The following is a 233,868-nucleotide window of genomic DNA, read 5'->3' as shown; positions in this document are numbered from 1 at the left end:
ACAACAATACTTACATATTTACTTTATCCTTGTTGTGTCTGTATTTATCACATGGATGCACAACAATTTATTTTGGCTATTCCCTTCCTAAAAATATTTACATAATATGTTTTAATTTTTTTATATTAAAATATATTTAAAAAATAGAGACAGGGTCTCGCTATGTTGCCCAGGCTGGTCTCAAACTCCTGGCCCCAAGCAGCCCTCCAATCTTGGCCTCCCAAAGTGCTGGGATTACAGGCGTGAGCCACCACGCTCAGCTGATTTGGGTAATTTAAACAACACAGTAAACAGCCTTGTCACTTTTCTATTATTTCCTAACACTAAGTTCCTTACAAGTGCTGAATCAGAAGGGATGAATATTTAACATTTTCATATATATTATCAAATGGCCTTATATATGTTTTCTTTTTCTTTCTCCTACTTGTATTTTGAAGTATATATATTTAAATTTTTAATACTTTTTTTTTGTTGTTGTTTTTTTTAGAGACAGGGTCTCGCTTTGTCACCCAGGTTGGAGTGCAGTGGCACAATCATAGCTAACTGTAACCTCGATCTCCTGGGCTTCAGTGATCCTCCCACCTCAGCCTCCATTGTAGCTAGGACTACAGGTGCACAACACCTCTATTTTTGTAGAGACAGCGTCTCACTACATTGCCCTGGCCTCATGTGATCCTCCCACCCAGCCTATGCTCCCTTCTGATCAAACCACATATAGTTCCTGGAATATAACATCCTGCTTCATTCCTCCACAACTTGGCACATATCAATTCCTCTGCTCAGACTACCATTCTCCAGCTTCCTTTAACTCCCTTCCCAACAACAGTCTATTTTTCCAAAAAACTCCTGACACATGGTAGTTATCATTAAATGTCGGTCAGTCGAATGAATAAATCAATCACTTCTACCCACTTTTAGCACAGAGCAGCCTCTGTGGGTGACATGTGCAACAGAAGACCATAAAATTAGGAAATGCAATTGACAGGGGAAATCCGCACCACCATATGACAGGCTGTCTGCTTCCGTCAGCGGTTATTCCCTTGCCTGCCTGCCCTAGCCCACACCACTTCCTCCTCTTCCCCCCACTCCCGACTTTCCAGCCCCAGTCCATTGGTTTCAGTTGGCTGCAGCCTCCTTTCTACCACTTCACTGCAACATTGATCTTTGTAACTGCCCTAATAGAACTGATTCCTGCCCTGATATAACTATCACTTCTACGCCAACAGCTGTAGCTCTACATAATCATGTGTGTGCATGTACATGTGTAAGTGTGCTTGCATGGGTGCATGAGTGTATATGTGCGCATGCGCGCGAGAGAAAGCGACTGCAACCCTGTGCAGAGTCCTCCTCCTCTATTCTGGAGTCCTGTCTCTGTCAGGGATGGGTAGCAGTTTGCAGTAGTTTCACTTGAAGGGGTAGGAGAAGAGGGAACAGTTTTCCTATTTCAGCCTAGCTTGCAGCAGCCTATTTTGAATATAAATAATAATCATTGCCACTCATTAAATCTCTAGGTACCACCAGGCACTTTACATCCATTGTTTCAATTAATCCCCAAACAACTCAAAAAAGTAAGTATGGCCGGCTTGGTGGCTCATGCCTGTAACTCCAGCACTTTTGGGAGGCCAAGGTGGGAGGATCGCTTGAGCCCAGGAGTTCGAGATCACCTGGGCAAATATAGTAAGACCTCGTCTCTACAAAAAATAAACAAAATTAGCTGGGCATGGTGGTGGACACCTGTAGTCCCAGCTACTTGGGAGATTGAGGTGGGAGGATTGCTTGAGCCTGGGAAGTCAACACTGCAGTGAGCCGTGATCATGCCACTGCACTCCAGCCTGGATAATAGAGTAAGACTCTGTCTCAAAAAATAAATATATAAAATATATTTAAGAAGGCCGGGCGCGGTGGCTCACGCTTGTAATCCCAGCACTTTGGGAGGCCGAGGCGGGCGGATCACGAGGTCAGAAGATCGAGACCACGGTGAAACCCCGTCTCTACTAAAAATACAAAAAAATTAGCCGGGCGCGGTGGCGGGCGCCTGTAGTCCCAGCTACTCGGAGAGGCTGAGGCAGGAGAATAGCGTGAACCCGGGAGGCGGAGCTTGCAGTGAGCCGAGATTGCGCCACTGCACTCCAGCCTGGGCGACAGAGCGAGACTCCGTCTCAAAAAAAAAAAAAAAAAAAAAAAAAAAAAAAAAAATATATATATATTTAAGAAATTAAGAATTTTGCTTTGGTGCATAATCAGGAAAAAAGCAATAAAATGCTTCTGAGGACCAAGTCACTCTGGTGGGACTGGGGATTGGAGCTCAGATCCCAAAGGAAGAGGTAGCTGACTGCATAATGCAGTCCCCAGGGCCTGGTGCCAGCCTTGCTGTCTCTCAGCAGCCACTTGAATGGGACCACAGGATTTGAGGGGCCTGAGAGGGAGAACAATGCCTCAGTGCACAGGCCCAGGGCCATTTCCAGTAGCTACCTGTGCAGGGACTTTCACTACTTGGGGGAAATGAGTCAGGTCTTGTCAAGTTGGTTTCTGAGCTGGCCGGAGTTTAGGAATGATTCTGCCCTAATAGGGGATTAGAAGGAACTTAAATGTGTTCCTTAGATGTGCGCTCATTACAATGTCACTAGAAGGTCCGCGCATAAAGTCAAGATCTTTTTCAGGCCCCCTTATCGCCCTGCTTCATATATGGGTCCTCTGGGAACCTGAACTCTGTTCTTCATTCTCATTCAGACAGCCTAGCCTACAGTAAGCAGGAAGTGCCAGCAGATACACTGGGGTAGCTCCGGGACAAACTCAGAGACTTGGACAGCAGGCATTTATTTCTTCATCTCTTCTACCTGGCCACATTCCTCTTAGGGTCCAGAAATCCCTGCCAAATGCTAAAACGCTCAGTGAGGGGTGCTGAGAACTTAACCTTTCCCTCCCTCCTGCCTAGTTGTCCAGAAAGGGATGCTCCCTTCTCCTTCCTAGACAGCCATTCTCACTTTCTAGCTCTTCATCTGTTTCAGCCTCCTCTTGCGCCACACAAGGCCAACCCTGCACACATATGTAGGTATGCATTCTGCCTGTTCCACATTAGCCCCTCTGAACTGTGAACCTTGAAGGCAGAGGAAAAGGCTGGTCCTTTTTTTTTTTTTTTTTTTTTTTTTTTTTTTTTTTTTTTTTTGAGACGAAGTCTCGCTCTCGCTCTGTCACTCAGACTGGAGTGCAGTGAACAATCTTGGCTCACCGCAACCTGCACCTCCTGGGTTCAAGCAGTTCTCCTGAGTAGCTGGGATTACAGGTGCCTGCCATCACACCCAGCTAATTTTTGTATTTTTTGTTTGTTTGTTTTGATTTTTGTTTTTCCATCGGATTTATTTCCTCACATTACAGCATACTTTTCATATGAGCCTACACATATCAGATGGTAACTCTGGAATGGGTGAGTCTGTGACACTGACCCAGCACAGCTGTGAGGGTGATGACAGGCAGGTTAGCAGGTGCACACAGAGGGGCTTTCTTCTAAATTGGAGGTGAGGTTAGATGATTTGGCTCCACAGAGCTCATTCACTGCTCCGTCTTCTGGTGGCTTCCCTTGATTTCTAATAAAAGCTGCAGATTGGCCGGGCGTGGTGGCTCAAGCCTGTAATCCCAGCACTTTGGGAGGCCGAGGCGGGCGGATCACGAGGTCAGGAGATCGAGACCATCCTGGCTAACACGGTGAAACCCCGTCTCTACTAAAAAATACAAAAAATTAGCCGGGCGTGTTGGCAGGCACCTGTAGTCCCAGCTACTCAGGAGGCTGAGGCAGGAGAATGGCGTGAACCCAGGAGGCGGAGCTTGCAGTGAGCCAAGATCGCGCCACTGCACTCCAGCCTGGGGGACAGAGCAAGACTCCATCTCAAAAAAAAAAAAAAAGCTGCAGATTGAGCCACTCAGTTCCACATGGCTGGGAAGGCCTCAGCAAATTTACAATCAAGGTGGAAGGCACCTCTTCACAGGGTGGAAGGAGAGAGAATGAGTGCCTAATTTTTCTATTTTTAGTAGAGATGGGGTTCCACCATGTTGGCCAGTCTCATCTCAAACTCCTAACCTCAAGTGATCTTCCCACCTTGGTTCCCAAAGTGCTGGGATTGCAGGTGTGAGCCACCGTGCCCGGCCAAGGCTGGTCCATTTTTGTGCCCAGTGAAAGGACTAGGGCATAGTTTATGCTAAGTAAACGTTAGCCAAATGCATGATCCATGATTACCCCCACATTATTTTTTTCTTTTTCTTTTTCTTTTTTTTTTTTTTTTTGAGACAGAGTCTCGCTCTGTCACCCAGGCTAGAGTGCAGTGGCATGATCTCGACCCACTGCAACCTTCGCCATCCAGGTTCAAGGGATTCTCATGCCTCAGCCTCCAAAGTAGCTGAGATCACAGGCATGCACCACCATGCCCAGTTAATTTTTTGTATTTTTAGTAGAGACAGGGTTTCACCATGTTGGCCAGGCAGATCTCAAACTCCTAATCTCAAGTGATCCACCCGCCTTGGCCTCCCAAAGTGCTGGGATTACAAGCTTGAGCCATCATGCCCAGCTTCCCTCCATCATTTTCTCCACTTTCATATCTCCTGTCTCTTCCACTGGACCCTTCCCCGCTGCTTAGCACGTGGTCATGCTCGCATTTCCCACATAGTGAAAAACTCTCCCTCCATCTGCATCAAGCCACTATTAACCCACAACTTTTCTTCCTCTTACTTTTTTTTTTTTTTTTGAGACAGGGTCTCACTCAGTTGCCTAGGCTGTGCAGTGGTGGCTGCGATCACAGCTCACTGCAGCCTTGGCCTCCCAGGCTCAGGTGATCCTCCCACCTCAGCTTCCTAAGTAGCTGAGACCACAGGTGCATGCTACCATATCCAGCTAATTTTTGTATTTTTTGTAGAGATGGGATTTCACCACGTTGCCCAGGCTGGTCTTGAGAACCCCTGGGTTCAAGTGATCTGCCTGCCTTGGCCTCCCAAAGTGCTGGGATTACAGGCATGAGCCACTGTCCCTGGCCTTTACTGTATCCTTGAGAAGTTCTTCCTCTGATTCTCCATGTCTTCATCTCCTGTTCATTCCTGAATTCAGGTCATCTGGCCCAGGATTAACCATTCCAATGAAGGAGCTCTCCACATTGGTCACCAATGATCTTCATGTCAACCAAATCCAAAAGTTTCTGCTGTGGATATCAGACGACATGAATATAAAGACTATTGTAAGTAGTGGATGCTCAATAAATTGGTTGTTCTTATATTCTTATTTGCTCACTTCTGTTTTTTTGTTTTATTTTTTTTTTAATTATTATTTATTTTTGAGATGGAGTCTTGCTCTGTCACCCAGACTGGAGTGTAGTGGCGCCATCTCGGCTCACTGCAACCTCTGCCTCCCAGGTTCAAGCAATTCTCCTGCCTCAGCCTCCCAAGTAGCTGGGATTACAGGCACCTGCCACCATGCCCAGCTAATTTTTGTATTTTTAGTATTGATGGGATTTCAACATGTTGGCCAGGCTGGCCTCGAACTCCTGACCTCAGGTGATTGGTCCGCCTCAGTCTCCCAAAGTACTGGGATTACAGGTGTGAGCCACCACACCTGGCCTGTTTGTTTTTAGACAGGGTCCTTGGTAAAAAGAATTTGAGGTGAGAAAAAAAAAGAGACAAGGTTTTGCTCTGTTGTCCAGGCTGGAGTAGAGTGGCACGATCATGACACACTACAGCCTCGAAGACCTGGGCTCAAGCAATCCTCCCACTTCAGTCTCCTAAACAGCTGGGACTATAGGTGTGTACCACTGTGCCCAGCTAATTTTTATATTTTTTGTAGAGATGAGGTTTCACTATATTGCCCAGGCTGGTCTTGAACTACTAGGCTCAAGTGATCCTCCCTTCTTAGTCTTCCACAGTGCTGGGATTACAGCCATGAGCTACTGTGCCCGGCCTGTAGGTTCTTCTTTTACATATATATATATATATATATATATTTTTTTTTTTTTTTTTTTTTTTTTGAGATGGAGTATCGCTCTGTCACCCAGGCTAGAGTGTTGTGGTGCGGCTCACTGCAACCTCTGCCTCCTGGGTTCAAGCGATTCTCCTCCCTCAACCTCCTGAGTAGCTAGCTGGGACTGCAAGCACGTGCCATCATGCCCAGCTAATTTTTGTATTTTTAGTAAAGACGGGGTTTCACCATATTGGCCAGGCTGGTCTCGAACTCTTGACCTCATGATCTGCCCGCCTTGTGCTGGGATTACAGGCATGAGCTACTGCGCCTGGCCCCTTTTTTTTTTGAGACAGAGTTTTGCTCTTGCTGCCCAGGCTAGAGTGCAATGGCACAATCTTGCTCAACGCAACCTCCGCCGCCTGGGTTCGAGTGATTCTTCTGCCTCAGCCTCCCAAGTAGCTGGGATTATGGGGATGTGCCACCTTACCTGGCTAATTTTGTATTTTTAGTAGAGACGGGGGTTTCTCCATGTTGGTCAGCCTGGTCTCGAACTCCTCACCTCAGGTGATCTGCCTACCTCGGCCTCCCAAAGTGCTGGGATTACAGGCATGAGCCACCATGCCTGGCCTATTTTATTTTTTTTTAATATAGGCTGGAGTGCAGTGGCACGATGTCAGCTCACTGCAACCTCCGCCTCCCTGGTTCAAGTGATTCTGTTGCCTCAGGCTCCCAAGTAGCTGGGATTACAGGCTCGCATCAATACATCCAGCTAATTTTTTTTTTTTTTTTTTTTTTTTTTTTGAGGGGTAATCTCGCTTTGTCAAGAGGCTGGAGTGCAGTGGCTCGATCTTGGCTCACTGAAACCTCCGCCTCCCGGTTCAAGAGATTCTCCTGCCTCAGCCTCCTGAGTATCTGGGACTACAGGTGTGCGCCACGACGCCTAGCTGAATTTTTTTTTTTTTTTTTTTTTGAGATGGAGTTTCGCTCTTGTTGCCCAGGCTGGAGTGCAACGGCACAATCTCAGCTCACCACAACCTCCGCCTCCCAGGTTCAAGCAATTCTCCTGCCTCAGCCTCCCGAGTAGCTGGGATTACAGGCATGTGCCACCACGCCGGCTAATTTTGTATTTTTAGTAGAGACCGGGATTCTCCATGTTGGTCAGGCTGGTCTCAAACTCCTGACCTCAGGTGATCCACCCGCCTCAGCCTCCCACAGTGCTGGGATTATAGGCATGAGCCACTGCGCCCAGCGCGATTTTTGTATTTTTAATAGAGACGGGGTTTCACCATGTTGGCCAGGATGGTCTCGATCTCTTGACCTTGTGATCCGCCTGCCTCTGCCTCCCACAGTGCTGGGATTACAGGCATGAGCCACCATGCCCGGCCATTTCGTGTTTTTAGTAGAGACCTGCCTCAGCCTCCTAAAGTGCTGGGATTACAGGCGTGAGCCCCGTGCCCGGCCCTGACCTGGTTCTTTTAAATCATTCTGTTCTTCTCTCTCTTTCCACTCCTTATAAAATTAATATAGTTTTATCTTAGTCTAGAAAACTATATTAGAAAAACAGAGCTCAAGGCAAAGCTTACATGCTAAGGATTTAATAGGAGGTATAATCTCAGAACAAGAATGACAGAAAAACAGAAATTAGCCGGGGAAGAAGGGAAAGAAAATAACAGGTGGTGTGCCATAGACCTAGCTATAGTTTCATAAGAAGACACGCCTGCCTGCCCGCCCGCCCGCCCGCCCGCCTCCCTCCCTCCCTTTCTTTCTTTCTTTCCCTCCCTCTGGGGCCCACGCTGCAATCTACTCGGCTCGCTGCTGCCCGCGCCACAGACTGCCTGGGACTGCGGGCGCGCTCCTTTCGCTGCAGGCACGCGTTCGCCATGTTGGCCACGCTGCTCGCCAGCTCCTAACGCCGAGTACTCTGCCCGCCTCCGCCTCCCGAGGTGCTGGGACTGCAGACGGAGTCTCGCTCACCCAGTGCTCGGTGTTGCCCGGGCTGGAGTGCGGTGGCGTGGTCTGGCCTCGCGGCAGCCTCCGCCTCCCAGCCGCCTGCCTTGGCCTACCAGGGTGCTGGGATTGCAGCCCCTGCCCGGCCGCCGCCCGGTCTGGGAAGTGGGGAGCGCCTCTGCCCGGCCGCCCCGTCTGGGAAGTGAGGAGCGCCTCTGCCCGACCACCCATCGTCTGGGAAGTGAGGAGCGCCTCTGCCCAGCCACCCCGTCTGGGAAGTGAGGAGCGCCTCTGCCCGGCCACCCATCGTCTGGGAAGTGAGGAGCGCCTCTGCCCGGCCACCTATCGTCTGGGAAGTGAGGAGCGCCTCTGCCCGGCCGCCCCGTCCGGGAGGAAGTGAGGAGCACCTCTGCCCGGCCGCCCCGTCTGGGAGGTGAGGAGCGCCTCTGCCCGCCCACCCATCGTCTGGGAGGTGAGGAGCGCCTCTGCCCGCCCACCCATCGTCTGGGAGGTGAGGAGCGCCTCTGCCCGGCCGCCCCGTCCGGGAGGAAGTGAGGAGCGCCTCTGCCCGGCCGCCCCGTCCGGGAGGAAGTGAGGAGCGCCTCTGCCCGGCCGCCCCGTCCGGGAGGAAGTGAGGAGCGCCTCTGCCCGGCCGCCCCGTCCGGGAGGAAGTGAGGAGCGCCTCTGCCCGGCCGCCCCGTCCGGGAAGAAGTGAGGAGCACCTCTGCCCGGCCACCTATCGTCTGGGAGGTGAGGAGCACTTCTGCCCGGCCGCCCCATCTGGGAGGAAGTGAGGAGCGCCTCTGCCCGGCCGCCCCGTCCGGGAGGAAGTGAGGAGCACTTCTGCCCGGCTGCCCCATCTGGGAAGAAGTGAGGAGCGCCTCTGCCCGGCCACCCCGTCTGGGAAGAAGTGAGGAGTGCCTCTGCCTGGCTGCCCCGTCCGGGAAGAAGTGAGGAGCACCTCTGCCCAGCCACTCATCGTCTGGGAAGTGAGGAGCGCCTCTGCCCGACCACCCATCGTCTGGGAAGTGAGGAGCGCCTCTGCCCGGCCGCCCCGTCTGGGAAGTGGGGAGCGCCTCTGCCCGGCCGCCCCGTCTGGGAAGTGAGGAGCGCCTCTGCCCGGCCACCCACCGTCTGGGAAGTGAGGAGCGCCTCTGCCTGGCCACCCATCGTCTGGGAAGTGAGGAGCGCCTCTGCCCGGCCTCCCATCGTCTGGGAGGTGAGGAGCGCCTCTGCCCGGCCGCCCCGTCCGGGAGGAAGTGAGGAGCGCCTCTGCCCGGCCGCCCCGTCCGGGAGGAAGTGAGGAGCGCCTCTGCCCGGCCGCCCCGTCCGGGAAGAAGTGAGGAGCGCCTCTGCCCGGCCACCTATCGTCTGGGAAGTGAGGAGCGCCTCTGCCCGGCCACCCACCGTCTGGGAAGTGAGGAGCGCCTCTGCCTGGCCACCCATCGTCTGGGAAGTGAGGAGCGCCTCTGCCCGGCCTCCTATCGTCTGGGAGGTGAGGAGCGCCTCTGCCCGGCCGCCCCGTCCGGGAGGAAGTGAGGAGCGCCTCTGCCCGGCCGCCCCGTCCGGGAGGAAGTGAGGAGCGCCTCTGCCCGGCCGCCCCGTCCGGGAAGAAGTGAGGAGCGCCTCTGCCCGGCCACCTATCGTCTGGGAGGTGAGGAGCACTTCTGCCCGGCCGCCCCATCTGGGAGGAAGTGAGGAGCGCCTCTGCCCGGCCGCCCCGTCCGGGAGGAAGTGAGGAGCACTTCTGCCCGGCCGCCCCATCTGGGAAGAAGTGAGGAGCGCCTCTGCCCGGCCACCCCGTCTGGGAAGAAGTGAGGAGTGCCTCTGCCTGGCTGCCCCGTCCGGGAAGAAGTGAGGAGCACCTCTGCCCAGCCACTCATCGTCTGGGAAGTGAGGAGCGCCTCTGCCCGACCACCCATCGTCTGGGAAGTGAGGAGCGCCTCTGCCCGGCCACCCCGTCTGGGAAGTGAGGAGCGCCTCTGCCCGGCCACCCATCGTCTGGGAAGTGAGGAGCGCCTCTGCCCGGCCACCTATCGTCTGGGAAGTGAGGAGCACCTCTGCCCGGCCGCCCCGTCCGGGAGGAAGTGAGGAGCACCTCTGCCCGGCCGCCCCGTCCGGGAAGAAGTGAGGAGCGCCTCTGCCCGGCCGCCCCGTCCGGGAAGAAGTGAGGAGCGCCTCTGCCCGGCCGCCCCGTCCGGGAAGAAGTGAGGAGCGCCTCTGCCCGGCCACCCCGTCTGGGAAGAAGTGAGGAGCGCCTCTGCCTGGCTGCCCCGTCCGGGAAGAAGTGAGGAGCGCCTCTGCCCGGCCGCCCCGTCTGGGAGGTGAGGAGCGCCTCTGCCCGCCCACCCATCGTCTGGGAGGTGAGGAGCGCCTCTGCCCGGCCGCCCCGTCCGGGAGGAAGTGAGGAGCGCCTCTGCCCGGCCGCCCCGTCCGGGAGGAAGTGAGGAGCGCCTCTGCCCGGCCGCCCCGTCCGGGAAGAAGTGAGGAGCGCCTCTGCCCGGCCACCTATCGTCTGGGAGGTGAGGAGCACTTCTGCCCGGCCGCCCCATCTGGGAGGAAGTGAGGAGTGCCTCTGCCCGGCCACCCCGTCTGGGAAGAAGTGAGGAGCGCCTCTGCCCAGCCGCCCCGTCTGGGAAGAAGTGAGGAGCGCCTCTGCCTGGCCGCCCTGTCTGGGAAGTGAGGAGCACCTCTGCCCAGCCGCCCCGTCTGGGAAGAAGTGAGGAGCGCCTCTGCCCGGCCACCCCGTCTGGGAAGAAGTGAGGAGCGCCTCTGCCTGGCTGCCCCGTCCGGGAAGAAGTGAGGAGCACCTCTGCCCGGCCACTCATCGTCTGGGAAGTGAGGAGCGCCTCTGCCCGGCCACCCATCGTCTGGGAAGTGAGGAGCGCCTCTGCCCGGCCGCCCCGTCTGGGAAGTGGGGAGCGCCTCTGCCCGGCCGCCCCGTCTGGGAAGTGAGGAGCGCCTCTGCCCGGCCACCCACCGTCTGGGAAGTGAGGAGCGCCTCTGCCCAGCCACCTATCGTCTGGGAAGAAGTGAGGAGCGCCTCTGCCCGGCCGCTCCGTCTGGGAGGTCTACCACGGAGGCCAGAAGCAATGTGGGGGCTGGACGTGGTGGCTCACGCCTGTGGTCCCGGCACTCTGGGGGGCGAGGCGGGTTGATCACTTCGGGCTAGGAGTTCGAGACCAGTCTGGCCAACTTGGCGAAACATGAAAAATACAACAGACAAACCAACCAACCAACTCAGTGACAACAAAACAGGTCTACCCTGGAGTCATACTCTAATTTTTTCTATTTTCCTCCCTTTCTGATCCTTTATCCCACTTTCTTTTTCTTCCTCTTCCTTCTCCCTCTTCTTTGTCAAATAGAGGATTGAGTTATTATCACTGATCCATATAAAGTCCCTCTCTCATCTATTTTAACTCCCACCCCCCATTTCTATTCCCCGACTTCTCATGTGCAACCTTCCTAATATGTTTGATACGCAAAAAAAACAAAAAAAAAGACACACCTAAGCATTCAGTTACATAGGACTGAGAGGCTATATGAAACCACTGTATGTATGGTGTCTAGGAATCATCATGTTTTAGGGGCAGCAAGGGCAAACTATCTGTTGGCTCTTTCCTTCTCTTTCTCATTGGTAGGGGAGCAGTATATTCTTTTTCTTTTTTTTTTTTTTGAGACGGAGTCTTGCTCTGTCTCCCAGGCTGGAGTGCAGTGGCACCATCTCGGCTCACTGCAACCTCCGCCTCTCGGGTTCAAGCGATTCTCCTGCCTCAGCCTCCCGAGTAGCTGGGATTACAGGCATGCACCACCACGCCCGGCTAATTTTGTATTTTAAATAGAGACAGGGTTTCTCCATGTTGGTCAGGATGGTCTCTAACTCCCGACCTCAGGTGATCCGCCTGCCTCGGCCTCCCAAAGTGCTGGAATTACAGGCGTGAGCCACCACACCCGGCCGAGTCTGATTGTTTTTATGAGGATGGCCTGATACATTAGACATTTGGTCCACCAGGACATCACTTATGTTGGGGAGACAGTGGGGGATAATGGGGGTGGGGAAATGGGAAGAGTGGCTATCGGGGAGCAAAGGTGTGGGGAAAAGCGGAGCCAAACCGAGATAACCCTGTGTCTTGCCCACCCCTGCCAAGGAAAACACATACATGCAAGACACCTCTCCACTCAAACAGCACAGACTATTTCAAATCGCAGATCTGTCATTTAATTAATACCTGTGTGACTTTGGGAAAATTATAAATAGCTTTAACGTTGCTGAGTCTGTCCAATCTGTAAAATGGATTATGAATACTTTCCTCACAGGCTTATGGTGTGCTGGTAATATCTGTATCTTCATCTGGATGGCAGTTACATTGCAAAAAATAAAAATAAAAAAAAGAACTGTATACATTTAAGATTTATACATTTTCTTTCTTCCTGGATGTAGAATAGGAAAAAAAAGGAAGAAAAAAAAGACTGGTGTATTTTCTGTATATATGCTATACTACGATTTTTTAAAAGGCTTGTACGAAATAAAAGAATATTCCTTTTCGGCCAGGCGCAGTGGCTCACTCCTGTAATCCCAGCACTTTGGGAGGCCGGGGCGAGTGGATCACGAGGTCAGGAGTTCAAGACCAGCCTGGCCAAGATGGCGAAACCCCGTCTCTACTAAAGAATACAAAAAAAATTAGCCAGGCGTGGTATCGGGGGCCTGTAATCCCAGCTATTCGGGAGGCTGAGGCAGAGAATTGCTTGAACCAGGGAGGCGGAGGTTGCAGTGAGCCAAGATCGCGCCACTGCACTCCAGCCTGGGCGAGAGCGAGACTCCGTCTCAAAAAAAAGAAAAGAATATTCCTTTTCCAAGATTATTGTGAGGATTCAATAAAACCATGTTCATTAAGTGTTAAGCACAGTGCCTGGCACATAACATGCTGGGCAGCTCCATGGTCCAGACAGAAGAACCAGGCATTTTCCAGGGCCTGGATCTGCAGACGCGAGGTCTTCTGTATTCTGGCCAACCTGGTGTTGCAGCTGCTCTCTGGGCCTCAGTTTGCTTGAACAAAATGTAACAGGGCCAACTTAGGTGAACTTTGGGAATCCAGCCAACCTGACTTTAGGGAGAGTATGGAGCCAGGGATGGCATTGTGAATCTGGAGGGCCGAAACCAGAAGAACCTGCAACGTGGCATCTGCGACCTTACTTCCTCCGGAAAAGCACCAGCGGCGGCGCCCAGGCGCGCGGTGCAATGTGGGCCAGCATGAGGCGCGGCTGGCCCCGCCCCCTGCGCCGCCCACGTGGCCAGCACCACCTGCCTCATTGTGCCCAGGAGTTCTCCAAACCCGCGCTGCGGAGTAAGTGACCCAGTTCAGGCCAGTTTGACCTCGAGGATCCAGAGGTGGAGACGGTACTACCTCTCAGCTCTGGTTTCCATCCCCTTCAGGTCCTTCTTCGGAAGGCGGGGAAGGAGGTCCACCCTGCGCGTGATCCTTTATGCCCGGCCCCTGCCCCTCCCTCCGGGTGGAGCTTCCTCCTCACCGCCAGACTTAAGCTGAGGACCGTTGGATCTCTGGTAGGGTGCAGAACTGACATCAGGCCACACTACCCTATTCACGCTCTGTGCTTGTGCCAAGGTGAGCTTCTCTTGCTGCTGGCCTTTCTCCCGGAGGAGATGGCCTCGATACTTTACTACTGAAATGTAAGCCCCCGGGGTTGAGCGGAGAGCGCAGAGCACTGGAGGGGACGAGACTTGGTTTCGGATTTGAGCTCTTCTTTGTCTCTGCATGATCTTGCTAACTTCCCAGTTTCTCTGAACCTGTTTCCTCAGCAATAAAATGAGGTCCTACATTAGAACTGTAGCAAGAATTGAGATAAAGCTTTGAAGGCGCACAGCGCATACTAGGTGATCTGCAAGTTTTAATTGCCATCTTTCTGTTTGCTCGTGCTTTTTCCAGCTGCTCCGGCTTTCTTATGCAGGTGCAGGGATGGTTCTGAGAAGTGGAGAGAAGTGGGGATAATTCTCTTACTTAGACACCTGCTTTGGGTCTGAGAAAGTCTGACGTGTTATTCTGTTGCCCCAGAACTCTGTTAAAGTGAGACACAGATCTGAACCTTCACTGGATGAGGCTACTGTTAATTAACTCTTCCCCTTCAGATCGTTCATACTTAGGGCTGCAGGCCTGTTACTTTTCCAAGATCTCTTTCCTTATCTTTAATACAGGAGCAATCTCAGTATGTTTCTATCTGGTCCACTGGGATTTTTTGCCGAGTACAATAAAGTGCTTTGATATTCTCCAAGAGGATTCTTTCCAGGTTTTCCAAGAGGTAAAGGAAGAAGGTGACAGAGGCAGCGACTTCCTCAAATGTCCTTCCAGCTGGCCAAACTCAGCCTCTCAAGATCTCTCCCCCATAAGCCGTGTATGTGTGGTGTGTGTGTGTACTGTGTACATTGTATGTATGTATGTATGTATGTATGTATGTATGGGACAGGTACTCTAGGAGTGAGGGGTTCAGGCAGATGACGGGCTCACACCTCAAGGAGTAGCCAGGTTTGTGGGGGAAATTTATATATAAACAGAAAAATGTAGTGATGTGCACATGCTATCAGTACATGGAAGTAGCCATCCATTTATTTATTTATTTTCTTTTTAGAAATGGATGGGGGTCTCTTGCTCTGTTGCACATGATGGAGTGTAGTGGTGGAATCCTTGGTCAGTGCAGCCTCAAACTGCTGGGCTCAAACGATCCTGACATCTCAGCCTTTGGACTATAAAGTGCATGCCACTGTGCCCAGTTAATCTTTAAAAAAAAAAAAAAAAAAAATTCTCCCTAGCAAGCAGACTCAGAAAGAAAAAAACACATTTTTGTAGAGACAGTGTTTCCTTTTGTTGCCCAGGTTTCAAGTGATCCTCCCGCCTCAGCCTGCCCAGGTGCTGAGATTACATGTATGAGCCACTGCACCTGGAAAGGAGCCAGAAATGTAAAGTGCTAGCTGAAGGATGAGCAGCAGTTAGCCAGGCAAATGTAGGGTTTGGGGAGGGAAAGTGTGCACACACCTAGAGTCAGGTAAGTGGTGTGACCCTGTTGAGTGTTCAAAGTCTGGAATACAGTCTGACATGAGGAGGTGGTGAAATGAGGAAGATAGGAGCCAGGTTTTCAGGAGGCTGGACTTTATCCTGAATATAGGGGAGAACTGCTGGAAGGATTTGAGACTGGGAGACACATGGTTGGATCTGGTGATGGACTGTGGGAAGAGGGACCACTTTGGAAGCCAAGATCTGTGGTTTAAGTAAAGAGTGATGGTCAGCTGGGCACAGTGGCTCATGCCTGTAATCCCAGCACTTTGGGAGGCCAAGGCGGATGGATCACCTGAGGTCAGGAGTTCAAGACCAGCCTGGCCAACACGGTGAAACCCTGTCCCTACTAAAAATACAAAAAGTAGCTGAGTGTGGTGGCACACACCTGTAATCCCAGCTACTCGGGAGGCTGAGGCAGGAGAATCACTTGAACCCCGGAGGCAGAGATTGCAGTGAGCTGAGATCATGCCACTGCATTCCAGCCTGGGCAACAGAGTGAGACTCTGTCTCAAAAAAAATTTAAAAAGGCCGGGCACAGTGGCTCATACCTGTAATACCAGCACTTTGGGAAGCTGAGGCGAGCAGATCACGAGGTCAAGAGATGGAGACCATCCTGGCCAACATGGTGAAACCCCGTCTCTACTAAAAATACAGAAATTAGCTGGGCGTGGTGCCATGCGCCTGTAGTCCCAACTACTGGGGAGGCTGAGGCAGGAGAATCGGTTGAACCTGAGAGGCAAAGGTTGTAGTGAGCCGAGATCACACCACTATACTCCAGCCTGGCGACAGAGCAAGACTCTGTCTCAAAAAAAGAGAGTGATGGTGGTCAGAGATGGGGCAGTGGCAGTGGAGGTAGATACGGATGGACTAAAGATTTAGGAATATATATTTTAAAATTCTTTTCACGGCCGGGTGCGGTGGCTCACGCCTGTAATCCCAGCACTTTGGGAGGACGAGGCGGGCGGATCACGAGGTCAGGAGATCGAGACCATCCTGGCTAACATGGTGAAACCCTGTCTCTACTAAAAATACAAAAAAAAAAAAATTAGCTGGGCGAGGTGGCGGGCGCCTGTAGTCCCAGCTACGCGGGAGGCTGAGGCAGGAGAATGGCGTGAACCCCGGGGGACGGAGCCTGCAGTGAGCCGAGATCGCGCCACTGCACTCCAGCCTGGGTGAAAGAGCGAGACTCCTTCTCAAAAAAATAAATAAATAAATAAATAAAATAAAATTCTTTTCACATACTTCAAGAAGTACAGGAAGTATTATTGCAGTCTTAGGTCTTAGGTTACATATTAAAGCATTCTCTTTTTCTGTAGCTAAAAGTATTAACAAGATTTACAACCCAGCTAAACTGACAAAATCTGGCCAACATTACATATGTAAGGTGGTTTTCCAAGCTGGCTTTTTTAGAAGTATAGGAGAGGCCAGGGTCAGTGGCTCATGCCTGTAATCCCAGCGCTTTGGGAGGCCGAGGAGGGCAGATCACGAGGTCAGGAGATCAAGACCATCCTGGTTAACACGGTGAAACCCTGTCTCTACTAAAAAATGCAAAAAAATTAGCCGGGCATGGTAGCAGGCGCCTGTAGTCCTAGCTACTCGGGAGGCTGAGGCGGGAGAATGGCATGAACCCAGGAGGTGGAGCTTGCAGTGAGCTGAGATCGCACCACTGCCCTCCAGCCTGGGTGACAGAGCGAGACTCCGTCTCAAAAAAAAAAAAAAAAAAAAAAAGGAAGTATAGGAGAAAGCCAGGTGTGGTGGCTCACACCTGTAATCCCAGCACTTTAGGAGGCCAAGGTGGGAGGGCCACTTGAGGCTAGAAGTTTGAGAGGGCAACATAGTGAGACCCTATCTCTACAAAAGAAAAATAAGGCCAGGCATGGTGGCTCACACTTATAATCCCAGCACTTTGGGAGGCTGAGGCAGAAGGATCACTTGAGCCCAGGAGTTTGAGACCAGCCTGGGCAACAAGGAGAAGCCTTGTCTCTACGAAAAATACAAAAAATGAGCTGGACATGGTGGCCCATGGTTCTAGTCCCAGCTACCTGGGAGGCTGAATGGAGAGGATAGCTTGAGCCTGGGAGGTAGAGGTTGCAGTGAGCTGAGATCACAGCACTGCCCTCCAGCTTGGACGTTAGAGCGAGACTCTGTCCCAATAAGTAAATAGGCCAGGCGCGGTGGCGCACGCCCGTAATCCCAGCACTTTGGGAGGCCGAGGCGAGCGGATCACGAGGTCAGGAGATCAAGACCATCCTGGCTAACACAGTGAAACCCCGTCTCTACTAAAAATACAAAAAATTAGCCAGGTGCTGTGGCAGGTGCCTGTAGTCCCAGCTACTCGGGAGGCTGAGGCAGGAGAATGGCGTGAACCCGGGTGGCGGAGCTTGCAGTGAGCCAAGATAGCACCACTGCAGTCCGGCCTGGGCGAAAGAGTGAGACTCCGTCTCAAAAAATAAATAAATAAATAAATAAATAAATAAATAAGCTGGGTGTGGTGACATGTGCCTGTAGTCCCAGCTACTCGGGATTGCTCCAGTCCAGGAGTTTGAGGCTGCAATGAGCCATGAATGGGCCACTGCACTCCAGCCTGGGCAACAGAATGAGACCCTGTCTCAAAAAGAAAATTACAGGAGAAAATACTCTCCTCACCAGCTACTTAATCTGATAATACTCATAAATGCCTGCAAGGAACTGCAAATACTTTCTTTAGATGGCTTTTATTTATTTATTTTTTAGACAGGGTTTCACTCTGTGGCCCAGGCTGGAGTGCAGTGGTGTGATTTCAGCTCATTGCAACCTCTGCCCCCCAGGCTCACGGGATCCTCCTGCCTCAGCCCCCTGAGTAGCTAGGACCATAGAGACGCATCACCATGCCTGGCTAATTTTCATATTTTTTGTAGAGACCAAGTTTTGCCATGTCCTCCAGGCTGGTCTCGAACTCCTGGACTCAAGCAATCTGCTTGCCTCAGCCTCCCAAAGTGCTGGGATTAACAGGCATGAGCCACCACACCCAACCAGATGGTTTTTTTAAGACCCAAATGGATTATACTACCAACATGTTTGGTTTGCCTTAACACTTGTTATCCAGGGCTTTGGTCTTTTGGTGAAATAGAGTACAGAGTCAACACTCTATCCACAAGTTCCGCATCTGCAGATTCAACCAACCTAGAATCAAAAATACTTGGGGACAAAAACCAATTTTAAACATTCAAATAAAAAAATACAGTATAGGCCGGGTGTGGTAGCTCACGCCTGTAGTCCCAGCACTTTGGGAGGCCGAGGCGGGTGGATCACCTGAGGTCGGGAGTTCGAGACCAGCCTGACTAACATGGAGAAACCCTGTCTCTACTAAAAATACAAAATTAGCCAGGCGTGGCCGGGCGCGGTGGCTCACGCTTGTAATCCCAGCACTTTGGGAGGCCGAGGCGGGCGGATCACGAGGTCAGGAGATCGAGACCACGGTGAAACCCCGTCTCTACTAAAAATACAAAAAAATTAGCCGAGCGTGGTGGCGGGCGCCTGTAGTCCCAGCTACTCGGAGAGGCTGAGGCAGGAGAATGGCATGAACCCGGGAGGCGGAGCTTGCAGTGAGCCGAGATTGTGCCACTGCACTCCAGCCTGGGTGACAGAGCAAGACTCCGTCTCAAAAAAAAAAAAAAAAAATTAGCCAGGCGTGGTGGTGCATGCCTGTAATCCCAGCTACTCGGGAGTCTAAGGCAGGAGAATCACTTGAACCCAGGAGGCAGAGGTTGCGGTGAGCTGACATTGCACCATTGCATTCCAGCCTGGGCAACAAGAGTGAAACTCTGTCTAAAAAAAAAAAAAATATGTATATATAACACCTATTTACCTAGCATTTAGCATTTATATTGTATTAGGAATTATAAGTATTTAGAGTTGATTTAAAATATACAGGATGATGTACTTAGGTTTATGCAAATACTATGCCATTTTATATAAGGGACTGGAGCATCCCAGGATTTTGGTATCTGAAGGGGTCCTGGAACCAGTCTCCTGTGGATACCAAGGGATGACTATACAGAAAGAAGAGCATGGGTTAGGCCCTGTGCAAGGTGCTTTAGATATAGTATCTCTTGAAAATATCAGAACTGAGATTCAAACGCAGGTCTGCGTAGCCCCAGAGCCTAAACTGTTTCCTCTGCACTCCACCGCTGGATTTAATGAGTACAGTTTTGGACATGGCGAATCTCAGATGCCTATACATACTAGTGGAGAGGTCCAGAGGGCGTTGAATATACAGAAGTGGGGTGAGAAGAATCAAGGCCTAAGGCGATAACCGAAGACATGAACTCAACTAGGGAATGAGGAGATTGAGGAGAAAACCCTGAAGGGACCTTTCCTCTGCCTCCCACACCAGCATTTGTGGGAGGCAGAGGAAAGGCCCATGCAGCCAGGAAACACTCATGTTTCCTTTTTTTCCTGTGTCTTCTAGTTCCCTGCATCCAGGCAGCAACTGTAGAGCCCTTTGAGAAAGAAAGAATTCAACAGAGGGAAGGAACCTAGACACTGAATTGGAAATAATAAAACCTGATTCCTGATAATATCCTCCTCCCCACTCAACCCACACATCTCCCTTTTACACTTGAAGATAACATGAGGGTTTCTGGCCGGGTGCGGCGGTTCAAGCCTGTAATCCCAGCACGTTGGGCCGAGGTGGGTGGATTGCTTGAGGTCGGGAGTTTGAGACCAGCCTACCCAACATGGTGAAACCCCGTCTCTACTAAAAATACAAAAAATTAGCCAGGTGTGGTGGTGGGCGCCTGTAATCCCAGCTACTCTGGAGTCTGAGGCAAAAGAATCACTTGAACCTGTGAAATGGAGGTTGCAGTGAGCCAAGATCGTGCCACTGTACTCCAGCCTGGGTGACAGAGCAAGACTCCGTCTTAAAAAAAAAAAAAAAGGATAGCCGGGCGCAGTGGCTCACGCCTGTAATCCCAGCACTTTGGGAGGCTGAGGCGGGTGGATCACAAGGTCAGGAGTTCGAGACCAGCCTGGCCAATACAGTGAAACCCCATCTCTACTAAAAATACAAAAATTAGCTGAGTGTGGTGGCGGGCGCCTGTAGTCCCAGCTACTCGGGAGGCCAAGGCAGGAGAATCACCTGAACCTGGGAGGTGGAGGTTGTGGTGAGCCAAGATTGCATCATTGCCCTCCAGCCTGGGCAAGAAGAGTGAAACTCCGTCTCAAACAAAATAAATAAATAAAATAAAAGATAGGCTGGGCATAGTGGCTCATGCCTGTAATCCCAGCACTTTGAAAAGCTGAGGCTGGTGGATCACCTGAGGTCAGGAGTTCAAGACCAGCCTGGGCAACATGGTGAAACCCTGTCTCTACTAATAATACAAAAATTAGCTGGGCATGGTGGCACATGCCTGTAATCCCAGCTACTCGGGAGGCTGAGGCAGGAGAATCGCTTGAATCCAGGAGGCGGAGGTTGCAGTGAGCCAAGAACGCGCCATTGCACTCCAGCCTGGGTGACAAGAATGAAACTCTGTCTCAAAAAAAAATAATAATAAAAAAGATAACATGAGGGTTTCTGAATGCTGCCAAAGGTCCAGATAGGCAGTTCCTGACAAGCTCAGAGTCTGGAATCTGTTAATGCATGGCTAGGCTGGAAAGCAGTTGTATCAAGCAGAAGATGAGGAAGTCAAGAGCTGGCTAAGGATGATTTTCTGTCCTAGAGAAAAACATCTATGTGGCACCTTCATTCGTCTCTAGGGAGCTCTTGTTCTTTGCAGATCTCCTACATCTTTCATCCCTGTTCCCCAAGCCTCAGCCTTTTCGGTGTTCAGTTTCACCAGCAAAAGAAAGGGAGAAGCAAGAGTCATGTTTCTTCTTCCTTTTCCCCTTAAGCCAGGGTATTGTTCAAGCTCTCACCCCCGGTGTAATTTCAGAGCCTTCTCGTGCGTGCTGGGTAATCTGCGAGAGGCCAACAGGTCATTGGGCATTAAGTCCAGGAAACCTGCCTTAGACCCTGGTGGCAGCAGGCCACCAGGTTCCTCTTGTCAAGTCCAGACTTGCTTGCTTGATCCCTTGGAAATTTGATTATAAAGAGCATTGCCCTGGTAGCTTGTGGTTTGACACTCAGATTGAAGTTTTGATTTTGTTTTAGCAGAAGAGAGTGGTTTCCAAAACCAACCTAAACTAGACTATAAAATTCTTCCTGGGTCAGAAGTATTAGGAAAGACAGTGTTGGTGTACTGGCTTTACTCACAACTTGTCTTTTTTTTTTTTTTTTGAGATGGAGCCTCACTCTGTATCCCAGGCTGGAGTGCAGTGGCATGATCTCAGCTCACTGCAACCTCTGCCTCCTGGGTTCAAGCGATTCTCCTGCCTCAGCCGCCTGAGTAGCTGGGATTACAGGTGTGCACCACCATGTCCAGCTAATTTTTGTATTTTTAGTAGAGAGGGGGTTTCGCCATGTTGGCCAGGCTGGTCTCGAACTCCTGACCTCAAGTGATCCGCCTGCCTCAGCCTCCCAAAGTGCTGGGATTACAGACGTTAGCCACTGTACCCGGCCTCAACTTGTCTTATTATTATTTTTTGAGACAGGGTCTCGCTCTGTTGCCCAGACTGGAGTGCAGTGGCACTATATCGGCTCACTGCAACCTCCGCCTCCTGGGTTCAGGTGATTCTCATGTCTTGGTCTCCCAAGTAGCTGAGATTACAGGCATGCGCCACCATGCCCAGCTAATTTTTTTTTTTTTTTTTTTGAGATGGAGTCTTGCTCTGTTGCCCAAGCTGGAGTGCACTGGCTCAATCTCGGCTCACTGCAACCTCCACCTCCCACGTTCAAGCGATTTCTCCTGTCTCAGCCTCCTGAGTAGCTGGGACTACAGGCACATGCCACCATGCCCGGCTAATTTTTGTATTTTTTTTTTTTTTTTTTGAGACGGAGTTTTGCTCTGTCGCCCAGGCTGGAGTGCCGTGGTGCGATCTCGGCTCACTGCAAGCTCCGCCTCCTGGGTTTACGCCATTCTCCTGCCTCAGCCTCCAGAGTAGCTGGGACTACAGGCGCCCGCCACCACGCCCGGCTAGTTTTTTGTATTTTTAGTAGAGACGGGGTTTCACCATGTTAGCCAGGATGGTCTCGATCTCCTGACCTCGTGATCCGCCCACCTCGGCCTCCCAAAGTGCTGGGATTATAGGTGTGAGCCACCGTGTCCAGCCTAATTTTTGTATTTTTAGGAGAGATGGGGTTTCACCATGTTGGTCAGGCTGGTCTCGAACTCCTGACCTCATGATCCGCCCTCTTTGGCCTCCCAAATTGCTGGGATTACAGGTGTGAGCCACCACACCCAGCCTAATTTTTGTATTTTTAGTAGAGACGGGGTTTCGCCATGTTGGCCAGGCTGGTAATACCCTGACCTCAGGTGATCCGTCTGCCTCGGCCTTCCAGAGTGTTGGGATTACAGGCATGAGCCACCACTCCTGGCCACAACTTGTCTTATTACTTGCTCTATCCTACATCCTTTTAGAACCTGGAAACTAGGATTATGTTTATAAAGATATTGTTGGTAATTAAATCAATCCCAACAGTGATATTCATGGTACTGATGAGATCAAGGGAAAAGGTTGTATCTACCTCATTGGCTCTTGGTGTGAACATTCTCTCTCCTTTTCTTTCACTTGAATAACTCCTGTTCAGTTATTCTTTAGGACTTGACTCAGGAAGAGATGCCCCCAAGAAGCCATCCTAGCAAGGTTACTCTTTTCTTGCCACTCTTGTGCAGAATTTGATCAAAGCTCTTATCACAGTGTACTGATATCACCTGTTCCCATTACGAGACCATAAACTGAAGGAAGGCAGTTTAAATATTTAAATATGTTTTTCTCTTGGGTTTAGCACAAGAGTTGGAACATTCAATTTACAGACAAAATGAGTATTCTTGGGCCATTTGGTGACTTCTTATTTTCATAGCTTTCCAGAGGGGGAGGCTCCAGTTACCTGCTTTGTTTGGTTGGAAATTTACTTGTATCTGTAATTAGTTATTTTTCTGCTGCACTGAAGTCATGTGTATAGTTTCCCCTTCCTGGAAAGAGTTCTTCCCCTTGACTCTTGGGAATTCTTAAAAGCCAGTGTCAATATTTCTTTGTCCTTGCCCTTTTCTGTAGTACATCATACTTGTATCTACTGTATCTTTTTATAGGTCTGTGTTTATTTGCCTTTTTTCCATTAGCTCCTCCTTAGATCCTTGGTTTTGCCACTTTTTTTATTTATTTATTTTTTTGAGATGGAGTCTCCCTCTGTTGCCCAGGCTGGAGTGCAGTGGCATGATCTCAGCTCACTGCAACCTCCGCCTCCCGGGTTCAAGCAATTCTCCTGCCTCAGCCTCCCAAGTAGCTGGGATTATAGGCACCCGCCACCATGCCTGGCTAATTTTCGTATTTTTGGTAGAGACAGGGTTTCACTATGTTGGCCAGTGCTGGTCTCGATCTCTTGACCTCGTGATCCGCCTGCCTCGACCTCCCAAAGTGCTGGGATTACAGGCGTGAGCCACCACACCCGGCCAGTTTTGCCACTTCTTAGCTGTTGATTTGGAGCAAATTTCACTTTTTTTTTTTTTTTGAGACGGAGTCTGGCTCTGTCGGCCAGGCTGGAGTGCAGTGGCACAATCTTGGCTCACCGCAACCTCTGCCTCCCGGGTTCAAACGATTCTCCCACCTCAGCCTCCATAGCTGGGACTACAGGCGCATGCCACCACACCTAGCTAATTTTTGTATTTTTTGGTAGAAACGGGGTTTCACCATGTTGGCCAGGCTGGTCTCTAACTTCTGACCTCAAGTGATCTGCCTGCTTTGGCCTCCCTATGTGCTTGTTATTACAGGTGTGAGGCACAGCACCCAGTCTAACTTCACTTCTTTGGGCCTATTTTCTCAACTAAAAAATTAAAGATCTGGATATGGTGGCTCATACCTGTAATCCCAGCAACTCAGGGTGCTGAAGTGGCTGGATAGCTTGAGGCCAGAAGTTCAAGACCAGCCTGGGCAACCTAGCCAGAACCCATCTCTAAAAAAGTTTAAAAACATCCAGGTGTGCTGGCACAGGCCTGTAGTCCCAGCTACTTGGAAGGCTGAGGCAGGAATATCACTTGAACTTAGGAGTTCAAGGCTGCAGTGAGCCATGATCACACCACTGTTCTCCAACCCAGGAGATAGAACCAGATCCTGAGTCTAAAAAAGAGTTCCTTTTTTAGGACTCCATTTACCTCCCTTGCAGGAGCCCACTTGGGCCTACCAGCATGGCTGACCAGACCTCTGTGAAAGGTCCTTAGAGAATCTCTGTAGTTCTTTTTTTTTTTGAGACAAAATCTCGCTCACTGCAACCTCTGCCTCCTGGGTTCAAGTGATTCTCCTGCCTCAGCCTCCCAAGTAGCTGGGACTACAGGTACCCGCCACCACGCCCGGCTAATTTTTTGTATTTTTAGTAAGGACGGGCTTCTTTCACTGAGTTAGCCAGGATGGTCTCGATCTCCTGACCTTGTGATCCACCCGCCTTGGCCTCCCAAAGTGCTGGGATTACAGGCGTGAGCCACTGTGCCTGGCCGAGAATCTCTGTAGTTCTGACAACCTCCTGGGAACATTCATTTCATCCTCAGAGAAGTGGCCCCTTCCTGGGCCTATTCAGTTACCTGGTCTCTCTCTCATAATGGCCTTTGCCTGCCTTACACTGGCTTGAGACCTTAGTTAGTCAAGACTGGGTGCTTCTGTGTGGCCACCTGCTTTTGTTTTTAGATAGTGCAGTTCTTTAACAGAGATCTTTAGCCTGCCACAGAGAAGGGCAGCCAGGCTGGTGGTCTGGTTAGTGTTTGTCCAGGAGCTACTGGCCATGGTTGGTTTTGGTCACCCTGTCTCCGCTGTCTTTGCTCACAGGCACATATATAACCACATGTTTGTCCTCCACATCTGTCCCCTCTTCCCCACCCCTGCCTGGCCCATGATTTGTAGTAGTGAGACAGTCTTACTCTGTCACCCAGGCTGGAGTGCAGTGGCGCGATCTCAGCTAACTGCAACCTCTACCTCCCAGGTTCAAGTGATTCTTGTGCCTCAGCCCCCCAAGCAGCTGGGACTACGGGTGCGTGCCACCATGCCTAGATAATTTTTGTATTTTTAGTAGAGATGGGGTTTCACCATGTTGGCCCAGCTGGTCTTGAACTCTTGACCTCAGGTGATCTGTCCGCTTCAGCCTCCCAAAGTGCTGGGATTACAGGCGTGAGCCACTGCAGACTCCGCTTTGCAGTATTCTTGACAGTGGATATCTGAGACCTGAACAACAGCACTAACCCCAACACCATTCTCTTCCCATCTGTGTTTCAGGGAGCAATGGCGGCTTCCTGTGTTCTCCTGCACACTGGGCAGAAGATGCCTCTGATTGGTCTGGGTACCTGGAAGAGTGAGCCTGGTCAGGTGAGGGATGGGGGAAGAAAAGAGAAACTTGTTGAGCCTCTGCCTGCATTTTCCTAGCAGCACCACCCCCATACTCCCCTTCCAGTGGGGATGAGCCAGTGGGAAGAGATAAGAGAAGAGACCAATTATACACCCTGGGCTTCCCCAGCTGACTCAGAGAGTGGGCTGAGGGGCCCAGCAGGGCCGGGGGCATAGGAAGGACATCTTTCTCTAACTGGATCTGCACTGAGTGCTGTGGCAGACATGGGGCCCTCTGTGCCCATCCCTATGCTATGACCCCTAATATGGCAGTTATCACCCTGTGCTGTGATCATGTCTCCTCTCCCACACTGGGTTCTTTGAGGGCTCAGCCTCTCCCTACTGCTCAGTCCAGAATTAGGCACATAGCAGGTGTCAAGGTTTGAAGAATAACTAGGTGAATTGTATAGACCAAAGGTCAGCAAGCTTTTTTTTTTTTCTTTTACTTGAGACAGGGTCTCGCTCTGTTGCCCAGGCTGGAGTGCAGTGGCATGATCTTGGCTCATGGCAGCCTTGACCTCCTGGGCTCAAGTGACCCTCCCACCTCAGCCTCCTGAGTAGCTGGGACCACAGGCACACACTAACACACAGGCCCAGCAAACTTTTTTTTTTTTTTGAAACCGAGTATCACTCTGTTCCCCAGGCTGGAGTGCAGTGGCTTGATCTTGGCTCACTGCAACCTCCGCCTCATGGGTTCAAGTGATTCTCCTGCCTCAGCCTCCTGAGTAGCTGGGACTACAGGCATGAGCCACCACACCTAGCTAATTTTTGTATTTTTAGTAGAGAGGGGGTTTTACCATGTTGGCAAGGCTGGTCTTGAACTCCTGACCTCAGGTGATCCACCTGCCTTGGCCTCCCAAAGTGCTGGGATTACAGATGTAAGCCACCTCGCCCGGCCACAAACTATTTTTTAAAGAACAAGATGGGGCCAAGTGCGGTGGCTCATACCTTTAATCCCAGCACTTTGGGAGGCCGAGGCAGGAAGATTGCTTGAGCCCAGGAATTTGAGACCAGACGGGGCAACACAGTGAGACCCCCGTCTCTACAAAAAATTCAAAAAATTAGAATGTGCCTGTGTTCCCAACTGCTTGAGAGGCTGAGTTAGGGGGATTGCTAGAGCCCTGGAAGTCGAAGCTGCAGCGACCTATGATCATGCCACTGCACTGCAGCCTGGACACAGCAAGACCATCTTAAAAACAATTAAAAAGTAGGCCGGACACTGTGGCTCACGCCTGTAATCCCAGCACTTTGGGAGGCCAAGGCAGGTGGATCACAAGGTCAGGAGTTCGAGACCAGCTTGGCCAACATGGTGAAACCCCGTCTCTACTAAAAATACAAAAATTAGCCAGGCATGGTGGCACACACCTGTAATCCCAGCTACTTGGGAGGCTGAGGCAGGAGAATTGCTTGAACCTGGGAGGCAGAGGTTGCAGTGAGCCAAAATTACGCCACTGCACTCCAGCCTAGGCAACAGAGCAAGACTCCGTCTAGGGGGAGAAAAATTAAGGAAAAAAAGTTAAAAAACAATTAGATTCTATTGGACAAGTTACATATGGAGGTGATTATACACTCATGTGATCTTTTAATATTGTAACCACTTGGCCGGGCGCGGTGGCTCACGCTTGTAATCCCAGCACTTTGGGAGGCCGAGGCGGGCGGATCACGAGGTCAGGAGATCGAGACCACGGTGAAACCCTGTCTATACTAAAAAAAATACAAAAAAATTAGCCGGGCGTGGTGGCGGGCGCCTGTAGTCCCAGCTACTCAGAGAGGCTGAGGCAGGAGAATGGCGTGAACCCGGGAGGCGGAGCTTGCAGTGAGCCGAGATCACGCCACTGCACTCCAGCCTGGGTGACAAAGCGAGACTCCGTCTCCAAAAAAAAAAAAAAAAAAATATTGTAACCACTTAAGCCGGGTGTGGTGGCTCATGCCTATAATCCCAGCAGTTTGGGAGGCTGAGGCAGGCAGATCACCTGAGGTCGGCAGTTCGAGACCAGCCTGACCAACACGGAGAAACCTCGTCTCTACTAAAAGTGCAAAATTAGCCAGGCGTGGTGGTGCATGCCTGTAATCCCAGGTACTCAGGAGTCTGAGGCAGGAGAATCATTTGAATCCGGGAGGCGGAGGTTGCAGTGAGCCGAGATCGTGCAGCCTGGGCAACAAGAGCGAAACTGCGTCCCAAGAAAAATAATAATAAAATAAATAAGTAACCACTTAAAAATATAAATGTAGTTCTTAATTCAAGAACTGTTAAAGTTGGGCCGGGCGCGGAGGCTCAAGCCTGTAATCCCAGCACTTTGGAAGGCCGAGGCGGGCGGATCACGAGGTCAGGAGATCGAGACCATCCTGGCTAACACGGTGAAACCCCATCTGTACTAAAAATACAAAAAATTAGCCGGGCGTGTTGGCGGGCGCCTGTAGTCCCAGCTACTCGGGAGGCTGAGGCAGGAGAATGGCGTGAACCCAGGAGGTGGAGGTTGCGGTGAGCCGAGATCACGCCACTGCACTCCAGCCGGGGGGACAGAGAAAGACTCCGTCTCAACAAAAAAAAAGAAAAGAAAAGAACTGTTAAAGTTGATAATTGAGTGACCCCTGGTGTAGACCCTCCCAGCTGAGGGGAGTCTGGGAATGTAGACCTGTTCTCTCAGGGTGGACGTAGCTATGAGATTTAGTACCTGCCTGGAATGGGGCATTTCCCCAGGGCTTCTTCCTTCTTCCTTGGAAATCTTGAGTCAAAGTGAAGAGAAGTTTGGGGATTAAATTTGAGAGAAGCCCCAGCAGAGAGAACAGATTCTTCTATCTGGGATTTAGACTGATATTTGTGGTGTGCTTGGATGACCTGTGTCTCTTTTCCCTTTTGCTTTCTTTCCTATAGCTGCCAAGGAGCCTGGAGCCAGGGTCCCTGTGCTTCAGGCAGGCACTTGTCACAGCCTCAGAGAAGTCAGGAGCTAGGTCAAGGCAGGGGGTGGGGGCCACAGACAAGGCCAAGGCGGGGCATGGAACAGCAGGGGTCAGATGTTAGGGGAAGTACGTCTGCACTCGGGTGGGGATCTTGAATACTATGCCAGGCACCCACAACAAGAGCTTTGAGTGCTTTGTATCTAGGGCTGGGTACCCTTGTTTCTGCTGCTGATGCCATGTTTCCAGTCTGGATTTTAGCAAAATTAACTGACCCATCCTTCTACCTGATGCCTGTTTTCTTCTCTCTCATTAGGGAATTCTGGGTCCAGCTTTCAGCCCACTTATCTGCCTCCAGCTTTCAGCCTACTTATCTGCCTTCCTTAATCTTTTCCCCCTTCTAACCTCTTTTGCTTGCCTGTGCTCCCAGAGTTCCCAGAGTCTGTCTACACAACTCCCTGTATGTCCTTGGCCTAGGAATTTTTTCTTATGTTTCTCTAACCAGCTCCTTAGAACCTGGAACTTGTTTCCATGGTCTATACTTCTTTTCTCTATTTATCCATCTGTCTTCTGACTGAAAAAAAAAATTATTATTTTTTATTTTTTTAAATTTTTAAATTTTTATTTATTTATTTATTTTATTTTTGAGATGGCGTCTTGCTGTGTCGCCCAGGCTGGAGTGCAGTGGTGTGATCGTGCCTCACTGCAAGCTCCGCCTCCTAGGTCCATGCCATTCTCCTGCCTCAGCCTCCTGAGTAGCTGGGACTACAGGCACCCCCCACCACGCCCAGCTAATTTTTTGTATTTTTAGTAGAGACGGGGTTTCACCATGTTAGCCAGGATGGTCTCGATCTCCTGATCTCATGATACGCCCGTCTCGGCCTCCCAAAGTGCTGGGACTACAGGCATAAGCCACCGCACCCAGCCAATTTTTTTTTTTTTTTTTTTTTTGAGAAGGAGTTTCACTCTTGTTGCCCAGGCTGGGGTGCAATGGCATGATCTTGGCTCACTGTAACCTCCACCTCCCGGGTTCAAGCGATTCTCCTGCCTCAGCCTCCCAAGTACCCGGGATTATAGGCTTGCACCACCATGCCCAGCTAATTTTGTATTTTTAGTAGAGATGGGGTTTCTCTGTGTTGGTTAGGCTGGTCTCAAACTCCCAACCTCAGGTGACCCGCCCGCCTCGGCCTCCCAAAGTGCTGGGATTACAAGTGTGAGCCACCACGCCTGGCCTTTATTTAAAAAAAAAATTGTTTTTAATTTGTTGTTGTTATTTTTTGTGTGTTTTTTTGAGGCGGAGTCTCACTCTGTCTCGCCCAGGATGGAGTGCAGTGGCATGATCTCAGCTCACTACAGCCTCCTCCTCCTAGGTTCAAGTGATTCTCCTATCTCAGTTCCTGAGTAGCTGGGACTACAGGCATGTGCCACCATGCACAGCTAATTTTTGTATTTTTAGTAGAGACAGAGTGTCACCATGTTGACCAGGCTGGTCTCAAACCCCTGACCTCAGGTGATCCACCTGCCTCGGCTTCCCAAAGTGCTGGGATTATAGGCGTAAGCCACGACGCCTGGCCTTATTTATTTATTTTTTTTAAAAGAGGTGGGGGTCTCGCTATGTTGACCAGGCTGGTCTTGAACTCCTGCCTTCAAGCAGTGCTCCCATGTTGGCCTCCCAAAGTCCTAGGATTACAGGCATGAGCCACTGTGCTCAGCCTGAAAAAATATTTACTAAAGCCCTCTTTATGGTAGATGCTGGGAAAATATTGTTAGTTTTTGCTAGACCTTGCTGAGATGGCTTGGGTAGGAAGGCATCTTAGAGACTGGTTGGGGTGGGAGCAGAGCAAAGGGTTTGGAGCCTCTGAAGAGGCTTCTGGTCCCTTAGACTGAAACCATCTTCCATGTTTTTTTTTTTTTTTTTTTAGACGGAGTTTCGCTCTTGTTGCCGAGGCTGAAGTGCAGTGGTGCAATCTCAGCTCACTGCAACCTCTGCCTCCTGGGTTCAAGTGATTCTCCTGCCTCAGCCTCCCGAGTAGCTGGGATTACAGGCGCCCGCCACCACACCCAGCTAATTTTGTATTTTTAGTAGAGATGGGGTTTCACCATGTTGGCCAGGCTGACCTCCAGCTGGCCAGGCTGGTCTCGAACTCCTCACCTCAGGGGACCTGCCCACCTCAGCCTCCCAAAGTGCTGGGATTATAGGCATGACCCACCACACCCAGTTCATCTTCCATCTTTTCACCTCCACTGCATAGATGTGCCTGTTATATTTCTGACCCCCCTTCCCCCAGCATTGACCTTGGGGTGGCAACAGTAGAAGGCTGAAACCAACAGAGCTGAAACCTCTGCTTCTCTCACCTTGCAGGTAAAAGCAGCTGTTAAGTATGCCCTTAGTGTAGGCTACCGCCACATTGATTGTGCTGCTATCTACGGCAATGAGCCTGAGATTGGGGAGGCCCTGAAGGAGGACGTGGGACCAGGCAAGGTGAGGACTGGGGTTGTAAATATAGGTGGGGTGAGAGAACTTAGAAGCTGAAGCTAGGGCTGGGGCCCAGCTGGAGGGAATCTGGCACCAGCTTCCTTCTAGTTCCTCTCCCAGAGTTGAGGGTGGGTGAGACCACGTGCCTGTGGCTCTTCTCACTGTGGGCCCTGCCCCCTGCACTAGGCGGTGCCTCGGGAGGAGCTGTTTGTGACATCCAAGCTGTGGAACACCAAGCACCACCCCGAGGATGTGGAGCCTGCCCTCCGGAAGACTCTGGCTGACCTCCAGCTGGAGTATCTGGACCTGTACCTGATGCACTGGCCTTATGCCTTTGAGTGAGCCTTGCCAGAGCCTCATCTGGGGAATCAGGGGGTTGAGCAGGATGGTGTTAGTAACTTATTGTAAGTCACAGCAGCAGAGCAGGATAGGAACACTCATTTGCACGGCAAGCTGAGGAGCCTGACGTGGGATCTTAGCCTCTTCTGCTACAGCAGCTTAGCTGTAGCTACAGGAGTTTAACTCTAGAAAAAGGAAGGCAGTCTCACATGGTGTGTACCCCAGGGTATGCACCCGTAACCCTCCTGCTCCCTTTATTCATTTAGAAAAGGTGCTGACTTTTTTGTTGAGCACCTAGGGTTACAGTAATAAGTAAGTCTCAGCAGAAGATGTGAGAAGAGCCCACCATTAGTGCCGTGCCCTGTGCTGGAAGAAGGGTGGATAACTCCCTGAGGATGAGTGAAGGAAGACTTCCTAGGGGAGAGGAGATATCTAGGTCTAGGAAGAGGAGGGGGCATAGGCATTCCATGTAAACTTAACACCTGGGTTACGATCTGGAAGGTTGAAAAAGCATGGCTTTTTTTGGCCAGGCGCGGTGGCTCACGCCTGTAATCCCAGCACTTTGGGAGGCCGAGGCGGGTGGATCACGAGGTCAGGAGATCAAGACCATCCTGGCTAACACGGTGAAACCCCGTCTCTACTAAAAATACAAAAAATTAGCTGCGTGTGGTGGCGGGCGCCTGTAGTCCCAGCTACTGGGGAGGCTGAGGCAGGAGAATGGCATGAACCCGGCAGGTGGAGCTTGCAGTGAGCTGAGATAGCGCCACTGCACTCCAGCCTGGGCGGCAGAGCGAGACTCCATCTCAAAAAAAAAAAAAAAAGAAAAAGCATGGCTTTTTAAAAATTCTTGGCCCTTTGTCTTCTCTGGGATTGGAGTTTGGGACATAGAATGGCTGGATGGGCAGGTAGGGTAGAAACCTGGCATTTGTGTCCACACTTGGTGGGGCTGTCTCTCACTCAGGCGGGGAGACAACCCCTTCCCCAAGAATGCTGATGGGACTATATGCTACGACTCCACCCACTACAAGGAGACTTGGAAGGCTCTGGAGGCACTGGTGGCTAAGGGGCTGGTGCGGGCACTGGGCCTGTCCAACTTCAACAGTCGGCAGATTGATGACATACTCAGTGTGGCCTCTGTGCGTCCAGCTGTCTTGCAGGTAAGGACAGCAAGCAGATGAGTGGTTTAGGGGTTGTCTGCTCAAGAGCATGAGTGCACAGACGATGGATCTGCTTAAGGGAGGTGGCTAGCAAGTTGTCAGAGTGTTGGTGCAGAAGTCCTCTGCATAAAGGTGGGCATTGAAGCAGTGGGAGAGAATGAAATTGCCGATGGGAAATGGTGAGAAAAGCAGGCTGAAGGGTAGTGGGGGAGTCAGCAATAGGGGGTTGGTCCAGACATGCATGTCTGGGATGGGCCAAGCAAGCTGGGTGTCACCACTTCATGGTGATGGGTTATTCTTTGGCTCAGGTGGAATGCCACCCATACTTGGCTCAAAACGAGCTAATTGCCCACTGCCAAGCACGTGGCCTGGAGGTAACTGCTTATAGCCCTTTGGGCTCCTCTGATCGTGCATGGCGTGATCCTGATGAGCCTGTCCTGCTGGAGGAACCGGTAGTCCTGGCATTGGCTGAAAAGTATGGCCGATCTCCAGCTCAGATCTTGCTCAGGTATGGGTCAGTCTTAGGGAGAGGGCCCTGGGTTGGGAGGCAAGGGTTAAGGGATTTCTTATTTCAGTGTCTGGGTGAGGCTGAGGATCTTGCCTTGTGATCTGGAGGGAGGCCACTCTAGGCATATTTCCCATTTCAGCAGGGCTCAGGTGCTCCAGGAGCTTAGGGAAGGCTGCATGGAGAACAAAATAGTGCTTATGAATACTGACCCTTTTCCTCATCTATCTAATCCCCCAACTTAGGTGGCAGGTCCAGCGGAAAGTGATCTGCATCCCCAAAAGTATCACTCCTTCTCGAATCCTTCAGAACATCAAGGTACTTGGTAATGGGTTCTATGGGTTCTATCTTCTTTAGCTCTTTGGGACATTTTCTTGGCCCTGACTCTACCTGGCTAAAAAAGCAGTGTCGTGGAACCCCAGCTTCTGCTCACAAAGCTGGCTTTCTTGAACCCCACTCTCCATCCTCAGGTGTTTGACTTCACCTTTAGCCCAGAAGAGATGAAGCAGCTAAATGCCCTGAACAAAAATTGGCGATATATTGTGCCTATGCTTACGGTGAGGATGTATCAGCCCCCTAGACTTGGGGAATGTGAGATTTGGGGTGGGATTCTGGCCCAGGTGTGACCTACGGCTTGCTGATTGTGAGAAGGACGCAATGTTGTGGGTGGGATTGCTATGCTGGACATAGTGCTCTCATTTCTCTTTATTGAGCTCAGGGAAGTAGTATGGCTCAGGGATAAGGCATATAACCTGTGAGTCCCAGTCCTGCTTCTTGATATCTTGTAACCTAAAGCAAGTTATTAAACTTCTCCAAGCCTCAGCTTCCTACGTGTAAAATGAGCCCAGTTCCTGACATGTAGTAGATTCTCAGTAAATGATATGAGGAGAGCCCAGAAGGCATTATTGACCTCACTGGAGGGATTGGGGTTGGGAGGGAAGTCTGCTGTACTTAGGGAAATAAATAGTTCCTGGCCTCTTGATCTCAGTTCAGACTGCAAACTCTTAGGGGCAGGGGTAGCTACATATCAGTCTATGGGTTTGGTGCTAGAATGCTGTTGATACTGTGGTGTTCTCTGAGATGGGGATCCCAGCCACTGCCATCTGACATAGTGCTATACACAGATGAGTTTTTTTAGGAAGATTTGGGGAAGATGCGGGGAGTCTTTGGAATGGCAACTCCTGCTGATGGAGTAATCTATCTGTCTCTCTTTCCAGGTGGATGGGAAGAGAGTCCCAAGGGATGCAGGGCATCCTCTGTACCCCTTTAATGACCCGTACTGAGACCACAGTTTCTTGGCCTCCCTTCCAGCTCTCCAGCTAATGAGGTCCTGCCACAACGGAAAGAGGGAGTTAATAAAGCCATTGGAGCATCCATATTGCTTGCTTGTCTTATTTGCCTGGTCAGGCCTGAGATGGAGGCTGTTTCCCTCAGGGGTGACAGACCTCGGGCTGCTGGATGTGACCTGCCCTTGAAGCCCAAATATTCATATCCTGGTTCTGGAAGAACCTGTGAGGAGGCTGAGTAATTGTGTATCCTTGCATTAGGCACGTTGGGAAGTAGCGCCATCTACTGGCACATCTTAAGCACTGCATGCTTCCCTGGAGTCTTCTCAAGAATGCCTCGAATTGACCACCTCAAGAGTGAGCGATCAGGGCAATGATTGTCCATTGGTTTCAAGGCAATGCTGGACCTGGGCCTTGAGTTTCCATCCCCCTGTCCTGATCAGTGCCTAGGTTTAGTAATATGAAGAGTCCAAGCGACTTACATTCATAAGTTAGGGAATCCCAGCTTGCAAAATCACAAAAGGTGGGGGACAGGGGCTTTCTCGATCAGACACTATAGTCAGTGTGCATAGGTGACCTGCAGGAGGCAACAGTCCAGCCCAGACCTTGTCATTCGGCCCCTAAGGCCCTATCTTACGCACTTTTTATTGGTGGGCACCAGAGGCCACTGATGAACAGGTTTTAGGAAGGTTTTTGGCAAATCTCTCTAACCTCCAGTCACACGGAACTCATTTTACTTTCCCAAACCGTTGCTCTTCGTTCAAGAAGTATTTATTGGGTACTTATGGGTTAGGCATGATGCTAAGCCCTGGGGATATAGCTATAACCAAGACATATATAAGTCCCTACAGCCTACTTGAGGAGACAGACTAAGTAATTGCATAATTAGTTTAATTACAGTTGGAAGAAGTGTTATGAGAAGTGTAGGGCGAGTAGCCTACTTATTTAATCAGCTAAGATCTGAAAGATGAATAGGGATTAATTAGTTAAAGGAGGTAAGAGTGGGAACAGCATTCCATACAAATTGGACAGCTTAGGGAAAAGTCTTGAAACTAGAAGACGCTGCTGGAAAAACCTAAAGAAGACTTGTATGACAGCAACTAAAAGTAAGGGGGACCTGGTGGTAGAGGTGATGGCATAAAACAATGCTGGAATTGGTAGGAACTGATGATTGGAAGGCCTAGAAGACTGTTGAGATTTCTGTAGCTGGGACTACAGGTGCCCCGCCAACACGCCCGGCTAATTTTTTGTATTTTTAGTAGAGACGGGGTTTCACCGTGTTAGCCAGGATGGTCTAGATCTCCTGACCTCGTGATCCGCCCGCCTCGGCCTCCCAAAGTGCTGGGATTACAGGCTTGAGCCACCGCGCCCGGCGAGACTAGGTTTCCTTATGTTGCCCGGGCTGTTTTTTGTTTGTTTGTTTTGTGATGGAGTCTTGCTCTGCCACCCAGGCTGGAGTGCAGTGGCGCCACCTCGGCTCACTGCAACCTCCGCCTCCTGGGTTGAAGCGATTCTCCTGCCTCAGCCTCCTGAGTAGCTGGGATTACAAGTCCCCGCCATGACACCTGGCTAATTTTTTGTATTTTTGGTAGGGATGGGGTTTCCCCATGTTGGCCAGGCTGGTCTTGAACTCCTGACCTCAAGTGATCTGCCCGCCTCAGCCTCCCAAAGTACTGGGATTATAGGTGTGAACCACCGCACCCGGCCCTCCCAGGCTGGTTTTGAACTCCTAGGTTCAAGACTCCTAGGTTCTTGGCCTCCCGAAGTGTTGGGATTACACGTGTGAGCCGCTGCACCCAGCTGCTTCCAAATCTTTGTGAACAGTGCTGCAACAAACATGGAAGTGCAGATCTCTCTGATACGCTGATTTCCTTTGTTTTGGGTATATACTCAGCAGTGAGATTGCTGGATCATATCATAGCTCTATTTTTATTTTTTTTTATTTTTTTTTTTTTTTTGTTTGTTTTTTTTTTTTTTTTTGAGACGGAGTCTTGCTCTGTTGCCCAGGCTGGAGTGCAGTGGCGCAATCTCGGCTCACTGCAAGCTCCGCCTCCCGGGTTCACGGCATTCTCCTGCCTCAGCCTCTCCGAGTAGCTGGGACTACAGGCGCCCACCACCACGCCCGGCTAATTTTTTGTATTTTTAGTAGAGACGGGGTTTCACCGTGGTCTCGATCTCCTGACCTCGTGATCCGCCCGCCTCGGCCTCCCAAAGTGCTGGGATTACAAGCGTGAGCCACCGCGCCCGGCCTTATTTTTAGTTTTTTGAGGAACCTCTAAAATGTTCTCCATAGTGGTTGCACTAACTTACATTCCCAGTGTTTGAGCGTTCCATTTTCTCCACATCCTCTCCAGCATTTGTTATAGCCTATCTTTTGGATAAAAGCCATTTGAACTGGGGTGAGATGATACCTCATTGTAGCGTAGACTTGCATTTTTCTGATGATCCGTGATGCTGAGCACCTTTTCATATGCCTGTTTTCCATTTGTATGTCTTCTTTTGAGAAATGTCTATTCAAATGTTTTGCCTGTTTTCACTGGATTATATTTTTTCCCATAGAGTTGTTTGACTTCCTTATATACTCTGGTTATTAATCCCTTGTCAGAGAGGTAGTTTGCAAATATTTTCTTCCATTCTGTGGGTTATCTCTTCACTTTAATGATTGTTTCCTTTGCTGTACAGAAGCTTTTTCACTAGATATGATCCCATTTGTCCATTTTTACTTTGGTTGCCTGTGCTTGTGGGGTATTACTCAAGAAATGTTTACCCAGATCAATGTCCTGGAGAGTTTCTCCAGTGTTTTCTTGCAGTCGTTTCATATTTCGAGGTCTTAGATTTAAGTCTTTAATTCATTTTGATTTAATTTTTGTATATGGTGAGAGACAGGGGTCTAGTTTCATTCTTCTGCATATGGATATCCTGTTTTCCCAGCACCATTTATTGAAGAGACTGTCTTTTCCCCAGTATATGTTCTTGGCACCTTTGGTGACAATGAGTTCACTGCAGGTGTGTGGATTTGTTTCTGAGTCCTCTATTCTTTTCCATTGGTCTATATGTCTGTTTTTATGCCAGTACCTTGCTGTTTTGATTACTATAGCTCTGTAACAAAATTTGAAGTAAGATAATGTGATTCCTTCAGTTTCGTTCTTTTTGCTTAGTATAGCTTTGGCTATTCTGGGTCTTTTGTGGTTCCATATAAATTTTATGATTTTTTTTTCCATTTCTGTAAAGAATGTCATTGATATTTTGACACTGATTGCATTGAATCTATAGATTGCTTTCAGTAGTATGGACATTTTAACAATATTGATCAGCCGGGCGCGGTGGCTCACGCTTGTAATCCCAGCACTTTGGGAGGCCAAGGCGGGCGGATCACGAGGTCAGGAGATCGAGACCACTGTGAAACCCCATCTCTACTAAAAATACAAAAAATTAGCTGGGCGTAGTGGCGGGCGCCTGTAGTCCCAGCTACTCGGAGAGGCTGAGGCAGGAGAATGGCGTGAACCCAGGAGGCGGAGCTTGCAGTGAGCCAAGATTGCGCCACTGCACTCCAGCCTGGGCGACAGAGCAAGACTCCGTCTCAAAAAAATATATATATATATTGATTCTTCCAATTCATGAACATGGAATATCTTTCCATTTTTTTGTGTCCTCTTCAATTTATTTTGTCAGTGTTTTATAGTTTACATTATAGAGTTTTTTTTCTTTGGTTAAGCTAGTTCCTAGGTATTTGATTTTATTTGTAGCTGTTGTAAATGGGATTACTTTATTTCTTTTCCAGACTGTTCAGAAATTAGTTTTGACTTAAACATCTCACCCTGCCTACATTAACATTCTCTATAGCAAATGTCTATTTTGTTGTTGTTAACAACTTACCTGAAAAGTTAGCAACAGACATCTTTGTCTAATCACTGTGGTTGTAGGAAAATCCAGGTTCTTGTCACATGAACAGGAAAGATTAAGCTCGCAGAAACTTTGAGGGGCAAGGGGGATGGAATTTATTGGGGAAAAAGGAAAAACAACACAGCAAAGCAAGAGAGGGGTTCCTGTTAACAGGACCTCATCTCACAGATTAAATCCCAGGTTCCACACAGGAACAGTAGGGGCCAGGCTCCTCCCCGCTGCAAACAGCATGAACTTCCATGGCTCCACCCCATTCTCCCAGTGCACAGGCCAGTCAGAGGTTCTCTGGGAACCCCTTTATACTTGGCTGTCTCATTCCCCTGTCTAAAGAAGTACATCTGCCCTTAGAGTGAGGCTAAGGACAAAGACCGATCTTAACTGTTTCCTGCTGACAGGGGGTGCTGTTTTGGGGAGATGGCAGGCAGATCTCCCTCAGAGGCCTATATTAGGGTCCTCTGCAGAAGGGGCCATCGTCCAAGGCTGTGGTTGCATGTCTGTTTGGAGTTTGATGGCCTGAAGCTGAGAAGAGACAAACTGGGTTATTAGAAAACATGTATCAAAACAAAACAAGGGTAAGGACAGGTGAAAAATCCTGAGGACTTTTACCAGTTTGCATGGGGAGAGGGAGGCCAAAAGTCCAGTTGGTAAAAAAACTTTTACCCTTTTGCTGGCATGTCAGGCGTCTGGGTTCCCTTCCCCTGAGCCCAATCCTAAGCCAGTTTAAGGTTCGGGAAATTAACTCTTTCTCAATTTGGAGGATGTATCTGAGGGGAGTGTCCCGTCGTATGGAGACACAATTACCTATTTGTGAAGAAAGGACAGGGGAGGAAAAAGAAAAAAAAAGGTGTTTTTTCAAAGGAGTCCCAGGAGTTCAAGATGCATTCAAAAGGAGTACAAACTGAAGGTGAATGGCTACTCATCTAGAAAGGGGGAAGCAGGCGCCCCTGGTTCCTTTCTCTTCCTAGCAAATACCTGGGGTATGTGAGGGAGGGAAAGTGAGGCATTCCTCTCTTTCCACCATCCTTGTATCCCTGAGTCCTGGCGAATGCAACAACATGCCACCCATGGGTGTTAAAGAGGCTTTCACCCATGTTAACTAGTGGGGCTGGGGGTGGGAATTATTCACTCAACTCACATACGCCTTATCTCCCCTGCTGTCAGTAGCCTTGAATTCCCTAGACTTCATTTATGCCATGGACACTAGCATGACTTTTATCCATGAAACAGAAAACTTAGCTTAATCGGCAGGAGTCAGCCACGCTCACCTGTGCTGTGCCTTTTAACTTCATTATCATCTGCCTCTGGATCCCTCAGATCCAGTCTTCTTTCCTAGGGCTTTGACCCAAAGCTTGGAATTGAGTTTGAGACAAAAATGTGTCTTGGAGGGAGTTGCACGGACTCCTCATTATAAGCCAAATGCTAAAGTGAAGCTGTGGAATTGAGTCCTCCCCCAACAAGGGAGGGAAAAGGTTGTCTTGTGACACACCCAGATAACTGGTGGCTATAGTTATGCTCGCTAGGATTTGGGTGCATGGTGCTTGGCTTTGGTTAGCTCCCTTGGTCTTGCTTTCCCAAAAAGGAAACCTCCAGGTGATGGGTACCCTATTTATTCCCATTGCCTGGCAGGATTTGATGTATAATTGCTCAGAACTAGAATATTGATCCAGATTTCTACATTACCCATCCCTTTTGTTCTTTCTGAGCTGTAGCTGGAGATTGCTGGTTGGTTCACAGGAACAAGCAGGGTTAGTCTAAAATGCAGGCAAAGACTTAAAAACAACTAATTAGTTTAGAATTTAATGACAAATGAAGTCGGGTGCGGCGGCTCACGCCTGTAATCCCAGCACTTTGGGAGGCCAAGGCAGGTGGATCACGAGGTCAAGAGATTGAGACCATCCTAGCCAACATGGTGAAACCCCGTCTCTACTAAAAATACAAAAATTAGCTGTGGTGGTGCACACCTGTAGTCCCAGCTACTCAGGAGGCTGAGGCAGGAGGATTGCTTGAACCCTGGAGGCGGAGGTGGCAGTGAGCTGAGATCGCACCACTGCACTCCAGCCTGGTGACAGAGCAAGACTCTGTCTCAAAAAACAAACAAAAAGAATTTAATGACAAATGTATACGTTTTGAAACATAATTTCTTTCTCTGCAGTTCTCATTTATTTTTATTTTTCAATTTTTCTTTTGTTACCAGTTCTCATTTCTGTTAAAAAATCATGATAGGACTGAGTTGTTTGCAAAATAGACTTTAGTCTTATACTTGGCCTGATTAGTTGCGTAAAGTGCAGCAAGAATAACTGTTTCTACATAGGCCTTTTAGATTGGCTTTGATGCAAATCTGTTCCACAAGGACTCTTAGAAAAGACCTATTAAAGCTGAGCCCAGCCATGGGTTTGTATCTTCAAATACCTGTGAGTTGGGTGATCCTTTTCTCTTAAGGTCCCAAGATAAACTTGGAACTCTGGGCCAGTTAGAAAGTGACACTCTTGGCCGGGCGTGGTGGCTCACACCTGTAATCCCAGCACTTTGGGAGGACCGAGGCGGGTGGATCACGAGGTCAGGAGATCCAGACCATCCTGGCTAACACGGTGAAACCCCGTCTCTGCCAAAAATACAACCAAAAAATAATAATAATAATAATAACAATTAGCCGGGTGTGGTGTCACGTGCCTGCAGTCCCAGCTAGTCAGGAGGCTGAGGCAGGAGAATAGCTTGTACCTGTGAGGCAGAGGCTGCAGTGAGCCAAGATCATGCCACTGCACTCCAGTCTGGGCAACAGAAGGAGACTCCGTCTCAAAAAAAAAAAAGGAAAGTGACATTCTTTTTTTTTTTTTTTTTTTTTTTTGAGACGGAGTCTCACTCTGTCACTCGGGCTGGAGTGCAGTGGTGCAATCTCGGCTCACTGCAAGCTCCGCTTCCCGGGTTCACGCCATTCTCCTGCCTCAGCCTCTCTGAGTAGCTGGGACTATAGGCGCCCACCACCACGCCCGGCTAATTTTTTGTATTTTTAGTAGAGACGGGGTTTCACCGTGGTCTCGATCTCCTGACCTCGTGATCCTCCCACCTCGGCCTCCCAGAGTGCTGGGATTACAAGCGTGAGCCACCGCGCCCGGCCGAAAGTGACATTCTTTACTGACCACAGGTCAGGAACCCTGTACAGGGACTGTGTAGGCAAGGGTATGAAGCCAGTTTTCTTCCCAAGGGGATTTTTTTGGCTCTGCAACTCGAGCTTGACTGCTTAAAGGGAAGCATACCCTTGCACTCAAAGCCTTGGTAAAACAACCAGTTTCTTCAGTTGCATCCTGTTGCAAAGAAAATGGATTCTTACTGCACTGATGCAAACAACTATATTACCACAAGTTAAAAATACTCACAGAGGCTGGGCGCGGTGGCTCACACCTGTAATTCCAGCACTTTGGGAGGCCGAGGTGGGCGGATCACCTGAGGTCAGGAGTTCAAGATCAGCCTGGCCAACATGGTGAAACGCCGTCTCTACTAAAAATACAAAAATTAGCCAGGCATGGTGGCAGGTGCCTGTAATCCCAGCTACTTGGGAGGATGAGGCAAGAGAATTGCTTGAACCCGGCGGGGGGCGGGGGCGGGGTGGTGGAGGTTGCAGCAAGCTGAGATTGCACCATTGCATTCCAGCCTGTGTTGTGGGAAGTCAGGAACCCCGAATGGAGGGACCACCTGAAGCCATGGCAGAAGAACGTAAATTGTCCATTGGTTTCAAGGCAGTGCTGGACCTGGGCCTTGAGTTTCCATCCCCCTGTCCTGATCAGTGCCTAGGTTTAGTAATATGAAGAGTCCAAGTGACTTACATTCAGAAGTTAGGGAATCCCAGCTTGCAAAATCACAAAAGGTGGGGGACAGGGGCTTTCTCCATCAGACACTATAGTCAGTGACATTTATTAGTTCTCCAAATTAATACTTTTATAATTTCTTACGCCTGTCTTTACTGCAATCTCTGAACATAAATTGTGAAGATTTCATGGACACTTATCACTTCCCCAATCAATACCCTTGTGATTTCCTATGCCTGTCTTTAATCTCTTAATTCTGTCATCTTTGTAAGCTAAGGAGGATGTATGTTGCCTCAGGACCCTGTGATGATTGCGTTAACTGCACAAATTGTTCGTAGAGCATGTGTGTTTGAACAATATGAAATCTGGGCACCTTGAAAAAAGAACAGGATAACAGCAATGTTCAGAGAACAAGAGAGATAACCTTAAACTCTGACCGCCGGCGAGCCGGGCAGAACAGAGCCACATTTCTCTTCTTTCAAAAGCAAATGGGAGAAATATCGCTGAATTCTTTTTCTCAGCAAGGAACATCCCTGAGAAAGAGAATGCATCCCTGAGGGTAGGCCTCTGACATGGCCGCTTCGGGGGGCGGCTGTCTTTTTTGGTTGAAGCTGTAGGGATGAAATAAGCCCCAGTCTCCCATAGTGCTCCCAGGCTTATTAGGACAAGGAAATTCCCGCCTAATAAATTTTGGTCAGATTGGTTGTCTGCTCTCAAACCCTGTCTCCTGATGTTATCAATGACAATGCGTGCCAAAACTTCATTAGCAATTTTAATTTCGCCTCGGTCCTGTGGTCCTCTGATCTCGCCCTGCCTCCATTTGCCTTGTGATATTCTATTACCTTGTGAAGCACATGATCTCTGTGACCCACACCCTATTCGTACACTCCCTCCCCTTTTGAAAATCACTAATAAAAACTTGCTGGTTTTACGGCTTGGGGGGCATCATGGAACCTGCTGACATGTGATGTCTCCCCTGGACACCCGGCTTTAAAATTTCTCTCTTTTGTACTCTTTCCCTTTATTTCTCAGACTGGCCGACACTTAGGGAAAATAGAAAAGAACTTACATGACTATTGGGGGCAGGTTCCCCCGATAAGCCTGGGGGACAAGAATGAGACTTCATCTCAAAAAACAAACAAAAAAACAAAAAAGAATACTCACAGTTTCCAAATTCTAGAGGAACAAGGCAGAGAGAAACAAAAAACATGCTCCAGATTTTGTTCACAAGAGTATACCTTACTCCTCACGCCTGTAATCCCAGCACTTTGGGAGGCCGAGGCTGACGGATCACAAGGTCAGGAGATTGAGACCATCCTGGCTAACACAGTGAAACCCCGTCTCTACTAAAAACACAAAAAAAATAGCCAGGCCTGGTGGCGGGCACCTGTAGTCCCAGCTACTCGGGAGGCTGAGGCAGGAGAACAGCGTGAACCCAAGAGGCGGAGCTTGCAGTGAGCTGAGATCGCGCCACTGCACTCCAGCCTGGGAGACAGAGCGAGACTCCGTCTCAAAAACAAAAAAACGAAACAAAAGGCCGGGTGCGGTGGCTCATGCTTGTAATCCCAGCACTTTGGGAGGCCGAGGTGGGTAGATCACGAGGTCAGGAGATCGAGACCACGGTGAAACCCCGTCTCTACTAAAAATACAAAAAATTAGCTGGGCGTGGTGGCGGGCGCCTGTAGTCCCAGCTACTCGGAGAGGCTGAGGCAGGAGAATGGCGTGAACCCGGGAGGCGGAGCTTGCAGTGAGCCGAGATTGCGCCACTGCACTCCAGCCTGGGCGACAGAGCGAGACTCCGTCTCAAAAAAACAAAACAAAACAAAAGAGTATAACTTACTCAATTTATTAAAGGACATAAATAGTTCAAAGTAAGTTTTCTTGACTCTGAAAAACAAAATAAGGATCAGCAATATTCCAAGCAAAAGTTAAAAAGGTTGCTTCAGTTTCTTGAGTACATTCAGTTAACTCTTGTTTTACCCCATATTTGTGAACATTTTAGCTCTTCATGAGTCCTGTACGTTTTTCCTTTATTCCAATGTCACAATCTCCAAAGTTATCAGAAACCTGTATTTGAGAGCACCTGTCAAAGTTCTATAGCTTATTATAAACCATGTTTTGAAAAGGATTAAAACAAAACAACAATTGTCTGTGAACAACAAAATGTTCAGGGTAGTTACAGTTAGAAGCACAATTGACAAAGAAGTTTGATTATCTCCGTAGTTTACAAAAACTTAACAACCTTAATTATGATTGATAGCGTATACTCAGACATTAGAATTTTAGAAATTCCATACAATTTTGGAACATGTATTATTCACCAAAATGTAACCTAAAGAAGATTGAACACAGTACCATGTACCTAAATGTTTCAAATAATCCTGTTTAGCTCTCTTTTCTGGACACTCCAGGGGCCCTTCTGAAGTATTCGAAAAGCCAAGTGTCAGGAAAGACAATTTTGAAACTGAAGTTTGATTTTAAATATGTTAGAGGTTTGAAACACTTGAAATAGAATTCCACATTACAATAAATTATTGATTTTGCCAAAATAATGACTCGGAAACATAAAAAGAAAAAAAAAAAACTTTTATAAGCCTTTACACATTTTGCCAAAGAGCAGATTAGTGCCTTAAGAGTACCTTATTGTGCTTTTATTTCAATGCTCAATTTACAGAAAAATCATACAATACCCTTTTGAATTTAGTCAATATGTTCACACAGAGAATTTCTTTGCAAGATTAATTTTTTTTTGAGATGGAGATGGAGTCTTGCTCTATTACCCAGGCTAGAGTGCAGTGGCATGATTCCAGCTCACTGCAACCTCTGTCTCACGGTTCAAGCAATTCTTGTGTCTCAGACTCCCAAGTAGCTGGGACTACAGGTGACTGCCACAATGCCAAGCTAATTTTTGTATTTTTAGTACAGACCAAAAAGCAGTTTATAACCATAAAACATTTAGCCAACCTAGTATCTGACCTGCATAATTTAGTCCAACTATTTTTTTTTTTTAGACAAAGTTTTGCTTTGTCGCCCAGGATGCAGTGCAGTGGCACGATCTCGACTCACTGCAACCTCCGCCTCCTGGGTTCAAGCAATTCTCCTGCCTCAGCCTCCTGAGTAGCTGGGACTACAGGAGCACGCCACCATGCCTGGCTAATTTTTTGTATTTTAGTAGAGATGGAGTTTCACCCTGTTGCCCAGGCTGGTCTTGAACTCCTGAGCTGAGGCAATCTGCCCACCTCAGCCTCCCAAAGTGCTGGGATTACAGGCGTGAGCCACTGCACCCGGCCCAGTCCACTTATTTATATTTTGATGACATCGGCTTTTTACCAATAATCTTTAAGTTTTAATTTCTCAAAGATTAAAGTCACATGAACCGAAAAGTACCACAGCTTTTATCTTCCCTTTTATTTTTTTTGAGGTGGAGTTTCGCTCTTGTTATCCAGGCTTGAGTGCAATGGCACAATCTCAGCTCACCGCAACCTCCACCTCCCATGTTCAACTGAGTCTCCTGCCTCAGCTTCCCAAGTAGCTGGGATTACAGGCATGGGCCATCAAGCCTGGCTAATTTTGTATTTTTAGTAGAGATGGGGTATGTCCATGTTAGTCAGGCTGGTCTCGAACTCCTGACTTCAGGTGATCTGCCCGCCTTGGCTTCCCAAAGTGCTGGGATTACAGGCGTGAGCCACCACACCCGACCTATCTTACCTTTAATAAATATTTGATCCAAGTGCTTATCTTCCTTTAGGCCAATTAATTAGAGCTATTTTTATAGACGTCACACACAACACGTATATAACTCCACAGAGAGGCAGAAGAAAACCCAGCCCCCACAAGATCCTTCATTTGCCAATCTCCTATTTAGACCATTGGCCTTTGAGGACTTTTAATTCCTGGGGTTACATGAGGAAAACAGGCCGGGCATGGTGGCTCATGCCTGTAATCCCAGCACTTTGGGAGGCCAAGGTGGGTGGATCACCTGAGGTCAGGAGTTCGAGACCAGCCTCGCCAACGTGGTGAAACCCCATCTCTATGAAAAATACAAAAATTAGCTGTGCACGGTGGTGCTCACCTGTAATGCCAGCTATTCGGGAGGCTGAGGCAGGATAATCACTTGAACCAGGGAGGTGGAGATTGCAGTGAGCTGAGATCATGAAGCACACTCCCGCCTGGGCGACAGAGTGAGACTCTGTCTCAAAAAAAAAAAAAGTACATGGATTTAAACTATACTTATTTTTTAAAATTTTTATTTTTTATTTTTTTGAGACAGAGTCTCACTCTGTTGCCCAGGCTGGAGTGCAGTGGTGCAATCTCGGCTCACTGCAACCTCCGCCTCCTAGGTTCAAGCGATTGTCCTGCCTCAGCCTCCCGAATAACTGGGACTACAGGCATGCGCCACCAAGCCTGGCTAATTTTTGCATTTATTTATTTATTTATTTATTTATTTTGAGACAGGTTCTCACTCTGTCTCCCAGGCTGGAATGCAGTGGCGTGACGTTGGCTCACTGAAACCTCTGCCTCCCAGGTTCAAGCAATTCTTCTGCCTTAGCCTCCCGAGTAGCTAGGATTACAGGTGCCCACCACCATGCCTGGCTAATTTTTGTACTTTTAGTAGAGACGGGGTTTTACCATGTTGGCCAGGCTGATCTTGAACTCCTGACCTAAGGTGATCCGCCTGCGTCAGCCTCTCAAAGTACTGGGATTACAGGCGTGAGCCACCCTGCCTGGCCTTATTTTTATTTATTTTTGATACAGTCTCACTCTGTCACCCAGGCTGGAGTACAGTGGTGCGATCTTGGCTCACTGCAACCTCCACCTCCTGGGTTCAAGTGATTCTCCTGCCTCAGCCTCCTGAGTAACTGGGACTACAGGCCCCCGCCACCATGTCCGGCTAATTTTTGAATTTTTAGTAGAGACGGATTTTTACCATGTTGGCTAGGATGGTCTCGATCTCCTGACCATGTGATCCACCCGCCTTGGCCTCCCAAAGTGTTGGGATTACAGGCGTGAGCCACTGCGCCCAACTATTTATTTTATTTTATTTATTTATTTTTTGAGATGAAGTCTCGCTCTGTTGCCAGGCTGGAGTGCAGTGGCACGATGTCGGCTCACTGCAAACTCTGCCTTCCAGGTTCAAGCGATTCTCCTGCCTCAGCCTCCCGAGTAGCTGAGATTTCAGGTGCCTGCCACCACGCCTGCCTAATTTTTGTATTTTTAGTAGAGATGGGGTTTCACCATGTTGGCCAGGCTGGTCTCGAACTCCTGACCTCAAGTGATCTGCCCGCCTCGGCCTCCCAAAGTGCTGGGATTACAGGAGTGAGCCACCGCGCCCGGCCTGCACCCAGCTATTTATTTTTTTTGAGATGGAGTCTCACTGTCATCCAGGCTGGAGTGTAGTAGTGCAATCTTAGCTCACTGCAACCTCCAACTCCTGGGTTCAAGCGGTTCTCTTGCCTCAGCCTCCCAAGTAGCTGGGATTACAGGAGCCTGCCTCCACTATCGGCTAATTTTTGTATTTTTAGTAGAGATGGTGTTTCACTATGTTGGCTAAGCTGGTCTCGAACTCCTGACCTCAAGTGATCCGCCTGCCTCAGCCTCCCAAAGTGCTGAGATTACAGGCACCTGCCACCACGCCCAGCCTAAAAAATATTTTAAAAGATATTTCTCTGAGTTCCTCAAAGGTAGAGTCCATGTCTTTTGTCCCCAGAACCTAGTACAAAGTCTTGTACCTCATAGTTGCTCAGTGAATATTAATTTAATGGATGAATCGGTCACACTAGTAATTGCAGAGGTTTTCTCAGGCCCTAGCCCTGACTGCAAGGACTTTGGAGAGATCTCTCCTCCCGACACCCTCCATTTACCACGTCATCAGACTGTGGTAGCCATTCAATGAGTGCTTAGCGTGAATTCTACACAGTGCTAATTACCTGTAATTCTCACAATGTCCTTAAGCGGTAGTTACTAATATGTCCTCATTTCACACTTAACCTTAATCCCAGCTACTCGATTACAATCCGGGTTACGTGACCTGGCTCACGTCACCTAGCTAATAATGGAAGAGCCCATGTATGTTTGCTTTAGGAACTGGCATTTTCACGTCCAGCTCTCTAGCCCCCAAGATTTCAACCTCTTCGAGCCTTGACAGATTGGAATAAGAATCCTCTCCAGGAATCTTTCCCAATATGCTGGAACCTAAAGGGAAATAAAACCCCTACTCTGATCAGCGTAGACTGGGCCATGGTGAAAAGGAATGGATGATGCTCCAGGTGTGAGGAAGTGCAGCTTTTTAGCCTGCCACTTATTTTTCACTCAGCCATTTGCAGGAAATGAAGCACACTGCTTTCCATAACCGATTTGTCTTGCAACTTTCTGAACAAGTCACAGCTTCCTCTTTTTTTTTTTCTTTTTGAGACGGAGTCTCACTCTGTTGCCCAGGCTGGAGTGCAGTGGCGAGATCTCAGCTCACTGCAACCTCTGCCTCCCGGGTTCAAGTGATTCTCCTGCCTTAGCCTCCCGAGTACCTGGGATTACAGGAGCCTCCCACCATGCCTGGCTAATTTTCGTATTTTTAGTACAGACGGGGTTTCACCATGTTGACCAGGTTGGAACCTTGGCCTATTTATTTATTTATTTTTGAGACGGAGTCTCGCTCTGTTGCCCAGGCTGGAGTGCAGTGGCGAGCTCTCGGCTCACTGCAACCTCTGCCTCCCGGGTTCTAGTATTCTCCTACCTCAGCCTCCCGAGTAGCTGGGATTACAGGCGCTCGCCACCACGCCCGGCTAATTTTTGTATTTTTTAGTAGAGGCGGGGTTTCACCATCTTGGCCAGGCTGGTCTTGAACTCCTGACCTCGTGATCCACCAGCCTAGGCCTTCCAAAGTGCTGGGATTACAGGCGTGAGCCACCGCGCCCGGCCCCTTGGCTTATTTTTCTAAGAAATAGACTAACACTGATCTCACTAGTAGCATTGTTAATATTAAACAAGATAGCTAATCGCTTTAAAGCATCTAATCACAGTACCCCCACAAGTAGTAGTAAAACAGCAAATCATAGCCAGGAGTGGACAAAAAGCGCTGGGAGTATTAAACCTGGTAGATTTGGAGTCTGGGCAGGGCCTAAGAGGATGGCATCAGCGGATTGGGCCAGCCAGAGGGGGCGGGTTCAGAGGGAGGAGCCAGCTGCCTGCCGCGGCAAGCCCCGAGCTTTGAATCAAGCGCGGTAGTTTCAGCTGTAGCCAATCCTAGAACAAAATCTTCTTGCGTCAGTTGTTGCTGAGGCCCAGATCTCACCCAGATCAGTTCTAGTCGCTGCTGCTTGTACCCGTCCTCCGCTCTTGCGTGTCCGTCCGTTAGACTCAGAGGACTGAGAGAAAGTCTAAGTTACCTTCCTCAGTATCCAGGCCGGAAGGAGACTCTCGGCTACTCGCCCTGAACATGCAGAGCAGCACTGGCTTCCCTATCTCTGGATGCTGCAGGGGCGTCCTGGCAGGAGTTGTAGTGTCAAGATTCCAGTTCTTCTTATGTGACTTGCTGCATAAGCAGGAAGTTGCTGTTTATCGGAGAAGAAGGGCTAGGGAGGGAAACAATCCCGCGGAGCCATATGGAGAGGGCAGGAGGTGTCTAGATAGTGGTAGGCCGGCGGGGGACGGAGCGGGGGGGGGGGTGTTGAGTCCTGGCCCTTTAAACCCGAGGGGGAGGATCCGGAAGTGGATGGGCGGGGCGAAGGGTCCTCGTATATAAGAGGGCCCCAGCCGCGCGGGGTCTCTAATCTGCCATTTTCTGTCCCTGAGTGAGTCTCTGGCGTTCCAAATTGCCTGTTTTTCTCGCAGGCTCTATTCCGTTCGCTGGTTCGCCACCTCAGGGGAACGATGGCCACGGAGTCCACAACCACTGCCGCCGTCGCCGCGGAGCTGGTTTCTGCCGACAAGTAAGCGGGACTGTGGAAAGCTTGAGGCACTGGCCAGTCCGCGGGGAGGGCTAATGGATGGGGGCTCCGGAGAAGGGACAGACCGGTAGGCGGGAGTACTTGCCTTCCCAGGAGCAGCTGTCGCTGTTCGGGAAGGCCTGGTCACTGGAGCAGTCCTCCTCTTGCTGAGAGCCTCGCGCACCAGCGGTAACGACGGTCGGCTGGCGCCCCCTGCCCCGCTTTTCGCGGCCGCCATCTTGCCGGGGGCAGCGGCGGCTGTATCCTTCGCCTGCCCCTCTTCTTCCTCCCCCGGCCCGGGGCGGTTGGCCGGGAGGCGGGGCCCTGGCGCGCGGGTTGGCCTTCACGCCCCTTCTGTCCCCAGCGTGTGCCTCGGGTAGAGTCCCTGGATAACCCGGGAATATAACCAGCGGAGATTTGGCGCCAAAAGAAAAAAAAAAAAACCCCGCACGAGGAAGGAGGCTGGACCTGAGGGGTCGGGGTGGGCGGGGCCTGGCTGAGGGCGGGGTTTTGCGCGCGTGCGTTCGCTTCCCTCGCCGGCTCTGGAGCAGGGGGCGGGGCCTTGAGGAGGCGGGAAAACTCCATTGTTTGGGGCCGCTGCGGCTCCAGCAAGAGCTTTGGACTCTCGGTGGGGCCGGCGAAGCTAGTTCCCCCCCACACCTCGCTCACGTCTTGTGCTGGGAGATAGTTATCGCTCCCCCCGACTCCGTGAGCCCCTGCCTGTGGTGGGGAGGATTGTCGTTCTTTAGACTTTGGAGGTGTTGCCTGTTTGGGGGGAATATCATCCGGACGCAAAGCGTCTTCAGGAAGCGCTGTCTGGAGCTCTCACCAGCACTGTTTGGTTGCTAGGTGAATCGGCAGGAGTATGCACGAAGTGGAGAAGGACTGGAGGGAAACAAGATAGGATTGCTTTGAAAGCGGCACAGTGCCACTCAGGCGTAATCTATTTTTTGAACAGTGGAGGGAAACACTACATGAGTTCAAGGAAACAAGTGCTGTTTCCCATACAGTAGGTCTGATTTCCCAATGTTGCCTTATTTTTTTAGGGATCTTGTTCTATTTTTTTTCTAATCTTGTGCGCTTTAGAGGTTAGCTGCCTTCTCTGTAAAAGGAATGGTTGCTGTGAAGTTTTTTAAATTGGTATTCTGTAGGCTTACACTGTCGTGATTATGTCTTAGTTTAGAGTTAGAGATTTACTTATATATCTGCTTACCACCTTTTGTTTTCTCTGCGTTCTTGTAGAGCAGTGGTTCCCAAGTCACCCCGAGAATCATTTGGGAACTCCCGGGAAATATAATTTTAATTTCAAACTCCCATTACCTGCCTCTTTCCCCATTGATTCGATATGAGCAGTATAGATTGGGCTTGGGAGTCGTGCTGTAGCTATTATAAAAAGAGCTGCTTTTTATAATGTTTCCTAGACAGCTCTAGCAGTCAGTATTTCACTGACAGCTGTGTGTTTTTGTTTTGTTTTTGCAGACAGGGTCTGACTCTCACATCCAGGCTAGAGTGCAGTGTTGTGATCATAGCTCACTGCAACCTCGAACTCCAGGGCACAAGTGATCTTCCCTAGTAGCTTGGGACTACAGTCGTGTGCCACACCACACCTGGCCAATTTTTTGTAGATACAGGGTCTTGATGTTGCCCAGGTTGGTCTCAGACTCTTGGGCTCAAGCAGTCCTCCCGCCTTGGCCTCCCATAGTGTTGAGGTTACAGGCGTGAGCCATGGCGCAGGGCCAGGTGGTGTTTTTGTTTTTTGAGATAAAAGTATGCAACAAATACCTCTTGCAGGTCCCCTGTGTCTAGTCAGAGTTAGGTCATTAGTGAATTTAGTTTCCTGGCAGGTTATACATAGAGAAAGTTTATGTATATGTGGCTAGAAGAAAGCAAACCATTTAAGTAGTTCCTCACACCATAAATTGAAAGCTAAAACTGAGCAATTATATGTGCTGGGTGTGTGTGTGGTGGGGGGGTGGGCAGGGTCTCTGTCACCCAGGCTGGAGTGCAGTGATGCCATCTCGGCCCACTGCAACCCCTACCTCCTGGGCTCAAGTGATCGTCTCGCCTCAGCCTCCGGAGTAGCTGGGACTACAGGCGCACACCACAAGGCCCAGCTGATTCTAGTATTTATTTTGTAAAGACTGTTTCCGCCATGTTGCCCAAGCTGGTCTCCTAACTCCTAGGCTCAAGGGATCCACCCACCTGGGCATCTCAAAGTGCTGAGATTACCGGCGTGAGCCACCAAGCCTGGCTAGTATTTTCATTTTCATTTTCATTCCTTCGTTTCCCCATCTAATTAGTGTGAGAGGACATGAAAGCAGTGTGTCTCAGTTAAGTAAGTTAGTGGGGACACTTAGAGGTAAAGTTTATAAGGTCCTCATGTTTAAGGGTAGGATAAAGAAAATGACTTGAATTTAGACTTTAGGTAAGAATGTACATTATAATTCGAGGATAACCATTGAAAGAATAAATATAACTTCCAAACCAGTAGAAAGAAAAAAAATGGAACGAGAAATAAACCTCAGTTCAGGTTTTTTAAATTTAGGAGATGAGGGTCTTACTATGTTGTCCAGGCTGGATTCCCAACTCCTAGTCTCAAGCAATCCTTCCACCTTGGCCCTCTGGGTAGCTGGGACTACAGGCATGCATCACCTCGCCTGGCTTAGAATTGGCTTTGATACCAGCTTCATTGCTTCAGTAGTGATACTGGACTACAGTTTTGTCGTCTGCAAAAAGTCTTAGGTTGGCTTTTGTCCCCTCATGCCATTAAAGCAGTATTGTTTAAGGCAATGTATATCTAAATGCTAAATTAATCCTGTTGTTCTTAGTTTTTTGTTTTTTTTGAGAGGGAGTTTTGTCACCCAGGCTGGAGTGCAGTGGCACAGTCTCTGCTCACTGCAACCTCCGCCCCGTCACTGCAACCTCCGCGCCCCCCCCCCCCCCCCCCCCGGTTCAAGCAATTCTCCTGCGTCAGCCTCCCAAGTAGCTGGGACTGCAGGTGCATACCACCACACCTGGCTAATTTTTTGGGGTTTTGCCATGTTGGCCAGGGTGATCTCGAACTCCTGACCTCAGGTGATCCGCCCATCTTGGCGTGAGCCACTGTGCCTGGCTGCAGTTATGATTTAATACTGCATCTTTGTTCATTTACATATCTCAACTGCGGATGGTGCCATGTATGGTCTGTGTTTTGATGAATTTTAACTTTTTATAATTTGTGTGTATTTTATGGTAGTAAAGAAGACTAGTACCTACATATCTTTTATGCATTGATTACATTTATTAATTCAACATTTCTAGGCTGTGAGGTTTGTCTTGAGTTTTTTCTTATATATATAATTAATTAATTTTTTGGAGAAAGAGTCTTGTTCTCTTGCCCAAGCTGGAGTGTATTGGCCCGATCTTGGCTTACTGCAACTTCGCCTCCCCTGCGCAAGCGATTCTTGTGCATCAGCCTCCCAAGGAGCTGAGACTACAGTTTACAAAAATTAGCCGAGCATGGTAGCGGGGGCCTGTAATCGCTTGAAACTGGGAGGCGGAGGTTGCAGTGAGTCGAGATTGTGCCACTGCACTCTAGCCTCAGAGCAAGACTCCATCTCAAAAAACAAAAAGGCCAGGTGGTGTGGCTCACGTGGTAATCCCAACAATGTGGGAAGCCAACACCGGCGGATCACTTGAAGCCAGGAGTTCGAGACCAGCCTTGCTGACATGGCAAAACCCCGTCTCTACTAAAAATACAAAAATTAGCCAGGCGTGGTTGCGCTTGACTATAGTCATACAGAGTCTCACTCCGTTGCCCAGACTTGAGTGCACTGGCGCGATCTAGGCTCACCGCAGCCTCCACCTCCAGAGTTCAAGCAATTCTGCCTCAGCCTCCCGAGTAGTTGGGATTACAGGCGCCCGCCACCACACCTGGCTAATTTTTGTATTTTTAGTAGAAATGAGGTTTCACCATGTTGGCCAGGCTGATCTCGAACTCCTGACTTCAGGTGATCCACTCACCTTGGCCTCCCAAAGTTCTGGGATTATAGGCGTGAGCCACCGTGCCCAGCCTACACTTCTTTTTTTAAAATTAATTTTTTGAACCAGAGAAGGGGTCTCATTTTGCTGCCTAGCCTGGTCTGGAACTCCTAGCCTCAAACAGTTCTTCCGCCTTCCAAAGTGCAGAAGGAGGCCACCCTGCCTAGCCTTGAATTTCTGTTAGCAATGTATGGGAGCACAATTTCTCCTTAACCTTATCTTTGACTATTTAATGGATAAAACATACTTTCTAAGTATAGTTCTTTTGTTTCTCTTAAGAATGAGCGGCTGGGCGCGGTGGCTCACACCTGTAATCCAGCACTTTGGGAGGCTGAGGTGGGCGGATCACAAAGTCAGGAGATCGAGACCATCCTGGCTAACACGGTGAAACCCATCTCTACAAAAAATACAAAAAAATCAGCCGGGCGTGGTGGTGGGCGCCTGTAGTCCCAGCTACTTGAGAGGCTGAGGCAGGAGAATGGCGTGAACCCGGGAGGCGGAGCTTGCAGTAAGCCGAGATCCCGCCACTGCACTCCAGCCTGGGCAACAGTGCGAGACTCTGTCTCAAAAAAAAAAAAAAAAAAAAAAAAAAAGCAGTAGCAGGTGGTCAAGTGTTTATTTTTTGTGAATGTTTATATTAAATCCATTAATCTATTCCATTGGGCTTTTTTATCCTGTTGACTAAGATTCTACGTATATTTGCTAAGTTAACCTTTTGTGAAATGAATTAGATGGAGTAGAATCTATCACTATCCTATGGTTTCTGGTTTGTTTGTTTGTTTGTTTATTTGAAACAGGGTCTTACTCTGTCACCCAGGCTGGAATATAGTGGTATGATGATAGCTCACTGCAGCCTCTATCTCCTGGGCTTAAGCAATCTTCCCATGTCAGTCTCTGGAGTAGCTGGGACTACAGGCATGTACCACCATACCCATCTCATTTTATTTTTGGTAGAGACAGGTCTCGCTATGTTGCCCAGGTTGGTTTTTGAACCCCTGAGCTCAAGCAGTCCACCTACCTCGGCCTTACAAAGTGTTGGGATTACAGGAGAGAGCCACTGCACCCAGTCTGGTTTCTGGATTTAAAACGGCCTTCTCCAAACAAATTACCAAGTAATTTCCCTATCATTTCCTCTAGTACTTCTCTGGATTCATGCTTATTCTAAAAATTCATAATGAACGTCATAAAACTATGAAGCCATAGCTTCATAGTTGTAAATGTAGTGACTATTAGAATTAACTTTTTTTTTTTTTTTTTTGAGACGGATTCTTGCTCTGTCACCCAGGCTGGAGTGCAGTGGCGCAATCTCGGCTCACTGCAAGCTCCGCCTTCCGGGTTCACGCCATTCTGCCTCAGCCTCTCCGAGTAGCTGGGACTACAGGTGCCCGCCACCACGCCCGGCTAATTTTTTTTGTATTTTTAGTAGAGACGGGGTTTCACCTTGGTCTCGATCTCCTGACCTCGTGATCCGCCCGCCTCGGCCTCCCAAAGTGCTGGGATTATAAGCGTGAGCCACCACTCCCGGCCCAGTAGAATTAACATTTTAAAAAATAACTGGATCAGGCCGGGCGCAGTGGCTCACACCTGTAATCTCAGCACTTTGGGAGGTCGAGGTGGGAGAATCACTTGAGGTCAGGAGTTCAAGACCAGCCTGGCTAACATGGTGAAACCCGATCTCTGGTAAAAAGAAAAATTAGCTGGGCGTGGTGGTGGGCGCCTATAATCCCAGCTACTTGGGAGGCTGAGGCAGGAGAATTGCTTGAACCCGGGAGGCAGAGGCTGCAGGGAGCTGAGATGGTATCACTGCACTCCAGCCTGGGCAACAGAGAAAGGCTGTCTCAAAAACAAAACAAAACTGGATCAGACATATCTATTGCCCAGATAGGACATGAACATCCGTTTATAATTTTTGTTCTGATCCAGTAGTCCTCAGAGCATGGTTCTAGAAACCAGCAGTGTGTCACCTGGGCAGTTGTTAGAAATGCAGATTCTTGAACCTTACCTCAAACCTTCTGACTCAGAAACTGTAGGGGGGTGGAGCTCAAACTGTTTTAACAGTTCCTCCAAATGGTTTGCATACAGACTAAAATTTGAGAAACACTGCTTTAATTCATCTTTTTTTTCCCAACTGTACAAGTACTGCCTTAGTTCAGCCTCTTTTCTGTTTGTCTAGGCTTGTGCTAAGCAAGAATAGAAATAAATTTATTGGCCGGGCGCGGTGGCTCACGCCTATAATCCCAGCACTTTGGGGGGGCCAAGGCAGGTGGATCACGAGGTCAGGAGATTGAGACCATCCTGGCTAACACGGTGAAACCGTCTCTACTAAAAATACAAAAAAATTAGCCGGGCGCGGTGGTGGCTGCCTGTAGTCCCAGCTACTCCAGAGGCGGAGGCAGGAGAATGGCGTGAAACCGGGAGGCGGAGCTTGCAGTGAGCGGAGATCGCGCCAGGGCACTCCAGCCTGGACGACAGAGCGAGACTCCGTCTCAAAAAAAAAAAAAAGAAATTTATCACTGATAAATGCTTTACAGTGTTATTTAATAGTGTTTTTACTGGTTCCTTGCTTTTAATGGTATTCAGTTCAGAGTCTTATATTGCAGTCATAGTGTAACTTTTTTTTTTTTTTTGAGACAGTCTCGCTGTGGTATCTCCCTGACATTGTATTTAAAAAACCTGTGTGTTACAGACTGGAAATAAAAGACCTAGTCCCTTAACCACAGGTAGTTTGAGAGGCTCTGCGCTAGACCATTTGGTCAGAATGACCTCTTAATAAAGCTATTTGATATAAATGACTGGCTGTGACGGAGTTTGTAGATAAGGATCCAAGACCATTTCAAGATTCTAGGCAAATGGCCCAGATAGCTTATAACCTGTAGCTGAAAGCACTGCCCTTTAAGTTGTTCCTCATCCTTGTGGTTATAGCTGTGAAGTTGCCACTTATTTTCAGCCCTGGATATTTGAGTAAGAATTAAATGAATTAAATTTGATAATGTAAGTAAATAATACTTGAGTATTTAATAAATGACAGCTCTTTTATTCCTTTATATTTTTCTGAATTTATTTTATTTTCAGGCTTAATAATTGCTTCGTTTTACATTTTTTCCCCTTTAATTTTTTATTACAGAATTGAAGATGTTCCTGCTCCTTCTACATCTACAGATAAAGTGGAGAGGTAAGATTATTTACATGGTACAGTTAGATTCATATCAGGAACATAAACTAAGAGCAATATAACTTTAAAGTTGTTTTTATTTTTTTTATTTTTTATTTTTTATTTTTTTTTGAGAAGGAGTCTCGCTCTTTCACCCAGGCTGGAGTGCAGTGGCGCGATCTCGGCTCACTGCAGTCTCCGTCCCCCGGGGTTCACGCCATTCTCCTGCCTCAGCCTCCCGCGTAGCTGGGACTACAGGCGCCCGCCACCTCGCCCGGCTAATTTTTTTGTATTTTTCTGTAGAGATGGGGTTTCACCGTGTTAGCCAGGATGGTCTCGATCTCCTGACCTCGTGATCCGCCCGCCTCGGCCTCCCAAAGTGCTGGGATTACAGGCGTGAGCCACCGCGCCCGGCCTGTTTTTATTTTTTAATTAATTTTTGATAGAGGCAAGGTGTCGCTTTGTTGCTCAGGCTGAAGTGCAGTGTGCAATCAGGGCTCACTACAACCTTGAACTCCTGGGCTCAAGCAATCCTCCCACTTCAACCTCCTGAGTAGCTAGGACTATAGGCACATGCCACTACACTTGGCTCATTTGTAAATTTTTTGGAGAGATGGGGTCTTGCTATGTTGCCAAGGCTGATCTCAAACTCCTAGCCTCAAGCAATCCTCCCTGCCTAAGCCTTTCAAAGTATAGGATTATAGGTGTGAACTACCAGGCCCGTCTCACCTCCTCCCCCTGTAACTTTTCCATCTTGATACGACTATGGTTTTTTGTTTGTTTTTCTTTATCTCAGATCTACACCCGCAGTGACTATGTTTCTTAATCAGAGGTGGGCATAATAATTAACTAAAAAGCTTACCCAAAAGGTAGATGCTAGGTTACATCCCTGGAGATTTCTTGTTTCATTTTTTAGAGGCAGGGTCTTGCTCTGTTGCCTAAGCTGGAGTACAGTGATGTTATCGTAGCTCACCACCACCTTGAACTCCCGGGCTAAAGGGATTCTTCTGCCTCAGCCTTCTGAGTAGCTGGGACTACAGGCATGCACCACCACATCTGGCTAATTCTTTTATTTATTTTTGAGACTGAGTTTTACTTGTGTAGCCCAGGCTGGAGTGCAGTGGCACAATCTTGGCTCACTGCAACATCTGCCTCCTGGGTTCAAGCAATTCTCCTGCCTCAGTCTCACAAGTAGCTGGGATTACAGGCGGGTGCCACTACGCCCGGCTAATTTTTGTATTTTTAGTAGAGATGGGGTTTCACCATGTTGGCCAGGTTGGTCTTGAACTCCCGACCTCAGGTGATCTGCCCGCCTTGGCCTCCCAAAGTGTTGGGATTACAGGCGTGAGCCACTGTGCCCACCCGAATTACATTTTTCGAAGAGGAATCTTGCTTTGTTGGCCAGGCTGGTCTCCAACTTGGGCTCAAGCAATCCCCCTGCCTTGGCTTCCCTGTGTTGGGATTACCAACCTGATCTACCATACCCAGCTGATTTTATTTGTTGAGCTTGAGATAAAATTTGGGTTCATGTGTTATGGAAAAGCTTTCTGATAAGATTGAGAATTAACTACTGTTAGAATATCTTACAAATATTTTGTTTGTTTTTGGAGATGGAGTCTCACTCTGTCACCCAGGCTGGAGTGCAATGGCATGATCTTGGCTCACTGCAACCTCCGCCTCCCGGGTTCAAGCGATTCTCCTGCCTCAGCCTCCCAAGTAGTTGGGATTACAGGCACCCACCACCATGCCCGGCTAATTTTTGTATTTTTAGTAGAGACAGGGTTTTGCCATGTTGGTCAGGCTGGTCTCGAACTCCTGGGTGATCTGCCTGTCTTGGCCTCCCAAAGTGCTGGGATTACAGGCGTGAGCCACCGCGCCTGGCCACAAATACATTTTTTAAGTGTCCATAGGGTTTTATGTTTTTCATGTTTGAAATCCTGTTGTCATCTTGGTTATTTAACCCTTTTCCCATTTGCCCTGAGAATACTTGCTGGTGGTGCTCAGGGCTGCAGCATTTTACCCAGTGAAAACTGCCATGAAATAGCTCCCCTTTATTTTCATATCACTCTAATATATAGATTTTGGATAAAAAGACATCATTCTATTTATAGCACTCTTTAGTAATGGTATTTCGATTTACAAAATATGGTAATTCTCAATTGCTGTAAATGTCAAATCCTAGAAAATGTAGCATTCCTATGTATGATGTTAACATCATTCTCAAATGGTTGTTGGTCAGAGATTCATTTGATGAATCCAACTTTTATGAAATAAGACGATTCTGATGTTAGTTGTGTTTAGAAATAACTCTGGCCAGGCACGGTGGCTCATGTCTGTAATCTCAGCACTTTGGGAGGCTGAAGTGGGCTGATCACTTGAGGTCAGGAGTTCAAGACCAGCCTGGCCAACATGGTGAAACCCTGTCTCTACTAAAAATACAAAAATTAGCTGAGTGTGGTGGCGGGCGCCTATAATCCCAGCTACTCGGGAGGCTGAGGCAGGAGAATCACTTGAACCTGGGAGGTGGAGGTTGCGTTGAGCCCAGATTGTGCCACTGCACTCCAGACTGGGTGACAGAGTGAGACTGTCTCCAAAAAAAAAAAAAAAAAAACTCCAAGAACAGTTTTATATTTTTATTTTCACGCTGAAAGTCAGATTTGCTTCAGCTTCAAAGGACATGTTTATGTAAAATTGAATGAGTGCTGGCAGTGAGCTGTACTTTTTTTTTCTCTTAAACAGGAAAAGGGTTAAAATAAGTCTTAGGAAATACTGCTTGGCTGGGTGTGGTAGCTTACACCAGTAATCCCAGCACTTTGAGAGGCCAAGCAAGACCTCCATCTCTGAGAGGATCACATGACCCCAGGAGTTCGAGACCAGCCTGGGCAACATGGCAAGACACCATCTCTAAAAAAAAAAAAAAAAAAAAAAAAAAATTTTTTTTAATTAGCTGTTCGTTGTGGCACTTGCGTGTGGTCCCAGATACTGGGGAGGCTGAGGTAGGAGGATTGCGGAAGCCCAGGAAGTTGAGCTTATGGTGAGCTATGATCCTGCCACTGCACTCTAGTCTGGGTGACAGAGTAAGACCCTCTCTACAAAAAAAAAAAAAAAAAAAAAAAAAAAAAAAAGGAAAGAAGAAAAATAGGGCTAGGCGCGGTGGCTCACGCCTGTAATCTCAGCACTTTGGGAGGCTGAGGTGGGTGAATCACCTGAGGTCAGGAGTTGGCCAACATGGTGAAACCCCATCTCTACTAAAAAAGATACAAAAATTAGCCGGTCGTGGTGGCGAGCGCCTGTAATTCCAGCTACTTGGGAGGCTGAGGCAGAAGAATCACTTGAACCCGGGAGGTGGAAGTTGCAGTCAGCCAAGATCACACTACTGCACTCCAGCCTGGGTGACAAGCGAAACTCTCAAAAAAACAAAGCAAAATATCTTGTGAGTTAATCTGGTATTTGGGTGGTATGAATACTGAATACTGTTTAGGATTGATCCTAAACACAATCCTTTTTTTTTTTTTTTTTTTTTTTTTTGAGACAGAGCCTTGCTCTGTCGCCCAGGCTGGAGTGCAGTGGCACGATCTCGGCTCACTGCAAGCTCCGCCTCCCAGGTTCACGCCATTCTCCTGCCTCAGCCTCTCCGAGTAGCTGGGACTACGGGCGCCCGCCACCACGCCTGGCTAATTTTTTTTTTTTTGTATTTTTAGTAGAGACGGGGTTTCACCGTGGTCTCGATCTCCTGACCTTGTGATCCACCCGCCTCGGCCTCCCAAAGTGCTGGGATTACAAGCGTGAGCCACCACGCCCGGCCAACACAATACTTTCAAGGGGATTACTCATAGGATGTACCATGGTATTTAAGTTTCTGCACTGACTAAATGTAGCTAGGCTACCCAAAACACAGTGCTTGATATGTAATCATCAGTATTAAACTCCATCGCCCAGGTTGGAGTACAGTGGTGCGATCGTGGCTCACTGCAGCCTTGACCTTTCCTGGGCTCAGGTGATCCTCCTGCCTTAGCCTCTTGGGTAGCTAGGACCACAGATGTGTGCCACCATGCCTGGCTAATTTTTGTATTTTGTTTTTAGAGATGAGGTTTCGTCATGTTGCCCAGGCTGGGGCTCAAGCCATCTTCTCACCTCAGCCACCTGAAGTGCTGGGATTACAGGTGTGACCCACTATGCTTGGCATAAGCATTTGATTTTTAGAGGACCAGAGTATTCTGATTCTGAGAGAAACATGAAGGATAGTTGGAAAACACATTATTAGTCTCACCTTAAATTTATAACCTCTGACCCGAAGTGAGTTTTTAGTTTTGATTGTCAGTTACACTGCATTTCTCTGGTCAAGTTGTTTTCCCATTCTGCAGAACTGCTTAATCTTTCCTTCTTTTTTTTCCCCCTTGAGTCAGGGTATTGCTCAGCCACTCAGCTGGGTCCTGATCCTGGCTTGGTGCATCCTCAAATTCCTGGGCTCAAGAGATACTTCTGCCTCAGCCTCCCAGACTAAGTTTTGTGTGTGTGTGTTTTAGAGACAGGGTCTTATTATGTTGCTCACGCAGGTCTTGAACTCCTGGCCTCCGTATGATGCTCCCTCCTCAGCCTCCTGAGTTGTTGCATTTATAGGCATGAGCCACTGCACCCAGCTGATCAATTTTTCTTTATATATTCTTAAACATTCAACACCATACCCCTCATCTTGCTTTCACCTAATGATTTTCCTTTGTTTTATGTTTGGTTCTAGATTTTTGTTTGTTCACTGAATAAACAATACGAAGAGAAATTTCTTAACACTGCCATAAATCTGTACCCATATATTCTCTCCTTTTGAATGCCTGTTCATGCTCTTATTCAGCAGTTCTCAAAGTTTTTTTCTTGTATACCTTTGAGGTCTCCAGTACTCTTTCAGGGATAATGTAAGATCAAAACTGTTTTTGTAACAGCAAGACTGCGTTTTTGACCACTGGCAGTGATCGTGTAAAAGTAATGGTGGATAAACCTGCTGTTACCTTAACATAAATCAAGGCAGTGGCCACAAATAGCACTAGCAATTCTTGTGTTCTTCACTATCACCTTCACTTAGAAAATGTCCATGATAAAGCATTACAAACTTAAGTTTATTAATTCTCAGTCCTTGACTACATGGTTTTAAGGTAACCTGGCAAAATAGGAATTATGGATGGAGTACTTCAGCATATCAAAAGTAGGTACAATGGTTTTCTTTATGAAAAGCCTTTGTGTGATTTTAATTAAGAGTTGATTGAGCTACTTTTTTCATGTAACTTTACTGGCTTTTATTTGACAGAATGTTTTATTCGAAAGTTTTATTTTTGAAAGAATGACCAACAGACAGACAAACTTTTATTTAGACTTGATACTTAGCAGATGTTTTCTCCAAAATGAATACAGTGAGCCTGTCACTTTAAGGGAAATAACTGACAGTATTGGGTGCTAGTGATAGAATGTGAGCTTTCACATGAAAAATAAAAATTTTGGATAAGTTATATATCAACTGCTGTTGTGAGACTGACAGTATCCTAATACTTTGACTGTTCTGATGAAATTGATTTTTAAGTTGTAAAACACCCATAAAATTTTCCATCTTTTTAAGTGTGTAAATAAGTCAGTAGTGTTAAGTAAATTCACATTGTTGTATACCCAATCTTATCTTGCAAATCTGAAACTATTACCCAGTAAACAACTCCCTCTTTCTGTCTCCCCTAGCCCCTGGCAACCACCATTCTGCTTTCTGTCTCTGAATTTGGCTACTTTAGGTACCTCATATAAATGGAATAATAGAATATTTACCTTTTTGTGACTGGCTTATTTCACTTAGCGTAGTGTTCTTAACGTTCATGTTGTGGTGTGTCAGAATTTCCTTTTTATTGTGAGTACTGCTGCTGTGACCTTAGGTTTATGTAATCGTTCATAAGTAGATCTAGAATACAAGATAGACTGGTTTTTAATGTACCAGTGTGAGAGAAGTTCATCAATGTTTTCAGATCATACAGTACAACTAAACTTTAAGAAATTACCACTTGTTGGTCAAGTGCAGTGGCTCACGCCTGCATCCCAGTACTTCGGGAGGCTGAGGCGCGAGGATCACTTGAGTTCAGGAGTTTGAGACCAGTTTGGCAAACATGGTAAAACCGTCTCTAGTAAAAATACAAAAATTAGCTGGGCATGGTGGCATGTGCCTATAATCCCTGCTACTCAAAGTGGCTGAGGCAGGAGAATCGCTTGAACCTGGGAGGCAGAGGTTGCAGTGAGCGGAGATCGCACTACTGCACTCCAGCCTGGCCAATAGAGCGAGATGCTGTCTCAAAAAAGAAAAAAGAAATTACCACTTGTTGGCTGGGCGTGGTGGCTCACACCTGTAATCCCAGCACTTTGGGAGGCCAAGGCAGCGGATCACTTGAGGTCAGGAGTTTGAGACCAGCCTGGCCAACATGGTGAAACCCTCTCTACTAGAAATACAAAAATTAGCTGGGTGTGGTGGTGCCTGCCTTTAATCCCAGCTACTGGGGAGGCTGAGGCACAAGAATGGCTTGAACCCAGGAGGTGGAGGTTGGAGTAAGCTGAGATCATGCCACTGCGCTCTAGCCTGGGCGACAGAGCAAGACTTTTTTTTTTTTTTTTTTTTTTTTTTTTTTAAGACAAATGACCACTTGTTGGGTTTGGGTGTGGAAACAGAAGAATATACAGTTATCTGAAAGGACTATTTAAATATTCTCAGCTGGGCGCGGTGGCTCACGCTTGTAATCTCAGCACTTTGGGAGGCCGAGGCAGGTGGATCACGAGGTCAGGAGATCGAGAACACGGTGAAACCCCGTCTCTACTAAAAATACAAAAAATTAGCCGGGCGTAGTGGCAGGCGCCTGTAGTCCCAGCTACTCAGAGAGGCTGAGGCAGGAGAATGGCGTGAACCCAGGAGGCGGAGCTTGCAGTGAGCCGAGATTGCGCCACTGCACTCCAGCCTGGGCGACAGAGCGAGACTCTGTCTCAAAAAAATAAATAAATAAAATTAAATAAATTATTCTTTTTCCAACTACATATCTATATCAAGTCAGATATTTCTGTGTTTTAATGAAAAGAAAACATGGTAGAATAGTGAATATGAAAATCCTGTTCTCTTCTACTAACAGGCATTTAGGAGATTTGTAAAAATGTAACAGTGCCACTATTACCAAATTTTTGTTTTGAAGAGTTATTTTTCAAAGAAAGTCATGTTATTAACATAACATTTAAAAATATTTAAAATTATTTTAGTTCTCTAATTTCAGTATGGCGAATACTGACAGATATAACTTGCATACACAGAGGCTTTTGGGGGGCTTCAGTAACGTAATAGTGTAAAGGATCCTCACATCAAAGTTTCTTTGCTCTTACATAACACAAACATCTCCATTTGTTCACAAGATCCCACTCATCATTTACTTAATAACAGAACTCCTTTAGTTCTCTAGGCAACAATACTATTCTTGTTTCCTATGAGATTACTTGTATCAACCCACTAGGTATCAGATTTAACCGTTTGTTGACCCCCTCATACTTCCCTTCATCTATTACCTCACATCAAGTTTCTTTGACAGGAAAATGTGAAAGAGGTGTCCACTCTGTTTCTCTACTACTACTTTTGTTCTTAATTGAAGCTGCTTCAATTGAGTTTTTCTCTACCATTCTACTAAAATAGTCTTGTTTATGGTCTTTAATACCATCCATATTCCTTACTCTAGTAGTCATTTCTCAGCTCTCAGAGTTAATCTTGTCAGTAACATTTGACCCAATCCATTACTCCCGTTACTTTTTTTTTTTTTTTTTTTATGAGATGGAGTCTTGCTCTGTCACCCAGGCTTGAGTGCAATGGCACAATCTTGGCTCACTGCAGCCTCCTTCTCCCAGGTTTAAGCAATTCTCCTGCCTCAGCTTCCCAAATAGCTGGGATTACAGGCATGCACCACCATGCCCGGCTAATTTTTTTATTTTTAGTAGAGACAGGGTTTCGCCCTGTTGGCCAGCCACTGTGCCTGGCCCCATTACTTTACTTCATACTATTTTCTTGTCTCTTCTCCTTCACTGGCTATTCCCCTCAACCCCCATTCTTCTTCGTCGCCCCTACCTCTAAATGTTGGAAGGCTCCCAGGGCTCATTCAGTCCTACAATGTCTTTATTAGTATTCACTCCCTGTGTATTCTCCTCTGTTAAGTCCTGTGGCTTTAAGTACCTGACTCTCCGATTTGTATCTCCAGTCCCCATATCTCTCCCAAATTTCTCCCTTTTAATATCTTGGAGGTCTAATAGGGATCTCAGAATTAACATATCCAAAGCTAAATACTGTACAGTAATTGATTGCCCTGTTTCTCACTGGCTTTTCTTTCAGTTGACTTTTTAAACAGTCAGTGGCAGTGTTCTAGAACTTTTCATCTAGATTGTGTAGATTTGAATCGCTGCCATTAATACTCAGTTTTTCATCTGTAAAGTGGGGGTAATAATTCAATAACTTTATGAGGTGTAGATCCTAGGATTTAAATGTAGATAAAATTTCTACATAGTCCATTATTAACACTTTTAACACTTAATACCAGTTGCCCAGGCCAAAAAAACGTTTGCTTTATCTCTGACTCTTTCATTCAATAAATTATATATCTAGTCCATTAGCGAATTTTAAAATAAGTATATTCAGAATCTAACCCTCTGTAATACTCCTCAGGTTGTTCTTGTCTAGATTTTTACGGTTTGCTTTTTTTTTTGTTTTTTATGAAGAGTTTTTTTTTTTTTTTGGACATAGGGTCTTGTTCTGTTGCCCACGCTGGAGTGCAGCAGTGTGATCCTAGTTCACTGTAGCCTTGAATTCCTGGGCTCAAACAGTCCTCCTGCCTTAGCCTCGTGAGTAACGGGGACTACAGGTGCATACCGTGATGTCAGCTAATTTTTGTATTTTCCTGTAGAGATGCTAGTCTCTAACTCCTGCGTTCAAGTGATCCTCCTACCTTGGCCTCCCAAAGTGCTGGGATTACAGGCATGAGCCACCATGCTCAGCCTTAGACTTTTTCTTTTCCTCTCTTTTCTTTTTTTTAAGATAGAGTCTTGCTCTGTCACCCAGGCTGGAGTGCAGTGGCACAATCTCGGCTCACTGCAACCTCTGCCTCAGTCTCCCAAGTAGCTGGGACTACAGGCACACACCACCACGCCTGGCTAATTGTATTTTCAGTAGAGAGGGGGGGGTTTCACTATCTTGGCCAGGCTGGTCTTGAACTCCTGACCTTGTGATCCGCCCGGCCAGACTTTGTTTCCAACTGGTTTTCTCCCCAGTTCTGTTCTTGTTCTGTCTTAAAGTCTACACTAATGTGATGCTGCTCTCTCCTCTTCCTCACCTTTATTTCCCATAGTTCTTCTCCGGCTTACTCTAGCCAGAAAAGTTTTCTGTTTCTCAAATATTTTAAGCAAGTTTCTTTTAGAGCTTTGAACTTACTGTTGCCTCTGTCCTAGAGTGCTTTTCCCCTGTATTTTTTTATTTTTTTTTTGGCTTGCCTTTTTAAGTTCTCTGCTTCAATTTGACATTGTCCATGTGGTCTTAGCTCATTCTTGTTATAATCACAGTGTCTTGAATTGTGCCCAGCAATATCAGGTGCCCAAGTATTGTTGATTGAATTAAGAAGAGGGATTATCCTTTCAAATAATTTGGTTTTCATTAATGGAACTTGAAATATCACTGACTCTTGCTCTTTTGACCCAGGTTTTTCTTAAAGCTGTAAGAAACATTAAATGAAGGTCTAATTGACATACAGGAAACTGCACATAACTTTAAAGTAACAATTATGAGTTTCTACATATGTATACACCTGTAAACCATTATCACAATCAAGATAATGAGCATTTTCATCACCTCAAAGTTTCCTCATGTGCCTTTGTACTTCATTCCCTCCCCAGCAACCATTAATCTGCTTTCTGTCACTGAAGATGGGTTGCATTTTGTAGAATATTATCTAAATAGAATCATACAGTAAGTACTGTTTCTTTTTGTATAGTTTCTTTGATTCAGCATAATTATTTTGAGATTCATCCATGTTACCACATGTATTAATAGTTCATTCTTTTTGTTAGTGAATGACATTTCATGATGTAGATATATCACAATTTGTTTATCCATTTGGATTTCCAGTTTTTGGCTTACAAATAAAGCTGCTGTGAATATTTGTGTACAAGTCTCTGTATGGGCATTCATTTCCATTTTTTGGGTTCATACCTAGGAGTAGAATGGCTAGATCGTATGGTAGGTATATATCTAACTTTAAGAAACGTCCAAACTGTTTTCTAAAGTGATTCTACTATTACATTCTTACCAGCAGTGTTTGACAGTTCTAGTTGCCCTACATCCTCACCATCATTTGATATATGGTCAGTCTTCTAAAATTTTAGCTATTATAGTGAGTATAACAGTATCTTATTGTGGGTTTAGTTTGTATTTTTTTGAGTGACCAATAATGTTGGCATCTTTTCATGTGCTTATTTGCCATCTGTGTATCTTTGATGACATGTTTGTTAAAATCTTTCACCCCCTTTTTATTGGATTATTATTGCATTCTAAGAGTTCTTTATATATTGAAGTCCTTTATCAGAAATTTTGCATGTATTTTCTCCCAGTTTGGCCTGCCTTTTTTTGTTTTTATAACAGTGTCTTTCAAAACCAAAAGTTTTTCATTTTAGTGGTGTGTCTAGTTTATTGATTTTTTTCCTCTTGTTAATAGTTTGTGCTTTTTCTTTCATATTCAAGAAGTCTTTGCCAAACCCAAAGTCACTAAGATTTTATCCTATATTTTCTTGTAGGAATTTTATGGTTTAAATCTTATATTTAGAAAGCCTATGATCCATTTCAGATTAATTTTTGTATGAGATACCAGATAACAGTTGAGGTTCACTTTATTGCATATGGATTTATAATTACTCCAGCACCATTTGTTAGAAAGATTATCCATTCCCCATTGCATTGCCTTGGTACCTTTTTCAAAATTTCAGTCAGTCATACATGCATGGATCTGTTTTTGTACTCTGTGTTCTATTTGATCCATTTGGTTTTCTTTATGCCAATACTACATTGTCTTAATCTTGAAATCACTGCCTCTTGCCCTGTTTACCTAAATGCTTCTTAATTTTAATATTTCTTTTAGCTAGTGCAATTTGTATGAATTTATGGTTCTTTTATGATATCTTTTTTATTTGTGGATTAATTAGGAAATATTTATAGTAATATAAATACAGGCTTTGTGATTAGATGAGCTGTTAAGAGAAAATTTTTTTTGAGATGGAGTCTCGCTCTGCAGTGGCGCATCTTGGCTCACTGCAAGCTCTGCCTCCTGGGTTCACGCCATTCTCCTGCCTCAGCCTCCTGAGTAGCTGGGACTACAGGCACCCGCCACCACGCCTGGCTAATTTTTTGTATTTTTAGTAGAGACGGGGATTCACCATGTTAGCCAGGATGGTCTCGATCTGCTGACCTCGTGATCCGCCCGCCTCGGCCTCCCAAAGTGCTGGGATTACAGGCATGAGCCACTGCACCCGGCTGAGAAATATTCTAGTCAAGCTTCTAGGAATGTTGCCTTTAAGATTTCTTTTGATTTTGTGATGGTAAATAAGTATGTTAGCTAGGCCTTGCCAGAGTAGTCCAAAAGTTTTAAAAAATTAAACTATTGCTCAAATGTAGCAGGTATTCAAAAAATACTGATTTAGACAGTACTTGACACTAGAAAAAATCTTTTTCTTGCAGTCTGGATGTGGATAGTGAAGCTAAGAAACTACTGGGTTTAGGACAGAAACATCTGGTGATGGGGGATATTCCAGCAGCTGTCAATGCATTCCAGGAAGCAGCTAGTCTTTTGTAAGTATTGTATATTTTGCTGTGATGTAATATTATGTTCTAATAAACCTTGAGTTATAAAAAGTTATTTTATGGGGAAAAAGCATGAAGAGCAAGAGTTTTAAAACGTTTGATTATTTTTCATGTGGTTTGTACCAGTAACTATAAGTGTAAAACTTAAATATCACCAAGCAATTCCACCCTTTCATTTTCCTGAGTAATGTAATTTGTATGCCAATCACTACTAATTTGGGTGACCACACCTTGTCCTGATTTATCTAGGACCTCTCTCCCCATCCCTTCACCCCCGCTTTTTTTTGTTGAGACAGGGTCTCTGTCACCCAGGCTGGAGTGCAGTGGCACAATCTCATGCTCACTGCAGCCTCAACCTGCCGGGTTCCCCAGTAGCTGGGACCACAGGTGTGTGCCACCATGCCCAGCTAATTTTTGTATTTTTTTTGTAGAGATGGGGTTTCCCCACATTGCCCAGGCTGGTTTCAAACTCTTCGGCTTAAGCGATTCGTCCACCTTGGCCTCCCAAAGTGCTTTGCAAAGGGATTACAGGTGTGAGCCGCTGAGCCTCAGCCTGACTTTTCCCAGTTTTAACACTAGAAGTTCTGTGTCTATGGAAACTCTTTAGGCCCAAGCAAGTCATGATTGATAGTGCTATTATTAGCACAGCATTTTTTCATACATTTTTAGCACATTTTTCATACATTCTTAGCACTGTTGTTGGAATTGCTTAGAAGTTGGTAGCTACCACCAGGTAGCCATATAGACCTACATCCTGGAGGAAAAGGTTAGCTTTAGTGCCTTAAAGATCATTTATTTTCCCCAAAGACTTTAATGTACCTCCATTATCTGAGAAAAAAAAGCAAGTTAAATCATCAAGCCACAGGCTTTTGGTCCATGGTGAAGTTTGAGTTTCCTCAAATACAGTATTAGCAATTGCAATTGAACTTGAAGGTCAATCATTGCATACATTATATACAGTTGATTACATTACATATAGTTAAGTTAAATATTCCTTATAAAAGAAATGGTTATAACAAAGCATTTGTGGGTTTCAGGTTTGACGCTTAATATCAATCCATTCTTTTCCTAAACCCCTACTGCCTCTCCCAACATCCAGAACAGAATCTTACTCCTGGATATCTGCAAAAATCTCTTGTCTGATTCCTGTCCTCTTTGTTCCTCTCTGCTTGAGCTTAATGAATTGGGGCTCTGGTAGGGTAGAGACTAAATTTTATCTGGTAGTATTTAGAGACTTTTTTTTTTTTTGAGATGGAGTTTTGCTCTTGTTGCCCTGGCTGGAGTGCAATGGCGCGATGTCAGCTCACTGCAACCCCCGCCTCCCTGGTTCAAGTGATTCTCCTGCCTCTGCCTCCCCAGTAGCTGGGATTACAGGCATGCACCACCACACCTGCCTAATTTTGTATTTTTAGTAGAGATGGGGTTTCTCCATGTTGGTCAGGCTGGTCTCGAACTCCCGACCTCAGGTGATTCACCTGCCTCGGCCTCCCAAAGTGCTGGGATTACAGTCGTGAACCACCGTGCCCAGCTGCATTTAGGTATTTTTAATTAAAAATGCATGGTTGTCGTACAACATAAAATGTTACCTAAGTTTTTAAGCACACATAAACACTTTTCTCTTAGGTTATTTTTCCCAGATTACTGGAGAGGTCAGTATTCCCACTTTCCTGCCATTAAGGGTATTTAGGAGGAAAATTTGAGATGTTCTATTTTACTGTAGTAGACTACCCTTAGACATAACCTCCATCACAATTTACTGCTTAGTTTCTCTAGTTACTCTCAATAGACTCTTAGGCATTAGTTGGCCTGACTTTGCATGAATTCTGCCAGTATTTTACTCCATGAAAGCCAGTCTTCTTACCTTACATAGAGAAGTACTTTCTCCTTTTGTTCATTATACTTACGTAATTTTTGTCCTTCTTCCATCTCTGTCTAGATGTTAATAGCTAAGATGTAATACATAGTGCTATTTGTTGTCTAAACATTGTTTTCAGTGCTTTTACATACATTAACTCATTTAGTTCTTGCAATAGCTCTTTGAACAAACAGTTATTAACATTCCCATTTTACAGATGAGAAAACTAAGGCACTGTGAGAATAATTTGTCTAAAGTCTTACAGCTAGTTATGGGTTAAAGGTAGGATTTGAATCCAGGTAGAACAACTCCAGATATTCTGTGCTTTACATCATGCCTTTCCATGGGCCTTAATCATCTTCTAGGTCCCAGCCAAAGGTCCTTTAACTATTCTGATCCATATTGACATCTGTCTTTTAGCAGGAGGAATACCTATTAATACCTTAGGGCTGTTTGGCCCTACATTATATATTACTAATTGTAGCACATTTATGTCACTTAGGATGTATATATATTATATATTGATAAAGAGCCTACAAAATTTTCATGCATTGTTTAATGTCACTTTGACCTTGACTTGAAAGCAAGAGGGTTATTGGTTTTCTAGGAGTACGTTACTGGAGAAATATCAATTTATAACTGAAGAACTAGAACTAAATGTTTTAGATTAGATGGTAATTCAGATTTTAGATGTTTATTCTCTTTGTAGAGGTAAGAAGTATGGAGAGACAGCTAATGAGTGTGGAGAAGCCTTCTTTTTCTATGGGAAATCACTTCTGGAGTTGGCAAGGTATGGATGTTGTATTTAAAAACTGAAGTTTCCTTGTTAAGATTGTTTACTAGCTTTGAGATTTCACAGGAGCTAAGCAAGATTGGTTTGACCAGAGAGTTTTGAAGGAGCTTGAAGTAGTGATGGAAGTTGTGAATGGCACTTGATACAATTAATAGTTATATTTAAGTTTTGACTTCTAGAGTCATTAGAAGCAAAGATCTTTCCAATAGTGAATGATCCAAAGTTCAGTGTAGAGAGAGAATCTTTAAAAGCACTGTGAGCTAGTTCAAAACAAGGACTGAATAGAGGACAACTGGAAAGAATTAGCAGCTGAGACTGTCCAGTAAAAAAGACTCTTACTATTGAAAAGTTCTTGGCTATGTTCTATCAGAATTTATTAACCAGAATAAGTTCTGTTTAGGGCATACAAACTAGTAAATGATGTCATCTGTTTAATCTCAGTTCTGGTAAGCTTTTTTTTTTTTTTTTTTTTTTTGAGATGGAGTCTCACTCTGTCACCCAGGCTGGAATGCAGTGGTGCGATCTCGGCTCACTGCATCCTTCATCCTTCATTTTCCGGGTTCAGGTGATTGTTTTTTTTTTTTTTTTTTTTTTTTTTTTTTTTTTTTTTTTTTTTTTTTTTTTTTTTTTTTTTTGAGACAGAGTCTCGCTCTGTCGCCCGGGCTGGAGTGCAGTGGCGCAATCTCGGCTCACTGCAAGCTCCGCCTCCCGGGTTCACGCCATTCTCCTGCCTCAGCCTCCTAGTAGCTGGGACTACAGGTGCCCGCCACCGCGCCCGGCTAATTTTTTGTATTTTTTAGTAGAGACGGGGTTTCACCGTGGTCTCGATCTCCTGACCTCGTGATCCGCCCGCCTCGGCCTCCCAAAATGCTGGGATTACAAGCGTGAGCCACCGCGCCCAGCCCCGGGTTCAGGTGATTCTTCTGCCTCAGCCTCCTGAGTAGCTGGGACTACAGGCGCGTGTCACCACACCGGCTAATTTTTTATTTTTAGTAGAGACGGGATTTCACCATGTTGGCCAGGCTGGTCTCGAACTCCTGACCTCAGGTGATCCACCCACCTCAGCCTCCCAAAGTTGCTGGGATTACAGGCGTGAGTCACTGCGCCTGGCCCAGTTCTGATAAGTTTTTTTTTTTTTTTTTTAAGACGGAGTTTCACTCTTGTCACCCAGGCTGGAGTGCAATGGTGCGATCTCCGCTCACCGAAACCTGCCTCCCAGGTTCGAGCGATTCTCCTGCCTTAGCTTCCTTAGTAGCTGGGATTACAAGCATGCGCCACCATGTCCAGCTAATTTTGTATTTTTAGTAGAGACGGGGTTTCTCCATGTTGGTCAGGCTGGTCTTGAACTCCTGACCTCAGGTGATCTGCCTGCCACCGCCTCCCAAAGTGCTGGGATTATAGGCGTGAGCCACCGTGCCTGGCCTCTGGTAAGTTTTTAATCTCGTAATCATACAGAACTTTCTAATGATTTGCCGTGAAAATCTTGCTAGAGTATTTTTGGCTATTTAGAGAAATGGGGTGGATACAAAGTTTGGGAAATAGTATGGTCCTATTACAAATGGAATGCATATAGGTCTTGTTCTTTTGACAAGAGACATCATGCTTTTCAGGCGGCTGGATGGAGGAATATGCTTATTTCCTTCAGTGCTCTTGCAGTCTTAATTTATATTACTAAAGTTTTGATCATTGCTTCCTTGAATATATATAGTTTTATATTGCCTGCACTTGCCTTACTCTTGCCTTTCTTTTATAATATAGGACTATATTTTCTGTCTTAGAAAAAATTGCTAGGTTCTAGCCATCAAACCTTTGGTGCTTTCTCTTGTTCTCCTAGAATGGAGAATGGTGTGTTGGGAAACGCCTTGGAAGGTGTGCATGTGGAAGAGGAAGAAGGAGAAAAAACAGAAGATGAATCTCTGGTAGAAAATAATGATAACATAGATGGTATGTGGAGTTGCATGTGACATTCAAGAGATGCGACGTTGTCTATTTCTTGTATATAGTGGTGGAAACAGGGCTCTACCTGTCCTGGATGGTCTCTCCTAAGATGCTTGGGGTGATGCCTGCATCTGGTGGAGATTGCAGTGGGGGTAGCTGTTTACTGAAACTGACAGCAGATTTTTGTAAGAGAATAACTTATTTTCTCAAGTAAATCCAGTTATTTCTATTGGGGTTTTTTAAATCAAAAAGATAAAAGCAAGATTAAATTGGTGTTTTAAATACTATTACAACCTGAAATATTTTTCTGATGCAAATTTTTTTTAAACAGCCTGTGCAGTTCAGTTATTTTAATAGCAGTACTTTTAGAGCCCTTGTACATTTTTTAATGTCTGCAAAAATTATATAATTTCTAAGCTGAATTTGGCTGCTATAGTTTTACATATCAGATGGGGGAGAATGAAAAGCTTGGCATCTCTTACCTAACTGGTAATCAGAATGCTCAAGTAAAACAATACCTAGTTTAACAAGCTTGGGTTTCTTTTGCAATAAGTTGCTCTGCTAGCAGGGACGCTCCCTTTCCTTTTCTCTAGGGGGCAGATAATTTTTAGGCCATCTGCTGAAACTTGGTAGGCTTTTTGAGGGTTTAAAGGGAATGTATTTTTAGTTTCCATTTATGCCTTTATCATTAAACTCGAAGACATGTTTATGCTTCATGTTCTTTAACCATGTAGAGGAAGCAAGGGAAGAGTTGAGAGAACAGGTTTATGACGCCATGGGAGAAAAAGAAGAAGCCAAAAAAACAGAAGACAAGTCTTTGGCAAAGCCTGAAACTGATAAAGAACAGGACAGTGAAATGGAGAAGGGTGGAAGAGAAGATATGGATATAAGTGAATCTGCAGAGGAGCCGCAGGAAAAAGTTGACTTGACTCTAGATTGGTTAACTGAAACCTCTGAAGAGGCAAAAGGAGGAGCAGCACCAGAAGGACCGAATGAAGCTGAGGTCACTTCTGGGAAGCCAGAACAGGAAGTACCAGATGCTGAGGAAGAAAAATCAGTTTCTGGAACTGATGTCCAAGAAGAGTGCAGAGAAAAAGGAGGTCAGGAGAAGCAGGGAGAGGTAATTGTGAGCATAGAGGAGAAGCCAAAAGAAGTTTCAGAAGAGCAGCCTGTGGTGACTCTAGAAAGGCAGGGCACTGCAGTGGAGGTAGAAGCAGAGTCTTTAGACCCGACAGTCAAGCCAGTGGATGTGGGTGGGAATGAGCCAGAGGAAAAGGTAGTTACCTCTGAAAACAAGGCAGGAAAGGCGGTTCTTGAACAACTGGTAGGTCGAGAAATGCCACCTGCTGAAGAGTCACCAGAGGTGACAACAGAGGCTGCAGAGGCCTCAGCTGTAGAGGCTGGATCAGAAGTCTCTGAAAAGCCTGGGCAGGAGGCTCCAGTTCTCCCTAAGGATGGTGCAGTCAATGGACCGTCAGTTGTAGGAGATCAGACTCCTATTGAACCACAGACTTCTATAGAAGGACTGACAGAAACAAAAGATGGCTCAGGACTAGAGGAGAAGGTCAGGGCAAAGCTGGTTCCTAGTCAGGAGGAGACTAAGCTGTCTGTAGAAGAGTCTGAGGCAGCTGGAGATGGGGTTGATACCAAGGTAGCCCAGGGAGCTACTGAGAAAACACCTGAAGACAAAGTTCAGATAGCTGCTAATGAAGAGACACAAGAGAGAGAAGAACAGATGAAAGAGGGTGAAGGTAACCGGGATATGCAAGAGCTGCAGTGGGTGGAGTACATTCTGGATTTGACTCACTAATTATGGGTAAAAGTCAGCCTTCCATTCAGGATTTTCCGTCTGCCTTTGGATTAGGAAAGGGCTAAATGAAAAGGGGGGTAGTTTAACAAGGTTGTGATAGTCAAGTAAGTTAAATCAAAAGCAGCAAGTCGTCTTTAGCTGGCTTATAAACTAACACTTTTACTAACTGCAAAATAGGCCTTCTCTGTGACTTTGGAGACTTGGCTAGCTATCAGTAACTTGTTGCAGCATACTAGCCAATAAAGTGGGATGGAAAAGGTAGATGAGGGGTGGGGTAGGTAGGGAAATAGTGGGCTAGGCTGGCAGAGAATGCTGAATGGATGTTCACTTGCATGCCTCTGGATTTTAAAATTTATTGTTCACATGACTCCTTTTCTGTGCGTTGGGAAGCAGCTACAGAGCAGTAGAATCCACTGAATTGGTACACTGAAGCAGGCATGCCATTTAAATGAAGGCAGTTAACCTTGACTATTGTATCACCAGAGTTAAAGAATTGTGGTGCCTCTCTCTACCTTTAAGTCTTCAGGAAGTGTTTAGAGGCTTATTCACATTAGTTAAAACAGCCCCCCCCCACCCACCTTCCCCAAGGCAACAAAAAACATAACCATTAGCTCTCTTCCTGCTTTCCTTCCTCATTTCATGCTTGCTTCGGCTGCTAAACTGAATTTTTGTTACTTAGAATATTATAAAGCGTGGATGCTTTCTATAATGCTATTGGTCTAATTGTGATTAAATTTCATTAAGGTGTATAAGCCTCTAATTATTACATAACTGGCACGTCTGACTTTTGCTATCATTTGAGGATTCTACTGTATATAAGTTTCATCTAACATTGGCATTAATAACCACAGGTATATTCCAACTAATTGTTACTTCTTGTAATTGCCAGACTTCTTCAAGAGTTCTTGTAAGTTTTAGATTTTCAGAGACCCATCTTCAATACTTTGAGCTCATTCTGGTAAACGTCCTTCTGCCTATGTGCAGGTCCCTGTACTCCAGCCAACACAGGCTCAGTAACTGGAAATGAATTGGCTAAAATGGTAGCACCATTGGGTTTCTTATGGAGCTTTAGGAGTTCTTTATGGAAAAAAGCACAGAACTAAATTCCTCAAAAAAAAACACACACACACACAAAAAAAAACAAAACTCCCATGTCTTGATCTTAATGATTGTGAGCAAGGATGGTAAAAAGCTCTGCTGGCTGGCTCCTAAGACCTTGAATGGTAAGCTACAATAGAGATATCACAGTCCTTTACAGATTGTTGGAAAACTTGTTGGATCATAATTAACATTGTTAGAACTCTCTCACATACATTACGTCTGATCCTAAAACAATACTATGTGATAGGTAGTATTGCCCAAGTTATAGTGATGAGGTTGAGGTTTAAAGATTACATGACTTGTTTAGGGTCATAGTACTGAATCTGAACCCAGATCTGCCTTGAATTTATTCTTCCCAAGTTACCACACATCGAAGAAGACAGTGGCCATCCCTTTCCTACACCCACTGCTTACAAATTTTGTCGTGGGAGGCCGGGCGTGGTGACTCACACCTGTAATCCCAGCACTTTGGGAGGCCGAGGCCGGCGGATCACGAGGTCAGGAGATGGAGACCATCGTGGCTAACACCCTGAAACCCCGTCTCTACTAAAAATATAAAAAATTAGCCAGGCGTGGTGGCGGGCGCCTATAGTCCCAGCTACTCGGAGAGGCTGAGGCAGGAGAATGGCGTGAACTCAGGAGGCGGAGCTTGCAGTGAGCCGAGATCGCGCCACTGCACTCCAGCCTGGGCGACAGAGCAATACTCCGTCTCAGGCCGGGCGCGGTGGCTCAAGCCTGTAATCCCAGCACTTTGGGAGGCCGAGGCGGGCGGATCACGAGGTCAGGAGATCGAGACCATCCTGGCTAACACAGTGAAACCCCATCTCTACTAAAAATACAAAAAATTAGCCGGACGTGTTGGCAGGCGCCTGTAGTCCCAGCTACTCGGGAGGCTGAGGCAGGAGAATGGCATGAACCCGGGAGGCGGAGCTTGCAGTGAGCCGAGATCGCGCCATTGCACTCCAGCCTGGGAGACAGAGCAAGACTCCGTCTCAAAAAAAAAAAAAAAAAATACTCCGTCTCAAAAAAAAAAAAAAAAAATTTTTTTGTCGTGGGTTGGGCGCAGTAGCTCACACCTGTATCCCAGCACTTTGAGAGGCTGAGGTGGGCAGATCACATGGTCAGGAGTTTGAGAGCAGCCTGGCCAATATGGTGAAACTCCGACTCCACTAAAAATACAAAAATTAGCCGGACATGGTGGCATGCTCCTGTGGTCCCAGGTACTTGGGAGGCTGAACCAGAAGAATCGCTTGAACCCGGGAGGCAGAGGTTGCAGTGAGCCGAGATCACGCTGCTGCGCTCCAGCCTGGGCAACGCAGCAAGTCTCTGTCTTCCAAAAAAAAAAAATTTGTCACTTATTTAAAAAACTAACTATCTTTTAAAAGCCCCAGGCTTTTCATATGCTGCATTTTTTGGTGTTGTATATCAGATACTTTTCTGCTTCTAAAGACAATACAGTTTTCCATATTTTACAAAAGAAGAAATGGGAGAAAGGGGTTTAGGTAGCTTGACCTAGTCACACAGTAAGGAGAAGCCTGGTACCGAAGCTTCTGGCTTGAGTACTCAACCACTTACTTTCTGTGCTTTATTTCCCTTTACGCGGCAGCACCATTCTGCCGAAAACTTCCAAGCAGTTTTTTTCACTTAAAAATTAAAACCCTGTTTACTGCCACCTCTTGACTCTTTGCCACGTGTTGGGCTGTACATTTCCATCTAATAAAGATAATTGGTCTGTTCTTTTTCTCTTTGAATTGGGTCTTGCTCTTTTGCCCGGCTGGAGTGCAGTGGCATTGCAGTCATGGCTCACTACAGCCTCAAACTCCTATGCTGAAGCCATCTTCTTGCCTCAGCCTCAAGCAGCTGAGACTACGAGTGTGCATCACCATGCCCAGCTGGGGTGCAGTGGTGCAGTCTCGGCTCACTGCAACCTGCACCTCCCAGGTTCAAGCGATTCTCCTACCTCAGCCTCCTGAGTAGCTGGGACTACAGGCACATGCCCCCAGGCCCGACTAATTTTTTTGCATTTTTACTAGAGATGGGAGTTCACCATGTTGGCTAGGTTGGTCTCGAACTCCTGACCTCAGGTGATCCACTGGCCTCAGCCTCCCAGAGTGCTGGGATTACAGGTGTGAACCATTGCACCTGGCCCACCATACACCATTATTTTCTCATATCCAAATTTCCAAGTGGGTCTAGGCTTAGTTCCCCAAAGTTAGACCAGATGGGTGGTCTTATTAACTCTGCCCATCCTCTAGCAGAATATGCAGAAAAGCTGAAGTAGATTTACATATTTAGGATAATTGACAGAAAAGTAAATACTTCATCTTCCAAATTTGTAGGAAAAATTAAATTGATACTGTTATCTTCTATTCTTACCTGGTATCTCTTCCTACTCATAACAGAATGCTGGAAGACAACCTCTAATTTGAAACAAAATAATTACTTGGAAGTTTTACATCAAATTTTTAAATTAAAATTCCTATAATTGCCTCAGAAGAATATTATTGGTTCCTCTTGAGGAATCTATACCATCTTCAAGGAATGGTGGGGAGCTAGGTTAAGGAGAAAGCCATTGCCATTACTTTTTTTTTTTTTTTTTTTTTTTTTTTGAGACAGAGTCTTGCTCTGTCACCCAGGCTGGAGTGCAGTGGTGTGATCTAGGCTCACTGCAACCTCCGTCTCCCGAGTAGCTGGGACTACAGTCATGTGCCACCACACCCGGCTAACTTTCTGTATTTTTAGTAGAGACGGGGTTTCACTATGTTAGCCAGGATGGTCTCAATCTCCTGACCTCGTGATCCGCCCGCCTCGGCCTCCCAAAGAGCTGGGATTACAGGCGTGAGCCACTGCGCCTGACCCTGTTAAAAGTATTTTTCTAAGCTTCTTTGAAAACGAATCTCTTTGTGGTTGCTGCTGATAAAACTCTTAACCTGACTATTGCTCTAAGTCCTCATTGCCATATTTATATTCCCATAGTAGAGTGTTTGGAGATAGTGTTTGAGCTCTTTTGCTGGTGTTAAAAATGCATAATGAAAGATGATAGAGGCATATTATATCCAATTCGTGAGTTGTTTGTATTAACAGAAAGCTTATTTTAATCACTTAACATTGTTGATTTGTCTAATCACAGTAGAGCTATTGATTAGGAGCCTGACCTTTAGATGGCTGACTTGTGAGTGTATTCAATATGGTGAAATATGGTGTTGATATGGCTGCAGATTTTAGAGGTGTTATTAACAAGGTATAGGAGTAAAACAGGGGTTACAGTATTCCTTACCCAAATTCTGTATGTGCTATAGCTGGCTGGAGTCTGTGGCATGCTCATTGGTGTAAGTCGGTAAGGACTATGCTTTTTGCTCCACATCTCTGTTGTGGGAAAGCTAGTCTCTTGAGCATTCTTGATCAGAATGGACGGGAATAATTTAACTTTGGTACTTTCCCAGGCTATTAGTATTATCTAATGAGTGGCTTAAAGATACCAGAAACACTGACTGAGGTCTCCACCTGCTTCTGGCTGAATGAATGGGAGCTTCTAGCCATTGAGTAAGAGGCAGTAGCCAATGTGTCTTATTCTGAATGGTCCAGGTTGACTTTCATAAGAGAAACACTCAGCCTTTTAATTGCTGAAGATCTGACCCATAGACTATAAGATTACACATTTTTAGTCAAGGTTACACTTGAACTAGACTGCACCCACTGACAATATATTCAGTTCAGGTGTTAACTCACTTGGATTAGCATCTGGCCTGTCCTATCTCTGAATATAGGTTGACACATGTATTGGTGGAATCTCTGACTAGTCAGAAGATGTTCTTAGTTATATTCTCAATACTGAGGAATTTTTACTTGTAGAAACTGAAGGCTCAGAAGAGGATGATAAAGAAAATGATAAGACTGAAGAAATGCCAAACGATTCAGTCCTTGAAAACAAGGTATGTTGTTAGCCACTCAGTACTGTTGTCAGCCTTTTTCTGTTTTTGGGAGACTGGAGCTCACTGTTGCCTAGGCTGGATTGCAGTGGGGTGATCATGATCATGGCTTACTGCAGCCTAGACCTGGGCTTAAGTAATCACCTCACCTCAGCCTCTGAAGTAGCTGGGACTACAGGCTTGTGCCAACACGCCCATCTGATTTGCAGGACTGTAGCTTACCTAGTTTAGGCACGATTATTATTTTTTTAAGAGACAGAATCTGTCTCTGTTGCCCAGGCTGGAGTGCATTGGCATGATCAGGACTCCCTGTATCTTCAGCCTCCTGGGTTCAAGGAATCCTGCCTCATCTTCTCAGATAGCCAGGTCTCCAGATGTCTGCCACCATGTCTGGCTAATTTGTTCTCTAATTTTATTTTGTTTAGACGGCCGTCTTGCTATGCTGCCCAGGCTGGTCTCAAACCTGGCCTCAAGTGATTCTCCTGCCTCAGCCTCCCAAAGTGTTGGGATTATAACCCACCATGCCCAGCCCTAGGCATGATTATTATAGATAACTGTCTCTTGGTTATGGATTAGGGACCCTTTATTCATGCCTAGGATGGGCGGATATATTTGATCCTGGGGTTCCTATGTGTTAGTATGTGAGCCAACATTTCACTGTTAAAATACCAGTGACATGGTCATGACTTAAGACAGTATGTGGACCCATTCTCTAGAGTTTAGGGAGAAAGTCCAAATTTTGAATCGTGTGTCAACTTTTCTTAAGCTACGCTGTTATACATTTAGATTTGTATTCGAAAAAGATGCCCATCTTTTTATTATTTGGTTATACTTTAGTCTCTTCAAGAAAATGAGGAGGAGGAGATTGGGAACCTAGAGCTTGCCTGGGATATGCTGGATTTAGCAAAGATCATTTTTAAAAGGTAAAATTCTTGGTGCTTCTAGGATTGGGTTGGGAGCTTGGTGGTTAAATAGAAACCAGTTAGGGTTAGACAGGTACTGTTAAGGTTTTTGATCAACTTCCCTTCTTTTAGGCAAGAAACAAAAGAAGCACAGCTTTATGCTGCCCAGGCACATCTTAAACTCGGAGAAGTTAGTGTTGAATCTGGTAATGCATTTTCCATTTTATATTCTCCTACTCTCTTCAGCTCCCTTGTTCTTCCGCTAATAGATTCTCTGGAACCGAACTTGATCTTTAAAAAGATAGGTCTGTGTTCCCTGTAGACCCTGGAACAATGAACGATCTCTTCCAAGTGGCACTCAGAAAGTCTTCCAGTAGGTTTGTTTTGTTTTTTTGAGATGGGGTCTTGCTCTGTCTCCCAGGCTGGAGTGCAGTGGCGTAATCTCGGCTGCTGCAACCTCCGCCTCCCGGGTTCAAGTGATTGTCCTGCCTCAGGCTCTCGAGTAGCTGGGATTACAGGCGCCCACCACCACGCCTGGTTAATTCTTGTATTTTTAGTAGAGATGGGGTTTCACCATATTGGCCAGGCCGGTCTTGAACTCCTGACCTTGCAATCTGCCTGCCTCAGCCTCCCAAAGTGCTGGGATTACAGGTGTGAGCCACCACGGCCAGCCTCAGTAGGTTTTTAAAAGTCCAAGGGTCCTGGAAATAACTATAAACAAAAATGAAATGTTAAATATGGATGCATTCCCATAGGATGGGTCTGAATTCTGGAAGTATTTTATGTTAAATGCTGTCCATTTACTTGCTCTTCTTTTTGTTAGAAAACTATGTGCAAGCTGTGGAGGAGTTCCAGTCCTGCCTTAACCTGCAGGAACAGTACCTGGAAGCCCACGACCGTCTCCTTGCAGAGACCCACTACCAGCTGGGCTTGGCTTATGGGTACAACTCTCAGTATGATGAGGCAGTGGCACAGTTCAGCAAATCTATTGAAGTCATTGAGAAGAGAATGGGTGAGTGAAAACGAGCTGCTTCATGGTGATGTTGGATCCAGCAATTAACAAGGAAAAAAAACAGTTCTGTTGGGCCATTACTAATCACTTTATTCTTTTTAGGTGTACTAAACGAGCAGGTGAAGGAGGCTGAAGGATCGTCTGCTGAATACAAGAAAGAAATCGAGGAACTAAAGGAACTGCTACCTGAAATTAGAGAGAAGATAGAAGATGCAAAGGAGTCTCAGCGTAGTGGGAATGTAGCTGAACTGGCTCTGAAAGCTACTCTGGTTGGTTCCGTTAACATTCGATAATAGCATGTTTGGTACCATTTATGTTAATGTTCCATTTGCCAGGAACTTTTCATCATGACTTGGTTTCCAGGGAGTTGGTGGGCTCATCTAATTATTCCTATCAAACAATGCAGTGGTTAGGAGGAAATACCCTGGAGCCCCAGCTATCTGGGTTTTAATTCCATACTTATGTGTGGCCATGGGCATTTCTCTTCCCTGATTTGACCGATTTGTAAAATGGGGATAATACAGGTTGAGTATCCTTACCTGAATGCTTGAGACCAGAAGTGTTTTGCATTTCAGATGCTTTTGGAATGTTTGCATCATACTCAACAGTTGGATACCCTTAATCCAAAATCTGAAATGCTCCGGAGAGCATTTCCTTTGAGAGTCAGTCCTCAAAAAGTTTCAGATTGTTGGATTAAGGGATGGGATGCCCGACCTGTAGTACATATGTGTAATACATACTTCTGACATTCTTAACAAATGTAAGTTGGTATTTCCATCTCTTAACTCTCTTAACTCATTTGCATAAATTAATGAGGCATTGAGAGGCATTCACTACAAATTGCCTGGTTCTGTTTTTTGGCACAGAGCTTTTTACCCTGCAGGTAGGATATGGAAGATTTAGTTTATTATGTACACTCTATGTATAGACTATGCTCTGGGTGGCTGCTAGACAGGCATAGGTGGGCCAGGGGTAGATCTTGATACTATATGGAGGCCACTAGCATTTCAGGTCTTAGTCAGTTGTTTGGATGGTGAAGGGTACCTGTTACAAGGCTGTGGGTGGCCTGGCTTCTATCTTCAAACCAATTTGGATTTGTCATTTCTCGCAGGTGGAGAGCTCTACTTCAGGTTTCACTCCTGGTGGAGGAGGCTCTTCAGTCTCCATGGTGGGTATTCAGGTGGTTTTTTGGTCACTTACATTAAGTCTCAGTGTTGGCTCATGCCTGTAATCCCAGCATTTTGGGAGGCCAAGGCAGGAGGATTGCTTGAGGCTTGGAATTCAACACTAGCCTGGGCAACATAGTGAGACCTTGTCTCTGAAAAACTAATATAACCCTCAGCATTGATCTCATGTAGCTTGTACGACTGCTAATAAAGGCTTATTTTGCCAGATTGCCAGTAGAAAGCCAACAGACGGTGCTTCCTCATCAAATTGTGTGACTGATATTTCTCACCTCGTCAGAAAGAAGGTAAGTCTACATGTGGTGTTTCTTTTCTAGCTTTTCCTCAGACTCCATTTTTAATACCTTTCCTATAAACCCCTCCCTATATAGTTGGTGCATATAAGACACCTATTTTCCAAAGGTGGTAAGGATTTGTGAGTGGAGATTGTTCTGTTTTGTTTTGAGACGGGTCTTGCTCTGTCACCCAGGCTAGAGTGCAGTGGTGCGGTCTCGGCTCACTGAAACCTCTGCCTCCCCCCGGGTTCAAGTGATTCTCCTGCCTCAGCTTCCCTAGTAGCTAGGATTACAGGCATCCACCACGCCTGGCTAGTTTTTTTATTTTTAGTAGAGATGGGGTTTCACCAATATGGCCAGGCTAGTCTTGAACTGCTGACCTCGTGATCCGCCCACCTCAGCGTCCCAAAGTGCTGGGATTACAAGCTTGAGCCACTGCCCTCAGCCAGGGAACTCTGAACTCCTGTTTTGTTTCCTGACTCAAACACAGGAATTCAAACTTGTACAGTGATTACCATTCACATCTCCTCACCTCAACCCTATCTCCCTGTGCTTCCGGTAGAGAGGCCTGAAGTGATATGGTGGGACAGATTAATTTACTCTGAGAGTACAGGTTGGCATCTGCCTGTGGCTAGGGAGAGAGACCCTTAGAGCTGTGAATCCTGGTGTTCAGGATCTTTGCACCACAAGAATTAAGGAAATGTTTTGCAGTTGTCTTTTTAAAAACATTAAGCACATTTGTGAAGCTTCACAATTATATCTTTAGAGGAAACCAGAGGAAGAGAGTCCCCGGAAAGACGATGCAAAGAAAGCCAAACAAGAGCCGGAGGTGAACGGAGGCAGTGGGGATGCTGTCCCCAGTGGAAATGAAGTTTCGGAAAACATGGAGGAGGAGGTGGGCAGTTAGGCAGGGCTTAGCCTCTTGCCTCATTCCTTGTTCTCAGGACCTGGGGAAATCAGTCCTCCCAAATGCATGCTCCCCACCTTGAGCCTGCTAACGATTGTTGAGTGCAGTCCTCATAGAAAACGGTACTTGTGCAGGAAAACAGTTTGGTTATGGGGGTGTAGGATGACTCACTGACAAATGGAACCTGTATATTATAGGTCCCTCAATGAACATATGAGAAGGCACTTGATTGGCAAAACCATTAGGTCACTTCCTTCCATGTGATATGATTATTGGCTGTCAGCCCCATTATCACAGAGCATTCAAGAAATACTTCGTGGTCACTGCCCTCTTAATATAGGGAGCAAAGCAGTTTGGGTGACTTGTATATGCTTCCTCTGACTGAGACCTCAGTTATATAAGACAGAATGGCTTAAACTAGGCTCACTCATGCCCAGGCTCTGTTTGTCTTCCAGGCTGAGAATCGGGCTGAAAGCCGGGCGGCAGTGGAGGGGACAGTGGAGGCTGCAGCTACAGTTGAAAGCACTGCATGTTAAGAGGGGGCACAGCCCTCCTCCCAAGGGAAAGTGTTTTTGTATATAATGTATTTTTTCACTTTTGGAGGATTCTTTTTGTATAACTTCAATAAAGATTGTAAGCAAAGGTTGAGGCTTTGATGGTTTTTTTCTTAATTATTGGCTGAATCTGCCTTGGAGCACTCCTGGTTTTATATATTAGCCAAAGGTTTTGTTTTGGCCTTCTGTACTGATCGGTGTTCCTGATCCTAATTCCTATCTATCTGTCTAACGTGGAGGTGATCAAGTGTGGCTGTAGGCCTTTGTTTTCCAATGGTGCTATATTCTGTTTTTAAACACTTCACTGAACCCAGCGGTCTTGCAAACCTTCAGTGGTGCTGTCCCTGGATGGGGGCTACAAAAAGAAGACTTGGTGAAGATCTTGCTCTTCAGTGCTGAAAATGGATGATGGACTTTGGCTGTGAGCCAGGCCTAGGATGGTACTTGTCCTATATCCACCTAGTCTTCACCTGGGGCTATAATTCTGTCCTGGAAAAAGAAAGAACTAAGGAAAACGGTCTGCATTTGAGCTCTGGTTTGAAAGTAGCCAAGGGGACTGATGGTGGACACTCCAGATGTGGTTGGAAGCATATGTGGGGAGGCTGGCTGGTTGAGTTTTGTTATTTTCTGTATTGTAGAAAGGTTGAGATATATCAACACTTGGAATTGTTACCCATCTGCAGAACTGACTTCTCAAATAAAGATGCTAAAAATCTCCTTGTCTGGAATTATGTTTAAAGATCTTACAGTGGGATCTTAGGCTGCCTTTTTTTGAGATGGAATCTCGCTCTTGTCACCCAGGCTGGAGTGCAATGGCGTGATCTCGGCTCACTGCAACCTCTGTCTCCTGGGTTCAAGAGATTCTCCTGCCTCAGGAGGCTCCCAAGTAGCCAGCACTACAGGCTTGTTTTTGGTGGAGACGAGGTTTCACCATGTTGGCCAGGCTGGTCTCGAACTCCTGACCTAAAGAGATCTGCCCACTTTAGCCTCAGAAGTGTTAGGATTACAGGTGTGAGCCACTTCACCTGACTGCCTGGAGCATTTCTGTGTGCGGTAGAGGGTTTCAAAGGCAGAAACGAGCCCACCAGTCCAAGGATGCTGGTGGTAAGGGCACTAATATTAAATGTTAGACCCGCCGTGCTCTCACTGGTATCTAGGGTTCAGGGCTCACTTGAGACTGAGCTGCCTCTAACCTGACCCTTAGTTTAAGTACCAGTTAGGATCTGAATTCCAAACAAACAAACAATGCCTGCCCTATATCAATCAATCAATCACGACTTCAATTTAGTAGTCCTGACACCCATAGGGCTGCTTTGTTGCACTGGAGGCAGAGGAAGCGATGGCCGACCCCTCAATGCAACCCCATTTTTCAGACTAAGTAAGTTTTTCTGGGCTGGTCACAGTAACTCATGGTTGCAGGATCTCTGGCTTATCCTGGCTGTGGAGTTTTTCTTCCTGATGATGCCCTTGCAGTATATGTTCCAGGTCCTGAGGTGCTTTCCCCCCTTTCTTGGTCAGGACAGTCATCATGTAGTTTATTCCCAGGCACTTGACCTTCTCTGGTTGGCACTGGGATCTAGGGCTAAGCACAGTATCTAAGCTAGATCTCACATGTGACCCCTGGTTGGGGGAACAACCTTGGGCTGGGGACCTATCCCAGAATCAAAGTACATAAGGCCTCAGGAGCTTCCTGTTTATGCGTACATTGAGAACCTGAAAGGTTTCCTGGCAGAAATAGAGGAAACGGATTTCAGTTTGGCAATAAAACTGGCTTTACCAAAAAAGGCAGTGGGAACTAGTGGGAATTTAAAGTTGCTTTAGTTGGAATTAATGCCCCTTAGTCACCTTTCAGAGAACTTCGTAAGTGCCAGACAGTATCACAAGTACCTGACAAACTCACTCATTTAATCCTTAATCTGTTTTACAAAAACAGAAGAGGTACAGAAAAGTTAAGGACTTACAGGAGGTGGTAAAGCTGTGGTTGGAACTCATTTTCTGTACTCAACTGCTAGTTGCTTCTAGACCCAGTGTCAGAACATGGAGTAGTAAAGCTGTAGGTCTGGAGATAGGCCCCAGTCCTGTGACTGAATGTTCAGATGCTCATCCCCACATTCACTTGGGTTCAGGAACTCACTGGGGGCAAGTCAGAACTGTGGTGAGGGCCCAAACCCTCATCTCTATCCTTGACTCCACTGAGGGGCTCTTCTGTACGAGGTGGGGGATCAGCAAAGCCAACTGGGGGGGTGAGGAAGTTGGCTTCCAGTGAAGATGTGCTGGACACCTGTGGAACAGGGAGAAGGCAGGTTTTGAGCAAAAATGTAAAGGTTAAGCACACAGGTTTTGGAGTTAGGCTTCCTTTTAGAGTCTCACTGTGAACCAAGTTAACCTGGTCCTGCTTTGATTTCCTTATCTGTTACATAGTAGGACTTCATAGAGATGTGAGGATCAAACAAGAAAGCACTGGTAATGACTGGTACACAGTGGTCAATAAAGGCTGGCTATTAGCCATACCAGCCACACCGGTATGGGTAGCTGTGATATCCCTAGCTGCAGCTGGGCCCTCACCGGAGGTGGGTACTGGTACTCATGGACACTTGCTGGATTGATCTCTGCCAGTGTCTGGACAGCTGCATCTCTTGCATTCACCAGCCGCAGAAAGAGCTCAGCCTGACCTGCCTAGGGAGAGATGAAATGGTATTGCACTTGTACTTTGCTGTATCCCCAATCCCTGTGCACCACACTCACCTGAGGAATCCCATTCAGCTGCCCAAGGCTAAGGCTGGGGTCCAGAGGAAGGGCCCGAAGTGGGAGGCGCCAGCGGCCACTTAGCACCCGCTGATCTTGGTCAAATAGTCCAAGTGAGACCCAAGCCTTTGGCTGTGGTGCCCTAGCCCATGCCAGCCCCTGCCAGACCTGCAGCTCACAGACCAAAGATACTGATGGTGAGGGTGGTAGTCTGTAGAATAACCAAAAAGCAGTGTCAGAAACCAGAGCTACAGTCCCTTCCTAGGACTTAGCCCTTTAGAGCCAGCAGCCTCTGTATACAGATGAGAAAACTTAGCAGAATGGTGGATAAGCCTCAATTGTGGCAGAGTACCAGTCATGATCCCCACCTACTGACCTGGGCACAGGCTGCCTGCTGGCAAGGATGGCACAGTTGCCCATGGGCCCGGGAGCAGGAGGTGGGGGCAGGCAAAGGGCTGGGGGCAACGCTGTAGTCCTTCCTGTATCCTGTCCATCGCGTGCCAAGCCAGTCCTTAGCTGCACCCAAATCCAGGAAGCCTCAAGGCCCCGCAGGAAATCATAGAAAATGACCAGGCCAGCCCTGGGGAACACAAGTCTTAGCACGGAAATATCCAACTCCTTTCAACCTCCCTCCTCTCAGGCAGGTCCCTAACCCTATCTGGTCCTAGTGGGCTCCCTTAACCAGCAGTGCTGGCCAAGTCACAGAGGATGTCAAAGGTGGCACGGGCCTCACTCACCCAGGATCATAGGGTGCAGGGCCCAGCACGTCCGATGTGGGCAGGAGGAAGTGTGGGTCCAGGCCCAGGTTTCTGGTCATTGTTCCAGGAAGCTGTGGCTGTGGGGAAGAGAGCTGACTCCTCTAGAAAGCCTTGTAGCTGCTCATGTTCCCCCAACTGCTCAGAGCAGAGCTGCCTCCAACCTGTTCCCCCAACCCACCCCGTGTCCTCACAGCCTTTCTCCCCCACCCAAGAACTGAACCTCTGAGAAGCCTGGAAGTGGTGGCAGTGGTGGTGCCACCGGCGGCGGGAGGAATGGGGGATCTCTCCTCCCCTTCGGTTGTAGGCTGGCATCCCCCAGGAGTCGCAGATCCTGGGGCCCTAGGAGCAGAAGAAGAGTTAGGGTGCCCCTAAGTTGGACAAAGCAGGTAATTAGCTGAGATACCCCTCCCGCAAGAGTTTGGCCCACAAATGGGTTGGCGGAGCCCTGTGGATACAGGGACACACACGTGCAGACATGAATTAGGGGAGTCACAAACACGGGTCTTGTTCCCCATGCACTGTCTGCCTGAGCCAGGCCTGCTGGGGAGAGATAGGTGGGATGGGTTAGGGTTGGGGTGCTCACTGACCCAAGGGTGCCTGACCCTTTTGCACTTGCAAGGCCAAGATTTCTGCTTCCAGGCGCCGGTTTTCAGCCTCCACTACTGGAAGCTCCCCTGAGGTGGCACCTGCCCTTCCTGCGATGAACAAGTGTGACCTGTCACCTTTGACCTCTGGTGACTGGCCGCGTCCGGCTGTGAGCAGCTCTCCAGCGCTAAGGCTCTTCGGATAAGGCTGGACTTGTCAGCTCACATCCCATCCACAGCCACAGGCCCTCCCTCGAGTTCTTTTCTCCTCCCAGGACTGACCACCGCTGGCGAGAGACCCTCCTGTTCACCTCTGCGGGTCTGCGACCGCTGCAGCTCCAGTGCAGACGCCTCCACCTGCAACTGCCATATCTGGCCCAGCACGCCGGGGTCCCGGCCCCCGTCTCGAATGTAGGCCTCCCGCAGGGCCCTAGGGAGTGGGGAACAGGAAGGCCATCTTTCCACACCTGCTCAGCGCTTCGCCCTATGCCCATCTCCGGCCCCGGCCCTTACCGGATTTCGGCAGCCAGAGTTCCCGGGTTGGCCTTTAGTACTGGAGAATGAAGTTCTGCCTCTCGCCGGGAGCTCAGCGGGTTCCTGGGGTGGCAGGCGACGCGCAGGGAGACGGTAACGCATCAGAGGCCCCGGAGCTCCAGCCAGCCCGCCCCTCCCACCCCGGAGCCACAGGTTCCGGGGTTCCGCTTCGTCGGGTCTCACCCTGGCTCTGCCTGCAGCTCCTGAATGCGGGCCCCCAACACCTCTAGTGCTCCCCGCGTCCTCCCTGCCTCAGCTTGTAGTTCTCGAATCTCCTGCTCCAGGCCAAAAAGGCGGGACATCCCGCCCCGCGTACAGGCCACAACTTGGAGGCGCCGGCTCAGTTCTGAGGGAATGCGGGCCGAGTCAGAACCGGCCCGAGCAAGCTTAAGCCGAAGGGCGAGGGCAGAGGAGGTCCTTGGTCCCTGTCCCCCATCTCCTTCACCCTCGCCGCGTCGCTGCAGGGCCCGACTCTGCGCTTCCATCTCCGCCACGCGTCTCGCGCGAGTCCTCAACAGCGCCCGCAGCCGCTCGCTGGGGCTTCCCACCGCCTCGGACATGGGACTCTGAGGCCACGCCTCGGAACGTGTCCAGGGCCCCGCGAACACCCTGGGGACCTCTGTTATCCAGGACTGCATTTCCTGTAGGGATAGTCGCAGCCACTGCACCTGGAGGTAACAGCGATCCGCGATCTCTGTGTGGGCAGAATCTGTCCCAAGTATGATCTACAGGTTTGGGGAAGACGCTCAACGTTTTAAGCCCTGGGGAAAGGTAGGTAGCTGTACCTCCTCTGTTAACCTCTTTAGAGCAGATTTACTGGCCTGCTGGTCTGGGAGGCCCTGGGGTTCTTGTGGCACGCCCTGGAGTTCTTGTGGCACAACCTGGGGACAGGGTATAGTAGGATGAGGAATCATAAAGGTCCTGGCTCCTTTGAATCCCCACCCATGGCCATGGAGGCCCTTACCGCGGCCCGCTGGGGTTCAGTGGCAACTGACGCCTGTGCTCCAAATGTCATCTCTTGGGTCGGGTGGCCAATGCAGAAGCGCTGAGTGTGGGTGGCTAACAGAGCTGACGAGCGGAAAACCATGTCACAGGTCCCACAGGGCAGGAGTGCTGGCTCCCCAGAGTGGGAGTCCATAGGATGGGACCTGTTTCCTGAAACCAGCCAAGACCTGCAGAAGGGATCAAGGGCAGGGGAAAGGCAGAGGAGGATGAAAGAGACATAAAGCCAGAGGCAGAGAGGAAAGGCCAGGTCTATTAGGTCTGTGAGATCTTCAAGTTTGTTTGGGGAGAGCCTTAGCTCCCTGGACAGCAACCACAGGGCTGGGCAGGTCAGAAGAATGGGTGGGGACACCTCAGCCGTTTGGGAGGAGCCACTGGCTTGAAAAAGTGTTACAAAGTCTGAACGTTGGCAAGTCTCTAATTGTAGCTTCGTTTCCCTGACTATTAATAAAGAGGAAAAAACAGCTGCCTCCTAGACTAGCTGGGCTCTTATCATTTACTACATCACTGGTTATTTAATAGCCTCTAAAAGGCAAGTGTGATCTTTTTCATTGCTGTACTCCCAAGTGGATTAACAGTTTGTACCATTCTCCAATCCAGAGAACTACCTGGCAAAGGAGGCACTCTGACCTTTCCAGCATTCTGCCAGGAAACCATGTCGCACCAGGGATAGCAGTCTCTCCCTAACTCCCACTCCCTGATTCCTCATTTTTCAGCTGTAGACGAAGACAATCAGCACAGCCCAAGAAATGAAAGCTGTGGGCGAACAGAATGAATCTATCAGATGAGGGAATCAAGTCCAGAAAGAAACCCCTTCTCTCTCCCAAGATTGGCCAGAAGCCAGAAAGGCCCTGAACTGTTGGTGAAATTCTTCACTCCACTCCCACTCCCAAAATGTATGCAGGAGCTCTGAGGTGACCGCATATTTCTTAAGAAACCCTCTTTACTTTTTTTTTTTTTGAGATGGAGTCTCGCCCTGTCGCCCAAGCTGAAGTGCAGTGGTGCGATCTCAGCTCACTGCAATGAGCTCTGCCTCCTGGGTTCACGCCATTCTCCTGCCTCAGCCTCCCGAGTAGCTGAGACTACAGGTGCCTGCCACCACGCCCAGCTCATTTTTTGTATTTTTAGTAGAGACGGGGTTTAACCATGTTAGCCAGGATGGTCTCGATCTCCTAACCTCGTGATCCGCCCGCTTTGGCCTCCCAAAGTGCTGGGATTACAGGCGTAAGCCACTGCGCCCGGCCAAGAAGCACCCTTTTCTTTTCTTTTCTTTTGAGACTGTCTTGCTCTGTTGCCCAGGCTAGAGTGCAATGGCGCGATCTTGGCTCACTGCAAGCTCTGCCTCCCGGGTTGACGCCATTCTCCTGCCTCAGCCTCCCCAGTAGCTGGGACTACAGGCGCCTGCCACCACGCCTGGCTAATTTTTTTTTTTTTTTTTTTGAGATAGAGTCTCGCTCTTTCGCCCAGGCCGGAGTGCAGTGGCGCTATCTGGGCTCACTGCAAGCTCCACCTCCCGGGTTCAGGCCATTCTCCTGCCTCAGCCTCCCGAGTAGCTGGGACTACAGGTGCCCGCCACCACGCCCAGCTAATTTTTTTTGTATTTTTAGTAGAGACGGGGTTTCACCGTGTTAGCCAGGATGGTCTCGATCTCTTGACCTCGTGATTCGCCCGCCTCGGCCTCCCAAGTGCTGGGATTACAGGTGTGAGCCACCACGCCCGGCCGAAACCCCCTTTTCTAAACAAGACAGGGACTTAAGACATTTCCCTACTCAGTACCTAAAGCCAAGGTATGACCCACCAGCAGCAAGTTACAAAGTGTTCAAAGTATGTCATCTCAGTTCAGCTTAATTCCAACTGACATAAAGAGTACATTTTTAGAAATATGTTCTCAGAAAACAAGTAAATGGCAAAGCCCAAATCGAAATCTACTTTTCAACAACTAAGTTGGTTGTCTAACCAATTTTCAATGGTTAGACTTTTGACTGGTTGACTTTACAATGGTGCAACAGTGATAGGCATTCGGTAGAAATACTACAACCAATTCCCCCCCCCCCCCCCCAAGAGACAGGGTCTCACTCTGTCATCCAGACTGGGTTGTAGTGGTGCCATCATGGCTCACTGTAGCCCTGAACTGTCTTGGAATCAAGCAATCCTCCTGCCTTAGCCTCCCAAGGAGCTGGGACTACAAGTGTGTGCTACCACGTGGACCTGGCTATTTTGTTTCTGTTTTTGAGACAGAGTCTTGCTCTGTTGCCCAGGCTGGAGTGCAATGGTGCAGTATGGGCTCACTGTAACCTCCGCCTCCTGGGCTCAAGCAATTCTCCTGCCTCAGCCTCCTAAACAGTTAGGATTACAAGTGCTTGCTGCCACGGCTGGCTATTTTTTTTTTTTTTTTTTTTTGAGACAGAGTCTCACTCTTTCTCCCAGGCTGGAGTGCAGTGGCGCTATCTCAGCTCACTGCAAGCTCTGCCTCCCGGGTTCACACCAATCTCCTGCCTCAGCCTCCCGAGTAGCTGGGACTACAGGCACCCGCCACCACGCCCGGCTAATTGTTTGTATTTTCAGTAGAGATGGGGTTTCACCATGTTAGCCAGGCTGGTCTCGAACTCCTGACCTCAGGTGGTCCACCCGCTTCAGCCTCCCAAAGTGCTGGGATTACAAGCATGAGCCACCATGCCTGGCCAGACCTGACTATTTTAATGTTTTTGTTTTTTTGTAGAGACAGGTCACTGTGTTTCCCAGGCTGGTCTTGAACCCCTGGCCTTTTCTTAGATCACTATCTATTCTCTCCCCTACTGGGCTGGGCACTCCTTGCATCCTCAGAGCCTTGCATAATGCCTGGGACATACAACAGGGGCTTAGAAAGTATTTGTTGAATGGGCCGGGCGCGGTGGCTCACGCCTGTAATCCCAGAACTTTGGGAGGCTGAGGTGGGCGGATCACAAGGTCAGGAGATCGAGACCATCCTGGCTAACACGGTGAAACCTCGTCTCTACTAAAAATACAAAAAATAAGCCGGGTGTGGTGGCAGGCGCCTGTAGTCCCAGCTACTCGGGAGGCTGAGGCAGAAGAATGGTGGGAACCCGGGAGATGGAGCTTGCAGTGAGCCAAGATCACGCTACTGCACTCCAGGCTGGGTGACAGAGTGAGACTCTGTCTCAAAAAAAAAAAAAAAAAAAAGTATTTGTTGAATGAAAAAACCTGCTTCCTTCATTAGCCATTCAGCTAGCATCGTCCAACTCTCCCCCAACCCCCACTCCAAGTTCTTATTTAGTAGGAAAACAGAACAGACTTCCCTTAAAATATGTACACTGGTAAATACATGGGCCCTAAAAAACAGTTTCAGGAAAAAAAAAAAAAAAAAAACCCTGGTTTCTGACTTTATTACTGGTAATTTATTGCACAGGTTTTTCTGCATCAAAAAAGTATCTGCTAAAAAGAAACAGTTGTGTCTGAATTCACATTTCCCCCCAACTTCTAAAACTATTTCCCCTAAAAAAGAATCCACTCATCTAATTTTAAAGAAAATATACTTCTTACACAAGACAATCCAAACTGATGCAAAATATTTATTCCAAGTTAGTTATTTTATGCAGTAGTTTCCCCCTCGAGACTTGTGATAACCACATCTTTTAAATCTGTAAATAATGTTATCAAAATAATCTTAATCTTTGAAATCTCACAAAAATTTATATTTTACAATCCACCCTGAATATCAAGGCTGCAAGAATAACACATTTCCTATATCCAAATATTTTACAGCTGTACCCAAAAAGGAAAAAGAAAAAAAACAAAAACACAACCAAAAAAAACCACATATGCTTAGTTAAGGGCTAAAGTTACCCGAGCAGCCAAAAATAAAATAAAATATCCAAATTATTAGCATTAATTTAATACAATTATAACTTCAATAGTCACTTTGTCATTGACAATGATTGCTTGAGCACAGGGGTGAGTGCCCCAAGGGCTGGTAGTAGAAGCTGTTGCTGCAGACCAGTGTCTCCTCTTCCCTGCACTGCCAGCTCCTACCTGTGCATCGCCCCATATATACTGGGTGTGTATGTGTGTGTGTGTGTGGGTGCGTGTGTGTGTGTGTTTAAAAAATCTGTCCCACCACACAAACTTCTCTCTATTAAGCAGATAACAGGGAAGAACAACAACAAAAGCAAAACAAGCCAATCGCTCTCTCTTTGGGATATGATTATTTCCCTTGTGAATGAAGTATTCAACAACATAAGAAAAGGAAAAGAACGATTTCTTTTGTATACTCCCTAAACACACAGAGTTTACTGGGTCAGATTTAACTGTGAGCATTTATATGCCTACTTCCAGGCATCGTCATCTGATGTTTCACTGCTACTGGTTTCAGTGTCTGAGTCCTCAAACTCTGCTTTGCAAGTGCTTCTCCAAGGGAAGAACAGGCTGGAACTGCGGCTCTGCAAGAAGCCATTCTTTCCAAAGCCATTTCTTCTCAGCTATGGTTAGCATGGGAGAGAAAGAAAAAAGAAAAAAATATCAATGACTGTACGGACCCATAAGCCCTGGGAAAGGCCAGGCCTCAATTCAATTCTAGGTAGAATGTGGGGTGCTTCTAAGAGACCCTCTGAGGTCTCTTATAGCAGTGCTTTCCAAATTTTAATTTACGAGTCATCTACGCATCTTTCAAAAATGCAGATTCAGATTCAGAATGTCTGGGATGGGGCTTGAAAGTCCTTATTTCTTTTTATTTATTTATTTTTTAGAGACGGAGTCTCGCTCTGTCACCCAGGCTAGAGTGCAATGGCATGATCTTGGCTCACTGCATCCTCCGCCTCCTGGGTTCAAGCGATTCTTCTGCCTCAGCCTCCCAAGTAGCTGGGATTGCAGGCGCGCACCACCATGGCCTGGTTAATTTTTGTATTTTTAGTAGAGATGGGGCTTCACCATATTGGCCAGGCTGCTCTTGAGCTCCTGACCTCGTGATCTGCCTGCCTCAGCCTCCCAAGTAGCTGGGATTACAGGCGCGCACCACCATGGCCTGGTTAATTTTTGTATTTTTAGTAGAGATGGGGCTTCACCATATTGGCCAGGCTGCTCTTGAGCTCCTGACCTCGTGATCTGCCTGCCTCAGCCTCCCAAAGTGCTGGGATTACAGGCGTGAGCCACTGTGCCCAGCCATAAGTCCTTATTTCTAACAGAGTTCTGAGTGGCAAGGTCTCACATCAGCTTGTACCATGCCCCTTTTAAGGACTTGGCCAATTGTACTTTGTGCTGTAAATATAGGCCACCAGAAGTTGAAGGATTTTTATAGAAACCCCATGTCTTGTTCACCTTAAGATCTAGCAGTGTTTTATTCAGAGAAAGAATCCAAGCAACTACTGGATACACTGACACAAGCTATTTAGCTTCTTAGCTCTGGCCAGAGGACCAGTAAACTACAGTGCAGAACAGGAAGCAGAGGAAGGTGACCTGCTTTCTTAAAGACCAAGAGCTCAGACCATAACTCTGGAACACAGCCTTGTGGTTTTGATAAGGAGTTAGAGCTGTTAGGATGAAAGAGCATACTATTTTTTGGAATCTGCTAATCACTGACACTTGGTTTTTATATCTAACACTGGGGATCCTTATTTCCCAGGCAGATTTAGGGGCCCCACTACATTTCTCTTTTTTTTTTTTTTTTGAGACGGAGTCTCGCTCTGTCACCCAAGCTGGAGTGCAGTGGCGCAAACTCAGCTCACTGCAAACTCCGCCTCCCGGGTTCCCGCCATTCTCCTGCCTCAGCCTCTCCGAGTAGCTGGGACTACAGGTGCCCGCCACCACGCCCGGCGAATTTTTTGTATTTTTAGTAGAGACGGAGTTTCACCGTGGTCTCGATCTCCTGACCTCGTGATCCGCCCGCCTCGGCCTCCCAAAGTGCTGGGATTACAAGCCTGAGGCACCGCGCCCGGCCGGGCCCCACTACATTTCTACTAAAGTAATTTTTTTTCCCCCAGATCTTTCTCTCACATTAAACTAGGGCTCCCTCAGGGCAAGGACTGTCTTGACTCCTTATTCTCCTGGTTACTAACTGGTCTCTAGGAAGAAGGTTTACAACATACCTGCTCTGTCTTCATGTGGAACTCTTTGAGCTCATCCTCTGTGAGGGGAAGGCAATTCTCATCGTTTTCAGGATATTCTTGCCAACCCATAGCTTTCAATAACCTGGTGGACGCAGAAGGACAGGTAAAGAAAATATGACATCATTAAGCCTAAGTGAACATCCCACCACTTTTCACAGAAAATTTTTCTGCCCAGGGGCAATGGATGTTAAAGGAGGAATTTGGTTTTCCTCCCTGTGGGACAAGCTTTAATTGTGGCTACTTGGGTGCCTGTAAATAAATGGAGGCTCTTCACAGTTGAGACAGGGAGAGCTATAGAAAAGACAGTAGAAGCAAAACCAAGATAGTGTAACGAAGAAAGAGCATTTGCAGTCTGGCTTTTTTTTTTTTTGGTATGGAGCCTCACTCTGTCACCCAGGCTGGAGTGCAGTGGTGCAATCTCAGCTCACTGCAACCTCTGCCTCCCGGGTTCAAGCCATTCTCCTGTCCCAGCCTCCCTAGTAGCTGGGATTACAGGCGCACACTACCATGCCCAGCTACTTTTTGTATCTTTAGTAGAGACAGGGTTTCGCCAAGTTGGCCAGGCTGTTCTCAAACTCTTGACCTCAAGTGATCCACCCACCTTGGCCTCCCAAATTGCTGGGATTACAGGCATGAGCCACTGCGCCTGGCCTGAAGTTAAAAATATTAAAGTCTTGGAGAGTAGATTATGGAAAAGATGGCTGAGTGTGAGAGAGAATGCTTGATGAGCAACAGGCCAACCTGGGGCATACACAGAGAACAAGTTATGATTGGGCCACTTCTCTCTGCATGTGGGACTCTATCTGAGACATCTTCTCCAGTACGTTTAAGGTCCTTAAAGGTCAGACACTGCATGCCCTGTGATGTCCTCCTCACTTACCTGTGCTCTGCTTCTAGAGAGTGTGAGAGAACCTCCCCTTCTTCCACTACAGGGAGGGCAAGACCATTTTGATGACAGCCTTCCTCCCCATTTTCCTTTGGTTCAGGTGTGCTGTTGTCCTCCAACTGCAATAACGAAAAGGAAGGACACACTTGGGTTAAGGTTCCTTTGTAGTAATATAAGCAACTTATGAAATCAAGGACTCACAACCCAGGAAAGTGTTTTCCAAAAGACAGCCTCAGCCCATAGATGTTTTCCCCATTTACAAATGAGGACCTGCTGTATCAACAAACTGATTCTAAAGTTTTAATGAAAAGGCAAAAGATCCAGAACATCCAACACAATACTGAAGAATAAAACCAGAGTACTGATATTACCTGACATCAAGACTTACCACAAAAGCTAGAGTAATTAAAACAGTATGGTAACAGTGCTCATAAGAGGTGTGGGGGGAAAAAGTGTGGTACTGGCAGAGGATGACACAAATAGTCCAACGGGACAGAACAGAGAGCCCACAAATAGACAACTGATCTTTGACAAAGGAAATACAATGGAGAAAAGATAGTCTTTTCAACAAATGGTGAGGGAACAATTGGACAGCCACATTAAAAAAAAAAAAATCAATCTAAACAAAGACCTTACAGCTGTCACAAAAATAAACTCAAAATGGGTCACAGACCTAAATGTAAAACACAAAACTATAAAACTCCTATAAGGATAACATACAAGAAAACTTAGATGACCTTGGGTATGACATTTATTTATTTATTTACTTACTTACTTACTTTTGGAGATCAAGTCTCACTCTGTTGCTCAGGCTGGAGTGCAGTGGCACGATCTCGGCTCACTGCAACCCCCGCCTCCCATGTTCAAGTGATTCTCCTGCCTCAGCCTCCCATGTAGCTGTGACTACAGGTGCATGCTACCATGCCCGGCTAATTTTTGTTTTTAGTAGGAACGGGGTTTCGCCAGGTTGGCCAGGCTGGTCTTGAACTCCTGACCTCAGGTGATCCGCCCACCTCAGCCAACCAAAGTGTTGGGATTATAGGTTTGAGCCACCGTGCCTGGCCTACAATTAATTAGGCTGGATTTCATTAAAATAAAAAAAATTTCTGTTTTGCAAAACACTCTGTCAAGAGAATTAAGACAGTGTAGTTGCTCACACCTGTAATCCTAGCACTTTTGGAGGCCAAAGGTGGGAGGACTGCTTGAGTCCAGGAGTTTAACATCAGCCTGAGCAACATAGCAAGAAGCTATCTCTGTAACAAATAAAATATTAGCCAGGCATGGTGGCACAAGCCTATAGTCCCAGCTACTTGGAAGGCCGAGGCTGGGGGTTAGCTTGAGGAGGGGAGATCGAGGCTGCAGTGAGCTGTGATCATTAATGCCACTGCATTCAGCCTGGGCGACAGAGTGAGACACTGTCTCAAAAACAAATATGGCCGGCTGGGCATGGCAGCTCACACCTGTAATTCCAGCATTTTGGGAGGCAGAGGTGGGTGGATCACCTGAGGTCTGGAATCTGAGACCAGCCTGACCAACATGGTGAAACCTCGTCTCTACTACATACAAAAAAAATTTCAGAAAATAGTATACTCTTTCATCCTCACAGCTCTAATTCCTTATCAGAACCACAAGACTGTGTTTCAGAGTTATGGTCTGAGCTATTGGTCTTTAAGGAAGCAGGTTCGCCTTTCTCTGCTTCCTGTTCTGCACTGTAGTTTCCTGGTCCTCTGGCCAGAGCTAAGAAGCTAAATAACTTGTGTCATGTGGTGGCACATGCCTGTAATCCCAGCTTCTTGGGAGGCTGAGGCAGGAGAACTGCTTGAACCTGGAAGGCAGTGGTTGCAGTAAGCCGAGATTGCTCCATTGCACTCCAGCCTGGGCAACAGAGTGAAACTCCATCTCAAAAAATAAAATAATACAAATAAATAAATAAATAAATAAATAAATATGGCCACGTGTGATAGCTTACGCCTTTAATCCTAGCACTGGGAGGCTGAGACAGGCAGACCACTTGAGGCCAGGAGTTCAAGACCAGCCTGGCCAACATGACGAAACTCCATCTCTACTAAGAATACAAAAATTAGCTGGGCGTGGTGGTGGGTGCCTGTAATCCCAGCTACTCGGGAAGCTGAGGCAGGAGAATCGCTTGAACCTGGAAGGCGGAGGTTGCAATGAGCCCAGATTGTACCACTGCACTCCAGTCTGGGTGGTAAGAGCGAGACTCTGTCTCAAAATAAATAAATAAGAAAGAATGAAGAGTCAAATCACAGACTTGGAGAAACTGTAATCAAAGACACATCTAATAAAGGACTATTAACTAAGATATACAAAGAACTCTAAGAACTCTTAAAACTTAGCAATAAGAAAACAGACAACCTCATTAAAAAATGGGTAAGGGACCTGAACAAACACATCAACAAAGAAGATATATAGATGGATGCTCCACATCATATGTCATCATGGAAGTGCAAATTAAAACTACACAGCTATCAGGAGGGCCAAAATCCAGAACACTGATAATATCGAATATTGGTGAGGACGTGTAGCAACAGGAATTCTCATTTATTGCTGGTGGGAATGCAAAATGGCACAACCACTTTGGAAGACAGTTTGGTGGTTTCCTGACAAACTAAACATGCTCTTACCATATGATCCAGCAACTGCGCTCCGTGGTATTTACCCAAAGGAGTTGAACTTATGCCAACACAAAAATCTGCACATGGATGTTTACTGCAGTTTTATTCATAGTTGCCAACACTTGGAAGCAACCAAGATGTACTTCCATAGGTGAGTGATTACTAAAATTAACCCGAATTTAAAATTTTTGCTGAAAAAAGGATTAAACTCACTTTACTATGTGGTCTAGAAGGGAGTTACACCTACAGACAGTATCTCTGTACATTTAAAAATCTTGCCACATCTTTATCCTTTAAGAAGAAGAAATCACATATGTATCAAAGGAAAATTCCTAGGCTACCCCAGAAAAGGCCGATGCTCTTACATCTTCCAGCTTGTCACAGTCTCTGTTCTCTGAGAAGTCTCCATTCCGGTCATCCTTCAGAGTTTTCAGGAACTCACTCTTCCTGTCGGTGGTTCGGCGGGTCAACTTGGTCAGACGAGAGGAGCTGATCTCAACTGGAGGGGTGGTGCTGGAGGGACTCTGGGCAAATATCACAAATAGGTTGCTCCTGACAGCAAAGAGCAAGAACTGGGGTTCTCTTCTACTAAGCGCTGACTTCCAGAATCTGGTAGCCTATTTATCATTCTGTCTTAAACGAAACAATCCTTTTATTTAAGCAGTTCAAACTTCAGTTTTGCAGGGTTTACACAGTTAAGAGCAGCTGGCTTACATGGCACCTCTTTGTTCTTTCTACAGACATCAGCAGAATGCCAGTCTAACATAGGATGACCTTGGTCCACCACAGAGCATCTACCCCATTTAGCCACTGCCCACTTTTGGATGCTAACAGAAAACGTCAATAAAGAAACTATTCTCAGCTAAATATAGCTACAAAACAAAGTGTCACAGCTATACATATTACACTTGTTATCTAAGTGAACGGGAAATGGCAATTTCAGAAAAGACTGTCCTGCTTTATCCTCACTCACCTCTTTGGGAGAACTCAGAGCTGCACCACTAGCCAGTACCACTGGTTTGGTAACAGAGATTGGACTGGTAAAAGCAGACTCCCGGCTAGAGGAAAGGGATCCTGACTTGTGCTCCATCCTGTTAGCTTTCCATGCATTAGGCTACACAGGATGAAAGAACAAATCAGTCAGAACAAGCACACAAACAGAAGCTCAGCTTATAAAATCATAAAGCAAAGCAGGAAATGTTACATGAGAACATAAGTTTCCAGGGCTTACCTGTCTTAACATGTTTGGGAAGTATGCAACCTCTGTCGGAGGTTAGGCACTTCAAGGAAAATGGTAGATGCTATACAGAAGAGCCATGGGGACATTAATAGTGACTTCCCAAAAAGAGGGCTCTAGTTCAATAGTTCAATGAGTTTGGGAGGTGCCAGGGTGAAAAAAGTTCAACGAGGTTCGTTATTGTGCAATTTCTCAAAGCACTTAACTGCACATAAGAATTTGAGAGGCAATTATACAGCATTTTCCAAATTTATTGAATCCCGAAACATTTTTTTTTAGTAGTGTTTGTTAACTTTGGATGTAATCCTGATAGCCCACAAAGTGCATCACAAAATCGCTGCTTTCCAGGAACTCTGATGGCAATAGGTTAGTTCTAGGCCAGAGTGGCTATTGTAAATGGTTGAACAATCCTGATTTATTTAGTCTGGAGGCCCGTCTACTCAACTCTGCAGGGTCTGGGCCCATTCTGTCACTCTGGCCATAACCCCTACTATGATGGAAAGCTGGAATACTGAGTTACCACACTGCCCAAGGAGTCCAAGGAGACCAAGGAAGATGTGGCAAGCCAATGGAGTGGTGCTGAAGCAAATGAAAAACTTCCAACTTATTTTTCCAGAATGAAACACTTAGAACTGAGGACCTCCAGGACAAAGGGGCCTGAGTGAAATGGATTCCCTTCCTGGTTGCTTTCTTGATTGATGGGTATTAAATGAAGACACAATAATAGCTTTAGGAACGGCATTAACTTTACTATCTACCATGTACCAGGTGATGGTCAGACTGTTTTACTTAATTCTTAAACCAATCAGGAATAATAATTGTTATGTTGACTTTTAATAGAGAATGACACTGACAATAAGAAAGTTCCACAATTTGTTCAAGGTTATTCAGCTAGTAAATGAAACCACCTTTCCACTATCCCAAAATGCCTCCACAAAGAACAAGCAAGCAGATAAGAGAAACGATGACCCAACCAGAATGAACATTAATTTTCTTCTTGCATTGATAAAAATCTAAAGATGGTTGCTTGTGTCAGGTTAACTCTCAAAGATGATTTGTGGCTTCCCCTGAGTTGTAGAGTCACCAGATGTCCTGTCTTTAAAACAACGTCACTTCAGAGCACAGAAACACTTGGGTTTCTGCCACAGTAGTACAAAAGATTTACTCTGTTACATAAAACAGAGTATCTACATCTCTGCCAATTTTATTTCAACTTAATTTTCAGTAACTTAAACCCTATGGGATAGCTAGACTACCCCCTGGAAAAATCATTATGCCTCACACCTGTTTTTATTAGATGATTATATATGTAAAAGTCCATTAAAGTGAATTGTATAACCAGTTTTTTTTTGTTGTGTGTTTTTTTTTTTTTTTTTTTGAGACGGAGTCTCACTCTGTCGCCCAGGCTGGAGTGCAGTGGCGCAATCTCGGCTCACTGTAAGCTCTGCCTCCCAGGTTCACGCCATTCTCCTGCCTCAGCTTCTCTGAGTAGCTGGGACTACAGGCGCCCGCCACCATGCCTGGCTAATTTTTTGTACTTTTAGTAGAGACGGGGTTTCACCGTGGTCTCGATCTCCTGACCTCGTGATTCACCCGCCTCGGCCTCCCAAAGTGCTGGGATTACAAGCGTGAGCCACCGCGCCCGGCCTGTTGTTGTTTTTTAGATGTTCTCTCCTTTTCCTCTAAATTCCTAATCAACCCTAGCTTGCTCCACTTCAAAATCTTCTTCTACTGGACTAAAAATTCTAAAATCACTGAGCTCAAACTTTCTCCCACCTCCTCTGCCGTTTGCCCCTCAAGTTCAAAGGAACTTCCTCCTCTCTTTCTAGGGTTTATTTGTTCTCTTTCCTTTTGAGTTTATCAAATATGCTAACCCACCTTATTGAAATTAGGAGAAAACGGCCAGACTTCTTATTTTCCCTCAATCTTATATACCACCTTATTGCCAAACTTCTTCACTCACTCATTAACTGCTTACTGCTTAGTTCCCTGCAATACTCATCTCTATCCCTAATTTTAGTAAAACTCTTTCATAAATAACCAAAACTTTCATCCTTATATTACAAAGGCCAGCTCTAAAAAAAACCTGTCTTCTTTGGGAAATGCGATATTGCTCATTACGAATATTTTCTGAACCTGTCCCTTTTTCCCTTCTTGATTTCCTGATGCTTCACTCTCTCAGTTCTCTCTTTACCTCTTGAATTCCCTTCTTTTCAATGGATGTAGGTATACTAGCATTCCAGACTCAGTACTCTTCTTCTTCTGTAATCTGTTGAACTAGGTGAACTTCATTAGAAAAAGCAATTACTTATAACTGTTTCAGTTTAAAATGCTAAAATTGTGTAGATAATATGTAAAATTGCATCTCTACCTACTTTAACTTCTCTCCTGTTCTTTTCATCCAGGCCTCCATCAAGTCTGACTTCCCCATCCACTTTCACATACCAGCCATACCGAACCAATATGGTTCCTTTACTCCAAACATACCATATTCTGCATCCATTTTCTGGGTAACAACAGGTTCCCTCTGCTGAGAATGCCCTACCTACTTGCTTTCTAATGAACTACTGTACTACTGTTTTTAAACGTCCACCTACTGAGTAATTAGGATGTTTCAAAAACTATATTCCAAGTACTTGCTCCAATTTACTGTCAAGAAGAGTTTAGCAAAATCTAGTAACTTGCTTAAGATCACAACCCTAGAAAGTGTCACAAAGATTTCAACTTAGTTAAGTTTGAATCAAAAGACTAAATTCTCAACTTCCTCTTCTATTCTTCATCCTTCAAGATGGGAGGCATTCTGGAATAGTAGAAAGAGCCCTGGTTTTGAAGTCAGACCTGGGTTAAAAACCTGACTCTTATCACTTATTAGCTATGTAACCCCACAGTATGTAATTCTCTATATCCCAGGATTAAAAGAGTAAATGCTTTCATATGTGTAAAAGGCCTAACCAAGCAACATAGTAAGATGTCAACAAATGGCAGTTCTCTTTCCTTTTATCATGTATTTGAATCCCAGTTATCCCTAAAGACTTTGATGATCCCCCCAGGCAGAGAAGTACAATTTTTTTTTTTTTTCAATAACTGTTTCTTCACTAGACAGTAAACTCTTTAGGATTACAAGCCAAGTATTACTTTGTGTCTCTAGTGACACAGTGTTTACTACTCAGATACTCAATAATTATTGCTAATGTTTAGATAAAATGGATGGATAAATCAAATCTGCTTATTAGTTATCTTACCTCTTCTTCCCTCTTAACATCTCATATCCTAGGTACCCAGAACCACAATCACATTTCCTGAAACCTGACCTTCCATATTTACCCCAATTTCCCAGGGAAGAATGTCTTCTGTTTTCTTTTGCTTCCTAATTTGCCTCCCACTATCTGCCATTACCACCTCCCTTCTCTGCCAACTGTCACCATCCTCTTCAAGCTTCAAGAGCAGCAGCCTTTATATTAGTTTTCCAATCTTCATTCTACCCCTGACTTACAACAGGGCTAAAGTGATCTTAAGTTTTGTATCGTAATTTTTATCCTTGTAAAAAATTTTTTTACCTTTTATGAGATCCTTGAGGACACAATGACATTTTCTTACTCATTTTTATATTTTCTGTAGTCCTGCAGCATGCTTGCAGACATCTTAAAGTAACACTTAAGAAAGTCTTTATAAATTCTCAAGAAACGGGACAAACATAAGGTGTGCTGGCAGGTTGGTAACAATAGCTACCATTTATTGGCACTTATTATATGCCATTTTAGGTATTTCGTAAAATTTTCTCATTTACTCCTCACAAAAAAAGGGGGGGTATTGTTATGTCTATTTTATAGAAGAAGAAATTGAGACTGGGGAAGTGAAGAAACTTGCTCAAGGTCGTAAGATGAATAAGGTGTAAGGTGGAATCTGTCTATTCCATAGCCCGGCAGTTAACTTCCATGCTCGGCTGTTTCTTTGTAATAGTTGCACTCTTCACTTGAATTCACATTCTTTACTTTCTGACATCAGAGGAAAACAAACCCTAAGTATCCTAAACCCTTTTCAAAGATAATCGTACTTGTCAATTAGTTTTATTCCCACATATTTCTTCTTGGCCCATGATCCTTTAATGATCCCTTCTCTTCCAAGTACAGTTCAAGTTGCTTCCAGTGTCTTCTTCCAACAGACTTCCTCATCCATTCACTTATCTTTTCCATCACCTATATTCTATCTAGTTCCTTTTACTGTCAAGGTTAAAAGGTGCCACTACCTCCACATCTTTCCAAAAGCCCTTGAAATACTGTTTCAGCCCTACTTTATTCCCTAAAAACATCAACTCAAAAGTCCCCTAAAATAATCACTAAGGCTTTTTTTTTTCAGTTATTTTCCTCAACTTGTTACCCCTGTTGCTATTGCAAACTCACCCACTTGTATTTCTGTGATAGTTTACCATTTTTTTTCTGAACTAGTTTCTCAGTACTATCCCACTCTTTACTCCTCTTCTTCTATCCTCTTCTCTTCTTCCACCCTCTTCTCTTGTGTATCTAATCTACCTTGAAAACTCCAATTATTATCACTAGAATAATAATTCCCAGTGAATTTATTCAGAGGCGGGGCATGGTGGATCACGTCTGTAATCCTAGTGCTTTGTGAGGTCAAGGCGGGAGGATGGCTTGAGCCCAGAAGTTCGAGACCAGCCTGGGCAATATAGTGAGACCCCAATCACTATTTTAAATAAATAGATGAAAGAAAAGAAAGAAAATTATTCACAGAATGGCATACGCCAGAATAATAATTTCTTCCTGGGTAAGAGAACAAAGGGGCAATAAGTTGCAAAAGATGGATTAGAGTTTGGCTATGAGAAACTTCACAGGCCTCTGCTTAGTCTGCACACTGACTATAGGATAAGCAAACTATGACCCATGGGCCAAATCTTGCCCAAGGCATTTCTGTATGATTCATGAGCTCATACTTATTTTTACATTTTTAAAGAGCTGAAAAAAAAAAACGCAATGTGTAACAAAAATCATATATATCAAGCAAAGCCTAAAATATTTACTATCTGGCCCTTCATAGAAAAAAATTACCAATCCCTGCCATACATTCTTTGGAGCCACTGAAGGAATTCAGGAAGGAATGTGATATATTCAATTGTTTTGGGATGATCATTCTGGCAGTTCTGTAAGACATAGAGACATGAGAAGATAGAAAGGTATACTAGAATAGTAAATGTGAGATGACAAAGTCCTGAACAAGGACAGCATAGAGAGAATAACAGGGACTTTGTAATTCCTTGGCTGAGGTGAATGACTAAGGAGGAAGGGAAGAGAAGTAGCCAAGGTAGTCAAGCTCAGTGATTAGGATGTTGTTGCTATTACAGAAAACCAGAGGGGCCAGGTGTGGTGGCTCACGCCCATAATCTCAGTGCTCTGGGAGGCTGAGGCAGGAGGATTCCTTGAGGCCAGGAGATAGAGACCAGCCTGGGCAACAAAATGAGATTCTGTCTCTACAAAAAATAATTAAAAAAAAAAAAAAAAAAAAAAAAAAAGCTGGGCATGGCCGGGAGCGGTGGCTCACGCCTGTAATCCCAGCACTTTGGGAGGCCAAGGTGGGCGGATCACGAGGTCAGGAGATTGAGACCATCCTGGCTAACACGGTGAAACCCCGTCTCTACTAAAAAAAAAAAAAAAAAAAATGAGCCAGGTGTGGTGGCGGGCGCCTGTAGTCCCAGCTACTCAGGAGGCTGAGGAAGAATGGCGTGAACCCAGGAGATGGAGCTTGCAGTGAGCTGAGATCGTGCCACTGCACTCCAGCCTGGGTGACAGAGCGAGACTCCATCTCAAAAAAAACAAAAAAACAAAACAAAACCAAAAATAAATAAATAAATAAAATAGCCAGGTATAATGGCGTGCCCCTGTAGTTCCAGCTACTTGGGAGGCTGAGATCACACTGAGCCATGATTGTGCCACTGCCCTCCAGCCTGGGTGATAGAGTGAGACCTTGTCTCAAAAAAAAAAGGAAAAGAAAAAAAAAAGCAAAGAAAGCTGTATACATATAACAGGTACTGAATGAATATCTGGTGACTGATTTGGCAAGAAAAAACAAATTTATTAATTTTTTCCTGATTTATTCCCAAACCTCTCTTGTATAAGGTTCTTGCCCTGATTCTAAATCATACCTTGGAAGGAGGTGGTACAGGCTTAGGAACCAGGTTCTTATAGACACTTGGAACCACAGATGACAATTTGTTCCCATTTGCATGGTGAGATCCTGGTGAGGTGAAGGCAGCAGAGAAGGCAGCAGCAGGATCCTCTTTGGAAACTTTTTTGATAACTAGCATCTTGGAGGGTTGCTTGGCACTAGGCGGGTTTTCTGTGAAGTACAATAGTGGAAAGACAACAGAATGTCAAACCTGTTGTGTAACATGAAGCATAGTTTATACAAAGGCCTTAGTCAACAAAACAGCTGACAGTTGAGACAGAGGGATTAAACATTCCCTGGTATGCACTTAATAGATACTCTCAAAAGTGAGACTACTCAGGAACTGTACAAAAAAAATGCAGCATATGAGGAACTGGATACTAAATTTATAAATCAGCCAGAAAGTCCAAAGATGTTAGCAGTCCTTCGGGGGCACAATATGTCTGATGGACAGTGTGATCAGTCAAGCATGAACCAAACAAGAATAAATCCAAGGGCTAGGCACTGTGGCTCATGCCTGTAATCCCAGCACTTGGAGGTGCTGAGGTGGGCAGATCACTTGAGTCCAGGAGTTTGAGACCAGCCTGGGCTGGCAAACCCTGTGGCAAATCCCCATCTTTACAAAAAGTACAAACATTAGCCAGGCATGGTGGTGCACACCTGTGGTCCCAGCTACTCAGGGGGCTGAGGCCGGAGAATCACTTGAGCCCAGGAGGTCGAGGCTGCAGCGAGCCATGACTGTGCCACTGCACTCCAGCATGGATGACAGACCCTAACTCAAAAAAATAAAAACAAAACAAAACAAAAAAACACCTAAGAGCAGCAGCTCCTGTCAGCATGAGAATAGAGATGAGGTAATCAGGGATTAAAGTCTGCCATGAAACCCTCTGATGAAGCAAACTGGAGCAAAGGTATACAGCATTAGGAAAGAGGAGAAGGTACATCGATCAATCTTAATCCTACAATACTGGATTCTAAACCCATCATTTAGATATGTTAAAGACTTCCCGGCCGGGCGCAGTGGCTCACGCTTGTAATCCCAGCACTTTGGGAGGCCGAGGCGGGTGGATCACGAGGTCAGGAGATCGAGACCACGGTGAAACCCCGTCTCTACTAAAAATATAAAAAATTAGCCGGGCGTGGTGGCGGGCGCCTGTAGTCCCAGCTACTCGGAGAGGCTGAGGCAGGAGAATGGCGTGAACCCGGGAGGCGGAGCTTGCAGTGAGCCGAGATCGCGCCACTGCACTCCAGCCTGGGCGACAGAGCGAGACTCTCTCAAAAAAAAAAAAAAAAAAAAAAAAAAAAGACTTCCCATGTTCATGGCTATCAACATGGGTAATGAAGAAACTAGGAGAGTCCAATTTGTAAATGACAAAGATCCCAATGCCACAGATTAGGTTTGGTTTGAAATACAGATTCCTATCGCACCACTGCAGTCTAGCCTGGGCGACAGAGTGAGATTCTGTCTCAAAAAAACAAAACGAAACAAAAACCACAAACATACATATACACACACACATATACATACACATAAACACACACACACACAAATATTTAAACATACATATATATGAATGTTTAAGAATATATTGTTATGGGCTGGGTGCGGTAGCTCACGCCTGTAATCCCAGCACTTTGAGAGGCCGAGGCAGGCGGATGATGAGGTCAAGAGATTGAGATCATCGCGGCCAACATGGTGAAACCCCATCTCTACTAAATAACAAAAATTAGCCGGGCGTGGTGGCATGTGCCTGTAATCCCAGCTACTTAGGAAGCTGAGGCAGAAGAATCGCTTGAATCCGGGAGGCTGAGGTTGCAGTGAGCTGAGATCGCGCCACCGCACTCCAGCCTGGCAACAGAGTGAGACTCCATCTCAAAAAAAAAAAAGTAAGTGAATTAGCAATGTTAATTAAGTTACTTTTCATGAACTTTTTCTACTTAAAATCTGCTTCCATGTTGGCTATGGTGGCTCATGCCTGTAATCCCAGCACTTTGGGAGGCCAAGGCAGGTGGATCACTTGAGGCCAGGAATTCAAGACAAGCCTGACCAACATGGTAAAACCCTGTCTGGACTAAAAATACAAACATTAGCCAGGCATGGTGTAGTCCCAGCTAGGGAGGTGGAGGCTGCAGTGAGCTGAGATTGCGCCACTGCACTACAGCCTGGGCAACAGAATGAGACTGTCTCAAACAAACAGACAAACACACACCACTACCAAAACAACTGCTTCCAAATTCAGGGTTCTATAAGCTCTCAGTTGTCTGTATTTTGACTCCACTATCATGGTAACATTTCAGTGGTGTTTGGGGGTTGGGGGCGGCAGAATAACCCACTACAGTCAGATGTTAGTTACCATGGGCAAATGCATGAGATGAGAAACAAGAGATAAAAAGAGATATGGAATCTTTGCTCCCCTCCCTGCTAAGAAAAAATTTTAAAGTTGTGACTTTAAAATGGCAAAATCGACCTACCCCATACTCCAGAAGGTGTCCCAATAGGTCTGCATGGCTGACGCTGTTTGCCAGCTTCTGGATTCAAGGAAGGCTAGGAAAAAAGGGATATGAATGGTTGATACAGAAAGCTGATCATTTTGGCACTTTTCACAAAGTAGCCATCACCATGGAACCTATCAAATAATTACATATTTTACATATTAGCAACACTTACTAATTTGACACGGTATTCAGAATTGTAACAAAGAGAAAATGTCAAAACACAAAATCAATAGGTATTATGTTAATATTAGGTTCTCCTGAGTTTCATTTCCTTTAATATAAGGGATTTCATTTATTTTAAATAGACTAATGTGCAAATTCCCACTTTCCTATAGGATATGTATGCCAAATAAGGAAGCACTGAAAGTTAGATGAACAAGAATGTGGATCATTTTCCTCAGATTAAAGGAGGACAATGTGGTCAGTGAAATGTATAGTATTCACTGCATTTCTAAGACGGGTGTAGGGCAGGGGCAGACCATATGCCAAGGACTGTGCTAGAAATACAATAAAGAGCCCCTGTCTTCACACGGGTCACAGTTTTGCTATAAAAACTTGTAGACAAGTTAAGTACAATAAAAGGTTACAAGGACGATGAAAAAAATTTATATTAGGGAAGAAGGAGTACTCAGGAAGAAACATCAATTCTACTTGAAAGAGAAGTGCTATCAGAAAAGGTTTTACTACAGGTGATTTAAGAATCCTTAAAGATGAATTCCAAAGCTGGAAAATCGGTAATTCCAGGAACAGAAAGCATTAAAAAGAACAGAATATTCAAGTCTGCAAATAGTTCAGCATGAGTAGTGCTAGGGAAGGAGGGGACCCTTCTGTGGGGAAAGAGATATCTGGCAAAGTAGGCAAGAGCCAGCTTGTGGAGGATTTCTTAGGGGAGATTAAGTTTTATTCTACAGGTAATGAGGATCCATCTTTCATGCAGTTAACACTATATAATTGTCAATTTACAACCGTCACTCCAGTAGCAGCTTGAAGGATGGATCTGAGATATTTAAACATCAACTAAGAGACCATTAGGAGATCAATTCCATAGTCCAGGAGGGTAATAAAGGCAACAGAAGTAGAGAACGACATAAGGAAAAGGGCAGGGAAGAGTTAAGAGCAATAGACTAGACTTAATAACTAATCGTATGACACTGCTGTCCTAGCCCAAACTTTACAATCTGGTAACAGGGTAGGAAAATGGCTTTTTTTTTTTTTTTTTTTTTTGAGACAGAGTGTCACTCTGTTGCCCAGGCTGGAGTACAGTGGCACAATCTTGGCTCACTGCAACCTCCACTTTCCAGGTTCAAGCAATTCTCCTGCCTCAGCTTCCTGAGTAACTGGGATTACAGGTGCACACCACCACACCCAGCTAATTTTTGTATTTTTAGTAGAGACGGGGTTTCACCATGCTGGCCAGGCTGGTCTCGAACTACCTCAAGTGATCCGCTCACCTTGGCCTCCCAAAGTGCTGGGATTACAGGCACAAGCCACTGTGCCCAGCAGGAAAATGGCTTTTCAGCACAATTGCCAGTGAACATTATACAAACAACAAAAAGACACCCAGGCTCCACTACAGAGCTTCAGAATCGGAATCCCCAGGGGCAGGGCCTCTAGCAGGTATGTATTTTCCAAGCAATCAAGGTGAGAACCACTACAACAGGAGAACAAGCACAAATGCAAATGAAACTACCAACTCTCTATATAAGTGGACAAATCAGTGACAGATTTTGAAGGACAGGTAAATACATTCCTCTAGATGGAGTAGTAGAGGCAGGAGTACCCAGCCATAAAAGCTGTGGTTTTTTCCTTGTTTCATTTTAATAGGCATGTTGTACCCAGGGTTCTCAGAGACAGTGCTCCTATTTATACAGTATCTTTGATCTCTTTCTACTGTTTTAAAAACATACAGTTTTAAAACTTGTAAAATATAAACAGGAAAAATATAAAACAAATGAATAAGTTAACGGGTAAAAGTTCTTTTAAACACTACATGGTTTAAGCAACATAACATCACCAAACCAGAAAGACATTACAAATCTCATTAGAAAAAAACCCCAAAAATACTCATACTTATGGTGATCACTGCATTTTTTTTTTTTTACTATCCAATTGTGTCTCCCTTGACACTATAGTTTTGTCTCCAAAAACAATCTCAACTTTTAATCTACTAGTTTTTAGAAAATCTTAAGCCTCTTTCTATAAATTAGTAGTTGGTTCTAGAGGTTACAGAATCCTTAGTGGTTTTGTATTCTTCCATTAGGAGACACACACAAATAACATGTGGTTGTGCTTCTTTTAGTGATGTTGGCAGACACTGATGCTCATAGCCTAAAACTGTCAACTCAATACAAGATGCAAAAACAATGATCTAATTTTACAATTCTTCATAAAGTAGTATACTTCCATAAATAGGAACTTCCCCTATTTGGCAATTCAACAGTACAGTTCATATAGAAAAAGTACGATACATGCTTGTTCCTAAGGTGAGGCAGGTATCATTGTGAATTCACAGATTTAAATCCAATTTGATGTGATTCAACCCTCGCCGTTATCTTTAATTGATGTATAAAACTGTCCCATGTTTGGCCTGTGGAACCCTCTTCAATTTGACTTCTAAATCCTTTTGCTACAACCCTAGTAGTTCTTTAATTACTTCTTTGTTATCTAGTTTGAAAAAATATTCCAAGCTCTTCTTTTAAGTATGCTGTCTGGATAAACTATTTCAAGATCACAATCCAGGCAGTAGAGCCACTCATTGCTATGGGGTTGTTCATTGTTTTTATGTCTTTTCAGTGGACAGAACCGTCTAGAAGTATGTATTTTTCACTCCAAAGCTAAAACATCTCATAAATTATTACTGATATTCCCAAACTGAGTACCCTTGTGGATTTTACGGAACATCTATTTTATGTCTTTATTTCCTTGTACAAGAATCCTGATTCTCAAGCATACAAAGAATAGAATATCATATTTAATTGCTTTATCCCATATTATGCACAAGTTTCAGAATAGCAATGTCAGTATTTCACCAGTTACCAAAATGTTTTGTTTTTTTTGGACATGTTCTCCCCATCTTTCCACTTTAAAAAGTTATACTATATCCAGATTGTGAGATCATATAACTATCACATGCTGTCTTTTAACCCTCATTTCATCTTAGCTCTACAGTTAACCATACATTTAATATTTACCACCATTCCTTTTGTTATCTTTCTGGTTAGTTTGTCACAAGCTTGTTCTTCAGTAGTTCTCAGGAAAAGTCTTGGGAATGATATTCCAAAGTTGTTGTTTTTTTTTTTTTTTGAGGCATTTTATTTGTAAGTATGTATTGCATCCCTAGAAACAAAATCCAAGGATTTTCCCTCCTGTGTGTTTTCGTCTTGCTTCTTCATGGTCCATGATACCAGCTAAGGTTGTCAATATGATGAAGTCAAATGGGTGGGATAGAAGCAGATTGTTCTGCCGTTTTTCTAGATCTTTGAGTTGCAAATCAAAGCTGGGGCTCTACACATGTTTAGCCTGCCTGTGAGGTTCACAATTTTCCCAGCTCTGTAATCATCAATGATTTCAAATTTGCCAATGTAACGATGCTTCATCATCACAGCTAGAAGTTGGACAATGACTTTGGAGCATGGCCTAACAAGAACCCGGTGTTTGCCTCTCTTTTCGGCATTGGTGATACCCTTGAGAGCATCAGGTAGGATGTTCACACGCACCATTGTGGCAGCACGAAACAATGGCGGAAAGAGCAATATTCCAACATCAATATTACACATTGATGTTTGTCTGTGATCTTTATAACTGAACATTAGCTTAAAAAAGCACAAAATCTTTGGCTCACATTTTCTTTATTGTAATTGTTACTCCATTTACTTGTTATAAAGCTTTGCTGTCACAGTCTATCTGGTTTTCTTTCTCTTAACAACTCAGTCTTTATGCCTGAATGGCCAAAGGATGTCTTTCTTTTTTTGTTCAAGTCTAGTATTTTGTAAGAGTATGTCTTAGTCATCCTGGCTGTCCTTTCAATTTGTAGATTCAAATCTAAATGTATTTCAGAAAAATGTTCTTGAATTATACTTTTCAGTATTTTTTTTTTTTTTTTTTTGAGACGGAGTCTCACTCTGTCCCCAGGCTGGAGTGCAGTGGCGCAATCTCAGCTCACTGCAACCTCCGCCTCCTGGGTTCACGCCATTCTCCTGCCTCACAGCCTCCCGAGTAGCTAGGACTACAGGCGCCCGCCACCATGCCTGGCTAATTTTTTGTATTTTTAGTAGAGATGGGGTTTCAACATGTTAGTCAGGATGGTCTTGATCTCCTGACCTCGTGAACTGCCCGCCTCGGCCTCCCAAACTGCTGGGATTACAGGTGTGAGCCACCACGCTCGGCCACTTGTCAGTATGTAAGCTATTCCTTTATTTTGGTTTTCTTTCTGGGGGTGGGGGTGGGAAGATCCTATTATGTATCTATATTAGATCTTTTCTGCCAAACTTTTTTTTTTCCAGTTTTAATTTCTTACCTATGTATTTCTCCTTCATTTAAAACATTTTCCTTCCCTATCTTCTAATTCTTGAAAAATATTAGTTATTCTCTTTATTCTTTCATGTTTAGTCTTTATTTTTCTGAAATCTTTTATTATTACTTCTTTTCAAGAGTTCTAGCCCCTTATTGAGTTTTCCCAGATGATTTTTTTTTTTAAGCCAACTTCTTAGAATTTTTTTTTTTCTGAGACCGAGTTTTATACTCTTGTTGCCCAGGCCGGAGTGCAATGGCGCGATCTTGGCTCACCACAACCTCCGCCTCCTGGGTTTACTTTCTTTAATGTCCTGGTTATCCTCTCCCTACCGCTTTTATCTGAACCTTTCCTTTCGTCTCTACTGACTTGTCTCTCTGCAGCTCAATCTGGATTATATTTCCAACAGTTTGTCCTCAGTGAGGGGCTTTGTTCTGGAAGGGTATAGTGGCCAGTTAGTATGAACGATAGAACCCTGTGCTGGTTACTGCTTCTTAGTTACAAAGTCACCCCTTCTGCCTGTTCAGCAAAAATGTGCCTGGACACTTTTAAAATTTTTCCTTTTGATAGCTGGCATGTTAACTTCTGCCAGCGGAGAACGATGGAGAGATTTTTACTTCCTGTTCCTGTGTGTTTTTCAGCAGGCTGCCACAGCACCCAGTTCCTCAAAGCCAGGTTCTGACATACAAGTGAGCTCAGAGACCAGCAGCTTCCCTCAGCACCCCATCTGAGTAGTTTTGTAGCAGAGTGACACCTCTCATGAAAAGCCTTTCAGCACGCTTCCCCAGAGAAGCACATCAGCAATTACTCTGCCATTCAGTGAGCCACAACTGAGCCCTCTTTTTTTTTTGAGACGGAGTCTCGCTCTGTCACCCAGGCTGGAGTGCAGTGGCGCGATCTCGGCTCACTGCAAGCTCCGCCTCCCGGGTTCACGCCATTCTCCTGGCTCAGCCTCTCCGAGTAGCTGGGACTACAGGCGCCCGCCACCACGCCTGGCTAATTTTTTTTGTATTTTTAGTAGAGATGGGGTTTCACCGTGGTCTCGATCTCCCGACCTCGTGATCCGCCCGCCTCAGCCTCCCAAAGTGCTGGGATTACAAGCGTGAGCCACCGCGCCCGGCCACAACTGAGCCCTTTCTAACCAGGTATGAATCTCACACTCTATCTTAGCCCTAAGGGTAGTGGCTGCTCCTTGCATGTATGCATGTATGTCTGTGTGTATGTTTTTCTTTTTTTTGAGACAGGGTCTCACTCTGTCACCCAGGATGGAGTGAAGTGGTGCCATCTGGGCTCACTGCAGCTACGACCTGCCAGACTCAAGCAATCCTCCCACCTCAGCCCCCTGAGTAGCTGGGACTACCAGGTACCCACCACGTCCAGCTAATTTTTAAATTTTTTGTAGAGACAAAAGTTTCACCACGTTACCCAGGCTGGTCTCAAACTCCTGGACTCAAGCGATCGTCCTGCCTCGACCTCCCAAAGTGCTGCAATCACAGGCATGAGCCACTGAACTGTGCCTATGTGCTATTTCTATTTTCTTTAAAGATCTTTTTACTTTGTACTAGTCAATCCTTCACTACTCCAATCTTGCTATAGTTAATAATTCCTTATATTAACTTTCTCTATTCAAACTACTGTGTGGTTTGAACTCTTGACTGGTCCGGTCAGATCCTTCATACCTTATCCCAGAGCCCCTGTATTTACCCGTTATCCCATTACGGAAAACCACTCCCGATTAACTGCTGCTCTTCTCAAATACGCCCTACAAGCTTTCCAGAAAAATGGTTGGCTCTGCCAGCATTCTTTATGCTGTCAGGTGCTCTGCTGCTTCCCTTCAGTTCCCCCTGCACAAATGCTAATATTAACCAAGCCTCTTATATAGATTTTGGTGGTTTGTCCCTATCCCTTTACGGGTTTGTGGGGAAATACCATTTTGCTTTGACATGGATGGCATCTGTAGATTTTGTTGGTTCCTCAACTCTACTTGCTTTGTCTTATTTTTAACTTTACTTTAAAATAATTTCAGGGCCAAGCACAGTGGCTCACGCCTGTAATACCAGCACTTTGGGAGGCTGAGGCAGGTGGATCACCTGAGGTCAAGAGTTCAAGACCAGCCTGACCAAAATGGCGAAATCCCACCTCTACTAAAAATACAAAAATTAGCTGGGCGTAGGGGTGCGCATGCCTGTAATCCCAGCTACTTGGGAGGCTGAGGCAGGAGAATGGCTTGAACCCAGGAGGCGCAGGTTGCAGTGAGCCAAGATCGCGCCATTGCACTCCAGCCTGAGACACAAGAGTGAATCTCTGTCTCAAATAATTTTGTGCATGAAACAAAGTTTTCACTGCGACCTGTTGCATGAGATCAGGTATGGAATTTTCTACTTGTGGCATGACATCCACACTCAAAAAGTTTTAGACTGCAGATGCTCAACCTGTGTTAATATTTCACATTTGCTTCCCCATTCTCTCTTTCTCCTGAACCATTTGCAAGTTGCAGGACTTGATGCCACTTACCCTTAAATATGTATTTCCTTAAAAGGATATCTTTTACATAATCAGAGTAACTATTAACACTTATACATACTATTATCTAATGTACAACACTTATTCAAATTGTCCCATTGATGTTTTAGCAAAAGAAAATTTTTGCAAAATAGTTTTTGCCTCACCCAGTAGTTATTTAATCTAGGTTTACATGTTGCTTTTAGTTGTCGTATCTCTAGTTCTTTAGTCTGGAGCTTTTTTTTTTTTCAAGGCCTTAACATTTTTGAAGACTACAGGCCAGTTATTTTGCAATTCCTTTGTAGAATCCTCAATTTGGGCTTGTCTGATGTCTCCTATGATTAGATCTAGGCTATGCATTTCTGGAAGGAATGTTACAGAGGTGATGGTGCATATTTCTCAGTGCCATCATATCAGGAGGCTTAAATCTATGTTTCACTACTGGTAATTTTAATATTTTTTAATACTAAAATTTTCATACAGTAAAATGTACACATATAAAATATACTCAATTCTGAGTTTTTAAAATGCTAATACCTCCCCAACTTCTATGAAGATTAACAACACTTCCATCGACCAGAAAGTTCCTTTCATACCCTTTCCCAGTTAATCCCCACTGTCCACAGGCAACCATAAAACCATTCTGATTTTCTTTCCCATCATAGATTATTTGGCTGTTCTGGAATTTCATATATAGTTTTTCTACAGAGTCCTTAGGATTTTCATTTCACCTGCAAACACAAAGTTTTATTTCCTCTTGTTAAACTGTATACATTTCTTTTTCTTGCCTTATTGTACTTGTTAGGACCTCCAATACAATGATAAATACATGTGATAAGAGTAAACATCTTAATATTGCTCCCAATATTAAAGGGAGCTCTGCTTTTACTGGAGAATTGGGGAAGATGAAAAAGCTGTAGCCAATACTGCTGGCATCCTCTCAGAGTCCCTTCTCTCCACCAATTTCTTACTCCTCAGGTTTCAAACACATCCAAGTCTCCTAATCCTAGAAAACTCTACCCGCACCTGGCTCTTTATTCTCCAAAGAGCAGTGTATCATTCATCACCAACTTACTCTCTAACCCTTACAACCACACTTGTCACTTTTGAAAGGCCATCCTGAACTGCCAGAGTCAAAGCTCTCTCCCATACTTAGTAACAGCTACCATTTAAAAATCTGTGTTCCTGTCTATATCACGTACTTCAAAAAAGCAAAAAACAAACAAAAATCTATCTGTCAAGGTCTGTGCTGAGCGGTTCACAAACATTCTCTAACAACTCAGGGACAATTAGGACTATTTAACTCACCCAGGTAACAATATAGGCCTGTTAATTACACGAAACCAATACAATTTTAAAATAATTTTCTAATTATACATACGTATGGTATAGAAAAAAATAATATAGAAAACCTACTGCAAACAATCAGGTCCCAAAACATCTTCAATTTGTGATTTTTATCTACCTACTTTTTCTTGGTATACTTGTTCCTTCTTCAGCTAACCACTTCTCAGTCTCCCTTACTGCTTACTCCACACACCTCCCTTCTTTCCAATGTATTACTCTCCTTGGGCGATTTTATTTATACACAAACCTCAACTATTATCTCTATTTTCACGTGCACTTCTCTAGACCTAACCCATCTCTTTGGCATCAAGAATTTGTTTTCTCCTCCAACCAATTCTGCTCCTTCTGCTTTCTCTCTTCAAGTTAATTACATGTTATTCATCAAGTCACTTTGGATAGAAATCTTTAGGAAAATTTGCATTACCTTCTTTTTTATGTACAGAAAGCTCAACAGTGTACATTTAACTCAACTGGTGGCAAGTTCTTTAGCCTTTGCCTTTTTGAGCTTGGCAATGCGAGTCACAGACCTGGGACCCAGGACACTGCCTCCCCAATGATGGCAGATCTCATCGTATCTGTCATGGTAATTGATCCTGATAGCTTCCACCAGCTTAGCCAAAGCTCCTTTGTCTTCCAAGTTAACCTGTGTGAAGGCAACCAGTGGTGCAGGTCTTTCTGTGGACTAGAGATCCCACTCTTGCATTCCCCTTGATAATGCAGTAAGGGACCCCCATTTTACGACACACGGCAGGTAAGAAGACAACCAGCTTGATGGGATTCATGTCATATGCAATCACCACTAGCTGGGTCTTCGTGTTCTCCACCAAGGTGGTGACAGTGCTGACTCCTGCTTGAAAGACAGGTGGTCTCTTACTGGGGACATCCCCTTTGCTGGCAGCTTTCTTCTCAGCCTGGGCCAATAGCCTCTGCTTCTTTCTCTTGCTTTGTCTCCGATCTGTACTTGTGGGCCAGCTTAAGTAGCTGAGTAGCTGTTTGGCAGCGCAGGGCCTGGATGAACTGGTTAATCGCAGGAGGCACTTTCAGCTGTATATAGAAGATGGCTCTCTGCTGCTGCAACCTGATATAGCGGGGCCATTTCACAAAGTGAGTGAGGTCTCTTTTGCGCTGGGTGTCCTGTCCAACGCCAAAATTCTTAGGCCTTTTCTTAAACAGGGGATTCACCACTTTCTTGGCCTCCTGCTCTGCTTCCTGACGACAGCAGGGGCCAGAGCCAACTTCTTCCCCTTGCCCTTCTTTCCTTTTAGCATCTTGGGTGGCGGGAGGAGAAGAAATCTTATTTTTGGCCCGGCGCGGTGGCTCACGCTTGTAATCCCAGCACTTTGGGAGGCCGAGGCGGGCGGATCACGAGGTCAGGAGATCGAGACCATCCTGGCTAACATGGTGAAACCCCGTCTCTACTAAAAATACAAAAAATTAGCCGGGCGCGGTGGCAGGCGCCTGTAGTCCCAGCTACTCGGGAGGCTGAGGCAGGAGAATGGCATGAACCCAGGAGGCAGAGCTTGCAGTGAGCCGAGATAGTGCCACTGCAGTCTGGCCTGGGCGAAAGAACAAGACTCCGTCTCAAAAAAAAAAAAAAAAAAAAAAAAAGAAAGAAATCTTATTTTTGACTCTTCCTTCTCTAATTACAATACCTCAGTTCCAATCCTTTAAGTTTAGTCTCCAAAACAAGGTCTTTTACAAAACGAATTTCCATTAACAGAAAAATGGATAGATAAATCGAGTATATTCACACAATATAATATTTGCTATACAGTAGTAAAAAAGATCTAGAGCAAGGTTTGTCAGCCATGACACTACTGAAATTTTAGCCTGGTTAATTCTGTTATGGGGCTGTCCAGTGCGTTTTAAGTGTTTAGCAACATCCCTGATCTCTACATATTAGATGATATTAACACTAACCCCAGTTGTGACAACAAAGATGTCTCCATATAATGCCAAATCTCCCCCAGCGGGCAAACTTGCCCCTAGTCGAGAACCACTAAGCTAGAGCCCCATGATTCAACACGCATAAACTTCAAACAATTTTACATAAATAAAAGAATTACAGCATGAATTATTCATATAAAGGTAAAAAAATGCACAAATTGATAAAATAGAATGTTTGTATCATTCCCACTGGGAATGTCACAGGACTGATAATGAAGTTTCTAATCAAACTATGCTAATCAGTAGCATACTACCCAGTTTAAAAGGTACAATTACTTCTACTTTACTCCACCCACACTATTTCTTGTTTGCTACAATCTCCTCTTTTTCTTATTGAAGTATATAAGAAATCAAAACTATTGGGGATTCAAATAAATTCGTCTTCTATATGCACAGTTGGCTATGGTTATAATATTAGATATACTCTAAACATTTCAGATACAAATTATGTTAAAATCGTTATGGGTTTATTTAATCATAGAATAAAACTATTAAAGGAAAGTTGTTTTTTAATAAGAATATACTGTAATTGTTGTATTTTTTTTTTTTTTTAAGAGACGGAGTCTTGCTTCCACCTCCGCCTCCCAAGTAGCTGGGGCTATAGGTGCACGCCAACCATGTCCACCATCTCTGTTGCTAATGCTTTCATTGCTAGTTTGATATGAATTTCATCAAGTTCCTTAAGTGTAATGAGCAACATAAATTATGTTTTCAAATCATTCCCACTGGTCTTTCTTGGATTTGCTTACACGTTTGTTGTATAAATAATAAAGATTACATTTGAAATTGTAATTTCTGGACTATTTGTTATCTAGAACATTCTGGACAAATATTCAATATGTAAGGGCAGTATAGACCTTCCTGAGCATAAAGTTTTGAAGAACAGTCACCTGGGAATAGGAATTCACATTAATATATAATTTAAAGCAAGGACCCCACGTCACTTCCTAGACTTGAGGATAGAGGAGCTAATGCCTAAATTTCACTCCTCTTTAGGTGACTCTATTAACTGACGAAATGGCTATAACAGAAGTGACTGATCGATGTGCCACTTAAAAACAGCTAGAGGCTGGGTGCAGTGGCTGTCTGTAATCCTAGCACTTTGGGAGGCCGAGGTGGGAAGATCACTTGAGGTCAGGCATTTGAGACTGGCCTGGGCAACATAGTGATAGCTAATCTCTATAAGAAACAAAAAAATTAGCTGGGCGTGGTGGCATGAATGCAGTGGTGCAATCATAGCTCACTGCAGCCTCAAACTCCTGGGGCTCAAGTAATCCTCCTGCCTCAGTCTCCCTAGTGGCTGGGACCACAGACATGTGCCGCCATGCCCAGCCAATTTTAAAAAATTTTTTTATAGAGACAAGGGTCTTGCTATGCTGCCCAGGCTGGTCTCAAACTCCTGGCATCAAGCAATCCTCCTGGCTTGGTCTCTCAAAGTGTGCTGGGATTACAGGCATGAGCCACTATGCCTGGCCAACTTAAAGATACTGATTTGTTAAAATGATAATCTTTTCTTTTTCTTTTTTTTTTTTTTTTGAGACAGAGTCTTGCTCTATTGCCCAGACTGGAGTGTAATGGTGCAATCTCAGCCCACTGCAACCTCTGCCTCCTGGGTTCACGTGATTCTCCTGCCTTAGCCTCCCGAGTAGCTGGAATTACAGGCACTCGCCACCAAGCCCAGCTAATTTTTGTGTTTTTGGTAGAGAGGGGTTTCACCATGCTGGTCAGGCTGATCTTGAACTCCTGCCCTCAGGTGGTCCACCCGCCTCAGCTTCCCAAAGTGCTCAGATTACAGGCATGAGCCACCGAGCCCAGCCTGATAATCTTTTCTTAAATAAAATATATTTTAAAAATTTTAAAGATACTCTGAAAATGCTACCCTTGATTTAAGAGGCCAAAAGGCATGTAATTTAACACACAATAACATCAAGTGTTACTGAACGTATAGGCAACAGCTGAAATACTCCCAATTACATGTTCATGTCACAGTAATTTTATATGATAGAGAACAAAATCAAGAGAAAAAATGTTTTATCATAGTTGGAAAAAAGACAATTTAACATGCAAGAGTATATTTTAACATAATTATATTTGAGTAAACTTTGTAAGACTTAAGAGAAATTAAATATTTTTCTAAATTCCAAAGACACAAAGATGAAAAATTTGCTACAAGTTACATAGGAGTTTTGGTCACCATTTTCAAACATTATCAACTTACCTTCTTTCCTCTAAAATAATAAAAACTTCAACTTACAAATTCCTTTTTCTGTAACTTTTGAAATGTTCTCATTACTAACACGGTCTCATATTTCAGACATTATTTGTTGGCTTCTAACCACACATCTAAAGATTCATACTTACAAAGTCCTCCTCTTCAAATTGCAACTTTTCCACCTTGTCTTCTTTCTTTTCTTCCCTAATCTCCATAGGCGGCTTTTCCTGAAAAGCACACCCTTTCCGGGAGTGGAAGCTGCCATTCCAGTGGCGATGGTTCCCTGTGCCACCTCCGCTACGTTGGCTCATGCCATCATGACCTCGGGAAGAGCTATGCCAACCAGATGAGTTCCCTGTGATTCCAGCATATGCTCCCTTAGAGACACCAGAGTCCACAGAATCATGGCGGAACAGGGAGGGCTGGTGCCAAGAATCTAGAATAGTAAAGAAAAGGACTAATTAGATTGTTTGCTTCCTGATTTTGTTTATGGTATTGGCCAAAGGCCTTCAGGGGACCTCGTTAATAAAAAGTCCACACAAAAAAATTCAAAAAATATATCTTTTCTTTGTGAGGTAATTTCTGAAATCAGTTCAACTGATTAGATGATTCATGAGAATCATAATCATAGTTAGACCTAGAAAGCCAATGTAGTTGTGTAATGACTACTAGAGAAACTAAGTGAAAACTATGTTCAGAAAAGATCCTATTTGAAGATTACAGACATGTACCCAAAGCCTGGGCTTGTCCTAAATGAGTAGCTTAAATATAGTCATGAAAGTTGGACATGGCTCACCTCCTGCAGTTCGTAGGGGACCATTGTTAAAAAAACCATCAGAGGAATTATGTCGACGGCGGCTTACTCCAAATCTACCTTCTCCTCTGGGTAGGTGCTCTCCGTGTTTTTCGAACGTGGCAGTAGGTGACTAAGATGATGAAGTATGGAGAGGCAAATGGATAAATAGCTATTAGTCCCTTTCAATATCTTAATAGGCTTTGCATCAGGCCTTCAAAAAACAAGTAATAATGGTGATAGAAACTCATATTGTAAGCATATGGACCCTAAGGGTACCCACAGGTGCCTAATTTAGAGAAGTCCTAGGTTATATATTCAATTGCTAATTCACTTCCTTTATTCCAGGAGAGGAGAAAAGCTAGCCACCTCAATTGTTTGCATGAAAGGAGGGGGAGGGGAAAAAAACCTTGCAAATATTCATAAATACAAGCTCCAAAACTTTACACTTAAAAATATTTATCTTGTAGGAGAGGAAAATCAAGATGATTGCCTCAAAAATAATTCTAAAGTTTTAGTATTTCTGGAATAAGGGTGAAGGCAATGGTTGAAATATCACCCTGGGAGGTCAGCAGTAATTAAAGATTTTTTTTTTTTTTTTTTTTAAAAAAGAGATGAAGTCTCACGGTCGCCCAGGCTGGAGTGCAGTGGCACAATCAAAGCTCACTGCAGCTGCTTACCCTTGAGCATAAAGGATCCTCTTGCCTTGGTCTATGGAGTAGCTAGAACTATTGGCCCATGCCACTAAGTCTGGCTAATTTTTTAAATTTTTTGTAGAAATGGGGTTCTCACTATGTTGCCCAGGCTGATCTCTCACTCCTGGCCTCAAGCAATCCTCCTGCCTTGGCCTCTCAAAGCTCTGGGATTATAGGTATAAGCCACAGCACCCAGCTACTAGAGTTTTCACAGTTTTATAAAACATTTATTTCCAGATATAATACCTGTAACAATACTAAACTTTTGGCATCATACCCATTTTACTCATTTACACATAATGAAAGAGGTCAGAGAGAAAAAATAAGTCTTTGAGGTAACAAAACTGAAAGGAAGCAGTTTGAGAAACATTATTATAGATGAACTCTAATATCCCTTCCTATTTCAAAGAATTTTATTCTATGACATTCTTAAATGATAGAGACCAAAGTCCACAAAGCCATGAAAATACGGGTATGTTTGACAAGGAAAACCGTAAGTTGGGGCATGTTTACATTTATTTTTCTTACTATCGACATCCTTGCCAATATTTTACCCATTCGAGTGGGTAAAAAGATTTTCTCCTGTTTTCTCTTAAAACTTTTATGGTTTTAGCTTTTTAACTTATGTTCCATTTCAAGTTACTTTTTTTGTGTATGAAGCAAAGGCTGAGGTTCTTCACCCCGCCCCCATACAGACAGAAGCTAGTTCTTCTAGCTCAAAAACACAACACTATCACTTCCTCATTGAATTACCTTTGTACTTTAGTCAAAAATCAACAGAATACATACATAAGCCCTTTTTTTTTTTTTTTTTTTTTTAAGAGCCAGGGTCTCACTCAGTCACCCAGGCTGGAGTACAGTAGCCCGATCATAGCTCACTGTAGCCTCAAACTCCTTGGCTCAAGCAATCCTCCTGCATTAGCCTCCCAAGTAGCTGGGATGACAGGTATTCACCACCACACCTGCCTAGGTTTTTTGTTTTGTTTTGTTTTGTTTTTTTAATTTTTCTTGTAGAGACAAGGTCTCACTTTGCTGCCCAAGCTGGTCTCAAACTTCTGGCTTTCAAGCAATCCTTCTGCCTCAGCCTCTCAAAGTGCTGGGATTACAGGCATGAGCCACTGAGCCAAGCCTCTACAGATCTATTTTTGAACTCTCTATTCTATTCTATTCCTTTTATGTCTATCATTATGCCAAAACCACAGGGCTTTGCTTATTACAGTTTTCAAAATGAAAGAATGTCTTCTAATTCTTTTTACTTAAGTTCACTGTGCTAAAACAATTATTCTTCTCTGATAGATCTATATACTTTTCATGCAGCCCACTAGCTCCAAGCCTTGGGTCAGATTAGGCCAATTATGAGATCCTGCAAATTTCGTTAAGACAATTTGAAATGAAGTTTAGAGCCGGGTGTGGTGGTTCATTGCTGTAATCCCAGCACTTTGGGAGACTGAGGCAGGTACATTGCTTGAGCCCAGGATTTCAAGACCAGCCAGGTAACATGGCAAAACCCCGTCTTCTACAGAAAACTGCAAAAAATTAGCTGGGAGTGGTACTGTGCGCCTGCAATCCGAGCTACCCAGGAGAATGAGGTAGGAGGATCGCCTGAGCCAGGGAAGTCAAGGCTGCAGTAAGCCATGATCGCACCACTGCACTCCAGCCTGGGCAACAAGAGTAAGACCCCGTCTCCGTAAAAAAAAAAAAAAAAAAAATCCCAAAATGAAGTTTAGGCTGGTACAGTGGCTCATGCCTATAATCTCAGCACTTTTGGAGGCTGAGGTGACAGGATCATTTGAGGCCAGTTCTAGACCACCTTGGGCAACATGGTGAGACCCTATCTCTACAAAAAACCCAAAAAAGTTAGCTGGGCATGGTGGTGCTCGCCTGTAGTACCAGCTACTCTAGAGACTAAGGCGAGAGGATTGCTTGAGCCCAGGATTTCAAGGCTGCAATGAACTATGACCATGCCACTGTACTCCAGCCTGGGTGACAGAGACCCCGTCTCAAAAATAAAAAAGTAAAATAAAATTAAAACAGAATGAAGTTTACAGCAAAAGACCATGGGTCTAGATGAGACCAGAAGCACCTTCCCAAAAGTCCACATTTTAAAATAGGAAAGGTAGGCCTTTTTTTGGGGGAATGCCTACCAATTTCATTCTTCCACTATTCACTGGCAAAATGGGAAGCACTTTTAAGTTTACTAGCTTCCCAAACGTTTTATCAATAACTCAGGCTGATTCTTTTGTGTACTGTGACTAGGTCTGCTTTAATCTATATAAACTGGTAATTCCATTTGTGTTTACCCTTAATACAACACACATCTCCCCTGAAACTATTAAGTAGGTTAATGCCTCTAAAACAGTTTCTAGGATTTAATCTGAGATCCATGTAGTAGTTGAACAATCACTGTCTCTACCTTTTCCTCCTCTTCATCTATCGCCATAAACAAATGTGTGTTCACTCCAAAGGTCTGTTTACCCAAGTGCCATTCCCCTTTTACTTCTGCCCCTTTGACCTCCACAATAGGTTAGCAAGTATGTTTAATCTCCAAAGTGTGCTGCAGCTAATACAAGACTTAACTGTCATGTAATGAGAAAAGCCTTAGCATATAATGAGAAAAGTGAGATACTTACAAAAAGAAAAAAAAAACATAAAAAAGTGAGATACTTGGCAGTAATAAGGTAGACACTCATGTGGACTGCCTAATTACTTACATCCTTCTAACAGAAAGCTATTAAGTCTATGAAAATGTTTTTGAAATCCTCACATGAGGTTGAATATATTAAAAAACACCAAGACTGGGCTGAGTGCAGTGGCTCACGCCTGTAATCCCAGCACTTTGGGAAGTCCAGGTAGGCGGATCACTTGAGCTTAGGAGTTGAAAACCAGCCTGGGCAACATGGTGAAATTCCATCTCTATAAAACAACAACAACAAAAACAAAAATTAGCAGGGCGTGGTGGTACACAGCCTGTAGGCCCAGCTACTCTGGGAGCTGAGTCAGGAGGACTGCCTAAGCCCAGGAGGCCGAAGCTGCAGTGAGCTGTGATCACACTACCGCACTTCATCCTGGGTGACAGAGGGAGACCCTGTCTCAAAACAAAACGAAACCAAAAAACAACCAAAACCACCCCCAAACCCTCTCGTATTTGAGAAGTTACTACAGGAATGGAGAACAGTACCTTAGCTGACTGTGGTGTTGAGAAATTTAGCCAAGCAGGAACAAAATCATGCTGCGCCATTTAGGTCCGGTGTCTCCTTTCAGCAAGGTGAGGCATCCAACCTCATGGCCAGGATCTGAAAACAAAACAATTCAAATCACTTATGTTTACAAGAATCTGATACCAATGTGTAAAGGAATCTGTAATTATTCTAAGATTTCTCTTTACAGAAAGACCTGCCCTCTGAGCCTCTCTACAGATTACTTACCAAGCCTTATAACTCAGAGAAGTTCTAAATAAAAGCAGTTTTTGTTAAAAGTTCTAAACAAAAGAAAACTATAACATGAGCCTGAAAGATTTTTATTTTTTTAGAGGAAGGGTCTTGCTATGTTGCCCAGGCTGATCTTGAACTCCTGGCCTCAAGAGATCATCCTGCTTCAGCCTCACAAAGTGTTAGGATTACAGGTGTGAGTCACTGCGCCCAGTGAATCTGGAAGGTTTTATGAAGGAAGCTAATGAATTCTTGATTGTTACATCAAAGAACTTGAAGAATTAAACATCTATTTAAAACCACAGATACTTAAGAAAAGAGATCAATCTGCTTTAAGTATTCAGGTAACTTCTAGCAAAAGCAGTAGAAAAGATCTTCTTGGCTGGGCACGGTGGCTCACACCTGTAATCCCAGCACCTTGGGAGGTCGAGGTGGATTGCTCGAGCCCAGCAGTTCGAGACCAGTCTGGGCAACATGGCAAAACCTCATCTGTAAAAAAATAATAATAAAGGAGCCAGGTGTGGTGGCACACGTCTGTGGTCCCAGCTACTCTGGAGGCTAAGGTGGGAGAATCACCTGAGCTGGGAAGGTTGAGGCTGCAGTGAGCTGAGATTGCACCACTGCACTCCAGCCTGGGTGACAGAGTGAGACCCTGCCTCAAGGTGGGAGAAAAATAAGATCTTGTTAGAGAAGGACGATACGACCTCTCAAGAACTTTTCTATCTAGTTCACATTAATTTCTTCAAATACCAACTAGCATCAGTTTTCCTGAGATCTGTTGGTGTCTTCAAACCACCCCAATGATATTCTCCAAAATTAAATACATCAGAAAGCAGTAGGTATTTTTCATGATGCATATATATAGAGTCTTCTTTCCAAGTTAGACATATGGAGAATATTTACCCCAGAGTGTAACCTCTGCGGTCCTGTTTCTGAACTCGAGTTGGCCAGCTGGATCTCCCACGAGGTTTTCTTGTTAAAAGGGTGCTTAAGTAACCTGGCCAGCAGCACGACTTATGATGAAGCACAAAGAAGCCAGGTTCTGTGTGGATCACTCTCTCAGTCCCCTCAACTGCTCATCTTAAACTATTTGGTTCCTGACACGTTTCCAAAAGGGGAAAGGGGAAAAGGGGAAGGGGGGAAGGGGAACATAAAAAGTATTTGTTACATTTAAAAAAGGGGGGAAGGGGAAAGAGCTGTATCTATGTTCACCTCATTCAACTTCCTTGAGTTATGGCACTATGATGTTGCTTAATTAGGTAAGACATGGATATTTGCACCGAGTGCAAATACTGTTCATAACAAGGTCATAGCTAGAAAGACAGATGGGCTGATGTGTGGACAAATGTCATCAAGGTGATAGATCAAAAATATTAAAGCCCTATAAAAGATCTGAGCAGTCAACTCCAAAACATCCACATGACAAAGTCCTTAAAATACAGATCTCATTATTCTTACTCACGCAACTGCTAAAAAATAGTGTGTAGATATGTATTTATATTTGCCTTAACCTTCAAAATCTAGGGACATAAGTCTTGTCTCTGTTAAAAAAAAAATAAAAAATAAAAATATATCGGACAGGAATTTGCTACACTTTTCCCTCCATGAACAGCAGCTTTCAAGGCAAATTTCTTGGTATAAAGCTCCTAAATGTATATTCTATGTCTTTGGCCTTTACTATTTATAAATTCAGAGCAAAGTTAAAACATTAGAAAGATGGGTAGGATGGGTATTAAGAAATAGTCAAGGAGAAATATTATTCCAAAATGAGGATTTCTTCTCTTCAGTTTTCTGTGTTTCACTTGTTCTGCTCCTTCCCAAAATCTGAATTGAGCCACTGGAAGGAGATATGAAGAATCTTCTATGCTTTGGTAGAGAAGTCACTTATTATTTTGGATCCATTTCCACCACTTCACAATCATTTGAAAGGCCACACGAATCTATCACTCTGTAAATGAAAAAACAAAACATAAAATCACAGGAGGCAAAATCACTATCATAGATACATTTATCTGCTAAAATGAGACACAGTTAAATAATGAAATCAAGGTCCTGAGAGTCAAAACACTTAAGTCCAATTTAGATACTATGGATGTATGTCACCACCTGTACCAACAAGATGACTTGGATATAAATCTTTTTTAAGGATTTGAGAAAAGTCACCTAAACAGAGTTTGCTTTTTTTTTTTTTTTTTTTTTTTGGAGATGGAGTTTCGCTCTTGTTGCCCAAGCCGGAGTGCAATGTCGCCATCTCAGCTCACTGCAACCTCCACCTCCCTGGTTCAAGCGATTCTCCTGCCTCAGCCTCCCGAGTAGCTGGGATTACAGGTGTGCACTACCACGCCCAGCTAATTTTTTGTAACTTTAGTAGAGGCGAGGTTTCACTACGTTGTCCAGGCTGGTCTCGAACTTGACTTTGTGATCCGCCCGCCTTGGCCTCCCAAAGTGCTGGGATTACATGAGTGAGCCACCGTGTGTGGCCTGGAGTTTGCTTTTTTATATAAAAGCAATAAAAACACATGTAATCTCAACACTTTGAGAGGCCAAATTTTCCAATCAGCTATCTAAGGTATTCAGAAATGCAAAATAATGGGTCTTTCAGATATAGAATTTTCTCTCATAAATGGGACAGGTTGCCATGAGTGGTCAAAGAACCATATAGCTTGCTGGTATATCACCAACTACCTATTTGTTTAGTACTAGCCACAGCTAGGATCCTTAAGGTATCTGTCACAGTATTTTTTATATATTTATATGGTATATATTTTTAGATACCTGGCTCTCAATTCAGAGATTTAAAACTTTTATAATCTAACTTGTTAGGCACTGAGTGAAACAAAAATTTCTTCGGTAATTTCTCAACATTCTTTCAGGGGATACAAATTAGAAACAGGGTCTCACCCTATTGCCTAGGCTGGAGTGCAGTGACTTGATCATAGCTCACTGCATCCTTGAACTCCCAGGCTTAAGCAATCCTCTCAGAGACCTCGGCTTCCCAAGTAACAAAAACCACGGGACTACAGATGTGCACCATCATGCCCATCTAATTAAAAAACATTTTTTTGTAGACACAGGGTCTCACTGTGTTGCCCAGGCTGGTCTTGAACTCCTAGGTTCAAGCAATCCTCCTGCTTTGGCCTCTCAAAGTGCTGAGATTACAGGTGTGAGCCACTGTGCCTGGCTGTAGAAATATTTTTTTTGATAGAAAAGAATTTTTGCATCTATAGGCAATTCTGGTCTATACTGGTAAATTTTAGTCTGGAAGATATTTCTCATATATCCAATTCAGCAGCCTTGCACTATTGTTCATGGGAATAAGTTCACAGGAATAAGAAAGATCAAATTCAGGATTGTAAGTATCTCTGGGGAAATGAAGGGCAATAAAAAAGAGGTCCCAAAGAATTTCAACTGTATCTGTAATGCATTATTTCTCAAGTTGAGTGATGGGTACAAGATGACTATTCACTTATTGCTCTTTTTATAAACTTCTAATACTCAAAAGAATATTAGGCCAGGTGCGGTGGCTCATGCCTATAATCCCAGCACTTTGGGAAGCCGAGACGGGTGGATTAATGGAGGTCAGGAGTTCAAGACCAGCCTGGCCAACATGGTGAAACCCCGTCACTACTAAAAATACGAAAATTAGCCAGGCATGGGGGTGCAAGCCCATAGTTCCAGCTACTCAGGAGGCTGAGGCAAGAGAATCACCTGAACCCGGGAGACGAAGGTTGCAGTGAGCCGAGATCTCACCACTGCACTCCAGCCTGGGTGACAGAGCCAGACTGTTTAAAAAAAAAAAAAAAAAAAAAAAAAGCAAAAAACCCCAAAATTGTTTTTATATAGGCCTATACCTGTAACTCTCAGTAATAGATACATGAAACTGTCCCTGTAGTGAAGTTATTCTAGAAAAATAATCAAGTCAAGCATCCTTATGGAAAAGATATAATTAACTGTCTGGTGCATACTTTTTATCTTACGAATTCTAGTTTAAACCACAGAGAACCTGAAGGTCAAGACAGAGAGATAGGCCGGGCGCGGTGGCTCACGCTTGTAATCCCAGCACTTTGGGAGGCCGAGGCGGGCGGATCACGAGGTCAGGAGATCGAGACCACGGTGAAACCCCGTCTCTACTAAAAAAATACAAAAAATTAGCCGGGCGTGGTGGCGGGCGCCTGTAGTCCCAGCTACTTGGAGAGGCCGAGGCAGGAGAATGGCGTGAACCCAGGAGGTGGAGCTTGCAGTGAGCCGAGATCGCGCCACTGCACTCCAGCCTGGGTGACAGAGCGAGACTCCGTCTCAAAAAAAAAAAAAAAAAAAAAAAAAAAAAAAAAAGACAGAGAGATAAATCATCTATTAGGGTATAAAACTGTTGGACACAAAGGAAAGCGCCTCAATTTTCAACATAAACAATTCCCTCTTTTCAATCACCACTAGGTACTTTCTGGTTTTCCAACTGACACACACCGTCACCTTTTCAGTGTTTTACATACCAAATCCAAAGTTTCTATAGCAGAGTCCCAACTTAGGCAGTGACTGTAGAAGAAATACTAACTAGCAATACTTTGCTACTATTACAGGTCCTACAGCTGTTATATATCCCATAACAATTACTCACCCATCACCCTCAAGAAGCTGGGATACCTGAAGTGTAAAGAGTGTGACCTACACCTGCACGTGCAGAGTATGTGGTTGAGAGAAGATGCACCGTAAGTGGGGACGTTTAATCAAACAGAACAAATAAAAAATGAAGAAGACAGATAAAAGAGATTTCTGTTCTGGAAGTAATAGACTAAAAGGAAAAATCCCAAAATGTTAATAATGGTTTTATTAGGATGGTGGAATTATGGGCATTTTGTTTTATCTTCTCTATTAGTCAAAAGTTTTGGAATGAACTTACTTGCTCTGCAAATTTTAAATTAAAGATCTTTAGTGATGTCTTTTAGGGCTGTGGCTATTTTTACAGAATGGCTAACTGGGAGACTTCTGCTTATTACTAAAAAATTCTGAGAAGAAAAAACACATCATTTAAAATTCTCTTAGAACTTTTTTTTTTTTTTTTTTGAGACAATAGAGCAGGGTCCTGAGTAGCTGGGACTGCAGGTGAATGCCACTATGCTGAGCTAATTAAAAAAAAAATTTCTTGGACCAGGCACGGTGGCTCACGCCTGTAATCCCAGCACTTTGGGAGGCGGAGGTGGGCGGATCACGAGGTCAAGAAATCGAGACCATAGTAAAACCCTGTCTCTACTAAAAATACAAAAAATTAGCTCGGCATAGTGGCAGGCGCCTGTAGTACCAGCTACTCGGGAGGCTGAGGCAGGAGAAAGGCGGGAACCTGGGGGGTGGAGCTTGCAGTGAACGGAGATCGTGCCACTGCACTCCAGCCTGGGTGACAGAGCGAGACTCCGTCTCAAAAAAAAGGCCGGGCACGGTGGCTCACGCCTGTAATCCCAGCACTTTGGGAGGACGAGGCGGGCGGATCACAAGGTCAGGAGATCGAGACCATCCTGGCTAACACAGTGAAACCCCGTCTCTACTAAAAATACAAAAAATGAGCCAGGCATGGTGGTGGGTGCCTGTAGTTCCAGCTACTCCGGAGGCTGAGGCAGGAGAATGGCGTGAACTCGGGAGGCGGAGCTTGCCGTGAGCGGAGATGGGCCACTGCACTCCAGCCTGGGTGACAGAGCGAGACTCTGTCTCAAAAAAAAAAAAAAATTCTTCTATAGCGATGGGGTTTCACTATGTTGCCTAGGCTGGTCTCAAATGCCTGAGCTCAAGCGTCTCACAGTTTTTTTGTTTTGTTTTTGAGATGAAGTCTTACTTCGTGACCCTGGCTGGAGTGCAGTAGCATGACCTCAGATCACTGCAACCTCCGCCTCCTCCCGGGTTCAAGCAATTCTCATGCCTCAGCCTCTCGAGTAGCTGGGATTGCAGGCGCCCACCACCACACCCGGTTAATTTTTGCATTTTTAGCAGAGATAGAGTTTCGCCATGTTAGCCAGGTTGGTCTTGAACTTCTGACTTGAAGTGATCCACCGCCTGGGCCTCCCAAAGTGCTGGGATTAAAGGTGTTGGCCACTGCACCTGACCTCATAGAACTTTTAAAAAAGATGAAAGATGGCTGGGCGTGGTGGCTCACACCTGTAATCCTAGCACTTTGGGAGGCCAAGGGGGTTGGATCACCTGAGATCAGGAGTTCGAGACCAGCCTGGCCAATATGGTGAAACCCTGTCTCTACTATAAATACAAAAATTCGCTGGGTGTGGTAGCTGGCACCTGTAATACCAGCTACTTGGGAGGCTGAGGCAGGAGAATCGCTTGAACTCGGGAGGTTGAAGTGAGCCGAGATCACGCCATTGCAGGCTGAGGGAGACTCTCACAAAGAAAAACAAAACATGAAAGACTAGACTGGAGGGGAAATCAAGATTCTTTCTAATATGAGATGTCAAGCATGTGCTCTGGAGCTCAAAGGAGAGGTGTGTTCTACTGGTAGAATTTTGGTAATTGTCAGTATTTGGTAGACAACATTTAAAGTTTGGGAATAGGTGAAATCTAAGGAGAACATAAAGATGGAAAAGTTGGCCAAGCACGGTGGCTCACACTTGTAATCCCAGCACTTTGAGAGTCTGAGGCAGACGGATCACAAGTTCGAGACTAGCCTGACCAACATGGTGAAACCCTGTCTCTGCTAAAAATACAAAAATTAGCCAGGTGTAGTGGCGCATGCCTGTAATCCCAGCTACTCGGAAGGCTGAGGCAGGAGAATCGCTTGAAACCAGGAGGCGGAGGTTGCAGTGAGCCAAGATCACGCCACCACTGCACTCCAGCCTGGGCAACGGAGTGAGACGCTGTCTCAAAAAAAAAAAAAAAAAAAAAAAGGAAAAGTTTCCAAGTCTTTTTATTTCATTACTTCTTTTCCAGCTGTTACTTGTGAGTCTTCAAGGTCAAATTACTCTCTAACTTAAAAAATTAATTTTTTAGGCACTACTAGTCTCTTTCCACCATCTGCCTCAGCCTCTCCTACTGGTTGCCACTCTCTGTTCCTAGACTTAGGTTGTAATTATATCACTACCCTGCTCAAAAAGTTCTGATTTCCCACCAACAATACGACAGGATTTAAATTCCTCAGTCTAAGAGACAAGAAATAAGCCTTTCCCCCACTCCTCAAAAACCAGTCTAAAAAGTCTCCTTTAATACTCTATCTGGAAGTAATCCCTGCCTCTGAAAATGAAATCTTCAAACTTTTTTTTTTTTTTAGACGGAGTCTTCTGTCACCCAGGCTGGAGTGCAGTGGCACTCACTGCAACCTCCACCTCCCAGGTTCAAGCAATTCTCCTGTTTCAGCCTCCCAAGTAGCTGGGACTACAGGCACCCACCACCATGCCCGGCTAATTTTTGTATTTTTAGTAGAGACGGGGTTTCACCATATTGGTCAGGCTAGTCTTGAACTCCTGACCTCAGGTGATCCACCTGCCTCGGCTTCCCAGTGCTGGGATTACAGGCGTGAGCCACTGTGCCCGGCCTCAAAGTACTTTAATTTTGCCTACTAAGCCACTAACACTCACTTCTTCCAGGACACACAAAGCATGTATCTAACATGGTACCACGCATATGGTAAGGATTCAAAAGTTTAATAAATTTTTACCAATTATAATAAAGCAAGGATGCAGAGAAATTAGAAACCTCATGTATTGCTGGTAGAAATGTAAAATGGTACAGCTACTGTGAATAACTGGTTAAACACTGAGGCACCATATGACCTAATAATTCTACTTCTAGGTATATATCCAAGAGAAATAAAAACATGTCCACACAAACACTTGTACATGAACGTTCACAGCAGCCTTATTCACAATAGCTACAAAGCAGAAACAACTGAAATGTCTATCAATAGATGAATGAACAAAATACTGTATATTCACACAACAGGCTATTATTCAGCTATAAAAAGGAAATGAAGTACTGATATAAGCTACAACACGGATGAACCATGAAAATATTATGTTAAATGAAAGAAGACAGACACAAAAACTGTAAATTGTATTATTTCACTTACATGAAACATCCAGTCTCATAGAGCTAGAAAACAGATCAGTGATTACCAGGGACTGGGAAGAGGAGGGAATGGGGTGGGACTGCTTAATATAGATGAAAATTTAGTTTGGGGTAAGAAAAGGTTCTGGAACTACACAGTGGTGATGGTTGTACAACGCTGAGAATGTACTTCATGCCATGGAATTGCACACTTTTTCAATTGGTTATGATGGTAAATCTTGTATTTTCCCATAATTAAAAAAATTATAATAAAGCAGTCACTGTTAATATTAAATACAAACATTGCCTTACATCACCCATTCTTTTTCAGATTACATAAGTACTTCTGCTCCCTCTCTACAAACTCCCTGTATCTGAATACTTGATCCAACCATTCATTCATAAACATTTGTCAAATATTTTACCTCTTTAAAACCTCCAACTTATCGGGCACCTCATATGTCAGGCGCACTATTCGGTACTTCACAACATGACCTAATTTTATATTTTATAATTAAGTTTATACTGCTAGGAGAGCACCTCCCTGGCCAAGAGCCTTATCTCAATTACCTCTACTTCAGGCTCCTTTTACCTAGATACAACACTACCAGTGCTCTTGGCTTCAACTACTCATTTTCTCCAGAGTCCAGTAGCATCATCAATTTATTCCTTCTGGTAACTTCAACTTCTATTTACACTGGGTCCACTTAATTCAAAAAACCGTACCCAATTCTCCAAATTAAAACAAACCCCCTTCCTAGAGCCTGTATCTTGCTCCAGGTATATCCTTTATGTGCTTTACCCTCCAGTTTTTTGAGACAGAGTCTCACTGTCGCCCAGGCTGGAGTACAATAGCGCAGTCTTGGCTCGCTGCAACCCCCACCTCCTGGGTTCAAACAATTCTTGTGCCTCAGCCTCCCGAACAGCTGCGATTACAGGCATGTGTGACCTGTATTTTGTATTTTTAGTAGAGACGGAGTTTCACCATGTTGGCCAGGCTGGTCTCCAACTCCTGGCCTCAAGTGATCCACTTGCCTTGGCCTCTAAGAGTGCTGGGATTACAGGTGTGAGCCACGCCACCCGGCCTACCCTCTAGTCTTAACAAAAATCTATACAGAATAGTGTACCTTTATTGTCTTTATTTCCTCACTCACCCATTTATTCCTCAACCCACAGAAAATTACCTTTCTCCCACAGCTCTGACTGGTACCCCTGTATTTTCAAAATATTCCCATTAAGTTAATCTAACTAGTATATGATAGGCATAAATAAGTTTGCAGAGAAATGGCTGATGAATGACAGTGAAGAAAAGATATGTGCTGAAATAAGAATGAATATATTTATAGTATTCAAAATACTGTAGGAATATTTATGAATTTTTTTAACTACCTAATAAATTAAATTGCACACTTAAAAACAGAACACCTAGCCAGGTGCGGTGGCTCACGCTTGTTATCTCAGAACTCTGGGAGGCTGAGGCAGGCGGATAACTTGAGGTCAGGGGTTCAAGGCCATCCTGGCCAACATGGTGAAACCTCATCTCTACTAAAAATACAAGAATTAGCCGGGCATGATGGCACACACCTGTAATCCTGGCTACTTAGGCGGTTGAGGCACAAGAACTGCTTGAAACCGGGAAGTGGCAGAGCTTGCAGTGAGCCAAGATCACACCACTACACTCCAGCCTGGGCAACAGAGCAAGACTCTGTCTCAAAAACAAAAACAAAACAAAAAAACCAAAACAGAACACCTGCATCTACATATTAGGCTGAACAAATGTTCTTGAGGAAGTTAATGGCTGATGTAATGCCCTAAACTTGAAAAACTTCACTAGCCTAGGCAAAATAGGGAGACCCTGTATCTACAAAAAATTTAAAACTTAGCCAGGCATGGTGGTGGGCGCCTACAGCTACTTGGGAGGCTGAGGTGAGAGAATCGCTTGAGCCCAGGAATTCAAGGTTTCAGCAGGCTATGACTGAACCACTGCACTCCAGTCTGGGTGACAGTGAGACCGTGTCTAAAAAAAAAAATTAAAAGCTTCACTTAATTTCAATACATTCTCCATCTGTCATTGATATACCATTTTAATTCTGTCAAAACCATAATTTTGAGCACATCTTCAACCATGAAATAGTTTCCATTTCCATTCTATCTATACTATATAAAACAATTAAAAAGCATTGTCCTCTCTGTAACACCATTTAAGTTTGGCTCAAATACAGAGATTATTCTTTTTTTGGAGACAGGGTCTCACTCTGTTGCCCAGCCTAGAGTGCACTGGCACGATCATAGTTCACCATAGCTTCAAGCTCTTGAGTTTAAGCAATCCTCTTGCTTTAGCCTCCCAAGTAGCTGAGACAACAGGCACATACCACCAACAGTGGTGGTAGAGATGGAGGTCTCACTATGTTGCTCAGGTTGGTGTCAAACTCCTGCCCTCAAGGGACCCTTCTGCCTCAGCTTCTCAAAGTGCTAGAATTATAGGTGTGAGCCAATGCGGCCAGCCCAGGGATTTAACAGCTCTATGGGAAAATCTAAAAGTATGCAGCATCTGACTTTCGACCAGCCTTGTTTAATTTTGGCTCCATAAACAAAGTGACTTTAAGTAAAAGAATAACAGACGTAGTTTAGTCATTTGAAAGTCTTCTTCGGGGTAAAGGCTTTGGGTATGACCCCCCCAACCCCCTGCCAAAATTGAGAAAATGACTAAGTAACATGATTTCATAAATTAATTGGATAGTTTACAATCTGTGTATTCTACAAAATAGAAAAAAAATGTAGTTCTCAGCTAAGGGATCATTAAAAATAATTTTTGATGGATTGTGAAGTGATTTTTAGTAAATACAAGGATTCAAAGAACTGAGTGCCACTGATATAACAAACGGTATGTAACATTGTTAGAACTTATATCCATAAAAATGAAAAACATAAGTTCGCACAAAACTGAACTCCTTTTTAGTATTTCCCCGTATCACTGGTCATCAATCTATCTTTATCTGTCTCCCACTGATCCCAAGCACATAGAACACTATCTGGAACACAGTAGATAAATATTTCCTGGATGAGTGTATTAATAAATGCTTTGGTGACTAGTAGGGCAGTACACCTTCAACTTAACAAGGTAATGTTATAATACTTCTGAATAACATGTAACCAGTTTTCACCATCAGCAGCAGCATTTTAAGCATTCCATCTGCTTTACATCTTCAACCAAATTACATATGGCCAAACTGGAGGTTATTCTTTGCTCTGCTGGTAGGTATAACATGATCACCTACTGTGGTCTTTTAATCTATTTATCAGGTCTTTGTACTTCCCTTTTTATGAGATACCTATTCTTTTTACCATTCTTCTTTTGGTTGTTGATCTTATTTATTTAACGCCAAGAGAATAAATCAGATACGAATCCTATGATTATATGAGTTGCAAATACCTTTTTCCACTTCATGGGTTATCTTTTGATTTTCTTTCCCATGTCTTTTGATGAGCACACGTTCTTAATTTAGATGCAATCAAAGCTGCTGGTCATTTCCTTTATGATTCACATTTCTGTGTCTTGTTTATAACAGTTCTTCTCCAAGGTCCAAACAATTTACCTATATTGACTTTTTAACGTTTTGTCTTTCACATTTAGGACTTCAATCAGTTGGAAATGATTTGTATATGATATGAGACCCAGGTCCAATTTCATTCTTTTCCATAAAAAAAAAACAAAACTGTCCCAGAGGTATTCTTTTTCCACTGATTTATACAGCCAGCCCTATCATAAATTGTTTCTATATATGTATGGATCTGCTTCCAAATTTCCGTTCCATTGGCTTATTTACATATTTCTATACTACTACCATATGTCTTTTTTTTTTTTTTTTTTTGAGACGGAGTCTTGCTGTCTCACCCAGGCTGGAGTGCAGTGGCGCCATCTCAGCTCACTGCAAGCTCCGCCTCCCGGGTTCACACCATTCTCCTGCCTCAGCCTCCTGAGTAGCTGGGACTACAGGTGCCCGCCACCATGCCCGGCTAATTTTTTTGTATTTTCAGTAGAGACGGGGTTTCACTGTGTTAGCCAGGCTTGTCTCGAACTACTGACCTCAAGTGATCCGCCCGCCTTGGCCTCCCAAAGTGCTGGGATTACAGGCGTGAGCTACTGCGCCCGGCCTACCATATGTCTTAACTATTATACCTTTACAATAATATTCTGATATGTATTAGAGCAAGGCCATCTCCCCTCATAATATACCTATAGAATGCCTTAGCTATTCTTGGCTCTCTGGCTTTTTTTTTTTTTTTTTTTTTTTTTGAGACAGTCTCACTCCATCACTTAGGCTGGAGTACAGTGGTGTGATCTCACCTCGCTGCAACCTCTGCCTCCCAGGTTCAAGCGAATCTCGTGCCTCACCTTCTCAAGCAGCTGGGATTACAGGCGTGTGCCACCATGCCATGCCCAGCTAATTTTTGTATTTTTAGTAGACATGGGGTTTCACCATGTTGGCCAAGCTGGTCTTGAACTCCTGGCCTCAAGTGATCCACCTGCCTGGGCCTCCCAAAATGCTGGGATTACAGGCTTGAGCCACCATGCCCAGCCTCTGTGGCTCTTTAATATTAATTTTAAAACAGGCCAGGCACGGTGGTACATGCCTGTAATTCCAGCACTTTGGGAGGCTGAGGTGGGAGAATCGCTTGAGCTCAGGAGTTCGAAATCAACCTCAGCATTATGGTGAAACCCCATCTCTACAACAAAGAAAATACAAAAATCAGCTGCATGTGGTGGCTTGCACCTGTAGTCCCAACTATTCGGGAGGCTGAGGTGGGAGGATTGCTTGAACCTGGAAAGCTGAGGCTGCAGTAAGCAGAGACAGAGATGGCGTCACTGCACTCCAGGCCTGGGTGACAGAGCAAGACTCTGTCTAATAATAAATAAATAAATAATTTTTAAAACAACTATGTCAAATTTAAGGGGGAAAATCTTGTTATGCCATTGCTTGGAATGGCAATAAATCTAGATCAAAATGGGAGAACTGACATTTTCATAATAAATCTTCCAAATCATGAGCATGGTCAATTTCTTATTTAAGTCTTCTTTAACATCATCAAATAAAGTTCTAAACTTTTCTCCATAAAGATGGTATATATCTTTTTAAAAAGATTTATTCAGGCTGGGTGCGGTGGCTCACGCCTGTAATTGTAGCACTTTGGGAGGCCAAGGCAGGCAAATCACGAGGTCAGGAGCTCAAGACCAGCCTGGCCAACACTATGAAACCCTGTCTCTACTAAAAATACAAAAAATTAGCTGGGCATCGTGGAAGGTGCTTGTAGTCCCAATTACTCGGGAGGCTGAGGCAGGAGAATCACAAGAATCCAGGAGAATCACAAGAATCCAGGAGGCAGAGGTTGCAGTGAGCTGAGATTGTGCCACTGCACTCCAGCCCAGGTGACAAAAAAAAAAAAAAAAAGATTTATTCTTAGATACCTTATATATATATTTTGATGCTATTGCATTATTTCCTTTAAATGGCTGTTTACTGCTGGCATAAATTATATCCAGCAACCTTGCTAAACTCTCATTAATTCTAATAATTTGTCTATAGATTTCACAAATAATGAGAGACAGAAGAACTCTTTTTATACACATGTTAACTTTTAGATGCCTATCAGACATCGAAGTGGAGATGTTAAGTAGATAGCTGGGTAAGAGTCTGCAGTTCATGACAGAAATACAGACTGTAGACCAATTTTATTTAAATCCATAACCTAGATGAGATCATCAACAAAGTGAATGTAAAGAGATGGAACCTTGATATATAGCTTTAAAGATTGGGGAGACTGAGGAAAAAAACTATCAAAGTGTAGGGACCCAGAAGCTAAGCAGAAACATGTTTCAAGAAGGTAGAGTGACCATTTTCAGATGTTATTAAATAGGATAAAAAGCTGAGAACTCATCACTGGATTCACATGGAAGTGTCAGTGACGATGTTGGATAGGGGAGGTGGTGAAAGCCTGATTCCAGTGAGTTCAAGGGGGAAAGAACTGGAGACTAAAAGTGTAGACAACTCTTTTGAGAAGTGTTGCTGCACAACAGAGAAAAGGAGCATGTAGGTTAGAAGGGGATGTGTGGTCAAAATAAGTTTTTTACTGCACTGATAGGAATAACCCAGTAGAGAAAGAAAATGATGCAGCTGATACAGAAAACTGCTGAAATATCCTTCAGCAGTTCAGAGGGGTGAGATGTGATGTACCAGTAAAGACTGGCCTTCAACAGGCTCACGAATACTTCCTTTACAGGAACAGGTGGGAAAGCAGAACATGTGGGTACTAATGCAATGAGAGCTTGGAAGGTCTATCCTGATTGCTTCTATCTTCTCAACTAAGTAGATAGCAAGACCTTCAGCTAAAAGTATGGGTAGGTGCAGAGGAGTTGAGGGGTGTGAGAAGAATTAAAGCGTGAAACTGAAGAATGAACTACAGAGATACAGTAGAGCTTCCCAGCAGAGTAAGGGCCCACACCTGGAAGCTATCATGACTCTGACTCCCTGAAGTCTCTTGCTCTTCTCACTGACCCATACCCAACTCCCCAAATGCCAATCTAAGTTAAGATCCCAGTTCTTGCTTACTTTGCTTGTCACTCATGAAGCTGACTGTGGTTGAAAGAGACACAACCATGCTTTTAAATATTTGTTTTCGGCTGGGCGCGGTGGCTCACGCCTGTAATCCCAGCACTTTGGGAGGCTGAGGCAGGGGGATCACAAGGTCAGGAGTTCAAGACCAGCCTGCCCAATATGGTGAAACCCCATCTCTACTAAAAATACAAAAAAATTAGCCGGGCGTAGTGGCACATGCCTGTAATCCCAGCTAGTCGGGAGGTTGAGGCAGCAGAATTGCTTGAATCCGGGAGACGGACGTTGCAGTGAGCCAAGATCACGCCACTGCACTCCAGGCCAGGCAACAGAGCAAGACTCCGTCTCAAAAAAAACAAAATTGTTTTCTACAACAAAGAACCCTAACCAATATACTCTCAAAAGTCAATGAAAGCCGGGCATGGTGGCCCAAGCTTGGGGGAAGTTGCAGTGAGCCGAGATTGTGCCACTGCACTCCAGCCTGCATGACAGAGCGAAATTGTCAAAAAAAGAAAAAGTCAATGACTTGTGAATCCCCAACTTCAATGGCTTACAGTATTTACATGTTCCTTAGCAAAATCCATCTTAAATCCCCTGATTTCCATGACATTACATCATTAGACCAGCAGTCCTCAAACCTGGATTACATCAAGCTAAAAAAATTCAAAAGATGTTTTAAGGACTGACACAGGATTGCCTATTTTATTTGGATGAGTAGAAGATTAAAAATTTTTAATATCACAATTTCATTAAAGACAGTATGTCATAAAAGACAAATCTTGGAAAACGGAACAATTCACCTTTAAAAAAAGTTAACAATCTTACATTGATAATATTCACAAAGGGCTAAAGTCTTTGTCAGAGAGCAGCAATGAGTGACAACCACTGTATTAATATATCCTGATCTTCTCCCTACCCTGTGATTACAGATGGTCCCTAACTTACGATAGTTCAATTTAAGATTGTTCAACTTTACAATGGTGTGAGGTGAGAAAGCAACTCAAGAGAAACCATACTTTGAATTGTGATCTTTGCCCAGGCTAGCAATATGCAGTACAATATTTTCGTGTGATGCTGGGCAGTGCCAGCAAGCCATAGCTCCCAGTCAGTCACAAGGGTCAGACAATAATAAACAACTGATACTGTACAGGGTATGTGTTGCCAGATGATTCTGCCCAACAGCAAGCTCATGTAAGTGTTCTGAAAACGCGTAAGGTAGGCTAGGCTAAGCTATGATGCTTCGCAGGTTAGGCATATTAAGTGCCATTTTCAACTTAACGTTATTTTCAAATTACAATGGGTTTATCCAGATGTAAAGTCAAAGAGTAGCTGTACTTTTTTTGGACTCGTCCTTTCTCTTGTCAATGTAATGGTTCTTTAAATGCTTCCATGTAGTCCTTTTCTTGTTTTTCTGTGCTCTTCATTATCTCATCAATTTTCAAGACTTCAGGTCTCCAAGTGAGTGACTTAAACTCTTGCTTCATCACTGTGGGAGGCCGAGGTGGGCGGATCACAAGGTCAAGAGATCAAGACCATTCTGGCTAACATGGTGAAATCCCGTCTCTACTAAAAATACAAAAATTAGCTGGGCGTGGAGATGCATGCCTGTAGTCCCAGCTACTTGGGAGGCTGAGGCAGGAGAATCGCTTGAACCCAGGAGGCAGAGGTTGCAGTGAGCCGAGATTGAGCCACTGCACTCCAGCCTGGCAACAGAGCGAGACTCTGTCTCAAAAAATAAATAAATAAATAAATAAAAATAAACAAATAAAAAATTCTTGCTTCATGGGCCCATCACAATGCATTACACTTACCTTTTTATGTATTTCTCTCCCTTACAAATGGGACACATTTGGTAGGGATTAATAGCAAAGGTGATTATCTCTATCTTTTTATAGACAGGGTCTATCTAGTGGGTGCCCAATACATGGTACTTTTTTAAAGGTGTTGACAATTCTATAAATTAGTATCCCCTTCATCTTAACTGTTCTTTTTTGAGACAGGGTCTCACTCTGTTGCCTAGGCTGGAGTGCAGCGGCACGATCACAGCTCATTACAGTTGACCTCCCAGGCTCGAGTGATCCTCCCGGCTCAGCTTCCCAAGTAGCAGGGACTACAGGCACCTATCACCATGACTGACTATATTTTGTATTTTTTGTAGAGACAGGGTCTTGGCCATGTTGCCCAGGCTGGTCTCAAACTCCTGGACTCAAGCAATCCACCAGCCTCGGCCTCCCAAAAGTGCTAGGATTACAGGCATGAGCCACTGTACCCAGCCTTCTTACTGTTCTTAAGAGCTATCCTTGAGCATTCCTTATTCCTTAAACTGCAGATCCTAAGGCTATAGTATGTTTATCTTTAAATATTCACTAACCCTAATATTTCTTTTCAAAATCTCATGATTTGAAAACCACACAGGTTTAAGGGACTTCCTTCAAATGACTGTATAACCTTACAGTAGTCTATATACTCATTTTCTATCTGTACAGTTTCCCTCCTAAGTCCTCAACAAGAACTCAGGGGTTATTAGTGCCTTGCTTCTTTTATTTCTAAGTATTAACAGAAAAGAGCCCAAAGCCATTTTCTACTTTAGTACTGCTTATTTTATCTCCAGAAGAAATTCCTATTTAAGATTTTCTGAAGAATATGAAATTTGAGCAAGTCTTTCAATGAACCAAAAGGGGACATAAGATACCTTAAGATTTTTTTTCCCGTACAGCATTTCTGTCTGTTAAGAAAATACTTGGGGCCGAGCACAGTGGCTCATGTCTGTAATTCCAGTACTTTTGGAGGCCAGGGTGAGCAGACTGCTTGAGCCCAGGAGTTTAAGACAAACCTGGGAAACAGGGCAAGACCCTATCTCTACAAAAAAATACAAAAAAATTAGCCAGCTTTGGGAGGCCAAGGTGGGAGGATCACCTGAGGTCAGGAGATCGAGACCATCCTGGCTAAAAAGGTGAAACCCTGTCTCTACTAAAAATACAAACAATTAGCCAGACTTGGTGGCAGGCACCCGTAATCCCAGCTGCTCGGGAGGCTGAGGCAGGACAATCGCTTGAACCCGGGAGGCAGAGGCTGCAGGGAGCCGAGACTGCACCACTGCATTCCAGCCTGGGCAACAAGAGTGAAACTCCGTCTCAAAAAAAAAAAAAATTAGGCATGGTGGCACATGCCTGTAGTCCCAGCTACTTGGGAAGCTGAAGTAGGAGATCACTTGAATCTGGGAGGTCTAAGCTGCAGTGAGCCATGATTGTGCCACTGCACTCCAGCCTGTATGACATAGAGAGACCCTGTCTCAAAACAGCAACAACAACAAAGTACTTGGCCAGGAACGGTGGCTCATGCCTGTAATCCCAATACTTTGGGAGGCCGAAGAGGGAGTATCACTTGAGCCCAGGAGTTTGCCATCAACCTGAGCCACATGGCAAGATCTCTACCAAAAAAAAAAAAACACAAAAAAAGGGCCAGGTACAGTGGCTCACACATGTAATCCCAGCACTTTGGGAGACTGAGGCAGGCGGATCACTTGAGGTCAGGAGTTTGAGACCAGCTTGGCCAATGTGGTGAAACCCCATCTCTACTAAAAATGCAAAAATTAGCCACGCATGGTGGCGCATGCCTGTAGTCCCAGCTACTCGGGAGGCTAAGGCAGGAGAATTGCTTGAACCTAGGAGGTGGAGGTTGCAGTGAGTAAGCTGAGATTGTGCCACTGCACTCCAGCCTGGGTGACAGAGGAAGACTCATCTCAGGCAAAAAAAAAAAAAAAAAATTTTTTTAGCCAGGCATAGTGGTGTTGTAGTCCCAACTACTTGGAAGGCTGGGGTGGGAGGATTGCTCGAGCCTGGGAAGTCAAGGCTACAGTGAGCTGTGATGATCATGCCACTACACTCCAGCCTGCGCTACAGTGTGAGACCCTGTTTCACAAAAGCAAAAACAAAGAGAAAGTACCTAATACTATAGTGATTAACATGGGTATGTAAAGTCTATTATGGAGTCTAATAAACAAAATCCCTGTAGTGGCTAGGAAAAGAAAAAAATATAAACGAACAAAAAATTGTATTTCTATCACAAATTCAACGACACCAATGGGATTTCTGTACCCTAAGAGGTGCATGAGAGAAATCATGTGAAGTGCTATGACATAATATAAAGCACAATATAGAACACTATCTCGAATTATTCACTAATTCATACTCTTAAAACCTGAATCAAATCATGAGACTATTTTACACTTATCAAACTGGCAAAAGAAATTCTGACACTATAAAGTGTTAATGAAGATAAGGCACAAAGAATTCTCATATATTGCTGATTAGAGTGTACACTGGCACACAACCACTTTGGAAACTGGCAAACAAGTTGTGAAACCTCTATGATCCATTAATCCTAATCACCCATGACCACAATAAATACTGATAACATCCTACAACATGGATGAACCTTCATCCATTATGCTACAGGAAAGAAGCCAGACACAAAAGACCACATGGTATATTTATATGAAATATCCAGAATTGGCAAATCCAGAGAGAGAGAAAGTAGGTTAGTGGTCGTCTAGAGCTACAGAGGAATGAAGAATGACTGGTAATGGTTACAGTTTATTTTGGGATGATGAAAATGTTCTACAATTAGTAGCAATGGTTGTACAAATCCGAATATACTAAAATCCACTAAATTGAACACTTTAAATAAGTGTATTTTGTTATATAAATTACAGCTCAATGAAGCTATTCCCCCAAAAAATTAAGACCAACGATTGATAAGGGACTGGGAAATCCTTCGCCACCAAGGTAACACCATGCAAATTAGTTTCTTGTTCTGAGGGGAAAGATTGTTTAATATATAGATAGGACTACCTTAATAAAGAACCAATCTTAGCATTACAATGTCTTTTGTGATACAATGCAAAATGAGGAATTGCTATGCTGTATTTTAGTCAACAATGTTTAAAGGTGAATCCATCAATCTGTCAGCTATAAACTTTAGAGAAAAATATAGGAATTAAAAAAAGAACAAGCTAAATAATACCATAAGGATGTGCTCATACCAAACCACTCTAGGGTAGGTGACACAGTCTCAAAATCAGTGTCACTGAAAAATAAAGACTATATTACACTAAAAAGATATAGATAAACATTTGCAACAAGGTCCTGAATCAGATAATGGCTTGGACAGCTAGCTGTAATAAACATTTTTTTGGATCAGCTGGAGAAATTTGAACAGAACCTGGGTATTAGAAGAAATGATCATTTACTCACATGGAAAGTGGGTATCACCAACTAAAAAAAGCAAGTTGATCTCATTTAGTAAAATAAAAATAGAAACCTAAATATATGCGCTTAGACGACAATCTGGAAAAAAATGCACCAAGTTGTTAACAGTAGTAACTCCTGTGTGATGGGAATGCCAAGGCTTTATTTTTGCATATCTATATAGTCTAATATTCTACATTACCCTTACACTGCTTCTGTAATAATAAAAAGAAAGAATCACATGGAGGGTTTTAATAAACCACTGATGTCCAGGCCTTACCCCAGATAAATTTAAAAGGTTGAGAACTATCACTTTTGAGAATTGGGGCAGATAAAAGGGAAAATTGTCTGACAAGGCTTAAAAAGGAATTTATCAGAAGAACCCTGGGAATTCAGAGAACGAAGGAGAGGCTCCCTTGACTTCGCAAACACCAAAAACCAAAGGAAGCTAAGCATTCAAAACCCCTGCCAAGGTCAAGCCACAGGAAGAGCCTGCTTAGGAAACTGCTCCAGCTAGTAATGCCACACCACCAACAGCCACTGGAATGAATTCCAAACAGTCCTTGCATCTTTGCATCTCTCACTTCTGGTGCAAGTCCACAAAGTGAAGGGCATCTGACTGGCATAGTTTGGGTAACATGACCCAGCTATAGCTGCCAGGGGTCCAGCACAGAAAGTTTATCTATATGGTATGTGTATGTGTGCACCCAACCTTTCCAGCATCCTCTCCCATTAAAATTCACAAAAAAGCAACACCGGAAGGGGGCTAAAATGGTAAACAGACAAAAGAAACAACAAAGGATCATTTTAAAGCCCAATTAGTAGAATGTCCAACACAGGAATCCTGCCAGTCTTGCCATCTGGAATCAACTTGAATTACTGTGCCTTCTTCTACTTCATTGTTCCAAAAAAATTTCCGAGAAAGTAATTTTAGGTGAGGCACAGTGGCTCATGCCTGTAATCCAATCATGTGGGGAGGTAAAGATGGGAGGAATTGCTTGAGTTCAGAAGTTCAAGACCAGCCTGGACAACAGTGAGAGACTCTTATCTATACAAAAAAAAAAAAAAATTAGCCAGGCATGCTGGCACACACTTGTATTCCCAGCAGGACAGGGGGGTGGGGGCCCAGGATGGAGCTGAGGTGGGAGTACCACTTGAGCCTAGGAGGTCAAGGCTGCAGTGAGCTATGATCATGTCACTGCACTCCAATCTGAGCAACAGAGCAAGACCCTGTCTCTACAAAATAAATAAACTTTTATCAGTTTCAGCAGCACCAAAAGGCTCTATTTCCCTACGATTACAAGTAAACAGGCTATTTGTAATATTTTCAAAACTATAGTTTTTTTTTTTTTTTTTTAAACAATTGAGTGATTTAATAGTGGTGACTAACAGATTGAGACATGCTTTTTTTTTTTTTTGGAGACAGAGTCTTGCTGTGTCACCTAGGCTGGAGTTCAACGGCAGTCTTGGCTCACCGCAACCACCACCTCCCGGGTTCAAGTGATTCTAGTGCCTCAGCCTCCAGAGCAGCTGGGATTACAGATATTCACCACAACGCCCAGCTAATTTTTGTATTTTTAGTAGAGACAGGGTTTCACCATGTTGACCAGCCTGGTCTTAAACTTCTGGCCTCATGTGATCCACCTGCCTCAGCCTCCCAAAGTGCTGGCATTACAGGTGTGAGCCATTATGACCGGCCAAGACATACTTTTTTTTTTTTTAAAGAATCATTTTACAAGCATCTCTAAAAATCTCTTCTCAAGATAAGCTTCACTTCCAGTGCAAATATTAAGTTAGAATAGCAAATTCTGGACCTAGATGGCTCTGTCACACACTAGCTGTGTGAATTTGAACAAGTTATTTCACCTCTTTTTGTCCCAAATATCCACCTAATTTGGAGACTCCTGAATTGATTAAATGAGTGAATGTATATAAAGTGTTAAGAATAATGCCTGGATGTTGTTCCCTGCAAAAAGAAAAAAGAATAGTGCCTAGCCTACAGTGAGTATATCATAAGGGCAAATAATAAAATGCCTAATAGTTGGAGGGTAGAAAATAGGAAAAAAAATTCAGTTTTGAGAAATTTTCAGATTGAATATGCTGAGACAACTATTCATTAGTAACCAAAACCAGGAAATAAAAACACTGAAAACCCATGATAACCTGGCTCAATTTTATAACAGAATAAATATACAAGTAGGAAAAATATAAAAGGCAGGAAAGAAACTACCTGGAAAAGTTAATACTGAATTGGGCACCAAAGCAAATCAAACACTCCACTTTACATAGCATCTCAAACGAGAGTAAATAACCCATAAAGTTATTCTATGTTGCCCAACAGAGAAAGTGCAAGAAAATGATACAGATGAGAACCACTGAACAAACCAGAAAATAAAAATCCCCAAATAGACAGAATCACCTAACAAATTTAGTCTTCTCTATCTCCAAATCAAATCTCAATCTAAGCCTCTATATCCAACTACCAATTTACAAGGAATCAAGAAAATCTAGAATGTGGGAAACTGCAGGACAAATGACCTAGTTTCTTCAACAAAGTACAAGGAAAAAAACTGAGGAGAAATATGCAAATTAAGGCATTTAGAATGGCAGCCAGTTGCAGTTTGTGGGACCTAGATCCTGATTCAAATAAATTACAAAAGTCAACAGAAAAGTAGTATCTAAGAAAGAAAAACACCACTCCGTGTGCAACTCATCTGTGCAGATTTCACTGAATTTCATTGGATTGGTGTGTAAAAGGATGTTCACTAAAGACAACTTCTCTAATAATCATGAAGTTCTTACCGTCAGACATTATTTTAAGAATTCTACAAATATTATTTATTACAACAACCCTAGGAGAAGGTACTATTATTGTCCCCATTTAACAGATGAAGAAACAGGCAAACAGTCTCATTTAATTCGCTCAAAGTCACAAAGCTGTAAGCAGCAAAGCTGACATTCGAACCCAAATGGTCTGGCTACAAAGCCAACCACTGATTACCATACTATGCCATTTCTCTGTGTGCTATGGTGGAAACTATGCTTTAGAATCACAGAAAGTGGCCCAAATCTCCATCTCTATGTTACCGAAATTACTTAACTTCTTGGACCTCTGTATACTCTCTTGTAGAAGGGTTAATATCTACTTATTTAAATAGTAAGGAATAATAAGATTACATAACTGACTCTATTACAGCATCTAAGTTTATGAAGCCCACAATAAATGGTTCCTATTGCCCTTCCTGCCATACGTGGTAAGACGAATTAAAAAGTAGAAAAATTTACAAACGGCACAAAAACTGGAAAAGCTCTACTTTGAAATTAACTAAACAGCCCCAAAACCAACTTTTCTATATACTTACAAACTTTAAAGACAGCAATAATTCAGACAATAACTTTTTTATATACCAAACTTTTAAATTTAGGCAGAAACAGAGTTTGCAAGCTGAATTTAAAGTATAGCTAAACTTAACCAAATGAGATTTTTCTGGGGGAAAAAACTTACTCCACACAAATAGACCTACTGCTCAGAAAAGGGTACTAAAACTTTGTTCATTCTGGTGATTCTCTAGCCTGACCTCTGGTTAACAAAAGGCAAAGTGGTTTTTATCTTAGAAAAGGAAGGTGAACTTAATGAGTCTGTTAAAATCAACTCCTTTAAGGATAATTGCTTTTTATGTTATCCTCCAACTATTAAGTATTATCTGTTAAACCGTAAAGTTCTTTGTTTTATGGTCATCTAGATACTCCCAATCCCTCGTTTCTTAACAAAAATAAATGATTGAGCTGTTTTAGCTGAAAAATAATTCAGCTAATAGATCAATTATTTGCCTTAGTAAAGAAAAATAATAGGCTCTTTTAAATGTTTGCCTAGCACGTTTGAAATCACCTATAAAAATTCAATTTACATAACATCAGAAATATATCTACCTCAGTTAAAGTATACCTGTGTACAAAAGTTCAGTTCCTCTTACTGAACTATTTTTCGAGTTTGATTATAGGCTGTTTGAGGCAGATTTCAGTGGGAAATAGGAAACACTGAGTCTGATTTAGAAGTAACTTGGGCAATTAGGTCTCTGACAGCACAACCACGTATTAAATTCCAGACAACAGCAACTACAGCCACTTATGAGGTGGTATGTTATTTTTCCCCTCATATATCTGAACAACCATAAATACACCAAAATTTGCCTTTCCCATTAGTTTTTTTTTAGTTGGAATCCTTTAAAATTTTGTGTGCCTTTCATCTTTTAGACCAACAGTCTTACTTTCATGTTTAAAGGCAGTGACCATAACAGTTAAGTTAAACACAACAACTTAGATTGCCTAAATTTGAATATAGGCTTTTTTTTTTTTTTTTTTTGAGAGGGAGTCTTGCTGTGTCCTCAGGTTGGAGTGCAGTGGCGCGATGTCGGCTCACTGGAAGCTCTGCCTCCCGGATTCATGCCATTCTCCAGCCTCAGCTTCCCGAGTAGCTGGGACTACAGGCGCCCACCACCACGCCCGGCTAATTTTTTGTATTTTTAGTAGAGACGGGGTTTCACCGTGTTAGCCAAGATGGTCTCCACCTCCTGACCTCGTGATCCGCCCGCCTCAGCCTCCCAAAGTGCTGGGATTACAGGCGTGAGCCACGGTACCCGGCTGAATATAGGCTGTTACTAGCTGGATGAGTCTCTGGACTCCTTTTCCTCAACTACAAAATAGGGTATAAAACAGTATCTACTTAGACCTGGCGCTGTGGCTCACGCCTGTAATCCCAACACTTTGGGAGGCCAAAGCGAGCAGATTGCTTGAGTCCCTGAGTTAGAGACCAGCTTGGGCAATATGATGAACCCCCTCCCCCAACAAAATACAAATAAAAAAAAAATTAGCTTGGCGCGGTGGCACGCACCTGTCGTCCCAGCTACTAGGGAGGTTGAGGTGGGAGGACTGCTTAAGCCTGAGAGGTGGAGGCTGCAGTGAGCCGAAATCACGCCACTCCACTCCAATCTGCGTGACAGAGTGAGACCCCATACCAAAAACAAAATAAAACAAATGAACCAGTATACTTATAAAAGTAAACAACAAGCCGGGGGCGGTGGCTCATGACTGTAATCCCAGCACTTTGGGAGGCCAAGGCAGGTGGATCACCTGAGGTCAGGGGTTCAAGACCAGCCTAGCCAACATGGCAAAAACCCATCTCTACTAAAAATACAAAAAATTAGCCAGGCGTGGTGGTGAGCCCCTGTAATACCAGCTACTCGGGAGGCTGAGACAGGTGAATTGCTTGAACCCAGGAGGCGGAGCTTGCAGTGAACAGAAATCAAGCCCCTGCACTCCAGCCTGGGCGACAAGAGTGAAACTCCGTCTCAAAAAAAAAAAAAAAAGAAAAAGAAAAGAAAAGAAAAGAAGAAGAAAAAAAAGTAAGTAACAAATACAAAGCACTTTAAACAGCAGTCAGTCCCTGGCACATCAGAGTTATAACCATAAAATAAAGATATGCAATCTTCTGAAGTATGATTCACGATTGTGTCTTATCTTTAACTCAAAATTTAAAATGAATTATAAGCAGAAATGTGCACCAGATTTCTTATCATTCTAAATTTAAATGGTTGAATGTGTCCTCCTCAGCTAAGCATTCTAACAGCCACTGATGAGCAATCTAGTAAATTGAATTCGCTCAAAATAAAGAGGTTTCCCCAAGAGTTCCCCCCACACCACAAATTAAGAGCTCTGATAAGACACCATCCAGAATCAACTGAATGTCTATATTAACATGTACAAACCACTGAGTACCCCCCAAAAAAATCTCACTCTAGTAGTTAACAGTGACAAAACACAAAGCAACTAGCTTGTAATTTCTATTAAAAACTTTAAATATTTTTCCTGTAAAACTACCAAAATAATTTAACAACAACAAAAAAATCCTAGGGGTATTAACAACAACCAACTTTTGTATTTGAAAAAACGTCAAAAGGTACATTGAAAACTGACTCCCTAGGAAAGATGACAGTTTATTTTACTATTAATTTCAAAGTTCTCATTCACAATTAGCATTTCACTCTTTTATCTTTTAAATAGATACAGGCTCCAACACCTTTCCAGATACTGAAATTTATTGGTTTTGGTTTCCAATCTATGACTTTTTGTTTAAACTTCTGGGTCTATCGATTTAAAAAAAAAGCAAACAAAAGACAGTCTCTTGTTCAAAAGGGCACGACAATCAGGCACTCCATACCTAAAGTATGTTTTCACTTGTTAAAATGTCTTACACTATTCTAGTAAATATCTCGAACTTAATAGCACCCTAATTTCCTTTCAAATATTGGATATAAAAGACCTTAGAAAAGATCAGCAGTCTACTAAATTACAAATATAAGTCTAATGAGGAGTGACTACCAATCACTTTACTTTTGGATAAGGTTTACAGAAGAACATGACTTACTACTAAACTAAAACATGAACCACTATTATTAACTCTATTTTTCTGGTAAGCAATAAATATCAATGTTAAAAATATTTCAACAAATAGGACAAGCCAACTTCAGTGCACAAAGTTGGCAGATAAAATTGACACCACAGCACAATTTCAAAACTATAAGCAACTATTAAACACACACACACCACCGCACCGCACCCATTCTTATGTAAACTTTTGGAATAGTCAACTTTGTGAGCCTCACCTTTGTTTTCACCTAGCATAAGGAGAGTTAAAGGTGAGACACCAATTGCAAAAAATCAAAATATCAAAAGATTCAGTTAATGTCCCCACAGTGGAAACGACTAAAATCTTTCAACGTTAATGTCTAAGTAATCGAAGGGCAGGGCACTTCCCCAAGCTACAGCCATTTTAGATTCAAACTGTCTTTCGAATTTCACGGGTTGGGGAGAACTAGATTTAAAACAAGAGAAAAAAAATAACACTTCAAACATTTCAGGATCGACCAGCTTTCCCCGCCCCTCCAAGGAAAGGAGGTTGGTAGATATTGGATAGACTCAATCTAAACGAAAACACCTCGCTACCACAGAGAACCGGAAAGCTGGGGGTTAAAACTTTTTTCCCCTCAGATATCCAACATTTGACTTACACTTTTTCCTCCTTAGGTTTTCCTTTGAAGGAAAACAAAAGCCCTTAGCTCTCATTTCAAGAAGGAAAGAAAAAAACCCGTAAGCCAAGTCACTCAACCAGCACCAAGCCGGATCGCCTGGAGAGGAGCCAAAGAGCCGCAGGTGAGCGTTCCGACCCGACGACCTAAGTTAAAGTAGGAGCGCTTTCGCGGAGCCCCGGCGACGCTCGCGAGCAAAGCTCCACGCACGGGGGGTGGCGGGGGTGCCGCGACCGAACCACTTGACCCGTGGGCACCGCTCGCCCCTCGCGGGTCGGACCTACACCCAACCACCTGTGTGAGAGCTTCTTTCAACTAGTTTTAACAGCCGGTTGGCTAGGCACCGGGCGGAGCCCCGCGCCAGAACAACTCCAAGATCTCCTACTGCCCCGTTTCCCAAACTCCCACTCACCGGGCAGCGGCGGAGCTATGGCCAGGGACTAGACGCTGCGTCTGAGGACGCGTCCCCAGCTTGTCGACCCGGCAGAGGCGGCTAGTCCACAAACATAACAAAGCTCTTCCCAAAATGGCTGCCCGGCCCACAAGGTCCAGGACGGGCAGAGCGGGTGGAGGAGGAGGAGCGACGAGTAGCACGGCCCTCCCTTCCCCCGTCCGACCCCGCCTTACACACGCCCACCTGAAGAAGCGCATGCGCACGGGACCTGCTCCGGCGACCCTGCCGGACGCCAGTTCCCTACGCTGCCAACGTTCGGCCTCCAGAACGGCGGTTATGCCCTGCCCCACCCCCGGCTCCCTTCTTCGCCGCTTGAGGCGGCGCGTGGTCGCCTCTGCCCCCTAGAGAACTGAATCCTCTGCCTTTCCTCGTGCCGCCTGAGGCAGGGACAAGCCTAGTTTAGTACGCCCCTTCTAACCCTCCTGCCCACTTCCAGGGCCTGGGCTCGTATGAATGAGTGGGTGGGTATGCATATGTGTATCCCTTTGTTCTTCACCCTCCCACAGCCCGCCCCTGGGCCAGTGCGCGTCCCAAAACTACCTCTACGAGGACTTGCAAACCGGTTTCGGAGGAACGTGTGTTTTCCGACCCTTTCCCACCTTCCGCTCCTTACTTCACGTGTGCGCGTCGTTGAGACTCCAGCCCCCAGCGGGCCACACGGCCTGGCCCCAGAGGCTGCGCGGCTGCGTCGGCCGCACTACCCGCTGGGAGTAGTAGTTGCCCTGGAGCGCAAGCGTCACTCCCCTTCCCCAGCGAAGGGCGGGATTCCGGCGAGAGCCTGCGCTAGTGACAGTGCCCTTTCTCCTACCTTAAGTCTCATTGGGTATCGCACTACTGGAAGGGGCGGCGCTGCCATGACAGAGAAGGAAATAAAACTGAAGGCCTAGCTCGACTAAAAGCGCTTACTATTAAGGAAGACTTCGCTGTGGCTCCATCTGGCACGGAAAGCTAAACCGTGTAATGGCTGGCAACCAGCAAGCTAGACTACCTAGAATCCGGAGGATTGGAGGGACTGGCCGGCCTGGGCCCCTGAGATCTCCTATTACATGTCTTCAGCCTTATCCATAGACACGGAAGGACACTAAGATTGCCTGGTGCCATTTCCTGTGAAACAAGTCTAGATAAGAGAAGGGGCTTGCCCAAGGTCACATAGCCGAGAAATAAAGCCGAGGGCAGCAGAAGAAATGATCTGACTTTCCGAACCACCCCTAAGCCTAGGGCCCTTATCACCACACCTTTCATGGAAGTGAAAATCCTGCTCTTGTGCCCTTTAACCCTTAATGAAGTTTCTAGGTCCTAGCAAAGAAAATGGATGTAAGAACTGGGCTTTTTTCCCCCTCTAAATGATAGTAAAGGGCCGTAATGCAGAGTGAGATGTGTCCCCATAGGCCTTATAAACCCTGTTTTGCAAAGTAAAACATAAGTTCCACAGATGGCAAGCAATTCCAGGTCACACTGGGCCTAAAATCCCAAGTCTCTTACCTTCCTTCACCACCATCATTCTGAGATTGTTTCAGTACTTGCACTCTACTTTCCCGAACTCTGTGGGCAGATTCTGCTGCCTGGGAGCCCTGGAATAGAAAGTCAAGGACCGTTCAACATCTGGATTCAACTAGAAATTAAGAATGGCCCCCAAACAGAAAGCCGGGCCTAGGAACCAGTTAGCGCAGGTCAAGTCCCTACACGGACTCATTTTTTTTCAGCCCTCAGGAAGTAGGGGCCTCTCTGAATCCACTTGCCGGAAGTGCCTTTCCAGAGGACCTGGGCTGTTGTTGCGGTTGTTTTCCTTCTCTCCGTGCAACGCTGGCAAGTCTCAAAGTCGTCACAGGTGCAGGTTGGGATGGGAGGCACCAAGGATTGGTAGTAAATTTGCGACGTTGGGATGGGAGGGCACCAAGGGTTGGTAGTAAATTGGAGACGCGGGCACTCTCGGGCAGGGTTTCCCCGTCTAAACCCCGCCTTCCTTTCTCAGAGGTCAGTTTGAAGCTGGCAGTTTGCAGTCTTCCCACCAGGGCAATGGGAATATTGAGCTTTTTCATTTATATTAGGAGGATTAAACTTTGAGTCTCAGTCCTTAATCCCGCATCACCTGCCGTCCCTGGACTTTAGGTTATCACTTTTTAATGCCCACTAGTTGGAAAGCACGTGCCACAGAGGAAAGGGAGTTTCCAAAGGTGGGGGGATGGTTGAGATTTTAAATGGAGTGGTCTGGAAAGTCCTTACGAAGAAAGTGATTTTGAACAAAAGTGATGCGTACGCTCTGCGGGCATTTTGGTCTGGGGCTCAGGTGGGTGGGTGTGGGTGTGATCTAAATTCTACTCGGAGGCCCAGGATAACTTAACTCCCTACTTGCTTCCTTAAGTATAGCATGAAGACATTAACTGGTATACAGGATTTCTTGACCCAGCCCTAAGATCTGTGATCAATAAATTAGTTCAATCGATTTTTTTTTTTTTTTTTTTTTGAGACGGAGCCTCGCACTGTCGCGTGGGCTGGAGTGCAGTGGCGCGATCTCGGCTCACTGCAACCTCCGCCACCCAGGTTCAAGCAATTCTCCTGCCTCAGCCTCCGGAGTAGCTGGGATTACAGGCGCCTGCTACCACGCCCAGCTAATTTTTTGTATTTTTAGTGGAGACGTGGGGTGGGAGTGGGGGGGTTCACTGTGTTGGCCAGGCTGGTCTCGAACTCCTGAGCTCGTGATCCACCCACCTCGGCCTCCCAAACTGCTGGGCTTACAGGAGCGAGTCACTGCGCCCTGCCCAATCGATTTTTTAAAATTAAGCATCAACTGTAGGTTTTTTTAGACATCCCATTCTCCTGGTTAAGAATGAAATTGTCAGATCTAGATCCATATTATCATTCACCTGTTTTTACTGGCTGCTTAGAGTTTTTAATCAGTCCCTCCTGTGTAAAGTGCTTTGTGTCAGGGACGGCTCTCAGCTATTTACATGTAGTAACTTATTAAGTGTTACATCAGGCTAAGTGGCACACACCTGTAATCCCAGCACTTTGGGAGGCTGAGGCAGGTGGATTGCTTGAGCTCAGGGGTTCAAGACCAGCCTGAGCAATATGGCAAACCCCTTCTATACAAAAAATACAAAAATTGGGGCCAGGCACGGTGCCTAACGCCTGTAATCCCAGCACTTTGGGAGGCCGAAGCAGGCAGATCACGAGGTCAGGAGATCGAGACCATCCTAACATGGTGAAACTCCGTCTCTACTAAAAATACAAAAAATGAGCTGGGCGTGGTGGCACATGCCTGTAGTCCCAGCTACTCAGGAGGCTGAGGCAGGAGAATGGCGTGAACCTGGGAGGTGAAGCTTGCAGTGAGCTGAGATGGCACCACTGCACTCCACCCTGGGCGACAGAGCAAGACTCCGTCTCAAAAAAAAAAAAAAAATTAGCTGGGCATGGTGGTGTGGCCTGTAGTCCCAGCTCCTTAGAGGGCTGAGGTGGTAAGATCCCTCGACCCCGGGACGTCAAGGCTGCAGACAGCGGAGATCACGCCACTGCACTCCAGACTGGGTGACAGAGCGAGACCCTGTATCCAAAAAAAAAAAAAAAAAAGTTACATCAACCCTATGAATTAGTACCCTTATTTCAAAGGTGAATGAACTGCACCATAACAAGGTTAAATAATTTGTTCAAAGACACACAGCTAATAAGTAGTGGAGCCAGGATTCCAACCAAGTTTGACACCAAAGTCTGCATTCCAACAGGCTATTCTCTCTCAGTACTAAGTTAATGAGGTTATTTTGAGCATTAAATGAGTTAATGCTCACTGGGCACGGTGGCTCATGCCTGTAATCCCAACACTTTGGGAGGCCTAGGCAGGTGGATCACCTGAGGTCAGAAGTTCAGGACCCGCCTGGCCAACATGGTGAAACCCCATCTCTACTGAAAATACAAAAATTGGCCGGACATGGTGGCGGGAGCCTGTAATCCCAGCTACTTGGGAGGCTGAGGCACAAGAATCGCTTGAACCCAGGAGGCAGATGATGCAGTGAGCCAAGATCGCGCCACTGCACTCCAGCCTGGGTGACACAGTGAGGCTCTTGTCTCAAAACAAACAAACAAATAAAAAAACCTAAATTATATTGGTCGGTACTATTGTTACTTTGAGTTGTGAACTCTTAAGCCCCAAAATAAATAAGGAGGAAAAAAGGAAACAGAAGCTATGACCTTCCAGTTTCGTTTTTTTTTTAATTTCACAAAAATGCCATTTAGAAGACCCTTCATTTTAAAGATGAGAAAACGGGTGCTCAAGCAATTTGCCCAGTGTCACACAGCTAGGAAATGGTGGAAGTATCTGTAAAATCTGTGTGCATTACTCTTTCTATTACACTAGGCAGCCAAAGCTAAAAGAACAGTTCAGGTACTAAAAGGATCTATTTCGTTACTGTGTTACCGATAGTTTGAAAACATTAATGACTCTTTTCAAAGGAAAGTGTTACATTCATGAATTACTACTATTTAAAAATTAATGTATAAAATGAGGAAAATTAAGTGACATCTTGTATTATACACAGAAACATGCCCCTGATTCAGTGCCTCCGCTTAGCTGTAACAACATGTTAATCAGAACTGCCTGGCATCTTCCTGAACAAGACTTTCAATAGGGGCCAGTATGCTTCGCTTCATCCAAAAGTTTTCTCAAGCATCTTCAAAGGTTGGTTTATTCAGCAGATACTTGAGCACTATTTGCCAAATATTGCTTGGGCTAGGTCAGTAGCAGTGAAAAAGACAAAAATCCTTACCCTTGTGTATTCAGGTGATGGAGGGAAGAGTTAAGTAAAATACAAGTAAGTAAAATGTTTATTATATCAGGCTGGGTGCAGTGGCTCACGCCTGTAGTCCCAGCAATTTGGCAGGCCGAGGTGGGTGGATCACTTGAGCTCAAGGAGTTCAAGACCAGTCTGGGCACATGGCAAAACCCCATCTATACAAAAAATTAGCTGGGCATGGGGTCACACGCCTATAGTCCTAGCTACCTGGGAGGCTAAGGGAGGAGGATCGCTTGAGCCCAGGAGGTTGAGGCTGCAGTGAGCTGAGATCATGCCACTGCACTCCAGCTTGGGTGACACAGCAAGACGATGTTTTAAAAAAAAAAAAAAAAATTGTCCAGGTGCCGTGGCTTACGGCTGAAATCCCAGCACTTTGGGAGGTTGAGGCAGGTGGATCACTTGAGGTCAGGAGTTCAATACCTGCCTGGCAGACATGGTAAAACCCTTGTCTCCACTGAAAAATACAAAAATTAGCTCAGCATGGTGGTGGGCGCCTGTAGTCCCAGCTACCTGGGGGGCTGAGGCAGAAGAATCACTTGAACCCAGGAAGCAGAGGTTGCAGTGAGCCGAGATTGTGCCACTGCACTCTGGCCTGGGTGACAGCGGAAGACTTCATCTCAAAAAATAAAAATTAAAAAAAATAAGGCCACGCATGGTCACTCACTCCTGTAATCCCAAAACTTTGGGATGCCAAGGCAGGCAGATCACTTGAGGTCTGGAGTTCGAGACCAGCCCGGACAACATGGTGAAACCCTGTCTCTACTAAAAATACAAAAATTAGCTGGGCATGGTGGCAGATGCCTGTAATCCCAGCTACTCGGGAGGCTGAGGCAGAGAATCGCTTGAACCTGGGAGGCAGAGGTTGCAGTGAGCAGAGATTGTACCACTGCACTCCAGTCTGGGTGATAGAGCAAAACTCAGTCTCAAAAAAATAAAAATTAAAATTAATACATCAACTGGTAAATGCTGTGGAGAACTATTAAGCAGGGAAAGGGAATAGGTAGCATCAAGATGTGGGATTGGACTTATAAATGGCAGGGGATCAGAAATAGGTAACTGAGGGAAGAGCAGTAAATATGGAAACAGGGAAATGGTTCCAAGATGGAACCATTCCTAGCATGTTTGAGTAATCACTGAGATTCTTCAATAACTTCAATTTTTTCTTTTAACGCAACACTTTTTAGTTGAAGTCTGGTCACTAAAACACAGAATCAGCAGGAAAGGTTATTAACTTTGCCCGTGTACAGTGAAAGGCACTGGGGATTTTAAGGCAAGGAAAAAAATACGGTCCTGGCTCTCAAGTCTACTGAGACAAAGACAAGTAAACACACAATTTTAATTCACTGTGAGAAGAATTATGATGGAAGTGTGCACAGGGTACTTACTATAGGAGCATTAAATCAGACTGTAGAAGGGTAAAGGAAAGCTTTAAGTTGAATGTTGAATGTTGAGGTAAGTTTCCTAAATAGAAAAGTAGTAAGAGCTAGAATTCTAGGCAGAGCATACACAAAGGCATGGAACTGTGAAACGTATGTGGGGTTTATAAAGCTAAGTTGGAAGGTAGATTTATTTTCTCCATATAAAAACAGCATTCCCACGGTAATTAGTGCTGCTGCTTTTGCTATTTATAAATAAAAGAGGCAGTTTAGAAGGCCAAATTCTGAAAATCTAGTCTTTACCTGCTCCTCTTTCAGATATTTTTCTCATGGAATAAGATTAAGTGGTAGGTTGAAATATATCACTGGTTTGTGTTCAGTGGTTTCTTTTGTACATTGTATAGCCATTTAATACTCTTACCAGCAATAATATCACTTCAGAGTTATTAGTTCATCCTTTCTGTATAGTTTGATGTGGTAATGGAAAGCAGATCTTTTTTGTTTGCTCCTTTCAGATAATCCCAATTATTTCATACTGGGATTGACTAAAATCTGATGACACATATATATATATTTTTAATTTTGTCTTTTGGTTCTATTTTCTTTGTAGATGCTAAAGTACTCTTTCCCAGTGGGACTAAGAACCAGCAGAACAGATATACTTTCTCTCAAGATGTCTCTCCAGCAGAACTTTTCCCCATTTCCAAGGCCTTGGCTTTCCTCATCATTTCCAGCGTATATGAGCAAGACACAGTGCTATCATACATCCCCCTGCAGTTTTAAAAAGAAGCAGAAGCAAGCACTTCCAGCCAGGCCACCAAGCACCATCACTTACCTAACTGACAGCCCAAAGCCAGCATTATATGTAACTCTGGCAGGACTAATCCCCTTCATTGCTCCACCACTGGTCATGCTGATGACAAAAACTTATATTCCCATATTAGCTTTTACTCAGATGGCTTATGGAGCCAGTTTCCTATCTTTCTTGGGTGGGATCAGATGGGGTTTTGCTCTACCAGAAGGTAGTCCCGCCAAACCAGACTACCTTAATTTAGCTAGCAGTACAGCTCCTCTTTTCTTTTCATGGTTTGCCTTCCTTATTTCTGAAAGACTTAGTGAAGCCATAGTCACAGTAATAATGGGTATGGGGGTAGCATTCCACCTTGAACTTTTTCTCTTACCACATTATCCCAACTGGTTTAAAGCCCTGAGGATAGTAGTCACTTTATTGGCCACTTTTTCATTTATAATCACTTTAGTAGTTAAAAGTAGTTTTCCAGAAAAAGGACATAAGAGACCTGGTCAAGTATAAAAAATATAAAAGTCTGGGAAGTGAGGAGCGCCTCTGCCCGGCGGCCGCCCCCTCTGGGAAGTGAGGAGCGCCTCTGCCTGGCCACCTGACCGTTTGGGAAGTGAGGAGCGCCTCTGCCCGGCCGCTGTGCAACCTTCCAAGTGTGAAGTGACAGCCTTGTGTGTGATCTTTTCTGTCTTCCCCAAGTTTGCATTTTCGACATTAAAGTTTACTTTTTAGTTAAAAGTTTTAAATATATATATATATATATAAATACACTGTAGATAACATTTGTATGCCAGCTACACCTTTTTCTACTTCTGTTTGGCTTTTTTTCCCCACGTCAATGGTAATTTATTCTTCACAGATTGTTCTTCATTTCTAGAAATTGTTATTTCATAGTAATTACTTGAGCAAAAGCTTGAAAATCCCTGACAAGTACTTTTCATCTCATAGTATATTAGTTTTCACTCAGTCATTTTATGAATAATATAGTTATCCACTTAAACATTTCAATATTTTAACAGTCTTGAAAATTAAGATTAAAAATCCCCTTTGTTAGAGTCTTGTGATCATTGAAAAGAATGCACATATTCTCCCACTTCAAGCGGAAAACCTCGTATCTGTGAGTATCTGAAAAGAAAAGGTAGTTCCATTGAGGAGTTTTCACAGGAGTTACCACTGGGAAATGCATGTCCAAGCTTATTTCACATAGTATAACCCAATTATATGAGCTAAAAGGATCTATGGCTCTAAAGTCAGTAGGGAGCAGTGTCATGAGGGAAAGCCACGTTCAAAGGTAAGTCGGACATGTTTTCCAGTTTTTATTAAGATATTTGGCATGATACAGATAACAACTTGTCCCTTACCACCAAACACATAATAGCTGGTCAAAATGATTATTTCCAAAGGAAACTATTTAAAATAAAGCCACTAGTACATATAAATTAGGAAAGAAAAGTCAAGCTGGAGCCATCTTGATACTCTAATGAGCAGCCCTATCTAGTTCTACATCTTTTTTTTTTTTTTGAGACAGAGTCTCGCTCTGTCGCCCAGGCTGGAGTGCAGTGGCGCAATCTCGGCTCACTGCAAGCTCCGCCTCCCAGGTCCACGCCATTCTCCTGCCTCAGCCTCTCCAAGTAGCTGGGACTACAGGCGCCCGCCACCACGCCCGGCTAATTTTTTGTATTTTTAGTAGAGACAGGGTTTCACCGTGGTCTCGATCTCCTGACCTCATGATCCACCAGCCTCGGCCTCCCAAAGTGCTGGGATTACAAGCGTGAGCCACCGCGCCCGGCCTTACATCTTTTTTTTTTGAGATGGAGTTTCATTCTGTCGCCCAGGCTGGAGTGCAGTGGCACGATCTTGGCTCACCGCAACCTCCACCTCCCGAGTTCAAGCGATTCTCCTGCCTCGGCATCTCTAGAGTAGCTGGGATTACAGGCACGTGCCACCATGCCCAACTAATTTTTTGGTGTGTATTTTTAGTAGAGGTGGCATTTCACCATGTTGGACAAGCTGGTCTAGTTCTACATCTTTTAAATCACAGAGAAGCTTTTAGCTTTGGTGTGTTTTTGTTTTTTGTTTAAACGCAGGGTCTCGCTCTGTCACTCAGGCTGGAGTGTAGTGGTGTGGTCATGCCTCACTGCAGCCTCGACCTCCTGGGCTCAAGCAATTCTCCCACCTCAGCCTCCTGAGTAGCTGGGACTACAGTTGTGCACCACTATGCCAAGCTAATTTTTTAATTTTTTGTAGAGACAGGGTCTCCCTATGTTGCCCAGGCTAGTCTTGAACTGAGCTCAAGCAATCCTCCTGCCTAGGCTCCCAAAGTGTTAGGATTAGAGGCGTGAGCCACTGCACCCAGTGCAGAAGCATTCTTAAAACAGCAAAAGCAGCACCTTAGATTTTCACTTGAAAACCTGGTCTCTAATCACTCTACTTAAGGTGGAGAAAAAAAGAATTAACAGAAAACCTAGTTTTCTGAAATTCCTAGTCTCACCAAAAAGGAAAAACATTTAAAATGGTATAAGAATATAGATCAGGATATAGTATAACCTGGATTTTTTTTTAGATGGAGTTTCACTCTTGTTGCCCAGGCTGGAGTGCAATGGCGTTATCTCGACTCACCGCAACCTCCATCTCCCGGGTTGAAGCAATTCTCCTGCCTCAGCCTCCCGAGTACCTGGGATTACAGGCATGTGCCACCATGCCCAGCTAATTTTGTATTTTTAGTAGAGACGGGGTTTCTCTATGTTGGTCAGGCTGGTCTCAAACTCCCAACTTCAGGTGATCCACCCACCTCGGCCTCCCAAAATGCTGGGATTACAGACATGAGCCACCATGCCCGGCCTGTATATTTTTTAGAGATGATGTTTCCACTCAGTCTCAATGTGATTCTACTCAGATTGTTTTGATAAGGAAACTCACTTCTTTGTTATTAAATTGCACGAATGCTATACAAACTTAAGACTTTTCCATAATCTGAATTAAATGAATTATTTTCCAGAATAGAGGCAAATCATATTTTTAGGCTAATTGCTTAATTTTACTTAAAAATGCTATTTTCCAGGTGAATTACAGTGTATGCTTCTTTAAGAAAACTGATTTTTAAGTACATTTGATTAAGTACATTGGCAGGATACTTAGAAGCATATCGAATTGTTAAACATTTTGGAGGTAGATCACTTTAATCATTTCTCAAAAAACAGAATTAAATGTAAAACGAAATGTGCAAGTCCCTAAAGTTAAAACAAAACCAACTAAAAAACTTGTGCAATCCTACTACAGTTTGGTAACCCAGAATGCCACTGATAGAGTAATACAAAGAAACAAAAAAACTAGATACTTTATTAGTACATTCTTCTAAAAACAATCTTGTTAGCCTGGCGAGGTGGCTCACGCCTGTAATCCCAGCACTTTGGGAGGCCAAGGCAGGCAGATCACCTGAGGTCGGAAGTTCGAGACCAGCATGACCAAGATGGAGAAACCCCGCCTCTACGAAAAATACAAAATTAGCTGGGCCTCGTGGTTCATGCCTGCAATCCCAGCTACTCAGGAGACTGAGGCGGGAGAATCGCTTGAACCCAGGAGGCAAAGGTTGTGGTGAGCCAAGATCATGCTATTGCACTCCAGTCTGGGCAACAAGAGCGAAACTCCATCTCAAAACAAAAACAAAAACAAAACAAAACCAATCTTGTCATTACCTAGGAATAATAAGCATATTTACAGTTACCTATTTTCAGGGATCTTCGGGACCTGTTAAACACTGACTGCCTTGACATTACATTTCTGCCACAGCTGTGCAAAGCATGCCCCTTCATAGTGTCATTTTCAGTTGCTACTAGACAATAATGAGAAATTAGTTGTAGAAGTATTTTGTAAATCTGTTTTGAATCAGAATACAGATTCTCTGTAACTAGAAATAGTAAAGGCACATGAGTTAGAGCTTAGTCTATAAATTATACTTTATTCTTTGACATCTTACAGATCTCTACACAGACATCTGTGACCCTTCAGACGTTCAGGATGCCCCAGAGAAGGGAACATAGAGCTTCCTGTCTGCATTACATAAACTTTTCCTAATAAATGCATATGGTTAAGTTATAAGGAAGGTATACTTGTAGACTAAACCAAATATTTTTTATTTTATTTTATTTTTTTTGAGACAGTCTTGATCTATGGCCCAGGCTAGGGCACAGTGGCATGATCTCAGCTCACTACAACCTCCACCTCCTGGATTCAAGTGATTCTCCTGCCTCAGCATCCTCAGCAGCTGGGATTACAGGCATGCACCACCACCTGCTGCCAATTTTTTGTATTTTTAGTAGAGACGGGGTTTCACCATGTTGGCAAGACTGGTCTTTTTTTTTTTTTGAGACGGAGTCTTACTCTGTCCCCCAGGCTGGAGTGCAGTGGCACGATCTCGGCTCACTGCAAGCTCCACCTCCCGGGTTCATGCCATTCTCCTGCCTCAGCCTCCCAAGTAGCTGGGACTACAGGCGCCCGCCAACACGCCCGGCTAATTTTTTGTATTTTTTTTTAGTAGAGACGGGGTTTCACCATGTTAGCCAGGATGGTCTCGATCTCCTGACCTCGTGATCCGCCCGCCTCGGCCTCCCAAAGTGCTGGGATTACAGGCTTGAGCCACCGCGCCCGGCGACAAGACTGGTCTTGAACTCCTGACCTCAAGTGATCTGCCCACCTCAGTCTCCCAAAGTGCTAGGATTACAGGCATGAGCCATGGTGCCTGGCCTAAACCAAATAATTTGGATATGAGTGCTACCTGATTCACTAATGCAATTAAAAGTTTTCTTTTTTTTTTCTTTTTTTTTTTTTGAGAAGGAGTCTCGCTCTTTTTTTTTTTTTTTTTTTTTGAGACAGAGTCTCGCTCTGTTGCCCAGGCTGGAGTGCAGTGGCGCAGTCTCGGCTCACTGCAAGCTCCGCCTCCCGGGTTCACGCCATTCTCCTGCCTCAGCCTCCCGAGTAGCTGGGACTACAGGCGCCCGCCACCACGCCTGGCTAATTTTTTTTTTTTTTTGGTATTTTTAGTAGAGACGGGGTTTCACCGTTGTCTCTCGATCTCCTGACCTCGTGATCCGCCCGCCTCGGCCTCCCAAAGTGCTGGGATTACAAGCGTGAGCCACCGCGCCCAGCCGAGTCTCGCTCTTTCACCCAGGCTGGAGTGCAGTGGCGCGATATCGGCTCACTGCAGGCTCCGCCCCCCGGGGTTCACGCCATTCTCCTGCCTCAGCCTCCCGCGTAGCTGGGACTACAGGCGCCCGCCACCTCGCCCGGCTAATTTTTTTTTTTTTTGTATTTTTAGTAGAGACAGGGTTTCACCGTGTTAGCCAGGATGGTCTCGATCTCCTGACCTCGTGATCCGCCCGCCTCGGCCTCCCAAAGTACTGGGATTACAGGCGTGAGCCACCGCGCCCAGCCAAAGTTTTCTATCTAAATAAGTTGATGATGCTTATAATAATATACTGAAGGATCTTAGCAAAGAAATGGGAAATCAGCAGAGCGCAGTGGTTCACGCCTATAGTCCCAGCACTTTGGGAGGCCCAGGTGGGCAGATCACAAGGTCAGGAGTTCAACACCAGCCTGGCCAACATGGTAAAACTCTATCTCTACTAAAGATACAAAAAATTAGCCGGGCATGGTGGCTCACGTCTGTAAGCCCAGATACTCGGGAGGCTGAGGCGGCAGAATCGTTTGAACCATGGAGGCAGGGGTTGCAGTGAGCTGAGATCGCACCATTGCACCCCAGCCTGGGTGACAGGGCAAGACTCCATCTCAAAAAAACAGAAGAAACGGGAAATCAAATCCTTAAGTCAACTAGTTAAATTTTACTGTATGCAGCCGGGAACGGTGGCCCATGCCTGTAATCCCAGCACTTTGGGAGGCCGAGGCAGGTGGATCACCTGAGGTCAGGAGTTCGAGACCAGCCTGGCCAACATGGTGAAACCCTGTACAAAAAAATTAGCTAGGCATGGTGGCGGGCACCTGTAATCCCAGCTACTTGGGAGGCTGAGGCAGGAAATCGCTTGAACCCAGGAGGTGGAGGTTGCAGTGAGCCGAGATCACGCCTTTGCACTCCAGCCTGGGCAACAAGAGCAAAATTCCATCTCAAAAAAAAAAATTTTACTGTATGCAAGACCTTTAATATATATTGCTCCAACTGGCCAGTAGAAATAACTTAAAAGTAACCCCATCATACACCCAGTAAATCTTTCTCTTAGAAATGAACAGAGAACAATTCTTTAGAATGCTTCTTAGGGAGAAAATGAGAAGTTTTGAGAAGCAGTTTTGTTTGGGTCAAGGGGTACTTTCAAATTACACTTTTTTTTTTTTTTTTTTTGAGACGGAGTCTTGCTCTGTCGCCCAGGCTGGAGTGCAGTGGCGCAATCTCGGCTCACTGCAAGCTCCGCCTCCCGGGTTCACGCCATTCTCCTGCCTCAGCCTCTCCGAGTAGCTGGGACTACAGGCGCCCGCCACCACGCCCGGCTAATTTTTTGTATTTTTTTTTTAGTAGAGACGGGGTTTTACCGTGGTCTCGATCTCCTGACCTCGTGATCCGCCCGCCTCGGCCTCCCAAAGTGCTGGGATTACAAGCGTGCGCCACCACGCCCGGCCTTGAAATTACACTTATGAGTCAGTATCTATAAAAAGTTTCAGAAGTACCTACAATTTAGCCCTCTACATCCAAGCAGTAGCTTTGCAGTATGCTCTTACTTAGGTTTGCCCAAGTACAAATAAATTTTACAAAGCTTGATAATATAAAATTCCCTCTTCCTAAAGCCAAACAGATAATTTTGGTGACAACAATCTAGCAAAAAAGGAAGAAATTTCTTTTTTTCTTTCTTTTTTTTGAGACAGGTTCTCATGCTGTCACCCAGGCCGGTGTGCAGTGGTGCAATCTTGGCTCACTGCAGCCTCGACCTCCTGGGCTCAAGTGCTCCTGCAACCTCAGCCTCCCAAGCAGATGGGACCATAGGTACAAGCCACCATGCCCGGCTAATTTTTATTTTTATTTTTTGGTAGAGACGGAGTCTCGTCATGTTGCCCAGGCTAGTCTCGAACTCCTGAGTTCAAGCCATCTTCCCGCCTCATCTCGGCCTCTCAAAGTGCTGGGATTACAGGTGTGAGCCACCATGCCCAGCCCAAAAGAGGGAGAAATTTCTAGGTGCATACTGCCTGCTGGACTGTATAGCCCATTACAACATCCAGTCACTAAGAACCGCCTATTAATTCCTTACTTGCATTCTCAGGATCAAGACAAAAAATATGAGCAAGCAAAAACTTATCATCAAGCAAAAAGGTATCTATCTATAAAAATAGCTAGATATTTCCCAAACACCCCTCCTAGGATATCTGCTGCCAATAAAAAGTTTGGGGCTAGTGAAAACTCTTGGCATTAAATAAAAGTAGGAATCTATTTCATTGGCTTTTCTCTGTAGCTCAAACTATGGCCATGGAAAATTATGCTCTGGATACAATTGTGAATATGGAGATCTTTAAACTGTGTCATTGACACTATTCCTGTATCACATAAAGTTTATGTTACAATTTATACTGCACTGGAGAAGTAGCTAAAGGGACTATTTGCCAGGAAGCTTCTAGTAAATAATTTCTACAAATTTGTAAAATAGGACTTGTCTACACTTAAACTGGAGAATTCTACAGCATAAATGGCATTTCTATTATTAGTAAGCCTGGCAAATCTGTGTGAGCTCATTAATTGGGATATATTCCATATCCATTCTCACTGATATTTTTAGAAAAATCACTCTTTAGTTTATTTTTTTTCTTTAAGAGACAGGATCTCATTCTGTTGCCCAGAGTGGAGTGCAGTGGCATGATCATAGCTTACTACAACCTCAAATTCCTGGGCTCAAGTGATCTTTCTGCCTCAGCCTTCCAAAGTGCTGGGATTATAGGCATGAGGCCACTGCGCCCAGCCTCATTAGTCATTTATCTACCAAATACATGGAAAACTCATAGAATCAGAGGGTCTTATCACCAAATGTATGTTTGCTTTGCAAAAGGTCAGGTCTTGCATTTTCAAAATGTTCCTTGTGCTCTGTTATGCTTTATATTTCATAGCACAGCAACGCCCCCTTCACAACGACTGGTGATCATGTTACCAATTTCTGTCCATGTATCTGAATGAGGGTTATAAACTTCAACTGAGTCCAAGGTACCTGGAGCCAAAAAATCATGGCTAGAAGATCGACCTCCAGAAACATACAGAAGACCATTGACTGCCACAACACACATGCCTGCTCTAGGCACCTTCATTGAGGCAACTTCAACCCACTTTTCCTGGTTAAGAGAGAAAATATATATATATATGTTAGCAGTGTTATGAAATGATAGTAAAGAAATCCACTGAGAAATTCAATATTCCAGTTCTTTTTACATGTTTAAATGTAAAACAATCAGGTAAGCATACAGATTTTTTTTTTTTGCTTTGTTTTTTCCTTGGAGACAGGGTCTCGCTTTGTCACCCAGGCTGGAATGCATGGCACAATCTCGGCTCAATGCAGCCTCAACCTCCCAGACTCAAGAGCTCCTCTTGCCTCAGCCTCCTGAGTAGGTAGGACTACAGGTGTACACCACCACACCTAGCTAATTTTTCTATTGTAGAGATGGAATTTCACCATGTTGTCCAGGCTGGTCTTAAACTCCTAAACTCAAGTGATTGTCCCACCTCAGCCTCCCAAAGTGCTGGGATTACAGGTGTAAGCCACAGCACCCGGCCCAGAATATTTTAAAATAAACTTGAAGTGGACATGGACAAAGTAAATTTAGAGGAATATAATTTTATAAAAGGTCTGATTTATAAAACATGATCAAGAAATGACCTAGAACTCATACACAGGACAACATTCTAAGAAACAAAGTCTATGGAATACAAGTAGGTAATACACTCAAAAATAAGCAAATAAAAACAAAAGAACCACAGAGCTCCAAGGAGAAAGAAGCTTATAAACCAAAGGATTTTTTTAAAGCCTTTAGTATTTTAACAAGTCTTAAAAATGTCCAAGAGAATGACACAGCATGGAACACTTGACAAATTTATTTGACCATGGAATCCTTTTTACAAGGAGCATCCAGTGGAGTTAGCAATCTGCAGAACATATTTTCAAAAAGGTGGGCTAACCAGGGGTTGGGAACTATAGTCTACTTTGGTATAGCCTGAGAACAAACAATGATTTTCCCATATTAAAAGATATTTCAAAAAAAAAGAAGCATATATCAAAAAAGGATATTGTGTGTGGCCCACAGGCCAAAAATATTTACTATCTGGCCTTTTACACAAAAAGTTTGCTAACTCCTGTTATACATTGTTCCCTGAAGAAATTTAAATATGCTGCTATAGCCAAAATGACTAGTAGTGTCTTACTTTTTTTTTTTTTTTTCTTGAGATGGAGTCTCGCTCTTGTTGCCCAGGCAGTGTGATCTTGGCTCACTGCAACCTCTGTCTCCCAGGTTCAAGGGATTCTCCTGCCTCAGCCTCCTGAGTAGCTGGGATTACAGGCACCCGCCACCACGCCTGGCTAATTTTTAGTATTTTTGGTAGAGATGGAGTTTCACCATGTTGGCCAGGCTGGTCTCGAACTCCTGACCTCAAGTGATCCACCCACCTCGGCCTCCCAAAGTGCTGGGATTACAGGCGTGAGCCACTGCGCCCGGCGACTAGTAGTGTCTTACTTGAGGGAAAACGTCCTTACTCAGAAAACAAGAAAGCTACTAAAGGTCCTAAGAAGTAATTAGGAGAGCAAAGAGCAAGTGGCCAGGTAATGGGAGAACAGATTATCAATCTTTAAACAAAGCATATGATGAACAAAGTTTTTTTAAATCATAAATAGTGAAGACTGATTATTCATCAATGCTAGAAAGTAAATTTTTGAGGACAGGGACTTGAGCTTCTCATCCCAGTACCCACACAGGTACTAGGATAGTGCCATCACATTATAAACAGTTAGTGTATGTTTGCTGATGTGAACTTAAATAAGATTATGAAATACTAAACCAGGGACAATTCTTTTTTTTTTTTTTTTTTTTTTTTTTGAGATGGAGTCTCGCTCTGTCGCCCAGGTTGGAGTGCAGTGGCGCAATCTCGGCTCAGTGCAAGCTCCGCCTCCTGGGTTCACGCCATTCTCCTGCCTCAGCCTCTCCGAGTAGCTGGGACTACAGGCGCCCGCCACCACGCCCGGCTAATTTTTTTTTGTATTTTTAGTAGAGACGGGGTTTCACCGTGGTCTTGATCTCCTGACCTCGTGATCCGCCCGCCTCGGCCTCCCAAAGTGCTGGGATTACAAGTGTGAGCCACCGCGCCCGGCAGGGACAATTCTTTGAAAGTGAAGGACCAGATTAAATTTGAAAGCTATTTGATCATCTGAAATTACAGAGCACATCACAAAACTGACACAACTGAAAAAATACATTTTAAAAGATAAATATATTCTCAAGAAGATCCATTTCTGGTTAAGATAAATTAGGATAATTTAGGTTATGTTTATAATTAGGGAGAACCTTTGCTCTCCCATAAAATGCCTCTGGACAATAACAAAGGGACCTTAGGGCTCATCCTATATTGTTCCTCTTTCATTTCTACCAGTGTATTAGAACTACAGTTTAATTTTTAAATTTTTATTACTTTATTTTTTATTTAATTGACATGTTCTCATCTAATATAATTTGCTGTTTATCCCATGTTACCTCAAAAAAAAAAAAAAAAACTCTGTAAGACCACTAACAAGTTTTACATTATCTTTTCTGGATTTGTAACACAAATTGTTACTAGGTAGTCAATAACAAAATTTCATATGCATAAAAAACAAGGTAACATGTTGTTGTTGTTGTTGTTGTTATTATTATCATTTGAGACGGAGTCTCACTCTGTCGCCCAGGCTGGAGTGCAGTGACATGATCTTGGCTCACCGCAACCTCTGCCTCCTGGGTTGGAGCAATTCTCCTGCTTCAGCCTCCCAAGTAGCTAGGATTACAGGTGTGCACCACCACTCCCAGCTAATTTTTGTATTTTTGGTAGAGACAGGGTTTCACCATGTTGGCCAGGCTGGTCTTGAACTCCTGATCTCAGGTGATCCACCTACCTCAGCCTCCCAAAGTGCTGTGATTACAGGCATGAGCCACTGCACCCGGCCAGTAACAATTATTGATAAGACTTAATTTGAAACTAAAATTATTCATTTCAAAGCCATATAGAAAAATTAGCAACAGAAAGTGCCCTCAAAAAGTTCACTTTCTATATTAGATAAACTCAAATAGGATCATGGAGAAAGGAATTTGAAATGTCACCCAAGTTTAAAACTTGTCAGAAATGAGAATCAAAATCCTTATGCTTTACAACAACACATGAAAGTCCATTCTTGCCACTCCAACATTGTACTAGAGGTTCTAGCTAGGGTAATGAGGGGAAAACAATGAAATAAAATGCATCTAGTTTTAATCCAGATTTAAGAAGAAGTAAAACAATCTTTTTTGTTTGTTTGTTTTAAAGACAAGGTCTCACTCTGTGGCCCAGGCTGGAGTGCCGTGGTGCAATCATGACTTACTGCATCCTTGACCTTCCTGGGCTCAGGTGATCCTCCCACCTCAGCCTCCTGAGGAGCTGGGACTACAGGCGTGCACTACCACACCTGCCTAATTTTCACATTTTTTATAGAGACAGGGTTTTCACCATATTGCCCAGGCTGGTCTTGAACTCCTGGGCTCATGTGATCTACCCACCTTGGCCTCCCAAAGTGCTGGGATTACAGGTTTAAGTCACTGCACTCAGCAAACAATCTTTATTTACAGATGATAGGATCTTGTATATAGAAAATCCTAAGGAATCCACCAAAAAAAAACATTAGACTATGAGTGCAGCAAGGTCGCAGAATAAATTGTATTTCTACACACGAGCAATGAACAATCTGAACATGAAATTAATAAAACAATTTATAACAGCATTAAAAGGAATAAAATACTTCTGAATAAATTTTAACCAAAAAAGTACAAGAAACTGAAAATTATAAAACATTGTTGAAACAATCTGAAGCCCTAACTAAAAGGAAAGACATCCTCTGATGAATCAAAAGACTTATTAATACTGTTAAGTTGGTGATACTCTCCAAATGGATCTCATTCAATGGAATCTCTGTCAAAAACCCAATTGGCTTCTCTGTAGGAACTGAAAAGCTGATCCTAAAATGTGTATGAAATTCAAGTTACCCAGGAGAGCCAAACAAATTTTTAAAAGATCAAATTTCTTGAAGGACTCACACTCTCTGATTTCAAAACTTACTACAATGCTGTAATAAGAGAGTGTGGTACTGGCAAAAGGAGAGAGAGACATACAGATAAATGAACAGAATAGAAAGCTCAGAAATAAACCCTCACATCTACGGTCAACTGATTTTCAACAAAGGTGCCAAGACAATTCAATGGGGGAAAGAACAGTGTTTTTAATCAATGATGCTGGAACAACTGGATACCCAAATACAAAAGAATGAGGGTGGGTCTCTTCCTCACATCACATATAAAATTAAATCAAAATGTATCAAAGACCTAAATACAAAAATTAAAACTATAAAGCTCTTTGAAAAAAGCATAGCTAGCCGGGCGCGGTGGCTCACGCCTGTAATCCCAGCACTTTGGGAGGCTGAGGCGGGTGGATCACGAGGTCAGGAGATCGAGACCACGGTGAAACCCCGTCTCTACTAAAAATACAAAAAAATTAGTCGGGCGTGGTGGCGGGCACCTGTAGTCCCAGCTACTCGGAGAGGCTGAGGCAGGAGAATGGCGTGAACCCGGGAGGCGGAGCTTGCAGTGAGCCGAGATTGCGCCACTGCACTCCAGCCTGGGTGACAGAGCAAGACTCCGTCTCAAAAAAAAAAAAAAAAAAAAAAGAAAAAAGCATAGCTGTAAGTCCTTATGACCTTGGATTAAGCAAAGCTTTCTTAGTTATAACAAAAGCACAAATAACAAAAGAACAAAACAAATTGGACATCAAAATTTAAACTTTATGCTTGAATACCAACAAGAAAGTGAAGAAAACACACATAATGGGGCCGGGCGCAGTGGCTCACGCCTGTAATCCCAGCACTTTGGGAGGCTGAGGTGGGTGGAACAAGGAACGAGGTCAGGAGATCAAGACCATCCTGGCTAACACGGTGAAACTCCGTCTCTCCTAAAAAAAAAAAAAAATTAGCTGGGCGAGGTGGCGGGCGCCTGTAGTCCCAGCTACTCAGGAGGCTGAGGCAGGAGAATGGCGTGAACCCAGGGCGCGGAGCTTGCAGTGGGCCAAGATCGTGCCACTGCACTCCAGCCTGGGCGACAGAGCAAGACTCCGTCTCAAAGAAAAAAGAAAAAAGAAAAAAAAAGAAAGAAAACACACATAATGGGAGAAAAAATTGCAAATTATATATTTGACAAAGGACTTGCACCTAGATTATACAAAGAACTCTTTTTTTTTTTTTGACATGGAGTCTCGCTCTGTCGCCCAGGCTGGAGTGCAGTGGCAAGATCTCGGCTCACCGCAAGCTCCGCCTCCTGGAATCATGCTATTCTCCTGCCTCAGCCTCCCGAGTAGCTGGGACTACAGGCGCCCGCCACTACGACCGGATAATTCTTTTTATATTTTTAGTAGAGATGGGGTTTCACCGTGTTAGCCAGGATGGTCTCGATCTGACCTCGTGATCCGCCCGCCTCAGCCTCCCAAAGTGCTGGGATTATAGGCGTGAGCCACCGCGCCCAGCAGAATTCTTACAACTCAGTAATAAAAAGACAATCCAATTTTAAAACAGATAAATTGAATAGATGTTTCTTCAAAGAAGATAAACAGATGACCAAAAAACAAATAAAAAGATGCTTAACAATCAGGGAAATGCAAATCAAAACCACAATGAGATACCCATTTATACCTACTAGAACAGCTATAAAAGAAAAACTAAATAATAACAAGCATTGGATGTGGAGAAACAGGAACCCGCATACACTGATGGTGGTTATGTAAAATGGTGTAGACACTTTAGCAAACAGTCTGGGATTCCCTAAAAAGGTTAAACACAGATGGGTGCAGTGGCTCACACCTGTAATCCCGGCACTTTGGGAGGCCCGAAGATCACCTGAGGTCAGGAGTTCGAGATCAGCCTGGTCAACACGGTGAAACCCTGTTTCTACTAAAAATAAAAAATTAGCCAGGCATGGTGGGGCACGTCTGTAATCCTAGCTACAAGGGAGGCTGAGGCAGGATAATCATTTGAACCCTGGAGGCGGAGGTTGCGGTGAGCCAAGATCACCATTGCAGTCCAGCCTGGGCAACAAGAGCGAAACTCTATCTCAAAAAGAAAACAAAAAACAAACAAACAAAAAAAAAGGTTAAACATAGTTACTATGTGACCCCGCAATTCTACTCCTAGGTATATGCCCAAGAGAAATGAAAACATATGTCTACAAAAAAACTTGTACGTAAAACTTCATAGTAGCATTGTTTGTAATAGCCAAAAAGTAGAAACAACCAAAATGTTTGGTCAGTGAATTATATTTCAATAAAGCTGTTAAAACCCTCCTACTTGGGCCGGGCGCGGTGGCTCACGCTTGTAATCCCAGCACTTTGGGAGGCCGAGGCGGGTGGATCACGAGGTCAGGAGATCGAGACCACGGTGAAACCTCGTCTCTACTAAAAATACAAAAAAATTAGCCGGGCGTGGTGGTGGGCGCCTGTAGTCCCAGCTACTCGGAGAGGCTGAGGCAGGAGAATGGCGTGAACCCAGGAGGTGGAGCTTGCAGTGAGCCGAGATTGCGCCACTGCACTCCAGCCTGGGTGACACAGCGAGACTCCGTCTCAAAAAAAAAAAAAAAAAAAAAAAAAAACCCTCCTACTTAAAAAAAAAAAAAAAGTAGAAAAAAACTTAAAAAACTTTTTTTTTTTTTTTTTGAGATGGAGTCTCGCCCAGGCTGCAGTACAGTTGGGCAATCTCAACTCATTGCAACCTCTGCCTCTCAGGTTCAAGCAATTCTTCTGAATCAGCCTCCCAAAGTAGCTGGGATTATAGGCCACCACCATGCCCAGCTAATTTTTGTATTTTCAGTAAAGACGGGCTTTCACCACGTTGCCCAGGCCAGTCTCGAACTCCTGACCTCAAGTGATCCACCAGCTTCAGCCTCCCAAAGTGCTGGGATTACAGGTGTGAGCCACTGCACCTGGCCAAAAGTTTTGAAGGTTTTACTAACCATAAGTGACATTAAAAACCATAAAATTCGGCCGGGTGCGGTGGCTCAAGCCTGTAATCCCAGCACTTTGGGAGGCCGAGGCGGGCGGATCACGAGGTCAGGAGATCGAGACCATCCTGGCTAACACGGTGAAACCCCGTCTCTACTAAAAATACAAAAAAATTAGCCGGGCGTGTTGGCGGTCGCCTGTAGTCCCAGCTACTCGGGAGGCTGAGGCAGGAGAATGGCGTGAACCCGGGAGGCGGAGCTTGCAGTGAGCTGAGATCGCGCCACCGCACTCTAGCCTGGGGGACAGAACCAGACTTCGTCTCAAAAAAAATAAAAAATAAAAAAATAAATAAAAAAATAAAAAAAAAATAAAAACCATAAAATTCAAATAAGACTAAACCTTATTTCTCAAAATTTGTTCCCTGAAACACTTCCACAAGATATTCTGCAAATATCCACAGAACAAAGCAAGGGTGGTATGTTCAAGCGAATTTGAGAGACTTGACATAAAGATTCATAAAATACATTATTGTACTAAATTCTGTAAAGAAGTCCAGTGGTAGGGCCGGGCGCTGTGGCTCACGCTTGTAATCCCAGCACTTTGGGAGGCCGAGGCGGGTGGATCACGAGGTCAGAAGATCGAGACCACGGTGAAACACCATCTCTACTAAAAATACAAAAAATTAGCCGGGCGTGGTGGCGGGTGCCTGTAGTCCCAGCTACTTGGAGAGGCTGAGGCAGGAGAATGGCGTGAACCTGGGAGGCGGAGCTTGCAGTGAGCCGAGATTGTGCCACTGCACTCTAGCCTGGGCAACAGAGCGAGACTCCGTCTCAAAAAAAAAAAAAAAAAAAAAGAAGTCCTGTGGTAAAGAAACTAATTTAACCTGGTTTAACCCAGATTTCCCTGAATATAATTGACCAGGGAAACTCAAGTTACTCAATTCCTATTAACAGTGCAAAAAATTAGTATTCCATGGAAATTAATTCGGAAAAAGTTGGCCCAACCTGTAAGTCTAGGGCATAACACACTTTGTACTTCACTTTCCCAGCACTTAACACATTGTAACATAACTATTTATTTCTCATATTCCTCACTGCAAAGTAGCCTCCTTGAGAGCAGTGGCTGTATATGTTGAGTTTGTCCTTGTTTCTGCCTGGCATAGTGTCTGATCCATACTTACATACTAAGAAGTCTATATTTGTGAATGAATAAATGAGCTAACGAACAAATACATGACAGAACAGTGACTCAGCGAACATGCAACCTTCTGTCTCCTACCTTTCTCTTCTCTTCTCTTACTATAAGCATAATTGTGTCAACCCAGGAACTGAGGGAATGAGGGAACACTGGGGAATTCACCTAGGCAGTGACTGGATGGGTAATGCATGGAGCTGTTAGGTGGAGAAGACAGCTGGTATGGTAAGAAAATTGGCTTCATTTAGCAAATAAGTAAATTGAATGAATAAATAAATATATTGAGGATAATGGAAGCAAAGTCTTTTTTTTTTTTTTTTGAGACAGAGTCTCGCTCTGTCACGCAGGCTGGAGTGCAGTGGCGTGATCTCGGCTCACTGCAGCCTTGGCTTCCTGGGTTCAAGTGATTCTCCTGCCTCAGCCTCCAGAGTAGCTAGGATTATAGTCGCCTGCCACCATGCCCAGCTAACTTTTGTAATTTTAGTAGAAACGGGGTTTCACCGTGTTGGCCAAGCTGGTCTTGAACTCCTGATCTAGCAAATCCACCCACCTTGGCCTCCCCAAGTGCTGGGATTACCCACGTGAGCCACCGCGCCCAGCGGAAGTAAAGTCTTTAACTGACAGAAAAGGTATTTACAACATGGAAAGGGAGAAGGCCTGAAAAAACCTGGTGTACTAGAATTGGAGCTATCATTATGAACTCATGGTTTTACAATATAACTGCACAAGTAGATATAGAAATATTTACAGATGAATATGTGTGTGAAAACCTATTTACATACATACATTTCCTAGCTCTGTTTACTGAGGGTGGCTATGAGGTAGAAGGTGGTGACTCAACTCCAGACAAGATTGAAGACTAGCTGAAACAGGGAAGAGGCGAAAGCAACTCTCTGTAAGACACACCCACCAGTGCCTGTCAGTTTACCATTGCCAATGGCAACACCCAGAAGTTACTGTCCTTTTCCATGGCAACAACCCAGAAGTACCACCCTTTTTCTAGAAAATTCTGAATAACCCACTCCTTAATTTGCACGTAATTAAAAGTAGGTATAAATGACGGCAGAACTGCCTCTGGGCTGCTACTCTCAACACACTGTCTATGGAGTAGCCCTGCTCTGCAGAAGTAGTTACAGAGCTGTAACACTGCCACCTCAATAAGGTTGTTTTCTTCTACCACCAGCTTGCTCTTAAATTCCATCCTGAGCAAGGCCAAGAACATTCCTGGGCTAAGCCCATTTTGGGGCTCTCCTGCCCTGCTATAGCCAGAAGCAGCAACATCCAAGTAGCATTTAGTACTCTAAGTGTGTACATCTTGGTTTCTAAATGCTGTCCTTCACCAAAAGGAAATAAGGCTTCTTGAAGAAATGGCTGATTCCAGGGCTAAAGCAGAAAAAGTATAAGATAAACTGAAAATGTTTCTGCCAGAAAATAAAGAAATGCTGAATGAATGATAGCAATGTATCAAAAGGACACAGGAGGGATTTCCATTTCCAGATATAATAGGTCAATTGTTACCAAACTTGCCCTCTGACCCTAAAGACCTAGAAAACTAGATAAAACATGAAACAAAACTTTTAGGCATTAGGCCAGGTGCGGTGATGGCTCACGCCTGTAATCCCAGCACTTTGGGAAGCTGAGGTGGGCAGATCACTTGAGGTCAGGAGTTTGAGACCAGCTGGCCAACATGGCAAAACCCTGTCTCTACTAAAAATACAAAAATTAGCTGGGCGTGGTGGTGCGCACCTGTAATCTCAGCTACTTGGGAGGCTGAGGCACAAGAATTGCTTGAACCCAGGAAGTGGAGGCTGCAGTGAGCCAAGACTGCCCCACTGCACTCTAGCCTGGGAGACAGAGTGAGACATCGTCTCAAAAAAAAAAAAAAAAAAAAACAACAAAAAAAACTCTCAGACATTAGATAACAGGCAATGTAAAACTGTGATCCCTGAGAAAATGAAACAAAGTAAACACAGTCAGCTAGACTTTATGCCTGGAGGGGCTTTTGGAAAACAGGTACACAGAAGGGGATCTCAAGCAGTGCATGATAGTCAGCTGATACAGGAGACAGAGATCATAGTTTGGTACAGTACAGAGGTCCCCTTCAGTCTTTGAGTGAATACTACTTATCTATGCATGCTAAGGTGAGATTCCGTGGGTACAGGCAAAGGACAACTAATGGGAGGAGTTGTAAGCTGAGCAATTCCTAGAGCTCACACAAGGCTATGAGATATTTGAGTTCTGACCAACCAAAGTGAAGATAACTTGTTGAACACCTGGGGCAATCAGCAGAGACCCAAAAAGAGTCATGCTTTAGTAATAGGGATAAACTAGATCTAAAGGAAGGGCTACTCTAGACCTTCCCTACAAAGCCTTACAACGAGTCTCAAGCTGGGTACCGTGGCATGTACCTGTAGTCCCAGCTTACTTGGAAGGCTAAATTGGGAGGATTACTTAAGTCCGGGAGTTTGCATCTAGCCTGGACAATACAGCAAGATCCCATCTCTAAAAAAAATTTTTTAATAATTTTTTTTTTCAAGACAGAGTTTCACTCTTGTTGCCCAGGCTGGAGTGCAAATGCATGATCCCAGCTCACTTCAACCTCTGCCTTCCAGGTTGAAATGATTCTCCTGCCTCAGCCTCCCAAGTAGCTGGGATTACAGGCATGCACCAAACTGCCCAGCTAATTTCGTATTTTATTAGTGGAGACAGGGTTTCACCATGTTGGCCAGGCTGATCTCAAACTCCCTACCTCAGTGATCCACCCGTCTTGGCCTCCCAAAGTGCTGGGATTACAGGTGTGAGCCACTACACCCAGCCTAAATAATTTTTTTAAGTCTCGAAAATATCAGTCTGATTTGCAAATAATTGAATTATTTAACAGAACTAAATTCAACACTTAAAAGAAGAAAACAAAATCCGAATACTCAGCAGCATAATATTTACAATGTCTACCATCCAATCAAAAGTTAATAGAAATGTGGAGAAGCCAGAAAAAATGTTACTCAAACCAGGAATCTAAAAAGTCAACAAGGCACCACAGTGCATGTCTGTAGTACTAGTTACTCAGGAGGCCGAAGCAGAAAGACCACTTGAGCTTAGGAGTTTGATGCCACCCTGAGCAACACAGCAAAACCCTGCCTCTAAAATTTTACAAGTCAACAGATACATATCCAAACATGACAGAGATGATGAAATTAGAAAAGACTTTAGGCTGGGCACAGTGGCTTACGGCTGTAATCCCAGCACTTTCAGAGGCCGAGGCAGGTGGATCACGAGGTCAGGAGATCGAGACCATCCTGGGTAACACGGTGAAACCCCGTCTCTACTAAAAATACAGAAAATTAGCCAGGCGTGGTGGTGGGCGCCTGTAGTCCCAGCTACTTGGGAGGCTGAGGCAGGAGAATGGCATGAACCTGACAAGTGGAGCTTGCAGTGAGCCGAGATCGTGCCACTGCACTCCAGCCTGGGTGACAGAACAAGACTCCATATCAAAAAAAAAAAAAAAAAAAGACAAGACTTTAAAACTAATATTATTAATTGTTTGGGGAGCTAAAGGAAAATATGAACATGATGAGGAGAGAAACAGAAGACATAAGAAAACAGATCTTCTAGAGCTAAAAAATACAATATCTAAAATGAAAAATTCCATAGATGGGATTGGACACTGCGAACTAGAAGTTTGGATACTCTAAAGGATTAACAAAGTTGAAGACAGAGCAAAACAAACTAGCCAAACTGAAGCATAGAGAGAAAAAAGAGTGGGAAAAACTTAACAGAACCTCAATGGCTGTGGTCTTACATATACATATATATAATTGGAATCCCAGAAAGACAAGAGAATATTTGAAAAAATATGGCAGAAAACATTCTAACTTGATTAAAGCTATAATCCCACAGATTCAAGAAGTTCAATGAATTCCAAGAAGGTTAAACAAAAATAACAAGGCACATCATAATCAAATTACTGAAGACCCATGATGAAGAGAAAATCTTAAAAGCTGTGGAAGAAAAAACACATTACATATGGGGGAACAAAGACAAAAATTACTACTGACTACTTGTCAGAAAAAATCTAAGAGGAAATTAAAAAACATCTTCAGGGTGATTATTTTATTTTATTTTTACTTTTTTTTCTTTTTTGAGATGGAGTCTCACTCTGTCGCCCAGGCTAGAGTGCAGTGGCACAATCACGGCTCACTGCAAGCTCTGCCTCCCAGGTTTACGCCATTCTCCTGCCTCAGCCTCCCGAGTGGCTAGGACTACAGGTGCCTGCCACCACGCCCGGCTCATTTTTTGTATTTTTAGTAGAGACAGGTTTCACTGTGTTAGCCAGGATGCTCTCAATCTCCTGACCTCGTGATCTGCCCGCCTCGGCCTCCCAAAGTGCTGGAATAACAGGCGTGAGCCACCGGGCCCGGCCCAGGGTGATTAAAGATAAAAAAAGCAACCTAGAGCCAGGCATAGTGGCTCACATCTGTAATCCCAGCACTTTGGGAGGCCAAGGCAGGTGGATTACCTGAGGCCAGGAGTTCAAGACCAGCCTGGCCAACATAGTGAAACCCCGTCTTTAGGAATAATACAAAAATTAACCAAGTGTGGTGGCACATGCCTGTATTACCAGCTACTCAGGAGGCTGAGGCAGGAGAATGACTTGAACCTGAGAGGCAGACATTACAGTGAGCCAAAATTGCACCACTGCACTCCAACCTGGGTAACAAGAGTGAAACTCACCTCCAAAAAAAAAAAAAAAAAAAAAGCAACCTAACATTCTATACCCAGCAAACTATCTTTCAAAAATGAGGCCGGGCGCGGTGGCTCACGCTTGTAATCCCAGCACTTTGGGAGGCCGAGGCGGGTGGATCACGAGGTCAGGAGATCGAGACCACGGTGAAACTCCGTCTCTACTAAAAATACAAAAAATTAGCCAGGCGTGGTGGCGGGCGCTTGTAGTCCCAGCTACTCGGAGAGGCTGAGGCAGGAGAATGGCGTGAACCTGGGAGGCGGAGCTTGCAGTGAGCCGAGATCGTGCCACTGCACTCCAGCCTGAGTGACAGAGCGAGACTCCGTCTCAAAAAAAAAAAAAAAAAAATGAAGGAGAGTCTGAGCACGGTGGATCACGCCTGTAATCCCAGCACTTTGGGAGGCTGAGGAGGGCAGATCACGAGGTCAGGAGATCATGGTGGAACCCCATCTCTACTAAAAATACAAAAAAATTAGCTGGGCATGGTGGCATGCACCTGTTGTCCCAGCTACTCAGGAGGCTAAGACAGGCGAATTGCTTGAACCTGGGAGGCAGAGGTTGCAGTGACCTGAGATCACGTGACTGCACTCCAGCCTGGCGAAAGAGCAAGACTCAGTCTAAAAAAAAAAAAAAAAAAAGACTCTCATTTTAAAACTTTTGGAATATAATTATTGTGTATATATATATATATATATATGTATTTTTTTTAAACAAAATTTTTTGTTTTTTTGAGACAGAGTCTCACTCTGTCACCCAGGCTAGAGTGCAGTGGTGCAATCTCAGCTCACTGCAACCTCTGCCTCCCGGGTTCAAGTGACTCTCCTGCCTTAGCCTCCTGAGTAGCAGGGACTACAGGTGTGCACCACGACACCAGGCTAATTTTTGTATTTTTAGTAGAGACAGGGTTTCACCATGTTGGCTAGGCTGGTCTTGAACTCCTCACCTCAGGTGATCCACCCGCCTCTGTCTCCCAAAGTGCTGGATTACAGGCGTGAGCCGCTGTGCTTGGCAAAAGTATATTTTTGTAAGTTCCTTACTTTCAAGTGATACAGTATGATATTGTGGATTTGATACACTAAAAATACATAATGTAAACCTGTGATATTATGAAGTACACAGCCTTCAACCCGTTTCCTGGCATACAACTCCTAACATCCTGAGAATATCCAAAGTGATGCCCTTTTCTAATGTTGACTGATGGATGGAAGCCCATAGTTAGCTTCAGAATTAGGGCTGCTCACCAGAAAGACCAAGGCATGATTACAGAATTAGAAATTTCAGACCTATCCCCTGACTTCCAGGGAGGGGAGAGGAGCTGAAGGTTAAGTGGATGCCCAGTGATTTAATCAATCATGCCTATGTAATAAAGTCTCCAGAAAAACCAGCCCTGAAGTGGTGGCTCACACCTATAATCCAGCACTTTGGGAGGCTGAGGGAGATCAAGACCATCCTGGCCAACATGGTGAAACCCCGTCCCTACTAAAAATACAAAAATTAGCTGGGCGTGGTGGTGCGTGCCTGTAGTCCCAGCTACTTGGGAGGCTGAGGCAGGAGAATTGCTTGAACCCGGGAGGCAGAGGTTGCAGTGAGCCTAGATCGCACCATTTCACTCCAGCCTGGTGACAGAGCAAGACTCCGTCTAAAAAACAAAAACAAAACAAAAAAAACCCAAAAAGACTGAGTTCGGAGAACTTCCTGATAGTTGAACACCTGGCGGTTCTTAGAGGGTGGCATAAACAGAGAGGGCATAGAAGTACCATGCCATTCCCCCATACCTCCCCATACGCATCTCTTCATCTGTATCATTTGAAATATCCCTTATAATAACCTGATAAACATAAGTAAGTGTTTCACTGAGTTCTGTGAGCCACTCTAGCAAATTAATAGACTCCAAAGAGGGTGTTGTGAGAACCCCAACTTGGAGCCAGTTGGGCCTGGACTTGGAACAGTGCCTGAAGGAGGAGGCAGTCTTGGGGACTGAGCCCTCAACCTATGGGGTCTGAGGCTATCTCCAGGTAAACAGTATCAGAATTTAATTGAATTAGAGGACACGTAGCTGGTATTTGTTGCTTGATGTGTAGGGGAAAACCCACACACATTTAGTCACAGAAGTTTTCTGTGTTGATGATTGTTGTGATGTGAGATCAGAGTAGAAAACACGTTGAGTATGTTTTTTCCACCCACAAAACTCTAAAGCAATCACCAAGAAAAAAGTTGAAGAAATATAGCTAACTAGACAACAAAAGAGATAAAATGGAATACTAAAAAAATCCACATAAAGAGGAAAAAAGAATCAAGAATCAAAGAATGGATTTCATAAACAAAACAAATGGCAAGGCCAGGCATGGTGTCTCACACCTATAATCTCAACACTTTGGGAGGCCAAGGTGGGGGGAATCACTCAAGGTCAGGAGTTCTAGACTGGCCTGACCAACATGGTGAAACCTCAGCTTTACGAAAAATACAAAAATTAGGCGGGCATGGTGGCGGGCACCTGTAATCTCAGCTACTCAGGAGGCTGAGTCAGGAGAATCACTTGAACCTGGGAGGCAGAGGTTGCAGTGAGACGAGATTGAGCCACTGCACTCCAGCCTGAGCAACAGACCAGGGCTGTCTCAAGAAAAAGAACAAACAAACAGCAAAACAGGAGTCTACAAACCGACCATATTTGTAATTACATAGAATATAAATAGTATAAATTCTAAAAGCCATTTAAAGTCAGCGATTGTCAAACTGAATTAAAAAACAGACCACAGGGCCAGGCGTGGTGGCTCACGCCTTTAATTCCAGCACTTTGGGAGGCCAAGGCGGGTGGATCATAAGGTCAGGAGATCGAGACCACCCTGGCTAACACAGTGAAACCCTGTCTCTACTAAAAATACAAAAAATTAGCTGGGCATGGTGGCGGGCGCCTGTAGTCCCAGCCACATGGGAGGCTGAGGCAGGAGAATGGCACGAATCCGGGAGGCGGAGCTTGCAGTGAGCTGAGATCGCACCACTGCACTCCAGCCTGGGCAACAGAGCGAAACTCCGTCTCTAAACAAACAAACAAACAAAAAACAGACCACAACTGGCTGGGTGCGGTGGCTCATGCCTGTAATCCTAGCACTTTGGGAGGCCGAGGTGGGTGGATCCCAAGGTCAGGAGATGGAGACCATCCCAGCCAACATGGTGAAACCCCATCTCTACTAAAATACAAAAGAAAAAAAAATTAGCCAGGCATGGTGGCGGGCGCTTGTAGTCCCAGCTACTCGGGAGGCTGAGGCAGGGAATTGCTTGAACCCGAGAGGCGGAGGTTGTAGTGAGCCAAGATCACGCCACTGCACTTCAGCCTGGCAACAGAGTGAAGACTCCATCTCAAAAAAAAAAAAAAACAAAAAACCAGACCACTATGTGCTGTCTAGAAGTGCAGTTTGTAAAGACACAGGAGTAGAAGGAAAGAAAAATATAAAATATATCATGAAAACACTAATGAAAAGAAAGCTTAGAGGCTGGGTGCAATGGCTCACACCTATAATCCTAGCACTTTAGGAGGCCAAGGTGGGCAGATGACTTGAGGTCAGGAGTTTGAGACCAGTCTGGGTAACACGGCAAAACCCCATCTCTACTAAAAATACAAAAAGTAGCTGGGTGTGATGGCACGTGCCTGTAATCCCAGCTACGTGGGTGGCTGAGGCACAAGAATCGCTTGAACCCAGGAGACAGAGGTTGCAGTGAGCTGTGATCATGCCACTGTACTCTAGCCTGGACGTCAGAGTAAGACTCTGTCACACACACACACAAAAAAAGTAGACTTCAGTATAAAGAATATTACCAGAGATAAAAATCAAAGAATCTATTCATCAAGAAGACATAATAATCTCAATGAGTACACATCTAATAATGGATCTTCAAAATATGTGAAGCTAAACCTGACAGAAATGAAAGGAGAAACAGACAAATCCATAATTATAGATGGACATTCCAACACTCCCTTCTTAAAAACTGACAGAACAATTGTGCAAGTAGGACAGACAAGGGAAGATCTGAATGACACTATAAAACCAACTTGAGGCCAGGAGTGCTGGCTTACACCTGTAATCCCAGAACTTTGGGAGGCCAAGTTGGGTGGATCACTTGAGGTCACGAGTTCAAGACCAGTCTGGCCAGCATGGTGAAACCCTGGCTCTACTAAAAAAAATACAAAAATCAACCCGGCATGGTGGCACGTGCCTGTAATCCCAGCTACTCGGGAGGCTGAGGCAGGAGAATCGCTTGAACCCGGGAGGCCAAGTTTGCAGTGAGCTGAGCAGCCTGGTGACTGAGCAAGACAACGTCTTAAAAAAAAAAAAGCAACCAACTTGACGGACAGTAGAACACCACACTCAACAATAGCAGAATACAAATTCTTTTCAGATGTACATGACATATTAATAAGACAGAAGCAATACAAAATATGTTTTCTGATTATAATAGAAATAAATTAGAAGTCAATAACAAAAGATTTATCTGGAAAATTCCCACATATTTTTAAATTAAATAACGTTGTTCTCACAACCCTTTAGTCAAACAAGAAATTACCAGAAAAATTTAAAAAAGAAAAAAAGGCCGGGCGCAGTGGCTCGCGTCTGTAATCCCAGCACTTTGGGAGGCCGAGGCGGGCAGATCACGAGGTCAGGAGATGGAGACCATCCTGGCTAACATGGCGAAACCCTGTCTCTACTAAAACTACAGCAAAAATTAGCCAGGTATGGTGGCGGGCGTCTGTAGTCCCAGCTACTGGGAGGCTGAGGCAGGAGAACGGTGTGACCCCGGGAGGCGGAGCTTGTAGTGAGCCCAGATCGTGCCACTGCACTCCAGCCTGGGTGACAGAGACTCTGTCTCAAAAAAAAAAAAAAAAAGAAAGAAGAAAGAAAAAATATATATATATACACCACCCGCCTTGGGCTCCCAAAGTGCTGGGTTTACAGGCATGTGCCACCGCGCCTGACCTAAAAAATATTTTTTTTTTTTTTTTTTTTTGAGACGGAGTCTCGCTTTTTCACCCAGGCTGGAGTGCAGTGGCGCAATCTCGGCTCACTGCAAGCTCCGCCTCCCGAGTTCACGCCATTCTCCTGCCTCAGCCTCTCCGAGTAGTTGGGACTACAGGCGCCCGCCACCACGCCCGGCTAACTTTTTGTATTTTTAGTAGAGACGGGGTTTCAGCGTGGTCTCGATCTCCTGACCTCGTGATCCGCCCACCTCGGCCTCCCAAAGTGCTGGGATTACAAGCGTGAGCCACTGCGCCCAGCCTAAAAAATATTTTAATATAAATGCCAACTAATTAAAAGGCAACATATCAAAATATGTGGGATGAAGTTAAAGCAGTGCTTGAAGAGAATTTACAGTTTCTATTATAGAAAAAGGAAGGTTGGCCAGGCACGGTGGCTCACGCCTGTAATCCCAGCACTTTGGGAGGCTGAGGCGGGCGGATCACGAGGTCAGGAGATCGAGACCATCCTGGCTAACACAGTGAAACCCCGTCTCTACTAAAAATAAAAAAAAAAAAAATTAGCTGGGCCAGGTGGCGGGCGCCTGTAGTCGCATCCCAGCTACTCAGGAGGCTGAGGCAGGAGAATGGCATGAACTCTGGGGGCGGAGCCTGCAGTGAGCCGAGATTGCGCCACTGCACTCCAGTCTGGGCAACAAAAGCAAAACTCCATCTCAAAAAAAAAAAAAAAATTACTCTTTTGAGAGAGGGTCTCTCGCTGTTACCGAGGCTGGAGCACAATGGTTTGATCACAGCTCACTGTAGCCTTGACCTCCTAGGCTCAAGTGATCCTCCCACCTCAGCCCCCTGAGTAGCTAGAACCACAGGTGCATACCACCATGCCCAACTAATTTTGTTATTTATTATACAGACAGTCTCACTATGCTGTTCACGCTGGTCTTGAACTCCTGGGCTCAAGCTATCCTCTCATCTTGGCTTCCCAAAGTGCTGGGATTACAGGCGTGGGCCACCACACCCAGCAGTACAAAAAAAGTTTTTTTTAATTAACTGGGCAGGAGTTCAATGTTACAGTGAGCTATGATTATATCAGTGCACTCCAGCTGGGCAACAGAGCAAGACCCTGTCTCTTAAAAAATTAAAAAATAGCCGGGCGCGGTGGCTCACGCTTGTAATCCCAGCACTTTGGGAGGCCGAGGCGGGCGGATCATGAGGTCAGGAGATCGAGACCACGGTGAAACCCCGTCTCTACTAAAAATACAAAAAAAAAATTAGCCGGGCGCGGTGGCGGGCGCCTGTAGTCCCAGCTACTCGGAGAGGCTGAGGCAGGAGAATGGCATGAACCCGGGAGGCGGAGCTTGCAGTGAGCCGAGATCGCGCCACTGCACTCCAGCCTGGGCGACAGAGTGAGACTCCGTCTCAAAAAAAAAAAAAAAAATTAAAAAATAAATAAATAATCTAGAAAAAGAAGAGCAAACTCAATCAAAAACAAATAGGAAAAAGGGAAAAATAAGAACAGAAATCAATAAAACAGAATATTGACAATAGAAAAAAAGCAATGACACCAAAAGTTTCTTCTTTGGAAAGAAAAACGGGAAAAAAATCCACGAATGATCAACATCATGAGTGAAAAAGAGTGCATCACCATAGATCTTACAGACATTAAAAGAATACCAGGTTACTAAATATCTGAAATCATCCAACCTACCTCTTCAAAGGAATATTTTTCTACAGTATGAAGAGCATCTTGGGTCTCATTCCATCCTCCAATAGAATAGATGCAGTCATTGAGTGCAGCCACACCAAGATATGCTCTCCTGGTTCCCATTGGAGGAAGTGGAGACCAACGCTTAGAAAGTGGATCATAGACTTCAAAAGAACGAAGTTCTATTCCTTCATTGCTGATGCCCCCAATTACATAAATTAAACCTGGAAGTGGAATATTTTTGCTCAGATGCTACAGATAGTGAGATACAAATATTGATGAAAAGTAATGATTGTGATCTATGTTTCCAATGCCGATGCTATGCTTAATCTAGGGCTTACAATATTATTTGAGAGAAAATCAACTTTGTCAAGTTTATCACCTCACTATTCAGCAAGCTGCAAAAAATTAGTGCAATTAATTTAAAATAGCATTGAGTTTTCAAAGCACTTGAAATAATCTGTCAGCTAAGGATTTTCTATCTAATTGTCTGCTTGGTGATCTCAGGTTCCAGATCCACCCATAGATAAAACAGGAAAGGAATATGGATTTTTTTTCCCTAAAAAATGTTATGCACTTAAGCTGGGAATTACATGGCTCTCTTTAGTGACAGCCTATCTGTTGCTCAGATGGACATAAAGTAGGGAATTTAAATTTAAATAGTATGTGGCTAAATTAAGATATCAGAATCAATTACTACAGTACACAGCTGGGCGTAGTGGTTCACAATCCCAGCACTTTGGGAGGACAGGGCAGGCGGATCACTTGAGCTTGAGATCAACCTGGGCAAAAAATACAAAAAATACAAAATTAGCCAGGCATGGTGGTGTGTGCCTGCAGTCTCAGCTACTCAGGAGATTGAGGTGGGAGGATGGCTTGAGCCTGGGAGGCAGAGGTTGCAGTGAGCCAAGATTGCACCACTGCACTCCAGCCTGGGCAACAGAGCCAGACCTTGTCTCAAAAAAAAAAAAAAAAAATTACTACGGTAAAATATAATGTAATTTACATAAAATTTCCTTATAAACTCTGGCAATCTACAATTATTTTTGAATCTCTAGTGTTGTACTTCATCTTCTAAAGTGAGAAGTTACAAAGAATTATATTTTAAGAAATGTGGGCTAGGCCGGGTGCGGTGGCTCACGCCTGTAATCCCAGCACTTTAGGGGGCCAAGGCAGGCAGAGCACGAGGTCAGGAGATTGTGACCATCCTGACTAACACAGTGAAACTCCATCTCTACTAAAAATACAAAAAATTTGCCAGGTGTGGTGGCAGGCACCTGTAGTCCCAGCTACTCGGGAGGCTGAGGCAGGAGAATGGTGTGAACCCGGGAGGCGGAGCTTGTACTGAGCCAAGATTGCACCACTGCACTCCAGCCTGGGTGACAGAGCAAGACTCTGCCTCAAAAAAAAAAAAAAAAAAGAAATGTGGGCTAAATGTTAGTATAGTAAACTTGGGTTTTAGTTCCAGCCTTGCCAGTAACCAGCTATGAGAAAAGATAACTCACAACCTTCCTGATCTTCAGCTTCCTCATCTATAACTTAAAGAAGTTGACATAGATAAGTTCAAAGATCCCTTTCTAGCTAGCTCTATGATTTCAGATGGGATGATAAAAATAATAAATATAAAACAACTAGAAGACAATATAATATTAAACAGTAAGATATAGTCTGCACTGCATAATTTGCTAATGGAAATCAGAGAAGGTAACCACAAACTAGAAAGAACTTGAGCAGGTTAGGCTGTCATACAACAATGGGAAAGTTGCTTCCTTCTCCACAGGTACATATAAATCAGCTCTCCAATCCTAGACAGAGAATCAGGTTCTGGTTAAAACAGCTTACTACCTACCTCTCAGAGTATAGTAGACAATTAAAATAATGTTTGTATACCACTTTAATATGCAACATAGAATCCTTTAAATCTGTCACAGGATTATATGTTATGTGAACTGCATCACAATGTACTTTGTAGAAAAAAAAAACGCTAAAGAAGCCTATAGAGACCATGAACATAATTTATTTTTATTTATTTTTTGAGATAGAGTCTCACTGTTACCCAGGCTGCAGTGCAGTGGCACCATCTCGCTCACTGCAACTTCCGCCTCCTGGGTTCAAGCAATTATCCTGCCTCAGCCTCCCTAGTAGCTGGAATTACAGGTGCATAGTAACATGCCCAGCTAATTTTTGTATTTTTAGTAGAAATGAGGTTTCACCACGTTGGCCAGGATGGTCTCGAACTCCTAACCTCAGGTGATCCTCCTGCCTCAGCCTCCCAAAGTGCTGGGATTATAGGCATGAGCCATCACGCCCAAAAATTGTTTCTGATACTCTCTCCCTACTTAGAAATATTTACTTAGATGTTCATGGGAGAGAAAATACAATAACAGATAACACTTCAAATGCTTATTGTGCTAGTCAGATATTCCTGCTTACTTGCAATTTTTAATTCTAGCCTTGTTTATTTTTGAAAAAATCAATTATTTTAGCAATACAGAAATAAAAGTCAATGATAGGAGGTAAAAAGCAGAACTTCTATGCTGCTAGTATCAGTCATTCAATACTAACAGACTTAAAATATACTTTTGTGAAAATAAGGCCTCAAACTCAAACAGTTTTTCAGAACTACATTTTGAGGAAAAATATTTTATAAAGTGATTACCTTGCATTTCACAGCACCCAAAGTAGTAGCGTGACACAGCCATGTTACCAACTACTTCCCATTTATTTTCATCAGGATCAAATCGTTCAATGGTGTTCCCTATCTCAGCTCCAACCCATCCACCTGTTATGAAATAGAAAAATGTTTGTTTCTGGGATAAAAGATTCTTATTTGTGACAAAGACCTTACAAAACATCTAAACCAAATACTTCATATTATAGATATCACATGAACCAAAGAGGTTATCTGTTCCATGATCCCATGAAAAAGTTAGAATTTGACCACGAGTAGAACTCAGGTCCTTTGCATAACTGATGCTCTTTTGAGAAAAAAAAAAAAAGGAATTCAAGTCTTTTAACTCCCTATTTTTCACTAAAGACTAAAACAAAACAAAACAACAAAAGCCCCAAAACTTCAATATATTGCATGGAAAAGATGGTATTTTGCAAAACTACCTTTTGAAATTACTTCTGGCTATTTAGAATGTTTATCCTAATCAAGGCCAGCTCCAAGCCTAATCAGAGTATACCGTGTATTTGGTGTAATTTCAGGAACTTCAAAAAGGCCCCTTATCCCCACAAAAACATTTTCTTAACACTCTCCAATTCTTTTTTTATTGAGATGGAGTCTCGCTGTGTCACCCAGGCTGGAGTGCAGTGGTGCAATCTCGGCTCAGGCTCAGTGCAAGCTCCACCTCCCGGGGCCATTCTCGTGCCTCAGCCTCCCCAGTAGCTGGGACTACAGGCGCCTGCCACCACACCCAGCTTATTTTGTTTGTATTTTTAGTAGAGACAGGGTTTCACCATGTTAGCCAAGTTGGTCTCGATCTCCTGACTTCATGATCTGCCCACCTCGGCCTCCCAAAGTGCTGGGATTACAGGCGTAAGCCACCATGTCCAGCCAGCACTCTCCAATTCTTAAAATTGAAAATATTATTTCCCACAATTAACTGAAAAATGCAGATACTTATGGAGGTAATAAAATATAATAGATTAAATTCACCTTAAGGTAACTGATATTTTTTCCGCAATAGGTTTGGATGAGGGGAAGACACTGAGTTACAGTGAACTGAAGAAGGAGTGACAAGGAGAAAATAGGGGAGGCTGAGAGCTACGTCAACTTATAACTTTCCTTATGAACAACCTTGATTGTAACATTTGTTACACAGATAAAGTAAAATAGCTTGCTCATAATCATTCATTACATCTACAAGAATAAAAATAATATAGTACAGAACTTCCTTGTGATATATTTAATTTTTTGGCATGTGCTTTCTTATATTAGACATAATTACGCCACTGTGCAGGGTGGTAAAAATGTTATACACTTAATTAAAATAATGAGATTTAACTACTCAGCTAAAGTACTTCACTGGATGTCTCATCTATATTTTATCTCCAGTAATACAATTTTGAGAATAAGAATTTAAAGAGCTGGCAAGCGCATCTACAGCATACAGTAGCTCCAGAGATACCTGCAGAAGAATGTGTGTAACTAGCAGTTTGATCAGCCAGCCAACTGGCCAGGCAGGCATCTACCATCTGCCCAAGAACTGATGCATCTGCCCAACAAGGCTCTGCCCTGCAGGTGCTCAGGTCATCCTGTACCATCCCCCGCCTGAGTGCCTCCTTAGGATGGAAAGCCCAGGAGCACCCCCTCCAATCCCTGACCCCCTGACTCCTACCTACACCTTCCCCTAAGACCTTGCCCAGCCTCCAGAGTATACAGATTAAAGCCGGTTGGTTTTTAAAAAAAGAATGTAAAGAGCTAAAAAGAGGGAAAGAACATCTCCAAAGTCATCGGAACCCAATAATTTAAATAATGTTAGCTACCTTTAAAAACACTGCATATTCTCACTTCTTTGTGGGATCTAAAAATCAAAATAATTGAACTCATGGAGATAGAGTAGAAGGATGGTTACCAGAGGCTGGGAAGGGTAGTGTAGTAGGGGTGGGGAGGGAGGAGGTGGGCATGGTTAATGAATACACACACACAAAAAAAAGAATGAATAAGACCTAGTATTTGATAGTGCAACAGGGTGACTATAGTCAATAATTTAATTGTACATTTAAAAATAACTAGAAGAGTATAACTGGATTGTTTGTAACACAAAGGATAAATACTTGAGGAGATGTATATCCCATTTTACATGATGTGATTATTATGCATTATGTGCCTGTATCTCATGTGTATCCATAAATATATATACCTATTGTATATCCACAAAAATGAAAATTAAAAATAAATACATAAACAATATTAGCTATCTTTAAACTGAACAGCATAATTACCCAAAGCATAGATAGCCCCATAACACACACACACTCCTAAGCCACAGCGGGGATGATTCATCGAAGCTACAGTTGTCCACTGTTTAGTAACTGGATCATAGCATTCAGTACAATCAAAAATCATTGAATCCTTTTCACCTGAGTTAAATAAAAGAGACAAATATTAGAAAGTTTAGTAATGCCAATAGACTAGCACCATAACACAATATTCAGCAGTATTCCCTATTGTCAAAAATTCAACCATTATGTCTGATTTTATACTATTCATTAACTCTCATTTGCCTGTCAAGCAGTATTTTGAATCTAGAGCACTGTCATTTATTAAAGCCCACTTATGAAACAGAGGCACAATTTTCCTATTATCTATTTCTACCACCCAAACAATCAAACAATCCGGCCGGGCGCGGTGGCTCAAGCCTGTAATCCCAGAACCTTGGGAGGCCAAGGCGGGCGGATCACGAGGTCAGGAGATCGAGACCATCCTGGCTTACACAGTGAAACCCCGTCTCTACTAAAAATACAAAAAATTAGCCGGGTGTGGTGGCGGGCGCCTGTAGTCCCAGCTACTCGGGAGGCTGAGGCAGGAGAATGGCGTGAACCCGCGAGGCAGAGCTTGCAGTGAGCCGAGATTGCGCCACTGCACTCCAGCCTGGGCGACAGAGCGAGACTCCGTCTCAAAAAAAAAAAAAAAAATCAAACAATCCATGTAATGTTTTAGGATACAATTTGAATTTTAACACTTCTATATTTTTTTCACATATTAGTTTGAGTGGCTGGCCCTGGTACAATTTGAGTTTTAATGTAATCCTTTTCTAACAACAAACAGAAAATGAAATTTTTTTTTTTTTTGGAGACAGAGTCTCGCTCTGTCGCTCAGGCTGGAGTGCAGTGGCACAATCTCGGCTCACTGTAAGCGCCGCCTCCCAGGTTCACGCCATTCTCCTGCCTCAGCCTCCCGAGTAGCTGGGACTACAGGCGCCTGCCACCGCACCCGGCTAATTTTTTGTATTTTCAGTAGCGACTATGTCAGTAGAGATGGGGTTTCACCTTGTTAGCCAGGATCACAAGATCCTGACCTCGTGATCCGCCTGCCTCAGCCTCCCAAAGTGCTGAGATTACAGGTGTGAGACACCGCACCCAGCCTGAAAATGAAAAAAATTTAAAAAGATACCCAAATTTTCATTTTTTTGATATTTATTTATTTATTTATTTTTAGAGACAGAGTCTGGCTCTGTCACCCAGGCTAGAGTGCAGTGGCACAATCATCGCTCACTGAAGCCTCGAACTCCTGGACTCAAGCGATCCTCCTGCCTCAGCCTCCCAAGTAGCTAGGACTACAAGCATGTGCCACCATGTCCAGCTAATTTAGAATTTTCAAATAAGATATTTAGGAGTAAATCTAACCAAAGATTATGCAATGCCTCTATGGATAACATTTATAAATTTTATTTAAAGTTTTAAATTATGGAACATCTAAATAAATGAAGAGATGAATAATGTTCATGAATTATAAGAGTCAATGTATCATGAAGATTTTTGTATTTAAAAAAAAGAGTCAATGTAAAGATGATAGTTATCCTCATATTGACTTATAGATTTAATGTATTCCCGGCCGGGCGCGCTGGCTCACGCCTGTAATCCCAGCACTTTGGGAGGCCGAGGCGGGCGGATCACGAGGTCAGGAGATCGAGACCACGGTGAAACCCCGTCTCTACTAAAAAAAAAAATACAAAAAAATTAGCCGGGCGTGGTGGCGGGCGCCTGTAGTCCCAGCTACTCGGAGAGGCTGAGGCAGGAGAATGGCGTGAACCCGGGAGGCGGAGCTTGCAGTGAGCCGAGATTGCGCCACTGCACTCCAGCCTGGGCGACAGAGCGAGACTCCGTCTCAAAAAAAAAAAAAAAAAAAGATTTAATATATTCCCAATAAAAAAATATCCATTTTTTAATAGATTTGACAAACTGATTCTAAAATTTATATGGAAGTACAAAGGGCCTAGAAGAGCCAAGCATTCTTGGAAAAGAATAAGGAGAAACAGTCCCATCATATATCAAGACATATAACAAAGTTATAGTAATTAAGAAAGGGATAGACAGAGACTAATGGAACAGAAAAGAAATTCTAGGAACAGAGACATACCTATAAGATTACTTGATAGAAGATAGAGTTAGCACTACAGAGCAGTGGGGAAACAACAATCTTTCATGCTAGGATAATTGACTATACATTGGGAGGAAACTAATGCCCTACCGCATATTATCCATAAAAACTCAATTCCAGGTAGATTACTGACATAAATATGAATGGAAAAACTATAAAACTGTGTAAAACAATGAAGGTATAGGTCCTTACGATTTGGAGTAGGGAAAGATGTCTTAAAGAAGATGCAAGAAACATTAACAATAAAGAGAAAAAAATAAGATTTGACTACACTAAAATTAAAAATATCTGTTCATCAAAGGATACCATAAAGAGAATAAAAGATGAAGCAGCACAGTAGAAGATATTTATAGCATATATGACTTTATGAGGGTCTAGAATCCTGAATATAAACAAAATTCCTATTGTACAGAAAATAGTTAACATAGCTGGCCTAAAAATGCCTGTCCTTAGAAAGGCCTACTTGGAAGGTTGACCCTTTGCTGGAATCTGGGAATATGGCTGGTTAACAATTCCCTCCACTGGTACAAAATTTTCCCAAAATGGTAAGAGTGGCTCACTGTGCTTAAACTGTACAAACAATGTGGTTTATGCTGAACACACGCTTCCATTCTGAAGGTCTGGAATTTTGGTATGTGCTAGGAAGAAGGAGGCTATGTGATCAGCTGCCTGCAAAAACCTTGGGCACTATGTCTCTAATGAGCTTCCCTGGTAGACAACACTTCCCACATGTTGTCACAACTAATTGCTGAGGAATTAAGCATGTCATGTGTGACTCTACTGGGTGAGGACTCTGGAAAGCTCTCAACTGGTTCCTTCCAGACTTCATCACATGTGCCTTTTCCTTTTGCTGATTTTGTTTTGTACATTTCACTATAATAAATCGTAGCTGTGGATACAATTACATGCTAAATCTTGTAAGCCCTTGTCGCAAATCACTAAAACTGGGAGTGGTCTTGGGAACCCTGATGCACCTACAAATCAAAAAAATAGACAATTTTTAAAATGGACTAAAGATCTAAAAAGTTACTTCTTTTTTTTTTTTTTTTTGAGACAGAGTCTCACCCTCTCACCCAGGCTGGAGTGCAGTGGCGCGATCTCGGCTCGCTGCAAGCTCCGCCTCCCGGGTTCACGCCATTCTCCTGCCTCAGCCTCTCCGAGTAGCTGGGACTACAGGCGTCCGCCACCATGCCTGGCTAATTTTTTGTATTTTTAGTAGAGACGGGGTTTCACCGTGGTCTCGATCTCCTGACCTCGTGATCCGCCCGCCTCGGCCTCCCAAAGTGCTGGTATTACAGGCGTGAGCCACCGCGCCCGGCCAAAAGTTACTTCTTGAAAGAAGAAATCTGGCTGGGCGTGGTGGCTCACGCCTGTAATCCCAGCACTTTGGGAGACCAAGGCGGGCAGATCACGAGGTCAGGAGTTCTAGACCAGCCTGACCCGCCTGACCAACATGGTGAAACCCTGTCTCTACTAAAAACACAAAAATTAGCCGGGCATGGTGGTGCGTGTCTGTAATCCCAGCTACTTGGGAGGCTGAGGCAGGAGAATCACTCGAACCTGAGAGGCAGAGGTTGCAGTGAGCCGAGATCACGCCACTGCCCTACAGCCTGGCACAGAGTGAGACTCCGTTTCAAAACAAAAATAAACAACCAACCAACAACAACAAAAAACTGGCCAGGCATGGTGGTCTATGCCTGTAATCCCAACTACTTGGGAGGCTGAGGCAGGAGAATCACTAGAACCTGGGAGGCTGAGGTTGCTGTGAGCCGAGACTGAGCCCCTGCCATCTAGCCTGGGCGACAGGCTATTTCAAAACATAAAAATAAAAATACAGGGTGGTGGCTCACCCTGTAATCCCAGCACTTTGGGAGGCCAAGGAGGGTGGATCACCTGAGTTCAGGAGTTCGAGACCAGCCTGGCCAACATGGCGAAACCCCATCTCTATTAAAAATACAAAAATTAGCCGGGCGTGGTGGTGCATGCCTGTAATCCCAGCTACTCGGGAGGCTGAGGCATCACTTGAATCCAGGAGGCAGAGGTTGCAGTGAGTCGACATCACACCACTGCATTCCAGCCTGGGCAACAGAGTGAGACTCCATCTCAAAAAATAAATAAATAAAATAAAAATAAAAGTAAGTATTTTATGTAAGTAGAAAGCAAAAAAAGAAAAAGTTAATAACAATATATATCTCAAAAAGTTAAATATAAAGTTACCATATAACCTAACAATTCTACTGCTAAGTATATACCCAAAAGAAATCAAACTTATGTCTACACACAAACTTTTACTTGAATATTAAGTGGAAACAATGTAAATGTCCATCAACTACAGAATGAATAAACAAACAAAATATGATTTTTCCACACAATGAAATATTATTCAGCCATAAAAAGAAATGAAGTACTGATACGTGTTACGACATGCTAAGTGAAAGAAGTCAGACACAATATTATATGATTCCATTTATATGAAATGTCCAGAATAGGCAAGCCATAGAGACATAAAGTAGATTAGCGGTTACTAGGGTTTAGGAGGAGAGATGCGGAGTGACTGCTGATGGGTACAGTGTTTCTTTCTGGGGTGATGAAATGTTCTGGAATGAGATAGTGGTGACGACTGCACAACTTTGTGACTATGCTAAAAACCACTAAACTATATTCTCTAAATGATGAATTTTGGTATGTGAATTATATCTTAATTTAAAAAACCCAATATTTAGAATATGAACCCAGATATGTATGTATCGGGAAGAAACTAAACCAAAATGTTAACTGTGATTATTCTGGGTGGTATGATTATGGCATAAGGGATTTAAATTTTCTTTTTCATATGCTTCTGTTTTAGCAAAATTTTCTACAACAAACCTGAATTACTTTTATAATTTTTAAAGTATTTAAAAGTTATGGCCGGGCGCGGTGGCTCACGCTTGTAATCCCAGCACTTTGGGAGGCCGAGGCGGGTGGATCACGAGGTCAGGAGATCGAGACCACAGTGAAACCCCGTCTCTACTAAAAATACAAAAAATTAGCCGGGCGTGGTGGCGGGTGCCTGTAGTCCCAGCTACTCGGAGAGGCTGAGGCAGGAGAATGGCATGAACCTGGGAGGCGGAGCTTGCAGTGAGCCGAGACTGTGCCACTGCACTCCAGCCTGGGCGACAGAGCGAGACTCCGTCTCAAAAAAAAAAAAAAAAAAAAAAAAAAAGTTATATATTAAGGAATATCTTAAGATAGCAATGTTAACAGTATTAATAGCTAGCGAAGTCATAGCAGTTTTGAAGAGCCTCTGTAAGCACTTCTGTGGTATCAGGGGAGGGAATAATACATATGCAAGTGTCACAGAAGGACCTCTGACCCTAGGTTAAACAGAAGAGTTCAAGTGATAAAACTATGCATAATTGACAAAAGACACATAAAAGGAATTATTAAAGTTGTAGTCAAAGACTATACAGAATTGTGTTCTTTTTTTTTTTTTTTTTTTTTTTGAGACGGAGTCTCGCTCTGTCACCCAGGCTGGAGTGCAGTGGCGCAATCTTAGCTCACTGCAAGCTCCGCCTCCCGGGTTCACGCCATTCTCCTGCCTCAGCCTCTCCGAGTAGCTGGGACTACAGGCGCCCGCCACCACGCCCGGCTAATTTTTTTTTTGTATTTTTAGTAGAGACGGGGTTTCACCGTGGTCTCGATCTCCTGACCTCGTGATCCGCCCGCCTCGGCCTCCCAAAGTGCTGGGATTACAAGCGTGAGCCACCGCGCCCGGCCTCAGAATTGTGTTCTTTATGCAGACAGTAAGTTATTGCTTAAAATTCTAATTTCTTTGTTGGAATTTTCTGATGCACATGTCATTTCTTGATTTAATAAATAGTTCTGAGTTATATACCCTCCAAAGTAAAGATAAAAATCAAGTAGTCCCTATATCGCCATAATTTAAACTGACAGTACCATAGTCAGAAAATATTTATAAAATTTTTGGGTGGGGATGGCTCACCAAACCCTGGCCCACTAAAAAACAAATAATTAAAATAAAAATAAAAATAAAATAATTACAATTTTTTTTTTATATACAGTCTGGGTGCCATTGCTCACATTTGTAATCTCAGCACTTTGGGAGGCTGAGGCAGGAGAATCACTTGAGCTCAGGAGTTCAAGACCAGCCTGGGCAACATAGTGAGACCCCATCTCTAAAAAAAAAAAATGGCAGGGCATGGTGGCTCATGCCTGTAACCCCAGCACTATGGGAGGCTGAGGTGGATGGATCACCCGAGGTCGGGAGTTCGAGACCAGCCTGACCAACATGAATAAATCCCATCTCTACTAAAAATACAAAATTATCCGGGCATGGTGGTGCATGCCTGTAATCCCAGCTATAGAGGAGGCTGAGGCAGGAGAATCGCTTGAACCAGGGAGGTGGAGGTTGTGGTGAGCTGACATCAAGCCATTGCACTCCAGCCTGGACAACAAAAGCAAAACTCCATATCAAATAAATAAATAAATTTTTAATGAGCCATACATGGTGATGCATGCCTATAGTCCCAGTTACTTTATTATTTAATAATTCATAAAAATAGTTTTACAAAACACCATGATTTCGACCAAGAAATATATCCTACTATTTTGTAGACTTGGTTTTTAAGTGTCCAGTATACATACCGCTTGGCTTATTAAAAATGAATCATAATGCAGCTTTCAGAATTTCAAAAAATTCTATCATAAATATTGATCTAAATTTTGATGCCACTTTTTTTTTTTTTTTTTGAGATGGAGTTTCGCTCTTGTTGCCCAGGCTGGAGTGCAATGGTGCGATCTTGGCTCACTGCAACCTCCGCCTCCCGGGTTCAAATGATTCTCCTGTCTCAGCCTCCTGAGTAGCTGGGATTACCGGCACCCACCATCATGCCCAGCTAATTTTTTTGTATTTTTAGTAGAGACAAGGTTTCACCATGTTGGCCAGGCTAGTCTTTAACTCGTGACGTCAGGTGATCTGCCTGTCTCAGCCTCCCAAAGTGCTGGGATTACAGGCATGAGCCACTACGCCAGGCAGGTGCCATATTCTATAAACAACTTCTCTTTTCTTTTTTGAGAGAGGGTCTTGCTCTGTCACCCAGGCTGGAGTACAGTGGCATGATCATGGCTCACTGCAACCTCTGCTTCCTGGGCTCAAGCTATCTTCCCACTTCATCCTCCCAAGTAGCTGGGACTACAGGAATGTGCCACCACATCTGGCTCATTTTAAAATTTTTTGTAGAGATAAAGTCTCAATATATTGCCCAGGCTGGTCTCAAACTCTTGAACCCAAGTGATCCGCCTGCCTCGGCTTCCAAAAGTTCTGGGATTACAGGTGTGAGCCACTGCACCCCGCCACAATTTTTCATTAAAACCAAACCTAAGTATTCTGGCTTGTGATAAATCACAGTATTCATCTGATATGAAATATTCACCATCTTGCCCTTCCCCTTCCCCTTGCCCTTCCCTTCCCTTTCTCTTCCTTCCCTCCCTCCCTCCCTCCTTCCTTCCTTCCTTTCTGTAAATACTTATTGAGGACAATTAGATATATGTATATCACATAGCAACATATAAATCATAAAGCACATTAGAATATAGCCAACAAGACTAATAAAGAAAATAAGACATTTTTATTATTACCTCCAACAGCGTAGACCATCCCTCCCAGAACTGTTACTCCCAGCCCACTTCGAGCCTGATGAAGTGAAGACACAGTGGTCCAGTACTGGCTAAAGGTGTCAAAACGTTCTACACAGCTGAGGGCTCTGCTATCACTCCAGCGACCCCCCTGCAACCGAGTATATCCACCTAAACAAAAGAAGAAAAGGTAGTAATGAAAATCTAGTGTTCTACATCTAAACATTTAGTATAACTATTATATAACAAGAAATAAATGGTTTAGAAATTACTTTCTCTATATACATATAATGTAATATTCTTAAATTTGCCAATTCCTGAAAGACTGTGGCTTAAATACAGTAAGAAGGTTAGGGCCGGGCGCGGTGGCTCACGCTTGTAATCCCAGCACTTTGGGAGGCCGAGGCGGGCGGATCACGAGGTCAGGAGATCGAGACCACGGTGAAACCCTGTCTCTACTAAAAATACAAAAATATTAGCCGGGCATGGTGGCGGGCGCCTGTGGTCCCAGCTACTCGGAGAGGCTGAGGCAGGAGAATGGCGTGAACCCGGGAGGTGGAGCTTGCAGTGAGCCGAGATTGCGCCACTGCACTCCAGCCTGGGCAACAGAGCGAGACTCCGTCTCAAAAAAAAAAAAAAAAGGTTAGCCTCAGTGTTTTACCACTTGGTCTTGGTTATAAATAGAATATTATATGAAATATAAATCTAGGCACTGCTTATCTGTTAAATTAGGAAAGTTTCATTATAACTTTCATTAATGTCTTTTTCAATTAAAAATAGTGAGTTGAAAGCTGTGTGTGTGTGTGTGTTTGAGGCAGGGTTTCGCTCTGTCACCCAGGCTGGAGTGCAGTGATGTGATCACAGCTTACTGCAGTCTCGATCTTCCCCCATCAACCTCCTGATGAAATCCTTGTTTTGACTATTACATCCAATTGGCAAAAAAATTTTAAGAAGCACCCAAAAGCAGTATACTTAAATATTAATACATATATGTAATTATACATATATGTACATTATAAATTATCTCATACATATGGTACTTACATAAAAACAGTATTATGTATACAGATCTGGACTACATATATATATCAATATGCTATATATTATATGTGTTTTAAATGCTGATAAAGTTTAATGCTTTTTTTTTCTTTTTTTGAGACAGGGTCTTGCTCTGTTGCCCAGGCTGGAGTGCAGTGGTACAATCTCTGCTCACTGCAACCTCTGCCTCCTGGGCTCAAGTGATCCTCCCACTTCAGCTTCCCAAGTAGCTGGGACTACAGGCACACACCACCACACCAAGCTAATTTCTGTATTTCTGTATAAAGACAAGGTTTCATCATGTTGCCTAGACTGGTCTTGAACTGCTGGGCTCACACAATCCTCCCACCTCAGCCTTCCAAAGTGCTGGGATTACAGGCCATGAGCCACCACATCCAGATGTAAGTTTAATGCTTTTTAAAATAAAAATGAAAATAAGTTGTAATATGTGGCAGGGCACGGTTGGCTCATGCCTGTAATCCCAGCACTTTGGGAGGCCAAGGCAGGCGGATCACGAGGTCAGGAGTTCGAGACCAGCCTGGCCAATATGGTGAAACCCTGTCTCTACTTAAAAAAAAAAAAAATATATATATATATATATATATATGTATACAAAAATTAGCTGGGCATGGTGGCACATGCCTGTAGTCCCAGCTACTCAGGAGGCTGAGGCAGGAGAATCGCTTGAACCCGGGAGGCGGAGATTGCAGTGATCTGAGATCGCGCCACTGCACTCCAGCCTGGGGGACAGAGTAAGACTCTAGCTAAAAAAAAAAAAGAAGAAGTTGTAATATGTTCCTCTGATATTCCTATGGATCATCCTTTATAACCACACTTTGGAGATCATTGGTTCCTATCACTCCTAATGACTAAGATACTGTGAATAGTTTAAAAACTTGAAATTTATTTTATTTTTCAAAATAATTCAAATTTTTTACTTTTAAAGCAGCACTTCTTTAGTCACTTATTTGATAACTGGATAATCTACGAACTCAAAGGTTTAGATCACGGAATAACAGATATCAAATAGCTATTTCTTCTTAGACGTATTTGTCATAATATATAAATGCAGTTTATAAATCTGTAGTCTGTATGTGAAATTAAATATGCCTCTTCAACACACCCACATATTCTGACATGTATAGTAATAACAACAAAATATTAAAAAGGTTTGATCTGGAACACAAATATAATTTCTATTACTTTTTTAAGGGCTCTCACCTACTGCATACAGGTACTTTCTTGCTTTCTTCCGAGGTCGAACCTTAGATGTCTGCAGAAAACTACAAAACTTGTTCTCTTTGGGAGATTTGCATACTTCACAGTACTCTTTCAGAAGTGTTTGCAATGCAACACGAAGATTAAAATCGGATACTCCTAAAGCAATATTTAAAAAGACAATGTTTTAAACAATTTTAAAATAATATTGAAAAAACACATTTCTATAAAGATAAGACACATTTAACAATCAAGAAATAAAAAATCATCATCAAACAATGGTGTTTGTTTCCTACAATACCAAATATTGGTACTGACTATTTTAAGGAAAGTATTTTCTTCACTAATGAAGAACAAAAAAGGTTGTTGTTAAAATATATGCTTCATATATAAGCAGAATAGCAACTACAAAATATACATGCTTCACAGTATCCCCCCATGCATAAGAATTTCCAGGCCAGACGTGGTAGCTCATGCATGTAATCCCAGTACGTTGGGGGGCCAAGTCAGTTGGATTGCTTGAGCCTAGGAGTTAGAGACCAGCCTGGCCAATGTGGTGAATGAAACCTTGCTGCTACAAAAAATACAAAAATTAGCCAGGTGTGGTGGCACATGCCTATCGTTCCAGCTACTCTAGAGGTTCATGTAGGAGTACCACTTGAGCTCGGGAAGCAGAGTTTGCAGTGAGGCAGGATTGCACCACTGCACTCCAGCCTGGATGACAGGGTGAGACTCTGTCTCAAAAATAAAACAAAAAAAGAAGAAGAATTTCCAAATAAAGATTGCAAACTGAAACAAGATCACAATTATCTAACAAAATTTAAAAATTAAAATAGCCAAAAATTCTATACTTATAACACAACAAAAAAGATATAAAATTATGTCATTAACATTTAAGAATGATAGACAAAGCAAGAAAAATAAATTCTGGTGGCATGAGTATCATATCCTAAAAGGATTATGCATATGATGAGGTAGGTTGTCCTTGCTCAAGGGTGCTTAGCTGAGGAGGTGAACGGGATGAGAGTCAACCTCATTTGCCAAGTTGTAAGACCTGTTCTCCCTGAAAGGGCACTATTTTCTAATTTGCACAAAGGCATTATAAATGCTAGCAAGAGATTGTCTCCTATCTTTCCATCTCTAATCTTTTCTCTGTATCCCGGACAAGAAGCAATATTGAAGAAAAATGGTCAACTAACAAAATCTTGAGAATTCTCACTAATAATAATTTGCAGACAGATAGAATCAATAGTGAAAAGCAGAACTGAGAAAAGTTGAACAAAATCATTAAAAGGAAAAGTCTTTACAAGACCATCAGTTAAGGTGGAAAGGACCACCTGGATTTGCTCTCTAACAGAACACTGTGGTAGCCAAAGTCCACACTAGTGGGATACATCTCTGGCTAGGTTAAGTAGGCCCAGATATAAGATAAATAACAAGAACTCAATAGAGAGATATCAAAGTCAAGTTCCTAAGTAAGGATCTCAGCCCTAGTGGATCTCTAGTCTTCAACCACCCTCATGCCTCAGGCTAGAAAGAAGTGGCAAGAGCCAGCACAGTGCCTCATGCCTGTAATCCCAGCACTTTGGGAGGCTGAGGTGGGAGGACTGTTTGAGGCCAGGAGTTCAAGACCAGCCTGGGCAACACAGTGAGACCCTGTCTCTACAAAAAATTTTAAAATGAGCTGGGCATGGTGGTATGAACTTGTAGTTCCAGCTACTCTGGAGGCTGAGGAGGGAGGATCACTTGAGCCCAGGAAGTCAAGGCTTCAGTGACTATGATTGCACCACTACATGCCAGTGTGAGTGACAGAATGAGACTCTGTCTCAAAACAAAACAGAACAAAGGTGGCAAGAACACAACACATAGCCTTCAAATTTTAGACTAGAGAAAACAAAGTAGTTGTACTAGGTAGAAAGAGTGCCAAGGAGAATTAGTTCTTGTATTATCAGAACAGAGTTTGAACAGAGTTGACATGAACAACAGTTCAGTATGAGCAAGATATCAAGAAAGAGCATAGGCCTTATTAAAGTACATCCCAGGGCCAGGTATGGTGGCTCACGCTTATAATCCCAGCACTTTGGGAGGCCGAGGGGGGCGAATCATGAGGTCAGGAGTTAAGAGACCAGCCTGGCCAACATGGTGAAACCCTATCTCTAATAAAAATACAAAAATTAGCCAGGCATGCTGGCACATGCCTGTAATCTCAGCTACTCAGGAGGCTGAGGCAGCAGAATTGCTTGAACCCGGGAGGCAAAGGTTGCGGTGAGCCAAGATCACGGCCACTGCATTCCAGCCTGGGTGACACAGCAACACTCTGTCTCGGGGGAAAAAGAAAAAAAGTACATCCCAGGAAAAAGAAGATAAGAGATTGAAGAATTCAGTCAGAAGAAAACATCAGCTACAAATAGACAGACTCCTCGTAAGTGCTTCACACGATATAATTGTTTAAGAATGTAGGTCCTGGCCGGGCACGGTGTCTCATGCCTGTAATCCCAGCACTTTGGGAGGCTATGGCGGGTGGATCACCTGAGGTCAAGAGTTCAAGACCAGCCTGGCCAACATGGTGAAACCTCATCTCTACTAAAAATTACAAAAATTAGCCGGGCGTTATGGTGGGCAACTGTAATCCCAGCCACTCGGGAGGCTGAGGCAGGGAGAACTGCTTGAACCTGGGAGGAGGAGGTTGCAGTGAGCCAAGATTGCTCCACTGCACTCCAGCCTGGGCGACAGAGCGAGACTTTGCCTCAAAAAAAAAAAAAAGTATTTTTATTTATTTATTTATTTTGAGACAGAGTCTTGCTCTGTCGCCCAGGCTGGAGTGCAGTGGTGCGATCTCGGCTCCCTGCAAGCTCCACCTCCTGGGTTCACACCATTCTCCTGCCTCAGCCTTCCGAGTAGCTAGGACTACAGGCGCCCATCCCCACGCCTGGCTAATTTTTTGTATTTTTAGTAGAGACAGGGTTTCACCCTGTTAGCCAGGATGGTCTCGATCTCCTGACCTCATGATCCGCCTGCCTCAGCCTCCCATAGTGCTGGGATTACAGGTGTGAGCCACCGTGCCCGGCCTTGAAACATTTAAAGTATTTAGAAATTTCACACAAGAAAATTTCCCCAAAATGAAGGAAAAACTAAAATTTCAAAGAGAAAAGATATATGGCAGTCTAATGAAAAAATGATCAACTTCAAAACAAATCAAGAATAATGAAAGAGAATTCCTTAGACATTCAATCAGAAAAATCAAGTCATGGCCAGGTGCAGCGGCTCACACCTGTAATCCCAGCATTTTGGGAGGCCGAGGTGGGCAGATCACAAGGTCAGGAGTTCGAGACCAGCCTGGCCAATATGGTGAAACCCCATCTCTACTAAAAATACAAAAATTAGCTGGGCATAGTGGTGCACACCTGTAGTCCCAGCTACTCAGAAGGCTGAGGCAGAATAATTGCTTGAACCCAGCAGGCAGAAGTTGCAGTGAGCTGAGATCACACCACTGACTCCAGCCTGGGTGACAAAGCGAGACTTCATCTCAAAAAAACATAAATAAATAAATAAGCAAGTCATTAAAAAAAAAGCCCAAATCCAAACTATGCCTTACAAAGTTTGAGGACAGGAGACACAGGAGAATCATTATAATTAAAGAATATTGGCCGGGCATGGTGGCTCAGGCCTGAGCACTTTGGGAGGCCGAGGCAGGCAGATCACCTGAGGTCAGGAGTTCAAAACCAGCCTGGCCAATATGGCGAAACCCCGTCTCTACTGAAAATACAAAAATTAGTCGGGTGTGGTGGTGGGCACCTGTAATCCCAGCTACTCGGGAGGCTGAGGCAGGAGAATCGCTTGAACCCGGGAGGCAGAGGTTGTAGTGAGCCGAGATCGCGTCATTGCATTCCATCCTGGGAGACAGAGTAAGACTCCGTCTCAAAAAAAAAAAAAAAACAAAAACAAAAAACGTATTATGCCCACCCAAATTGGTGTGAAATTTAAAAAGCAACGCACAGAAATTCTCAAACATGAAGGAATTCAGGAAACACAGTAATCGTGAGCCTTTCTTTAAAAAAGCACTTGATGATGAAATCCAGCCAACCAAAACAATGCATAGAAAAAAAAATCATCAATGAAAAGACAATGGTCAAAAAGCTGGTAGAGAACATCAAATCCATTTAAATTCAAAACTAAGAGGACAGAGCTAGGGGAATCATGACTACAAATATATATATAAATAAGGGCTATACACCTTGACAGAAAAAAAGGAGTGGAAAGAAAAATAAAAATGCTAATTACCTAATTTTTCTTAGCAAAAAGTTGATACTGTTTAAAATTGAAATACAATTTGAAACTATGATTCTTTTAATGATTTTCATCTTTTGTCCTTAATTCTACATGAACCTTTTAGAATAAATATTTCTTGGGACAAGGGAACATAAATCTGAAATTAGTTATTACTTCAGTTTCTTCTTTTGTTAACTTATAGCAAGATTTAGGTAAATTTTTTGTATTATAAATAATATGTATAAAATTATTTTTATTTTTATTCTTTTCTTTTTTTTTTTTTTTTTTTGAGACTAGAGTCTTGCTCTGTTGCTCAGGCTGGAGTGCACTGGCACAGTCATAGCTCACTGCAGCCTCAAACTCCTGAGCTCAAGTGATCCTCCCCCATCGGCCTCCCACCAAGTAGCTGGGACTACTAGTAGGCACCACCATGCCAGGGTAATTTTAAATTATTTACTTATTTATTTATTTAGAGACAGAATCTCACTTTATCATCCAGGCTGGAGTGCAGTGGTGAGATCTCGGCTCACTACAACCTCTGCCTTCTGGGTTCAAGCAATTCTCCTGCCTCAGCCTCCCAAGTAGCTGGGACTACAGGTGTGTGCCACCACATCCAGCTAATTTTTGTATTTTTAGTAGAGACAGGATTTCACCATGTTGTCCAGGCTGGTCTAGAACTCCTGACCTCAGGTGATCTGCCTGCCTCGGCCTCCCAAAGTGCTGGGATTACAGGCGTGAGCCACTGTGCCCAGGCTAATTTTGTTTTTGTTTTTGTTTTGAGATGGAGTTTTGCTTTGTAACCCAGGCTCCAGTGCAGTGGTGCGATCCTGGCTCACTGTAACCTCAACCTCCTGGCTTCAAGTGATTCTCCTGCCTCAGCCTCCAGAGTAGCAGGGACTACAGGCACATGCCACCACGCCCAGCTAATTTTTGTATTTTTAGTAGAGACAGAGTTTCACCATATTGGCCAGGCTGGTCTCGAACTCCTAACCTCAAGGGATCCACCTGCCTCTGCCTCCCAAAGTGCTGGGATTAAAGGCATGAGCCACTGCACCCAGCAACTAATAACTAATTTTAAATTTTTTTTGTAGAAACAAGGTCTTGCTTTATTTTTTATCTTTTTATTTTATTTTTTACTTATTTAATTTTGCTTTTTTTTTTTTTTTTTTTGGAGACAGGGTCTCATTCTCTGACCCAGGCTGGAGTACAACACAGCAACACCATGAAGTACAGTGGCATGATCACAGCTCACTGCAGCCTCGACCTCCTTGGCTCAATTGATCCTCCTAGCTGGGACTATATGCATGTACTACCAGGCCTGGCTAATTTTGTGTGTGTGTGTGTGTGAGATAGAGTCTTGCTCTGTCGCCAGGCTGGAGTGTAGTGGTGCGATCTTGGCTCACTGCCACCTCCGCCTCCTGAGCTCAAGCGATTCTCCTGCCTCAGCCTCTCGAGTAGCTGGGACTACAGACGCATGACACCACACCCAGCTAACTTTTTGTAGTTTTAGTAGAGATGGGATTTCACCATGTTAGCCAGGATTGTCTTGATCTCCTGACCTCGTGATCCACCCGCCTCAGCCTCCCAAAGTGCTGGGATTACAGGCGTGAGCAACCACACCAGGCCACGCCTGGATAATTTTTTTAAAAAATTTTTGTAGGCCAGGTGCAGTGTCTCACGTCTGTAATCCCAGCACTTTGGGAGGCCAAGGAGGGTGGATCACGAGGTCAGGAGATCAAGACCATCCTGGCTAACATAGTGAAACCCTGTCTCTACTAAAAATACAAAAAATTATCTGGGCGTGGTGGCACAGGCCTGCAGTCCCAGCTACTGGGGAGGCTGAGGCAGGAGAATCACTTGAACCCAGGAGGCAGAGGTTGCAGTGAGCCGAGATCACACCACTGCGTTCCAGCTTCAGCAACAGAGCGAGACTCCGTCTCAAAAAAAAAAAAATTTTTTTTTTTTTAGAGACAAGGTCTCACTATGTTCAGCCCAGGCTAGTCTCAAACTCCTGGTCTCAAGTGATCATCCTGCCTTGGCCTCCCAAAGTGTTGGAATTACAGTTGTGACCACCACGCCGAGCTTGCTGTTGTTTTTATATTTCTGTTATTACCTGTACTTTTTATAATGAGCATATTCCATTTAAAGATAAGTAAAATCATTGTCTAAAATATAAGAAACAGACATATAATCAAATATCCAATAACATTAAATTACCTAATTATTTCAGTTGTAAGTACAATAATATATATACAATGGAAAAAAACCTACACATTTCATGTAATATAACTTAACCATTTAAGATTTTACTCCCTCTGAATTTTAGTCTCATTTTTCTATACAAGTTGCTTATATTTTCTCCAATATGATCAAAGAGGAAAAGTTTCAAAGCTGAAAAATATCATGGTTGCCTTTAAAAAAATCAATTTACTTCTCCCTTGATCCCTGCAGTATTTTCCTTCACTGAAATACCACTAGATGATAACTACTGGGCATGCTTAAAAAACACTTCAGCGGCCGGGCGCGGTGGCTCACGCTTGTAATCCCAGCACTTTGGGAGGCCGAGGCGGGCGGATCACGAGGTCAGGAGATCGAGACCACGGTGAAACCCCATCTCTACTAAAAATACAAAAAAAATTAGACGGGCGTGGTGGCGGGCGCCTGTAGTCCCAGCTACTCGGAGAGGCTGAGGCAGGAGAATGGCGTGAACCCGGGAGGTGGAGCTTGCAGTGAGCCGAGATTGTGCCACTGCACTCCAGCCTGGGCGACAGAGCGAGACTCCGTTTCAAAAAAAAAAAAAAAACTTCAGGACTTGAATTAGACACTCTTACTGTGTCTAATTTTAAATTATAAATTATAATTTTTTTTTTTTTTTTGAGACGGAGTCTCGCTCTGTCGCCCAGGCTGGAGTGCAGTGGCACAATCTCGGCTCACTGCAAGCTCCGCCTCCCGGGTTCACGCCATTCTCCTGCCTCAGCCTCTCCGAGTAGCTGGGACTACAGGCGTCCGCCACCACGCCCGGCTAATTTTTTTGTATTTTTTAGTAGAGACGGGGTTTCACCGTGGTCTCGATCTCCTGACCTCGTGATCCGCCCACCTCGGCCTCCCAAAGTGCTGGGATTACAAGCGTGAGCCACTGCGCCCGGCCATAAATTATAATTTTAAAAGGCTGTAGGAGCCGGGTGCAGTGGCTCATGACTTTAATCCCAGCACTTTGGGAGGCCAAGGCGGGTGGATCACGAGGTCAGGAGATCGAGACCATCCTAGCTAACACGGTGAAACCCCGTCTCTACTAAAAATACAAAAAAAAAAAAATAGCCGGGCGTGGTGGCGGGCACCTGTAGTCCCAGCTACGCGGGAGGCTGAGGCAGGAGAACGGCGTGAACCCGGGAGGCGGAGGTTGCAGTGAGCCGAGATTGTGCCACTGCACTCCAGCCTGGGTGACAGAGCGAGACTCCATCTCAAAACAAAAACAAAAACAAACAAACAAGAAAAAACCTATATAAAACAAGGCCCTATTGACTATGTGACAAAAATGTTGTGACTATAGGCTTGCAAGAACCTAAACCTGTATTTCCCCTAGGAGCAATCGTTCAGTATTTGCTAATTCCGTGTTTGCAGCAGACTTACACAACATAACTACTGCAAATAACAATCAACTATATATATGTAGTAAAACAAGATATCACTCAGAAAAACCTACAAAATTATGTTAACATTGCTGAGTGGAGAAAAACTAATAACCCATTATTTTAAATTATGTATTTACAGAATTACACCATTAATGCTTAGTAGTGTATTTAACTTGTAATAAAATCATTTGTAATTCAATAGCAACCTAATTGTTCAGTGCATGACAAGAGTAAAAACTTCAGGCCGGGCGCGGTGGCTCACGCCTGTAATCCCAGCACTTTGGGAGGCCGAGGCGGGCGGATCACGAGGTCAGGAGATCGAGACCATCCTGGCTAACGCGGTGAAACCCCGTCTCTACTAAAAATACAAAAAATTAGCCAGGCGAGGTGGCAGGCGCCTGTAGTCCCAGCTACGCGGGAGGCTGAGGCAGGAGAATGGCGTGAACCCCGGGGGGCGGAGCCTGCAGTGAGCCGAGATCGTGCCACTGCACTCCAGCCTGGGTGAAAGAGCAAGACTCCGTCTCAAAAAAAAAAAAAAAAAAAGAGTAAAAACTTCAAATCTCAAAACCAGGTCTAAAGTAGGCTGGAGAGCAATGGCACAATCCTGGCTCACTGTAGCCTTGACCTCCTATACTCAGGTGATCCTCCCACCTCAGCCTCCCAGGTAGCAGCGACTATAAGTGCATGCCACCATGCTGGGCTAATTTTTTGCCTTTTTTTTTTTTTTGTAGAGACAGGGTTTCACCATGTTGCCCAGGCTGGTCTTGAATTCTTGGGCTAAAGCAATCTGCCTGCCTTGGCCTGCTAAAGTGCTAGAATTACAGGCATGAACCACTGCACCTGGCCTAAAGTAATTCTTAGAAATAAATTCAAACATCATTTTTCTAATGTAAACATAAAAACTATTTTATACTATAGTAAAACATATTTTCAGAATTAAGTTTAGAATCTAAAGATGATTCAAAGGCTACTCAGAGGCCATAATTGTGTATCAATACCAAATTTATTTTATAATGAAAGGATTTATAGGATTCATTGAGTTTTTTTTTATTTTTAGTGTATGCATTTTCTCCAAGTGTTAGGTTTTGCTTAATTTTTCAGAGTAGCAAGAGGAAATCTTAACTGAAATAATTGGTTCTGTCAACAGCAGTGGTTATGTTAGTAGCTCTGTCGGTAATTTTTATCTGTAACACTAATCTGCCTTAGTAATCAATCTCGAGAAAGATTTTGATAAAAATAGTGGGTAGAAATATTAAACTACTACTGCCCACCCACAAAACACAAAAGCTGTATCTTACATAATCATTCAATACATTTTAAAAAAAGAAAAAAAAAGAGTAATCATTCAATAAATGTCTGCTACTGAACCAAAAAATGAAAACACTCTCCCACATTTCAGAGAACACATCACTGGATAATTAATCAACTAATTTGATATATAGCAAAAAAGTTACCTTCTATGTACTTTAAAAGTCTCTGAGGAGGTAATAAAGGGAATCGAATTGGGTCTAGCACTTCCACCACATATTTTCTTCTTTTTCCCAAATCTTTCAGAATCCATTGCATTGCAGCTAAGAAGACCTGGTATTCATCCTCAATGCTAAGCTCTTCACTTCGCAAAATTTTGATCAGTTGATCTTTAGTAAGTGCCAAGAACTCTTCTCCACTATGAACCTCTAAGAAATGGACATGAATGTAGTCTTCTGAGAATTCCAAGAGATCATGGCATGCAATTTGCTCAGAGAACTGAAAAATTCCAATGCAGTTCAGTGGATCAATTTGTCCTTTCAGAAATTCACAGCAAAGATGAACAACTTCAGTCAACTGTAGCATGTCTGCTGCAATAATCAACTCCTGGACATTATTCACACCTATGTTCACTATACCTAGAGAATTAGGAAGACAAAACGGCCAATAAAATAAAAACAAACATTGGCTTACCATATTCAAAAAGTATTATACTTGATTTCACTGATAGTTTGATGCTTGCAGAGTAGACAGACGCTAAAAAAGGCAATCAAGGAGGCCGGGCGCGGTGGCTCAAGCCTGTAATCCCAGCACTTTGGGAGGCCGAGGCGGGCGGATCACGAGGTCAGGAGATCGAGACCATCCTGGCTAACACGGTGAAACCCCGTCTCTACTAAAAATACAAAAAATTAGCCGGGCGTGTTGGCGGGCGCCTGTAGTCCCAGCTACTCGGGAGGCTGAGGCAGGAGAATGGCGTGAACCCGGGAGCCGGAGCTTGCAGTGAGCCGAGATTGCGCCACTGCACTCCAGCCTGGGCAACAGAGCGAGACTCCGTCTCAAAAAAAAAAAAAAAAAAAAAAAAAAAAAGGCAATCAAGGATTTGAGTAAAGAGCACAAAATTTAAACGATAACGATACCTAACACATTTATGAAAAACTTAACAATGAACCAGGTGCAGCATTAATTGCTTTATATGCTAATTTAACCCTTATTATAATCCCATGTGGTAGATATTATTATTTTTCTTATTTTCATATTAAGGAAACAGAATCAAAGTTTAAGTAACTTGTCCACAACTTGCATGGTAAAGCAAGTTGCAAGGTAGGGGTTGACATCAAAGTCCATGCTTTTCCCATAAAAAAGAAGGAAATCATGTGCTTTACAGCAACACAGATGGAGCTGGAGGCCATGATTCTAAGCAAATTAACACAAGAACAGAAAACCAAATATCATATGTTCTCACTCTTAAATGGGAGCTAAACATTGCATACACATGGACACCAAGAAGACATGGATACACATTGGGGCCTACTTGACAGTGGAGGGTAGAAGGAGGGTAAGGATTGAAAAACTACCTATCAGGTATTATACTGATTAGCTGGGAGACAAAATTATCTACATACCAAGCCAAGACACACAATTTACCCATGGAACAAACCCGCATATGTACCTCTTGAACCTAAAAGTTGGAAAGAAAAAAACCAAACAACAACAGCAACAACAACAAATAAAGTCTATGCTTTTAACACAAGGTTATATGCATGTAACAAACATTTACTGAGGCACTGGGGAGAGTAAGACAAGGTCTCTATCTTCAATGATGATAAAATGCCATACAATGTTCATTTTTTGTTTGTGCTTGTTTTGAGACAGGGTCTCGTTCTGTTGTCCAGGCTGGAGTGCAGTGGCGCAATTTTGGCCCACTGCAACCTCTGCCTCCCGTGCTCAGCTGAGCCTCCCACCTCAGCCTCCCGAGTAGCTAGTACTACAGACACTCACCACCATGATCGGCTAATTTTCTGTATCTTTTTTTAGAGACAGGGTTTCGCCACGTTGCCCAGGCTGATCTCAAACTCCTGGGCTCAAGCAATCCACCCACCTCAGCCTCCCAAAGTGCTGAGATTATACACAATGCTAGTTTTTAATATTAGGAATAACCAATAATCTATAACATAAGAGAAACTATTAAATACTGAACTATTATACCACTTTCTTTTCCAAGGGCTTCACTTTCTTTTTTTAATTTCTTTATTTTTTTCGAGACAGAGTCTCACTATGTCACCCAGGTTGGAGTAGAGTGGTGCATCCTCGGCCCACTACAACCAACACCTCCTGGGTTCAAGTGATTTTCCTGCCTCAGCCTTCCAAGTAGCCAGGATTACATGTGCGCACCACCACGACTGGCTAATTTTTGTATTTTTAGTAGAGACGAGGTTTCACCATGTTGGTCAGGCTGGTCTCAAACTCTTGGCCTCAGGTGATCCACCCACCTTAGCCTCCCAAAGTGCTGGGATTACAGGCGTGAGCCACCACACCCATCCTTTTTTTTTTTTTTTTTTTTCCAGACAGGGTCTTGCTCTGTTGCCCAGGCTGGAGTACAGTGGCGTGGTCTCTGCTCACTGCAACCTCTGCCTCCCAGGTTCAAGCAATTCTCCTGGCTCAGCCTCCTGAGTAGCTGGGACTACAGGTGCACACCACTAAGCCCAGCAAGACTCCGCCTCAAAAAAAAAAATTAGCCAGGTGTGGTAGCATGTGCACCTGTAGTCTCAGCTACTAGGGAGGCTGAAGTGGGAGGATTGCTTGAGCCTAGGAGTTTGAGACCAGTCTGGGCAACATAGCCAGACATAATCTCTACAAAAAAAATTTAAAAATTAGCCTGGCATGGTGGTGTGTGTTGTGGTCCTACAGGTACTCAGGAGGCTGAGGTGGGAGGATAGCTTGAGCCCAGGACGACGAGGCTGCGATGATCTTGCCACTGCATTCCAGTGTGGGTGACAAAGCAAGACTCTGTCTCACAAAATAAAAAAGAAAAGAGGCTGGGCACGGTGGCTCTCACCTGTAATCTCAGAACTTTAGGAAGCTGAGGTGGGCAGATCACTTGAGGTCAAGAGTTCGAGACCAGCCGGGCCAACATGGTGAAAACTCGTCTCTACTACTACTAAAATAAATAAATAAATAAATTAGCTGGGCATGTTAGTGCAAGCCTATAATCCCAGCTACTTGGGAGGCTGAAGCAGGAGAATCGCTTGCAACTGTGAGGCAGAGGTTGCAGTGACCCAAGATTGTGCCACTGTACTCCAGCCTAGGCGACAAAGTGAAACTCCGTCACAAAAAAAAAAAAAAAAAAAGAGTAATATATATTCACTGTGGAAAAAGAACTTTAAGACAGAAAAACTAAAATGAAAAACATATTTTTCCATACACAGACATATGTTGTATTAACACTGTAGTGTCTTTCTTCATATAGTTTTTCTCTCTCTCTCTTTGAGACAGTGTCTTGTTCTGTTGCCCAGGCTGGAGTGCAGTAGCATGATCATCACTCAACTGAAGCCTCAGCATCCTAGGCTCAAGTGATCATCCCATCTCAGCCTTTCAGATCTTTTTTCTATGCATATTTGTTGCATATCCTGTAAGACTATACATCGTTCTGGTGTGCCTTCTCTTTCTTTCCCCTTCCCCTACTCCCCTCTTCATCATTCCAGTTGTTTTATTTTATTTAGAGATGGGGTCTCACTCTGTCTCCCAGTCCAGGGTGTAGCAGCTTGATCATGGCTCACTGCAGCCTCAAACTCCTGGATCCTCCCACATCAGCCTCCCGTTAGCTGGGACTAAAGACACAAGCCACACACCCAGCTAATTAAAAAAAAATTTTTTTGGCTAGCCGTAGTGGCTCACGCCTGTAATCCCAGTACTTTGGGAGGCCAAGGCAAGTGGATCACGAAGTCAAGAGATCGAGACCATCCTGGCCAACATGGTGAAACCCCGTCTGTACTAAAAATACAAAAATTAGCTGGGCGTGGTGGCACACGCCTGTAGTCCCAGCTACTCGGGAGGCTGAGGCAGGAGAATCGCTTGAACCTGGGAGGCGGAGGTTGCAGTGAGCAGAGATCACGCCACTACACTCCAGCCTAGTGACAGAGCAAGACTCTGTCTCAAAAAAAAAAAAACAAAAAATTTTTTTAGCCTGGGCAACGTAGTGAGACCCTGTCTCTACAAAAAATTTGTTTTACATTAGTCAGGCATGGTGGCATGTACCTGTAGTCACAGCTATGTAGGATGGTGAGATGGTAGCACTGCTTGAGCCCAGGAGATTAAGGCTGCATTGAAGTGTGAGTGCACCACTGCACTCCAGCCTAGACAACAGAGAGAGACCCTGTCTCAAACAAAATTTTTTTTTTTTAGAAATGGGGTCTTGCTATGTTGTCCTGCCTAGTCTTGAACTTCTGGCCTCAAGCAATCCTCTCACATTGGCCTCCTGAAGTGCTGGGATTACAGGCATGAACCACTGTGCCCCGTGTACATTCTCTAATGTTATTAAAACTCTTCAAAAACATTTAAGAAATAGTTTTGAGTAAAATAACATATGCTGATTATAAACACTTTGTGGAAAAAAATTACCTACAGATAAATGCTGTCAAACATTCTGGTTGCTTTCTCATGTGTAAATACATATAAGTTTTTTGGGTTTTATTTCAAACAAAATAGGGGTTTATTTATATCCTGATTTTTTAAAATTTTATATATCGTAAACATTCTTCCATAATAGTATACATATATTTTAAGATTTGTTAGATCTCATTTGTGAGATCTATACATGTATCATAATTTATTTAGCCATAAAACCTACTGAGACAAGATTTTATTAAATTATATACTACTATAAATAAAGTCACAGGCCAGGCGCGGTGGCTGGCGCCTGTAATCCCAGCACTTTGGGAGGCCAAGGCGGGCGGATCACAAGGTCAGGAGATCCAGACAATCCTGGCTAACACGGTGAAATCCCGTCTCTACTAAAAATTAAAAAAAAAAAAAAATTAGCCAGGTGTGGTGGCATGTGCCTGTGTCCCAGCTACTTGGGAGGCTGAGGCAGGAGAATCGCTTGAACCTGGGAGGCAGAGGTTGCAGTGAGCCAAGATCGCCCCACTGCACTCCAGCCTGGGTGACAGAGAGAGACTCCGTCTCAAAAAAAAAAAAAAAAAAAATCAAATAATAGTAATAATGCTACAATAAAATCCTGGTTTGTAAATATGTGCCTGCATCACTAATTAATTCCTTCAGATTCCTAGAAAAGGAGCACCGGGTCAAAAGATATGAAATTTTCAGTCACATAATAACATGTTGCTAAATTACCTTCTAGATAAGTTAGATCAATTTATATTTCCACATTAGCGCATGAGTGATTGAATCATTCTTCAGTCAAAGCAACAGGCTCATGTAACATACCTGTGTAAATGAAATCTAGAAGTATCTGAAAGATTCCTGCTTCAATTCCTAGAATCGGTACAACATCTTTTGAGGACTCTTTCATTCCTCCAGTGAACAAAGCTGCAAAGTAAGGACTGCTGGCAGCCAAAACCAGCCGATGAGCTTTAAAACTTTCCTGTCCAACTTGCAGCTGCACATCACAGAAATGCTGTCCATTTCTCATCTTATTGATTTGGGCCAAGATGAGTTGGGCATGTTTATCTGATGAAAAAGGACTATCAGCAGCCTTGGGACAGCCCTCATTAGCCATGATGATGGTAGATTAATTAAAAGGACTGTTGCCCATAATCTGTTACTACCCTGAAAAACAAAATACAAAGAGATCAAGCAACAAAATTTTTTTTACATGCTTTCTATTCACACATAAGAAACATTCTCTATACTTAAAATCTACTTAAGGACATAAAACAAACATAAAACAAATTAGGACTAAAGTGTGGTACTATTAATATTTCTAATATGGTTTCAGAGAATGAAATAAGTAGGGAAGCTAAAATAATTGAAGAATGCTTCACACAAGAAACGGGACCCGCACTAGAAACTGAAAAGATAAACAGTTAATATTAAGGTATGAGGAGAGGACACTTCTTGATGGAGTAAAAAATAATAATAAAAACGCACAAAGTGGCCGGGCGCGGTGGCTCACGCCTGTAATCCCAGAACTTTGAGAGGCCGAGGCGGGCGGATCACGAGGTCAGGAGATCGAGACCATCCTGGCTAACACAGTGAAACCCCGTCTCTACTAAAAGTACAAAAAACTAGCCGGGCGAGGTGGCGGGCGCCTGTACTCCTAGCTACTCGGGAGGCTGAGGCAGGAGAATGGCGTGAACCCCGCGGGGCGGAGCCTGCAGTGAGCCGAGATCGCGCCACTGCACTCCAGCCTGGGCGACAGTGAGACTCTGTCTCAAAAAAAAAAAAAATTAAAAAAATAAATAAAGCACAAAGACAGAAAGTTAACAAAGCACCCATCACAGAGCACACATCACAGACAACAGGAACTTTCAAAAAGCAGTTGTGATCAGTCTAACTGCTTAAAATCATTCAATGTGTTCACTTCCCGTAGCACACAAAGCCCTTCGGGATTCTTGTTATAATTTAAGACTGTTCAAATATAACTTCCTCCAGGAACCTTTCCCCGTTCCTCCTCTGGAATTGTGGAAATATGGTCCCAAACTCATCTGAGTTTGTTGCTCACCCTAAGCTTATTGGTTTTACATTCTATAGCACAGGTCTACCTTATCAAATACCCTACCACCCTACTCCTAATGCACGCATGCGTGCGCACACACACACACACTCACACTCTGAAAACTCCTTGAAAGACAGCCCTTTAAGGGCAGGTGCTATCTTTCATAGCTATAGCACCAGTATATAACATGTTAGGTTTCCAATGTTTGTGAAATAAATGAGAACAAGGAGAAATAACAATAGCTTAGGTTGGGTTTTTGTTTTTTTTTTAACTTTTAGCTTCTCCACATATTATGTCAATGGTAACTCTCACAATAATTAAGAGGTGAGAAGAAAAGATAATCTTATCTAAAATGAGAGAAAAGGAAACTGAAGCTCAAAGTTTCCCCAAGGATACAATGTTAGTATGACGGTCTCAGTATCTGAATCCAGGCCTTCTTACTCTAAATCCAGGACTGTTCCACCATATCACACTGCATAGGAATTATTAGGCCACCAGACACGTCCTAAATTACTTTTTAAATAAAGAAACTGCTGGGCACAGTGGCTCGTGCCTGTAATCCCAGCACATTGGGATGCTGAGGCATGGGGATCACTTGAATCCAGGAGTTCGAGACCAACCAGACCAACATGACAAAACCCCGTCTCTTCTAAAAATACAAAAATTAGCCAGGCGTGGTGGATCAGGGCTATAATCACAGCTACTTGGGAGGCTGAGGCACAAGAATCACCTGAGCCCAGGAGATGGAGGTTGCAGTGAGCTGAGATCACACCACTGCCCTCCATTCTCCAGCCTGGGCGACAGAGCAAGACTCTGTCTCAAAAAAAAAAAAAAAAAAAAAAAAAACCATGAGATCCTGTAATATAAGACATATGGAATAGCACAGGGAAATTTAAGATGACTAAGGTTTTGTAATTTAGGTATCAATGACAATGGGTAATAAGACTTATAGCATGGGCTGTTAGATAAAAATGGTTACATTTATAGCATTTAAACTTATCAAAGTCAAAATAACAAGGCTGATTATCATCACTTTCTAGGAATTAACTTATTGAGAAATTTGAGAGGTTCGAAGGTAGCTTCTAAAACTTCATATCACCATCTACAGAATATCAACATATTACATATAACTAGCATATAAAAGCAAGCAGTGTTTGAAGTGATGAATATGCTAATTACCCTGATTTGATAATTATACATTATATACATGTATCAAAATATCACACTGTACCCCATAAATGTAAATATAAAACAATCATTATGTGCCAATTTAAAAAATATCTATTTTGGGGGACAGGGTCTCACTCTGTCACCCAAATTGAAGTGAAAAATAAATGTTTTAAAGAGGGTGAAAGGGGCTGGGCACAGTGGCTCATACCTGTAAGCCCAGATCTTTAGGAGGCTGAGGCAGGCAGATCGCTTGAGTCCAGGAGTTTGAGACCAGTCTGGGCAACAGGGCTAAACCCTGTCTCTTAGTAAAAATACAAAAAAATTAGCCAGGCATGATAGCACAGGCCTGTAGTCCCATCTACTCAGGGGAGGCTGAGGTGGGAGGACCACCTGAGCCAGGGAAGTCGAGGCTGCAGTGAACTGAGATGGTGCCACTGCACTCCAGCCTGGATGATGGAGCAAGACCCTGTCTCAAAAACAAAACAAAACAAAACAAACAAACAAAAAAAGCAGGTGCGGTGGCTCACGCCTTTAATCCCAGCACTTGGGAAGGCTGAGGCGGGTGGATCACCAGAGGTCAGGCGTTCAGGACCAGCCTGGCCAACATGGTGACCCCATCTCTACTAAAAAATACAAAAAATTACCCAGGCATGGTGGTGGGCGCCTGTAATCCCAGTGACTCGGGAGGCTGAGGCAGGAGAATCGCTTGAACCTGGGAGGCAGAGGTTGCAGTGAGTGGAGATGGAGCCACTGCATTCCAGCCTGGGCAACAGAGAGACTCCGTCTCAGAAAAAAGGAAAAAAAGGGGGTGGGGGTGGAGAAAGCACGTATTTGGCCCTACACAGAAATGTGACCTGGAAACATTATCAACATGACGTGACTGTCAGGCCTTTTCTGTTTTACATTTCTGTCAGTACATTTTGAACGCTAGTGGTTTAATTACAAGGTACCTCCTCTGTCCCCTACTTCAAGGCATCAAGCACAGCCACTGAGCTAAAATGCTGCCTCCTGCTACAAGAAAGAGTTGACTGAATATCCATTCGCGTGGCAGACAACAGAAATACTAGTCTGTTACCATGCTTCTCAGTAACTGCTGATACCATCCCACTGTCAGTGGAGTAGGAACATCATCCCAAAAGGTGGCATGTGGAGTGACCATATTTCCAAAGGAAAAGAGCACAATTCTGTGACGTTGCATGCCTCATGTGCCCCAAACTTGAAAAGCAGATTGTTGACTGGGCAAGGTGGCTCACACGTGTAATCCCAGCACTTTGGGATGCCCTGGCGGGAGGATCGCTTGAGTCCTAGAGTTCAAGACCAACCTGGGCAACATAGCGAGCCCCCCCCCCAAAAAAAAATTTTTAAACATTAGCTGGCTGTGCTGGGGCAAGCCTGTACTTCTGGCTACTTGGGAGGCTGAGGTGGGAGGATCGCTAGAGCCTGAAAAGTCCAGGCTGCAGTGAGTTGTGATAGCACCACTGTATTCCAGCCTAGGCGACGGGGCGAGACTGTCTCAAAAAGAAAAAAAAAAAAAAGCAGATTATTAGGAAACGGTGGAAATGCCCAGAGAACTAAAGCGGATCTATGTTTGCTGGCTTTGAATTCACTGCTGAGAACATGTGGAAACTGCTTCAGCAAAGGGGTGTCAGAAAGAACCCCCGAAACAAGTGTCAAAACACCCGTGGTTCTTTGTGCTTGAGTTGGGGGCCCGACCTAGAGTGCTAGCCCTAAACTGCTGCTACACTAAAAGCTAATAATCGTTCCTGCGCTACCTAAAGGTAAGGGAAGGGATCTCAGACAAACGAGGCGACAACAGAAGGACTGGGGACACAGCCTCAGGATTCCCCAGTTGGGGCGGGGGAAGCAGGAGCCGTCCGGACGAGAAGGTCTGGGGAGGCCGACACTTAGACTGTCGGAGGAAGGCCTGCGGCGGCAGGAGGAAAAGCAAGGAAATACACAGTTCTAGAGGCTTCTCTCACTCCAGTCCTCAGGGGTCCGGAAAGCTGGAGAGAGTAGAAGAGGAAGTTCCCAACCCCGTCACAGACGCGCCCGAACGCAGGCCCTCCTTACCCACCGCTTCCCCTTCCCTCCGGCGCCCGCTGAGGCCCTGCGCGCGCAGTCGCGACCAGCCCCGGCCGGAAAGGGCGAGGGAAACCTGGCGGGGGTGTCGAGGCGGGAGTGACTGGGCCGTACAGTACCCCCAAGGACTGGAGGCGAAGCCGGGCCGGGTGAAGGGGCTTCTGACGCTTCGCGGGCCCTGGGTTTTCACTGCGCGTGCGCAAGGTTCTTCCGCTTGCGGGAGACTGGGCCGCTGGCGCCTCTCACTGCCCACTGCTGCGGCCCAGGGCTTGGGCTTGCTTCCCCACGGACCAACAGCCTAGCTGCAAGCCTCTGCTCCTGCCTGCTGGGGCCGGCTGGCTCGCCCTTTCCATTCCGCTTGCACTCTGATTCTTGGGGTGTCCCAAGAAGGCCGCGGATCTCAGTGTTAAGGAGAGACGAGCCGAACACCTGGCACGGTGCTTTCTACCGTTCTCTCCAATCGTTTTCTGAGTCTGCATGACTGAGCCTGGCACTGAAGGGATACTTATTTTGGGGAAGGAAGAACTCAAAAGTCCAGTTTTTTTCACTGTTGACCCTCATGTGTCACATTAGTGGCTTTCAAACTGTTTTGATCCCAGCCTACGGTGAACAAAAATATTTTACATCAAACTCAATACCACATACTTGTGAGTATATATATAGATGTATATATCTAACACAAAATTTTATTTCTTTATTTTTATTTATTTATTTATTTTTTTGAGACGGAATTTCGCTCTTGTTGCCCAGGCTAGAATGAATGCAATGGCCCGATCTCGGCTCACCGCAACCTCCGCCTCCTGGGTTCAAGCGATTCTCCTGGGTTCAAGCGATTCTCCTGGGTTCAAGCGATTCTCCTGCCTCAGCCTCTCAAGTAGCGGGGATTGCAGGCATGCGCCACCATGCCTGGCTAATTTTGTATTTTTAGTACTGACTGGGTTTCTCCATGTTGGTCAGGCTGGTCTCAAACTCCCCACCTCAGGTGATCCGCCCGACTCGGCCTCCCAAAGTGTATTTCTTTCTCTCTTTTTTTTTTTTTTTTTTTGAGACGGAGTCTCGCTCTGTCGCCCAGGCTGGAGTGCAGTGGCGCAATCTCGGCTCACTGCAAGCTCCGCCTTCCGGGTTCACGCCATTCTCCTGCCTCAGCCTCTCCGAGTAGCTGGGACTACAGGTGCCCGCCACCACGCCCGGCTAATTTTTTGTATTTTTAGTAGAGACGGGGTTTCACCGTGGTCTCGATCTCCTGACCTCGTGATCCGCCCGCCTCGGCCTCCCAAAGTGCTGGGATTACAAGCGTGAGCCACCGCGCCCGGCCCGTATTTCTTTCTCTTTTTATGAGACAGGGCCTGGCTCTGTCGCCCAGGCTGGAGTGCAGTGGTGCCATCTCGGCTTACTGCAGCCTCGACTTCCTGGGCTCTGGTAATCCTCCCACCTCAGCCTCCTGAGTAGCTGGGACTACAGGCCTGTGCCACCAGCCCCAAGCTAATTTTTTGTATTTTTAGTAGAGACAAGATTTCGCCATGTTGACCAGGCTGGTCTCCAACTCCTGGGCTCAAGTGATCCGCCCACCTCGGCCTCCCAAAGTGCTGGGAGGCATGAGCCACCATGCCTGGCCTGAAACAAAATCTTCACAAAACTATGTTTACACTTACGACCCGCAGTGCACTAAATTTCTATTTCTTCTTTTCTATTTCATTACCAGAAACTGCTAATAGGGACCTATTGTCAGCAAACATTGTCAAAGACTTGGAAATGAGGAAAAGAGAATTCTGGGTGCCCTTTCAGTGTAAGGCTGGAAGGATTTCCATCCTTAGGGAGCTCTGACTTTCTATTGACTAAACTATTTCACCAGAAAACTGGTAGTACTTAAAATAATTCTTGCCCATCTGTAGAAAAGATACACCAAAACATTGTTTTATTGACCTGTAGCATATTATACCATTTTTACCCTTCTTAGCAAATTCATTTAAATATTCCTGATTCTTAGCAAATTCATGCTACATTCCTAAACATCTTACTGGCTCCCTTATAAGTTAGTGAGATAAATAAAATATTTGATACATATTTATTTTATATTTGTAAAAGAGTCATGATTTTACTTTTCAGAAAGTTATACTTCAGCACTACTAAAATCAATTTCATGATTTACACTGGATTATACCTGTGAAAGTTGAGCATACAAATTGGGTCATTCTTCTCATACCCAACGAAAACAGTGGGAGGGGAAACACTGAGGGCACATTACATTGCTCAAAGAATGTAATTCTCTGCAACCCTGGCTGCTGAAACTGCCTGTTGTAACCTGAAACCAGTTTTACCCAATAGCTATTGAAACAACTGCCATGACTCAAAGACTAGTTTGGTTTTTTGGTGGTTTTTGTTGTTGTTGTTGTTTGTTGTTGCTTTGTTTTTGACAGGGTCTCTCCCTGTCACCCAGGCTGGAGTGCAGTGGTGTGATCGGGGCGGGGCTCACTGCAGCCTTGACCTCCTGGGCTCAATCAATCCTCCCACTTTAGCTTCCCAAATAGTTGGAACTACAGCTGCATACCAGCAAGCCCAGCTAATTTTTGTCTTTTTTGTAGAGACAGGGTTTCATCATGTTGCCAGGCTGGCCTTGAACTCCCAGGCTTAAGTGATCCACTCACCTATGCCTCCCAAAGTCCTGGGATTACAGGCTTGAGCCACTGAGCCCAGCCTCAAAGGACTAGTTTTACCCACTGCAGTCACTCACCAATCAGAGCTTGCCAGCAACCTAAAACTTTCCTAGTGCCAATGAACTTTCTTTCAAAGCCATATGTAACATTTCTCCTTTTTGTAAAACCTCAAAGGGAACCAAAGAACACCCAGTCTGTGTATATGCTTTGAATTGCAATTCTTGCCTCCAAATAAAATATTAACTTTAGAATTGCTTGGACCTGGGAGGCAGAGGTTTCAGTGAACTGAGATCATGCCACTGCACTCCAGCCTGGGCAAAACAGCAAGACTTTGTCTCAAAAAAAAAAAAAAATGCTTATAGGCTGCTATAGACTAAATTGTGTCCTCCCCATAATTTACATATTGAAGCCCTAGCCTCCAATGTAATGGTATTTGGAGATACCACAGTGAGGCGGTGGGATGCGTCTCCCCATAAAAGATAATTGCTAGCCCCTCCCAAAGGAGAACAGTATCCCAGACGAGCCCCCAAATTTATTGGAAACAAGTGCTTGGCGTAGCCAAAAGAAATCCACACTTAGAAAATTTCTCAGTAAGGCACCTTTACTTCTGCAGGACAGTGCTGCTTGTGCCTGTTACAATCACAAGAGCACACCGAACAAAGGAGGGAAGGAGTTTTTAATCCTAACGCAGTTCCTGTTTCTGTGTCCTTCCCCTATTGGCTGGGGTTGGACTGCACAATCTAAGCTGATCCCGATTGGCTAAGACTTAAACTTTTCCAAATATGGTAAATGCACACTTTGCAAAAAGAAAAAGAAGGGGGGCAGGTAGGATTGATTTACAACTTTTACAACTTATGACCAGAAAGTTGAATCTTTGAAGCGGCACTTAGGTGTCCCAACAATTTCCCCTCTTCTGTTCTATAGTTCTTCCTCTTCAAATTTCTTCAACAGGATTTGGCTTTGTTGTTCTTCTTGATTATCTAGGAGCAAGAACTTATCTGAGCACTGTGAGATCTGCAGAAGGTTCCCCTCCTATGTCCTGTTGGATACCGATCAGTACAAGATTGTGAAAAAACTATCCAAATCTTGGGAAAGCAGATGGGAAAAATCCTATCTTCATATAGGCCAGAAATAGTTAATGTTCCCAAGAGGTAGAGTAGGTCATCAGGTAGAGTACTATGCTCAGTACTCTTCAGTAGTACTTTAGTAGTGTAGCAAAATTAGCCATAGACTAACTGCTGCACTGATTCCATTGAACAGAGCTTAAAAGCAAGGCTTGGAGGATCAAACTGTTTCCTGGAACAAAGCTCAAGAATATTTATAGGAATATAAAAATATCAGCCGGGTGCAGTGGCTCACGCTTGTAATCCCAGCACTTTGGGAGGCCGAGGCAGGCGGATCACGAGGTCAGGAGATCGAGACCACGGTGAAACCCCGTCTCTACTAAAAATACAAAAAAGTAGCCGGGCGTGGTGGCGGGCGCCTGTAGTCCCAGCTACTCTGAGAGGCTGAGGCAGGAGAATGGCGTGAACCCAGGAGGCGGAGCTTGCAGTGAGCCAAGATCGTGCCGCTGCATTCCAACCTGGGTGACAAAGCGAGACTATGTCTCAAAAAAAAAAAAAAAGAAAAAAAAAATATCTAGCACCTAACAATCGACAATGTAAGGCATCTAATATCAAAAACAATCAGACATGCAAAGAATATAACCTATAATGAGGAGAAACATCCATTAGTAGACAACAGATCCAGAAATGAAACGAGTGATAGAATTAAGCAAGGACATTAAAATAATTTGTTCCAACTTCATTTCATATGTTTAAGAAAGTAGGCTGGGCACGGTGGCTCATGCCTGTAATCCCAGCACTTTGGGAGGCTAAGATGGGTGGATCACCTGGGGTCAGGGGTTCAAGACCAGCTTGGGCAACATGGCGAAACCCCGTCTCTACTGAAAATATAAAACTTAGCCAGATGTGGTGGTGAACGCCTGTAATCCCAGCTACTTGGGAGGCTGAGGCAGGAGAATCATTTGAACCCAGGAGGCAGAGATTTTGGTGAGTGGAGATTGCCCCACTGCACTCCAGCCTGGGCAACAGAGCAAGACTGTCTCTTGGAAAAAAAAAAAAAAGAAGAAGAAAGAAAGTAGAAGGAAGCATGTGCATGCTAAAGAGAAACCTGGAAGATATTTTGTAAATCCCAAATAAAACTTCTAGAGGCAAAAAAAAAATTAAAAATATATTGAATGAGATTTACAGAAGATTAAATACTGCAGTTCAGTTAACCTGAAGACATAGCAATAGAAACTATCCAAAATGAAACAAAGAGTAAAAAGGCTGGAAAAATAATGGCCACAGGCACAGTTGGAACCCACAAAGATGGACTGAAATCTGTGTCAATTCTCATTGTCTCCAACCTTGATGGCGTGTGTATCCTGCAGAAGCCTTGAACATTATCAACTACTTGACCTGACATTTATAGAACTCTATAACCAATATCAGGAATAGATACTATTTTCTAGTATAGATACAATATTCACTTAGATAGATTATATTATTCTGGGGTTTTAAACAAGTCACAATAAACGTAAAAGTATTCGTATAAAAAATGTGTTCTCTGAGCACAAAACAACAACAACAAAAAACAACAGCTCACTACAACCTCTGTCTGCCAGGTTCAGGTGATTTTTGTGCCTCAAGTTCTCAAGTAGCTGAGATTACAGGCGCATGCCACCATGCCTGGCTAATTTTTGTATTTTCAGTAGAGATGGGGTTTTGCTATGTTGGCCAGACTGGTCTTGAACTCTTGGCCTCAAGTGATCCATCCACCTTGGGCTTCCCAAGTTCTGGGATTCCAGGTATGAGCTACCATGCCTGGCCACACAAATAACATTAAATTAAAAATTGTGACATTCAAATAAATTTATATATGGATGAAAACGTGTATTTTTTTAGTACCCAGCTGAATATATATACAGGTTTTCATCCATAGATCCTGGCTATTAACTTCCATAGCCCTTATAACAGTAAGCAGAATCTCTCTCTCTGAGCTTCTCCTCTCTCCTCTTTTCACCTGCTCAAGGCAGGACTACAATCTGATTGTGGGTGTTAAGACTGTCATTTTGGCCGGGCGCGGTGGCTCACGCTTGTAATCCCAGCACTTTGGGAGGCCGAGGCGGGTGGATCACAAGGTCAGGAGATTGAGACCACGGTGAAACCCCGTCTCTACTAAAAAATACAAAAAACTAGCCGGGCGTGGTGGCAGGTGCCTGTAGTCCCAGCTACTCGGAGAGGCTGAGGCAGGAGAATGGCGTGAACCCGGGAGGCGGAGATTGCAGTGAGCCGAGATTGCGCCACTGCACTCCAGCCTGGGCGAAAGAGCAAGACTTCGTCTCAAAAAAAAAAAAAAAAAAAAAAAAAAAAAAAAAAAAAAAAAAGACTGTCATTTCAGAAAGGGTCCTGCCCCATACTCTGGAGGAAGGAATGCTTCACAGGGAGGTCAAGAAGAATCTAAACAGACAGGCCTTGCTATGTTTAGATTATACTCTTTTTGTCCAATCACATTTCTACATGGTTGTCAACCACACCTATGTAATGAAGCCTCCATAAAAACCCAAAGGACAGGGTTCAGAGAGCTTTTGAATAGCTGAACACATGGAGGTTCCTGGGCAGTAGCATGCCCAGGGAGGGCATGGAAGTTCTGTGCCCCTTCCCCCATACCTCACCCTATGCATCTCTTCCTTTATAATATCCTTTATAATAAACCAGTAAACACAAGTTTTTCCCTGAGTCCTGTGAGCTGCTTTAGGAAATTAATTGAATCCAAAGAGGGACATGTGGGAACCCTAACTTGAAGCCAGTCAGTCAGAAGTTCCAGAGGCCCAAACTTGTGACTAGGATCTGAAGCAGGGAGCAGTTTTGGGGACTCCAAGTAGATACTGTCAGAAATGAATTGGAGGACACCCAGTTGGTGGCCACTGAAGAATTGATTGCTTGCTTGGTGGTGGGGGGAAACCCTCCCTCACACATTTGGTCACAGAAGTCTTCTGTGTTGATAATTGTTGTGGTATGAGAGCAGAAGAGTGTCTGGAAAATCCCCTACTATTTGTTAACTAAGTAAGATGCTTCTAAGAGACACATGAAGCCGGGTGTGGTGTCTTAATGCCTGTAATTCGAGCACTTTGGGAGGCCGAAGTGGGAGTATCACTTAAGGCCAGGAGTTCAAAACTAGCCTGAGAAACATAGCAAGACCCCTGACTCCATTACAAAAAAAAAAAAAGCCATGCATGGTGGCATGCACGTGTAGTCCTATGTACTTTGGAGGCTGAGGCAGGAGGATCACTTGAGTCCAGAATTCAAGGATACAGTGAGCTAAGATCCTGCCAATGCACTCCAGCCTGGGTGAGAGAAAGAGAGCTTGTCTCTAAGAAACAGAACAACCACAACAACAAAAAAAAACAAGAAATTCTGATTCAAAGAGGAACTCAAAAAGGAAATTAGGCCAGAAGAGGTGGCTCATGCCTATAATCTTAACATTTTGGGAGGCCAAGGCAGGAGGATCACTTGAGAGCAGGAGTTTAAGACCAGTCTGGGCAACATAGCGAGACCCCCGCCCCACCCCACCATTATAAATTTTCTCATTTTTAAAAAAAGAAAAAGAAAAATATAAATAAATGAGCTGGGCATGGTGGTTCACATCTACAGTCCCAGTTACTCCAGAGGCTGAGGTGAGAGGATCGCTTGAGACCAGGAGTTCAAGGCTGCAGTGAGCTGTGATCATGACACTGCACTGCAGCCTAGGTGACAGAGCAAGACCCTATCTTAAAAAAAAAATAGAGAGATAATTTGGTCTTAATCAAAATGAAAACAACATATCGACATGTGTGAGATATAGCTAAAGCAGTCCATAGGGAAGTTTATAGCATTAAATGTGTATGTTAGAAAAAAAGAAAATGTGGCTGGGCGTGGTGGCTCATGCATGTAATCCCAGCACTTTGGGAGGCTGAGGCGGGCAGATCACGAGATCAGGAATCAAGACCATCCTGGCTAACATGGTGAAACCCCGTCTCTACAAAAAATACAAAAACAAAATTAGCTGTGCATGGTGGCGGGCGCCTGTAGTCCCAGCTACTCGGGAGGCTAAGGCAGGGGAGAATGGCATGAACCCAGGAGGTGGAGCTTGCAGTGAGCTGAGATCACCCAACTGCACTCCTGCCTGGGCGACAGAGCGAGACTCTGTCCCAAAAAAAAGAAAAAAAAAGAAAATGTCCCAAATCAATGACCTAAGCTTCTGCCTTAAGAAATTAGGAAAAGGGGCCAGGCATGCAGTGGCTCACGCCTATAATCCCAACACTTTGGGAGTCCAAGAAGTTTGAGACCAGCCTGGGCAATATACGGAGACCTTGTCTCTATGAAAAGTTTTTCTAAAAATTAGCCAGACATGGTGGCTTCTGCCTGTGGTCCCAGCTATTTGGGAGGCTGATGGAGGAGGATCGCTTGAGCCCAGAAGGGTCAAGCCTACAGTGAGCTATGATTGCACTACTATGCTCCAGCCTGGGTAACAGAGGGAGACTGTGTCTCAAAAAGCAAAAAAAAAAAAAAAAAAAAAAAAAGAGAGAGAGAGGAGACATCTCTACAATGTCCCGTAGACATTACAACCATAATAAGGGAATAGCATGAAGAACTTTATGCCAAAAAAATTCACCAACTTTGATGAAATGCATACATCTTTTGAAATACATAAACTACCAAGACTCACTTAATAAGAAACATATAGCCTGGATAGTCATGTATCTATTAAAGAAAACCAACATTTGGTTAAAAACCCTCCCATGAAGGAAACACCCATCCAAAATGTCTTCACTGATTAATTCTACCAAACATTTAAGGAAGAAATAATACTAATTCACAAACAACACATGAAGTATTCCAAAAAGTTAAAGAAGAAATACATCCCAGCTCCATCTATGAGACCAGCATTACACTGATGTTATGCTCATATCAGAAAGTTATTACAACAATGTCTCTTATAGCTGTTTTTGTTTTGTCAAACCAATATCCCATTAAAGTTCATTCATTGGGTTTAGTTTTACCTCATTAGTGTTTTTGTTTTTGTTTTTGTTTTTGTTTTTTTGAGACGGAGTCTCGCTCTGTCGCCCAGGCTGGAGTGCAGTGGCGCAATCTCGGCTCACTGCAAGCTCCGCCTCCTGGGTTCACGCCATTCTCCTGCCTCAGCCTCTCCGAGTAGCTGGGACTACAGGCGCCCGCCACCACGCCCGGCTAATTTTTTTGTATTTTTAGTAGAGACGGGGTTTCACCTGGTCTTGATCTCCTGACCTCGTGATCCACCCGCCTCGGCCTCCCAAAGTGCTGGGATTACAAGCATGAGCCACCGCACCCGGCCTGTTTTTGTTTTTTTTTATGCGGAGTCTTACTCTATCATCCAGGCTGGAGTGCTGTGGTGTAATCTCTGCTCACTGCAACCTCTGCCCCACAGGCTGAAACAATTCTTGTGCCTCGGCCTCCTGAGTAGCTGGGATTACAGGCCCATGCCGCCATGCCTGGCTAATTTTTGTATTTTTAGTGGAGACAGGGTTTCACCATGATGGCCAGGCTGGCCTTGAACTCCTGGCCTCAAGTGATCCACCAGCCTCGGCCTCCCAGAGTTCTGGGATTAGAGGCATGAGCCACCATGCCTGGCCTTTTTTTTTTTTTTTTTTTTGAGACGTAGTCTCCTTTGGTGCCCAGGCTGGAGTGCAGTGTCACGATCTCGGCTCACTGCAACCTCTGCAGTGCTCAAGCGATTCTCCTGCCTCAGCTGCGGAGTCCCAACATGGGATTTCGCCTTGTTGGTCAGGCTGGTCTCGAACTCCTGACCTCAGGTGATCTGTCCACCTCGGCCTCCCAAAGTGCTGGGGTTACAGGTGTAAGCCACCTTGCCTGGCCACATTAGTGTATTTTAATCTAGAACAGTTCTTCTACCTTTTATTTTCTCTCATGACATCAATTCTTTGAGGAGAGATTACATCAGTTATCTTCTGAATGTCCTATATTCTCAATTTGTCTTATTTGTTTTTTAGTGATATAATTTACCTGTTCTTTGTGTTTCCTGTAAATTAGAAGTTTGGTCTAAAAGTTTGATTAAATTCAATTAAACAGACTGGGTACAGTAGCTCTCACCAGTAATCCCAGCTCTTTGGGAGGCCAAAGCTGGAAGATGGCTTGGGGCCAGGAGTTTGACATCACAGTGAGCTATGATCACTCACTGCATTCAAGCCTGGGTGACAGCAAGACCCTGTCTAAAATAACTAACTAAATAAATGAATTCAATTAAGCATTTAGGCAGGAA

The 233,868-nt window shown here is 44.4% G+C and overlaps 5 protein-coding genes, 1 long non-coding RNA gene and 1 pseudogene across 35 annotated transcripts; 4 read left to right on the top strand and 3 right to left on the bottom strand.

The window, feature by feature from the left end:
* The first annotated feature begins 13,125 nt into the window (after positions 1-13,125).
* Positions 13,126-34,143, top strand: AKR1A1 (aldo-keto reductase family 1 member A1). Of its 5 annotated transcripts, XM_063627689.1 has the most exons (10): positions 13,141-13,227; positions 13,317-14,290; positions 25,285-25,374; positions 30,653-30,772; positions 30,953-31,104; positions 32,067-32,262; positions 32,571-32,770; positions 33,013-33,085; positions 33,238-33,324; positions 33,985-34,143. In XM_063627689.1, the coding sequence occupies exons 2-10, from the start codon at positions 13,994-13,996 to the stop codon at positions 34,048-34,050; spliced, it is 1,281 nt and encodes a 426-aa protein (XP_063483759.1). In that variant the 5' UTR covers positions 13,141-13,227; positions 13,317-13,993; the 3' UTR covers positions 34,051-34,143. The 5 variants fall into 5 exon arrangements, 4 of the variants coding, with proteins under 4 accessions (XP_055111282.1, XP_063483759.1, XP_063483758.1 ...); XM_055255307.2 differs by lacking the exon at positions 13,317-14,290 and having other exon boundaries at positions 13,126-13,227; XM_063627688.1 differs by having other exon boundaries at positions 13,200-14,290.
* A 15,322-nt stretch (positions 34,144-49,465) lies between these two features.
* On the top strand, positions 49,466-85,081 carry NASP (nuclear autoantigenic sperm protein). 4 transcript variants are annotated; one of them, XM_055255297.2, is made up of 16 exons: positions 49,512-49,684; positions 56,826-56,873; positions 66,777-66,849; positions 68,611-68,721; positions 71,298-71,378; positions 73,216-73,325; positions 74,054-75,070; positions 80,083-80,162; positions 80,997-81,082; positions 81,194-81,267; positions 81,885-82,073; positions 82,176-82,342; positions 83,185-83,241; positions 83,467-83,544; positions 84,299-84,427; positions 84,895-85,081. In XM_055255297.2, the coding sequence occupies exons 2-16, from the start codon at positions 56,834-56,836 to the stop codon at positions 84,973-84,975; spliced, it is 2,373 nt and encodes a 790-aa protein (XP_055111272.1). In that variant the 5' UTR covers positions 49,512-49,684; positions 56,826-56,833; the 3' UTR covers positions 84,976-85,081. The 4 variants fall into 4 exon arrangements, with proteins under 4 accessions (XP_055111273.1, XP_055111276.1, XP_055111272.1 ...); XM_055255298.2 differs by lacking the exon at positions 66,777-66,849 and having other exon boundaries at positions 49,466-49,684; XM_055255300.2 differs by lacking the exon at positions 74,054-75,070 and having other exon boundaries at positions 49,516-49,684.
* A 1,796-nt stretch (positions 85,082-86,877) lies between these two features.
* On the bottom strand, positions 86,878-156,704 carry GPBP1L1 (GC-rich promoter binding protein 1 like 1). 17 transcript variants are annotated; one of them, XM_055255293.2, is made up of 25 exons: positions 154,972-155,185; positions 128,484-129,528; positions 127,331-127,445; positions 123,461-123,590; positions 122,814-123,100; positions 110,123-110,195; positions 107,628-107,821; positions 101,210-101,350; positions 100,602-100,760; positions 97,595-97,719; positions 96,694-96,796; positions 94,943-95,091; positions 90,579-90,786; positions 90,400-90,495; positions 90,060-90,282; positions 89,798-89,960; positions 89,594-89,677; positions 89,392-89,510; positions 89,084-89,191; positions 88,717-88,835; positions 88,476-88,573; positions 88,115-88,318; positions 87,739-87,949; positions 87,559-87,669; positions 86,878-87,274 (listed from the first exon to the last, which is right to left on the bottom strand). In XM_055255293.2, exons 3-25 carry the CDS (start codon positions 127,388-127,390, stop codon positions 87,116-87,118), a joined length of 3,324 nt encoding a protein of 1,107 aa, XP_055111268.1. In that variant the 5' UTR covers positions 127,391-127,445; positions 128,484-129,528; positions 154,972-155,185; the 3' UTR covers positions 86,878-87,115. The 17 variants fall into 17 exon arrangements, with proteins under 17 accessions (XP_055111268.1, XP_055111270.1, XP_055111263.1 ...); XM_055255295.2 differs by having other exon boundaries at positions 90,060-90,255; XM_055255288.2 differs by lacking the exon at positions 154,972-155,185 and adding an exon at positions 156,496-156,704 and having other exon boundaries at positions 89,798-90,282.
* Positions 110,123-120,053, bottom strand: LOC129469098 (small ribosomal subunit protein uS8-like; annotated as a pseudogene).
* Positions 156,705-156,720: 16 nt separating the features above from the next.
* TMEM69 (transmembrane protein 69) lies at positions 156,721-162,710 on the top strand. 3 transcript variants are annotated; one of them, XM_063627757.1, is made up of 3 exons: positions 156,721-156,819; positions 159,543-159,682; positions 161,784-162,710. In XM_063627757.1, exons 2-3 carry the CDS (start codon positions 159,641-159,643, stop codon positions 162,483-162,485), a joined length of 744 nt encoding a protein of 247 aa, XP_063483827.1. In that variant the 5' UTR covers positions 156,721-156,819; positions 159,543-159,640; the 3' UTR covers positions 162,486-162,710. The 3 variants fall into 3 exon arrangements, with proteins under 3 accessions (XP_063483827.1, XP_055111284.1, XP_055111285.1); XM_055255309.2 differs by having other exon boundaries at positions 156,738-156,841; XM_055255310.2 differs by having other exon boundaries at positions 156,768-156,847.
* Positions 162,711-162,794: 84 nt separating this feature from the next.
* IPP (intracisternal A particle-promoted polypeptide) lies at positions 162,795-224,067 on the bottom strand. Of its 5 annotated transcripts, none has more exons than XM_063627662.1 (10): positions 223,869-224,067; positions 219,394-219,735; positions 214,158-214,589; positions 204,806-204,961; positions 202,550-202,717; positions 194,752-194,889; positions 192,461-192,583; positions 189,805-190,025; positions 170,165-170,285; positions 162,795-163,097 (listed from the first exon to the last, which is right to left on the bottom strand). In XM_063627662.1, exons 2-10 carry the CDS (start codon positions 219,683-219,685, stop codon positions 162,985-162,987), a joined length of 1,764 nt encoding a protein of 587 aa, XP_063483732.1. In that variant the 5' UTR covers positions 219,686-219,735; positions 223,869-224,067; the 3' UTR covers positions 162,795-162,984. The 5 variants fall into 5 exon arrangements, with proteins under 5 accessions (XP_063483732.1, XP_055111277.1, XP_063483733.1 ...); XM_055255302.2 differs by having other exon boundaries at positions 223,865-224,061; XM_063627663.1 differs by lacking the exons at positions 162,795-163,097; positions 170,165-170,285 and adding an exon at positions 173,340-173,816.
* LOC134734589 (uncharacterized) lies at positions 223,904-224,899 on the top strand. Its single transcript, XR_010117711.1, has 2 exons — positions 223,904-224,520; positions 224,624-224,899. It is a non-coding gene; the product is annotated as an uncharacterized lncRNA (long non-coding RNA).
* The last annotated feature ends 8,969 nt before the right edge of the window (positions 224,900-233,868 follow it).

Source organism: Symphalangus syndactylus, chromosome 12, assembly GCF_028878055.3.
Source record: "Symphalangus syndactylus isolate Jambi chromosome 12, NHGRI_mSymSyn1-v2.1_pri, whole genome shotgun sequence".
In the NCBI taxonomy this organism is placed as follows: Eukaryota; Metazoa; Chordata; class Mammalia; order Primates; family Hylobatidae; genus Symphalangus; species Symphalangus syndactylus.
This window is presented reverse-complemented; position numbering and strand designations above follow the sequence as displayed.

Coding starts and splice junctions, on each gene's coding strand:
- AKR1A1 (XM_063627689.1), top strand. CDS start 13,994: ATGAGGCTACTGTTAATTAACTCTTCCCCTTCAGATCGTTCATACTTA. Junction 25,375..30,652: donor GGAAGAGTGAGCCTGGTCAG/GTGAGGGATGGG, acceptor CTCACCTTGCAG/GTAAAAGCAGCTGTTAAGTA. Junction 32,771..33,012: donor CCAGCTCAGATCTTGCTCAG/GTATGGGTCAGT, acceptor CCCCCAACTTAG/GTGGCAGGTCCAGCGGAAAG.
- TMEM69 (XM_063627757.1), top strand. CDS start 159,641: ATGCTTCGCTTCATCCAAAAGTTTTCTCAAGCATCTTCAAAG. Junction 159,683..161,783: donor TTTCTCAAGCATCTTCAAAG/GTTGGTTTATTC, acceptor TTTTCTTTGTAG/ATGCTAAAGTACTCTTTCCC.
- NASP (XM_055255297.2), top strand. CDS start 56,834: ATGTTCCTGCTCCTTCTACATCTACAGATAAAGTGGAGAG. Junction 66,850..68,610: donor TATCTAAATAGAATCATACA/GTAAGTACTGTT, acceptor TTTTTCTTGCAG/TCTGGATGTGGATAGTGAAG. Junction 68,722..71,297: donor CAGGAAGCAGCTAGTCTTTT/GTAAGTATTGTA, acceptor TTCTCTTTGTAG/AGGTAAGAAGTATGGAGAGA.
- GPBP1L1 (XM_055255288.2), bottom strand. CDS start 127,390: ATGGCGCAGCATGATTTTGTTCCTGCTTGGCTAAATTTCTCAACACCA. Junction 88,319..88,475: donor CCTGCACCCTATGATCCTGG/GTGAGTGAGGCC, acceptor TGTGTTCCCCAG/GGCTGGCCTGGTCATTTTCT. Junction 87,275..87,558: donor AGTACCAGTACCCACCTCCG/GTGAGGGCCCAG, acceptor CCTGTTCCACAG/GTGTCCAGCACATCTTCACT.
- IPP (XM_063627662.1), bottom strand. CDS start 219,685: ATGGCTAATGAGGGCTGTCCCAAGGCTGCTGATAGTCCTTTTTCATCA. Junction 204,962..214,157: donor ACTTTTAAAGTACATAGAAG/GTAACTTTTTTG, acceptor ATATTGCTTTAG/GAGTATCCGATTTTAATCTT. Junction 190,026..192,460: donor TGGGTGCTGTGAAATGCAAG/GTAATCACTTTA, acceptor TTCCACTTCCAG/GTTTAATTTATGTAATTGGG.